Here is a 288,358-nt window from a genome sequence, read left to right as displayed (position 1 = left end):
ATCCATACTAATATTATAAATGGGAAAGTGTGTGTGTCTGTTTGTTTGTCCGTCTTTCACGGCAAAACGGAGCGACGAATTGACGTGATTTTTTAAGTGGAGATAGTTGAAGGGATGGAGAGTGACATAGGCTACTTTTTCTCTTTCTTACCCCCCACTTCCCTAAAATGGGGGGTGGAAGTTTGTATGGAGCATTCCGCAATCTTCGAACTTAACGTGAGCGAAGCCGCGGGCGTACGCTAGTAGGAATATAAATAAATACAGGGTGAAATAAAAAGGACCGTCCAAACTTTGCGTAGTGACTTTTGAGGTCATAATGAACAACTTATATTATGGGACCAATGCTGAAATCGCAAAAAAAAAACTGGCTGCTCCATAGAAGAGCATTTCTTTTTTTTTTGCCACTTTTATGAAGTGTGATATTTTAAAAAAAAAAATGCTATTTCTACTCAGAATTACTAGCTTTTTCAATCCTAGTAGTTAAAAAAATTGTTTCATTCGATTTTTTCTTATTTTGTTACCATTTTCCGTACATGTTGTATGGGGTAACAAACGAGGAAAGTAACAAAAATTTATGGAAATTCTGGGACACTTTTTGTATACCAGTGAGATTGAAAGTACTCGTGATTCTGAGTGCATTTGACCTAAAATTCCCTAAAACAATCAAATTTTTTTTATTAGCAAAAAAAAAGAAATGCTCAGAAATGAGCGGCATCATGACAATCGAATTGTATGAAACAGCTAATTTTTTTTGCGATATCAGCATTGGCCGCATAAGGCCCACTTGCACCAATAAACTCAGGGTTAGTGGGCTGTCATGTCATCTGTCAAATTCCATACAAAATGGTGAGTTAACCCTCCATTTTCGTTAATGCAAATGGCCCTAATAAAAATTGTTCATTATGACTTTAAAACTCACTATGCAAAGTTTGGACGGTCCTTTTTATCAAGGCTCGGAACCGGATTATTTTTACCGGTTAAATCCGGTTTATTTCGATTTTACTCCGAACTTTCTAAAGAACGCGAACGTTATGAGAACTTTATTTTAACCGAAATAAACCGGTTTATTCGACGAGCGGCAAGACGCGCCGGCACCACGTAAATACCTACGGTCACGCAGCGACTTTTTTTGTTTGGTTAGACCAGTATTTACCTATCATACTGCGGAATAAATCAGTTTATTTTGTTCTAAACCGGTTGATCGAACGAAGCCTTTTTGAAAGCGTTCCCCTAAAAACCGGTTTAAAAATAGCGGTTTTTCGAGCGAAAACAAATTTAAAGGTTTTGACGCAAGTACTTAACGGTTTGAAAATATAACCGGTATCCGAGCCCTGCTTTTTATTTCACCCTGTGTAAGACTGGGTAAATCCTGAGAAAATTCGTCTACACTAGGAGCTACATACACTCGGCAAGCTTTTGTTATGAAGTAACTTGGTAACTTAATAATCTCAGTTCCTTCTGCTTTACAAATTCGATCCTTTTTTCTAAGGGCTTAGACACTGGTCCCACTGTGAGCTAGTAAGCTATGAGCTATTGGTTATAAAAACAAACAAAAGATAAGCACTCCCGTACAAATAAAAGTGTAAAAGAGACACGGCGATATTGATAGTTCACCGTTCGGCGAGTAACTATAAACATCGCCGTGTCTTTTAGGCACTGGTCCCACCGCGAGCTAGTAAGCTATGAGCTATCGGCTATAAAAACGAACAAAAGATAACTCCCATGTAAATAAAAGAGACACGGCGATGTTTATAGTTACTCGCCCAGCGGTGAGCTATCAAAATCGCCGTGTCTCTTTTATTTGCACGGAGGTGCTTAAAATATTTTTTTCGTTTTTATAGCCAATAGCTCAGTGTCTAAGACACTGGTCCCACCGCGAGCAGCTTTAAAAACGAACAAATGATAAGCACTCCCGTACAAATAAAAGAGTGTAAAAGATATAGGCGATATTGATAACTCACCGCTGGGCGAGTAACTATAAACATCGCCGTGTCTCTTTTATTTACATGGGAGTTATCTTTTGTTCGTTTTTATAGCCGATAGCTCATAGCTCACTAGCTTGCGGTGGGACCAGTGCCTTAGGTACACAGTTATTTTAATGCACATAAATTACTTCGCTTTATCTTAATACATGAACACTAGGAAGGACTGGAAACTCGAGTAAGTTCGCCATGTAGTCTTAGATCACGTTCCATATATTATAAATAAAATAAATAAATAAATATTACAGGACATTTTTACACAGATTGACTGTGGCCCACGGTAAGCTCAAGAAGGCTCTTGCGTTGTGGGTACTCAGACAACGATATATATAAATACTTATATATATAGAAAACATCCATGACTCAGGAACAAATATCTGTGCTCATCACACAAATAAATGTCCTTACCGGGATTTGAACCCGGGACCGCGGCGCAGCAGGCAGGGTCACTACCGACTGCGCCAGACCGGTCGTCAGAATATATCGGTCGTCGTATTATGTATAGCTCTTAGCTACTAACGATATGAATAAAGCCGAAAGTAATTAGGCAATTTTTTTAATAAAATACTTTGTATATTTTTATGACATGAGAGGTTTAAGAACAGTTTTTGGTGTATTGTTTATCGTTTTAATTAATTGGCTAATTAAACATGGATAAGGACGTAAGGACGTAATAAATTGTCTCACATAAACATTTTACCTCTCTAATTAAGTAGGTTTTGTTCTGATTCCACTATTATCTACTATGCTCGGCTTTATGGCAAATAAAACAGGGCGGAGCAGTCAAAACATGGAGGCCGGTTCGCTTTTAGCAATTAGTTACAAACTGAAATAAATGTCATACTATAAAGAAAACAAAATATATTAAATCGACATCTAGCGGTGGAGGCCAGATTTGTTATTTTTATTTATTTATTTTATTTTATTTATTTTATTTATTTAGAACACATACAGTCATTTATACATATGAAAAGGGTGCATATAAATATACGCATGCAAACTTACTCTAAAAAAGACCTGCAGGGTTAGCACATGATTGCCGCGGGAGTATGTCGCCGCGAGATAGACTACCCGTCCTTATGTCATTAATACAGTTAGAACAAGACGTGTGATCTATCTCGCGGCGACATACTCCCGCGGCCATCATGTGCTAGACCTACTGGAGGTTCATAAAATTTAGAACAGTAAAAATACATAACACTTGCAAAGCTATGCTAAGGTAAGGCTAAGGTTACATAATACAATAAGTATTGAAAATACAAAAGTATGCAAAGTATGTTATGGTTTTTAAATAAAAGAAAAGTAAAAAAAAAAAACATAATTTTCTGGCAGGTATTGGCCCGCGACATAGATGCCTTAAAACTAACATGCAGTATGATCTCTTTCATAAAATGATTGAATGATTTCATGAAATTTATACCTATTAAATACTCATAACTACACTGATGATGCCTACATTTTTTTTTCAAAATGTGTATTGACGTGATATCATGATATTCAAATAAAGAAGCATGTAATTTGTTCTTATAAAAAATGAAAACACGCAAAAATATTGGGGTAAAATCATTTTGGCCACTTCCAGGCTGCGAAACAGCGCCATCTAAAATCAAGCCTAAAAGGCCCATGCATTTCAGGGGTACGCTTTTTTGTATGGGCTTTTTCTGCCCCGGTATTATACAACGTGTTTCCGGTACCACTCAAAACCTCAGACACCCCAACTGATTTTAATTTTTTAAAACTCATCTAAAGTATTCATTTTTTAATGTGATGGTTACTTTTTTTTTAAATGAATTTTTAATTTTCTGTACAGCTCTACTTGACTTTCAGCTCTACACTCAATAAAATAATTGCTAACTACCATCATAAACCATTAAACTATTTATTTGTGTACGTTACTGCAACGACATAAGGTTTACCAATAGACAGCTACGATGTCACTGTAAAGACTTTAAAGCTTTGTCACAGTAAACTTCAAATTGGACAGGTAATCGCAGTAAGCAAATTTAAACCTAATATTCAAAATGACAAGGTTGTAATTAGGTACGAGTTCAATTTGTTATGACTTATGATAAACATTAAGATTTAATTGACAAACAACGTCAAAGTCGTAGCGGAAAAAAATAATCGTCCAAGTAACCAGCCAGTATTAATACCCCCAAATACTGAAAAAGGTAAACAACCTCTAGCATGCGATATACACAATGTTGTATTACGAATACAATAGAATAGGCACATAAAAAATAACTAATAATACAAATTTAAATAAAAATATTACCCCCATCAATATATAGCTTAATCAATTCTGCTCTCGATTCTGAACAAACGGTTTTCAGGTTTTTAGTGTTAAGTGAAACACGGTGTATACTATACACCATGTTTTGACCGCTCCGCCCTTGGCCGATTCTGATTTAGCAACTTGTTAATAGGTTGATTGTTTTGATAACACCTTCAAGATCGCTCACGCTGATTGGTACTCTAAAACAAGAATGTAAAATTAACTGTGAAGGCAAGGACTATACAGTGTATAGTCCTGAGCGATCTTGAAGGTGTTATCAAAACAATCAACCTATTAACAAGTTGCTAAATCAGAATCGGCCAAGGGCGGAGCGGTCAAAACATGGTGACACGTTTTACGACCGGCGTTAACATTTGTTGCCAAATTATGTACATTTAAATTTATCCGGCCTACTACATAGTGGAAAAACAGGCTCGTTATATGTGCTACGAGTTTGTTTGTATAATGTTGACATTGTTGTGATAATTAAGAGGGCTTTCGTGTGAAAAACAGTGAAATCGCAACCGAGCGCTTGATCATACCGTGTGTGGTATCAAATTAAAGGGCATTGCGAGTAATTTACAAATATATATCACGTTATAGGACTTTTTCTACTTGGTCTAACAAAATATGAGAAAATGTCCAAAAGTGGTAATAATTGTACCGGTGAAGGCTCGTTTTCAAAAAATTGCCAAAAATAAATAATAACAATTTATAATCACAAAGGCGTAACAGCAATTTAAGTAAACGTTGCAGATTAATTAAGTACAAAAATTATTTCGATGTGATGTAGATTTTCAAAGAAATTGTCACTTAATTTTAGGTAATTTCTGAAAAAAATTGAATTCGTCTTAGCCTCGTTTACTCTTTTTTAAAACCTTATAATCAAAATGTAGTCTGAGAAGTTTGTAGTACAGGGTATACGAATTATAAATTGACCTATTTAAGTAATCAAAATTGTCCAAATTTTACAAATAAGATCGACTAATTCAGCTCTATACGTGAGTTTTTCTAAACGTGCATTAGAGAAAAATTCATAATTAATTTAGTGACTTGGTTTTCAAAAATCCAGTCTTATAAAAATCAAGATAATAAGAATGCTCTAACTGAAATTTGAATTAAATAAATCTACTGGATAACGGAAAGTGTAGTATTTAGCCGACTAAAACTATAAATTTTCATTATTTTGACGTTTTTTTTGAAAGCAGCCTTAAGGTTATTGGCGGGCAAGCATTGTTCGGTATCTAGACTACCTAGTAGCAAGAACGATTTAATAGTGGACTGACAAAGCCCATACAAAAAAGCGTACCCCTGAAATGTGTTGGTCTTTTAGGCTTACAACTAGATGGCGCTGTTCGCAGCCTGGAAGTGGCCAAAATCATATTTTCCCCAAATATTTTTGCGTGTTTTTATTTTTTTAACAATAAATGACATATTTCTTTATTTTGAAATCATGATATCACGTCAATACACATTTTGAAAAAACTTTTGTAAAATGTAAACTTTTGTTGTGTGGCGCTAAAAATCGAGGTAGAATTCTTAGCATGAAGTACCTATGTAAATCCTATACATATAAATAAATAATCCTGTTACTAGTAGGTTGTTTAAACATGTATTAGGTATTATCTAGTTGAGAGTCAGATTTTTAACCCCTGACGTAAACACGACAGGGTTTTTGACATATATGTATGTCTGTCTGTATATGTGTCTCTCTGTGTGTGGTCTACAAGATCGGGTTTTTTTAGGGTTCCGTAGTCAACTAGGAACCCTTACAGTTTCGCCATGTCTGTCTGTCCGTCCGTCCGTCCGTCCGCGGATAATCTAAGTAATCGTAAGCACTAGAAAGCTGAAATTTGATACCAATATGTATATTAATCACGCCAACAAAGTGCAAAAAAAAAATGGAAAAAAAAGTTTTATTAGGGTACCCTTTTTGATAATATTAATATTTTCGGAAATAATCGCTCCTAAAGGAAAAAAAAGTGCGTCCCCCCCCCCTCTAACTTTTGAACCATAATATGTTTAAAAAATATGAAAATAATCACAAAAGTAGAACTTTATAAGGACTTTCTAGGAAAATTGTTTTTAACTTTATAGGTTCAGTAGTTTTGAGATAAATACGGAAAACTACGGATTCCTACACTGAGCGTGGCCCGACACGCTCTTGGCCGGTTTATTTTTCAAAGTTATATTTTGTGGTTAGGTTATAGTAAAACACTACTACAGGTAGGAGGAATATTCAACACGCATTATGGCTAAGGAATGTTAGCAATCTGCCATTTACGCAATTGCACTGGGCATCTATTCCGCGTGCGGTGAAAATGGGATGTATTGGATTGATAAGTATTTAAATAAATTGTAATATTTGGCATTCTACTGTCAAAGAATTATAATGCTGACTCCTTCCACCTATCCTTCCTTTCTATCTGAAATTGAAGGATTCCGTAAAGTGATCAAATTCTTAGAGTGACCCTGTGGCACTTAATCCAAGGCGGAGACGGAATTCGTTGGTGGTTTCAGACGGTAGTACTAGAATGGTTAGTCCGTCATCGTCCCTAATTCCCCCGAACCCAGCATCGGCATGCGTAAATGCATTTTCTCAAACATGCAATGACATATTGTCTTTACGTTCCTTAAAATGGGCTGGGAAGTACCTATCGCTTTTTGGGCGCAACAACTCGAGAGGACTGTAAAGGGATTTCATATTATTTTTTAGGCTGCAAAGTAACTTTTTTTTATAAAATAAGCATTTTTTTTATTTCATTGTATGTTTGAGAAAAGCACTATACATGCCTCGGCGTGAAAACGGATTCCCGGCCTCGTATCCCTATCCGGCCTCGCTCGCACGCTTGCTCGGCCGTATAAAAAAAAAAATAACATATAAATACGCTATTTAATCTCTTTTCATTCTTAAAAATAAGGTTGAGTTTGCGGTCGCCTTCGTTGTTACATGGATCCGAATTAATGTAATGAACGTCCGTCTACCCGTGTTACATCCTATGTTCGAATTCATGGAATTTTATTTGGAATTGAATATTGTTAATTACAACAACAGATTGCTGTGATATTAAAAAAAAACCGGCCAGGAGCGTGTCGGGCCACGCTCAGTGTAGGGTTTTTCGTATTTTTCTCAAAAAGTACTGAACCTATCAAGTTCAAAACAATTTTCCTAGAAAGTCTTTATAAAGTTCTACTTTTGTCACTTTTTTCACATTTTTTAAACATATGGTCCATTAGTTAGAGGGGGGGGGGGGGGACGCACTTTTTTTTCATTTAGGAGCGATTATTTCCTAAAATGTTAATATTATCAAAAAAACGATCTTTGTAAACTCTTATTCATTTTTAAATACCTATCCAACAACATATCACACGTTGGGGTTGGAATGAAAAAAATATTAGCCCCCAAATTACATGTAGGGGGGGGGGGGTACCCTAATAAAACATTTTATTCCATTTTTTATTTTTGCACTAATGGTTACTGAGATTATCCGCGGACGGACGGACGGACGGACAGACAGACAGACAGACATGGCGAAACTGTAAGGGTTCCTAGTCGACTACGGAACCCTAAAAATATCTTGGTTCATATTAAGGCAGCAAAAATATACATCCGCTGCGGAAATTGTGCATCTTATAAATACAATCTGAGTTACTGAAAATTGTCATGTTTTAACCAAAAATGGACGCCAAAAAAGATGGCGAGATGATTGTAAAATATTGTTAATGGACGGACGGACATGGCGAAACTATAAGGGTTCCTTAGTTGACTACGGAACCCTAAAAAATATATTAATTCTACATTGTCAACAATAAATATGGCAGGAATGGAACGTGACAGGAAGAAGAAGAAGTAATTATGCAATCCTGCCCTTATTGTTATGATTTTGTAAATCTAAGGTACAGCGGGGCAAATTTCGACTAGGGGCAAATACAATAGAGTGTCCACCGGTTATATATGGTAGGCGTGTGCAGCGGTGCACGTAGAACTCAACATCATAGTGTAATAATGGAAAACAATGGATCAGTTACAATTGTCTCCCGGTCGAGATTTGCCCCTGTACACCGTACCTGGTCTGGTTGCTTGTGTACTATGATTATAACAGGTATACCCATTTCAGACCATCGGTTCCGCATAGTTTGAATTTCGCGTGATTATCCCAATTGTGGCGCGTAAGACAGACTCCTATGATTACGTATTACATCTGGTCTAAAAAACATAACGCAGCTTATTATTAACGTAAACAGTAATTTTTGATACCAGGTTCGAGAATTTACTTCGCAAATTTAATGGAAAATTGTTTACGTGGTTCAAGTAAGTCAAAATATTTTATTAACCAACAAACAAATAATCAATCAGTTTTTTTTTTGTTTTCCATTAAATTCGACACGTAGCTAAGTTCATAATCAGGAACCACCCTTTTTTAGTTAAATTCGCAAAAAACATTTTTTCATCATTTTCATACATAATAAATGAATTTATTAATGTGAGAGACCCTTCAAGTTAGTGTCAAGTGATTGACGGCACATGTCAAAAGAAACATTAGGAATTGGTAAAGGTTGTCACGCACGTGTTCCGTCTTGCAGATTTATATTTTTTTAATAACTTGATAACCGTAAGAGTTAATACGCAAGTTTCTTAGAGAAATTAATTGTATTTCATCTAAAGAACCTTCCCTTAATGTAGTTAATGGGATTAAATAAAAACAGGTTGCAGTTTCGGAACGTTGCTTTTGATTAATATATTTAAAATAACTCGGATATAAACCATATAAAGCATAAAACCCAACGCTCCGTGCTGCCTACCAATTTCAATTAAAACATTTTTTATGTGATGTCTTGTACCTAACCTACCTTTTTATTAAATGTAGTCTAACATGTCTAAATATTACATATTATTATGTTGAACATGTAGAGGTCTGTTTGGTAATAAATAATTATAACAGATTTGTTATTTTCATATTTTTACCTCTGTGCGAGGGTGCAACTTTACTTCACCTACCTTCTTTACCTTCACCTTTACTCTAATAAACCATATACCTATTTAAAAAATGACAAACATCTGACACCTCATAAAAAAAACTTACTCAATGAGGCTAAGTATATTGATTGTGTACACTTATGAGGACACCGTGAATCAATATACATTTTTAAAATAAAGAATAACGATTTAATCGTTAGAGATATAAAGTACCTGCAGGGTTAGCGCATGATTGCCGCGAGAGTATATCGCCGCGAGATAGACTACCCGTCCTTATGTCATTAATACAGTTAGAAGAAGACGTGTCATCTATCTCGCGGCGACATACTTCCGCGGTTATCATGTGCTATACAAACTATTCCAAACAACCAAATAAGGATGTGATTGAGTGAAATAAACAAATTGGTAGTTATGTTGTTTTATTTTGTAGGTATGTGGAGACAACACTGTAGGAGATGAAGAATACACGTTATGCTATATGCAAATTTATTTTTTTGATGATTTTAAATTGCAGGAGTCGAATTGACCTCAATGGTCTGCAATCTAATTAAAATCGTATGCAAGCTCGGGTGCCAAGTAAATTATTTTATAAGCTTAGGAGTAATAGGAATGTATCCTTAAAATTAACGAAATTAGGAAAACATCGTGTATAATATTCATATGTCTTGAGAGAATCTCTATCTCTCTCAGTTATTCTCACTCAGAAGGTGGTGATCTTCAACACGACTCTGGTAGTCCGGCGGCTCCTCTTTCTGCAGCCACGGTGAAAGCGAAACCTTTTCCTGATTGTTGACATGTAACTGAAAGTTTAAATTTTTTTAGTAGGTAGTAAAATTACGTTTTTAAAACAAAGATGTCAAATCAGCTAAACCGGTGAACATAAAAAATCTCTTTGTTCGAACTGAAAGAGAGAGGCTTTGTCCCAATTTTTTGCTCATTTAAAAGTCAAAATAACGGTAACAACAAAAATAGGGCTTGAAATCGTCGAGGGATTCGACACGACAGGACGATAATTTCTAGAACACAGGATTGAGGCACAAATTAATACTGAATTAATAATTATGACTGCTTATTGTTACCAGAACTTATTTCAGATCATACGTATGTTGGCCCATAAACATAGTACAAAAAACCTAGGTATTAGGTACCTTCTTATTGAAAAAATGTCCGTTGTTGAAGCTTTAGACAGATTTAGTTACTAACATAATTATCTTCATCACTTTTGACAGCTAGGATGCTCTGATGACATTAGAATCCCCTAAGTCAAGTCCAATCCATCAGAATGGTATTAATTTTATTTATTATTTTATGCCAAGCTCAAGTTAGTCAACATTAATTTAGAACTGTAAATTAAACCTAAACGCACTGGCTAGCTCAAACTAACGTACAAGGTAAATCAACGTGATTATTTTATTCTACAGTTTGTCAGAGTTTCGTTTCCTTTCAACCCCTTATTTGCCAAGACTGTCATAGAAACAAGAGTAGTTGTAGTAGTTTTGCAGGTGATTTGCCTACCCCTTTATGGGATACAGGCTGGTTGTATGTATGTTTTTAAATATTATTTTATGTAAACTTTATTGCCCAATTCATTAAAATTTCAGACTAACTTATTTACTTACTGACAAGTTTTATGTCATCGATAAAAAAAACCTGAAGCTATAAAAACAGGTGATAAAACGAAACTGATTTAATATAAAACAAAACTATTTTTTATGTAATACGAGTAAACTAAGGTTTTTTATCAGAGTTATTTTTAATATTTTTATACTAAAGATTAAAAATATTGCTATTATTTGGTTAAATTGATAACCAAATATACAATTTTTGTATAGGTTTTTTAATTTACAGAGGTAAAATCTTTTTCAATATGATGGATAGAAATAAAAAATTAAACAATTAAAACCTAACTAAATCTAGCTTAACCTAGTGGGACTACTCTGTTCAGTTTTATTAATAGTGGCTTAAAATTAGTGGAAATTAATAAATGAAATAATCATAATACAGACTTACATACCTACGCTTAGTTTGTACCTATATGACTGTTTAGCATGTCGAGCACTAGATATAATGAACTAAATATTATACATTATTTGTATAAAATTCGGTATCTGAAATAAAAACTTACACAATAAATAAATACTAACTTAAAAATAACCAAAAAAATACACCAAAATGAATTCCCGCTGGAAGTACGAGTAGTCGAGTATGCCTATTACATCAATATTACTCGCTAAATTCTTTGGCCAAGGAATGAACCAAGCCTAGGGTTTCCTAGTACTGTCGAAGAGGACCTCCTTTATAGGTATATTAGCTGAAGTAACTCTCTAACTTCACTATACCAGTCTCCTTTAGTGATGATCAATCCTCTTAAGTAGTACCTATCAAATACCAGAAGCGATATTATGCCTTATCGTATACTCCTCATGCTAAGAAATATTATATTTATGATGATGGTTACACGTCATCATGTAGAAACAGACGCATCCCATTTCCATTCCCATCATACCATCTTCGATTCCTATTCCTAGGTATATAGAAGAAAATAGAAAAAATTGGAGTAGGTACATAATTGGTCGTTTATACACCTAAACAATTTAAAAAAAAGTGGTAATGGTTCAGGAATACACAGATATCACATACATCAGTATACCACAGGTCTATATTCAAGTCCCTACGTTTTCTATTGCATTTTTCAAAACACTCTCTCATCCGTCACTATCCGATGATATCACGGCGCTTTTTAGTGGCAAGGACGGACCTATTTAGTTGGACCTGATTACAGTCTTCTAATCACATGTAAAAGCTACCACGTAAGTACCATTCCTTAACACATGAGCTTCTTCTACTCCATGCTTGTGCTGCTGTTGTGTGCTTAAAACTATAAACTCATAAAGCTTATAACTATGTGTATATTAAAAGACTAAATGAATATTCTATTTCGGAATACCTGAACCATTAAAAAAAAATTTACCGGATTATCAAATCAAAGTATGAAAACGAATTAACATTTGCCTCCTAGATAGTTGTGATTACCAAGACCTTCTCTGTCAAAAGTCACCAAAGGTGTGTTCTACTAAGCTGCCGAGGTACCGAACCCGTCCTTTACAGATTGATTTACATTCCTTACTGTTATATAATTAAAAACACATCCATTAAACTGTACGTAGAAAGCAAACTGGACTATATTTTGAATCCGTGAATCCAGACATACGGGTAACTTGGGTACCCGGACCTTGATAACACGGACCAAGCCATACATCCGGATTTATATAACACTACACAAAAGCGAGCCAGGCATAAATGAGCAAATCCCCTAACATGAGCTATGTGTGACTGAAGGGTTCCTGATCGGATCATCATCAGCAGTTCTTTCATCAATCTCTTAACATGAGCAATGCGTTTTTGAGGAAATCCTTTCTGAACATCATCAGCAGTTTCACTTCGTCAAATGTAAGTCCTTGAGTCATAATCCAAAACATTAAAGATTTAAGTCATAATACAAAAGTCACTACAAGTGTGTCGTTCAAATTTGAGGAGTTCCCTTGATCTCTCATGGATACCATCATTAAAAATCCAGCATGATCAAAATCTGCCTTGAAACCTCAAAGTGCTTTAAAAAACTTAACTCGTTAAATTCGTCGTTGAAAAGTTTCATTTCATTTATTTCATTTATTTGTTATAGTCATGTACAGTAAAATTAAGATGTTACATAATAAGGTATAATTTTTAAGAAAAAAAGTTCTGATGAAAGCTACTTGCGAATGTTGGATTATGTAGAAATGTGTAGGTATTTTTTGTAACTGATTTTAATGCTTTAATTATTCGATGGCAACAAAAATCAATATACGTATACCGTTAAGGTTTGAGGACTTTCCTCAATTCCTCATGAATCCGATTATAAGAAATCGAAGCTTGACAAAATTTGACTTGAAAACTCAATATGCTTAACAAACATAACTAAATAAATGTTACTGTTCTGAACTTAAATGCATGCTGTTCTAATAAAAATACCAAAGTCACTATAAGTGTGCCGTTCAGATTTGAGGAGTTTGGTTCTGACCATCATCAGCAGTTCCCACAGAAATGAATATACACTAGAAGAAGCAAATGTATCTACTTCGCGTGTCCGAACTCAGTGGCAGCCACTGAGATGGCCATTTCTAATGACAGTCCACATACGTCAGCTGTTGCAGCCGCACGTAAGAAAAAAAATACAAAATGCCTCATTGCATGATAATTAACTGCACCAGCCCAAATATTTCCAGCGCACAAAAACAAAAACATATTTCCCATCACACGTAAGTAATTTTTAAATAATATTGTGCGTGAATTCATTTTTAATCATTTTTTCCGTATTTTTATTTATGCGTCCAAGGATGTACCTAAGTAACTATAGAATTACGTTACAAACCGGCGTTTACATTGCATTGCTGCGTTTGCTTTAAGCGTTTGATCGACCATGTGTGTTAAAGAGATGATGAATATGAGACTAGCGATACTCTCGCGTATCGCTTCGACTTCGTAGTACAGCCCATTTCTCATTCGTCCGTCAAATTTAGCGACTAGTGTTGTTCGTTCTACAATAAATATCAATAATCGTTTGTAATCGATAATCAAACAGACGAATGATAAACACTATTGTCTATTACAAAACACAATTTAGTAGTTATTAATAAAAATATACTCGTGTTCTAATTTTAATAAAATAGTTACGTATTTGTTTTACAAGGAGCAAAGTTGTTGTTTAACCGCACGTGCCAATATTGATACTCGAGCAAGCGAAACATTCCAATATTAAACCGCGAAGTGGTGGTTCGAGAAGTGGAATCTTGAGCGTTGTGAGGGTTTCAAGGCACGAAGGTTGAACAAACTTTGCCACCGAGTAAAACACAATTTTTTTTCACTACACCAACACGAATTGAATCGAATTACTCACTATGAAATATCAAATTACTTAAATAAAATCCATCAATTTATTCAATATGTATGATTCAAAATTATTATTTACATATTAGTAAATTCTACCAGCTAGCTTATGACATCAAGTTAATTTTTTTTTTAAATACTTTGCACTCTTGTGGATAAAATGAAATTTTTGCTATCCGTTTTCAAATAATCAAGAGTTTTTATCAGTTGGTGTGGTGAAAATATTATAATTTTAATCATATACAACATAGTATAACGTTTAAAAACACTCTTTCTTATAGTTTCCCACATGATCCGGTCGTAAAAGAAAAATGGATTGCAGCCACGGGAAGGAAAAACTGGTTTTTCATGACGTATTCGGCTAGCTTTTCTTTTGGCTTCTAAAATGTCTTCCCTGGTTTTCTTTTGAGACTTTGCTGTTTCCATAGCCTACAAAAAGTTAAATATGATTCTGCTTGCTTACAAAGTTAAAACTGATACTGTATAGGTACCTAACCTATACTGTAAACATATAGGAAAAGTATAAGATAAAACCGCTTTTCGACTAAATAAATGTATTTCTGAAATTTAATTCAAAAATTATTCAATCACTCCGTTGAAAATCATTCGTCTGTCAGAAAATCGATACCATTCATGTTAATCGATTTGCGATTTTTAGGTTATCTGAATTGATTATGTCTCTTACTATGCGTTTCAATGGTAACAATCTTTCTCGTTTCTATAAAATGTCAACAAATACATTTAAAATACTTACTTGATATTACGCGAAGGTATCCAAAAGCGTGGACAGAATGAAACCGCTAAATGGCGTGACGTGAGCGTGACCTCCCTCTTTGAATCTTTTTGTCATACTACTCGATTTTTGGGATGGTTTGCAGGGGAGCGGGGAGTGAGCGAGCGAGCCCACAGATATAAAATCTATGTGTACGAGAGAGACGGCTGCATTGTTGCGGGGCGGAGGGGCATTGGTGTCTTTGAATCGTTTAGGTTTTCCCATCACTAAATGCCGACCGTGACGTCTCAGTGACAGCTAAAAAGTCGGCACGCTTGGTTCCCATACAAATGGTGCTATTTACTTCATCTACTGAATATCTAAATCTGTGGCAGTTCCACTGCACCAAATGTCACTATTCTGGACGTAAGTGCATGCTGTTCTTATAAAAATACCAGTCACTATAAGCGTGCCGTTCAGATTTGAGGAGTTCCGTTCTGACCATCATCAGGAGTTCCACTGCACTAAATGTCACTGTTCTGGACGTAAGGGCATGCTGTTCTTATAAAAATACCAAAATCACTATAAGCGTGCCGTTCAGATTTGAGGAGTTCCGTTCTCACCATCATCAGCAGTTCCACTGCACCAAATGGCACTGTTCCGTATGTAAATACATGCAGTTCCTTAAAAAACACAAAAATCACCATATGCGTGCCTTTCAGATTTGAGGAGTTCATTCGAAATCTCCAGGATTTCATCATCAGAACTGGGTCCTGAGAAACATGGGACCAATGTGTATGCATATATATTCAAACAAAAAAAAAATTCAATATCGGTCCAGTAACGACGGAGATATCGTGGAACAAACATAAAAAAAAATATAAAACTAACCTAACCACAAAATTAAAATTTTGAAAAACCCCCGACCGCGACCTAGTGGACCGATTTTCATGAAACATGGCTAAGAACACTCCTGACTAACACAGCTTTCAAATAAAAAAAAACTAAATTGAAATCGGTTCATCTTTTCGGGAGCTACGATGCCACAGACAGACACACACACAGACAGACAAACAGACAGATAGACAGACAGACACGTCAAACTTATAACACCCCGTCGTTTTTGCGTCGGAGGTTAAAAAACATACAGACGAATTGAGAACCGTCCTTCCTTGAGAGATTTGAGGCGGCGGTTAACAAGTAAGGCCATGACACCCTGGAAGGGCATGCAACATAAACTTAAAACTAGACTAAAAACTAAACTTTAGGTATTATTATATAATAACAATTAATTTAATGATTTCATTTGACTACATTGAATAAATTATAAATTTAAAATAGATATCATACACGAAAGAAAAAACGACAAGGCCCACTGGTGGCCGAGCCGGGAATCGAACCCGGGTCTTCAGATTACGCGGCTAACGTCTTCACCACTAGACCAGGGTGCCCGCCGTCGTAAGAACAAATCGAAAAATATTCAATAAAATAATTTTATTTGTTCCCTAGTTGTACATTGAATAAATACAATTAATTTAATATTCTATAAGATTATTGTATCCTATCCAAACTATTATTATCATTATTTATGAATTAGTAATTTCTTATATTTCCTTTTAAATAATTCATTTCCAGGTTCTAATTTGATTGTATTAGGAATTTTATTGAATATCAAAATTATTTATTTACACTTTTCTAAATTCGTTTTTGGTAAATATCGGATCGGATGATGTGAAAACACACCCTATTCTTTTGTGCCTATATTTTTGGTATGAAACCCTAAAAAGGAGAAAGCCAGTGCTTAGGTTTATTTTACTGTTCTGGATTAAGCTTGAGCTTAGCTATATACATAATAATAATAACGTTTGTCGTACATGCCACTATCTCGATGACTCGGGCACATCATTTTCGGTTGTCGTATTCCTGCTAACGGGGAGTACTTGCACAGACATGACATCGTAGCCAGGATAATTCACCAGCAGCTTGTCTTTTCCATGCAGTCTTGTAGACCGCGAAGCGCGAAGTACCGTGCTAAAAGTAGGTACTTACCTGCGCCAGTTCTCGAAAATGGTCGAGATACTTGGTTGATTCGACGATTATTGTCCTCACCGTCGTTTCGGGGAACGATCTCATAAGCAAAAGTGAGCGACTCGCTAGAGGCTATGCAGAAGGCGGTACTTCTGTACACGGCGCGTAGGTCGGTCACCTTGGACCCTGCCTGCCCTGCTGCTGGATGTATTTAAAAAATAACCATGTACCTGGAGTCTGTCTTTTTCCTTTATTATACCGTTGTTTTTTTTATCTTTTGTATTTTTAGCATACGCTACATAAAATATTTTGACATACTAACGTCAACGAATTTTAATCACAGACAACCGCAGAACAGAAAGATCACTGCACAGACCATACAGGTTGTTTGACAGCGAAGTACGTACTAAGTATAAAATATCAAAGAATTATAGCAGGGAACGACATAACTACTTATGTTTTAATAGCCAAGCCGAAACGGCAGATTTAACATTTTAAAATTGTACTGAAACACATCCAACTTATCAGTACCTATAAGTACCTGTCGTGATTGTTTTTCACCGAATGGTTTAACCGGAAGATCAGCGCTGGAAGTCGCCAGCAATATGCTGAGGTTAAACCATTTCGTGGCACATTCTCGTTTTTATGTGTTCCTATTTGTAATATTTTTCTCTTTTGTGTGTTTACGAATAAAATTTATTCTATTCTATTCTATTCTATTCTATAAAACCATGAGTCGTTTATGTAAATGCCCTTGGAGATGATGAAATGAGAAAATGAGCCAAATAAATATCTGTAAGTACTCGTCACACTAATAAATACCCTTGGCGGGATTCGAACAAGGGACATCAGCTTTAGCAGGCCGGCAGGACCAGTCCAGTCCAATATGTACACGTAAGGATTTCACTCCAGAGTTGTGGGTTCAAATCCCGTTGCGTGGCCAACCAACTTAAACATTGTAATTTTTTTTTATTGCAATATCTATTCTTATTTTTCAATGAATGTATTTTTTATTTTTGTTTTATTTTATTTCACTTATAATTGTGTAAATTATGTACAATATACATATAAAACAACATTGTAGACAATTAGGTTAGGCTCCCTCAGAAAAGGTTTTCTTCTTTTGAAGATGAATCAATATTAAATTCTTTATTTTATAATTTATTTGGTATAATAAGAAAGAAAAAAAAAACAAAAAGTAGAAATTTCGAAATAAAATGGAAAAAAGGCACCTAGCTAGAAGTTAGCAAATTTAGCTGATGGCTGGTACCACAGGGCCACGGACACATTATCGTTCGTATCGAAATTTCATAGCATCTTGTAACTCAAAGAGTATAGAGTTTGACGTAGCTTTCGCAATACGCACACATGCGTATACATAATAAATACACAAAATTGACGTAGTTTAAGGTCAAAGGACCGAACACACAAAAATTGACAATAGAATTTAAACTTTCTGTCAATAGGAAAAGTCGTTAATTTCAATGTCATTTTTTTGAGAATGGATCCTTTTATCTAAACTACGTCCAAATTTTCGTAATAATAAATTGTCAAAAACGCTGCGCGATTTGACATAGGTCTTGCCTCCTCAGGGCCCGCCGGCCGTCTGACATTTTTGACAAAAGGGACGCGAGTATACTATTGACGTATGAAAGAAAGAGAAACGAAACCGCATAAAATGGCCGTTTTCTGTTGAATTCATGATATCGTAAATGATGATAAATCTTTGTATATACGATAATAAAAAATATTTCCTTCTACGAGAGACTAGATAATTTAGAAACCTTCACTTTAAAGTAGGTTAGGCTGATTAAAGTTGCATATTTTTCTCACAATGTTAGTTAAACGAAAAATTAAGACCTCTCTTTGGGTTAGATTTCTATCGAGAAAATTGTAAGCTTTCGTGTTTCGACTTGTACAAAAATTTCAATCATATAGTCAAGATATACATATCCAAAAATTAGATCTCTAGGTTTCCGGGGCTAAGCACACCAGTGAATCTAAAATCCTAATATTTATCGATGCATGGCCTTAACCGGGCCACCACACGAAAGTGCCAATGACGAAACCGCAAAAATACGCAACTATAACCTCTCAACTTATTTTATTCCCTCGCCGCTCACTTTTACGACCTTTACCGAGTTGCATTTCTTGGTAAGTTCCATGTTTTTATTATGGATCTCTCACTGTTAAGAACAAGGGATATATATATATCCTTGCTATAGACGGACAACCAAATCATCAATATTTCCTTATTTTTAACCCCCGACGCAAAAACGACGGGGTGTTATAAGTTTGACATGTCTGTCTGTTTGTCTGTCTGTGTGTGTATTTGTCTGTGGCATCGTAGCTCCCGAACGGATGAACCGATTTAGATTTAGTTCTTTTTTGTCTGAAAGCTGAGTTAGTCGGGAGTGTTCTTAGCCATATTTCATGAAAATCGGTCTACTATCGCGGTCGGGGTTTTTTTTTAATTTTAATTTTGAGGTTATACCTATAGGTTATAACAGTCGTTGAACGGCAAAGTGTCACTGTTGGGCACTAATTTTCATTATTATGAAATATGCCATTGAAGAAACTAATTAGTGACTCCTGGCAAGCAAACATGGTCGCGCGATAAATGACAAAACATCAGGCCGTCCCTATCGAACTTACAAATAGTGCGATAGGGACGGCCTGATGTTTTATCATTTATCGCGCGACCATGCTTGCCTACCTGATGTAAGCGTTTATAAAAATAATCCCGACCCGGAAAAAAGTACAAAAAACCTGCATCGCTTTTCCAATGATAGCCCGGAGGGCGATTTTTGAATCTCGCATACGGGATTTTGTCACTAAAATACCGGTTGAAAACGGTGATTTGCTAATTATTTTCAGTGACAATTTTCTGAATTCGAACGCGTGAGACTCAAAAATCGGCCCGCAGATTAGCAAACGAACACACAAGTCTTATTTATGAAGCCCTTAAAAAAGGTCTAAACGCCATGAAGCGTATTTGAAAAGTTTATTATTTTGCCAACTTAGTGTAAGTACGCGTTTGTAGAATAAATGGAGTAGAAAAAAAAATCCTAAACATAAAATAAGTTTTTTTACAAAAATGTCATTTTTGGCACAAGCTTTTATCGCCGACTGAACCTTTCTTTCAACAGTCATCTGCTGCCGTTCCGAGGCGTTTCTAAAAACCCCTTACTCAATGGGGATACGATGTTTCATAAAAGAGTGCTTATGACCACCTTTCTGCTTCATCATCAGGTCAGCTCCATGATACCATAATATTGCATTGTCACGTGATTTACATATGTGTGCAAAATTCTCAATCGGAAACCGAACAGTAGGTCAAATTTAACTTCTACATTTTGACCCAAACTAACATACTAACAAGGCAAGCTTGTAAAAATAATACTAAAAACATGGAAAGAATGTCCAATGGTAGCCAGCTTAGCAAATGTCAAGTTAATACAAACAAACACACAAGTCTTATATCAAACGTCCTCGCAGAAAAACTGCCGCCGGCTATGTCGCGGCGTGATTAAATTTTGATGCACACCCTTATAAAACATTTACTCTGGAGTGGTCCCATGGGGTGAGAGGGAGCGGGGAGTTCAAGGTTTTAAGAAAAAAAAATTGCAACAAGCTAGCAAAGTTTATACCCCTTACATCAAATCAAATTATTTTCATTGACAATATTTTAATTTGTATTTTTAAGTAGTCTCACTACTATTATACTATAAACATTAAATAAATGTCATATACAAAGAAAAAATGACTAAGGCCTCCGAGTGTTCCGAGCTGGAATCGAACCAGCGTACTCCGTTAACTGGACGGATGCCGAAATTTTCAAGTAATGACACAATTACCGAGCGGCGGGGCATGCAGCGGGGCGGGCGAGCGTCCACCCCGCGCGTGTTTTTTGTAGAACTGACCTAAAATGTAATAAACAAAAATGGGCATAAAAAGAAACACAGGTAAGTACCGGTGAAAATGTTTTATGAGAATAGGCTAGTTTCCTACTAGTCAAAACAGCTTCTATTTAAGAACTGTCAAAACTATATATTTGCTAATATGGAATTACTATGAAATACTGAGGAGTGACGTCACGGTCAATTAATTTACTTTATATCGTTCTCTTTGACTTATTAAATAGAAATTATGTTTAAACAACCCTACTGCCCATATTTTTTTTCTAATTATGGTGGTTCTTTTTATTTCGTGCACTGCATAAAATATTTTATTTGATGTATAGGAAACTAGCCTATAGGAACATTAGGAACTTTCACATGAATATTTTAAAGAAATCTACATTCCGCTACCTCCTATAACTTACGCCACCTACTCCACACGACGATACGCGAAAGGGTCGCGTGTTAAACTCGAGCTCCCTATTACCAGCGCCATAAAGTTCAATATCGCACGTAGGAATTATGCAAACGAGTATTTGATCTAAGATTACGTGTGGATTTGCTTACCGTACACTCGAGTGCCATGAAAATGGTTTAATATGTATGCAGTTGTTCAATAAATGTAGCCCATTTTTAGTGTAAGCATACGAGTATAACTTAACTTCGTATAGTCATAGTATTATAAAGTCTAAGAAATAGTACGTTTTTTTTATATTATAAATGGGCTTACTCTTGGCCACAGACTAGCCAAAGGCAAAGACGTGGCCTACGATGGAGTGAGTTACGATACAAGTGCGAAAAAAATTAAGTTCGAAACGAGTGGCGATAAATTCCTTTGGTCATATTTTAAATCGACACGAGTTACGAATTTATTTTTCACACGTGTATTGTACGACGTTTTTCAATTACAAATGACCCTCCGAAGTTTCAACCTGACAAGAAAATGAACCACTTCTCGCACTAGTGCGTAAAAAAGCACCATCTGTACTGAAAAAACGTATTTCGGAACCAACAAGAGAAATGTACAATCGAAGATGGCGCTACACCTTCGTGGACGTGTCCTAGTTGTTAGCTAATTTTTTTTAGGGTTCCGTAGTCAACTAGGAACCCTTATAGTTTCGCCATGTCTGTCTGTCCGTCCGTCCGTCCGTCCGTCCGCGGATAATCTCAGTAACCGTAAGCACTAGAAAGCTGAAATTTGGTAGCAATGTGTATATCAATCACGCCAACAAAGTGCAAAAATAAAAAATGGAAAAAAGTGTTTTATTAGGGAACCCCCCCTACATGTAAAGTGGGGGCTGATATTTTTTTTTTCATTCCAACCCCAACGTGTGATATATTGTTGGATAGGTATTTAAAAACTACGGAACCCTACACTGAGCGTGGCCCGACACGCTCTTGGTCGGTTTTTTATTATTTTAAATGGGCTTACTCTTGGCCACAGATTAGCCAAAGGCAAAGACGAGCAAACATTGATCATACATTTTTTTTTATTTAAATTATTTATTTAATAAAAGTGAGACAGTTTTTTTTGCATTACACTTTCCGCCAAACTGTAGAACAGTTTGTTACAGCTATCGTTGTGTGCGCGCGTGATGACACGTTCGCATGTACATACACAGACATGGAAATGATGCGCGAGTATTGCGCAATAGCCCAATGGGAGCGTCCATCTCCATCTACAAGTGTGTGTGTTCAAGAACTTGCGACACGCGTATTCGATACAGATCTCTCGGCATGTTCGATCTCCTTCCTTCCTGTATCTGTAAGTGTTTTTATGAGATGTTCATTCGTTGGAATTTCGTTTTTTAACCCCCCCCCGGTGCTATAAGTTTGACTTGTCTGTCTGTCTGTCTGTTTGTCTGTCTGTCTGTGTGTGTCTGTCTGAGGCATCGTAGCTCCCGAACGATTTAGATTTTTTTTTTGTTTGAAAGCTGTTAGTCGGGAGTGTTCTTAGCCACGTTTCATGAAAATCGGACCACTATGTCGCGGTCGGGGTTTTTTTCAAAATTTTAATTTTGTGGTTAGGTTGTTATATAAAAAAAAAATGTGTAAGAAAATATTTATTAACGATCTTTATAAAAATCTTTTTTACAACTTCATTACATGTGACGCTTAAAACTACAAAAATATCACACAAAACGCGAGAAATAATGCCAATTGTTAGATTTAGGGCCGGTTGCACCAACCGTTAAAGCATTCGTTAAATTTTTTTGTATGGGAAGTTCCATAGACGTCTGCTGCGTGACGATGATGTGTCTGTCAAATGTGGTTGATGCAACTGGCCTTTAGGGCCAACCAAACTTGACAGACACATCATCGTCACGCAGCAAACATCCCCATACAAAAAAATTAACGAACGCTTTAACTGTGACAGACGGTTTGATGCAACCGGCCCTAATACATTTTAAGATAACTATTGATTAACATTTCGTCATTTAAAATTTAATTGTTCATAATAAGTAAAACTAATTTAGAGATTCTAAAAAAACTACAATGTTGTCATTTTTTTGTTGTAATACAATTTCAGCAACTATTAAAATATTACAAATATTTTATAGTTAAATTTGCAACTGATTTACGTGATTTTTGAATCACAATACTTAGCCGCCTCTATATAACCGAAGGTTGAACTTCTATTGTTCTAATCCATACTAATCCATACTAATATTATAAATGGGAATGTGTGTGTGTCTGTTTGTTTGTCCGTCTTTCACGGCAAAACGGAGCGACGAATTAACTTGATTTTTAAGTGGAGATAGTTAAAGGGATGGAGAGTGACACAGGCTACTTTTTGTCTCTTTCTAACGCGAGCGAAGCCGCGGGCAAAAGCTTGTTTCTTTATACACTATGTAACATAATTGCCGAAGATAAATCCTACGGCTTATACATTACCTTCTATAGTACCTTTAATTTCATGGTGTTTATTTTAAAAAAAGGAAGTGGTATTCGTAACCGCTATTCGATACCGGTTATGCTCTTAAATGGATCACCAGCATTAATGTTACACCCTGTATTTCAATGTTCACTATCGGAACTTTTATTACCTTATGTTACCTTAATGTTCATGCAAAATTAATTTGAATTTTAAGCAAGCGGTGTTGAAATTCTCACGTTTTTTAACAGATTATATTGAGACGAGTATGTTTTCATGATTCTAGCATAATATATCTAAAGTGTCATATCACAGAGTGCAGTGTAGGCGTGAGAAAATGCGACTAGGCGGTATGAAGAGAAGCAAGGGCAAAAACAACCTAAAATGCGTGGCTTATGGTCTAATGTCTTACGTATATTATAAAACAGATTCTCAAAAAGCCTTTCATTACCTTTTAACCTTACATTTCGTCGATAAATTGTTATTGACCATGCCATTCAGTATGACGCGCGTATTTGTCAGATATGTCCTTTAACCACATGACAATACGAATGGCACGTGAATGACGTGTGGGCTATTTCACTACAGTGACATTGACTTTTTTTTTTTTTTGGCTAAAATCATTGACAATCCCGTAGGGCCTCTTGCACCACCCGCTTAAGGCACTGATCCCACCGCGAGCTAGTAAGCTATGAGCTATCAGCTATACACATGAAAAAAAAGATAATCACTTCCGTGTAAATAAAAGAGACACGGCGATGTTTGTAGTTACTCGCCCAGCGGTGAGGTATCAAAATCGCCATGTCTTTTATTTGCACGGGGGTGCTTATCTTTTGGTCATGTTTATAGCCGATAGCTCATAGCTTACTAGCTTGTTCGTTTTTATAACCGGTAGCTCATAGCTTACTAGCTCGCGGTGGGACCAGTGCCTAACTGAAGGTTGGTGGGCTGTCAACCTGTGAAACTCCATATAAAATGGTGGGTTCGGTGGTGCAATTAACTCTCAGTAACATTATTAGTATTACTACTCATTCAGCGTCAATATTTCATACATGCGCTGGTAACCGGGCGACACTAGTACTTGACTGGCGCGCCAGATGGCGCTACTAGTCGAGGAATTCACTCGATTAGGGCTGAGTTATTTATTTATTTTATTTATTTATTGTTTATTAAGAAACAAACGGTTGTGTACAATCATTTTGACATTTATATAGTAAAACTATATTAAAAAAAGTTATGAAGGTGTTAATCTCATTAGTGGTTCAAGCGAAGGCACGGACACCTAAATACTTCATTTCATTTCAGTAATGATGAAGTGTCACTGTGGTGAATCAGGTCACTGTATTAATATATAGTATTGTCAGTCTTCACCCTGCTTCGCCGCGCCTAGCTGCTTGTCTCGCACGCCAACTCTATAGTAGACTTGAGCTCCAGGAGGAACGGGCCCTCCTGAGCGGGATAGTATGTGGACGGCGTTATGGTATACCGCCCGGTTGGCAGCACGGGCAGCTCCAGAACTACGAAACCCGATCTGTGGACAACATTACACTTTTTTACAAAAGTCCTTAATTATCTTTTCAAAAAATCTCTTTCAAAAACAGTGAAAAACTTGCAGCAAAAACACTTTATAAAGACAAAAAAACATCCAAAAACAAAAGAAAACTACGATTATTGAAGATAAAAACTGTTCATAAACGACCTCGTCTAAAGACAATGTTTCTAAAAGATGTTCATTTCTTTTGAAAAACCTCGATAATCACAGCCAGGACACTATCCAGTCCACAAAAATATCCAAAACTATAAGAGAACCACGATTTCCAAAGATAATGACAGTGTATAAGCTCGCTCGGCCCGCTCGCCTAGCTCGCCAACTCTATAGTAGACTTGAGCTCCAGGAGGAACGGGCCCTCCTGAGCGGGATAGTATGTGGACGGCGTTATGGTATACCGCCCGGCTGGCAAAACGGGCAGCTCCAGCACTACGAAACCCGATCTGTGGACAATAATTACACTTTTTAAGGTGAGATTTTTATTCTAGATCCAGATTTTGAATGACGATCTATTCAAAAGATCTGTTAAAAAAAACTCTCGTCGAAAATAGTGAAAAATCTAGAAAATCAAGCAAAAACAGTTTAAAGTCTACCAAAAATATCCAAAACCCAAAGCTCCAGCACTACGAAACCCGATCTGTGGACAACATTACACTTTTTAAGGTAACAAAATGAGATTTTTATTCTAGACCCAGATTTTGAATGACGATTTTTCAAAAGATTTGTTAAAAAACCTCGTCAAAAATAGTGAACAATCCAGAAAATCATAGCAAAAACAGTTTATAGTCCACAACAAATATCCAAAACCCAAAAAAACGCCATTTTTGAAGACAAAAAATGTCTAAAAAGGACCTAACTTAACGACAATGTTTCTAAAAGATGATCTTTTCTTTTGAAAAACCTCGATAATCACAGCCAGGACACTATCCAGTCCACAAAAATATCCAAAACTATAAGAGAACCACGATTTCCAAAGATAATGACAGTGTATAAGCTCGCTCGGCCCGCTCGCCTAGCTCGCCAACTCTATAGTAGACTTGAGCTCGAGGAGGAACGGGCCCTCCTGAGCGGGATAGTATGTGGACGGCGTTATGGTATACCGCCCGGCTGGCAGCACCGGCAGCTCCAGCACTACGAAACCCGATCTGTGGACAATAATTACACTTTTTAAGGTGAGATTTTAATTCTAGATCCAGATTTTCAATGACGATCTATTCAAAAGATCTGTTAAAAAAAACTCTCGTCGAAAATAGTGAATAATCTAGAAAATCATAGCAAAAACAGTTTATAGTCCACAACAAATATCCAAAACCCAAAAAAACGCCATTTTTGAAGACAAAAAACTACGAAACCCGATCTGTGGAGTTTTAAATGGCTTGATTAAGTACCTATACCTACCAGCAGCGACTGGTCCATACAAGCCGATTCCCACCGGCTTGCCTAAAATTGATTACTAGTAAAGTACCTAATGTTGAAGGTAGGTTTCTTTTTGCTTTGGTGTTGCCTAGCAGAAATTTTCATCAGCCGCCACTGATACCTACCTCTTGTGATTATCAAACGTTTTTTCAACTTTTATCGTCCGGTGCTTCTAAGAAGTTGATAGCAGATTTTAACATCATCATGATCATGACCAGATTGAGACGTAAATTAATTGTGTCTAATTTAATTTCCTATGTAAATAATTATAAATTCTTAACTTCTGATTAGCTGAAACATCTGCAATCGATACTTAGGATAAATTATTAGTGGAAATATAAATTTAAAAGTGGAAAATGTCTGCCTTAGGTGAGACTTGAACTCACGGCCTCTGGATCGATACACCAGCGCTCTGCCAACTGAGCTACCAAGACTTCAACCAAGCCAGCGAAATTTTCCACCACTAAGGTCAATGAGACCCGTAGCGACATCTACCGTAAGAGAGTGTCTTCTTAAACTCTTACTTCTTTTCGTCTTAATTATATTTGGATTATTTTTTTCAAAGTTGTCCACCCACTTTTTTTGGATTTTTTATGTGGTTTTCACTCAGAAACACGAGCTCTTTCAATCCTAAAAGGAGAAAAAAAGTGTCCCGAGGTTTTTTCCCATTCCGTTATCATTGTTTCATACATTTTGTATGGCGGTAATGGAATGGAAGGTTTGAAAAATGTATGGAAATCTTGGGACATTTTTTTTTCTCCTATCAGAATCGAAAGACCTCGCGATTCTGAGTATGAATCGCGTAAAAAACAGTCATGTTACAAAAATAGTGGGGTGGACAACTTTGAAAAAAATGGCCCATTTGCTCTTTGAGCCGATGATAGTTTTTGCTAATGATGCATTTTCCTTTCTTTATTTGACGACCGGTCTGGCGCAGTCGGTAGTGACCCTGCCTGCTGCGCCGCGGTCGCGGGTTCGAATCCCGGTAAGGGCATTTATTTGTATGATGAGCACAGAATTTGTTCCTGAGTCCTGGATGTTTTCTATGTATAAGTATTTATATATTATATGTATCGTTGTCTGAGTACCTACAACACAAGCCTTCTTGAGCTTGCCGTGGGCCTCAGTCAATCTGTGTAAGGCCGTTTTCACATTATCCGATCCGATATCGGATGTCGGAAGGATTTCAATGGAAAATATTCAAGATGGCGCCTGTAATGTATGGGGTATCGGTCCGACATCCGATATCGGATCGGATAATGTGAAAACGCACTAAGAATGTCCTATAATATTTATTTATTTCTTACCTGTAAGCGCCTGAAGATTCTTTGACAAAGGGCGCTGTGACGGTAGGGTCGACAAGGGACTCCACGCGCGCGTCCATACCCATCTGGTATTGCTTGGGACCCTTTAACTGCGCCACCACACGGCAGGGAACTCTGCTCTCTGGTACGGTTATGTAGATCCTAGTAACATAATAGATTTTTTATTATATATATATATATATCCATACATCCTTATTAATATTATAAATGGTAAAGTGTGTGTGTCTGTTTGTTTGTCCGTCTTTCACGGTAAAACGGAGCGACGAATACACGTCTTTTTTTAAGTGGAGATAGTTGAAGGGATGGAGAGTGACATAGACTACTTTTTGTCTCTTTCTAACGCGAGCGAAGCCACGGGTAAAAGCTAGTTTTTCATAAATCGTATGCGTAAATTTTAGCTTTTTTTTACAAACATTAGACCTCTTTTTTAAGTCGGTCAAGAACACATTCAATACCAGACAAAAAATGGCGCACTACGTCAGAAAACGGTCGCAATTTATATCCGCCCGCTTGTACGGCGATAACCCGCCCAGCGGGTTCTCCAGCGAGTTCCCTCTATTTGGCATAATTTTAATTGTCCGAAACGATTTTCGCATAACATACTTCGCATAATCGATTTTCGACGAATGTTAATTTGGCAGAAAACTTATTTGTCATAATCTAGAATAATACGAATATTACTTTGTCCGAAAATAATTTCGCATAATTCTGTCTACGCCGATTGTTTTTATGAACAAAATTAATTCGCATAATTGCATTTTGGCACTTTTCTTAAAATCAGAATACAACATTCTCGTCGGTTAGGTTTCAAGTTCCAGTATTACCTATGATAAAAATTCTGCGTGGTAAATTTCGAATAAACCATTTTATGCAGAAAATATAATTTATGCATAAAATCCATTCGGCGAATAACCTTTATGCATGAAGTATGTTCGGACAAACAAAACTAAAGCTAGACAAATTATATAGTAGATAGTAGTAGCGAGTAGGAGATAGGGCATAGCGAATGATATTCCGCTTTGTGTGGTAGGGCACAGCACAGCAGATATCGTCTCGCTCGAATCTAGAGCAGAGCCCAACTGGGGAAGTACCTCCGCCTTACAGAAGACCGCAGCCAAATAGCACTAGACCCTACTCATAGTGTTGTGTTCCTGCCGGTGAGTAAGGCTGCCAGAGCTCAACGAGGGTGCGGTGTGCTGATGACGGGAGGACTTACGGAACTAACTTGTTCCGTCTATTGTCCTTTGAGTCGTCGGCAACCCGAACCCTCCTTGGAACTTGTACACTCCTTTTTGCTGTGTACTTAACACAGCAAAAGGGAGTGTACAAGTTTCTAATGGGGTGGCAACGCGCATGTGACACTGTTTGAGTTGCAGGCGTCCATAGGTTACGGTGACCGCTTTACATCAGGCGGACCGTATACTTGTTTTCCACCGACGTAGTATTAAAAAAAATTATGCGTAACTATACTATGCCATAACAGATTATGAGAAAGGTGGATTATGCCAAAACAAGGGGAACCTTCTCCAGCATATGAGCAAAGTTCACGAGTGCCCACATTGCCTTACTTGGGGTTATATCTGTAGGTGTCGCGATGATTTTCACAGCCACCAGCGCTCCGCCCCACCCACTCACCGGCGATCTGAAATTATTGAAAAATATATCATGAACACATGCCAATATTCCATTGACACCAATAAATAGGCTACTTGACCCTTTTTCAAAGTATGTCTTATATTATTAATTACTGTCTAATTAAACCAAAAAAAATAGTACCATATTTTATTACGACTTAAAAACCCGCAAAAAAATTATTTAAAGTTTACTTTTACGTGATCAGGCAAAAACAACATCAGCCATATTAATCTATAGAATATCTATGACATGACGTCAGTATATTTAGAAAAAAATATTTCACATTGTCACACCCGTCAACCACTATGAATTTTAATACAATAGAGGTTGCTTCTATGGAGATCAGATTACTACCTCTAATTTCCATAGTTGATCTGAATTATGTGACGTCACTCCATTGGCCAACACCGTTTTCGGAGTCCATAATTTAAAAAAAACATACACACATATTTAATTAAAAATACGCAGTCATCACGCACTTTTAATGCCCGCAAGCTATAAATATTGATTTCTTAAGTCAAATACTACAGAAAACAATAACTTGATGTGCTAAATTCGATACGAGTCTAGTAGCCTATTGCTCTGATATTTAGAATAAGATGAATATTGTACATTGTTGACAATTTAAAAGTGCTTATTGTAAGCCTATTTGAATAAAGAATATTCTGATTTTTGTTTTTTTTTTTTGACAAAATGAGGTTTTTCGGACGTGGATATATGGGGAAGGATTACCAAACTCTCTCTTTGGCTTCTGGGGGCTCTTTGATACCTATAAAAGTACCAAAGAGGATGATGGATGATGAAATGTGTAATCATAGTGCATAGACTGCCATCTCTCGACACAGGCTTAAAACTTGTGCCTCAGTTTTGACAATTTAGTCTCTATTGTTTGCTTGATATGTGTTAAAATTTCAAATATTAATATTAGCGCCATCTAGCCGAGCTTCCCCCAAAGGTGTAACGCTACCTAGGCCACAGTACCTTTTTCTATATGGTTCTGGGGTACGTTTTTAGGGTTCCGTAGTCAACTAGGAACCCTTATAGTTTCGCCATGTCTGTCTGTTCGTTCGTCCGTCCGTCCGTCAATCCGTCCGTCCGTCCGCGGATAAACTCAGTAACCGTTAGCACTAGAAAGCTGAAATTTGGTACCAATATGTATGTCAATCACGCCAACAAAGTGCAAAAATAAAAAAATGGAAAAAATGTTTTATTAGGGTACCCCCCCTACATGTAAAGTGGGGGCTGATATTTTTTTTTATTCCAACCTCAACGTGTGATATATTGTTAGATAGATATTTAAAAATGAATACGGGTTTACTAAGATTGTTTTTTGATAATATTAATATTTTCGGAAATAATCGCTCCTTAAGGAAAAAAAAGTGCGTCCCCCCCTCTCTAACTTTTGAACCATACGTTTAAAAAATATGAAAAAATCACAAAAGTAGAATTTTATAAAGACTTTCTAGGAAAATTGTTTTGAACTTGATAGGTTCAGTAGTTTTTGAGAAAAATACGGAAAACTACGGAACCCTACACTGAGCGTGGCCCGTCACGCTCTTGGCCGGTTTTTTTCTTAGACTTTTATCTGTCTATACGGAGTTACATACGTCTTTGCTTATACTTACAGTTTTCGTATACCGATAGCTCTCCAACTTCTCCATAGATATAGGACAAGTGGCATACGCGCGTAGCGTATAATATATCGTCCTAGATTTCTCGTACTGAGAGACGACTAGCGTGTACTTGTCGGCACTAGTTTCGCCAACGATGATCTTGCAGAGGTAGTGGGGGCTGTTGATACGGACGCCATCTATGTGGGGGGGAGGGTCGTCTGCAATAAATAAAAAATAAATAAATATAGTGGACACCTTAGGTCCCCCCCACATCTAGCGTCTCGCGAGCGTCGCGTCGGGCTAACTGTATGGAAAAAGGCGTCAGGCTTTGCCCATACAGTTGGCCCGACGCGACGCTCGCGAGACGCTAGATGTGGGGGGACCCTTACACAGATCAACTTAGCCCCAAACTAGGCAAAGCTTGTAATATGGGTGCTAAGCGACGATATTCATACTTAAATAGATAAATACACACTTATATACATAGACAACATCCTTGACTCAGGAACAAATATCTGTGCTCGTCACACAAATAAATGCCCTTACCGGGATTCGAACCCAGGACCGCGGCTTAGCAGGCAGGGTCACTACCGACTGTGCCAGACCGGTCGTAAAAATCGGTCGGTCGGTCATAAAAATATTTATAATCAAAATAACACTTTAAAAACCCTAAAAAGACAAAGGCGATGTATACATGTTGTAACATTAGTAAACTGAATAATTCTAAACAAGTATTTCTGACGCCAGAAAAAAGAAAAAAAAAACATATATCCATTTAAAAATTGTAGTGTATTTTCACATCAAAAGTTATTCATAAAACTGACACGTTAAATGACTGTTACTCTTCTTCTTCTTCTCAACCTTTTTAACAGACTTCAAAAAAGGAGGTTATCAATTCGACTGAAAGTTTTTTTTTCTGTGTATGTTACTCGATATCTCCGAGAATCATGGACCGATTTTCAAATATTTTTTTTTCAATCGATCAGGTATAACCCTGAGATGGTCCCATTGGCACCAAGTCGGGGTCTGATGATGGGATCTTGGAGAAATTGAGGGAACTCTTCAAATGTTATAGGCACATGTAATGTTTTTAGTGTATTTTTCAAAGGTACACCAGTATTTACGCGTGATGGTAATAATTTTATGTGGCTGAGCTGATGATGGAAGGTCAACTCCTCAATGGTTAGGAGTTAAAGGATAATTCTTTCACTGCTGTACATATATTCAGACTGATACATATAATATCAATAGGAACCACTAAAAATCAACAAATAAATAAACTTTTCAACAAAAAATAAAACCGCCTTCAAAAATAAGCGCGTTACAAAACAGGGAGAAAGTAAAAAGCAAAAAATAATAAACCTTTGAATTCAGATTTCTTATAGGATTGCAATAATCTAAACATCCAAATTATAAACAAATCAATTATTTTTGGAGTCGGGCCCCAGCTCGCGTATGGTTGGGTGGGGCAAACAGGAAATAGCAAGGCGACGAACAGGTCTGGTACCGACTACAAAAATAATTAACTTGTTTATAATTTGGATATTTAGATTATTGCAATCCGACACGAAATCTGAATTCATAGGTTTATTATTTTTTCGCTTTTTAGTTTCTCCGTGTTTTGTAACGCGCTTATTTTTGAAGGCGGTTTTATTTTTTTATATGTATACCAGCACCGTGACCGTAATATAAGGTACTGCCGGGCAAATCCCGACTGGAGGGCAATCGTAACTAAATAAATAAATATTATAGGATATTCTTACACAGATTGACTGAGTCCCACGGTAACCTCAAAAAGGCTTGTGTTGCCAGATAAGGTACTCGGACAACGATATAAATAATATACAAATACTTATGTACATAGAATAACATCCATGACTCGGGAACAAATATCTGCTGTAACTGCATGATCCATTTTTTCCATTATTACACTATTAAGTTGAGTTCCACATGTATCCACTGAGCACGCGTGCCATATATAACCGGTGGACACTATTTAATAATGCAAACATTGTAAAACATGGAAAAAATGGATCAGTTGCAAGTGCCCCCGGTCGAAATTTGACCCGTTGTACCTTACTACTTACGGCTCAGCCACGACATTGGTCTAAGCGCGACAGCGGTGAGTGGCGGCCATACATACATTGTAGCGAGACACAGCGATGGGACTTTTCATTCGCACATATGGCTGCCGCTCACCGCTGTCGCGCTTAGACCAATGTCGTGGCTGGGCCGTTAATGTCTCTAAGTCGTCGATTGGCGTGATATGTCGGGTCAACAACAGTCAACTGGGGGTTACCATGACGTGCTAAAGCCGTTCAGTTTAGGTTGAGAGAGAGGGACGGAGCTATGTAAATGCTATAGCTGTGTCCCTTTCTCTGGCAACCCCCCTGAGCACTTACATGGATAATAAACTCGCCTCCCATTCTTCTTATATACCAACAGCGTGATATACTCCTTATTGTCCCTAAAGTCGTCGATCTGCGTGATATGTCTCGTTAATAACAACCAGACGGCCCCTTTGCCCTGAACGTGAAGGGAGAACTGAGGATTTTCGCCGATGTTGTAAGCGTCTTTGACGGGACCGTTGCCGGCGTCCCATTTTCTGAAAAAAGAAAGTTTTTACTTTAAAAATTGATCAAGATAGACATAATATCAAGGCTCGGAACAGGCTTGGATCACGCTATATTACTACAGGCCATGGACGAATGCGGCATACGCGGTCCCACAAATAAGTGGTTTGAAAGCTTTTTGACAGGCAGGACGATGCGCACCCGTGTGGCTGGTGTGACGGGGGAGGAAGCGCCCGTGGAGCTCGGGGTGCCGACCGGCTCGGTGTTCGGTCCCGTAGGATACGCCATGCACGTTAATAGCGTTTCAAACGTTGTCCGGGGGTGTCGAGTGTATATGTATGCAGATGATATGTGTTTAGTGTATGCCTCCAAAAATATCTTAGAGGTACAGCAGTGTATCCAAGAGGACTTCGAGAGTGTAACTAAATGGGCTCACGATAATGGGATCATTCTTAATTGCTCCAAAACAAGATGCATGCATATACACTCGCCATACAACCGGTCAGCTAAAAATGTTAATGATCAAGAATTAAGAATAATAGGGCACACATATGAGTGTTTACATGTAAATAAAAGGAATTGTATTTGTGATAAGTTACAATATGTAAAAACATTTAAATATCTTGGTCTAACAATCGACACTAATTTTAATTGGAAACCGCATGTGAACGATATTTGTAATAGGTTGAGGGCGGTATTAGGGAAGTTCTACCAACTAAACGGAGCATTAAATAAGAAAACCTTACATGTTGTATATTACGCTCTTGCTGACTCCTTGATTAGTTACGGATTAATAGTATATGGTCGAACGTTTAAAACTTATATTAACGACATCAGAAATCTACAGATGAGACTGCTCAAGTTCCTAGTTAGCAAAAAAGATAAGGATAGTTGTAATAAAAACTATGATCTATTATTTTCTTTATGTAAAATATGTGGGCCGCGCTGTCAGGGTCATAGTTCAGTTGTGAGCGCAGGTCCTGGGTCCAGTGGTGAGTGTCCAGTAGTTTACAATTACATACGTAAAACTAGTTAGGTGAATCAATATTTTTGACAGTTTATAGACTTGATTGTCATGCTTTTGTCTCAAAAAAGTCGTGATTTTTATCACACTAAGTTTCCAAGATTTTGTCTTTTGTGTGACGCTTTAAAATCGTGATTATTATAGTGACTTTAATTGTGACCGTAGATCCCGAGTCCAGTGGTGGGTAGTAGTTAACAATTACATACTCGTAGGTAAAACTAGTTAGGCTAATCAATATTTCTAATAATTTTTTGAAGGCTTGATTTTCATGCTTTTGTCTGTCTTTTAGTCATGTCTGTCAGTCATGATTTTTATTACATTAGGTTGCCGTAATTTTGTCTATTGTGTGAAGCTTTAAAATGGTGATTTTTTATTGCACTAAACAGAGATTTTAATTGTAAAATACTTACTGATGTATACAATAAGTGTACTGGAATATATCCGGGTTCCAATTCAGATAGAACACATCGAAAAAGTTCAATATGCTCGCGTAGTCTATCCAAAACACTCCATTGTCGTACTGGGCTGCACTGTCAGGGTCATAGTTCAGTTGTGAGCGCAGGTCCTGAGTCCAATGGTGAGTGTCGAGTTCTGAGTAGTTCCCGCGCCAGCGGAGATGGGACCAGGGGTTTTTGAGCTTCAGTAGTTTTACACCCTGGAAGGTAAAATTGTTATACCTAGGTGTTACAATTAAACAAATTTAACTAAGTTGACAAAATGCTATCCATTTTTTTAAGTAGGTATTTTCATTCGTGCCAGCTTTCGTGAAACACACTGATTTAAACTTTCACGATTATTACACATAATTATTTTTAAAATCGGGACTTAATCACTGGATCGCACTGCATGACCCTTTCCACGGAACGCCATTTCTACAGTAGAAAAGTGCGTGAAGCCATTGAAATAAAAAAAAACATCACAATTTCAACCGGGACGAATGTTTTAGGATCTCATCCACATGGAATCGTGTCATTAATAAGTGTAAGCGGAAAATAATATCGACAGTCGTTAAATCGAATATCGTCAGTGTTGTGTGTCAACAGAGTAACATCCCTAGTGCGCAAACAGTTCAAGTTGATAATCAAAACCAAGTGCGGGTAGTTCGAAAAACTCGCGCGGCTCTCAGAAGGTGTTGATGTCATTTCAAGCCAGTCTTCTCCGAGACCACGGGGACAACGCCGCCCCTGAAACGTTGGAGGTCAGTTTTTTCGTGAAATATGTAATCGAGTTAGATTTTCATGAAATTTGATAGAGCATCGTTTATTAAGGCGTATGTAAACATTTATTGAATCCTGTTACACTACTAAAAGTGTACTAAACACGATAGTCTCTTAAGACACACTCCTGAGACTACAATTTACTTGAATAAGAACTGTTGCTTTTGTCATTTAGTTATTTGACTTATTTGACAAGATAGTGATTTGGCCAAATCAACCAAAAATAATCGAAAAGCGGTAGATTTGTACAGATATAGTGCAAAACGATTCTCCTTCATATTTTCGAGGAAAAGTTCGTATTTGTCATTCTAGTTCGGTCCCCCTGTTCTCGTATTGAGACTGAATGGAATAGCGTGACACGTTCGTGTGCAGTGTAGGTGTGACGTACATGCGCGGATCCAGGAGAGGGGGGGGGTCTAGAGGCCTAAGTTGGCCATACAAATAGACCACTTGACCCCCCCTCCCCCTGGGCACGAAACTGGATCCACGCTTGGTGACGTAGCTTGTTTATCGCTGTAAAGGCCCGACCTAAATTAGCCATAATTAATAACTACCTATGTTAAAACAATACTTAAATGTCAACCTAAATGTCACGCACGTAGGCATCAACTATATAAGCCTAAGCATCTTCGAATAAACCATTAATTACTGCACTGGAAGTAAGAGTATTATTTACCACTCCTACCGCCGAACATTACATGGCGACCTTGCCAGCGAACATTATACGTGAGTACGCACTAAACCTGTAAATACTTACATTAGCGAGTCTGACATCGAGCACGGCGTACGCATGCGCGGGCACCAAACCTGTGCGTTCCGCGTCCGCGTCACTCAGAGTGCCTGTTGCCGCTGTCACCAGTACCTTAGAAAATTATAAACATCAATATACACAAAGAAGACTACTTTTTAGGTTATTTTGTTTCATTACTACCTTATGTGCAGGCCTTTTTACAGCCTGGATGATTATACTAGATTTTTTGACCAATCCCTCTCATCATATTTTATTTAGTTTCATACATGTGTTTAGAGTTTTCTGGTTGACATTTAATATTGCATTTATTTTATGAGTCAAATGGTAAGTGAAACTGACATTTATTACTTGTACTATTGACTTAAAAATTTAATCTATTTATTTATTTATTTATTTATTTATTTATTAAGTATTCTCACTTATTATTTCATTATCTAATTTGTTTGTTGTTATTGTTTTGTTACTTACCTTTTTATTATTGACTATTTATAATGTATAATTGTATTTGCATTTTCGTGTCTATATTAGCAAATAAAGAACTAAATAGGTACTGAATTCACTCAAAGGAAGTAGGTATGTACTATTACAGTACTACTACTGGTATTAGGTCACTTTCGAGTTCCGTTCAACGTTGGCATTTCTTAACATTATTAAAAAAAATACATATCGACTGTCAATCCATGGCAACATCATTTCGTTGCGGGAAAACAACTGAGACTATAGATAATTACTGTAAAATGTGTAGTCACAGTACCATCACCACCATCCACCACCATCCACCAACCAACCTTGGTTGGTACTACCATCTCTCGACAAAAGGCTAAAACTACTTCAGTTTTGCCAATTTGCCCCATTTTCTTAACTTGATATGTTTAAAAATTAAAAAGTTATTAAAAAGTATAGAATGTACCGAAAATGGACCATTGAGGCAACAAAATGGAAAAGTCCACCAGGAGAGCGACGCGAAGGTCGACCAAACAGACGATGGGCTGACGATGTAACCCAGGCAGCAGGGAAACAGTGGATCTAGCCCTAGATAGGGACACTTGGAAAGAGATGGAGGAGGCCTTCAACCAATGAGGGGTTCATCAGAAGGAAAGAAGATACAGACAAGAACAAACACAATACATGTAAAAAAATTGATGAATAAATGTCTTTTTTTTTATAGAAATTACCTCGCCCCGTTGCAATCTTGTCCGTATCGTCTCATAGAGGGCGTCCGCGTTGAAGTCCGGTTCGCTCCGGATCGCACACCGCTCCGGAATCCAGCCCGTCAGCGCGTGCAGATCTATATTCTATAAAAAATATTGTCCGTTGAATATCCATACTAGTTATTATTATCCATACTAATATTATAAATGGGAAAGTGTGTGTGTCTGTTTCATTGTCCGTCTTTCACGGCAAAACGGAGCGGCGACATTGACGTGATTTTTTAAGTGGAGATAGTTGAAGGGATGGAGAGTGACATAGGCTACTTTTTTGTCTCTTTCTAACCCCCCCCCCCCCCCCCCCACCCCCACTGGAGCATTCAGCAATTTTCGAAATTAACGCGAGCGAAGCCGCGGGCAAAGGCTAGTTTAAGTATAAAACTCCCGTGAGACTTTGTATATGTCTTTGCAAAATACTAATAGATTTAACCAATACCACACCTCGGTCAATGGTGAAAAAATATATGAAAGAGGCGCGTTCCTACGCACACAGTCTAAATTCGTGTAGGTGAACGCGTACCATGCTTGTATGAGTGAGATAAGACAGGTCGACTGGTCGCGTTCTTGACAGGCGGTAACTGTGAGATAGCCGAAAGCGGATGGGTGGCACTTTCAGCGGGGAGCGGGAGTGTCCATACTGTACGATAGTACTCTTTATTATACTGTGCCTATGTACTTACACTATTAGACCCCGGGAAGTCATATCCCCCCATGACTTTCATATAAGCCTTCTCGAGTAGCGATACCCAGAACTAATTCTTATTGCTCGTTCAGTATTAATATTTGTGATCGTACTGAACACAAATATTAATACTGTAGCCGAAAATTTTTTTACTGCCATCTAGACGACCGTAAATTTTTCTTGATGGTTCTGAGGTATGTACCTAATTCTGTGTGAGGTACGATTTCTTTCTCAGACTTTATGTATACGTAGTTATACATATACAAGTAGGTCCTTAAAAAATACTAAATAGATTTAACACATTCGGTGCCGGCGACACAAGGTCTGAGTCAAAACAATCGAACTCCTGTGCCAGTGACACGTATGTGTGTTCATAAGTTTACTGGCCTTTACCGGCGACACAGCAATTGTGTTCAAAGCGTTCATATTTCTATACCGCTGACATAGGAGTAAGAAGTTGACTTATGACAGTGACATAGGAATTAAAATGTAGTAATTTCTACCGGCATAAAGTAGACATTTAAGCGCTGGTGGCCTAGCGGTAAGAGCGTGCGACTATCTGCTCACTATGACATAGTTCTATAGTGGCCTAGGGTTCCAATTGGTTGACTATACTTACACTATTAGACCCCGGGAAGTCATATCCCCCCATGACTTTCATATAAGCCTTCTCGAGCAGCGACACCCAAAATTCATTCTTATTGCTAGAGTACGAACACAACAGGCGGCCGTAGCGACTGTATGGTAGGCGATCGTCTATTATAATCTGTGAAGCAAAAACAACAATTAATGTTAGTACCTACTAGCGAAAATTTGGACATCAAAAAATACTTATACATTTTACGACGCCAAGTTGTTAGCCAGTTTGCAGTGGTAATAGTGACATCTAGTGACAAGTAGTACGAAATAGTAAACTGTGACATTGTTTTGATTCTGGGGGCCGATTTTTGAGTCTCACTGTCACTAAAATACCGGTTGAAAACGGTGAATTGCCTATTATTTTCAGTGACAATTTTCTGAATTCGAACGCCGTGAGACTCAAAAATCGGCCCCCTGATTCTGACTCCTTAAGGCGCCTTCTAATAGATGGCGTTAGTAATACAGTATTGAATACAAAATTGTGAATACATATTTTTAAATGGCAATAAAACATTATTTTTTTACAGATGACACATCTAGATATGAATATAAATTACTATGTTAAAGCTCAACTTTATAGGCGTGATAGTTTTTCCGTAATCAGTACCACAAAGTTCGGAAGATTGTCGAATAGGAGACTGATTATTACTAACTAAAAAAAAAAGGTAAAAAAGGTTAAAGGTTAACTGGAAGAAATCCCTCAAAGGGATAAGTTCGCCTTTGTACTGTTCTTTACTGTAATAACTGTGTTTTTTGTTATTAATTGTACAATAAAGAGTTTACTACTACTACTACTATTACTGTTTTACAAATCAATGGTCATAACAAGAGCAGAGAAGGTCGTCTGAGAGACAAATCTTTCGTAGTTTTCGGCAAAATTTGACAAAGTAATAATAGACCAGTTGGCTGTCTTTAACCCCCGACGCAAAAACGACGGAGTGTTATAAGGTCGACGTGTCTGTCTGTGGCATCGTAGCTCGCGAACTTATGAATCGATTTATGTAGATTTCGTTTTATTTTTTGTTTGATAGCTGAATTAGTCGGGAGTGTTTTTAAAGCTTGGCCACACATGCGCGTTTTGAGAGCGTAGGCGGAGCGTTAACTGAGCGTCAGCGGAGCGCATTGATAGCGGTGCGCCGGACGAACGCTGGCGTTGCGCCCAGCGGACGCCGGCGGGAACTAACGAGCGCGGATTGCGAGCGGAACGCCAGCGTTCATCCGGCGCACCGCTATCATTGCGCTCCGCTAACGCTCCGCCAACGCCACGCTATCAAAACGCTTTATGTGTGGCGGAGGCTTTAGCCATGTTTTATGGAAATCGGTACACTATATGCTTTTCTTTTTCTAAATGAAAATTTTGTATTTTATGTGTGCACTAACCTTTCTTCTAACTCCATTAAGGTGCAGCTTAACCATATACTTCCCAAACGGGTTATACACTGGATCCTTATTCTTATTCTTCGGATATATGATGGAGGTTATGATCTTCTTGTTGAACCGCATCTCATAGAGGGCGCTGACGGCGAGTGAAGCCACGAATGAACAGTCTGACACAATCTGGAAAAGTCAAAGACATGTGTAACTCCGTATAGACAGATAAAGTCTAAAAAAATGTACCTCAGAATGTATCCAAGACTTGAATATAAAGCCGGGGTTACATTAGAGCCACGCCGCGGGTCGCAACGCAATCAGTTACATCAAATACTGTATAAACTCTTAGAGTTAATACGTGCAGCTTCTGACGTTCCCCATACAATGGAGCGGCAACGATTTTAGCAGCGCCATCTAGCGGTACGAGTTGTTCAAAGTAGTTTGTCAGGCTTTTATTTTAGTAAATTAAAATAGAAAATACGATTACTTGATCTACTTTAACATTTTTAGACGGAATAAAACGAAAAAATAAGAATGTGTGACTTTTTTTAATTGTATACTGTTAGAACTAAACTATTTTGATCAACTCATGCCGCTAGGGGCGCTAGTATCGCGTGTTGCCAACTTTGGCACCAAGCTGCACGTATTAACTCGTAGAGTTTACATAGTATTTGGTAACATACATTTTGTATGAACGTGGTTACATTTAGCTCGGTCTGATGCCGAGCGGCCGTATAACCGAATACAATCTCACGCGTTGCGACACGCGGCGTGGTTCTAATGTAACCCCGGCTTAATAATATAACATTTTATCTGAGTAATTAATTCGTTTTAATCCACAGGCAACCCTATCACCAGACTCCTCTCACGTGCGGCTGGTTTCTTTGTAACAATTTTGTAGGCATTTAAAAAGGCGGCATTTCGTGAACATCAAAGCAGTAGGCCTTCTGTACTTGTACTATTATATATTCTGTGTTAAAACGTAGACCTACGCTGTCGCTGCGGTCAACAACAGATTATATAGTTATTTAACTTAGATAGATAGATAAATAGCTTTCTTTGTATCCACAACACAACATATAAAGGCTTACAATTGGCTACGTGCACGACAATTACGCCCACTACCATGTGAATTTGAAGTGGAAAATGTCAAAAAATGACATGTAAACAAACACTATATTTTAACGATTTTTCGTTAATTTTAAATAAATCGAATAACAAGAGCTACTATTTCAAGTGTAATTTAGGTAGATAGATTATAAAGACAAGGATATAATACTAAAATCAGTTTCCAAAGCATTACTCACGGTATAAACTTCCAACCCCAGACTACAGAAAGAGTCAATAAATTGGTGCTGGCAGGGCATATAAGGAATCTTGAAGAACATAGGAGTAATGGTACAAGTTCTTCGAGCTAGTGATATGGTATTCGCTAAACCTCCGTCCCGTTAATGCCATATAAAACATTAATCTAAACGTAAGTACGTAGTCATGTCCGCGGCCGCAGAAATATCCGACACGGGCCTATTCCCAGGCCAGGCCTGAATCTTTAAGCATAATCTTTTACGGTAGGAAAGATACTAACAGCGTATTGAACGATATTAGGTAAAGAAAGCTTAAATATAAATTATTATCATGTTTTGTTTTGACATGTCACTTACGTTTTCTTTTCACCGTAGCTATCCATTTAGTTCTTTGATCCAATTTCCAGTGTGCTCTAAGAAACGCATAGAACGTGCAACGACTATTTATGCCATTATTTTTACAATTAACAACGAAACAACATTGAAACCCCATATCAAACATTACACCACATTGTATTATATTTTATGAGTTTTGATAGATGACAACCACAATCAGTGTCGATTTTGACCACCGCAAGCACTGCGATCGCTTTGCTTACCCCCTCCATGCACTTCGCACGAAGCCAATAAACAGGAAAAAAGAAATGTGAGTACACCGCTTAACTAACTAACCAAAAAAAAGAGAAACAAAATTATAAAGAAACATGTGTCGTGGTACAAAAGGCGCTGGCTCAGCGTTGTGATGTGGCGAAAAAGTAATTAAATTAAAAACACCTCTGTGTGTGTGTGTGTGTGTGTGTGTGTGTGTGTGTGCGTGCGTGCGTGCGTGCGTGCGTGCGTGCGTGCGTGCGTGCGTGCGTGCGTGCGTGCGTGCGTGCGTGCGTGCGTGCGTGCGTGCGTGCGTGCGTGCGTGCGTGCGTGCGTGCGTGCGTGCGTGCGTGCGTGCGTGCGTGCGTGCGTGCGTGCGTGCGTGCGTGCGTGCGTGTGTGTGTGTGTGTGTGTTTATATGTATGTGTGTTTGTAAGCGCGCGCGTTTTACTTACAGTTTGTTTAATGCTAAAGCAATCCACATGGTCGCCGACAATCATTTTAGGGTCTGAGCAAATCTCGTGCGGCCGCACCCAGCGCTCGAACTCGCTGGCTTGCTTGGACGATAGCTTTAGTTCGCTCGCTCGGTCTTCGAAGGGTATGGCGTATTGAAACCTGTGAAACAATATGTATAATTTATGTTGACCGGGATATAGACCGTGATTACCTTTTTGATTTTTGTCGAGCTCCGGATATTTCGACGCAGTTGCATGCATCATGATATTCATGATCACGGAAGACTAAAGAAGGAGAGGATGTCAAAGTTGTGTAGACAGCGCGCGATCTACCCTCCTTCGCGCGCGTCGGCTGCGTTCACTTTCAGCGTTACCACTGGTCGCATTCACACTCGATAGTCTGTCCAAACACATTACACTGTCAGTGTCACTACGTTGGTTCAATTCTGACTTCACCGGTTTTTTACGCAAACAAATTACTGGATTCCGTACATTTGACAGTTTGAAGCCATTCTTACGATGCGTCGAAATATCGGGAGCTCTTTTTTTTAGTATATACATACTAAAAAAAAGAGCTCCCGTGGTCAAACGTCTACCTATACAGGTAGACGTTTGACCACGATCACACCTGATGGTGAGTGATGATGCGGTCTACGGTGGAGCACGCTTACCTATGAGATACCTATTTACTCTTGCTTTAAAGAGACCTGGATTGTACTCATGTGGAAACACAGACTCGGGCAGGGCATTCCACTCCTTGGCGGTTCTCAAAATAAATGTTGAAGCGAAACGCTTAGTGCGTATTTTTGGAATACTAACCGTGAAGCTCGACAAAAATCAAAAAGGTAATCACGGTCTATATCCCGATTAATATAAGTCTAATGAAAATAACCGTGAATCATTCAAAACTCTCAATGTATACTGTGTCAGACGGTAAGGATTAAGGAAGCCCAAAATAGAAATCAGTAGCAAGCCTGGGCACACACTAAGGAAGATTTTTGAGGGTTCAATCAAACCCTTCTCCAAAAATCCTCGCTCAGATCAGACCTCAAACAAGATAGGATATCAAAAACCATATAACATGTGCTTTGATATAATAATGCAGAGTACACTGAGATAAATTTGCATTGTGAATTTAACAAGTTCGACTTGTTGCGGGTTTATCCGTTTGAAACAAAAGTATTTTAGTAAACGGAATAAATCACAATGTTGATGATACAAGTCTATTTTGTTCGAACAACAAGGTCAAACTTGTTAAAAGATATTTGATTGAATCAGCCAAACATATGTTTAAAACAATATGAGTCATGTTGCTTTTATAAAATCGACTTGTTGATTCAAAAATATTGATTCAAATAAAATGAAACTTGTAGAATGTACTACCTAGTTACACTTAACAAAATCTAACTTGTTGTTTGAACCAAAGAGCACGTAGGCGCTATTTTAACCAAAAAACTTGTTGAACGAACACGAAAATTGGTTGTTTTTTCTCTCAGAGTACTGTGTAACTTTACCATATAATCCTTTTAGGGTTCCGTACCAAAAAAGGTACAAAAGTACCAGAGAAGAAGGTACGGTGGCCTAGAACGCCATCTAGGCCACCGTACCTTCTTCTCTGGGGCTTTGAGGTACGTTTTTTTCTTAGACTTTATCCGTCTGTACGGAGTTACATATGTCTTTGGTTCAATTAATCAAAATACAAGGATTCGTACTACTGGAAGGGGGCAAAGTTGTTTAACCACACGTGCCAATATTGATGCCCGAGCAAGAAGATTTCAATATTGAAACTACTAAAGCTTCAGTGCCACTCTTGGCAAATAAGGGGTTGAAAGAAAACGAAACTGTGACATTGCAGTGACAGGTTGCCAGCCTCTCGCCTACGCCACAATTTAACCCATATCCCATAGTCGCCTTCTACGACACCCAAGGGAAGAAACGGGGTGGTAAAATTCTTTACCCGTCACCACACAGGCTAGAATTAAATTTGTGAAAAATCTTACTTTTCTGATAGATCGATATCCATGAACGGCAGAAAGCAGTTACTGTTTATATTAGACGTCTGTCTCAGGACCTCCTTTTCTTCGTTCGTGTAAACCTGCTTCCCGGTCACTTTGAGGTGCACGCTTTGTTCTCTTTGCAGCTGGGCCTTGTTTGGTGCTGCAAAAAAAATATAGAGAAAATTGGCGCTTTAATAGAGCGAGAACCCAGAGCCGCCAGTGGGCTATGTCACTACAGTGACATCATAGATTAAATGTAAGAAGATCATGCCATTCCCATACATTATAACTACAAAATTAAAATGTTCAAAAAACCCCCGACCGCGACATAGTAGACCGAGAATAAATTTTTTTTTTATGTCTGCCTTGGGTGAGACTTGAACTCACGGCCTCTGGATCGATACTCCAGCGCTCTGCCAACTGAGCCACCAAGACTTCAACCAAGCCAGCGAAATTTTCCACTACTAAGGTCAATGGGACCCGTAGCGACATCTACCGTAAGAGTGTTAAACTTCTTAAACGGCAACCGGAGTTCCAAGTCATATTGGAAATTCACCAGTTACGATGCGCTAACCATGCCAAATTTTTAACTTCTGATTAGCAGAAACGTCTGCAATCGATGCCACTAGGCTTAGAATAAGGCTTAGAATGGCAGAGCCACAAGGCTTAGAATGGCAGAGCGCTGGAGTATCGATCCAGACGCCGTGAGTTCAAGTCTCACCCAAGGCAGACATTTTCCACTTTTAAATTTATTCTAAGCCTAGTGGCATCGATTGCAGACGTTTCTGCTAATCAGAAGTTAAAAAAAATAGTAGACCGACTTTCATAAAACATGGCTAAGAAGTGTAAGAACACTCCCGACTAACTCAGCTTTCAGACAAAAAAAAACGAAATCTAAATCGGTTCATCCGTTCGGGAGCTACCATGCCACAGACAGACACACACCCAGACAGACAGACAAACAGACAAACAAACAGACAGACAGACACGTCAAACTTATAACACCCCGTCGTTTTTGCGTCGGGGGTTAAAAATGCGACCACACATAGATGGCGGCACAAAAAAATGCCTTGTTGCCATCGATTATTTGTTGATAGCGTTGAGTGTCACTTTTCTTCTTATATTAAATCTATGGTGACATTAAGACTTGACACTGAAAATTCTGTGCCTATTTCTGGGTTGATAAGTAACATTACACAGCGTCAATATTTCCTTGTTGGGTAGGCAGTTAATGGCGAAGTGTCGGGCGCCAATTGTCACTGCAGTGAAACAGGCCACAGACCTTCGTAATTGTCTCAAGAATGAAACTAAAATAATTTAAAGGCCCGACGGGCAATTTTCGGCCCAAAGGTACAATAAAGGGACAATATTATACTAATTTTCCTTGGCTGATGTATGTATTAGAAAATACTATCATCGCTCGAAAGTCTCTGATTTACTTTTTTTCTCAAGTACGCACACAAATCTTATTGTACGACCGGTCTGGCTCAGTCGGTAAAAAAAAAATTGTGATGAGCATAGATATTTGTTCCTGAGTCATGGATGTTTTTTATTTATATAAGTATGTATTTATCTATTTAAGTATGTACATCGTTGCTTATCACCCATAGTACAAGCTATGCTTAGTTTGGGGCTAAGTTGATCTGTGTAAGGTGTCCCCAATATTTATTTATTTATTATTTATTTATTGTAATATTTGTAATGGACGTATCATCATATCAGCCCTTTATCGCCCACTGCTGAGCATAGGCCTCTCTTCTAGTACTCCACTTCTCCCGGCCCTGGGCTAACCTCATCCAGTTGTGACCGGCAGTTTTTCGGATGCCGTCGACCCAACGGATGCCAGGCACTTCTTACATTTGTTAGCGGCCACCATTCCGTTATCATTTTGGTGCTCCTGCCATCACTCTGCATAGCTGGACGTATATCGATATTGATCTATAGGTGATAGAGTCTATGGCGCGTTCATTACATTTGTCTTTGACGGTCATAGGTCAAGTAGTAATAAAGTGACACTTACGCGGCCTCTTAGCTTCGTTTAATGACATGGATCCTATTTTATTGATCCCCTTCAACTCCTCAGCTCTGTCCAGTGCCTGCCTGGCTAGATTCTTTACTTTTGTCTGTATGTCTGGGTCAGTTGATTTCTGGAATAAAAATTGTCAATGAGTCATCCATTTTTTTTTAGAAGTAGCCAGAAATAAAAGTATCTTTCAAGCTAGAGAGTCTTAGAATTCACAGTAATCCTTAGAAACACCTTTGGAGCAACCATCTAGTAAGATCTTGGAACAAACTCCCAGGAGGCGTGGTCTCAGCACAAGAAGTAAATCTTTTATTTTTATTATTATAAATGGGCTTACTCTTGGCCACAAACTAGCCAAAGGCAAAGACGTGGCCTACGATGGAGAGAGCTCACTCAGAAGATGCCTGTTCACCATAGATTTAAAGGTTAACCACTTTAAAAATGGACATAACATACAACAACATACAATATCACGCCTGTGTCCCATGAAGGGGTAGGCAGAGCACATGAAACTACTCAGGTTTCAGTTCCACTCTTGGCAAAGAAGGGGTTGAAAGAAAACGAAACTGTGACATTGCAGTGACAGGTTGCCAGCCTCTCGCCTCTAAAAATGGACTAGGCAAGCATATTACATGTGCAACTCAATCATTACTGTCATAATGATTAGGTACTAGTTTTTTAACTGGCTAAATAAATAAATATTTTATAATTTTTATGTATTAGTAGAAGACACTGATTTGAGAGGCCTTTGCCACTAGAGGCTTGGTCACTTGCAGATTCCATAACTGATCAATGATCATCATCATGTTTTGTAAATAAATATAAATATAAACATTCTTAACCTTTGTGAAAAAAAAATCAGCATTACGTCACGTTAGCTACCATAAGGAATCTTGACAGATAAAGACATACAGGCAACAAAGTGATACAATAGAGGAGGCGGTATATACAGTCTCACAAATGGTTTCGTTGGAAGAACAGTGCTGACCTCCAGGTCAACATTATGCTGAGGTGGGACCATTTCGCGATAAACTTACCAATCCATTGTACATTTATTTGTAGTTTTAGTTATACCTTTTTGCAGAATGTCTAGTTTTAAGTTTATCATAAATGAATATTTTGATTGATTGATCAATAACAATAGATCAGTATTTTTTTTCCTTTTGAGGTATAAAATCTTAAAAATTGCATTATAATCACATTGACTTACTATAGTAACGGACAGCTCCACACACTGAGTGTACAACTGCAGTGCCAGGTCCTCAAGACCGGCCTCATCAGCGTCCAAGGCTTGCTGCAATAGGAAGTAGCATTGCTGCAGGCCTCGCTCACTCTCTGCTTGCTGCGCATTGTTAGGAACAAATATTTGCCGAGAATTCGAAATTCTTACCAAGATTCAAACCCAGGACTACGGGTTAGCTGGCCTGGTCACTACCGACTAGGCCAGACTGGGTGTTGATTGTGGGACGTACTGAAGAAGAGCCACCATCTAGTTTGCATCCATGTTTGTTGTTGTAGTCGTAAGGCACCCCAGAGGTGCAAAGGGCCTTCAAAAGCTCGCGCCACGCCCTTCTATCTTCAGCGACCCTCGTGGCCTCGCTCCACCTCAAATTCGCCACTCGTAGCTCATTTTCGACGACTGCTTCCATGAGTGAACAGGGCGCCCGGGGCCACGGCTTGCATTCTGCGGTTTCCAGTCGAAAGCAATGCTCGCATTATTTCTTCCCCCTCTCCAAAGAGCGTATCCAATCCATCTGTCATTTTCGTGTCGCGATTTCCTCGTCAACGGGTGTTTGCTGGCATATACTCCACAGGTCTTGATTTCGGATAGTGTTTGGCCAGAAAACGCGAAGGATCGACCTCAGGGACTTGTCCATCCATGATCCATGTTTACTTCCTATAAATTGCATTTACTTACTATAATCTATATGTAGACACCAGCACGCTAACCCACCTTTGACACTAGAGACGGCCATGACATTCTCCTGCCAGCTTTGCGATCGAGGATACCACTCATTGGACTCAATAGTCATTAGTGAAAGTGTCGCAATCTAAAGGACTTAGCTCATTTTATTGAGATTTGATGCCAATGATGATGACTTACTATAGTAACGGCCAGCTCCACAGCCTGAGTGTACAGCTGCAGCGCCAGGTCCTCCAGACCAGCTTCATCAGCATCCAAAGCTTGCTGCAATAGGAAGTAGCATTGCTGCAGGCCTCGCTCACTCTCCGCTTGCTGTGCATTGTCTGAAACAAATATTTTGTGATAGTGTTTAGTAAAAACCTTCACTAAAGTTATCAAGCCAATAAAGTATATTTGTCCCTTTCCGACGTATTGGTGAGATAGATTAAAGCTTTATTTGAATGCTGCAATAACAAATGCAACACAGAACAACAAGGAGAGAAAAAAAAAACATACAATTGACTTAAAATTACGTACATAACATAAAAAAAAAATGCTTACCAACACTATGTGCATTGCAGCAAAAACAAAAGGATACAAAGGGACAAACAAACCTTATTGGCTTGATAACTTTAGTGAATGTAATCTTTATATGAACAAACTGACACAACGGCTTATAAGCAGGCCATTACAAAATATTGTAAATTGAGTACTTTAGTAAAAAGGTTTTAACAAAAAGGTAAGTACTTTCTATAAAGTTCCTAGCAACAAGCTATACAATTTTTTTTTTTATGTTTTCGTAATAATAATTTAAAATAAATTTAAAAGTGGAAAATGTCTGCCTTGGGTGAGACTTGAACTCAGTTGGCAGAGCGCTGGAGTATCGATCCAGAGGCCGTGAGTTCAAGTCTCACCCAAGGCAGACATTTTCCACTTTTAAATTTATTCTAAGCCTAGTGGCATCGATTGCAGACGTTTCTGCTAATCAGAAGTTAAAAATAATTTAAAAAATAAATGGGGTTAAATTGTGGCGTAGGCGAGAGGCTGGCAACCTGTCACTGCAATGTCACAGTTGCGTTTTCTTTCAACCCCTTATTTGCCAAGAGTGGCACTGAAACTTGAGTAGTTTCATGTGCTCTGCCAACCCCTTCAAGGGATACAGGCGTGATTGTATGTATGTATGTATGTAATTTAAAAAATAAGAAAACTATAAGAGTTTGGTCTTTAGTAGTAAAACTTATTTGTATTTATATAAAGAGAATGTTTGTTTTTTAACCCCCGACGCAAAAACTATGGGGTGATATTTATTTGTGTATATACCAATTAAAGAAATACATATATGTATTCGCAGTATAATTAAGATAAGACAAAAAAAGTGATGATTAACAACTATTAATTAAACCAATTTGCAGTAAATAAACATTGCTATGTAAATCTTAGGCCAGATAACGGACCAGAGACCGTTCTTAAGTCAACAAGAATCGTTCTAACACTCATTCTTGCGTGAGTCATCGACACACAATGCATGGTCCAATGATGTTGATAAAAAACGCACTAGAATTTAAGCCTCTGTTAATTCTAGAAATATACATTTGATTATACATTACCTTTTTGTTCCTGCAAGAGGGTAGCTCTGTGAAGATATTCCCGTACTTTATCACGTAGTTCTGTTTGCCGTTCTAGAGGAACTTGATCGCGAACTCGATCCAATAGTCTCGCAGCAGTTCGGTAACATTCTACCGCTTTATCTATTTGCCCTGCTTGATCGAACCGAACAGCAAGCGACGCCGCCTCCGTGGCGTTTGCAAAATCACTCATTTTATCTATAACAGCATTTGCAACTCTAATTTATTGTTACAAATTGAAATAAACTCTCAATCTGACCCACGAAAACAATTATTTGACAGTTTTGACACTGACACTGCCTTTTTTTTGGTAATTGACCTGGATGCGAGTTCTTATAGGGACGTTTTCCATTGCTTAACTAAATTAAAGCCTGAAAATGATGAACTAACGACGAATTGGGCAGCTTTATTATTCTAAAAAGCTCTCAAAATAATAAACCTGCGGCTTAAAAGCATTTTGTCGTAGAATTATTTTGTAAAAAATTAGTTCTGTAAAGTCGGTTTACGGACGGTAGTTTAACGTGATAACGTCAAACATTACAGTAGTATAGACAGGGGCGGTCAGAGTATAGCAAAAGGGGCCCGATTCTGGGACTTTTTTCACGTTTTTTTGTTCTTATTTGAAAGAATGCATTAAAATAAGCATCTTTTATAAATTAAAGTTTTTTTTTTAAACTACTAATTTAGAAGTTAGAGTGGTGCAAAGTTGCAAAATTTTCCCGCAGCATTACTAAGGCGCCAGAGACAGAAACGATATCGACGGAGCCCCGCTTACGCTTACGCGGGGCTCCTATTCTGTGCAGTTTGGCCTTCGGCCGTTTGAAGATACCTAACGAACCTAAACTATACCTATATAACAGTCGTCATTTTGTATCCTAGACCGTTTGCGAGACACGCGTTAATTTTATTAAAGTGCTAGTGCCATTTACTAATCTTAGAACCCTAATATCTCAGTAAATATTAATGGAAAAGAAAAAGTTTATATAACAAAACATCCTTATTTAAACGAGTTCTATATGATTTATCAATATTAACATAGGTTATATTGGTAAAAAAAATCATCGTAAAAGTCTCACGCGCCTTAGTAAATACTATGGGAAAATTCGCAACTTCGTACCAGGGATGTTGCGGATATTCGCATCCGCATCCGCACACGCGGAACTTCCGCATCATTTTCAAAATCCGCATCCACATCCGCCTCCGCAAAAATCAATACGGAGCATTCCACAGACCAACCCCTATAGACATCTATTACAAGACGACTCGCGGTCGCCAGCCTTCCTAGTATTTGCACTGATATAAGCGCGGGCGCTCGCCGTGCCCGATCAGTATCGACCAAGTAACAGACCCGAAAGCAGCGCGTGTTTTTCGCACAAAAAAATTGGAAAAGGGTATTTTGATGCCTTAAAGATGTCCACCTGTAGTGTGAAATGGTGTGGAAAGGTAACAAGAAGCTCAAATTTAAAAACAGACGGCATTACATTCCACAAATAAGTCATATTTATAATTTATTCAGAGCCGGCATAGGTCAACTTACATTGGCCACTTACGCGTCAGTAGAGGGACAGTCATACTTCTGTCTCTTTTCATCTGGCGCGACTGCCCGCCGTCCTTGAAACGGCCAATCACAGCGCGCTTAACACATTCCCCGCCCGCTCCTCGCACCCCAAACACCGGTGACTCGTATCGCGAACCAAATATACAAGACTGCCACTCTATAGGAGGTTCTCTGTGGGAGCATTCGCATGATGCAGATGTTGAACAGGTCGGTACAGGAACGACTTAGACGCGGCTCACGTGCACGGTAAATTCACCATTGGCCAATACGAGTCTCGTTACACGTCTGTGATTCGTGGATCGTGAGATTTTTTAGTATCGTTGGCCCACCTTTATCTTAATTTCTAAGATTTTTAAATATGAAAGGTTATTTTTTTGAATAAATATAACTTCTTTGATCAAATTTTGTGTTTTTAATATGCCTGAGTAACTTGCCTATCCTCACATTCACATCCGCATCCGCATCTGCAGATGTGGGACTTGAAAAATCCGCATCTGCATCCGCATCCGCGGATGTCAAAAAATCTGCCTCCGCAACATCCCTGCTTCGTACTGCTCTAACTCCTAAATAAGTAGGTTTTTCAAACAACTTCATTCTATAAAAGATGCTTATTTTAATTCAATCTTTCATCTTATACTTTTAAACGAGCAATTCTTGTATATTTATTTATTTATTTATTTATTTATTTATTTATTTATATATATATTTATTTACACTAACGATCTCGGAAACCGCTCTAACGATTTCGCAGAAATTTGTTATGTGGGGGTTTTTGGGGGTGAAAAATCGGTCTAACTTATCCTTAGGTCCCGGAAAACGCGAATTTTCGAGTTTTCATGCGTTTTTCTTCGCGCGCCATCTCGTGTGCAGTAGTTGTACTGTTAAGACAGAATTCTTTCGGTTGATGTAAGTACTATTTATTGCAAATACTAGATGGCGACACAGGTCAAGGCTAAAACGAATAGAAAACGCCATCTCGTGTGGAGTAGTTGTGTTGTTAAGGCTGAGAATTCTTTCGCTCGATGTAGGTACTATTCATTTTTGAACTAGATGGCGACACATGTCAAGGATACGAAACAGAACCGAGCGAAGCTCGGTTGCCCAGATATTGTTTTTAAATTACAAACACTTAAAAATAATAAATGAAAATTTTTCACAAAATTTTTCTAAGTCCTAAAATCGGGCCCCTTTTGCTTATACCCCAACCGTCCATACACAAACCACTTGCTTTCGGAACGGGACAATGACGTCATCTTTTTCGTGCATGCAGCCCGTAGTAACGAGTTATTAGACGTTATCACGTCAAAAAGATCACTAGTACTAATAAATTACTACGTATTACGTAATACTCAGAAAAGCAGTACGTGCCGTGCGACTATACAGGCGGGCGTTTCGCGGCCCTCTGCCAGCGATCGCTCGAGCCGATCACGCTTCTCTCTCGTTCGTGCCGCGCTCTCGCTCTCTTGCGGAACGGGACAATGACGTCATCTTTTTCGTGCATGCAGCCCGTAGTAACGAGTTATTAGACATTATCACGTCAAAAAAAGCGCTACGTTACTGTGGTAGTCTGTGGTCACACTTGCAACCTTGCAACTGGCAGGTGTCAAAAAAAATTAGCTGTCAACATTACAAATACATATAGTTAATACTGTTTTTTTTTAAATGGATTTTAATTACTTTTTTAACTCTTAAAGCACCAAATAGTCTTTTTCCCCTTATCTTGACTACTGTTATGATTAATTTGGAAGATGTTAATGGTACGGAAATATTGCAAGCGTGTCGCTGCTGCCTGCTACGACCGCCGGACAAGGGTCTTAAAACTCTCTACACACATCTCGGCAGAACTGAGATGTATTCTGAAATGCTCACCTATTGCTTCGATGTAGATGTAAATATAAGTTTAATAATCTATTAGGTGCTCCAATTTTTATGTTTGCCTCATTTAAATACCGAAATTATAACATAAAACAGCAATGTTCCTGAGTCATGGATGTTTTCTATGTATATAACTATGTATTTATCTATATAAGTGTGTTTATCGTCGCCTAGCACTCATAGTACAAGCTTTGTTTAGTTTGGGGCTGGGTTGATTTGTGTGAGGTGTCCTCCAGTATTTATTAAAAAAGAGATCATTGTGGTGAAGATAGTGGTTTGCTTAAAAACATTTTAGTGTTATGAAACACATCCATTATTTTACCGTAAATTTGTACACACAAATTGCCCAAAGTTTGTTTATTAATTAGATTAAAAAGTTAATTATAAAAAATAAATTAAAAATCTGAGAGTACCAATTACTGTTTTTATAAAAAAAAATATTTCCTCTGCAGCTTACCCTGGGTAATGATGACTGCGGCATCTGTGATATGTGTGTGTGCCGTCTCCGAAATGCCACTGACTTTAAGCAGCAAGTGAAGCGCAGCGAGAAAGAGCTTCGGGTTTGCATGGAAAAAGTTATGCTAAGAAAAAGTAAGTCTTAATATATTTTAAGCGGGGTATCAATCAATCAATATCATTTATTGCAAACCATGGTTATGGTATTATACTAAAGATGTTACAATACGAAGGAGGTTGCATGGCACCCCGGTAGGGTATGGCAATATTGGCAATTATACATGAATTATTTACTAAATTATATCTAGGTACTTATATTTTAAATATGTTTCAGTCTCATGGGAGTTTCATAGTTAAAAATTAAGTTGTTTATCCCATTTGAATTTTAACTGTATAAAGAAGCATATTTTATCAAAACTGTGTAGAGACATGTCTTTAGACGAAACACAATTTTAGCTAGATGGCTATAGATGCTATTGGCTCCATTTCAGGAAAAGATGTGTTAAACATACTTATATAAATTGTGTGTAAGTGTATTGTCAGTGTCTTAGACACTTTAATATTATTATTTTGTTTTCTACTCAGAAGAAGAAACCCCAGTCAAGCTGAAGGTGTCTGATGACAGAGGCGGTGTTGGGGACTTGCCATCACGTAAGTTTTTTTTTGCTCTTGAATGCTACACACCTGCATTTGTGTCATTGTGTAAATGCTCGAAAGTTGACATTCGGCTGTAGCTATGCTATTAAAGGGCACGAGAATGTTTATGAATATTGTTTTAATATGTTTTTATTTTATTTCAACATACACAGACGCTGAATACATTTACAATTATTTATAATTTTACAGTATGTTTTTTTAATGAAAGAATGGAAATTATGATTTTTACATGAATATCAAATCAATGACCCTTTGCCTTATTAGATTTTTATTAAAAAAATTAAAGTGTATTCTTTATTTTATGAACAAATAGCTTTTTCCCACGGCTTCGCTCGCGTTAGAAAGAGACAAAAAGTAGCCTATGTTACTCTCCGTCCCTTCAACTATCTCCACTTAAAAAATCACATCAATTCGTCGCTCCGTTTTGCCGTGAAAGACGGACAAACAAATAGGCACACACACTTTCCCATTTATAATATTAGTATGGATTTATTAAGAAACAGATAAGTAAGTATTATTATATTATATTATGGTAATGGTGATGTTAAGTAAAAATAGAAATATGAAGACTACTTACTCTCAGTCCCAATACATGTTTTTTTTTTTAATTAGGTAGCTTACTAGGTAATAGGCTTAAAAATAAGTATTTCAAAATAGTTGTGTAGTAGTATTAATCACTATTATTAAGTACTAAAGGTTTACATAGTCATGAAATATTGTTCTGTTTCAGTGCTTTCAGATCGCTTGACAGCTAATTCTGACGTCGCCAGCACCAAACATGCATGCCACATCTGCCAACAAACCTTTAATCAAGAAACTAACCTCGAAAATCACATGCGAAACCATGAAACTGAGCCTAAGACTGAAACAAAAGACTGTATACCCCAAGGCAATGTTGGTGACAAACAGTTCTCATGCGATATATGTAAAAAAGAGTTTAAACAAAAAGGATATCTAAACACTCATCTAAAATCTCACACAGAAAATTATCGATATTCCTGTGAAATATGCAGTAAAAATTTTAGATTAAAATCGCGCTACAACACACATAAAGTCACCCACACAGGTGAAAAACGTTATAAATGCGATATATGTAATAGGCGATATACACAAAAATGTACGTTAAACGCTCATTTGAAATACCATACAGGAGACTATCGGTTCTCATGTGAAGTGTGCGGTAAAAGATTTACGCAAAAAGCTTATTTAATCAAACATATGCGTATTCATACAGGTGACAAACCTTATAGTTGTAATGTCTGCCCGAAAAAGTTTTCACAAGAAGGTAACTTGAAGACGCACTCACTTATACATACAAGTAACACTTCGTATACCTGTGATATATGTCATAAAGAATTGAAGCTGAAATCGACTTTGAAGAAACATTTACTGACCCATTCCCGTAATAAACTATTCAGTTGCGAAATATGTGGCAAACAATTTCTGCGTAAAAGCGAACTGTCTAGACATATGAATGGACACATGGGTGTTCAGCCTCATTTCTGTGATATTTGCAACAAAGCTTTTACGCTAAAAAGTAATTTAAAAGCTCATCAGCTAACGCACACTGGTGACAAATCTTTCTTATGCGAAATATGTCACAAACCATTTCGTACGAGAACTCATCTGAAAAGTCACATGTTAATACACACTGGACAAAAATCGCACGTTTGTCAAGTATGTAATAAGCAGTTTACGCATAAGTCTGCTTTAAATCTTCATAGTAGACTTCACAGTGGAGTCAAACCATACTCGTGCCAAGTCTGTAAGAAAGAATTTAGAATACTATCTGGTTTAAAGCTACATAGTCGTGTACATACTGGTGAAAAACCGTTCGAGTGTAAAACATGTAATAAAACATTTGCACATCCGTCAAGCTTTAGAAAACATAAACGTATACATAAAGAGAAATCTTATACTTGGTGATATTAGAATAAAAATTAATGCTTATACTCGTTATTTGGGAGACCAAGATGGTCGTCACCTTTTGTCGAAATAATGCTAAGCGTTATTGGAGCTGACTTCATATCTAAAATATGCTATTAGACTAAAAATCAAAATAAACAGATTTTTTATGAAAGTCGAAACTTAATGTTGACTTTAAGGTACATGTTATGCAGGCTGTACATATTTACTTAAAATATACAGATAATGGGCTTATTTTAAGCTTATTAAAACTGTAATACCTAAATAGATGTAATAAAGAATATTTTCAATTAATTCTTAGTTTATTTTTTTATTAAATGTCTAACTTGCAGATTTATAATGGTGTTATGGAAATTGCTCTTAACAATCCAATAGGCGTTTAGTTTCTACAGGTATTTAAAAAAATAACGAGATACAGATACATAACGTAAAAAAATTTAGGTGCCTCATCGGAAACATCAAGAAATATACACGGTCGACTAGATAGCGCTACACCTTTAGTTGATTCTCGGCTAGATGGCGCTAATATTAATGTTTGACAATTTTAACACATCAAGTTAATAATATGGGCCAAATTGTCAAGACTGAGGTTTAGAGATGGCAGTCTATGCATTGTGACTACTCATTTACTTTGACAGTACCTAACTCTACTCGTATATGGGTGATTCTAAGTTAAGAGGTAATACGTTGTATGGAGTGACGGCGCGGACTTTTTTTTGTTTTTTACCTATTTGTTTATTTGTATTAGTTAAAACTGCCAATTTGAAGTGTTTACAAAGAGGACCAGTCAATTTATTTGTTTTATCGTGTTTTATAAGTGACCAGGGGAAATACTCAGTCCAGGGGAGATACTGTTGCACAGGGGAGGATACTTTGTGACCAGGGAAGAGACAGTTGTATGAAAAATTTAGTTAAATTTTTTAAGAATTAATTTTATTTATCGTTTTTATTATAATTATTGATTATTTATACTCAGACTTTACATTTCATAACATTCTTACAGCAAGAAAAGTGATAATCCTTAATGAGTTGTCTTATTTTTCACTTCTCCATATTATCCATTAAAACAAAAATAATTTGAATGTACAATCAATAGGCAACAATTAAACAAAAACCTATCCTTTTAATATCAGTATTAAACCTTTTTATTAAACAGCTTCATGAAAATTTCATATGAAGTTGAATGTGAATGTGCCCTCTTTTTTTCTTAATAGTTGCATTTTTCTGGAAAGAAAACCTTCTATCGTAAAGCTAAAATAAAAATAGGTACAACGCTAAACAAAGGTTAAGTGATAACGGAAATAAAAATAAAAAACTAGTACAAAAGTATCTCCTCTGGACAGAAGTATCTCCCCTGGCATCAAAAAAGCCAGGGGAAATACGTCAGGGGAGATACATTTTCGATGAAAATCAAAAATAACTGTAAAAGTGTTTCTCGTACGCAATTCATAAACAAACGTAACAATATATTCAACATTTACAGTGGATATTGTTATATATATTAGTATTTGAACAAATGATTGTGAAATAAAAGTGACCAGAGGAAAGACTGCATTCACTCAACATTTCTGTACCCAGCGAGTGCTGTGGCCGAAACAACCAACAAAACGGATACATAGTTGCCTTACGCACCTCTTGACGGTAACTTCACATAACACCCTGTTTATTAGAGGACAAAACCTTCACAGATTAACAAATTAAACCGTATTTTGAAGGAAAACTAAAAAGCCAGGGGACGAGACACGAAACGAGGAGGACAAAGTTTGGAGTTCATATTTGTTGTAAAATACAGAAATATAAGAAATTCCACTCATATAATACTGTTCCCTAGTTATTTATGTTTGTAAAATTAAGGCTATTAAAATAATAAGTGAATTTTAACAAAGTCATAATTACTTGTTTACAAATAAATTCGGTTGGGGGACAGGCCAGGGGAGAGACATTTTTCCTACATTAGAGCTGATTGTGACTAATTTACATAAATTTCTGTAATAATTTTGAGTGTCCATGTAGAAAACATTTAGTTTTATAAAATAAATATGTTATTATGAAGTTTTATCTTGAAAAAATATATTTTATTGTCAGTGCCGTCGAAAGTACCTCTTAACTTAGAATCACCCTCATACGAGATCATCTTCGGTATATTTATTAAAAAAAAACTGCAATCATTGTTCATCTCGCCGAAGGAAAACTATTCATTAGTGTTTATTATTGCGTATTTCAACGAATGCGTCAATTTATTTCTTTACGTTTTGTAATTTAATATTGGCAATATTAAGTACGTAGGTTTTACGGTTTTTACGCTAGCATATATATGCATCACTGAGTGTGATTAATTGATTATAGTGAAATTTTTGCAATTTCACTATAATCAATTAGTCATAACATTCGTAAAACTGGCACTTAAAATAAAAATTTACAATTTTTTCTAAAAAAAATGCTTTTTTTGCAATGAGTTTTACTAGTTATTTTTTGACATCTAACAACGAGGATAATTAGATTATGAACGATAACGGTATCATCGCCATCAAAATAGCGTTTTGTTCTGAGAAATAGTAAATAATAATATTTTTTTAAATGCATATAACTCTGAAAGTAGACGAAATCCAGAAAAAAATAAATGACACATTACTCTTCTAATATGATGAGGAATACACTGTTAAATAAAATTATTCGGTTTCCTCATGTTACACCGTGTATATAAAATAAATAAATAAATAAATATAAATATTGGGGACACCTTACACAGATCAACTTAGCCCCAAACTAAGAAAAGCTTGTACTATGGGTGCTAAGCGACGATATACATACTTAAATAGATAAATACATACGTATATACATAGAAAACATCCATGAATCAGGAACAAATATCTGTGCTCATCACACAAATAGAATAGAATAGAATAGAATAGAATAGAATAGAATAGAATAAACGTTTATTCGTGAACACAGGTAAGACAAAATACACATAATAACAACAAGACAGAAAGGAATGAAGTGCCACGAAATGGCCTCATCTCAGCGTGTTGCTGGTGACTTCCAGCGCTGATCTTCCGATGAGACCATCAAGTGAGAAAGATTCACGGAGGGTAACAGACAGAAGAAATACAAAACACATACAAGAAATAAATGCCCTTACCGGGATTCGAACCCGGGACCGCGGCTTAGCAGGCAGGGTCACTACCGACTGAGCCAGACCGGTTGTCAAATATGCAATATATGTCTTTGCTATATACATTTTGTAGAGGTACATGTGCCCTTTTGCTCCTGTGTAGGTCCGTTTTAAGGTGAAGGTTTCGTAGTCGCGAGAGTAACACGCGATTGAATCACGAATCATTTGTTTTTCTAGTTTTTAGGTCACACAATCGCAGAAAAATAAGTTATAGAAGCAGAGCGTGCCTAATGGTTCCGTCATACATAGTATTATGTTGACGGACAGGAAAATCATATTAAGTATTTGAACTGACCGATATTTGACGAACATTATGTAATATTCGGTAATGCAAATAGTCAAAGAGCTAGCCCCGGATAATAATAACTTTTAGAGCAACAAAACCCCTAAATTGTTTATTGTAGGTACTTAACTATATACTATACTTATTTATATTTTGGAACCTATCAAAACTGAGGAAGCTGTTGGTCCCCTATGGATGTCAAAATAAATTGAAAAAAACTTAAGCTTCGAGGTACGTTACAAAGACTTTTCGAATGACACTTCGTTTAAGTTAAACTCGCCTCATTCGATGACACGCTTAATTCGGTGAAACAACCAAAAATCGTCTTTCGGAATAGTGCTTCAAAGCTTGTATAACCGAATTAGGCGAGTTTACCCTATATGTAGATTTGTAGAAGTCGACTAAATAAGTATCTCAGCCCCAAGATAATATAATTTAAGTTTTAAAATCGTAACTCATCATTTTAACGTGCCTCTATACATACTTACTAGACCGCTAAAAGTCGCATGTGAGTTCCCGATGCACGATGCTCGATATTACAGTACTTACTCTGACTTTGATAAATTGGGTAGTTTCATAAAGTTACAATTTTTTCCGGAACTAGCTCTTAGCGTACAACTATCTACAAATCTCAACGAATGAGCAACTTTCTAGTCATTACATGTATGTATGCTGTAGATAATGAAATGATAATTGATAAGTCATGCCGCGTGTGCCTAGGTCTACTTTCTAGGTCTACATTACGACATTAGATAAGAATGTCTTGTTGTCACAAATATCCGGCTGCCACTAGATTCTGAGTATGAAACCAATTGAGCATTTAGTTTAGTAATTGGCACGTAGATGACTGAGAAGTGAGAATCTATTATATCAATTTCTATGTATTGACTGATAAAGATTGCACCATCTCTCTCGCTAATATCGTAATCCTTCAAAAGAATTCATATTGGAGGTGCAAGCACAAATTGCTCGCCCTTAGAGTTGATCAAAGGCGCCTAGCCTTCAGAGATAACATACACAAGAGAAATTTCGACGGGTACCTCGGCGGTCGGGGTGGTGTAGCGGTCGAACGTGTTAGAAATGCCGCCTAGTTTAATACAAAACATGGATTAATCATATACCTTTTGTCTCGTTATATTGATAATTCCTCATATCATGTAAGCGGCACGATGATGATGATGATGTATTTAAGCTAGATTCTGAACGTAACCCTAACTGACAGCGCTGTTCTCTGTGGTCGAGCTGTCAATTAAAAGAAGTTATCCCGCGCGCGTTTTATGGGAGTCAGGACAGTCGAGCGTTGTGTATTTATTTAACTTAATAAATGTATTAATCAAGACCTAGTGCGTTTTATTCTTTCAATTCAGAAGTGCGGTTTCAAACTTTCATGCTCACGCAGTATTTCGGTCAAATAAGTTGATTATCATACGAAGTTATCATTAGCGTCATGACGACGCGACGTTCCAAATAAACGCATTTACGCACTGTAAAATGCACTAAGTTTTGGTTAAATGCACTAAAGTCACGAAGTACTTAAATAGATTGATCAATATTCAATGAAGGTGTGATATCTATTGTCCAACCAGTAAGTACAATACTGTGTCTGAGGTAAGTTACATGCCTGAGTGCAGGTGTGTTGAAATGTGAAACTAATAATGAAATGTTTTACGCACTGACAAGTTCACAAATAAGATGATAATACAATCTGATCATTTATCTATGTATTGTACATTAAGTCCAGTAAAGAAATGCCTAATAAAAATGCTCATTTTGAAGCTGGTTTATATCAGTTTGTGGTGTGTTGATTGCCATGGGGTGTGATTTCTGTCAAACTTGCACTTTTATTACATCAAGTGCATGCACAACATGCATTATCAGTATTATAATACCACACTGGACTTATGGTTTGGCCGTGGTTTCTTGTGTTTATTTTCCAGATCAGAAATGATTGCTTTGACTCCTAGGAATGGAGATCATGTATCAGAGAAATGTTCATGTATTGTGGAACAAAATTTTGGATGAAACAAACAACATAAATATGGACATTATAGCCATCCCTTTCTAATGTGATATGGGTCTGCAAAGTAACATAGCGGTATGTATATAATATATTGATGCCAAAACAGGTAATACTGTGAGATAATTATTATGTTTTTAATTGAGAAATAATAATTATTTATATATTTTAAATTATAAATGTGTACTGAATAATTTGAAGAGGGTGCATTTAGTTGTGCCGTAGAGCTGGAATGATAGAAGTGTTCATAGTTGTGGTAAAGTCTCCGAGACTTATTCTTAATTTAAGTGTGAAATAAATGTGCTTGGCACCTTGAGGAGATGCTGAATTCCATAATAAATCATAATTAAGATGTATTTACAGAATTTTTAGAAAGTATTGAGGTAAGGAATATTAGTGTAGTTGTATGTTGCTGAAGTGAACCGGGTTATAATAAGTTTAAACTGCCACTTGCCTATCAACGGGGAAGTAATTGTATAACGGTTAAATATGAAAAATATTTATTTATATATGAGCAAATTTACATAATAACTATGCTAGCTTGTATCAAAAAAATAGGTCCGTGAGGCATTGTACAAAGGATGCTGGCGACCTTTCCTCGTTGTATTGCTGATATGTTGATTGAGTTGATTTCAAAAGATATCTGGTCAATTCTATTAATAATAAGAAATTCGTGACTGCACTGTTGTGTTGTGCCGCAGTGATATGACTTATATACCTAATAGTGATGTTAGACTACATTGAAGTTATTTATTTTTTTAAATAGAACTAAATTGAAGTTATGATCATTTTGTCAGGTTCCCATTTGAGTTTAATTGATCCATCACTCAGTACTTGTATTTACTAGTGTGATGTGAAGGGAAGATTGTATCTCGCTGGAAGTACAGTAGGTGTGTGATTTTGAATATTTTGAGATGATAGTTTAGATTGATTTGAAATCTAATGACTATTGGTTAGTTCCACAAGAGGAAACATGGCAAAATTTACAACTATGTTCAGCTGTTGAAAAGCTCATCGCAAATAAATTTATTAATACATAATGGAAATTAAATACTTCCATAACGTAGGAGATTTATGTTATCCAAGTATTATTATTGTTTTGTATGTGTTTGCCTATCTTATGTGTAGGTATTATAGACATTCATTATGATGGAATATTAACCTGTGCAACAAGTACAGCGCTAAGGAACTGCTCACTTTGATTGCATAAGAAGAATAATGAAAGAATTTACTACTGCCAGTACTAGATGTGATTACTGATTACGATTAGAGATAGGTACTATTTCATTTATTCAGTAAAACTGTTCTTAACGTTGGTAAGACATCAGGAAACGGGAGGCATTACTGGTCGTTCTTATTGATATGATAAAACATTTTATGCCTCGTTTTGCTGCAAGTGTTTCTCGCAAAAAAAAAAAAAAAAGTACCTAGTTATGAAATATAGTGCCTATAAAGTGGGTCAAATGTAAGTTATATGGTGTCTTGTAGTTGCGGAACTGCGTCGATTTAAATTCTATAGAGTATTCACATTCTATAAAGGACTTCTCAATTGCAATCTCACTGTGCGGACCCAGTGGTATGTTCTAATTTCATTTTTATAATGTTTTTACTTTGTCAACTAAAATTTGGAAACGATCCCAAGGTTAGTGTCTCATGACATAGGTACTAATTGAATATTTAGTCTCTTGTACTTTATTTAATGAGGGGTAACAGGATCAAATCATCAATATATAATGTAACTACTATTATATGAGTTTATATACCTACTAGATAGTATCGTAATAAGAAAAACCATTACAAATGCATACAGTTATACCTACTTGAGCTGGTTGGTAATCTGTCTTTGATAATTTTCAATGTTTGTTCGAAATTAAAATTTTAAGTAATTTACACCATTTCTTTTACGAAAATTTGCCAAAAATGGACGCTATATAGTGCTGGCGTCTAGACAAAATGCACAGGCATTTGTTTTAGATAGAATCAGGGGTCGGACACTGTTCTGGTAGGGCGAGTTCGGCTGGCATTGCTGCATAGCAATTGTTAGGGTTGACACAACTTGAAGTTCCCTCGTGTGCTTGCAATGCCACACATAAGACAATTAGGTGAATAAAATCTGAATGGTCTAATAGTCTTAGGTATATGGTACGGATAGTACCATGCACTACAAAAGGAAAATACAATGCGACGCGGAACTTCGGTTCTATGGGAATTTCTGTATGTAAATACTATTATTTATTCTGTGGTTGAAGAGTCAAGTTCTACATTAAAATTTACTTTTATTGTATAATATTACCAAATACCAAAAATTTGGAAAATACACTCAATTTAGTGATAATATTACAGCATGTTGACTTTTTAACATTGGAACTTGAAGTACCTATGTAAGAAGTTTTTGTCTAAAACGACAGCAATGAATATTACTATCACTGCACCTGACAAACCAAGGTCCCTTGCAGCATCTGTATTTGTGTCTGTCTATTTGTACGTTCCCGATAAACTCAGAAACTGTTACACGAATGTTTAAAATGCGGTGTTTACCTCTGATAGATTGATTTTTGAGATGTTTCGATGTATGACTTGTTAAGCTTTTATGTAAATTGGGAGTTTTAATTGGAAGCACTACTGAAGCCGTTTGAGACAACAAAACAATGTGCATGAGATTATCTCTCTTTCATTAGAAAATAAAGTTCACGATGTCAATGTCTGTTCTTAGGGTAAAATTAAACTGGTCATAACCTGCTAACCCTGGCCATGTAGTAACTGTCTGCCAGACGCTAATGTATTCAATTGTGAAATGCTCTTTAATTATTTTATATTTCTATAGCTTTTAACTGTTACTTATAGATATTTTTGGGTCAATATACAAAGTTTAGTGGAAAGTAAATATATTGGAGTACTAATGATCCTGACTTTGGAATTTAGTACTTGTGTCCGGAAGACTAATTATAAAATAATTTTCACTTTCTAAACTACAGTACATGTCACATACTGTTCGTGACGCAACGCAAATGCTTAATTTTAATTCCAGCAAATGGTGATGCATTTCCCACCAATTTTAAAAGATAGATAAATGTATATTTTTGTACTTATATGTGTTCACAATCATAATTATGTTTGATAAATAACGTGTAAAATATTTATTGGTTTACATGTTGGATGCTGAATGTATATTATGTCCGAGAGCTGCGGTGACATGGTTGGAGAGCTTTGGTGGCATGGTTGGAGAGTTGCGGTGACATGGTTGGAGGCCGCTGCGTCCTGTGTGTACGTACGCGGTAGATGGAAGACAACTTGCCACCACTCCACGGCGGTTGGAGTGAGGCCGCTGCGTCCAGTGTGCGCACGCGGTGTTGAAGATGATTCGCTGGAGGCCGCTGCGTCCAGTGTGCGCACGCGGTGTTGAATCTTATTTTCGCTTGAGGCCGATACCCCCTGCGCGGGTACGCGGGTACAAGTAAGGGTCTCTGAGGCCGATAGCTCCCTGTGTGAGAACGCGGTAACAGAGATCACCAAATAGTCTGCTTGAGGCCGATAGCTCCCTGTGTGAGAACGCGGTAACAAGAGGCACCCCTACGCTTGCGTGAGACGGATGCTCCCTGTGCGAGTACGCCGTAACAAGCTCACCACACAGCCTGTGTCTGTGTACTTCATCGACAGCGCCAGTGGACAGCGTGGCGGCGGAGCTGCGACAGCTTTAAAACGGTGACTGTCAGGAGGCTGCGCAGGATCGGGACAGGTGGTGATCTCTCATTTCGTAGGCTGACTCATTTGGGATCACTGAGCGAAAATAGGTACGTGGTGGCATTATAAATATAATAGTACATATATTTTTACACCCTGTGCGTGTATCAGGATATAATATAGGACAACTAATGCTTGCATGAGACGGATACTCTCTGTGCGGGTACGCCGTAACAAGCTCACCATACAGCCTGTGTCTGTACATCTCAATTTACTAAAGTGAATTTCACATCTAGTGTGTGTATTGATATTATAAAAATAACAGTAGATATTTATATTGTTACTCCCTATGCATGTCTCAGGATATAATATAAGTTTAGCGGTCCAAATGTTTTGACGCCTTGTATTGTGTGCGTCGTGATATAATGATAACTGTGCATATACACCGTGTTTCACTTAACACTAAAAACCTGAAAACCGTTTGTTCAGAATCGAGAGTAGAATCGATTGAGCTATATCTTGATGGGGGTAATATTTTTATTTAAATTAGTATTATTAGTTATTTTTTATGTGCCTATTCTATTGTATTCATAATACAACATTGTGTACCTATATCGCATTGCTAGAGGTTGTTTACCTTTTTCAGTATTTGGAGGTATGTTTATCATAAGTTATAACAAAATAAACTCGTACCTAATTACAACCTTGTCATTTTGAACATTGGGTTTAAATTTGCTTACTGAGATTACCTGTCCAATTTGAAGCTGTGACAAAGCTTTAAAGTCTTTTACAGTGACATCGTAGCTGTCTATTGGTAAACCTTATGTCGTGCAGTAACGTACACAAATAAATAGTTTAATGGTTTATGATGGTAGTTAGCAATTATTTTATTGAGTGTAGAGCTAAAAGTCAAGTAGAGTAGAAAATTAAAAATTCAATTTAAGAAAAAATAACCATCAGATTAAAAAATGAATACTCTAGATGAGTTTAAAAAATAAAAAAATCTGTTGGGGTGTCTGAGGTTTTGAGTGGTACCGGAAACACGTTGTATATTATTTTGCACCGTTTGTGTGTATTTAATTATCCAACACTGTTGTAAACTTTCTGCCTTAAATTCACGCTAGTCGTTGAGTTGCAGGAAATCATCCACGCTACGGTACCATACTATACATACACCCCGTGCGTGTGTGGGTGTGGACGTGGGACACGTTATGTGATGACACAAGTTACCAGACACTTACTTTCTGTTTCCAAGTCCAACTCATTACATTTACTGACGGTAGTTTTGGGTGACCACGAGAGCATATATATTGTAGTGTGGCATACCCACGGTTCAGCGGCGGCATTGCGAGCAGCGACTAAGGCCCTCTTGCACCAACCACTTAACTCGGGGTTAGTGGGCTGTCATCTGTCAAATTCCATATAAAATGGTGCGTTAACCCTCGGGTTAACCCTTCATTTTCGTTGGTGCAAGTGGCCCTAAGTGTAGTAGGTGTTATTGGTTATAATTATAACCTTAAGCTTCACATTAGCTTGTGATGCAACAGTCTTACTCTTGTTATAGGTAGTAGGTACCTATATTGAAGTGTATGTTTACCTGACTATGCACTCGCTGTCCAAAGATGTAGATTTAGCAATTACAAAACTTATTTTTAAAATCAATATATAAATATGTGTTACGTAGATATAAACAATATTCATTCAGTACTTTCAGTAGTGATACTAGAAAACAATGTGAATTATGATATTCATTTTCCTCAAATTGCAACAATTTTTGTGTGTACCTATTGTAAGGCCGTAATGTTTATATGTACTACAACAAAATTCGTTCAACAGTGATTGTAATTTACCTAGAATAAGTAAGTATAACCAAAGACATATGTAACTCCGTATAGACAGCTACAGTCTAAGAAAATACGGAACCCTAAAAACGTACCTCAGAACCATTTAGAAATAGGTACGGTAGCCTAGATGGCGCTAATACTAATATTTGACATTTTAACACATATCAAGCTAAGAATATGGGCTAAATTGTCTAAACTGAGGTTTAGAAGTTTCAAGCTTGTGTAGAGAGATGGCAGTCTATGCACTGTGCTTACATAATATATTATGTTGACAGAACTCTATAATATTCGATCTTCTTCATTCATATTCATTCATATTATTTATGGCATTCATATCATTCTTTGGTATAACATTAGATCTACAAGGAAGTTGGCACAGCCTTCGGAAAACTAATACGTTGTTAGAGGTGTAATTGATTTCCAAAATAAACCAGCGAATGCTTCCACATAACACAAAACATTTAAATAAAATATGAATAACTAACTCAACGTAGTTTTCTGCTTCTTTACTTATTTTCGATATTACAAATTTAATAAATTTCATCTAAACTGTTAAACGTTTACATATTATTGTGTAAGGGTGTTACTGCTTTAACTGAAACAGATATTATTAATAAAATGTGATTTGAAAATTTAATAACGTGCAATAGGCTAGGCTATAAAATATTTTATGCAGTGCACCAAATAATTAGAAGAAATATATGGACAGTAATTATGTTTAAACATTATTTCTATTTAATAAGTCAAAGAAAAGATATAAAAAGTAAATGAATTGACCGTGACGTCACTCCTCAGTATTTCATAGTAATTCCACATTAGCAAATCGTTTTGACAGTTTTTAAAAAAGAAGCTGATTTGACTAGTAGGAAACTAGCCTATTCGAACAATATGGGTTGACCTTGGGATGTAGACCGTGACAGACTGATGCTGTTATACACCTTTTTGGATACGTCTTTCTAGGGTTGCATGTTGCTTAACTTGTTACTGTACTTTTGTTAAAATAAAAATAAAAAAATATTTTATTTTCTAAATTTGTTAACAAGTGTTAGCTATATGATTATGTACTTATACATCGGTAGTTGGATGAGGACATCCAGTCTATTACGGATGGCCGGAGACATTATGTATAAGTAAAATTGTTCTGTCTTTGTTTTATTAGAATCTTTGTCAAAATGTAAAAATATTTTTTTTATGCAGTGGAACTTTACTTAGGTACTCGAACCTTGACTTTTGATTTCGTGACACCTAGTTTTTGATTTGATTATGTTTTATTTTCGCTACCCGAAGGTTGTCTGGTAGAGGTCGCTCTTGAGCGATAATACCACCTGTTGTCTGCCTCTGTTTAAAATAATTTGTTTTGTCGCCACTATTTTTTTTCTGTAAGTATCTTTTGCGGAGGTGTGCCAATAAAGGCTAATACTATCTATATACCTTCATAAGACGAAGTCATCGTTAACACAAAATTACCCACTGGAAAATTATATTTTCTTGTGTCCAAAATTTCCACTGCATAATGCCAAAATTGTGTATGTTTATACCTACAGATTGCTAAGTCAACTTTTTTTTTTTGTCAGTGTTTTGCTAAAGGTGCACAAATATTAATAACTAATACTTGGCAATTCTTATAATAGCTGTAACCTATAAATGTATTAGGACTCTCTTATCATCATCATCCTCTTTGCGTTATCTTTTTTTGATATAAATTGTAAACGAATGACCTTAACTAGCAAAATGCAATTGATGATTATGATAATCTGTTAGTTTCTTAAGAAATATGTTTTTGTTTCTTATTTGCCTAGAGTCAGGCAAACAGCAGGATGGCCGATTGTTAGAAATGCCGCCTAGTTTAATACAAAACATGGATTAATCATATACCTTTTGTCTCGTTATATTGATAATTCCTCATATCATGTAAGCGGCACGATGATGATGATGATGTATTTAAGCTAGATTCTGAACGTAACCCTAACTGACAGCGCTGTTCTCTGTGGTCGAGCTGTCAATTAAAAAGAAGTTATCCCGCGCGCGTTTTATGGGAGTCAGGACAGTCGAGCGTTGTGTATTTATTTAACTTAATAAATGTATTAATCAAGACCTAGTGCGTTTTATTCTTTCAGTATCCGATCCCTGCAAAGAACAAACTGCAAATGTCCAACACCATACAACACAAATGCCTCACAGCCTTCGTCGTGCTTGTTCCATTATCAGATGTACTACTGGATCCCAAGCCGGTGGTATTATACGCGATTTAATCCGTTTCCATAGTTTTATTTCATGAGTTTTTTTTTTTTTTTTTTTTTTTTTTGTTTCAACTCGGTTCGCTCATTTATTTGATATAAAACTTAATTAAATCTAAAAACCTAAATACATAACCCTAAAACTAAAAATGGTAGAATAAATTATATTTAACAAACACATCATACGTCAAACAACCCACCACGAGTCATTCCAGGTGCAAAGGTTCCCAAGACGCTAGCTGCATTTCCGCGCTGGACCGCGATCGATAACCTCTGCACCAGGAATGACCCGGAGCGGGGATCGAGCCCCCTCTCCCTCAGCCGACTCCCGATCTCCAAAAAGAAGGCCTGAGCCTCCGAGCACCAACACCCAGTGGTCTCCACCGCGAGTGGAACAAACAAGTAACCCCCCAAGCACGAATATTTTTCGCGTTTTTTAATAGCAGCCGTCTCAGCAGCTGCCCCCGCTAAATTCACCGTGCGAGTGACATGGGAAGCAGCAAAAGTGCTGACGCATGTGGCGTCCCATAGCAGGCACTTTCCTCTCTCCCACGGCACTAAGGTCAATCCATCCGGCCTCTTGCCATCCGACCGACTAAGCCCCGGAGGCTCGAGCACACAAGGCACATTTGCTGAAACGAGCGCCCTTCGAATTATGTCGTTTAGGGCATGATGGCGAGGAAACCTTCCAGCACTCCAGCAGCATTTCATGAGTAATATCATACTTGTTAGAGTTTTTAGCAGGACTTTTGTATTCGTTGATTATTTCAAGATATTTTTTGACCACTCCACCGCCCGCTCGTGTTTAAGATCCTTATTTGTGTAAGGTCTGAGTCTGAGTGCACGGTCCACGCTCATATTGTGCGTGCAGCGGGGCGGGTGTCAAACAAATGAAGCTCATACCAGTGTCCTGAGACTCCTGAGTCGACGCTGCATGTCCCGTCGAACGCCCCCTTCCGAGATTCCCTTCAGTCCCCGTAGCCGAATGGCATTTCTCCGACGCCAAACGAAAGCGATACGCCGCTGGCTCTGTCGCGCCAATACGCAAGCGCGATAGAGATAGATATCTACTAGCGCTTCGTTTCGTGAGCGTTTCGTGAGCGATTGTGCCATTCGGCTAGCCACCCAGCACACCTCGGATACTGGCGATCAAATATATGAAAGACGCGCGTTTCTAGCACACAGTCTAAGCGTGTAGGTGAACGCGTACTATGCTTGTAAGAGTGAAATATGAAAGTTCGACTGTTCGCGTTTTTGACAGACGGTAACTGTGAGGTAACCGAGAGGGGGTGGGCGGCACTTTGAGCGGGGAGCGGGAGTGGCCATACGTACGATAGTACTCTTTATTATACTGTGCCTTCAGTGTATAGTGTATTCCCTATCGTCCACTCCTGACTCAGGACAGTTGTATGAGCTTCAATTGTTTGATATGCACGCCGTACGCCCCGCCCGGCCCCTCACAACGCCCGAGCGTGCACTCAGACCTCACACTAACACTTAGTTAGTCAGGGTCAGATGAGGATAACGCATATTAAAAATATATCCTAACTTATTTCAATATACTCACTGCAATTTCCTTAGCGTGACCGTGCGATTGACGTTGAAACGAGTTCATGTGGCGTTCATGCCTGGCGTTCAAGTGTCCTTCATATATACAATACAATACAAATACTCTTTATTGCACACCTTGATCAATTACAACAATACAAAACAAAGAAGCAACACAAACAAAGGTAAACAGCAGGCGGTCTTATCGTTAAATCTGCAATAAGGACGAAATTCTGGTGGGATTTTAGATGAAAACGCCCTTAGTTCAATTCAAGAGTATAGATCCTTGTATAAAAGAAAGCCACAGCGAATAGCTACTAAAAACACACGTGTAGGTATGTAGGTACTACGAGTATATCGTATATGTATAAAATACACGGTGTGTAAATCTGATACGGGCGAAGTTCTTAACGGTGATTACTTAGCCACTCAATTGCTCTAAAATTTTCAAAAACTTGATATGTGTTAAAATTATCAAATATTAATATTAGCGCTATCTAGCCGTGAGGCAGCCAATGGTATGGTAGGTAGTGCCATCTAGATGACCTGACATTTTTGTTGATATTTTTAAATTATTGCCGGGGCCATAAGGCCAGAGGTCGCAGGTTCGAGTCCTGCCGGAGGTGGGAATTTTTCATTTTTCCTTTAATTTAAAAATGTGTAATATCGCTCGCAGACGTTACTGCATGATAAAAAAACAAATTTTTGTTGATGTTTCAGAAATATATTTTTATCTTAGACTTCATGTCTATACGGACTTATATTATTGTCTTTGTTTAGAGGTAAGTGATGTAAGAACATAAAGTAGTCAATATATTGCATGGTGTGATCGCAGTGGTTTGTTTGTTAATTCATTGGACGTAGAGGGAAACCCTCTCACTCACCTGATGGTTGATGACAAACACATAAACAAGTAGGTACACACTATATTAAATCAATAGTTATTTGTTATACAAGGGTGCAAAGTTGTATTTTAACGCCGAGTTTTTTAACACACGAGAAGTAAAATACATTTGCACCCGAGTGTAACAAAAAAAATTTCCCCTCACTATAGCGAGGAAAGTACAACGCAAAAAACGCGTTTATCACTGCTTCCAGTAGTTCCACAGGTGGAATCATCGTCATTACTAGATTCACTCACATTTTTTTTTAAAGCAGAAAAAAATTACTATATTCAAGGTCAAATTACTTTATCCGCTAGTGGATAAAATGCGTTTTTAGTCGCTTAGTAGTATTAAAGGACAAAACACGTGTTTCCGAGCTAGTGAGGGGAAAAGTACATTTTCTTGAAAATACGAGTGTAAGGGATTAAAACCTGACTAGAAAGGACATGGCCTGTCCATATTTGCAGAAACATAATATATATTATATGCCTTAAAGTTATATGTTTTTCATAGGGCCAAGTATTTTTTTGGTTACTTCTGTTGTTCTGCAATGCCAAAAAATAAGTAGGTAGAACAAACGAACTTCACAAACAGTTGAAACGCGTGGCGTCACATCATTGTCTCCTTTGATATTGAAATTTTCAGCTACTTACCTACGTAAGTAACTCGTGTGAACAACCGCAGTACGTACATAATATTATTAATATTATACAGACTAGGGAACAAATCAAATTATTTTATTGAATATTTTTCGATTCCGTCGGGTACCACCACCCGTCTAGTGGTGAAGACGTTAGCCGCGTAAGCTGAAGAACCGGGTTCGATTCCCGGCTCGGCCACCAGTGGGCCTTGTCGTTTTTTCTTTCGTGTATGATATCTATTTAAATTTATAATATTATACAGCGTGTGGATTCCATACGGGCGAATAATGTATCCAGTTATAGTATCTGATCATACGAGTCGTACCTATAGGATAATCTTTTTGTTAAAAAGTGTTATTAATTAAGAGTAATTATTTTTTTAAATCTGACCAAGCAGCAATTGTACGCCGTTTAACTTCATTTTACATGACTAAACGTCATGTAATGACGTTTCTTAGGTAGGTACGCTAATTGATGTAGACATAATACATTGCGTGCTGAATTATTATGTATTAAAAAAATATATCATAAAAAAAACATATAGTTAGGCTCCTTAGGTCCGATACTAATCGTTATTAACATATTCGCCCATATGGAATACACACGCTGTATGTACAGGTAAGTAGGTGCAAATTGACATCGTTATTGATAAGTTTGACGACCGGTCTGGCTTAGTTGGTAGTGACTCTGCCTGCTAAGCCGCGGTCCCGGGTTCGATTCCCGGTAAGGGCATTTATTTGTGTGATGAGCACAGATATTTGTTTCTGAGTCATGGATGTTTTCTATGTATATAAGTATGTATATTTATCTATTTAAGTATGTATATCGTCGCTTAGCACCCACAGTACAAGCTTTGCTTAGTTTGGGGCTAAGTTGATCTGTGTAAGGTGTCCCCATTTTTTTTTTTCGATATCGGAACATGATTGTGCCGCGAAAAATAGAAATTAAAAACCGGCCAAGAGCGTGTCGGGCCACGCTCAGTGTAGGGTTCCGTAGTTTTCCGTATTTTTCTCAAAAACTACTGAACCTATCAAGTTCAAAACAATTTTCCTAGAAAGTCTTTATAAAGTTCTACTTTTGTGATTTTTTCATATTTTTTAAACATATGGTTCAAAAGTTAGAGGGGGGGCACACTTTTTTTTCCTTTAGGAGCGGTTATTTCCGAAAATATGAATATTATAAAAAAACGACTTTAGTAAACCCTTATTCATTTTTAAATACCTATCCAACAATATATCACACGTTAGGGTTGCAATGGAAAAAAAAAGTCACTCTCCACTTTACGTGTAGGGGGGGTACTCTAATAAAACATTTTTTCCACTTTTTATTTTTGCACTTTGTCGGTGTCATTGATATACATATTGGTACCAAATTTCAGCTTTCTAGTGCTAACGGTCACTGAGATTATCCGCGGACGGACGGACGGACGGACGGACAGACAGACATGGCGAAACTATAAGGGTTGACTACGGAACCCTAAAAAGTGGCAACATCGTAGTAAATGACCGCGTAGTATATTAAATAAATAAAACAAAATTAAATAAACGAAACGAAATTAAATAATTAATTAACTTCCTGGTCATATCATATGCTTCGGCTGTTAAAAAATATCATAAGCTGCATCAAGGTCATATAAAACCACAATTATTGTCTTATTTCCTTAGGATAAGACACGTTTACATAAACAGTCGCCATCAGATATATCGAAGCTGCCAAGGTGCTCACAAATATCTAAACACACTTAAAGCCTTAAAAATAAAGGCTTGTTCATATATTTATGTGCACCAGGTGCCGTAGCCGTAGACGCGAAACGAAAACGAAACGCTGCGAAAGGTAGTCTGGCTCTGTCGCGCCAATACGCAAGAGCGATAGAGATAGATATCTACGAGCGTTTCGTTTCGTGAGCGTTTGTGCCATTCGGCTACGCACCCAGGGCCGCTGCGATATATTGGTGACTGTACATAATTATATATTTTTATTATTATTTTGTACGTCTATAAACGTCATTATTGACCTTCCATTCCTTGCAGCAATTCAATTAATTTGATAAAGCGGTGCCTAAAGATGAATGGAGCTTATGAAGCGTAAAAATGTGCCAAGTAAGTACATTTCACGCTATTGCCGCTAAGAAAGCATTATTTTTTACTACCTATTGTATTATACTTGTTAAGAATATTTTACTTATGACGCTTGTTGATTTCCATTTTTTTTACAATAGGTAGTAAAAAATAATGCTTTCTTAGCGGCAATAGCGTGCGACTTTCGATCCGGAGGTCGCGGGTTCGAACCCTGGCTCGTACCAATGAGTTTTACGGAACTTATGTGCGAAATGTCATATGATATTTGCCAGTCGCTTTTCGGTGAAGGAAAACATCGTGAAGAAACCGGACTAATTCCAATAAAGCCTAGTTACCCTTCGGGTTGGCAGTCGCTTTCTTAAAACTAGTGCCTACGCCAAATCTTGGAATTAGTTGTCAGAGCGGACCCCAGGCTCCCATGAGCCGTGGCAAATGCCGGGATAACGCAAGGAGGATGATGAGGTAGTAAAAAATAAAGTAATAATAAACTAATTTCGAATTTCACCTACATTGTGCGTCTGGCATTCAGGCAAGCCCAAGCATCAATGGCAGGATGATCGTTCGGAGGAAACACCAAATCAGGAGACGTGGAAATCGGCTGGAGATACCTTTGCTTAACAGTGAGACACTCCAATAAGCTCGGTAAAATTACCAGCATAACAATATATGAATATACTTATAAACATATCGTGCAGAAATAACTGCACAGCATACAATCCTATTAATCTCAAATCGTTGGCATTTTCAGTTATTTTAAAAGGCCTTGGCGACAACAAAATACAAATATTTTTTTCAGCAAATAGACCACAGGGGCACTTTTACACGTCGTATACAAAATGTTTAAAATTGAATTTAAATTAATATTAATATTACAGACTAGCTTTTGCCCGCGGCTTCGCTCGCGTTAAATTCGAAAATTGCGGAATGCTCCATACAAACTTCCACCCCCCGTTTTAAGGATGTGGGGGGTCAGAAAGAAACGAAAAGTAGCCTGTGTCACTCTCCATCCCTTCAAGTATTTCCACTTACATTTTCAGTTACCATGATCATCCCCGAACTTGGCCGTCACACTACACTCAAACATCAGATCCCAAAACAAATACTTCTTTCCTCTAAATCGGACCTTAAAGATCACTCTTACAGCCTATAATAACTGCAGCAAGTAAAGCGAAAGTAAAAACAGACGCGCACGCGCAGCCTTCGGTTCAGTTTGATCTCAAACAGTGCGCGCGCAAGTCGTCGTTACAATGGCGCGAGTTTAGTACGATTTTAAATTTCAAATTTGGAATTCGTGAAACTGTTCAACCAATCGTGTTTGTTTGTGACTGTGTTTTGTTTTTACTGATTGTTGACGGTAAGTGAGTTTAGACGATAACGTAGAGCGGATATTGCTTTCAGTTGACTTTTTGTTTTATATACATTGTAATATTATTAAAATAAGTTGAGAGGGGCAATTTTATGTGATGTCTAGAAAAAAATGGGTAGGTTACGTAATATAAAGAAAATTGGTATTTTTCTTCCGTTTTCTTCGTATTTATAAAAATCTATTGAGAAATACAACCAATTTTTTTTTATAAATAATTACTTCTAAATACGTATATGTATTGCGTGTTCTGTTATGTATTGTGTAGAAAAGAAAGAAAGACGGATTTTTTAATAATTTTCCACACAATCATGAATTTTCTCTTGAGAAAATATAACTAAGCATTCTAAGCAATGAATGATCTTTAAGTACCTAAGAAATTTCTCAATAAGTTACAGTTTACTTTATTTTTACTTTTACTCTCTTCGGTCGGCGTTTTATTTATCGCCACTCGTTTTGAACTTCCTTTTTTTTTCGCACTTGTATCGTAATTTTTTTTTTTTTACTAAAAACCATTTATTGGACAAAAATAACACTAAATATTTTACAACCAATTATCCGCAACGCAGGCTTCGTCATGAGGTGAGGTTACAGCCATAAATCGTAATATTTGTAATGTACTTATTCTCTAAGAAAAGTAGGATTTTTCCCTGGCGCTTTTCCAACTTATCCCAATAGGTCCTAGTTTGCCCCTAGGGTTGGAAGGGAAGTACGGATAGCAGACGCTTTAGTTTAACTTATTGTACCTACGCCAAATCCTGACTAGTAGCGTGACATGGCTTTTCGAGTAGCTGCGTCTTTTATGCATTTATGATTATGTACTTTACGTCAGTGCTAACAGATTCACCGACGCCATAGGTTATATCTCGCTACCATGCTTGCCCGCCTGGAATTATTTGTGGAGAAAATATGCGGAGATAAAACAAGGAAGAAGAAGGAAAAAAAGTGCGCTTAGAAAAATGTTCTATATTTTACTTATTTAAGTTGGTTAATAATGTTAAAATGACATTAGATCTCTCGATTAAAGCCTTGATTTTATTAAGGGTTCAATAATTTTAACTAGGCTGCTTGATTGCAACATTTTTTTTATTTAAATAATAACACCATGAACTTCAGTTCAAATTCACCCACGTTTCACCTCACTAGAAATCAGGACAAGTTCGCGCAAACACATACTCATATTTGACCAATCCTATACTTTAAACCAAAGGAAAAAGGTATACAATACAATCTCGCAGACATATGCACGTTTCTAGTCGACGCACGTATCTTCCTTCCGATTTGCGTGCTCTGCATACTGTCACCTGTTACTCAACAGGTAAATGTGACGTGTGTCCGTAGGTCACATAATGATGACGCTACTTCCAAGGGTTTACCGCTTTCAGGCCTGGGCATTTACGCGAAAAATGATTCAAAAACGTTTTTTTCTTAAATAGGTAAATTTAATGTTTTTCCTACTCAGAATCACGAGCAATTTCGATCCTACTAGGTAAAAAAAGCGTCCCAAATTTATTTTTTCCATTTCGTTACCATTTTTCTAACACTGTTACAGCGGTTACAAAGTGAAAAGTATGCAAAATAATAGAAAGTTTTGGGACCATTTTTTGTCTCTCGATTTTCATCCTAGATTGAAAGGGCTCGTGATTCTGAGTAGGAAAAACATAAAAATTACCCACCTTAACAAAATTGTGATTCCTCTCGCGCCTTCGCGTGGGGGAAAAGTGTCTAAAATTATCCTCCTATGGGAAAAACTTTACGTGTTCTAAACTGTGATGCGTCAGATGCATAATGATGACGTCGTAACCAAGGATTTACCCCTTACAAGAAACCTCTTTTAGGCCTTGGTCTTCTGGTGACTGTACCCACGTTGCATGTAACCTCATACTTTGAGGAAAATAGTAATCTATACGTACAGGTGTTCGTCATAAAATAATACGTGTCAGAAAACAAAGCATGGTTTTATGACTGTGGAGCGTTCACGTTTTGTCACTCGTTTAGTTGTTTTAGAATCGGTTGGATGATTTCAAAATTCCCCTATATCTTCCTCCCTACCCCTCGCTAAAAGAAGACGTAAAATCTTTATATCTTTCTGGTTATAAAATAGTACAGTCAAGTGTAAAAATATGGGTGTACACATCTTACTCAAAAATATGCATCTTATTCCGGTGTAATAAGAGCGTAGTACCTACCATGTTTATGAGACGATTATTTTACATATTTTTTCACTCGACTGTAAATTACGATACAAGTGCGGAAGAGAAGAAATTCGAAACGAATGGCGAATTTATAACCTAACCACAAAATTGAAATTTTGAAAAAACCCCCGACCGCGACATAATAGACCGATTTTCATGAAACATGGCTAAGAACACTCCCGACTAACTCAGCTTTCAGACAAAAAAAACTAAATCTAAATCGGTTCATCCGTTCGGGAGCTACGATGCCACAGACAGACAGACACACAGACAGACCGACAAACAGACAGACAGATAGACAGACACGTCAAACTTATAACACCCCGTCGTTTTTGCGTCGGGGGTCAAAAACACTACCGAAAGGAGTGTTTTATATCAACTCGACCTGACAAGAAATATATTATAAATATACCAGCTGGAAGAGATCCCTTAAAGGGATAAGCTCGCCTTTGTACATAACCATTATAATTATTCACTGTACTTGTAATTTGTTCTGTGCAATAAAGTATTTACTACTACTACTATTTGCGAACACCATAGGTACCTACTAGAGATGTGTCGTTCGCGAGTGAGTGATTTAAAAGAACTATATCTTATGACTGAACTCGTTCACTCTTCAACTCGGTAGCGATTCAACTCGCTCGTTTCGCTCAGTATCTCAGAGTTACTTGCGCGCTCTTTCCCACTCATGATTCGAATGAGCGGGCTGAACCAAAAGAGCGAAACGATGCAAATGTTTCGAATGACAGCTTCGGAGCGATTCGGAAGGATTCGGTTTGGCAATATGGCGGTATCGTATCTCACGATTCGCCATCTTGCTGCAAATAGTCTGACAGATTCACTGAGCGAAATGAGCGGAATGAGTGATATATATCACCGCGAGCGAAGGATATGAATCAATCTTTTCATATCAGTGAAGCGTTTTGCGCATCTCTAGTACCTACAACTCATCTACAGCCAGTGAAAAAACACCATATCTACTGAAATAGTATATTATAATGGTAACTTTATGAAGCCTATAAAAATTGAGTACCGCTTTTAGGCCATGAGGCCTGCCGAGTGGCCTAAGTAACTTACGAGACTTTTAGCCTTCATAATTATTATTATTTATTTATTTCGTGTAACAGAGACACATATTTTATTAGTACATACATGAATGAAAATAATAATGTTACAATTGTATACTAATACTCAGCAGTTGTCATATGAACCTATAGACAAATAGACTTTTTTATCGTTACTCATATGAAGTTAATTTGGATACCGCTGACAATAATCTAATTGACAGATTTTTAAGTGCTGATGGAGTAGAAAAATATAATTACAGATGACTTACCTATAAAATTAACAGCAACATTAGCTGTAACATACCCGACCACAAAGTATTGTAGACCGCGACCTTGAAATCGCAACACAATGCCCGTTCCGGTCCCTGAACTAAACAGCGCTGAAAATTTACCTGAATGGATACTGTGCAAATTACATTACATTATTAACCTTTCGTATGCGTCTGTCAAAAAATTGTCATTAATATATTAGTCATAATAACTACATGTTAAAGTTGAAACAATATGGAGCAGATCTGCTCCTAAGCATACGAGAGGTTAAATTATGACGATGATTAGATCATTTGAGGGTGACATTTAGTTGTGTGATGAGCACAGATATGTGTTCCTCAGTCATGGACATTTTCTATGTATAATGTATATAAGGTATATAAGTATTTGTATATTATATATATATCCGAGTACTTACAGTACAAGCCTTCTTGAGCTTACCGTGGGGCTCAGTCAATCTGTGTAAGAGTCCTGTAATATTTATATTACTGTTCTTTTAACCCCCTCATTGTCTAAGAGAGGCACTGAAACTTCAGTAATTTCCTGTGCTCAATTTTTATCTTTGCTAACCTTATACTTATACACTTTAAATGATTACTCATTTAAAAATACAAGCTTTATATTTAGGTATGATAATCGACAAAATTGACTAGATGGCTGTCCCGTACAAACGCATTATATTGCGTGTATTGCGATTTCTTTCGGCTTTTATAGCAGACGATTATTTTTCTGAAGGTACATAATTCTTCCGAAAGTCTTACATAAAAATCCTTTTAACTCAAGCAATTTTCAGTAAATTCGCGTTTGTACGGGACAACGAGACTATTTCATGAAATGCTCAATATAAACAGGAATATTAAAGTGATTTTTCATAATTAAAAACTTGTATATATAGGTCTAATTTCGAGTTTAAATTGAAAAGTCAAAATTAAATATACTGACGATATTTGTAATAGTCTAATTATTTAATTTATTACATACATTACTCGCAAATTTGTTAACTATCTAACAAGCCTTCCTAAACCTTATTCCTAATCAATAAAGCCTATTTTTCAAACAGTCACGACATTGTCACTACTAACCACCTGAATTAACAATAGCGAGCGGAACTAATCGAGTTCTCATTGTACAGTTAGAGCCCATTTATTCGGTACGAGAACTCGCATACGAGTTTTATTACATTGCGGTATTGACGGCGGCTGTGCAAAATTGTATGTAACTAAAATCGCATGCGAGTTTGCACGCCGTCTAAATCAGGCCTGGTAAAAATATAGATGCGAACTAAGCGCCAAAAGTATGTAAACACGACTTTATTGGCTATACTTTAAGGGTGTGGATACATACTATTGGCAATTTGTCCGCATCTATATTAAAATACCTTGACTGCAGCTGTCAGTGGTACTTTACAATAAACTGAAAAGTCTAAAGTCAGTTCTAATAATATGGCACATAATACCTTTTGCAGCTGTGGTCTTTATCATGTTTTTGATGGAATGAAGTTGAACGTTGCAGAATTTGTTATTCATTCTTTTCTAGACATTTATGATGTTCTCAAAACAAAAGGTAGGACATTGTCGCTTGTGACGTGTGCTGACAGGCTACCTGTTCATTTGTATGAATAGCATAATATACAGCATGTATCTGAACGAAAAGCCAACACTTAAACCCGTTAACGTTTAGATCATTTTGAGCGACTTTTACTATGGGACCAACCCCGAATTCCCAAAAAAAATTGGCTGTTCCTTATATTTTGTTCGTGTGAAGCTGAATTTTTCTATAGGAGCTTCAATATTTTTTTCCCCTCACTAGCTCGGAAACACGTGTTTTGTCCTTTAATACCAGCGGGTAAAAACGCATTTTATCCACTAGTGGGTAAAGTAATTTGACCTTGAATAAAGTCAAATTAACTGCTTTAAAATTGATAAAAGTAGGTGAATCTAGTAATAAAGATGATTTACCACATGTGGAACTACTGGAAGCAGTGATAAACGCATTTTTTGCTTTGTAGTTTCCTCGCTGTAGTGAGGGGAAAAGTTTTGTGTTACACTCGGGTGCAAATGTATTTTACTTCTCGTGTGTTAAAAAACTCGCAAGTTCAGGCTTCTATTCTCGAACCACTCGCTTCGCTCGTGGTTCAACTATAGAATCCTTTCACTTGCTCGTTTTTCAATTCCACACTCGGCGTTAAAATACAACTTTGCCCCCTTGTATAACAAATAACTATTTCGCGATTTCAGTCTTGGTACCATAGCAGAAATTACTCAGTATGATCCATAGATAAATCAAGAAAGATTGGTAACTCAGTACATCGCTACATGGCCTACTTAAACGCGAGTTATCGTCGCTGGTACCTCTTAGTTTTCGAGTTATTTACAGATGGCGCTATTTTCAATGTTTAAAAGTGCCGTCTAGTGAGATAATAATTAATTACATTGCCGAGTAACCATAACTGAATATGATTCAATATTTCGAGGCGGCGGCACCTCGTTTTTTGGCTCAGGGGTTAGAGTATTTGACTTGCATTTTTGAGATCTCAGGTTCGAGACCCAGCTCCGTTTTTTTTTTTAAATTTGTTTAAAAATAATTATGTTGTTGTTTTTCACTTTTTTTATCTACCTAGTTGAATATTAGAAAAATAAAATATGATGTGAATTTGAATCATAGAAAAGTAAGTATAAATTTTTCGCGCCTACTTGTTGTATGTGTGTTTATAAAACCGATAGGCCCATAGGGAAGTACCTATCTTATCTACCTACTCGACTCTCCAATCACTTGCCGCCGTGTCAAGAGGATCATGTACTAAAGGACTGAAGTGTTTTTTTGCAATGATTATGGTCCAAGAGCTGGCAGGATTTTGGAGTAGGTCCATGAGGCAACCTGGAAAGGTGCTCAGATGCTTCTCTAATCATGACCAACACCGAGTTTAACGCCGAGTGTGGAGTTGAAAAACGAGCGAGTGTAAGGATTCTATAGGTGAACCACGAGCGAAGCGAGTGGTTCGAGAGTAGAATCCTGAACTTGCGAGTTTTTTAACACACGAGAAGTAAAATACATTTGCACCCGAGTGTAACACAAAACTTTTCCCCTCACTATAGCGAGGAAACTACAAGGCAAAAAAATGCGTTTATCACTGCTTCCAGTAGTTCCACAGGTGGTAAATCATCTTTATTACCAGATTCACCTGCTTTTATCAATTTTAAAGCAGTTTATTTGACTTTATTCAAGGTCAAATTACTTTACCCACTAGTGGATAAAATGCGTTTTTACCCGCTGGTATTAAAGGACAAAACACGTGTTTCCGAGCTAGTGAGGGGAAAAAATATTTCTATTCTATTCTATTCTATATGTATATTGATCATATCGAAAAAACGTACATAACCTTTCTTGTAGGATATTTTATGTAGATATTTTCTGTTAAACATATATATTTTTTGCTGTGGGCCACCGTTTACGAGTTATTTACGAAAAACTAAAAAAATTACTTTCAAGATCGAATGGTAGGGTACGGAACCCACCTCATGTCATGGCATTATTTTTCCATGGCTATTTAGACCCTCATCTTTTACTGGTAAAAATGACAGATTGCCTCTAGAACCATTTTTGGTTCTTTTTTTACCACTTTGCACTGTTCTGGCACGGTGAAGGACCCGGCCAAATGATCTGGCATAAATACCATGCGACTTCTAGTCATACTAAGTTATGAAAAAAAGCTGCACTTTTGGATGGAAGCAAGCCGCTTTGCATGGTGATAGTAGACATCATAGTAAACGATTTTTTCCGAGGATATTGAAATTTCATCCCTTAGGAAGCCGAGCGTAGCGAGGTGTTTTATGAAAATTAAAAAAATTCTATCTTTTTATTGTGTAGTCCGATTTTGACAAAACGTATCTCAAATGAAAGGTATTAATTTGTGTAATTAAAAAAAATACAAAGAAAAAATTTTTGAAAGAAAAGTAAGAAAAAATTAAAAAAAAAAAAAGTAAATTTACGTCTCGCACTGAATAACTTCAAAGAATGACAGACAAAATGTACAATGTCGATATGCGAGTTTTTTTAAATCAAAGACAGATAAATTTGTAGTTGAAAACTGAAGACCACATTGAAATCGGAGTAGCATTTTTAGGGTTCCGTAGCCAAAATGGCAAAAACGGAACCCTTATAGTTTCGTCATGTCCGTCTGTCCGTCTGTCCGTCTGTCCGTCTGTCCGTCTGTCACAGCCGATTTACTCGGAAACTATAAGTACTACAGTGATGAAATTTGATGGGAATATGTGTTGTATGAACCGCTACAAAATTATGACACTAAATAGTAAAAAAAAGAATTGGGGGTGGGGCCCCCCATACATGTAACTGAGGGATGAAAATTTTTTTTTCGATGTACATACCCGTGTGGGGTATCAATGGAAAGGTCTTTTAAAATGATATAAAGTTTTCTAAAAAACATTTTTCTTAAAGTGAACGGTTTTTGAGATATCAGCTCTCAAAGTCGTAAAAAGTATGTCCCCCCCCTCTATTTTTATAACTACGGGGTATAAAATTCTAAAAAAAATAGAGGTGATGCATGCTAATTAACTCTTTCAACGATTTTTGGTTTGATCAAAGTATCTCTTATAGTTTTTGAGATAGGTTGATTTAACTGTAATTTTGGCAGGTGTATAAATTGACATAATAAGTTTATTATATTTGCTGCTACGGAACCCTTTGTGCGCGAGCCCGACTCGCACTTGGCCGGTTTTTATTTAAGATACAAGTTGCCAAAGTTGGGAAAGATCGCTTTATATGGCCACTTTGAAATTCCTATGCCAGAAAGTCAGAAATAATATGTTTTTCTGACACAGAAAAATACATAGTAACAGTACACATCAAAATAGAATTAAAAATTCCAAGGATATTATAATTTCATCCCTTAGAACGACGAGCGCAGCATACATAAAGCAATACCTTTCAAATGAAACATGTTTTGTCAAAATCGGACGACGTACAAAAAAATTAGATTTTTTTTCGGTTTTCGTAACCGACCTCGCTACGCTCGTCGTTCTAAGGGATGAAATTATAATATCCTCGGAATTTTTAATTTTATTTTGATGTGTACTGTTACTATGTATTTTTCTGTGTCAGAAAAACATATTATTTCTGACTTTCTGGCAAAGGAATTTCAAAGTGGCCATATAAAACGATCTTTCCCAACTTTGGCAACTTGTATCATAAAAAATGCTAATCTGATTTCGATGCGGTCTTCAGTTTTCAACTAAAAATTTATCCATCTTCGATTAGAAAAAACTCGTATATCGACATTGTACATTTTGTCTGTCATTCTTTGAAGTTATTCAGTGCGAGACGTAAATTTACTGTTTTTATTTTTTCTTACTTTTCTTTCAATTTTTTTTTCTTGTATTTTTTTTAAATTACACAAATCAATACCTTTCATTTGAGATACGTTTTGTCAAAATCGGACGATACAATAAAAAGATAGAATTTTTTTCATTTTCATAAAACACCTCGCTACGCTCGGCTTCCTAAGGGATGAAATTTCGATATCCTCGGAAAAAATCGTTTACTATGATGTCTACTATCACCATGCAAAGCGGCTTGCTTCCTTCCAAAAGTGCAGCTTTTGGCCAAAAATTCTCCATAACAAGTATGACTATTCTGAGGAACTCTAATTTCACTTTTTAATAATTCCAGGTTGCCTCAAACACCTTTTTTGGGCCTCAAAAATTAAATCTTTAAAAATTTATAGCTCGATAAAGCCAGACTTGCAGACCTGATGTTCTGAGCACCTTTCCAGGTTGCCTCAAGGACCTACTCCAAAACTCTGCCAGCTCTCCGTTTATTATGACCATATAAGCAGCGACTCAGCGAGTGTCCTTCGAAGACCTGGCAAGCAATTATGGTCGCTCGATAAGTGATAAAATAGCAGGCCGTCCCAATCGCACTATATGTAAGTGCGATAGGGACGGCCTGATATTTTATCGTCTATCGCGCGACCATGCTGGTTGCGCAGATCCGTCGGTAAAGCAGTGTTGCACCTATGGCTCGGGAGAAAAGGCGAATTAGCAAGCGGCTCCATCGGTAAAGCAGTCCGCGGCGACAGATATTCGTCGACAAGCGGTCATGATTGGAATATTGGCCAATGACGAGACAGCTGTCAACATGGCGGAAACAGTTGTCGGCACGATGTAAACATTGCAACAAAATACTTAATACGATAATGTAGATGATATGAAGACGAAAACTACTAAAAAAAACCTTTAAAGTTTATGTGACGTAGAAACGCAGGCGTTAATACTCTGGCAGTGGATATAACCTAATCAACAAAAACTCTTTCGACGAATTTAAAGTGGATTGCGTGAGTGAGAACTTCACTGTTTCTGATCGCGATGGTACTGTTAGGAAAACGTCGAGCATTTGGTTGTCGAGTATGCAGACTAAGGAAGCGCCGATCGAGCTCAAGATCACTCTGAAAGATGATAATTATCCCTGTGGCGAACATTGAGTAATTATTACTTCGTATAGAGGAGCTATAGCAAACAACCAACGTGTCACAGCCTGTAAGCTGAAGGCGGGGCGAGGGGGCGGGGTGTGAACCAATGGCCTGCTTCCGTAACGTCGCAAGCGCTACGATTTTACTCGGCGCTTACGACCTTTCGGTCGCGATGATGAGCCCTGCATAGAGTGCATAGATCAGAAGTCGTAGTATAGAAGTGACATGCGTTTACATGGGCTTTTTTTTTTAATTTATGACTCAATTAGCGTGAGTTGTTAACAAAAAAACATAAATCGCTGTGAGTTTTGTAATGATAATCAAGCTTGAAATCTGTATTTAAAACTAAACTTTTTTTCACGTTCTGAATTTAGATTATAGCTTAGTATAATTCACGATGTTTTTATTGAAATTCCATGCTTAATTATCGTTGCAAAACTGACAGCGATTTAACTTTTTTTTAACAACTCTGTGAGTCCCAATTTTTTTAAATGCCCACATTTTTTAAAGCTGCATACGGACAGAGCGTACATGTGTACACGTAGCCGCAACTGGATATTAGTTATTTATGTGACATTTGCATAATGGTAGGCAATAAAACATGAATGTTGTTTTTGTTGTGTTAATAAGATAACATGAGTGTTTTAATGCCTAATTATGTATAGTCGCACACATAACTTTATCTACATCCATGTATGTATGGGCGCGGGTTTATCGTCCCATAGAAAATTTGAATTTCGCGCGTTTTTATACTCTCATAATTTGCTTGACCGTCTACCTACCCAAATTCATTCAGGCAGGTTAGGTACTGCACTTACATTTACATACTCACATGAATTTCGACACGCGTATTGAGAATCTGTTATAGACCGATATGTCGGAAAACTGTGCAATTTTGACAATAATAATTAAATAACCTTTTTTGCGTCGATAAATATATATAATTTAATGTATGATAGGAAACTTGAACTAACTTGCGATATTGTCACGTCTGCTTTTGTTGCATTTTTTACTCTTTGGTTTCAACGAAACATGGCCGCCGCAACATGGCGCTTCGGCATGAGTTTATAGTGATACATTTTTTTTAAAGTAAGCGTGTTTAAACAAAAATGCAGTAAACCTACGTATGAAAAGTCACTCCTTGGCTTTTGTTAGATTTTCCTGAGCAGTTTGTACAGTACCTCACTACACATGAGGGCATTATTTAGACGAAATATTTTTCATTGCGATACGTCAATCTACCACAGCCGTTCGGCACAGACTAAGCGCGTTTGTGCTGATCAGCTCTAAGTGTTGTTACACAAAATCAAGTTGAGGTGCCCTCTCTAGTTAACATAATTACTCAAAGGTGGCGAAATGAAGAGCTCAATGCGACTAAACAGCTGATTTTATAGCCAATAGTCAATCGTTTATTGCAAGAACATAGTGAGATTACATAAGATGATAACATTGAAAAGCAGTTCTTATGTTCTACCAAGCAAGGCATGCAATATTTAACAATTATTTAAAGTATGTACAATAAAATGTCAATATAATTTGTTACACAATAATTCATTACAAATATACACAAGGATTGAGTCAATTTATTACATTTTATAAATTACACAGCTAAGATGTCAAATATAGGCATAGATAAATTACTTAATTAATAATTAAGTTTTGAAAGATGGTGACTATAATGACTTGTGTTTGGAAAATGGCATGCCAAACAAAGGAGACCAACAGCAAACGGTGGTGCCTAAGGTAATGGGGAAGGAAGTTGCATATAAGGTGCATAGTAATGGTCATTTTGCTATGAGAATGAGGAAAAGGGCATTCACTGAGACGAAGAAGCCCTACGATCACACAATTACAGTTGTTGATGCGTTCACCAAGTGTGTGTGGCCCTACCCGATGAAGTCGACATCTAGAGCAGAGGTGATTAGCAAGTGGCAGTTGCAGCGGCAGACGTTTGGTGACCCTATACATATTACCTTTGCCCGAGGTAAAGCATTAAAGAAAAGAGCTTTCAGAAGTACTGTGAAGATGAAACTTTATCTCGTGTAAGAAATTCTTGGTGCCTAAAAGTTAACTTGATTTGTTACTTTATTAAGTTTAGTAAGTTTGGTGAATATTTAAAATGTTGTTGTGTTGTAAAATGCTAAAAGTTGTTACAGTTATTGTTTTTATATCTAATGCTTATATTGTCGGATGTTTTTCAATTTATGTTGAAATGTAATGTTGAATGAATGAGATGTAGTTAGATGAATGAACGTTGAAGTATATCTGGGCATTTCTCAGAGTGTTTCAACTTTTTTGATTTCGGTGGCAGCATTAGTACCCGAACCATGAGTTTTCTTTGTTTCTGGTACAAATCCGCGACTTCTATTTAAATTGACAGGATTTCATGTGACTCTTACAGGATTCATGTAAAACTGTTGCCATCGAAAACAAAAAAATTTAAACACTGAGAAATGCCCATCTGAGGGCAGATATGAGAGCAGGACAGCCGAGAATGTGGGATCGGAACGTAAGGTGATGGCGTGAAACAGAACGTTGTATTATAGTAGAATGACAGTAGGTGTGAAAGGCGATGGGAGAATAGTTTTGAACGATGAGCGTTCGAACGTGAAAGAATTTAGTAAAATCTGTTAATTTCTTATTTGCTGCTTAATTAAAAGTTACTCATTGTTTATTGCTGGGTTTTCATTCGAGGCATAACAATATCCCACAAATATATTGTTTTATTCCCCATTAATATTCGATATGTAAAAAATACCCCAAATAAATAATAGCACTAGACCCTACTCATAGTGTTGTGTTCCTGCCGGTGAGTAAGGGTGCCAGAGCTCAACGAGGGTGCGGTGTGTTGATGACGGGAGCACTTACGGAACTAACTTGTTCCGTCTATTGTCCTTTGAGTCGTCGGCTACCCGAACCCTCCTTAGAACTTGTACATTCCTTTTTGCTGTGTACTTAACACAGCAAAAGGGAGTGTACATGTTTCTAATAGGGTGGCAACGCGCTTTTGACACTGTTTGAGTTGCAGGCGTCCATAGGTTACGGTGACCGCTTTACATCAGGCGGGCCGTATGCTTGTTTGTAATGTAATGCAATAAAAATTAAATAATCAGAAAATAATACTTCCGTCTTAGTGCGTTTTCACATTATCCGATCCGATATCAGATGTAGGACCGATATCCCATATATTTAAGCCGCCTTTTTTCGATTTTCGCCTTTGAAATCCTTCCTACATCCGATATCTGATCGAATAATGTGAAAACGCACTTAGTGTTGTAATATTTTACGTAGCATATTTTGCCTATTCTGGAATGTACGTCCAAGGTAATTTAGAACTATCTTGGAATAATATATTACTAAAAACTCAAAACAAATACTAAAACTGTTATCTTCAATATGGCAATTTTGGTTAGCATGCAGTTTTGTGCATCTTGCATACGCGCCATCTACCGGATTATAATGTTTGCTATTAGTCATCAAACGTACAAAACACTTCCCATGAATTGAATCTGATTCAAGTACCCGATTGGTAAAAAATGACTTAATTGTTTTTGTTAATTTCGGTGTTATATAGTGATAATGTTGTACGATCATGTTCCAAATTTTGAAATAATACGACTTAGGTCATTTAAATGAAATTATTTCGTGAATTGAACAATACCATTTGTCGCGAGAGTATAGTAATGCCATCTATTGTTTTACGAGTCAAACATATAAAACGATGTACTGAGTTACACGTCTTCCTTTATTTAGTTTAGTCTATGGTATGATCTAAACGTTAACGGGTTTAAGTGTTGGCTTTTCGTTCAGATCAGATACATGCTGTATAAGTGTATAATGTGAATATTTATAAATAGTAAATTAATATCATAGGACATTCTTACACAGATGTACTGTGTCCCACGGTAAGCTCAAGAAGGCTTGTATTGGGGGTACTCAGATAGCGCTAAACCTATATATAGTATACAAATGCTTGTATGTATAGATAGAAAGGTCCCATGACTCAGGAACCTACCCTACCCATGACATATGACCTGTGCTCATCACCACAGTATAATAAAGAGTACTATCGTACAGTATGGCCACTCCCGCTCCCCGCTGAAAGCGCCGCCCGCCCCCTCTCGGTTACCTCACAGTTACCGCCTGTCAAAAACGCGAACAGTCGGCCTGTCATATTTCACTCATACAAGCATAGTACACGTTCACCTACACGAGCTTAGACCGAGTGCTAGGAATGTGCCTCTTTCGTATACAATTTGATAACACAAATAAATGCCCTTACCAGGATTCGACAGGAGACTGGGACAGACTGTGCCAGACTGGTCAACATTGATATGAATATCTTTATATATTTATTATGTAGATACGAGAAGATTTGGTCCTTGTGATAGTCATGGTACGTTTAAATTGAGCATGTCAAATTTTAGAATATTCGCGAAACACGATTTATATTATAGAATCAGTGGAAAAAATGCACTTCAAAGTATTATATGTGTCGCTTAACTTCAAAAGTGGGTAAATCCATTCTGCTATAAGGTTGATTAATATGATCTTAAAGATAATCAACCTTATAGCAGAATTAATATACCCACTTTTGAAGTTCAGCGACACATGTTTGGCGATGTCTTTAAAACTGATAATGTCATTGGTATGACATTTAAAAATATGCAACCTATTGATTAGGGCTTGCATTCCGGAATTCCGGAATCTCGAAATTCCGGAATTTCGGACAATTTTTCCGATATTACAGTTCCGGAATTGAAACACATAATCTCGAAAATTCCGGAGTTGAAAAAAGATATATTTTTGGACGAAAACGTGTAATATCAGCCTGGTTATTTTACAAAACTACCACCGCGTCTATAAAAGATATGTAAATTCATTAAGTTAGACACTGCTCGGATTCAGGTAGTGCCTATTTTAGGACCAAAGGGTTGCATCCAGGGCTAGTTAGAGCGAGATAGTGTAGTTTTAACCCTAATATTATACCATTGTCACTTTCTGGTTTTGCTCTCAATTGTTTTAGCTAATGAGTGAAATATATAATCAGTTTAAAGTAAATATGTGTTATAGAAAGTTGTGTTTTGTGATAATTTAAAATTACTAGCCGGGAGTTGAGTGTTATGCTCGAATACTGAAGGACAATTAAATATAAATAAATAACATTAGGTACATTATTATTTTATTAGCGTTATTTATGCTCAATTTATTAGATCGAACTTAAATTTCAGTAATAATCTAAATTAATCGGTATTAGAGCGGCATAAACTCAAAATGTTACTTCTTTTCTCATAGCACTGAACATTTTAGGCATAAAGAAACTTAAGAAAGTTCAGACGCAAATCGTAGTATTTGGTATTACATTCATTCACAAGCACAAGCAAGTCGTAGTTACTTTATACACTTTTCACAAAGACGTGTGCATATTTTACTAAACTCTATCTAAGTCTATTACCACTTACCTCAAAATCAAAAGATTTGAGAAGCAAATGTATGGAAAATGATGAATACGAAAAGAATGATTTATTTTTTTACAAAAAATTAAGTTGTATGTACCTAAAATTAAGTTGTATGTAAAAAGACAGATTTTATGATTTATTCCTAGGTACTATCAGCCGCAAAAGTGGATGGCGAATTTATCAATGAATTCATTCATAATTTCTCCATGCACTTTTGCTGCTGATAGTACCTAGGAATAAATCATAAAATCTGTCTTTTTGGGCTAGCTTGGATATCTTTTGTCCCTACTCGAATCTGATAAAGGTAATTCAATATTTCTTTTATTACAGTTATGTGAACAAGACGCTATGCCATTCTTGTAAATTATTACTTTTATATTATTTCGATAGACAATGGATAAAAAAATAACTTTAACGTTGACCACTATCAGAAAACTGGCACTAAAACCTCGTTTGTATCGTTAACTGTAGTTCGAAATACCTTGCAAGACCGATTTTGACACAAAATGGGCTTTCCTGTAAAATTACTAAAATGAAAATTTCAGTGTTATATGCCTTTCAGGTACGGAGTTATTGTCTTAAACGTCGATTTATAATAAATTTCAATTTAAAATTGTATTATTTCATCAAAAACCCACCAGAAAACCAAACCAAAAAAAATTGTTCAATTCCGGAACTAGTTCCGGAATTCCGGAATTGAAGTCCAATCTCGAAAACCAGTTCCGGAATTGAAAATCGTCCGATATTGCAAGCCCTACTATTGATGGTATAATAAAAATAGTAAATTTATCTAGACGTGGACACTTGGACAGCCTATTTCCATAAAATCTGCATAAAGCTACAAAAAATTTCATCCTGTGTCGAAAGATATGCACTGTGACTGCACATTTTGCTTTGACAGTAATTCTCTATACACCGTACTTTTATTGAATTCCGTTAACTTTGGTAACCGTTAATTTAGGACCATTATAGGAAACAGAATAGCATAAGTACCTAGTTAGTATTATTTTTTTCTAAAAAAGCACTATACACCTGCGATAGATTTTACATCAAATCTGTTGAGAAACGCGCTTTGTGTGTTCGATATGAGATTGACATGTCATAGTTTTGACACTTAATTAATAGAGTTTGTAAAGCCCGTTTCTCAACAACAATAAAATTGATGTAACGTCTATAACAGGTGTATGTTAAAAAAAAATACGCGAATTTAAGTAAACTGACTATGCAATTTGCTGTTTCCTATAATGGACCTAACTATATGCCGAAGTTAACGGAATTCAATAAAAACACGGTGTGTACTAAATCCTCTTTGGTTTCAGTTTTGGCGAAACTAATCATTGAGTCGAATCGCAATTAGTTCTAGAAATCAAATGCCTATTAAGTATTTTATGGATTGTAGAAACTACACGAAAGGAACATTGCTTATATTTAGCTTTATTGCTTTGTAATTTAAAGTCCTCCTAATACAAGTATAATTATTTTATGCCTATTTCCTCAAACCTTAAGTTTTATTTTTATATTTTATTTTATACTAACTTTTGCCCGCGGCTTTGGTCACGTTAGAAAGAAAGTAGCCTATATCACTCTCCGTCCCTTTTCTCCACTTAAAAAATCACGTCAATTCGTCGTTCCGTTTTGCCGTGAAAGACGGACAAACAAACAGACACACACACTTTCCCATTTATAATATTAGTATGGATTAGTATGGATTTACGCTTCGGCCGGGACTCGAAGCCGCATCAACATTCTCTCCCTCCTTCCTCCTTCGGTCGTGTTAAAATTTATCGCCACTCGTTTCGAATTCCTCTTTTCCGCACTTGTATCGTAATGTAAATTTACTATTCTATCTTTATTCAAAGTACCGTACTTTGTGTGTGTGTGTGTGTGTGTGTGTGTAAAAAAAACTTGTTTTGCCATCGACTGCGCGTTACGCCATTTTTCTGTCATCCTATTGTTTCAAAACGTCAATCATAAATTCATAATGTCTTCTTTGTGAAAGAACACATAAATTATCACTAATTATAATGTTAAATAATGAACATACAGTAAGGTTTCCATTCACGTGCATGAGTAATGGATGAGCATCTTTAAAATATATTGTATTTTTGACGCGAGAACGTCCTTTGACGCCGCCGTCAAAAGCCGACCTACCCAAAACAACAAACGTTGACACTAGACGCCGATCGAAATGCAGTCTATCTCTGTCGTGCCAATATGGAAGAGCGATAGAGATAAATAGCTACGATAACGATATCATCGAAGCATTTTGTGCATTTGGCTACGTGCCTTGACGCGAGTGGCACACTGTGACCACACCTAAAATTGATTACCCTAATGGAATTTTTCCTTTAATTTAAAAATATGTGATATTGCTCGCAGACGTTTTTGCATGATAAAAAACAAATTTAGTATGGGTTAGCACATTGTTACTGGCGAATTCCCGAGCGCAGTTGTTAGCGTGATGGCCCCGGCAAGGCCAAAGGTCGCAGGTTCGAGTCCTGCCGGAGGTGTGAATTTTTCCATTTTTCCTTTAATTTAAAAATATGTAACTCTTCCCGTACTTATTCCTCTATGGTAATATCTATGCTTCGACTAGACCGGCTGGGGAACCTAATCTGTGGCAGCGCATAACCTAAAGTTGATTCACCTATGTAAAAGAATTGAAAACGCTATTGATATATTCGATATAATAGCTATAAACACTTACTTTAATCTTCTAAAATACTGAATTAAATTGACAGACCAATCAATACACATACGTATGAGTAAAAACTACAACAATACATTTATCTCAAGTAGCCGCAACCGCAAAATGACTTGATCATTAGCTATTGTTCTAAAAACACAAGCGATTAGCAAACTTTCTACAACTCGATTAAAGTATAAATTCCAATAATTGATAGGAAGTTATCTGTATCACTTGTATGTTTTAATGACTACATTCACACGATTTGATTGTTTAAGCTGACCGCAGCAATTATGTGGGAAATCGTAGTTTTAACTCGATTCTCAAAGCTGACAGTTGGGAGACACGTGCTAGCGTGAGACCGTGACTTATCCGACGGAGTGACGGAGCACGACAAAGCCTGGCTCGACAACCTTAAGCAAAAAAGGCTTCGTTCCAGAGCTCCTCCTCCTCTTGACTCGCGTTTCATCTTCGACAGATGTGGCAAAAGGTGTCGTGCTGCCATCGGACTACTAAGCCACCCAAAACGATGTACCGGCACCACACAATAAAACCACGGCAACAATCATCTGCTAAGATGTCGTTGTCGTGGCCAATGATGATGCAAAGCTGACTGATAGAATTGATGTTTAAATGCTGATTTGGAATCATAATTTCTTAAATTGATGGCTATGATTCAGTTTGTTTCGCTTTAATGGTAGAAAAACATGGGCTACATGTTAAATGCCGGGGTAAAGAGGATCATGATGGTTGAAAAATCACACCTTCTGCATTACCGGTGCAGCCGCTAAGACTAACAGGGGCCCATTTCTCAAAACTGAAAGTTACAAGTTACAAGCGGAAGTCTCTTTCCAACTTGTCATATTAGACATTGACAACCACTTGTCAATTGTAACTTGTAGCTTCGAGAAATGGGCCCCAGTTTCCAGTATTCCAACGTTAGTTACCAATATCAAAGACATATTATGTAACTCCGTATAGACAGATAAAGTCTAAGAAAAAAAGCGTACCTCACAACCATAGAGAAAAAGGTACGGTGGCCTAGATGGCGTTAACCCTTTGGGGGACGCTGGGCTAGATGGCGCTAATATTAATATTTGACATCTTAACACATATCAAGCTAAGAATATGGGCCAAATTGCCAAAATTGAGGTTCAAAAGTTTTAAGCCTGTGTCGAGAGATGGCAGTCTTTGCACTGCGATTACACATTTTACTTTGACAGTAACTCTCTATAAAACTCGATCCTCTTTGTCAATACGTTTTTTCGCACAAATTAAGTACCGGTCTACGTGGATTTAATTATTTTACTGCCACTGCCACAAATTCCTAGTTAAGTCATTCTAAATATTCTTCATTCTGTGGCCAAATGAAAGAACTCGGTTGTTTGTTGACAAAGTCGGTTTGTGAAATAGAAGGTATTTATAAACATGAGATTGTTTTGGAGTTATGAAAGCAAATCCGTTAGAAATTTATTTTAGCTATTCAATAAATAGGTAGTTACTTGTTTTACAAGGGGGCAAAGTTGTTGTTTAACCGCACGTGCCAATATTGACACCCGAGCTAGAGAAATATTAATACTGAACCGTGAGCGTAGCGAGTGCTCAATACAATTACAAACTAAATGAAATCCATCAATTTATTAAATGTCTATGATTCAAAATCAACATTACGTAATAAATATAAGATCCAGCTTAAGACAACAAGTTAAAATTTGTATGAAATTATTTTGTACCCTTTGGATCAAATGCAATTTTGTTATCCGTTTTCAAATACCTAATTAAAAGAGCCTTTACATTAGTAAAGGCACACTCAAAGGCTATGACAGATGGCGCCACCTTATTAGTCCATTGCACAGATAAAGAATTTCATACGTGAGAGCGAGAAGATGACTTTTTTTTTTTCTCCCACATATTAATGACATGCCGCGTGCGCGTGGCGGGGTAAAATGTCAGTGTACCTCCTCATTAGAGTGGTGAAATAGTACATTACTAATACAGAGGCTGGGACAAAGGGGGTTGCCGGCCGAAGACATATAGACGATATAGGTCTGAGGCGGGCAACCCCATTTCCCGCCGAGGTATGTATAGTGCTTTTCTCAAACATGGTATGAAATAAATAAAGTCTACTGAAAATAGTAACTTTGGTTGGTTGTATCTCCTAAACGGTGCGTCGTAGCGCAAAAATAATCGAATTTTCGTTCCCCTTTGATTTCCCGTATACGCTTATAAAAAAAAACAAAAAGTTAAAAAAAAATTAAAAAAAAAACGAAAAAAATTTTTTTTTATGAAAACGCACCCAAAATCAAATATTGTCTAGGGTCCGTACCAGTTGCAGTTGGCACGTCTATAAAAGCCCCTTATAGTTTTTTTTTAATTGGCTAAATACCTGGATGTTATGTCACAATTATCTGTGTTTGGAAATTAAAAAAGAAGACTTTGCCGGCCTTGGCCTGCAAGGTTTGTATGAAATTCCATTATCTATCAATCGTCCTAGCCGCACCTGCAACGTCATACTTCGCTGCCAATTATAAGGCACATAACATCAATATTTCATACCATGTTTGAGAAAAATAAGTTTCTACACAAATCAGCAATTTCCTCAATCTATAATAAGACCTTACCTATAATTGATTCAATAAGCTGGAAATAGCAAAGGCTCAGTTTGGTGCGAGGTGCGACCAGTTCTCGCGACGTGTCCTAGAATCTAGAAACATCTGTGATCTAGAAAGTAGTTATGTTAATATAGTATTACCAATCCTTAAAGCCTGGCGTCCACTTAAGCGGAATCGAGCCCTCCATACATCGATACTAATATACTAATACTTATCTTCTCTTAAATCTGCGGCGGCCCTTACGGATCCATACAATTAATTCGACCCATCGGGATCTTTTGTGCAATTACCCCTTACGATCGGTCCTTCAGCTATTCAGGAGCTATACTAATACTATTTGGTAATATTAGTATTAGTATTAGTAATATTAGTATATTACCAATATTAGTAATTACGAACTACGAATATATTATTATAAATGGCAAAGTGTGTGTCTGTTTGATTGTCCGCCTTTCGCGGCAAAACGGAGTGACGAAATGTCGTGATTTTTTAAGTGGAGATAGTTGAAGACCCCCCTAATGGGAGGGGAGGTGGATGTTTGTATGAAGCATTCTGGAATATTTACTATATATGTACGAACGGTAAATTCGTCGCTAATGGACACAGTTTCATAATAAGTGCAGAAGGCGAATTAATGAGATTCGACTCGGCGAGGTTAGTGGTCGCCAGGCTTCAAGAGCTCAGTGTAAATATTATTGAACGACATTCACGAAATCGAATAGTCGATATTCAAAAACCGGGCCTCTGATTTGACTAAAAGGCAAGTAGCCTATTCTAAATATCTACTCGTATCTTTCTAATACAGTTTCGTAAGATTGATAGGGGTTTAATATCCCGATAACAACTATTCTATCTGAGGACGGATACGATTACAATTATGAAATGGTGTCCATTTCAAAACATTCTTAGCCTTCATGTGAGATTGTCGAATAGACTTATACCCATTGTGTAAAACTATTGGGTTGGTAAGAAAGTACCCATACAACCATTTCAGTCGCAAAATCTTCAAATCAGTAACTAACTGTCAAATGTGACATAACGCGTGGTAACGGCGTGCAAACAATGCGACCGTATTGATACAATAACAAAATGTAGTCGTCGTGTGCACTCGTTACGGTAACAAAATGTGTACGAATTTGTGGCTGTCAATGTCACTGTCAGAATGACTTTTAACGACACTTTATTAGTTGACGTTTGCACACATAACGGTAACAACATGTGGACGAATTTGTGGCTGTCATTGTCACTGTCAGAACGGTTTCTGACAGTGACATTGACAGAATTTGTACACACACGTGTAGGTCTGATTACCGAACTGCTCCTAAACCACTGTATCCGCAAATGACAATCTGAAATACGAAGGTTTCTCAAACTGTCTTGTGAAGTTGTGGACTGGTTGCTTTGAATCATTTAAATATGAGCGAATTAAATAATAATAAACGACGACGACCATTTAAGCACTCTTCGACATTTTATAGAAATGTGGGAAAGTTAAGAAAAGTGCAGAATGATAATACAAATAGATAAGCACTTTATAGTTACTTAATGTATTAAATATATAATTTTTAATTCTTATTGATAAAAATGAAGTGTAGTGTTGCTTTACACAATAAAAGTAGGAATCAAATGAAATAGAGTATTTACTGTGATATTAATAGAATTTCTGTTGCGCAATGATAGTTTTTTTCAGTACAGATGCTGCTTTTTTTAACGCAGTAGTGCGAGCAAATCAAGCAATGATTCATTTCTTGTCTGGTCGAAACTCTTAGCTTAGATTTAGGTACTGAAAATCGTCGTACGATACACGTGCGAAAAGGACATTCACAACTCGTGTCGATTTAAAACACTCCCTTCGTTCGTGTATTAATTTATTGCTACTCGTATCGATTTTCCTCTTTTCCGCACTCGTATCTACAAGTATTTTGTTTGGGTTACAAAAAAAACACATTATTTACTCTACTACGTTTTATTTATGTCTCTTTAACATTACAAATTTGTAGACACTTATCTATACAAAAATCTTGACAAAAGAAGTACAGATCGCTGAAATGAATGTTGATAGTAATATTAATGAAGACTACTTCAACAAGTGTCAATTGTGAAATGCCGCACAATACTAGTTGCTCTATAGAAGACCATAATAATATGATCCCCGATCCTTTACAACCCAGCAGCTCGGTACGCACGTTACAATTTTTTTTTAATCTTCTTTAGTGAGGGCAACTGAGTACGACGGCATATTTAATTGTTTATAAAGTTTGAGGATACCTGAAAAAATGAATACAAGAAGCCATTCTGCTTTCGGTCACGCGTGTACGCTGCGACCATTTTGCGACCGTTTGTTGACCGTTTGGCGACTGTTTTTTACATGGAATATTACCGTCTTAATCCATATTTTAACAACTTTATTGGTTTTCTAGGCATTATTTTTATTATTTCAGTATAGTATATGCACCAGAGCACTAAAACTTCACCAATCAATATACATAACACGCAAACATCGAGTAGTCAATAATATTATTACTGGTTAAACTGAGGTAAATTGATGGCGCGTTGATAAATTTAGACTTATTTTATGAAATCACTCGAGCAATTTAATTGGCCATGGTAATTAGCCCACATTATATTACAAATGCAAACAATATTTATCTTTAACAAATTCTTACGCCATTACATTTTAATGTCAAATGATTTTATTTCTTTTTTACTTTGACGTCTCTGACAGTCGCCATTTGAAAAGAATGAAATGAACGAATGATTTTGGGAAAGTAGTCGCCAAACGGTAACAATGTGTGCACGCGTAGTGCACACTTCTGTCACTTCTGTGACCATTTGTGCCTGTTACCAATCGTCCCCATTTGGGTCGCCGCGACTAAACGTCGACCGTACTGCGACTAAGCATTGAGATCCGAAGACCTGTGTGTACACAAAATAGGAGGATTTGCGTAGGAACGGCGACCGATTATGGTTATATGGGTAATGAGCGATCGATTGAATTCCACATAAAATTTTTGAGAGAGTTCTAGAATCTTCTATGCTCGAAAGTATATAAAGGGCGAGTCGCACAGTTTCTCGTCAGTCATTCACTAGCTGTCGCCGAGCTAATATAAGGAAGAAAATGGACGAATTAAAAGTACATGTAAGGCATTGCTTACTATATGAATTTCAGTCTGGCCATTCAGCCGCCGAAGCAGTGCGTAATATATGTCAGCGTGTTGCTCCTGAAGTTGTGTCTGAGGCCACGGCGAAACGATGGTTCCAGCGGTTTCGTAGTGGCGACTTTTCATTATCAGATCAACCTAAGTCTGGTCGACCGGTGAAGATTGATGTAGCCAAATTAAAAACCTTAATTGAAGGAGATCCGAGGCTAACGAGTCCTACTCTTGCTACCGAGTTAGGCTGCTCTCATGTCACCATAGAAACACATTTACACGAGTTGGGAAAAAACTACAAATACAGTGTTTGGATACCGCACGAACTTGATAGACATCAAGTAAACCGCCGTGCCGATATCTGCATACAACTTCTGTCTTTTCGCCGCACATTCAACTGGTTGGACCATCTTATCACTGGAGATGAAAAATGGGTCTTATATATAAATCACACACGCAAACGTCAGTGGCTAGCTCCAAACGAAAAAGGAATAGAGGCACCAAAAACAGAGCCTCACCCGAAAAAAGTTATGCTGTCCGTTTGGTGGGATATTCATGGTATTATTCACTGGGAACTCCTACCAAGTGGAATGACTATTACCGCATCAGTATACTGTAATCAGCTTGAAAATTTAAACCAAAAAATCTGTCAGAATCGTCCACAGCATGCTAAAGTTTTTTTCTTACACGACAATGCTCGCCCACACATTGCAAAAGTGACTCGGCTAAAGCTATTGGAGCTAGGTTGGAAAGTGATACCTCATCCACCGTACTCTCCAGACTTGGCACCTACGGATTACGCATTGTTCAGATCGCTAAGCAATGCCTTGAATGAAAAAAAGTTCGATGATCAAGCCCATCTACGACAGTACATAGCTGAGTTTTTTGAATCTAAACCTAAGAACTTCTTCGCCGATGCTATTCATTCTTTACCAGAACGATGGAGACAAGTAGTAGATAACGAAGGCCGTTATATTTTTGATAAATGATTAAAATAATAAATTAAATAAAAATTACAATATTGGTTATGATTCGCTCATTACTTTCTTACCAACCCAATATAATGAAGATTATTCTGAACGTGCTATTGTAGTTTCGTCGCAGAATCTATTGTTTACCTACATGTAGGCCTTTAACCGACAAAAGATTAGCCACGTACAACGATGGAATCAATTTCGTACATACATATTATTGTTTAATAAATGATAGGTCTCTGATGTCAAATTCAGTCACTTTCGTCTGTACATATAACCAGTCCACGTGGACGGGTTATGAATTTCAGCACCCCCCTTTCTTGTCGTGGGTGTCATAGAAGTCGACTGTGGGATATGGGTAAAATTGTGGCGTAGGCGAGAGGCTGGCAACCTGTCACTGCAATGTCACTATTTCGTTTTCTTTCAACCCCTTTTTGCCACGAGTGGCACTGAAACTTGAGTAATCCATGTGCTCTGGCTACCCCTTTATGGGATACAGGCATGATTGTATGTATGTATGTAAGAAGCGCTTGGCATCCGTTAGCTCGTTGGGTGGACGACATCCGGAAAATTGCGGGTCACAACTGGATGAGACTAGCTCAGGACCGGGACAAGTGGCGTACTAGAAGAGAGGCCTATGCTCAGCAATGGGCGATAAAGGCTGATATGATGATGATGATGTATGTACCCTGTCCTTATCTAAGGACGGAGGTTGTAATACTTGTAATACTTTTCCTCAACGGGAAAGACCCTCCGCCATTTAAATGCTTTACTCACTGCACGTGTCTGTAAAAACCGTGTAATTTAAGTTTATGTGTCTTGCGCATTAGTTTGGTTGTAAAGTGTAATTTTTATTTTCCTATTCTGTTTCATTCATGTAACGTGAAATAATATAATCGATACCTCTGGGTTCAATTGGCGTAAAGGACATTTCGGCGAAAATGAGTTATATATACAGTTTTGTTCAGAATTTCAAGCGCTATCGATCTGTGTAGTTAAAATTTCGATATCTCTTAAAAAGTTGCCTTTACGACCAAGATTTTCTACTATGGACTTGCAAAAATAGCTTTTCTGAAGGGGCGTAAATATCAAGTCATTAATTATAAATTATTATTTATGTCGTAAAGGAAATCTACAAATAAAAATATAGTCGTAAGTCACCTTGATATATATTGTTGCCCTTTAAGCCCTTACTTTTTAAGGATCACTTTCTATAGTAGCGTGGTAAAGTTAGGCGTAAAGGACAAGTTTTTTTGTTCTTCGTCCTTTACGACCAGCACTAAAAATATTTTATCCGCAACTGTAATCGATGTCATTGGGTTCAATTGTCGTAAAGGACATATAATGCAGGTTTCCAAGAGAAAGATAAACCCACTTTTTTGTTTTTTTGACCTATATTTGTGACATGTATAAGAAAAATATGCAGATTACGAGTATCTTTAACCTAGTGTAACAACCGTAGTGATAAACTAAACGATTTAGAAGATAGATGGTTGTAAAGGACACGTCAAAAGCTATTAACGTCCTTTACACCCATGATTTGATAGGGTCGTAAATGACGGTCTTAGATGATTTTTATACAAAGTCGGGACGTAATTGTAACCGAAATGGTACAAATGTTGTGCTAAGTTTACAATTAAAAACTGGAAAAATGTGTCAAAACGTACTTAATATGGCATAGAATAGACATTAGTTTAATGCAGTGTATTATTTATCTAAGCTATCTTAGAAACAAAAAAGAACAAGACTATTTTATATCCAGTTTTGTAATAAAGAAACAATATTTGCTTAAAAACGATCTACTAATACTTTGGCAACAAGCTCAAAGTTATTTTTTTAGTATTCGCCGCTGTTGAATAGTCAGTAAGTTACGCATTCAGCCTTTAATTCTAGCAGGGAAACGCTTTCGTAGTATTATTATACTGCGACGAGATGTAGATAATTAAAAAAAAAAACACTATGGTAATCAGGGTACGTACCCACAACGTATGCACAAACGCTCACGATAATATCTAAGTATTTCGTAGCTATATATCTTTATCGCTCTTGCGTATTGCACCAGACTGCATTTTTGTCGGCGTCTGGCGTCGACGATTGCCATTCAGCTACGCCGCCAGTAAACTTTAACAGTAGACTATACTAACATTTAGTGCGACAATAACAGGTGCGTTTCGCTAGCGAATGAGCGTTAGCGTTTGGTGACTTGGCTATGTACCCACAGGTACTTAAAGCATTGACTATAATATTTCTAGGATTGAACTCATAATTAAGATTATTCTTATTTAACAGGTTAAAGACTAAATAACAATCTTCTGTTTTAAAATTATCAAAAATATGAATCAGCATAGTAGGTAGTCTTGACTACAGTTACTATTTACAAATGATGTGTGTGTTCTTTTTTTCTTTACTGTGTGTGTTCTTATCTTTGTACAATAAAGTGTATTACTACTACTACTACTACTATTATTTATTAGTTGGTCACAGTTTGTATACGCGTCCTAACTTGCGTTTATAAATTGGTACTTAACTCTTAGTTATTCTTAGAACTTCTTTCTACTTTAGACTTAAAATTACTGTCGTATTAATATAGTCTAATGTTCACAGTTGCTGATTAAAGTTTACGTGATTACCATTAGTGTTTTTATATTTACTTAAACTACGAAAGCGTTTCCCTGCTAGAATTAAATACTGAATGCGTAACTTATTGAGAGTTGAGACAGCGGCAAGTACTAAAATAATAACTTTCCAAAATACTAGATAGTTTTTAAATAAATAAATAAATATTACAGGACATTCTTACACAGATTGACCGAGTCCCACGGTAAGCTCTAGAAGGCTTGTGTTGTGGGTACTCAGACAACGATATATATAATATACAAATACTTATATACATAGAAAACATCCATGACTCAGGAACAAATATCTGTGCTCATCATTTTAAGCAAATGTTGTTTCTTTATTGCAAAACTGGGTATAAAATAGTATTGTTCTTTGTCTTTGCTAAATATTTAGATAAATATACACTGTAACACTATTGTAGCTATTCTATGGCATATTAACTACGGTTTGATACATTTTTCAAGTTTTTCAATTGTAAACTAAGCTAAAAACAGTTGCCATTTGTACCATTCCGGTTACATTTACGCCCCGAATTTGTATAAAAATCATCTAAGACCGTCATTTACGACCCTATCAACTCTAATTGTTCAAAAAAATCGTGGGTGTAAAGGACGTTCATAGCATTTTGACATGTCCTTTACAACCATCTAACTTCTAAACCGTTTAGTTTATCACTACAGGTGCTACACTAGGTTAAGGATACTAAAAATCTACATATTTTACTATATACGTCACAAATATAGGTCAAAAAACAAAAAAGATATAAACATTTTTCTAAAAAAAAAGTTGTTTTTTGCTTCTCCTGAAAACCTGCATTTTGTCCTTTACGCCAATTGAACCCAAAGGTATCGATATAGACACCTACTTAATTCATACTAATATTATAAATGGGAAAGTGCGTGTGTGTGTTTGTTTGTCCGTCTTTCACAAAACGGAGAGACGAATTTACGTGATTTTTTAAGTGGAGTTAGTTGAAGGGATGGAGAGTGACATAGGCTACTTTTTGTCTCTTTCTAACGCGTGCGAAGCCGCGGGCAAAAGCTAGTATGCTATAATTTCAAAAGTCCCTTTGCTCATAACACATGAGACCCTAATTACTATCACATTCATTGATTTGATCGAATCGAAAGATTTATTGAACTCTAAGAGACTTGATACTCGAAAAGAGCCTTGAGTGCTAGAGGCTTTGCGGAACCAAAACGAAGGCCGAACGTCTTTTCCTTTCTGTCCAAACGTGCGTCGCATTCAAACTAGTCGTAATGTATGTACGAGTATGTACACTGTACAGTCAGCATTAGTAGCAGCGGATGAAACAACGCACCAACTGTAGGGGAGACTGAGGTGAGTTGTGACAAAGAGGATCGAGTATTATAGAGAGTTACTGTCAAAGTAAAATGTGTAATCATAGTGCATAGACTGCCATCTCTCGACACAAGCTTAAAAAATATTTGCATTATTACATAGAGTGTCCACTGTTTTATAATGTATATGAGACACGTGTTCAATGGATACATGTGGAACTCAATAGTATAATAATGGAAAAAATGGATCAGTTACAATTGTCCCCCAGTCGTGATTTGCCCCGCTGTACCTTACCTTATACCAATTTTGAATCGGAAATCTGTACAAAAAACTGTCTTGAAATAACTATCACAATGGTCACTATAAACAAAATGATTTTGTAATAGTTATTTGTTATACAAGGGGGCAAAGTTGTATTTTAACGCCGAGTGTGGAATTGAAAAACGAGCAAGTCAAAGGATTCTATAGTTGAACCACGAGCGAAGCGAGTGGTTCGAGAATAGAATCCTGAACTTGCGAGTTTTTAACACACGAGAAGTAAAATACATTTGCACCCGTGTGTAACACAAAACTTTTCCCCTCACTATGGCCAGGAAATTACAACGCAATGCCGAATACCAAATATTTACCGAATATTCGGCCCGTCTCTAATATACACCTTGGCCAATAAGGCCGGCAACAGACAGTCTTAAAAATTCATAATCTTAAAAAAAATTTGTATGCAAATTGACAGTTCAAACTGACACTGACAGATCTGTCAGTGTCAATTTGCATACAATTTTTTTTTAAGATTATGAAAATTAAGACTCGTCTCTTGCCGGCCTAAGAAAGCCTCAGATCACATGTAAATTGTCGGCCGAGGCGAAGCCGAGATATAAACGTTTCTTATTTTCGATGAGAGATAGGTACATTTACTTTTCCCCTCACTAGCTCGGAAACACGTGTTTTGTCCTTTAATACCAGCGGGTAAAAACGCATTTTATCCACTAGTGGGTAAGTAATTTGACCTTGAATAAAATCAAATTAACTGCTTTAAAATTGATAAAAGTAGGTGAATCTAGTAATAAAGATGATTTACCACCTGTGGAACTACTGGAAGTAGTGATAAACGCATTTTTTGCGTTGTAGTTTCCTCGCTATAGTGAGGGGAAAAGTTTTGTGTTACACTCTGGTGCAAATGTATTTTACTTCTCGTGTGTTAAAAATCTCGCAAGTTCAGGATTCTATTTTCGAACCACTCGCTTCGCTCGTGGTTCAACAATAGAATCCTTTCCCTTGCTCGTTTTTCAATTCCACACTCGGCGTTAAAATACAACTTTGCCCCTTTGTATAACAAATAACTATTACTGACCTATGTACAGTCAAGTGCAAAAATACGTATCGAAATAATCGTCTCATAAATATGGTACTACGCTCTTATTTCACCGGACTAAGATGCTATAGGACATATTTTTGAGTAAGATGTGTACACCTATATTTTTACACTTGACTGTATGTAATCTAATATTCTGTTCAATGTGTTTATTTATGTTACCTACAAAATTTACAATCTACATTCTAATTCAAAGTTTTGATAATGTTATGAAATCGCCAACGACTGAAAGAAACTTGCATAGCTGTTGCAACTGCGACTAAAATGTGACAAAGTAATTAATATATTATGCAAGTATATTATTATTTATTCGTCTATCGAATTTAGAGAGAAATTGACTGGTAGTTGAAATAGTTTGTGCCGTGGATTTCCTAATTTTGAATAAGATATTGATACATACTTCAAAATAACTTTTACTTCCCGAACATCTAGATAAGATAAAGTACAGCGGGGCAAATCTCGACTGGGGGACAATTGTAACTAATCCATTTTTTCCATTACTACACTATTAAGTTGATTTCTACATGTATCCACTGAATACACGCTTACCATAATATAACCGGTGGACACTCTATTTAATAATGCAAACATTGTAATACATCGAAAAAATGGACCAGTTACATTTGCCCCCCAGTCGAGATTTGTCCCGCTGTACCTTACTTGTAATTTGTTCTGTACAATAAAGTGTCAACTACTACTACTACTAAGATATGGATAGATATCGTTAGTGTTAAAAATTAAGTTTTCGATGGTAAAAAAAACATAATTTTTGACACTTACAGATTAGCATCATATCGAAGAGTCATTCACATTTTAGAAGGATTTATCGAATACATACATACATACAATCACGTCTGTATCCCATAAATGGCTAGGCAGGGCACATGAAACTAATGAAGCTTCCGTGCGACTTTTGGCAACACATACATCAAATAAAGTGGTATAATATATAAATGCATACATAAACTCACGCCTGAATCCCCAAACGGGGTGTGCAGGGCAAATTAATTATTATTTATTATTATTTCAACATTAGCATTGAACTAAGTTTCAGTTGCAATGGCACTTTCATCAAAATTGCGTGGAGAAATTATTAATGAATTCCTTAATAAACTCGCTATGCACTTTTGCAGTTCACTGTACAAGTAATTTCCAATATTTGTCAAGGAGCATTTTCAGAATTTGGGACCCCCCCCCATTAGCTTAAGTTTTTAACAAAAATTAACTCACTGTCAGTTTAGTGACAAATAATTAAGAGATTTCTATAAAAATATTGTTTTTGTGTTAATAGCGAAAATCTACATTGAGAATGTGAAAAAAAAAAATTTTTAGATAGATTTTATGCTTAATTGTCGTCACAAAACTGACAGCGAGTTAATTTTTGTTAACAACTTACGCTAATTGGGGTGTCCCAAATTCTGAAAATGCCCCAATACACTAAGACATAGACGTCTTAATACCTAATATTTAATATGTACTAGGATATACAGAGTGGGGCCTGTAACAAAGGCGAAGAATTAAACTGTAGGCTATTCTCCTTATACTGATCAACATTTGTTCAGTGACTTTTAAAAATTATGAAGTCTTTAAATTTTTTATTTTTCATACAAAATAAATATTAGCTTCAATGTACGCCATTATTGTTGTCATTGACGTTGTCTGTCACACTTTAGACTTAACAGAATTCGCAATACATTACCTCTTAGAAAAAACTTTCAAGGGTGATAAAAATCAAAATACAAGTTATTTTTAAAAGTCGCCGAACAAATGTTGATCAGTATAAGGAGAATAGCCTACAGTTCAATTCTTCGCCTTTGTTACAGGCCCCACTCTGTATACCTTTATAAGTTACCTTACATTAAAATATACATGTTACCTTTCACAAAGCTTATTAAACTAATTGTAATTTATAACCTCTCTACACATAAATAGTAATAAATACCTATTTTGTTTAATTACCACTTGTCGCCCACTGGTTAAATATTGGCACAATTACTAATAAACTAGCTTCAGAACAACAGCGTTTCAATAGCTCGTTGGCATCTTCAAGGTAATCGATGACGTATGATTTTCCTGAAATACTTGTAGCTTATCAATAAACTTGAACAAGTTATTTTATAAGAGTTTTGAATGATTCACGGTTATTTTCATTAGACTTATATTGACCGGGATATAGACCGTGATTACCTTTTTGATTTTTGTCGAGCTCCCGATATTTCGACGCAGTTGCATGCATTATGATCACGGAAAGGTAATCACGGTCTATATCCCGGTCAATATAAGTCTAAGTTATTTTATGATAGTGGCTGAACCTGAGACAATTTGCTTGGAAAAAGTATGAGCATGGAGGATCAAGTAACTACTGTGCATATCATACGCGGATGGAGCCTAGGTTGGCCATACAAACAGACCAAGTGACCGGGGGCTCTGGGGCTTGGGCCTTTACCCCTGGGTCCATGCGCGGATCCAGGGGGGGGGTCATGGGGGTCATGACCCCCCCCTGGAGCCTAGGTTGGCCATACAAATAGACCACGTGACCCCCCCTCTGGGGCCTGGGCCTTTACCACGTGACCCCCCCCTGGGCACGAAGCTGGATCCGCGCTTGCCTGGGTACGCGCTTGATGCATCTTTTACAAAACTTTTAAAACATTATTCGGAAGACGGTTAAACCACGATAACATTACTAACGCGACCAGTCTTATGGGCACATTAGGTACTGGCAGCGACTTTAGTGACATCTGTGGATACAATGTAATCCCCCTAGGTTAAGTTAGGTTTAGTTTAGTTTTAATGTGTTTCTGTTGTTTTGATATTTAATGTTATCAATTGTTATATATAATATGTCAATTATAAAAATTGAAACTCACCAGTAACAATAACAATTTTATCTTATCACGTAGAAACTTGAACTCACGGCATCTGGATGAGTTCAAGTCTCACCCAAGGCACTAATATCCCACTTTCGAATTTATTCTAAAATTAATTTTATCAAGTAGACGCGTATCTTAACGATATTGCATAGTTTTTAATTGAATAAAAAATGTGAATAATCTTTGTTTACATGAAAATATGTGAGTGTGCACGGGAAATCGTCCCACTAAGTCGATTGCTATAAAGCCGTTTTGTCAGTCCGTCCGTCAGCCAGCAATGTCCGCCGACAAAGTGAGACGTTTTACATAATTATATAAAAAACCGGGACTAAACTTAAAAGCTAGCTAATGTCTAAAATAAGCCCTTGCGGCATTGTACCAAGGATACTGGCGACATTTTCTCGCTGTATCGCAATGCTGATGTTGTGCGAGGAATTCGCCAGCTCTTCGGTCACCAGTTACCTCAACCTCATAAAAAAAATAGGTACCTTGTCCCTACAACCCACCACTTGACCTTGATTATAAATGCAATGTCCTTAATATGATGTACTCCTTAAAACAAATTTGTAATTGCCATAACTAATAGTCATATGCAAATAAGTTATATAACCAAATATACACAAATAAACTTGACCTAGTGATCTATGCCAAACCCACATTTATATAAATAAATTTACATATTTTTTCTCATAATTATAAAGATGCTGTGTATTTGCATATAATATACTATCAGTCGTATTAGGTGATAATCCATATAAGTATTACATACCTAATTATAAGGTCAAGCGGGTTAACTGCGACTATTAAAATATAAAGTACAACTTTGACTGCCTAAAACTACTATCAACGGTAATTTTACCGACATTTGATTGCCTTCATACTGTTGATTAGTTATTTAGGTTTTATTTTTTTTGACTCTCATCCAAAAATATAAAGATACAAGTAAATCTCGCCTTAATGGTAACCGACAAAGTGGGACGTTTTACTAAACACGCTCACATATGTATATTAAACTATTTAGTCTGCTCCGCTTGCTTAGATCACTATTCAAAGAAAAAAAATTGAATTTTAATAAAAAAAAGTTAGTCCTTCCATAAAATTTTATGAAATAAACCAGTCACATAAAGTGCAATTTATAAAAAAGAAACTCTATAACTCTTTTTTTTTTAATTAAATAATTAATCACATAATAGAATAGAATAGAATAGAATAAATTTTATTCGTAAACACACAAAAGAGAAAAATATTACAAATAGGAACACATAAAAACGAGAAGGTGCCACGAAATGGTTTAACCTCAGCATAATCTCATACATATTTACAAATGGATGAACTAATTGGTTTAAAAAAAACTTGAGTTACCTTTATTATCATTAATTGATCAAACAAATAACAAGTAGAGTTGATAATTAATTAATAAATAATGATTATAGAACTTCTTACACAGATTGACTGAGTCCCACGGTACGGTAAGATCAAGAAAAAAACCGTGTTGTGGGTACTCACTGTACTCAGACCACATAATGACGTATTTTTTCAATAAAAATGAAATAAATCCACATCCCCATTGACCCCACAAACGCGTCCCCTACCGCTACATCAAATGAGCGTGAGCGAAGTCTAAAAATAGCGACGTCTCGAGATGCAGGATACGCGTTGATATTTCAAGACATAGTTGATTAGAGGATGACTATCATAATATACACGATGCTCGTGAGCATTGCGAGAGATTTTAACCACGCGTTTCTGAGGCTAAAAGAAAGATTTTTTTTTAATTCACATGAGGAAATTTTGCCAAAAAAAAATTTTTTTTTACTGTTTTCGAATGTATTTTCACAAAAAGAGTAAATGTTATTCATAAAACAAGCACTGCAAAGGAATTTTGACGTTTTTTTTTTCTAAAAACCTCATTTTTGAAAGCTTTTATTTCGTACTTTTGGACATCTATCAATGAGGATAGTGAGATTAATTCTCCATAATGGCATCAACATCGATAAAAAATCCTTTTGTACTGAGTAACAATAAGAATTTTTTTTTCAATTGGTCATAACTCTGAAACTAGGGGAAATCTAGAAAAGTGTATATGACAATTTAGTCTTAAAATGGGATCAGGAATATATGCTCTTAAAGTCTCTCGTAATGCTCACGAGCACCGTGTATATTTCATACATTTTTGCAATGTTAAGGTCATAGAGAATTGCTGACAAAGTAAAATGTGTAGACACAGTGCATACACTACCAATACTGCCCTCTTTAGACACAGGATTGAAACTTGATATGTGTTAAAATTGTTAAAGGAGGTTATTTATTTATACAACAAATATAAAACATTTTAATAAAAGGTAACTTAAAATAAATATTTACAAATAAACTAACTGTAAATTGTAAATTGTTAAATATTATTATCAGTATTTATTACAGGTATCGAGACAAACCTTATTGGTTTAACGATACTGTGTAAATTAATTAGAGATCAAAAAAATACAAAATCATTTATTCAGCAAATAGGCCACGGGGGCACTTTTACATGTCAACATTACAGAGTATTCATTAAAGTCTTTGATCTTTGTTTGTAATTACCTAAATAAATAAATATTAGCGTTGTTTGTCGTGTTTGTCGCTCCCGTATTGGCTTGCATTGCACAGCCATGAAAAACGTTCTCGCCCCACTTGACTCTGCTGTATAGTCTGTTATCGACTCAAAGGCCAATCATTTATTAGCGCCATCTTTTTTTTTTCTTCAGACACAATAGTTACATTGATATTACAGTTTACAAAATACCGCCAAACTGCAAAACAGTTTGTTGGCAGTTATGTTTGCTCTTGATTGATTACTGAGTAGAATCTAGCCGACTAGTATTTTTTGTTGGATCAGAGGTATATATTTTTTTCTTAGACTCATCTGGCTTCATACATATACGATGTTATGTATCTCTTTGTTACCACCAATACCTTTTCAATGAAGTACAAGTGCAATGTTTAGGCCGAAACTTCATCACTTGTATTTCTCCAACACTTGCATGTGTAATCGAGCATTTGTATAGAAGACACAGTTCAGATAAGAAAGCACATCAAATATTTTATATTTTATGTTGTGTAGGTAAATTACATATTTAATGATATTGAGATTCATATTATATTTTTCTTCTGTGACAATTTGATATGTTTTCTCTGAAGAAGAACGACGTATTATTAAGCAATAATATAATTTATTGAAATCAATTTCCATAGAGTACCTAGTCTGTTCATATTCTTTGATGAATACTTTTGCATGTTAAATTGTATCTTGTTGTGTTATGCATGTTAATTATAAGATGTAATGTTTTGAAAAGAAGTTGCCCGCCGAGTTTCTTGCCGGTCCCATAGTGGATACCCCCCTCCCAATTGAGGGGGGACTGAAATCTTCTCGAGGCTGAGGCGTAGGGTTAGAGCCGGCGTAGCTTTATTTGACGTTCATATGCGCATTGTAATATGCCTCTTGAAAAATAAATATTTCATTTTCATTTCATTTCATTTTCATCTTGCAACTTTATTTAAAGATAGAATACTTTTATACCTCTATTCTGTGAATCGTTGAATACTCATAATTATTGTAATAGTCGGTTTTGATTGCCTCATAGTTATCTAACTCATTGAACGCGTGTTATGAACTAATTTGACGTGATGTATCAATCTTACCTCATTGCTGTGAAATGTATTCGTTAAATAATAGCTGAGAATACATTTTAAAAGATTTTTAATTAATTACAAAGTTGTTACCTAATTGTACTGCTAACTATTAGTGCGTTTTCACATTTTCCGATCCGATATCGGATGTAAAGTCGCCGTCAATAGAATTTGCGAACAATGTAAACAAACCTTGTAGTCAAAATGTCTTTAATTTCTATTCTAACTCATCAGATACTGGCTAAATCCATGTGTTATTCAATTCATCTCACTCTCAATCTTTAAAATAATAAAATTGTGCTAGAATATTGATATTTTATAGAATGGTTTGTTTACATTGTTGACAATTTCTATTGACGGCGATTTTAGGAAGGATTGCAAAGGAAAAAAATCAAAGATGGCGGCGTAAATGGGATATCGGTCCGACATCCGATGCCGGATCGGATAATGTGAAAACGCACTATTATGCACCGACTTTAATGTGAAGTTCAGACTGACATTTAAAAAAAAATCATATAAGTATTGTCATTAAAATTATATATTTTTAAGTAAATAAGTATAGTTATTTGTTTTACAAGGGGGCTGCTGTTTAGTGGCATCTGCTAATATTGAATACTAGGGCAAGCGAAATATTCCAAGATTGAACCGCGAGCGTAGCGAGTGGTTTGAGAAGTGAAATCTTTGTGAAGTGAGCCTTAGGAAGGTTTCAAGGCACGAAGGTTAAATAAACAATTGGCTCGGTCCGATTCTAAATGCTTAGTATAATAAAATACAAGCACTGTTTATTGCACTCTGCAATAAATAACACAGAACAATAAAAACAAGAACTCATTTTCGATGAGGAGATTCACCTTGTTTATCAAAGTTATTTTATTAAAAATCAATATAAGGATATAGTCCGAGTACTTATTATTATTATTGGGGTCAAAGCCTCAAGCAGGATAATTTTTGTATTAAAAGTCAAGGATCAACAGGTCGGTTACCTTGGTAGTCAGTACTAACTACCTCGTTTAGTACTTATTACCTCGTTTAGATATAAGGGCATTCAACGACATACCTAGTATACCTACATTGATATATTTCATCGATTTCCATCATTACTTTTTATCGCACTCCGATGTGCACTGCACACAGGTGGAGCGGGAGTAATAGAAAAAAATTTCTTCCTAGGGAGTTATGATAACATTTTTAGTACCGTTTTATCTTTTTATATTGCAAGTATGATAAAAAAACATTGCATGTAACTCGGTGTGTAAGAATATTGCAAACTCGAATTTTAAATAGCTTTGGAAAGCCATCGTGATTTAACTTACTCTAGTGTGCAATATTTCACTTCCGCCCCACGTACTAATTTAAAATTTTCATGTTTGCATATCACAAACGTTGCAAAATGATTAGTATAAATAGACTGTATCATTATAAGTACACTTTTTTGTATATCGTCACTACTTTGAAAAAATCTCGTATCTCACGCTGCTCCTCAAAGTTAAAACGCAGTAAGTCTATATGCATTCCATACATACTTACTACAATTTTCTTTTCATTGACAGACGAAGATACAAGTTTTTTTTTAAGTAGTAACGATATGGCCGTTTGTTTCTTAATAAATAAAAGAAATCTAGAATGGACTGCATAACCTTACGACTACAAGATGTCGCTGTCTCAAAGCTGTTATCTTGGTAACGTGTGCCAATGTTCATTCATAGGTCGATGTTCCTTCGACCAATTTAAAAATACAGACTTCCAAATTACCAATATAACAAAATACAGTAATAAAAATAAACATTACTAAACCTTAAACCTAAGTAATAAGATCTAAAAAAAAAGTAAAAACAGTAAGTTTAAGATTGCCGCCACTCGTGGCAACGATATGGCGATGACATTGGTATGTTGGCAATTGGCGATGGCGATGTTTGCCAAACTAAATCCTGTACACACGATCAAACAATGAAAATACTTTCTTTATGTTTTCTTTATTGTTTTATTTGCTTTGTTGGTTTGTTTAGTGATAATGCTGATAAATAAGACTAGGGAATGCTGTGGGTTTGGTTATGATTAATGAAATAGAATTTGAACCGTTTTGAGTCAAATGAGGTATTTTGGGAGACTATTTTAAACTCTTAAATAGAAAAGTTTATTAGATTTAAAAATAATATGGACTGAAACAACGATAAATTCTTTCTTGTATATGCCTCTTAGTACAGTTATTGGCAATAACCTCGTAAGGCCCATTATATTAGTTAGTTTCCCATTTTGAATTTGAACCTTATTCTATAAATAAATTGGTAAGATTTTCGTTTGTTTCAAAAATCAATGTAACAATGAAATTCTACTTTATTCAGTTCATGAAAGGTTTAAGTTAGAATGCAACAATATGTACATTGTAATGTACATTGGGCCTTACAAGGACAATATTTCACAAAATAAGGTCTAAAAAATATGACAATGTTATTTCTAGAGTCATAAGAGCGTGTCATATATTTTTGCTGCCTCCCTTTTGTACGACATTATTGCCGTTGAGTGTATTTCATTTTGAAATAGTACATTACAATATAAGTGCACAAAGGGGCACATTTTAGCACGTGTATCGTAAGACGTTTTCGAGTGTAGATGGCCCTCTGAAGTTTCGACCTGAGCTCCACTTTTCGCACTAGTGCGGGCAAAAAGTATTATATGTAGGTACTGAAAAAAAGTTACCTAACTCAATTTACACAATGATACTCCTAAATACACCATGAGTGAAACGAATAGCTTCATTGTTAATTTATAGTGATTCGTCACACATATCCAATTTTGATTTGACTGAAGCTAATTCGATTTGTCAGTAACTCAATGGTCATGCTTCGGTACCTTGCATTCAATCAAACTGAAAATATTAGCCTAGTATGACATTACAACGCTGTGGTTTAGATTACAATTATTACAACACTGCAAAAATCTATGCCACATCATAAACAGTGCAACTTCAGAGGGCCTATCGCGAAAAACAAAATTCTCTTCAATTTCCATTGCTCCAATATACGAAAGAGAAAAGTTCGAAAAAAAAACATTTTCATTTTTCACAAGATCTAGGGCCTCTGAAGTGACGCTGCTCCAATAATTTTCACACTTCCCTTTTGAGTTTTAGAAAAGGTACAGTCACCTGCAATAATAATATTATGTCACTCTTAAACATATGCGACACGCTGATTTGGCTCTAGCTCTACAAAATAAGACCGTGTCTGTTATTTTTGCGGCCGTACCATACCTACTGTTGCATTGTAAGTGACTGTACAGTCTACTACAAATAGTTATCTCTTTGCAGTCGACTTTACTTTGTACGATATACCTTCAGTGTAGTTTCTTGACAAAATTCCGACTTAAAGCAACTGAATCCTGTCACCTGTCACTGCGCAACTAGCGGTAAGAGCGTGCGACTTACGATCCGGAGGTCGCGGGTTCGAACCCCGGCTCGTACCAATGAGTTTTTCGAAACTTATGTACGAAATGTCATTTGATATTTGCCAGTCGCTTTTCGGTGAAGGAAAACATCGTGAGGAAACCGGACTAATTCCAATAAGGCCTAGTTTACCCTTCGGGTTGGAAGGTCAGATGGCAGTCGCTGGATTAGTTGTTAAAGCCGACCCCAGGCTCCATGAGGCGTGACAAAAATGCCGGGATAACGCAAGGAGGATGATGATCATTTATTAAGTTACGAATTTTATAGTTCTAGACCTTTTGTGTCAAGGTATAGTTTTTCATACAAGCATAGTGCGTGCTGATGCGATGTATGGACGACCTTGGCTATAATAATCGGTGTCTACTTATTACAGAAATAATGTAATAATACGGTAATGCGAACATGCAACCGAAGTAATAACGTCGCAGTTTTCTGTACAAGCAAAATGGTCGTGTGAAACTTTGAAATATTAGTTTGAATATTGCCTTTATTGTGTGAGAATAGGATTTGAAATTGAATCAGGTTTTATTGCATGTTAATGATGACGGTAATATTGCTATGAATCATTGAAAATCACTTTGGTGTGAAATTAGCGTGCTATGCGTGTAGCTTGGTATTAACCAAACAAAACTTTACTGAACAATTTTACTGTATAAATATGATTTTCAGATGGTGTTTTTTACGCACTAGTGCGAGAAGTGGTTCATTATATGCCACGTCGAAACTTCGGAGGGCCAGATATATAGATATCTGTACTGAAAAACGTCGTACGACGTGCGAAAAGGAAATTTGTAACTCGTGTCGATTTAAAAAAACTCCCTTCGGACGTGTTTTAATTTATCGCCACTCGTTTACTTCATTTTTTTACGCACTTATATCGTAATGTACTATTATAGAAATTACCTTTCATTCTTTTAGCCATCTTTACGTGCTGGTGATAATAACTGCATCCTTTTAAAACAAACAAAATAAGTAAATTTTACAATTTAATACAATTACACCAGTCGATCTAGCGCAATTGATACTCTCGCCCGCGAGTCCATACTTGAAGTCGCGCTTGATGTATGGATACGCGCGCGAGTTGGTTTTGATACGACGAATAGTTTCTGTGACAGAAAAATTAAACATAAAGAAAGTTTGTCATCCCGATCCCGATAGACTACCCGTTCTAACTCATATGTCATGAATACTATTAGAATAGGACGTGTGATATACGTCGCGGCATTCCTCGGACACTGGCAATCAAATATATGAAAGAGCCGCGTTCCTAGCACACAGTGTAAGCTCGTGTAGAACGCGTACTATGCTTGTATGAGTGAAATATGACAGGTCGACTGTTCGCGTTTTTGACAGACGGTAACTGTGAAGTAACCGAGAGGGGTTGGGCGGCACTTTTTACGGGGAGCGAGAGTGGTCGTACTGTACGATAGTACTCTTTCTTATACTGTGGTCGCGGCGAGATATTGTCGCGCCGATCGTGTGCTAGCTCTGCTGAAAAAGTCAAACGAGGATATCTCCACAGACACAACACATAAACATAAAATCATAATAAAATTAGCTAAGAATAGTATTTGCTATAGGATCAGGCGGTGAGATTGTAGAAACAAACAGCTCATGACGAGACACATTTCATTTGTTCATGTCACTGTTTGGTGAAATGTCACTGTGAATACATTCCTTATTTATTTATTTTTTTTGCTAATTTTAAATTAATGGCTTCAAACGATTGTTTTAGTGAAAATTCTTATTTTACCGTAAGTTTTTTTTATTTACCATTAAGTAAATTTACCAATAAGAGTAAGTAAATGATTTACCAATATGAGTAAGTTTAGTACTAATACTGACAGAGCTTTTAAAGTTACGTGAGTTACTTACTCAGGTATCTAACATTTTTGAAATATAAACACGAATAAAATTAAAAATTATTAATTCTATATTTATTAAATTGTATTTATCGCTTGTTACGTACAAGCGATATAGGGGCATTCCACGAGAATGTCGGTTACGACATGTAATTCTTCTAATACTTCTGAAGACGCTGAGAAAGCGAAGTTGTGTAAGATAACCTTTCATGACTTGGTTAACAAATTGGCAGTATTTTCTCGAGCTTTACGGGTTTTATGCCATGCATGTTGTAAGCGACATTCTCGTGAAATTCCCCATATATATTGTCACGTAATACTGTGCCAGCTTATTAATGGAATTATTATACAGTAGGTTTAATTGCTAAGAGTGCCACTGGAACTTATGTGCTCTGCCTACTACCCTAAAATGTAGGAGTCCTTAACAGTTCCCCAAGCCTGAACCATTTTTTAAATTCCGAGTATAACACAATGTAGGTAATAGGTACTTATGTCAAATAGAAAGTAAAACTTTGCACGATTGTATGATTCGTTTCTGGGCCATTTTTTTTAAAGTTGTCCACCCCACTTTTTTTGTAACATGGGTATTTTTTACGCGATTCATACTCAGAATCGAGAGCTCTTTCGATCCTGATAGGAGAAAAAAAATGTCCCAAGATTTCCATACATTTTTTCGAACCTTCATTCCGTTATCGCCATACAAAATGTATGAAAAATGGTAACGGAATGGGAAAAAAACCTTGGGACACTTTTTTCTCCTATTAGAATTGGAAGAGCTCGCGATTCTGAGTGGAAAACACATAAAAAATTCCAAATCCGAAAAAAAAGTGGGGTGGACAACTTTAAAAAAAATGGCCCTTCTATTGACAAAAACTATGCTATATCTATATGGTTCTGCGGAAAGGTTAAACCACAGATAATAGGGTAAAACCCATTGCAAACACTTACCTATTTATAGAAAGTGCAGCTGTATAACGTAGCAGTGGTAGTAATAGCACCTACTGCAGCTGGGTAAGTCCCCGCGACGATGCACTAAATACTTATAAGAAGGTAATCTTGTAGCAATATCTTTACCATGAGTGAGTGAGATATGACAGGTCGACTGTTCGCGTTTTTGACAGGTGGTAACTGTGGTGTAACCGAGAGCGGGTGGGCGGCACTTTCACCGGGGAGCGGGAGTGGCCATACTAGTATTCTCTATTATACTGTGCTATTGATAAAGTATTAAAAAAACTTATTTAGATCGCATTACATTTACTTGCGGTATAAAAATATCTAAATTGAGCAAGTCACGCGAAAGACTAATGACTTTGAGTCATCAGGTAAACATCATCAGATTGAGGATTTACCTATCTGTATAAGTACCTAAACAGTGTAGACATTAGCATGTTTACCAAGTTTAAATACATCTTCTTCATCTTCATGTACCATCTCCGTCCAGGAGGTCGGCGACCATATGTCTCTCTATTTTCAGTCATGCGAATTAGTTTGTCTATGCTCTTCACTTTTAACCAGTCTTTTATATTCCTACTCCATGATATGCGCCTTCTACCACGGCCACGCTTCCCTTCAATTTTTCCTTCAATTATCAATTTCAGTAGGTTATATTTATTGTTTCTATATATATGCCTTTCTTTTCTTTATTGTTGATACGATTTCTTGGTCTTTTTCCATTATTTCCAGAACTCTTAAATTTGTTACTCTGTCAGTCCATTTTATCTTGAGCATCCTTCGATAAATCCACATTTCAAAAGCTCTTAGTTTTTTGACCCCTTTCTTTTTTAGGGTCCAGCTTTCGGAACCATACATAAGAATAGGGATGATGTAATATTTGACCAATCGCCATCTCAGTCCTAATTTTATTCTCCTGTTAGTCAGAAGTTTCTTCATTTTTCTGGAAGGTTTTTCTGGCAATTTCGATTCTTGTCCGAATTTCTTTCTCCGAGTCCCATTCTTCATTTAACCAACAACCCAGGTACTTATAACTATTTACTCTATCTATTATTTTATTATCTAAGGATAATGACTTTATTATTTCTGTAGTTGGTTTTTTCTTCTTAACAATCATGTGTTTAGTTTTGCTCGTGTTTATTTTAAGTCCATATTCCAAAAGTGTGTTATTTAGTTTTTGCAGCATTAATTAAAGGTCTTCAGGGTTAGTAGCCAGAAGGAAGATGTCATCAGAAGCGGTTTTCTTGCTGGCTAAGACGGTGGCTCAAAAGAAAAATTATGAGATTTATTTTATTTTCCTGATTATATTTTTGTGTGCATGGTTCTATTTAAATATATTGAGTGTGATGACGGGTTACGTATAGATTTACCTATGTAGATATCGCTGTTAAGTGCGTCATTTCTATAAAACAACAGAATATAAGTACATATAATAGTACAAATAAATATACTAAGTAAGTAAGTATAAGTACTACAGTTGTTCAAAAACGAATCAACTCATCATGTCAATAAACCACTAGTAATTATCTGGCATTGAAGTGAAGATGAAGAGCATCCTTCAGAAAAGATATCAGTTAACCTCTTCGCTATCTTTATTTGTGACACAATTGTACGACTAGACGCGCCGACCGATGGAAACAGGCTAGAACCACTCGTTCGGAATGAAACATGCTTCCTGAAACACTTGAAAATGTATTATTTGTATTGTATTACATTTATACATGCCAGGTAAAAGGCTAATCAAACGCACATTGACATCAAACCGACAATAGAATGATATTGTAAGTAAAAACCGGCCAAGAGCGTGTCGGGCCACGCTCAGTGTAGTAGGGTTCCGTAGTTTTCCGTATTTTTCTCAAAAACTACTGAACCTATCAAGTTCAAAACAATTTTCTTAGAAAGTTTTTATAAAGTTCTACTTTTGTGATTTTTTTCATATTTTTTAAACATATGGTTCAAAAGTTAGAGGGGGGGGGACGCACTTTTTTTTCCTTTAGGAGCGATTATTTCCGAAAATATTAATATTATCAAAAACGATCTTAGTAAACCCTTATTCATTTTTAAATACCTATCCAACAATATATCACACGTTGGGGTTGGAATGAAAAAAAATACCAGCCCCCACTTTACATGTAGGGGGGGTACCCTAATAAAACATTTTTTTCCATTTTTTATTTTTGCACTTTGTTGGCGTGATTGATATACATATTGTACCAAATTTCAGCTTTCTAGTGCTAACGGTTACTGAGATTATCCGCGGACGGACGGACGGACGGACGGACGGACGGACGGACGGACGGACGGACGGACGGACGGACGGACGGACGGACAGACAGACATGGCGAAACTATAAGGGTTCCTAGTTGACTACGGAACCCTAATAAATGAGCATTTCTTTTTTTTGGCCACTTTTATGAAGTGTGATATTTTTGAAAAAAAAAAAATGCTATTTCTACTCAGAATTACTAGCTTTTCAATCGTAGTAGTTAAAAAAATTGTCCCATACAGTTTTTTCTTATTTTGTTACCATTTTCCGTACATGTTGTATGGGGTAACAAATTCTGGGACACTTTTTGTTTCCCAGTGAGATTGAAAGTGCTCGCGATTCTGAGTACAATTGATCTAAAATTCCCTAAAACAATAAAAAAAAATTAATGGCAAGAAAAAAAGAAATGCTCAAATATCAGTTATCTGGTTATATCGCAAGGGTAGAAGACGCCAACGGCCTCAAAAACGACTATCAAATCTTACCAAACTTTCAAGGGCCTAGAGCTGCCGGACAGTCTGGCTCTGTCGCTCCACTATAGAAGAGCGATAGGGAAAGCTAGGCTACAATACACTGAGCGTAAGCGATTACAATGTTAACTAGGTACCCTGGAGTTCAAAAATATTTACCAAGGTATGCTTAATTTAGGCCTAAGTGATCGGTGTAATAAGTCCCCCATCTATGTTCATGCATTTTAACTTGACACATTCTTTACCAGACAAGAAATGGCGCACTTCATCAGAACCGCCCGCTTGTGTGGCCACAACGCGCCCAGCGGATCTTGGTTCCGAAAGTGTTAACAGACATTTTTTCTTTCCCCAGATGAGCTGCGCGCGCATACTTCACGTCCTCCGACGTTGCAAGCGGCTCGAAGATGGAGATAACTCGACACCCCTCGCTCGGTGTTTAGGGCTCCTAGACCTGACTGCCTTGGGCGTAGGCAGCACGCTAGGTCTTGGAGTTTATGTGCTGGCTGGGGCTGTTGCGAAGACAGTAGCTGGACCCGCTGTGACGTTGAGTTTCTTGGTGGCTGCCATTGCATCCGCTTTCGCTGGTAAGTCTTTTTTCTTTCTGGGCTAAAGGCCGAGCTCCGCGTAGGTTCAAAGATCCGGAACATGCTTATTAAGTATATTATGAGAATTTGAAACTTTTGAAAGGCAGCACGTTAGGTCTTGGAGTTTATGTGCTGGCGGAAACAGTAGCTGAACCCGCCGTGTCGTTGAGTTTCTTGGTGGCTGCTATAACATCAGCTTTTGCTGGTAAGTCTTTTTTTCTGTCATGAGGGTGAAGGTCGAGCTCCACTTAGGTTCAAAGATCCGAAAAAGTGTTGTTGAAGGTTGTAGGGAAGGTTGGCTTCAAGAAATTAAATATTTCAGAATCAGAATTAGAATCAGAATGCTTTATTTGTAAAACATAGGTACATAATTAGGTCTTAGGTCTATGAATGGTCTGAACAAACTATGTTTTGCCGGTTGGCATACAAATGTTAAAAAGGACGAGAGGCACGAGAGCAAATGAATAGTATAAAATTAATAAATTACAATTAGTCAGAATTAAAATTACAATGCAAATAAATAGACACAATTAAAATTAAATAAAGATTTACAATTAAATACAAAAAATAGTCATTATAATTACTTTCTAATTGATATTTTGTATGTCACAATCATCTTTCTAATTGATATTTTGTATGTCACAATGGATATTTATGGAATATAAGCCTTATTAACAAGAAAATTAAAAAGATCTTTTTTGAATATATTCACGTCCTGTAGTCTTCGTATGTTATCTGGTAAGTTATATATTTCCACAAGTATTGCAGTAGTAATATAAATCTTAAACGTGTTATCATTCAAAACAAACCGCTATCTTGTTAAAGAAAAGCGTGTAGAGGATTAACAAGCTTACTTTGATGCAGATACTGGACAATATATATTATTGCGTCTTGAAATTATAAATTAGCTACAGTAAATTGAATTCGACATATCCTCTAACGATTCTGCTTCCCTTTTGATTCTAATTCGACATATCGTAGAGAGGGATTCTTAAATAGAATCCTGAGCATAGCGAAGGATTCCTAAATATCATCTTGAACGTAGCGAGAGATTCTAAAGTAGAATCCTGTGCGTAGTGAGATATTTAAGTGTTAACCCCAAGCTGAAATAGTTATTTGTTATACAAGGGGGCAAAGTTGTATTTTAACGCCGAGTGTGGAATTGAAAAACGAGCAAGTGAAAGGATTCTATAGTTGAACCACGAGCGAAGCGAGTTGTTCGAGAATAGAATCCTGAACTTGCGAGTTTTTTAACACACGAGAAGTAAAATACATTTGCACCCGAGTGTAACACAAAACTTTTCCCCTCACTGTAGCGAGGAAACTACAACGCGAAAAATGCGTTTATCACTGCTTCCAACAGTTCCACAGGTGGTAAATCATCTTTATTACTAGATTCACCTACTTTTAGTAATTTTAAAGCAGTTAATTTGACTTTATTCAAGGTCAAATTACTTTACCCACTAGTGGATAAAATGCGTTTTTACCCGCTGATATTGAAGGACAAAACACGTGTTTCCGAGCTAGTGAGGGGAAAATAATTTTGCTACCATGCTTTTCACATCACCTATGAGGAAGGCTTATATGATTTATACATTCTATTCTTTTCCAGGTCTTTGCTACGCTGAGTTCGCGTCTCGAGTCCCTAAAGCGGGCTCCGCGTACGTCTACAGCTACGTGAGCGTTGGCGAGTTCATCGGGTTCACCATCGGATGGAACCTCATCCTGGAGTACGTCATAGGAACGGCTAGTGTGGCTAAGGTGAGCGGATCCGTATATTATTTGATAATGTTGAAAATCCCACCTCTCAGCTACCCCCACTTCATCTTCTTGTAATGCCTGAGCAGGCGTTCATCCTATGCAGCGTCTACTCAGTACGTCTACAACACTTTTATCTATGAGCCATTTCAAATACGAAGGCCCGATAGTACTTGAAACTTAACAAAAGGACTTAGGTATAATCATTATACCTGCCTTTTGTTATCTAATTACGGTCATTTCAAATTGGCATGCGTCGGCGCAAACTGCATACAACTAAAGCGCAAGTACGTGTAAATCAGTACTACGCCGAAAAAGGGTCTGACCATACTCTTTAGCACAACTTCCTTTGTCGCGCGCGAGTACATACATAAAGCGTGACTTCAAGTATGGACTCGCGCGCGACAAGCCAAGTTGTGCTAGAGGGTATATTTCTAGGTCAGGTCAGGTATATTTTGTTATCTCTAATCCTGTTGTTAACGCCTAATAAATTTCAAATACGAAGGCCCGGTAGAGATCTATCGGGCCTTTGCATTTGAAATGGAGTATACAAGTCTATCACGCTTCTTCAGCTATTTGTCAGTGCAACTTTATGATTTTTTACGAATATTAAGGTAACGTTATATATTTCAGGGTATGGCGAACTATATAGACAGCCTGACGAACAACAGCATGGCGCGTGTGATGACAGAGTGGGCGCCAATGCGCATCGATTTCATGGCCGAGTACCCTGACTTCTTCGCGTTTGCACTGTGTCTACTTATTACTTGTAAGTACTAGTGTAAGGCCTGAGTGGACGCTTGGGCGGCGGGGCGTGCAGCGGGGCGGGCGAGCGTGCGTCCATACTATGCAAGTATGCAGTGTCGACTCAGAACACTTGTATGAGCTTCCATTGTTTGACATGCACGCCGCACGCCCCGCTCCGTTGCACGCCCAATATGAGACCGTTTTTGATAAATATTGAATAAACCGACCAAGAGCGTGTCGGGCCACGCTCAGTGTAGGGTTCCGTATTTTTCCGTATTTTTCTCAAAAACTACTAAACCTATCAAGTGGAAAACAATTTTCCTAGAAAGTCTTTATAAAGTTATATTAGTTACACAAGTCTAACGAAAAAAATGATAAAATTTTAAAGGCTTAATCTCGCAAACTGTTGGGTCTACAGAGGCAATTTTAGTATCATATTGTAGTAAATTTAGTAAACTTTAAAAATGTCCTCAGGAATGTTTTTCAAATATGGGTTTATAATCGCCAAAATTTTAAAAATAAACGATTTTTTCGCGGTTTTCTCGATTTTTGACAAAGTTGCGTTCGGCGCTCGAGGTCACAAACTTGGATTATTCATTAGGCCAGCATCATAAACAAGTCTGCAAAAAATCAGAACTACCGGATTTGACGCATACTGCAGATGTTTAAAGTTACTGGATTATTAATTTCTGATTGCCCTTCACAATAAATTGGTCTTTCTGTGTCCTATTTTATTTCGCCTATAACTATATGTATTTTGTTACAGTACTGCTGGCATTTGGAGTGAAGGAATCTACTAAATTAAACAACGTTTTCACGGCACTTAACATGATCACTGTCATCATTGTGGTCATCGCTGGAGCTGTTAAGAGTAAGCATATTCGTTATTAAGTATATAAACAACTTGCCAAGACGAAGTAAATTTTGATTGGTCTGAAAAACAGAACCTGATGAAATAGAAAACCCTTTTATAACCCTTATATAATTATGTAATGAATTATTCATAAGAGCTTGCAATTAGGCCTACATGAATAAAGATATTTTGAATGACTTAGAATTAGAATTTTGGTTACTTCTAGTTCTGCCTGCTAAGCCAATGGTCTTGGGTTTGAATCCCGGTAAGGACACATAATTGTGTCGTGAGCACTATCATTAAGTACCTGAACCAGGATATCCCTTAAAGATACTTCATATTTTAAGGCAAATAGCCCACACTTTCGGAGTTCCGCTCCCGACACAAGTCTTCTGGCTGACTTACCTAACGTATAACTCCCATAGGCGACCCAGCGAACTGGCGCATCAAACTGGAGGACATCCCCGAAGAGTACCGCGACAAGGCAGGGGCAGGCGGCTTCATGCCATGGGGCGTTGCCGGGGTCATGGCGGGCGCCGCCAAATGCTTCTTCGGCTTTGTCGGCTTTGACTGCGTGGCCACGACGGGAGAAGAAGCGAAGAACCCTAAGCGAGATATACCACTGTCGATCGTTATGTCACTGGTAGTGATATTTGTGTCCTACTTCAGTGTCGCGACGGTGTTGACGATGATGTGGCCTTACTATTTACAGGTAAGTTCACTAAGCCATTGTTGCAAAATCATACTTGTGTGATATCTGTAAATTCCATCAGATAGGTGTTTTTCTTCTTCGACTTTGTCGGCTTCGACTGTAAAGTAAATGTACTTAGTACAGTCAGCTGCAGAGAAACGGGATAGCGCTAGGAAGATGATAATGACAGTCAACTGCAGAGAAAAGTAGACCCCCTTGCATACAAATTTGTATGCAGGGGGGAGTTAGCTGCAGAGAAAAGTAGACTACAACTGTACATAAAATGTAGACAGTAATTTTGATGATCATATGATGCAACTAAAAATTGACGGTTTTCGCAAACAAATTCTGTGGTTTTAAACTTTGCTTCGTAAGATCGCACATTAATTCAGCATTGTAATTTTATTTCAATGAAAGTTAATAAAAACGCTGTAAGGTGTACATAATCATCAAGATAAAACAATCAACTCATCGTCAATCAGATCACCTCCTCAATACAGTTAATTTTCTAAACCTGCGATTCCAATAAAGTAGTTAGCACGACCTTGTTCGGAGATAACTTTTTTTATCGCAACCGTGACAATTGAGATGATCTACATTAACGATGTTTTTATTTCCTCAAGGTAAATGTTTTTATACTGCGACGTTATTTGTTACTTTGAGTTTAATACGCACAGATAACAAAACTTAAATATTATGACTTATACCTCTAAGCAAGAGTAAATAGTCTAATTAGGTAATTAAAAAAAAATAATTCTCCTACAATTTGGATTGTCTGTAATATGACACTATCAAACCATTTTTTTTATACCACCCGGTGGCAACTTGGCAAGCATACATCTCTCCTGAATAAGTATTTTATATTGTAAAATCACTTCACACGTTTACCATAGCTCATCTGGGTACGTAGCCGAATGGCACAAACGCTCACGAAACGAAACGCACGTAAATATCTATCTCTATCGCTCTTGCGTATTGGCGCGACAGAGCCAGACTACCTTTCGCGGCGTTTCGTTTTCGTTTCGCGTCGCAGACGTGCCATTTGGCTACGTCACCACGGCGCTTTACAAATTGCAAGAGTTGACGAACTCATATATAACCTATAAAAAATCATTCCAGGATGCAGACGCACCTTTCCCCCACGTATTCACCGAGGCTGGTCTCCCCGTCATCAAATGGATTGTGACCATCGGCGCCATCTTTGCTCTTTGCACCAGCCTGCTGGGTGCCATGTTTCCCCTGCCAAGAGTGCTGTATGCTATGGGCAGCGATGGAGTGCTGTTCAGACCTCTGGCGAACATCCATGGATGGACTAAAACACCTTTGTTAGCGACTTTCCTGAGCGGATTGCTGTCAGGTATGATAAAGTTTTCTTGAACAAATGGATTGTGACCATCGGCGCCATCTTTGCTCTTTGCACCAGCCTGCTGGGCGCCATGTTTCCTCTGCCAAGAGTGCTGTATGCTATGGGCAGCGATGGAATGCTGTTCAGACCTTTGGCGAACATCCATGGATGGACTAAAACACCTTTGTTGGCGACTTTCCTGAGCGAATTGCTGTCAGGTATGATAAAGTTTTCTGGAACAAATGGACTGTGACCATCCGCGCCATCTTTGCTCTTTGCACCAGCCTGCTGGGTGCCATGTTTCCTCTGCCAAGAGTGTTGTATGCTATGGGCAGCGATGGAGTACTGTTCAGGCCTTTGGCGAACATCCATTGGTGGACTAAGACACCTTTTTTGGCGACTTTCTTTAGCGGATTGCTAGCAGGTAAGATAAAGATTTCTGGACATCAATTTTACGTATGTTTCAAAAATGGATAATGAATGACCACCGGCGCCTTTGCTCTCTGCAGTAGCTTGCTAGGTGCAATGTTTGCTCTGCCAAGAGTGCTGTATACTATTGTCACCGATGGAGTGCTGTTCAGACATTTGGCTAAATCCGTTGGTGGACCAAGATGCCACTTCTTGCTACATTCCTGAGCGGACTGCCGGCAGGTAAGCAATTCTTTAACTGGCACCTGTTTGCGACATGTTTCTCTTGCTAAGAGTAGGTATTTATGGAGTGCTGTTTAGGCCTCCACGGGTAGACTAAGACGCCACTTCTTGCCACATTTCTGAAGGGGTTATTTTCAGGTAAGAAAACACTTGTAACCTTGATTTAAATTCCACGCGTACTCGCGTTCTTGTGCGCGATGTCCCTACATAAAAGACTCTTGCTCGGCTTCAAGTAGGTATTGGCATAAACTAAAAATACCTACTACTATATATACTGCACTGGCAAGCGATTCCAAGTGGATCTTACCCTCCTACACAACTTTGTCATTCGCTCCTATCCTGTATGCTCTTTCTTAATATCTTTCTCTCTGCCACTAAGAGCTTTTCCTCCTGCAGTGTCAACGACCAAGCTTCGATATACCAAGATCGGCCTCATCACGGTTATCACGGTTATGTAAACCCTAATACAGTTTCTACTGCTGATGATTTAGAAGAAGAAGATTAAACATAGAATTTTCTTCGTCTTTCCCTGTTCCCGTTATTTGGAATAGTTCACTCTGATACCGGTTCTTCTGCTAATGATTCAGAAGAAAATCAAACATAGAATCTTCTTCTTCTTTCTATTCCCGTTATTTGGAATAGTTCACTCTTCTGCACCAAGCTACTCTATTTTGGGTTGTCTCTTTTAACATCAGGGTCCGTTTATGGTCTCTTTCTATGTTGGATCAACAGTAATATAAATACTATTGTATTTATTTAATACGAATTGCCTCATTTTCAGCAATAATGGCGGCATTGTTCAACCTCAACCAACTCATCGACATGATGTCTATCGGCACCCTGCTGGCGTATACCATCGTGGCCACCAGTGTCCTGCTTCTAAGGTAAGCATTTTTTATAAGCCAGTTAATTAGGTAAGGTACAGCGGAGCAAATCTCGACTGGGAATGAATTGAACTGGTCCATTTTTTCATGTTTTACAATGTTTGCATTATTAAGTGTCCACTGTTTATATTGGGTTGGCACAAAAGTAATGACACACTCTACAAAACTCTATACATTTCCTTTCTTAAGTTAATTGTTTTCCATAATATTCTAGTATGTTGTAGAACATTCTAGGTACTTCTAATGTGAGGGTATATAAAGCCGCCCTCGTGATTGGTTTAGTTAGATTAAAATAAAATGGACGAGCGACAAGTTCGAACACTTTACTTATACGAGTACTTGTTAGGCCACAGTGCGCGGGCTGCGGCTGACAATATCAACACTGCATTGGGCGCTGGAAGTACAAGCCATGCCACGGTGTCCAGATGGTTTGACCGTTTTAAATCAGGAGACAGGAGCCTTGAAAGTCAGTCACGCTCAGGGAGACCACCTGCATTCAATGATGACGATTTACGCCGCGAACTCGAATCCTGACGCTACTACTCGTGAATTAGCGGAAGCACTTAACTGCAGTCACCACGCTGTGGAATACCATCTGCATGAGCTTGGGTATCGAAAAGTTTTGGCTCGATGGGTACCGCACATCCTTACCGACGCCAGTCGTGCAGTCCGTGTCGCCATCTGTCAATCACTTTTGCTGCGACCCCGACGTAAAGAGTTTTTGACTGATCTGGTTACGGGAGATGAATCATGGATTTATTATGAGAACGATACACGTCGTGCTTTTTGGCTGCCTCGAGAAGAAACGCCACCAACTCAACCGAAGCTGAGTCAAAAGAACCGCTTAAAAGTTTTGCTTTGTTGTTTCTGGGACTCGCAAGGCATGCTGTTTCATGAACTATTACACAATGAAACTGTAAACGCTAACAAATATTCAACACAGCTCACCGAACTATCTTCTGCTATCAAGAAAAAACGAGGAAGACGAGCCACTGTAATTTTACTACATGATAACGCTCAACCTCATGTCGCATCTACCGTTCGCCAACAGCTGCAGAACTTGGGCTGGGAGACGATACCCCACCCACCTTATTCTCCAGACCTCGCACCATCAGACTTTCATATGTTTAGAGCCCTGAAACGACATTTGCGGGGTAAACAATTCAATGATTTCCATGATGTACAGGTGGAGTTGAACAACTTTTTCGAGGCACAGCCATCAGAGTTCTGGACGAAAGGCATCCAAACTTTGCTGGATCGTTGGCAAGAAGTCATAGATGCTAATGGTGATTACATCATCGACTAAGCTTTTTGTATTGTAATAATAATAAAAAATATAAAACGTAAACCAAGTTGTATTTTGAAGATAAGATTCTGGGGACCAACAAAATTGTCAATATTATTCATTTCACTGGTGCGGAAGGCGACGGAGGGTTTCAAAGATGAGGGTCACAAAACTAAAAAAGTTACAAACCAAAAATTGGGAAAAAATCACTAAGGTATTAATGATAGCAAATAGCAACATATTGTGATGTGCGCAACCTGTAAATTATGAGATTATTTTTTAATAGGTACCAAACCCGCGATTTTGTAGTAAAAAAACTTTTAAACCTGATGATATATTCCAGATACGAACAGGAGCCAGACCTGTCCATCACCAGCATGAAACCGGTGCCAGAGACTCCATACTCTGTGGCCAAGCAGAGCTTCAACCTTCTTGGACTCAAGAGGCCTACTAACTTGTCAGCCTCTATCGCCAAATCTTCCATTATTATTCTATGTAAGTATACACTTTTTATAACAGAACTACCGTGAGACACTGACATATAAAACGGCACAATTTATTCGAAGCCACGAGAGTACGAGCTCAGATAGGCCGACAGTTCGTGAACGACAAATGATATAATTTTATCAAACCAAAAACATGTGAAGTCGGGTCACTCACGTAAAATTTACGAAAATCGCTCGACAAGTTTCGCTCCGTAACAAGGAGCGTTTCCACTGAGCGCGCGCGCGCAGACTGCGGGCTGCAGCGGTACAATTGTCATTTGCGCGCTTTTTGACAATTTTACGTGAGTGAGCTGCCGGCGTATTATGCTTGCAATTTTATCACTTATCCACGTGGATAAAGTATCCGACACGCTTTGGCAAGTATGTCAGTGTGAGAGTGACAGATGTCTTATCCACGTGGATAAGTGATAAAATTGGAAGCATGATACGCCGGCTGATTTTACATGTTTAATTAGTAAACACTACTTCAAATACAAAAGCCCGATATTACTTGAGACGGTCATTAGTTGAAAATAGGTGAAAAACCTTCTTGGTCTCAAGATGCCTACGAACTTATCAGAGTCTATCGCTAAATCTTCCATTATTATTATATGTAAGTATCCATTTCAAATACAAAGGCCCGACACCTTGAACCGGTTATTAGGTGATTAGGTGACAATACGTGTAGCTGAAAACAAAAGATATCTGACCAGCCAGCCTTGCTTCGGTTCGAGATTCTGTACTTGGTCAAAAATTCATGTGTCTTTTTTAACCCCCGCCAACAACTCACTCAAAAACTCGTTCACTCGTTCGCGCAAAAACGACGGTGTTATAAGTTTGATGTGTCTGTCTGTCTGTGTTATCGTAGCTTTCGAACGGATGAACTGATTTAGATTTCGTTTTTGTTTGAACGCTGAACTAGTCGGGAGTGTAACTAAGAAGTTGATGTTTGATGAAAATCAGTCCACTATGCCGGGGTTTTTTCAATTATTATTTTTTGTTTTAGTTGCCCTAGCGCTCATCACTTGCAGTCTGCTAACGTACGAGCACGGAGGGGCCCTAGACGCGGCGCTTGGTGCTTTAGGAGCGGCCCTTTTAGTGCTACTCATTATTCTGTACCGACAGCCGAGGCAGAGCACAGCGCATCTTAGCTTCAAAGTGAGTACTTATTCTCCTTAACACATATACTACCAGACGTAAAATGGCGCAGTCAAAAACCGGTCGTACTTTATAACCGCCCGATTGTATGGCGCGAAACCGCCCAGCGGGTTCGCCGGTATCTAAGCAATGACGGCCGGTCTGGCTCAGTCGGTAGTGACCCTGCCTGCTAAGCCGCGGTCCTGGGTTCGAATCCCGGTAAGGGCATTATTTGTGTGAGGAGCACAGATATTTGTTCCTGAGTCATGGATGTTTTCTATGAATATAAGTATGTATTTATCTATTTAAGTATATATATCATCGCCTAGCACCCATAGTACAAGCTTTGCTTAGTTCGGGACTAAGTTGATCTGTGTAAGGTGTTCCCAATATTTATTTTATTTTTATTTTAACGTTCACAAGTGCTCACCAAGCCCGCCTTTTGACACAAGAACGGGTTCTTGGTTACGAAAGTGTTAAAAATCCTGTTATCATCTGTTCAGATATAAATCTCGAATCATATTCCATTGACGCCGGTCTTGGTCAAATTTTGTTTATACCATACCGTTCCATTACTGGTGTCACGTCGATTATTCTTCTTCTATTCCATAATAGTAGTGTTAACTGTGTGTTATTTATTCTGCGACAAAGAATTTACTAAAAAGCACTAATACTGACCACTCGTTCAGCGACCCTCCGACACAACAGACCGCCACCACACCTCGGCAATCAAATATATGAAAGAGGCACGTTCCTAGCACACAGTCTATGCTCGTGTAGGTGAACGCGTACTATGCTTGTATGAGTGAAATATGACAGGTCGACTGTTCGCGTTTTTGACAGGCGGTAACTGTGAGGTAACCGAGATGGGGTGGGCGGCACTTTCGGCGGGGAGCGGGAGATAGTACTCTTTACTATACTGTGCCGCCACTCTGCCCTATCCTGCGCCACTTCACGCGAGTTGAGGACACCGAGTGCGGACAAATCTTTTAGAGCTTCCTCGAACCAGCGATATCTGGGACGCCCGCGCGGACGCTCGCCGCTCGCTCGCGACGCTCGGATCTTCTCACACCACGATTCTCCCCCATCTTTTCCAGGTGACAAAGCACTTGTACATCAGTAGCTAAAAAATCTTGTTTTCTTTTACAGGTGCCCCTCGTACCCCTGATTCCGTACCTGAGCGTGTGCATAAACGTGTATCTGATGGTGCAGCTAGACTACCAGACCTGGGTGCGATTCATCGTGTGGCTGGTTATAGGTAAGTTATCCAACTTACCTACTATATCTATATTCTACTATATCCATAGTAAAGTATGCTAATGAATACAGGAATTTTCCATACATTATAAGGACAGGCGCAGGGACGCGCTCCTCGTAATGTAAAATAATCATCATAATAGGGGTTTCTGATTAGGTATTTTACATGTCAAATTTTGCTCAACCTTTTAAAGGCCGTTACATCAAACCGTCTGTCCCCTGTTAAAGCCTTTGTTAAATTTTATTGTATGGGAAGTTCCATAGACGTCTGCTGCGTGACGATGATGTGTCTGTCAAATGTGGTTGATGCAACTGGCCCTAAGTCTGTTATTTTTTATGTTTCCGATTTCAGCTATACATATATGGCAGACACAAGCAAAGTTACGCAAAATTAAGCGTACATAGACTATTAGATAGATGGCGTTAACTGCTTGTTAACCTGCATTATCTACCGAACACGCATTTAATGTGCGAATCACCTTAAAACCGTCCGGCACTCCTCCTTAATAACTTCTTGATTCTATTACCGAACTTCTTTCTGGGTCCTCAAATAACTTAATTTCTTTTCCAGGATACTTAATATACTTCTTCTACGGCGTACGAAACAGTTCTCTAAACGAGCCCAGTGTGCCCACGAGCAACGGGAAAGTTGACGACAAACAGCTGACCACCAAGTTCTGATGTCGACGGACTTAGGACTTTATACTTTCGGGCCCTTTTCACGTAGACCTTTTAGGGCAGTGATGGGCAAAGTACGGCCAAAGGATTACGGGTAAAGGATTGTATCCGGCCCACCAGCGGTCCTTCAAAATAATGTATGATATGGCCAGCATCGTAGTAAAAATGCATTTTTGGTATACTTCTGGCCCGCCACTAAAATTCCTTCATTATTTGGCCCCCAATGACAAAAGTTTGCATGCCACTGTTTTAGAGTAAGATTGTAGAAGGATAGTTTTCTATCTTGTTTCTACTGTTTATGTTTTCGAGACCTTTTTACATGGACCTTTTAGGACGAGAATGTATACTTTTCGGTCTTTGTTTCTACTAAAATCGCCGTCAATAGAAATTGTCAACAATGTAAACAAACCATTCTATAAAATGTCAATATTCTAGCACAATTTTATTATTTTAAAGGTTGAGGATCATAATGTGATGTGAATTGATTAAATAACACATGGATTTAGCCAGTATCTGATGAGTTAGAATGGAAATTACGGACATTTTGACTACAAGGTTTGTTTACATTGTTCACAAATTCTATTAGCGGCGACTTTAGGTTGGAATAGATATCCATACCCACAAGTACCTATGTTAGTAAATGAATGTAAATGAGTTAGACCTTTTCCAAGCACAGTCGATTTATGCGCCCATAGAATTTAATGAATCTTATACTCCATTTCAGATACGAAGGCCCGATACCACTTGAGCCGGTCATTAGGCGTAACAATAATAGGATTAGTTTTATTTATCGTATGGCATTTATACATCTTACTGGATTTCAATTACATAATTATTTCCTTAAATATTAAATCTTAAACTAGAGATTGATGTATGTGCTCTGTGTATGTGCTCTTCAGATACTCAATTGCCGGATACTCGGATTAGTGAAAAGAAAAGATACCTGGCCTGACCCTTTTTAGGCTTGGTATTTTTACACGCACTTTCGCTTTATTTTCATTCAGTTGTATGCTATTTGCACCGACGCGTGCTAATTTGAAGTGCTCATAATTAAATAACAAAATGCAAACATGACAAGCCCTTTTGTTTGTTAAGTACTATCGGGCTTGTGTATTTGAAATGGAGTATACACAAATAGACACATTTTATGTAGCTGTAGACACGCAAGTTTTCACCTACTTTTTCCTCACACGTTTTGTTTAGGATTTTTATTTACAATTTTTTTTCTTTAGGATAATTTTAAATTGTCTAACACTGGTACCTTAACAATAATTATTAAACCTATGCTTTATTAGAAGTGATTGACAAGGGATAATTATTTATTAAGTAATCTAAAATAGACGCTACTTTAAGTTAAACTAAAATATTAATACATAGAGAAATCCCTAGTGAAATATTCATGTGGACTTTCGAATATAAAGAAGGCATAGTAATATATTGTATTAGACATCATTTGTATAACCATTACTGAACTTTAAAGGTTATTTTGTTTATATAGTCTTGCCATTCTATACACCGTGTAAATTTTCTCCACCTTTGCATGCATTACATTGAGAAAAGCTGGCTTACCTAAATATTATAAAGGGGCATTTTCGCGAGAACAATCACCAAAACGATTTTTTCTAAGGTAGGTAAATTTTATGTTTTTCCTACTCAGAATCATGAGTCCTTTAGATCTAGGAGAAAAAACAGGGGACAAAAAATGGTCCCAAAATTTTCTATTGTTTTACATACTGTCCACTTTATAACCGCTGTACAAAGTGTTAAAAAAATAAATTTGGGACGCTTTTTTTACCTAGTATGATCGAAAGGGCTCGTGTTTCCGAGTAGGAAAAATATTAAATAACCTATTTTGCAAAAAAAGTTTATGAATCTTTTTTCGCGAAAATGCCCAAAGCCTGTCCAGAAATATATGACTATTATCAAGAGGGCGCTGTTATTCTGATGTATGCGGTGACAGTTCAGTATAGTATGATAAAAATAGTTCTTATGAAATTCCGCAACGTGGCGTGTACTCATATATCTCAGCACGGGTAGTATGGTCGCGCGATAAACGATAAAATATCAGGCCGTCCCTATCGCACTATTAGTAAGTGCGATAGGGACGGCCAGATGTTTTACCATTTATCGCGCGACCATACTTGCCTGCCTGGGGGCCGATTTTTGAGTCTCACACGTTTGAATTCAGAAAATTGTCACTGAAAATAATAGGCAATTCACCGTTTTCAACCGGTATTTTAGTGACAATGAGACTCAAAAATCGGCCCCCTGGTCAGACTTTAGGTCCATTTTAAATGACTTAACTCTTATTTTAATGGTAAAGGTTACGACACACAGTAAACTAAACAAATTTTAAAGATTGTACCCCTACGTGTCACTATTTATTGATTTAGTAAGTAATGGTTATTAATGAAATAATTAATATTCAATCGATTTTATGTATATAGTTTTGTATGATTAGTTACTCCTATTGGAGATAGACTATTCTGTGACAATAATAGTCATTAAATGACTTTAGAGTTTAGGTGTACTTGTACCGTATTTTAAATACTTATTAATATTAAAATATGTATATACGTAGAATATATGTGTTGTGATCGTGTGTGTTTGTGATACTAATGGTAAGAATCATGTGATCATTAAATTATGATGGTTTTATAATTAACTAGGTTTATTTACCAAACTGTGATTTGAGAAAGTCGAAAATAATAAATATTTGAATCCGAACTTTTTTATTTTATTTTTGACCCCCGACGCAAAAATAACGCGTTGTTATAAGTTTGACGTGTCTGTCTGTCTCTCTGTCTGTTTGTGTGTCTCTCTGTCTGAACCGATTTAAAGTCGCTGTCAATAGAACTTGTGAACAATGTAAACAAACCTTGTAGTTAAAATGTATTTAATTTCCATTCTAACTCATCAGATACTGGCTAAATCCATGTGTTATTTAATCAATTCATATCACATTATGATCCTCAACCTTTAAAATAATAAAATTATGCTAAAAATATTGATATTTTATATAATGGTTTGTTTACATTGTTGACAATTTCTATTGACAGAGATTTTAGATTTAGTTTTTTTTTTGTTTGAAAGCTGAATTAGTCGGTGTGAGCAAGGGTTGATTCAGTGACACTACGATAGTACTTTTTATTATACTGTGATATTATACTCGACTTACCAAGTTCAACTAAAGGTAACTAAACCTCAGGCGTGTAAAATAAACTACAAATTGTAGCAATATTGTATTTAATGTCAAAAACAATTGCGAATTACAACTAAAATATTGTCAACAGAAAAATACGATAAATATCAGAACTTATTTCATCAAAATTTATGTCCTTGGAATAAAATTAAATCGCAGAATAAAGAATAAGTACATTGATATATTGTAAGTACAAATAATAACAGATCAGAACATTAACATGAGTATAATATATGGTAGAAATTTGTTGTACAGTACCTTGCTAATTTATCTGAAGCAAAAAAGTACCTTAAAATGTATGTATAACTTTGAACTACGATTTAATTTTTAAAAGTACCTAACAGATAAATAAAACTTACAAACTATAATTTAGAATAATCCTCCAAAATCAACTTGAGGCGTTTTGCGTCGACATCCGATCACATACATAAATATTCGATCACAATAAATATCGCTGTCTCACAGCCACTTTCTACCTAAATAATACTGGAATCACTCAGCTTCAGTAACTACATTTAATGTTTTTCACAAATCTCTAGAAAAATAGCATAGCTGGATTATGCAACTTTTGAGTCATAATTGGCTACATAATTATAAGCATATTTTTTAGAGTAGACTATCCTCCTAAGGCCCAAGGTCCTACCTACAGTACTTATTCAATTTGATGAAATTTAAATCATATCCAATTGGAACAGAGTCGCATTTGTTTTGTTTCGAAAACTTATCAAACAAAACCAAAATCAACTCTATTCCCTGGACTAAAGGTTCATATTTCAGTGGCAAATTCTGGATTTTCCATTTGTATGGCTGGGCCTTAACCCTTCGAGTCCCAAGCATCTATATGTATTTACTTATATTTTACTGACATCATATGATGTCGCTGGGACTCGAAGGGTTAAGAGGACAGTGACTAACCCATAAACATTCTCTAAAGTTATCAAGCCGATAAAGTTCGTTTGTCCCTTTCTATCACACCAATACGTCGGAAAGGGACAAATGAACTTTATCGGTTTGATAACTTCTGTGAACTTTTATGAATAAGGGGGTAGATATTTGAATTAAGCAATATTTCTTTTTATTGACATATGAAGCTTAACCTAAACAATGCTTAGCTCAACAACACATCAAAAAGCGACTTTAAAATAATACTTACCTATAATATTAAATGCAAAACTTAGGTTTCACTCCTCAAACATAGCTTGTAAAGATCCGTTCACCCAGCTAATTCAAAAACAGTTTATATAAACGACGTGTTTTTTTTTCAAGAGATTCTGATACATTTTTCAACGGATCATTTCAAATAAAATACCTGTCGTTGCATTACATCTATTACTAATCTAAAACTAATTTAAATAAGTACATTAAAATACATTTTCGTCAAAAATTTAAATTACATAGAAACTAAACGAAAAGCGTGTCTAAAAACAAAACAAACGATATCTAACAAACCAGCCTACAAGTATTTGTTAATATAGTAAATAAAAACAAAAATACTTTGGCTGTTGTTTTTAGGAACATATTTATCATGTGAGATTGAACCGAGATTACAGAAACAACTGGACTAAGCACTAAATATAAAATTAAATAGTAAAAAGGAAACGAGAAACCTAATATGAGCGTGCACTGAGTGTAACGCCTGATTTGAGCGTGCAGCGGGGCGGGGCCTGCGGCGTGCAAGCACAGAATATATAATAGTACAAGTACAGAAGGCTCACTCCTTTGATGTTCACAAAACGCCGCCATTCTAAATTCTTACCTACATTAACAAACGGACCGCACGCGTGCAGACGACATTGAATTCTATTGCGCCGCGCTAAGGTCGTCGCCACTGAATGGGCCGCGAACTCGCGGCCGCCGGCATGTACTTGTAGCGCGGCGAAAGGATCGCGGAGTGAGCCGCCCCTGGTGCAAGTAAAACAATAGAAGGTCATACAAGTGTCCTGAGTGATGATGAGTCGACGCTGCAAAGGGCGGACACACGCTCGCCCGCCCCGCCGAACCGAACGCTCTAAGCATCCACGCAGGCCTTATGCTTACAGAGATAGTGCGAAATATTTTGTTACGGAAACGTACGAACGTGTCATGCTATTTCAGTCAGTCTCAGTACAAGATGTACTGACTTGACTGAACTAGCATGACAAATACGAACGTTTCCGGAAAATACAAAGGAATCCCTTTTCCCACTACATTTGTACACTAATAGGCTAGTTTCCTACTAGTCAATTCAGCCGGCGTATTATGATTCCAATTTTATCACTTATCCACGTGGATAAAGCATCCGTCACGCTTTAGCAAGTATGTCAGTGTGAGAGTGACAGTTGTCTTATCCACGTGGACAAGTGATAAAATTGTAAGCATGATACGCCGGCTGCTTCTTTTTAAGAACTGTCAAAACGATTTGCTACTATGGAATTACTATGAAATACTGAGAAATCGGTCACGGTCAATTCATTTACTTCATATCTTTCTCTTTGACTTATTAAGTAGAAATTATGTTTAAACATAACTACTGTTCGTATTTTTCTTTTAATTATGTGGTGCTTTATTTCGTGCACTGCAAAAATATTTTAAGTATAGGAAACTAGCTTATTGTATGTTATGCAGATTATATACTAGATATAAACGATATAACAGTACCGGTGGGGCTAGCGACGTCGGGTCAGCCAAGCGCGTTGTGGGCCAACAAGGCAGTGTGGCTGTCGTTATGTAGCACCGACATCTGTACGTCCGTGTTGCGTTTACGTTCAGAGCTGTGCCAAGCGCCGTAGGTTATATAGATTAGAAGTCCTGAAAATTTTAATAGGGTATTTAGTAAATTCAAAGACATATAATAACTCCGTATAGACAGATAAAGTCTAAGAAAAAAACGTATTTCAGTACCATACAAAAAAAGGTACAGTGACCTAGATGGCATTACACCTTTGGGGTATGCTCAGATAGATGACGCTATTATTAATATTTGACATTTTACAACATATCAAGCTAAGAATATGGGCCAAATTGTCAAAACTGAGGTTCAAAAGTTTCAAGCATGTGTCAAGAGATGGCAGTCTATGCATATGCACTGTGATTACACATTTTACTTCGACAGTAACTCTCTATAATACTCGATCCTCTTTGGTAAAGTATAACAAGGTGAGTACGAGTATACTGCTAGATAATTGACGCTATTTGACGGGTAATTGTCGCTAGATGTCACTACAAATAACCCGCATTTACTGATGTATGGAGTTACAACTCATCCCTTACTTATTCCTATATGATAATAATAATTATATATAAGTATATATATATAAGTGTATATACAAGGTGCTCGCGAGGAACCCATATAACTTTAACGGCATATTCTTGGTCACATTTTAAGACTAAAATGTCATATAAACTTTTCTAGATTTCGTCTAGTTTCAGAGTTATTGCCAATTTAAAAAAAACATTTCCGTATTGTTACTCAGTAGAAAAGGTTTCTTGACGGCGCTGATGCGCAATTGTGGAGCATAGTCTCACAGTAGTCATTGATAGATGTCAAAATGTGACAAGAAAAACTTCCAAATAATTTGGTTTTTAGAAAAATAAATGAAGGAACTCATTTTAATTGCCAACTTTATGGATAAAAAAATTTTTTATGTGAAAATACGTCCAAAAAAGTAAAAAAAAAAAAAAAAAATTTTTTTTGGCGAAGAATTTTAAAATTCATATAACATTTTTTCTTTCTTTTTGCCTCAGAAACGCGTGGTTCAAGTTATGCGGGTTCCTCGCGAGCACCTTGTATAAGTATTTTCTGTGCTCTAGAAATGATTATTGATCACTCACCAGCAGCGATCCACACAGCGAACCGTAGCCACGTCATGTAGTCCAGATTCAGCATCAGGTACACATTGATGAGGATGCTAATGCCGGGCAGCCATGGGACCAGCGGGACCTGACGAATTTTAATCGGTTTAATATCTGTGGTTTTCACGGCATCTGGTAGTACCTTTAGTAATGGTTCATCCTGGTCACGGCACCAAATTGTAAAGAGTTCCTGGTTGTTTTAAGGTTAGAGATGTCAGATGGCCCAAATATTCGGCCGAATGTTCGATTCGGTAAGAGCTGGAACGAATTCGATCGGCATCTCTTTTAACTAAAAGTAATTGTAAATACTTACAGAGAAAGCGAGTTTCTTTTCAGACACGGACTGCCGTGAGATGGCGAAGAGCGTGGCTAGTATTGTGCCAACGCTGAATATAGCTAGCACGTTAGGCTCGGACCATACTCGTGTGCCATAGTAGTTCTACATTATTATGTAGTTAAATATAAATGTATTTTGTTGGATAAGTACTTAGCTATTAAATGATAAAGAAATACAAAATGTCAAGATAGTAATGGTAAATCTCACAACCTACACTGAAGATAGTAATGGTTAATCCTGGTCGCGGCACCAAATTGTAACAACCTGGATGTTTAAATAAAAATCATTATTGTGTAGTTTAAGTACCAACTTTAAATACTTACAGAGAAAGCGAGTTTCTTTTCAGACACGGGCTGTCGTGAGATGGCGAAGAGCGTGGAAAGCACCAGTATTGTGCCGACGCTGAATATAGCTAGCGCGCTAGGCTCGGACCAGACGCGGGTGCCGTAGTGGTTCACGGCTGACATCATTATGAAGCACCAGATACCTGAGAGGAATGGTAAAAATGTCAAAAATAGTGTCAGTAAATAATTCATGTATAGCCTGACTTTATAAAAGTTGAAATTACCGTTTTAGTGCAGGATCCAAAATATAAAATAAATAAATAAATATTATAGGACATTCTTACACAGATTGACTGAGTCCCACGATAAGCTTATGAAGGCTTGTGTTGCAGGTACTCAGACAACGATATATATAACATACAAATACTTATACACATACCCCCTTATTCATAAACGTTCACTAAAGTTATCAAGCCGATATGAAATGAAATCTTTTATTTTCCAAGTAGGCATATTAACATGATAGGATAAAGTTCATTTGTCCCTTTCCGACGTATTGGTGTGATAGAAAGGGATAAACGAACTATATCGGCTTGACAACTTTAGTGAACGTTTATGAATAAGGGGGATTGAATATTATTAAGCTACAGCGGGGCAAACCTCGACTGGGGGGCAAATGTAACTGGTACATTTTTGCCATGTTTTACTATGTTTGCATTATTAAATAGTGTCCACCGGTTATATATGGTAGGCGTGTTCAGTGGATAGTTGGATACATGTAGAACTCAACATCATAGAGTAATAATGGAAAAAAATGGACTAGTTACAATTGTCCCCCAGTCAAGATTTGCCCCGCTGTACCTTACACATAGTATATGGTGCAACGAGGGCGGAAGTTGAATATTGCTAACGAGAGTAAGTTATATCGGTACGGCTTGCTGAAGCGATTTAAGAGACTCGAGTGCTGAGCGGATAGTGAGGTTCAGTGGCTCTACAGCCTTATATTTACCTTGTATTTATCAAGATTTGCTTAATATCTTACCGTACAGAGTAACCAAGACGCTAACGGTGAGAGCGCTAAGCCGAGTGGGTGTGGCGTGACTATCCGCGTTGATCAGTTGTCGCAGAGCGGAGCGGATTGACAGGTTTAGTGGCTCCACGGCCTTATGAGCCGACACGCTACGCTCATACCTATAACAAATAATCTTAATTTGAAACATAGATATAACAATGATTATTGTGAGTCATTGACCTTATGATAAGCTAACAAACTTCAAAAATAAATTAATTCACAGTACATAGGACGCTACATCAACACAGTACGATGCACATAATTCAACTATGTCAAAAATTTACTGTATTTGCGAATAGATTATTCGCAACTCGTGTCGGTTTAATTTAAACACTCTTCGTTTGTGTTTAATTTATTTCCACTCATTTCAAATTTCCTAACTATGCACACATAATTATCCATTATTTAATCTTTAGAAATAATCTGTTGGTTTTAATGATAGCTTTAAGCGTTTCCGGGGCACAAAGTAAAAATTATTCAACGGTGTATTCATTTCTATTTCACGTAAGTCTGTTTTCACACTATCCGATCCGATATCGGATGTCGGAAGGATTTCAATGGAAAAAATCTAAGATGGCGCATGTAATTAGTATTATAGTATTAGTATTATAGGACATTCTTACACAGATTGACTGAGGCCCACGGTAAGCTCAAGAAGGCTTGTGTTGTGGGTACTCAGACAACGATATATATATATATATATATATATATATATATATATATATATATATATATATATAATATATTCATATTCATATTCATATTCTTTATTCAGACTTTATTTACAAATCCATCCATATACTAATATTATAAATGCGAAAGTAACTCTGTCTGTCTGTCTGTCTGTCTGTCTGTCTGTCTGTTACGCTTTCCCGCTTAAACCACGCAACCGATTTTGATGAAATTTGGAACAGACAATCTTTAGACCCTGAGACAGAACATAGGCTACTTTTTATTTCGAAAAAAAGGGATGAAGGGGTTGAAAAAGAGGTTGAAAGTTTGTATGGGATTTTTTAATTTTAAATGATAAAACCATGAAACTTTATATTTTAGCACTTGATAAGAAATCATTAAACATATATTTAAAGTCACATACAGGTCGAACGTGATTAATTAACATTATTTTTACCTTTAAAATAAACATGGTGGGAAATAAACATTAACTAAAAGCGGGTAGATTATATTTATTTGTCTACCCCGAACATTTATATAAATTAATATCGGGTAGTTTTGTGTTGTTTACATCTCCGGTGACATTTTGCTGGGACGTCAGTCTTCCGCGACCACGGCCAGTGCAACCTGGCCAAAACGTTGGGAAAAAAGGTAAAAATAATGCTAATTAATCGCGTTCGACCTGTATGTGACTTTAAATATGTGTACAAAGCGCGAGAACTTAAAGTGTTATATCATTAAACATCTTGATAAGGGATAGGGATAGGGATAGGGATAGCGATAGGGAAAGCGATAGGGATAGCGATAGGGATAGCGATAGGGATAGCGATAGGGATAGCGATAGCGATAGCGATACGGATACGGATACGGATAATATGGGTATCGTTAGCGGGATACGGATAATCGGTCGGCGGTCTCTTACAATCAATGTGCTCTAAGACGATCGTTGTTTGCTTGCTTGAAGATTACGTTTGCGATAAGTATAAGCAAAATGTAAAAAATTGTAAGGGATAATAGAAAAAAGTACTTTTTACCCACCGATCATAGTGTCGAAATACGGGCTATGTGGGATGTTTATAAAGGTTTCCCCAGCGTATATAGAATTACCTACGCTGTGGTCGATGTGTAATATTTCTACAATCATTGCAAGCAAAAGTATTATGTGCAATCGAAATAATCGCAGATAAATATACCTACAGAGAAACCTACGGTCCCTACGGATCCAAACGAAAATCTTAATGAATACTTTTATTACGCGGGCGAAGCCGCGGGTAAAAGCTAGTACTTATATAAATAGAAAACGTCCATGACTCAGGAACAAATATCTGTGCTCATCACACAAATAAATGCCCTTACCGGGATTCGAACCCGGGACCGCGGCTTAGCAGACAGGGTCACTACCCGCTAGGCCATACCGGTCGTCAAATGTAATGTATGGGATATCGGTCCGACATCCGATATCGGATCGGATAATGTGAAAACGCATTTATATTTACCTGAGCAGCAGCACACAGGAAGCCACCATGGAGTACGCAAGTAGAGTACCAATGGACATCATGTGGATCAGTTGTTCCAACTCGAAGATCATAGCCAAGGTACCTGAAAGTGTTACAAAACGTATGAGAACACGTCAAATGTCAAATGTCTATAATACCACAAATTTTGTCAGTGATTTTAATCGACAAATGTATGCTTTGTGTCTACAAAGAGGATGGAGTATTATAGAGTTACACAATGCATAGACTGCCATCTCTTGATACAGGCTTAAAACTTTTGAACCTCCGTTTTGATAATTTGGTCCATATTCTTAGCTTGATATCGACGACAACAAGGTATAGGGTGCAATCTGCAATTATTTTTTTCAGAAAATTGCACCTTACCCATCAACGTAGGTACAAGCCGTACAAGGTACTATCTGCTACAAAAAAAAGGATTTCGCCTTGTACGTTGTTGTCGTCGATATATGCAAAGACATATGAAACTCTGTATAGTCTAAGAAAAAAACGTACCTCAAAGCCTCAGAGTAAAAGGTACGGTGGCCTAGATGGCGTTACACCTTTGGGGGACGCTCGGCTAGATGGCGCTAATATTAATATTTGACATTTTAACATATATCAAAGAGGATCTATGTAGTATAATACTTTTGGTAGGAAAATGACACAATTTCAATTTTAGACTGATGAAATAGAATAATGAGACCCCGAGACAAAAAGAGGTTTGTTAAATAAATAAATATTATAGGATATTCTTACACAGATTGACTGAGGCCCACGGTAAGCTCAAGAAGGCTTGTGTTGTGGGTACTCAGACAACGATATATATATAATATATAGAAAACATCCATGACTCAGAAACAAATATCTGTGCCCATCACACAAATAAATGCCCTTACTGGGATTCGAAAGCCGGGGTTAACTGTATGATTTTTTTTAATAGCTCATGTCTGTGTCCCACTGCTGGACAAAGGCCTCTCCCCGGCTGGCGATTTCTGACCAACTGTATGTAATGAATAAAATGTATAGTACCTGTGAATAGTCCAGCGACCATGGTGCCCACTAGTGGGGTCTGGAACCTCTCGCTGACGCGGCCCATGAAGCGGTACAGCAAACCGTCAGAGGACATCGCGTAGATGATGCGGGGTAGCGGAAACACTGCACCCAGTAAACTGAAAGAGAAAAATGTCCATAAAATTATCAAGAATAGCCCGGTCCACACAGAGCGAGGATCGCAACTTGTCTCAGCCGAGGCACCTCTACATTGAACGTTTGCCGCGTGAGCACTAGGGTGGATCGAAAAAACACTTTTCTCAAACATGCAATGAAATATTGTCTTTACGTTCTTTAAAATGGGCTGGGAAGTATCGCTTTTTGGGCGCAACAACTCGAGAGGACTGTAAAGGGATTTCATATTATTTTTTAGGCCTAGGCCTGCAAAGTAACTTTTTTAAGTAAGCTGTCAGTACTGTCATGTCACTTTTTTTTTTAATTTTTGTGTGACCTGGATACTTATCACACTTGACGTTTGAGTGTATTTGTATTTTGTCACTTAATAAATAAAATATTGTCCTTTAGAGCATTTTTTATTTTATTTCATTGTATGTTTGAGAAAAGCACTATACATGCCTCGGCGTGAAAACGGATTCCCGGCCTCGTATCCCGATCCGGATATATACCCACTTGGCCGGAAATCCTCATTTTCCCGGCCTCTGATGTAATGTACTATTACAGGAATTAGTAAACCTATAGTTATCAATCAATGACGTTTAGTCTATGAAGCCGTTGTGCAAATTTTCAGCTTTTTAAATCAACACCTTCAACTTTCGGGCATAAATAGCTCAGAGTGACCCAAGGAACAACTGTGCCAAGTGGCTTCTTTTGCGAACATTTTGCGAGGTTACTGCCACAGAGAACTTGCTGGTCAGACAGTATTTTATGAAGGCAAGTAATGTAGTACTTTACCTGGAACAAAGCGCAGTAGTATTATGAGAAGTACTAGCTTTTGTTTGTTTTTGTTTGAGTACTAGTTTTTGTTTTTGTTTGAGCTGAGAGAAAATACAACCAGTTTTCATGTTCGTTCAACAAGTTTTTTGGTTAAAATAGCGCCTACGTGCTCTTTGGTTCAAAAAACAAGCTACTTGTCATTTGAATCGGCAATATATTTGAATCAACAAGTCGATTTTATAAAAACAACCGACACATATTGTTTTAAACATACGTTTGGCAGATTCAAAAGGATAAACCGCAACAAGTCGAACTTGTTAAATTCACAATGCAAATTTCTCTCAGTGTGATAATTGCAGAATGTTCCATACAAACCCCCCCCCCCCCCCCCCCATTTTAGGGAAGAGGGGTGTTAGAAAGAGACAAAAAGTAGCCTATGTCACTCTCCATCCCTTCAACTATCTGCACTTAAATCACGCCCAGTCATCGCTCCGTGTTGCCGTGAAAGACGGTCAAACAAACACACACACTTTCCCATTTATAATATTAGTATCAAAGAGGATCGAGAATTATAGAGAGTTCCTGTCAAAGTAAAATGTGTAATCACAGTGCATAGACTGCCATCTCGCGGCACAAGCTTAAAACTTTTGAACCTCCATTTTGACAATTTGGCCCATATTCTTAGCTTGATATGTGTCAAAATGTCTAATATTAATATTAGCGCCATCTAGCCGAGCGTTCCTCAAAGGTGTAACGCCATCTTGGCCACCGTACCTTTTTCTCTATGGCTTTGAGGTACGTTTTTTTTCTTAGACCTTGGCCGTCTATACGAAGTTATATTAGGTCTTTAAACTTAATTTGTAACCTTGATTGGCCCTTATCATCGATTTAAACTTCCCTAGATACACTATCACCTGCAAATTCGACACTCAAAAGTGTCCGATCGCTTAGTTGCAAATGTGTGCGTCTAGTGGACAAACGAAAACTTCGCAATGTAGTAAAAACTACTTTCATTTTTTTACAAAAACAACGTTATTTCTTAGTACTTAAAGTTCAATTTCAAATGCAAGCAATTGGTGGTTATGACATTAATGAATGTGATCATCGCGAAAGCCATAAAATTTTATTACCGCAGATCGCAGGTGTGCATATTTTTAAACAAATCTACGTCTTATTGCAACCAACGTAAGTTTAATTTCGTTCGCGCTGCAACAATCTAAACGCCATTTTTACATTGGGAACGAGGATGGACAGAGGCATCATGGGAGTCGCGCTATGAGATGAAAGGCGAGAATGAGGAAATTTGCGGTATTTGTGCGAAAAACTGTTTTAAAAAATCCTATTAGATAGAAAATTTCTTAAGGAACAAAACGTTTGGTATAACATTTTTCGAGATGTTGCGTATTTCAAGCGAAAAAAATGAGCTTTTACTGTATGATATTTTTATTGATATTATCTCAAACAAAAAAATATATAAGGTACGGCGGGACAATTTGGACTGGGGGACAATTGCAACTGATCAATACCTCCACGTTTTGCAATGTTTGCATTATTAAATAGAGTCAACTGAGATATATACAGGGTGTCCCACGGCGATGTCACATGGAGGGAAAGTACCTTAAATATCGTAGATAGCATATTTTGCTGAAAGAAGACTTCATTTTATTTTCAAAACTTAGTAAAAGTGCATTATTATACTACGGGATCTCATACCGGCCTTACTGACCCGCTATCAAAATACATCCTGTATAAGTCCTCATAGTAAAAATTAAAAAAAATTGAATGCACATTTACTTAATAAATAAAACTGACCGCCCAATTGTGCTTAGAACATTTTCAAGCACAATTTGCTGCGGACACATTCTAAGCCGTAATGGTGCATCTAGGTAGTTTAGATCGATGGCCCTTATTCGTAAACTTGATTTGTTCTTTAATGATTGACAACTAGAGACTTGTACATCTCTTGAAATGTGTAATTTAGCTGTTCATTTTCTGTATTTTTTTTGTATTATTTGACAAAGGTTTTTACTTTTAAATATTTTAATTTTATAAAATTTGACTCTTGGAGACGCTATACATCTCCATGGATTATTTGATTAAGTATAATATTTTTACTTGTAATATTCAGTCTTTTACAACTATTGAAGTATTATAGATTTCTTTTATCTTTGTATCTGTTTGCACTTTCTTTATGTATTGATTATAGTTAGTAATAATATGACATTTAGAGACTTTATACATCTCTAATTCTATATCAGTGTATAGCTACTTTGCTTATGATTAATATTTTTAGTTAACATTTCTATTAATTTCATTTGTTTAACTTTAATGAATACTCTGTAATGTTGACATGTAAAAGTACCCCCGTGGCCTATTTGCTGAATAAATGATTTTGTATTTTTTGTATTTTGTCTTTGTTAGTATGGATATTACCTGGAGCAAAGCGCGCAGATGGCTCCTACACTGACGGCGTATTTGGCCCACGGCCATCCCAGCTGGTCGTAAACGAACGGGAAAGGCGCTTTTTCGTCCTGAAACCAAACGAATTTGCAAGAGGTTATTTCATATTCAAAGGCAGGGACGTGTGCTTTTCAAACAAAAAAAAACTAAATCAAAATCGGTTCATCCGTTCGGAAGCTACGATTCCACAGCCAGACAGACACGTCAAACTTATAACATGTACATAGACATAGACATAGACATTTTATTAATAATATTATAAATATTACACGTTCATCAATAAAATTATTTAACAGCAATTAAATTAAGATTATTACAATTTCAGTCTAGTTATAATTTCGAATATTTAATTGAAAGATGCATTCATTGATTATATTACATACACAGAGAACCTCCTATAGAGTGGCAGTCTTGTATATTTGGTTCGCGATACGAGTCACCAGTGTTTGGGGTGCGAGGAGCGGGCGGGGAATGTGTTAAGCGCGCTGTGATTGGCCGTTTCAAGGACGGCGGGCAGTCGCGCCAGATGAAAAGGGACAGAAGTATGACTGTCCCTCTACTGACGCGTAAGTGGCCAATGTAAGTTGACCTATGCCGGCTCTGAATAAATTATAAATATGACTTATTTGTGGAATGTAATGCCGTCTGTTTTTAAATTTGAGCTTCTTGTTACCTTTCCACACCATTTCACACTACAGGTGGACATCTTTAAGGCATCAAAATACCCTTTTCCAATTTTTTAGTGCGAAAAACACGCGCTGCTTTCGGGTCTGTTACTTGGTCGATACTGATCGGGCACGGCGAGCGCCCGCGCTTATATCAGTGCAAATACTAGGAAGGCTGGCGACCGCGAGTCGTCTTGTAATAGATGTCTATAGGGGTTGGTCTGTGATTACATATGATATGTCATTTAGATTTGTTAATTTGATTTTATACATAATTATTATTTTATTCTAATATAAGTTATTTGGTAGGTCAAAGAAATCTTTTATGTCATAGAAGGAGTATTCTAAGAGCCACCTTCTTAACTTTTTTAAAAATTGGTGGGTACTGCCTGCATTTTTTATTTCTGCTGGTAGTTTGTTGAAGACTCTAGGTCATATGTGAGACATGATTTTAGACGACTTAGTCAGTTTGGTAGTATGAGTTTGGAGTTGATTTTTCGAGCCCTACACACATAGTTACATACATATAATCACGCCTGTATCCCATAAAGGGGTAGGCAGAGCACATGAACTACTAAATTTCAGAGCCCTCTTGACAAAAAAGGGTTGAAAGAAATTCAGATTGTGACATTGCAGTGACAGGTTGCTAGCCTCTCGCCTACGCTACAATTTAACCCATATCCCACAGTCGACTTCTACGACACCCACGGGAAGAAAGGGGGTGGTGAAATTCTTAGCCCGTCACCACATGGGCAAACTTATAACACCCCGTCGTTTTTGCGCCAGGGGTTAAAAACAGTTTGGGAAACCGGGAATCTTGATTCCCATTTTGTAGCCGGTTACGTATTGGGCCAGCGTTGGTACCGTTTGGTAACTCGCTACAGAACGGGAATATTCCCTGTTTGTAGCTGGTTACGTATTGGGCCCGAGTTTCTACCAAATCCAAGCTAGGACGGTGTACATACGGACAGACGGACAGAGCGAAACGATAAGGGTTCCTAGTCAACCTAGTTGACTACAGAACCCTAAAAAATTACTCAATGTCAGCATTATTCGAATAAATTATGTATTCATGACGGCAAAAAAATCCCATTTTGTAACCAGTTACAATACGGCTATTTTTCCCGTTTGGAAAGTTACCAACCATGGCTACGAATCGGTAATGATTTAGTCTCATTTTGTAACCAGTTACAACACGGGATTCTTTTTCCCGTTTCGAAGCCGGTTACCAAACGTGGTTACAAATCGGTAATGGGAAAGTCCTAACTTGAAGCCAGTTACGAATTGAGATTTTTTCCCCGTTTCAAATCTGGTTACCAATTTTTAACCCCCGACGCAAAAACGACGGGGTGTTATAAGTTCGACGTGTCTGTCTGTCAGTCTGTCTGTTTGTGTGTCTGTCTGTGGCATCGTACGATAATCCCGAACGGTTAAACCGGTTTAGATTTAGTTTATTTTGTCTGAAAGCTGAGTTAGTCGGGAGTGTTCTTAGCCATGTTTCGTGAAAATCGGTCTAATATGTCGCGGTCGGGGGTCTATTCAAAATTTTATTAGTTACGTAACGGTACTACCTACCTAGGGACTTACCTGCATGTAATAGGGCATCATAAGTGTGAGAACGGAAGATACGCCACAATAAGCGAGGAACACTACTAGAAGAGACGCCACCACAGCGAACGGGATGGTCTTCTGTGGTCTTCTCGCTTCCTCGCCAGCTGTCGCCACGCAGTCAAAACCTGGAGGAAACGGTACAATAGCATACAATCAAGAAAAGCCGGCCAAGAGCGTGTCGGGCCACGCTCAGTGTAGGGTTCCGTAGTTTCCCGTATTTTTCTCAAAAACTATTCAAAGTATCAAGTTCAAAACAATTTTCCTAGAAAGTCTTTATAAAGTTCTAGTTCTGTGATTTTTTCAGATTTTATAAACTTATGGTTCCAAAGTTAGGGGAGCACATCTTTTTAAACTTTTGGAGCAATTATTTCCGAAAATATTAACAATATCAAAAAATTAAACACCTATCCAACAATATATTACACCTTAGGATTGGAAGGAAAGAAAAAACACTCCCCACTTTACGTGTAGGGGGTGGGGGGGTTCTCTAATAAAACATTCTTTTCCACATTTTATTTTACCACTTTGTCAGCGTGAACTCATTGATATACTACATATTTGTATCAAATTGCTTTCTAGTGCTAACGGTCACCGAGATTATCCGCGGACGGACGAACGGACGGAGAGACATAGCGAAACTATAAGGGTTCCTAGTTGACTACGGGACCCTAAAAAATCAATACACTTGGAGAAATCAAGTATTTACTCCACCGTGATGCCTTTAGGCATCTAAAATTGACAGGCACATGGTGGTTATTGAGTCTAATATTTTTAATAAAATAAATCAATATAAACACACAGGGGTACAGATCTAGCGCGAAAAGGGTTTCCTTTGTATTTAACCGGAAACGTTCGTATTCGTCGTAGGGATTGCAATCCGGATTATCCGGAGTCCGAAAATCCGGATAATCCGCTGATTTTGCGATCCGTTTCCAAATCCGGATTTTAAAACCGAAATCCGGATTTTCGGATTTTTATTTTAACATCGCAATTTCAACCGAAATAAAGGACACAAGTGTTTATTTTTAACTTCTGACTAGCAGAAACGTCTGCAATCGATGCCACTAAGCTTAGAATAAATATAAAAGTGGAAAATGTGAGTTCAAGTCTCACCCAAGGCAGACATTTTCCACTTTTACATTTATTTTAAGACAAGTGTTTATGTACGTGGAATCCATGTTTTGAGCAAGCATCAGATGTCATGAGAGTGCAGGCAAATTTAAGTTTAAATAGTATACGAAAAATGTCCAAACATACAGGGTGTAATGTGATTATATTGTTAATGAATTATATTAAGTAGAATTACAATCATAACACATAACAACACTGTCATCAAAGTAGGTTATATGTTAGAACTGATGCACTTCAATACATACTATAATTATGCTGTCAAAGTCGATTAGGCTAAGTTTGAACTGCGACCTTAACAAAAGTTGTCCAATGTTAATGTAGAAATTTGACTAAATTGTCATGTTTATAAGATAAATGAATACTAAATTGGTTGCTGCCTTCATATTCGGAAACACTATAAACTGTCGTAAAACATATCTATAATATGTAATACTATAATATGCTTTTCATCACACTCTCTCGAAAACGGTGTTATTACATACTGATACTTAATGAACTATTTTACCGCCCTTGGGGCGGTAAAGTGAATACCAGAGTGGGACCTTCCACGACCTGTCAAAAATTACAAGATGGCGGACGAATGTTCAAAATGTCAGCGTAGATATTTCAATACAATAGTTTAAAATTTGGTTATTGCTTCGCGAGTGTGATGAAAAACGTTGTCTATATCACGGGCGGCTGAAGGCTTCACTTTCCGCCCTCAATCTTAATACACAATGTACGATTATTCAATGCGTATTGTTAATTACGGCAATATAGATAGATTGTGCAAAAATGACGTCTCAATAGTAAAATAACGGCAAAATACGAGAAATTGTCACGTTGGAAACGACGGGCTATACACGATATGTTACTCGATTAAGTCCTGATTTAGTTTAAAACTGAGTGAAAGTCGTAATTAAATTCCGCGCTCTTAACCACTTAAATCAATATTTTCCTGGTTCTGTTGGAATGCTGTGCCCAAGAACGTAAAATTGACTGTACACTTGACGCGCTAATATTTTTATGATTTCGTTGTTTACGTAAAGGTAACCACATAATAACCACGTCACGGTCTATCTGTATCCCAGTCAATATAAGTTTAATGAAATAATTCTTTTTTTTTTAAATTAGCGTAGCAAAACACGCATATACATACTGTTGTGCGTTTACTAATGTTTAAAAATACTGTTTACTTCTTAAACTCTTGAATTTTGCTGTATTTTTGGTGGTAACTAAAAAACCTTAAAAATCCGGATTTAATTCGGAATCCGGATTTTTTCTATAAATAATCCGAAAATCCGGATTTCCTAACATATAAGCGGATTTGCAATCCCTAATTCGTCGTGCTAGTTCAGTCAATGTCAGTATCAGTACATGTTGTACTGATACTGACTGAAATAGCATGACACGTTCGAATGTTTCCGTAACAATACGAAGGCAAATCTTTTGGCACTACATGGAGTGCTCCGAGGAATTGTTCGGATTAATCCCTGCCGCTTCTTTCCGCCATCGACCTACGCGACAACATTTCATCTCCATTTAGATGGCTGACAGTCCTCAACTGTGCGTTTCTCCAGAAACTTCCTGCCCCGCACAGCTAAACTGTGGAATTAATTGTCGCCTGCTTCCGGACCGATACGACTTTCAAACCTTCAAGAAAAGAACGTACACCCATCTTAAAGGCCGGCAACGCACCTCCAACACCTCTGGTGTTTCTGGTGTCTATGGGCGGCAGTGATCGCTTACCATCAGACGACCTGTCTGCTCGTTTGCCTCCTATCCCATAAAAAAAAAAACAAAAACATCTGTAAGTGTGTATTCACTTACCGATAAAGCCGTAGAAACAGACCGCAGCGCCTTTGATGATGCCAGCGATGCCATACGGCGCAAAGCCTCCGGTGCCAAAGTTTTTGCCGCCTTTCGGCACCTCGGATTCGGGGATGCGCCAATTCTTGCTGTCCGCTGTGAAATCGTTCCATGTGATTTTAGTAAAAAAATGTAAAATTCGCTACTTGCCTTCTAGTCAAATCAGCTTCTTTTTAAGAACTGTCGAAACGATTTTGAACGGCTTGCTAATATGGAATTAATATGAAATCGAATTGAGTGACGTCATAACATCACGGTCAACTGATTTACTTTATATATTTCTATCTGATTTATAAAATATAAATTGGAGTTAAAAATAACTTCTGTCCCTGTTTTTCTTATAATTATCTCATGCTTTATTTTGTGCACGGTATAAACTATTTTATTTTAAGTTCAGTCAAGTTTCCTATTAGGTTAGGCATTATGAAATAGTACATTACGATACAAGTGCGTAAAAAAAGAAGTTCGAAACGAGTGGCGATAAATTAAAACACGACCGAAGGGAGTGTCTTAAATCGACACTAGTTACGAATTTCCTTTTCGTACGTGTATCGTACGACGTTTTTCAGTACAGATGAGCCTCCAAAGTTTCGACCTGGCATATAATGAACCACTTCTCGCACTAGTGCGTAAAAAAACACCATCTGTACTGAAAATGATTTTAGAGTACGTCCAAGCCCCAAGCTAATTTTGCAGCGATTTGAATATGACAATGGGATTACCGTGGGATTCAGTTAATACGCGGAATGCAAGAATGTCCTATCATTAAATGTATATTATTAGACTGTGCTTCCAACATTCATGTTTACACATTTCATATTAATGCTGTCATTAGCCAATGTCATGGTGCGACTCTCGAATCTGTTATTTTTAAAGAAAATTTCAATATACCAATTGCCAAATCATATTTACCTCTGAAAGCGCCAGAGACAATGACGAACAACACGACGCACAGGTTAACACCCGTGCAGAAATTGTTGAACTTTGTGGACTCCTTCACGCCAAATGCCAGACCCACTGCGAACAAACAAACATTATAAAATGTCGCCATCAGAGCGGAAAAAGGTGCTCAAAATTATCTGAACACACAGTTAACAACTTTATTCATTTAATTATAAAACTCCCGTGAGACTAAGACTTACAAAATAATATTTTAAGCGGGTTACTCAAGTATTAAGTCGATATAACGCTCGACATTTTTCGCTCCATTTCCGAGGAGCTTTCTCAAGAGTAACGACCCGGCCTCTACACGAGAGCGGAGTTAATACGTGAGTAACCCGCTTAAAATATATTTAAATAAGTTGATTAATTAGAATAATTAGTACTGTCACACCTCGAACAATGGCGATCAAATGTATGAAAGAAGCGCGTTCCTACTTTTTTATGTGAAGTACATACATACATACATATAATCACGCCTGTATCCCATAAAGGACATAAAGGGACAGGCAGAGCACATGAACTACTGATTCAGTGCCACTCTTGGCGCAAAGGGGTTGAAAGAAATCCAAATTGTGACATTGCAGTGACAGGTTGCCAGCCTCTCGCCTACGCCACAATTTAACCCATATCCCACAGCCGACTTCTACGACACCCACGCGACGAAAGGGGGTGGTGAAATTCATAACCCGTCAGCATACGGGGCTATGTGAAGTAGGTACAGTGCAGTAAATAATTCTTAGAAGGAACCATCTGTCAAATCTGCGCGAATCAAAGACCCAGCAACGGTTAGTCAGGCGGGTTCATATCAATTGAAGCAATGAGCTCTATTAGCCGCCATTTTATTGACACACTCGTAAATTATATCATTGTTAACAGCCAATATAGTACAGTGATTCATGATTCTACATCTGGATAAACGACTATATAACAGTTATATACTTATACGTAAGGGTGCCTTCCACTACAGATGCGCTACGTGGATGTGTTTGATATCCAACAATCACATTCATTGTTCTACAATACACAGCATAGCGCTGGTGGTGGGAACGGGTTCGACACATCCCCGTAGCGCATCTCTGGTGGAAATGTACCCTTAGAGTGCAGACAATTTTTTATTTTCGCTGCACCTTATAAAACATAGTCCCCTACCGCGTCTGTCTGTGTATTTTTGTGTGAAAATATGTGTGTTCGCGATAAACTCGAAAGTTACTGAACGGATTTTCACGCACCCGAATATAGTGATTCTTGCTTGAGGAAGGTTTAGGTATATAATTTGTTTGAAGTATGACGATATTTGTTAATCGAGTCAGACCTAATCCCGATCGCGAAAACGCAGCCCAAACCCAAACCGTTTGAGCTAAATTAAAACAATATATTTATTATTTATTTATTAATTATTTATTTAATTCAGGCAGGCAGTTGAAAAAACAACTGATATGGCCTGTATCCTAATATCTTTTCCTAGGTTTATCTCATATTATTATGTTTGTCTAATTTGTTCTTAAAACTGTTGATGTTGGGTATGGCGAGATTGTGTCTGTCTGCAAAAAAGTCCGCGATGGTATAAGTCTACCTTTTAAGTACAACTTTCTATAGGTACTCCGTTTTATGCTTTACTCCCCGCGCGAAACCGCTAGTATGAATTTACCTGAGAATAGCATGATGACTGAGAACGCAAAGAAATCCGGGTACCGGGCTAAGTGTGGAGAATTCAGGGGCATCATGGCTTGCAGGTTGGTGGATATCTTTATCCAGCACTGAGTATAAGGTAAACTTACCTGAGAATAGCATGATGACTGAGAACGCAAAGAGATCCGGATACCGGGCTAATTGTGGAGAGTCCAGGGGCATTATGGCTTGCAGGTTGGTGGAGATGGCTTTGTCCAGCAGTGAATATAAGGTAAACTTACCTGAGAACAGCATGATGACTGAGAACGCAAAGAGATCCGGATACCGGGCTAAATGTGGAGAGTCCAGGGGCATCATGGCTTGCAGGTTGGTGGAGATGGCTTTATCCAGCAGTGAGTCCAAGTATTCGCTGAGGGCTTTTACTACTGACGCAGCACCTGGGGGAAAAGAAATTAGGACAAATCGTAAAATTATATTCAAGGATGAGCAGCTGTAGATACATTTGTCAAGAGGGCCATTTCTTGAGGCGGGAGTCTCTTTTTAATTTGTCATATTAGACATAGACATGTCATATGAGAGTATGGGGTTCTCAAAAAAAGGAGTGTACAAGTTTCTAATGGGTCAGCAACGCGCATGTGACACCCCTTGAGTTGCAGGCGTCCTTAGGTTGCGGTGACATAAGACACGCTTTCCATCAGGCGGGCCGTATACCTGTTTGCCACCGAGGTGGTATTAAAATAAAACCGGCCAAGAGCGTGTCGGGCCACGCTCAGTGTAGGGTTCCGTAGTTTTCTGTATTTTTCACAAAAACTACTGAACCTATCAAGTTCAAAACAATTTTCCTAGAAAGTCTTTATAAAGTTTTACTTTTGTGATTTTTTTCATATTTTTAAACATATGGTTCAAAAGTTAGAGGGGGGGGGACGCACTTTTTTTCCTTTAGAAGCGATTATTTCCGAAAATATTAATATTATCAAAAAACGATCTTAGTAAACCCTTATTCATTTTTAAATACCTATTCAACAATATATCACACGTTGGGGTTGGAATGAAAAATAATATCAGCCCCCACTTTACATGTAGGGGGGGTACCCTAATAAAACATTTTTTCCATTTTTTATTTTTGCACTTTGTCGGCGTGATTGATATACATATTGGTACCAAATTTCAGCTTTCTAGTGCTAACGGTTACTGAGATTATCCGCGGACGGACGGACGGACGGACGGACGGACAGACAGACATGGCGAAACTATAAGGGTTCCTAGTTGACTACGGAACCCTAAAAAAAAGATAGCGATAGCGACTAACATTTGTAATTTGTAACTTCGAGAAATGGGCCACGTTTCGAACACTTTACAGCACTCGTAGTCAACGGGTGACTCGGGTGATGAATGCTGTAAAGTGTTCGAAACTTCGGGATGAATTGTAAATTCATTATACGCGATAAAATCCGTTTCCACAGTTTTATTTCATGAGTAACTATCGCGGTAACCGAAGACAATATTATTTGTTTGTATTATTTGTTCTGTGAGCTGTACACCTCGCGAATAGCATACCTGCTCACAAAATCACACAAGAGTCGGTTGAGAAACGCTACTCCTATTAAAATTTGAGAATATTCGTAGAATTAGTTTATAAAGAAATATGTGGTTACCTATGATATACTCCAGTATAAGATTCCAGCCAATAATGAAAGCGATGAATTCGCCAACACACACATAACTGTACACATACGCCGAGCCCGCCTTCGGCACGCGAGCGCCGAATTCGGCGTAACAGAGACCTGAAACAGACGAATATTCGTTAATTTATTAAATGAGAATTTTAACTTGAGCCCACTAACTGTAACTGTGTGCCAAGGAGTGGAATTCCTTGCCCGTGGCTATATTTCCGAGCTCAAATAACTCGGCAACCTTCAAATCTTCTGGGCGAGCTCACTCCGGCCACGTCTTTGCCTTTGTCTATATAATCTGTGGCCAAGAGACAGTCCATTTATAATTTAAAAAAAACTGTATTGCTCTTCCAAATAAATGGTGGAAGATTGTTCCAGCACTTCTTGGCAGCATAACGTAAACTGCCAAGAAATGCAGCGATATTGTGCCTTGGGCAGATCAGTAGAGGATTGCGTCTTTGCGTCGCTGGTAGAAGGCCGCCGCGGCCGGTCCACGCCCAATATGAGCGTGCACTCAAGCCTTACACATATGTATTGCGTTTTCGCATTATCCGATCCGATATCGAATGTAAGACCGATTTTCCATACATTTGAGCCCCCATCTTTGATTTTTTCCTTTGAAAACCTTCCTACATCCGATATCGAATCGGATAATGTGAAAATGCACAGTCTTTAATGATCCCAGCACAACGTGGGATCGCACAAAGTAGTACCAGAGTCATATTTAACAAACATAGTCGTCAAAGCCTTTTTACGCCGTTTACGCAAAACATTCACAAAGATGCAACGCATATTTATCAAACAACAATGAACAAACGTTAAGAAAAAGGTAATATGTTCAATTGTTCAATGACTAATTGGAAATTCACAGCAATCTCAATTCAAACATTGTTAAAAATTATTTGCTCGTAAAAACGCACTACAGCGATAACAATCTGTGACTTTTTAAGAATGCTTATATGCGTAATACGACGCTCTTACGAACTCTTATGAACATTTACTTGAATTTTCATTTCAGACAGGCAAGTATGGTGGCAGAGAACCAAAGTGATCGACATAGCCCACCGTATTAGCAAGCTGAAGTGGCAGTGGGCTGGCCATATTAGCCGTAGAACCGACAACCGTTGGGGTAAACGAGTTCTTGAGTGGAGACCGCGTCTCGGCAAGCGTAGTGTAGGACGGCCTCAGGCAAGGTGGAGCGACGATTTGCGCAGGATGGCTGGCAGCAGCTGGATGCGAGCAGCCGAAGATCGGAAACGGTGGCGTGAAATTGGGGAGGCCTATGTCCAGCAGTGGACTGCGATAGGCTGATGATGATGATGATGATGAAGTATGGTCGCGCGATAAATGATAAAACATCTGGCCGTCCCTAACGCACTTACTAATAGTGCGATAGGGACGGCCTGATATTTTATCGTCTATCGCGCGACCATGCTACCCGTGCAGACTAAGTTTGTTAACCGCTGCTGTTGTTTTATACCCGCTAATATTGTAGTGTTAATTTTTAATTTGTAATTTTAATTTATCATATGTTTCACAACAAATTAGATGTAAAATGTATCCACGAATCGAGTATCGACACAAACCTGGGGCCCTATTCGAACCGTTATCTAACTGTCAAGTGGTATCATTTCAAAATCAACTGTGGATAATGGTCGCATGTGAGATCGGATCGCAAGTTGGTTTTGAGCCAACCAAAACGTATTAATTGAAAAAAAATATGAATCTAAAATCAACTTTATCTTAGTACAATAGGGCTTATAGTTTTTTACATTAAGCAAAACGGTACATGATTCATGTGTCCTTTTTACCGTTGACAGCTTTTGGTACATGTGGATTTGGTCGCTAGACTTTTTTGTCTATGGAAACGCTGTGCACGATGCGGTGGCGAGTAGCGGAACTAAACATGTCATTTACCGGCTATCAAAAAGAGGTTACACTGGTGATGGTCGATAAAGACTATTATTAAACGAATTTTAGCAGCAATGAAGCTTTATTGACAAGCGTTATTTTTGTGAAACCGACATCTACACGTCACATAATGCTAGCTCCACACATTATGAAATAAACGCCACAAATTATAGGAGGTATATACACGTCACCCAATCTCAAGTTGCTTCTAAACCACGCTTACGGATCAAGTCGTAAGTACATTCACACATTTTACAAAATACTTAAATTGAATTTTTTTTTCTCCTACAGAGCCGCCATTCATAGAGTCTGACCGGAAAGTGAAGAGTCGTGAAATGTATGGGGTCTAATACATTCCACGACTCACGACTCCTCACTTTCTGTACAGACACTAGTATACAAGGGGTTTGCATTGAAATTCAATGAGGAGGCACACTCGAAGCTTGTGACAGATGGCGCCACCTTATAAGTCCATTGCACAGACAAAGAATTTAATACGTGAGAGTGAGAAGAAGATATATTTTTCTCTCTCTCACACATATGAACGACAATGACATGCCCATTATTACACTTACGTACAGGCGCCGCCTAAAATGTCAGTGCCCGGCGGGATAACATGTCAGTGTGTCTCCTCATTCACATTGACAAAATAGCTTGAACATGTTAAATCCATTAAACTGCAATTGAAATTCCTATCTTTTTTGTGCCAATGTTTTCATTTCAATGACATACAAACACAACTATTAAATATGTGTTTGTATTGTTTATATTTATCAAGAATAAATGATTTGTATTATGATAATAATAATGATTTGTATAAGGCGGAAATTAGTTTTTTACCTCACCCACACAAAAAGGGACTTTGTTTTTTTTCTACGAGGGAGCAAACTGACAATTTTCTGTTCGAGAACTTTGTTGTCAGTACAGAATATTAACGCAACGAGTTTGCATACCTTTAAATGTCAGTCACATAATTAATAATTTACATCTTGGGCGTTAACATTTCAATACCTACTATTATCGAAATCCCTCGCTACGCTTAAAATTCAATGTGATTGCCATGCCCACAATATTGCTGCCGATATACAAATACAGTTGTATTTTTATAGCACCCTAAAGAAAAGGATGCATATAGTTTTCTTTGTTCTTGTTTACTGACACACTTGTTTGACAAAGTATAGTACGCACTTACCTACAAAAATATTGACAAAAATGTGCAAACTCTTTGTTGCGTTAGTATTTTATACTGGCAAATTAATTCTACAACACAAAATATTGGGATCCGGTCACTTAGGGCCACTTTCATTTTTAGGCCAAGTTTTGTGAACGGCCACTTCCCCAATAGGCCACTTCCTTTAAGGGTCACCTAGTGACAACGTTCCCCGAAGGGCCACATTTATCTAAAGGCCACTTCTTCTTATGGCCAATTCCTTTAACGGCCTGTTCCTCTTATGGCCACTTCCTCTCGTGACCTTTTCCTATGATGGCTACTTCCTCAAATGGCCTGTTACTCTTATGGCCACTTCCTCTCATGGACTTTTCCTCTGATGGCCACTTCCTCAAACGGCCTGTTCCTCTTATGCCCACTTTCTCTAATAGGAATTTTTGTATCTGACAACCTTCCTCGTAAACGCATTCACATTAGGTTTTTTAATGACCACCACCACTAAAAACTCTTTATCATAAAAAAATAAAACCGCATTTTATCCACAAGAGTGCAAAGTAATTTCATACAAATTTTAACTTGATGTCTTAAGCTGGCTGTTAGAATTTACCTATAAATGATGATTTTGAATCATAAATATTGAATAAATTTGATGGATTTGATTTAATTTGATGTTTTATAGTTAGTATTATGTTCGTGTTGGTGTGGTGAAAAATTTTTTGTTTCACTCGGTGGCAAAGTTTGTTTAACCTTCGTGCCTTGAAACCCTCGCAACACTCAAGATTCCACTTTTTGAACCACTCGCTACGCTTGCGGTTCAATATTGGAATCTTTCGCTTGCTCGGGTATCAATATTGGCACGTGCGTTTGCCCCCTTGTAAAACTAATAACTATTGGAGTCTGGGCCCGCCTGCGTATGGTTCATCATTTTTTCATCATCATTATCAGCCTATCCTCGTCCACTGCTGGACATAGGCCTCTTCTAATGCACGCCACTGCTCCCGATCTTCAGCTAATCTCATCCAGCCAACACCAGCCAACTTGCGGATGTCGTCACTCCATCTTGTCACAGGGCGTCCTGCACCACGTTTACCGAGTCGCGGTCTCCACTCAAGAACCTTTCGGCTCCACCGACCGTCTGTCCTGCGACTAACGTGACCAGCCCACTGCCACTTCAATTTGCTAATCCGGTGAGCTATGTCGGTAACTTTGGTTCTGTGACGGATCACATCATTTCTGATGTGATCCCTCAGAGATACCCCGAGCATAGCCCTCTCCATAGCTCGTTGAGCGACTTTGAATTGGTGGACCAATCCAGCCGTGAGTGCCCACGTCTCGGCACCGTAGGTCATTACAGGTAGGACACACTGGTCGAAGACCTTCGACTTGAGACATTGTGGGATGGGTGACGAGAAGACTCCGCGAAGCTTATGGAATGCTGCCCAGCCCAGCCGAATTCTTCTGTTGGCTTCTCTCTCGAAGCTGTTCTTACCTAGTTGGAGAGTTTGCCCTAGGTAGACATACTCTAGAACAACCTCGAGCGAGATTCCATCAACTGCGATCGGTCCCGGATCAGCGTACTCGTTAAACATAACCTTGGTTTTATCTAAGTTCATCCTAAGACCGATACGCTGCGAAGACCCGGCTAGACTTTGCACCATTTCCTGTAAATCTTGCCGGGTTTTAGCCAGGATGACGATATCATCAGCAAATCGCAAATGTGAGATGTACTCGCCATTCACATTTATGCCACGTCTCGCCCAGTCTAGCATTCTGAACATATCCTCCAACGCGGCAGAGAACAACTTTGGGGATAGAACATCCCCTTGTCTCACCCCACGGCGCAGAAGGATTGGCTCAGTCTGTCCATTCTGGATTACGACGGATATAGTGGCAGCATTATATAGAGATCTCGTATCGTAGCAGATCTCTATATATTATATAGAGATCTGCGTATGGTTGGGTGGGGTAAACAGGCAATAGCAATGCGAGGAACAGGGCTGGTACCGACTACAAAAATAATTGATTTGTTTGTAATTTGGATGTTTAGATTTAGGTCAGTGAGGACAAGACCGGCATACATTATTTGAAATAAAGTTTGAGTGGGTAATACTAGACTATTAAAGTAGTCTGGAGTGATCCGCATGGTCCTATGGGCTAGCAAATTTTATATTCTACACAGCTTTTATAATACTTTGGTGAAATAAAGTAAAGTTATTATCGGCCGTTCGGAGAACTGGACGTAGAAAGAATTCCAACAGTGGTCTATCGGGGAAATGGTCGAACACGGAAACGGCCGAACCAAGAAATGGCCCATATAGGAATTTGCATGGTGGTCGTTCGGGGAATGGGGCCAACAAAGAATTTTCAGTGGCCGTTCGGAGAACTGGACGTAGAAAGAATTCTAACAGTGGTCTATTGGGGAAATGGTCGGACAAGGAAACGGCCGAACTAAGAAATGGCCCATATAGGAATTTGCATGGTGGTCGTTCGGGGAAGTGGCCGTAGGTGACCGGATCCAAATATTGTACCTATGGTAACACCACATTTGGAGATACTTTTGCATTCGATCGTAAATATAATAGAATATGCCCAATAAAACAACTGAACAAGCTTCGTTAAACTTTATTTGATGTCTTAAATGTTTGTGTCACAGAACACATTTGTACATTTATTTAGTCGCATACATCTGTATACTCCACAACTATTGTTACTATTGCTATTTACAACAGGGGAAGACAATTATATAACTCCGTATAGACAGATAGGAAGAAAACGGCCAAACTCAGAACTATAAAGAAAAAGGTACGGTGGCTTAGATGGCTTTACACCTTTGGGGGTGCTCGGCTAGATGGCGCCAATATTAGTATTTTACACTTTAACTCATATCAAGCTAAGAATATGGGTCAAATTTTCAAAACTGTGGTTCAAAAGTTTTAAGCCTGTGTCGAGAGATAGCAGTATAGGCACTGTGATTACACATTTTACTTTGATAGTAACTCTTCTTCAGCTAGTAGATATTCCGTGCCACGACCGCATTATTTACCGCATGTATGATTTGAAGAACCACTGCAATTATTACAAAGGGGGAACCTAAGGGCACAGTACAAGAAAGAGCTCTATCTACAGTATGGCCACACCCAGCAATAAACTCTGAACTAATGTAGATACTTACTACAATTTAAATACACGTGACTATCAAATTAAACAAATATCGTGACTATTATTTTGAAAAATCTTATCTCACACTGATACTTAATATTGAAACGCAGTGCCTCTACATGGACTTCATACATAGTTACTATATTCTTCTTTTCATTGACAGAAAAACAAAGTGATGCTCTCCAGCAATGTATTTAAATACAAAATGCAAATACTTTGGTTTTTTACCTATTTCAAATAAAAATACAAAATAGTTTTAGAAAAAGGTATTTGAAATACAAAATGCAAAATAGGTATCTTCAAAATACCTTTATTCAAATAAAATACTTTTTTGACATAAGGTAAAGCTTTTATTCTAAAGATGTGTTTAAAACACAGAATCACCAGAGAGCCCAGAAACCTGGCTCTATAGAATTAGCACGTTAAAAAGTGAAGCCAAAAATTGGCTGTCTCCATGTCTTTTACCTAATATTATAAAAATCTAATGAAAGAGTTATTAGGGGAAGGTTGCTATCATTGGACCACTTCGCTGCTCTATATATATAGTCGGTGGCAAATTTCCTTTTACCTTCGTGCCTCGATACCCTCGCAACGCTCAAGATTCCACTTTTTGAACCACTCGCTACGCTCGCGGTTCAATATTGAAATCTTTCCCTTGCTCAGGTATCAATATTGGCACGTCCAGTTAAACAACTACTTTGCCCCCTTGTAAAACAAATAACTATTATTTTTTCAAACTCGGTAAACGTAACAGTCAAGACGCTAGCTTTTTTGAGAAATTAATCGTATTTAATCTAAAGAACCTTCCCTTAAAGTTAACGGAATTCAAAAAAGTAAGTAAGTAAACACTTTATTGTACAAGAAAAGAATACAACACATATAATTTAAAATAGAAACAGGGTGTATAGTTTGCTAACTGGACACCACCCGACTAGTCGGGGCAGAGGTAGACCAAAAAAAACGAGGCGAGATGACCTCGACGTATTTTGCTGCGGCTAGCCGAAGCAGGCGGCAAAACGTGATGGGTGGCGGAAGAAAAGAGAGGCCTTTGCAGTGGGTCACAAATATAGGCTAGGAAAAAAAATTGTTTGCTCTTGCCTGGGGGTTTTTATCTAGCACGAAGTCGAAACTCCAAAACCATGCAGAGTGCGTTTTTTAAAAATGTAAAAAAAGTACCTACAATTTTTTTTTCATGAATATGTACACTACTGTACTGTAAACACCACAATCAGAAAAGGTATCCGGGGTGGCACATGAGGAGCCCACGACGGTCCTGGTCAGTTCCATGTCGCTAACAGGTCCGGGTTCTCCATTTTAGTAGTAGCAAGGTGCTCCGCATTCCTGTAATAATGGTGATATAGTCAATGAACATTAATTAACAGTTATTTGTTATGCTAGGGGGCAAAGTTGTATTTTAACGCCGAGTGTGGAATTGAAAAATGAGCAAGTGAAAGGATTCTATAGTTGAACCACGAGCGAAGTGAGTGGTTCGAGAATAGAACTCCAAACTTGCGTGTTTTAAAACACGAGAAGTAAAATACATTTGCACCCGAGTGTAACACAAAACTTTTCCCCTCACTATAGCGAGGAAACTACAACGCAAAAAATGCGTTTATCACTGCTTCCAGTAGTTCCACAGGTGGTAAATCATCTTTATTACTAGATTCACCTACATTTATCAATTTTAAAGCAGTTAATTTGACTTTATTCAAGGTCAAATTACTTTACCCACTAGTGGATAAAATGCGTTTTTACCAGCTGGTATTAAAGGACAAAATACGTGTTTCCGAGCTAGTGAGGGGGAAAATGTTTTTTCATCGCACTCTATTGCTATTTTGCACTTAATACATGCCAAGTTGCGCTTTCGCTTTCTCCCAGACCGGACTGTAGCTCCGGTTAAAAAGCCGTAATATAAGTAGTTCTCGAGATATTAAGTTATGTGACAGACGGACGGACACACAAGACGGACGGAACGGCACCATAAAGGTTCCTTTTGTACCTTTTTGGTACGGAACCCTAAAAAACCGCCGCTTTTGGAGTTCTGGTGAAAGGTACTTACGAATGTTGAATAGGCTACTTGCCTCCTAGTCAAATCGGCTTCCCTTTAAGAACTGTCAAAACGAATTTTAACGTTTTGCTAATATGAAATCGAATTGAGTGACGTCACGTTCAACTCATTTACTTTATATATTTCTACCTGACGAATTAAATAGAATTTGTATTTAAAAATAACTTCTATCCATGTTTTCCTTATATTTATCTGATGCTTTATTTCGTGCATGGTATTAAATAATTTATTTTAAGTACAGTCAAGTTCCATGTTGTGTAGAAATGTGTATTTTTTAAAACTGCTTTCAATGTCTGGTTATTTGATGGAAATACAAATGAATACATCAATAACGTATACCTACCGTTAAGGTTTAAGGAGTTCCCTCAATTCGTCATGAATCCGATATCCGACTACCTATAAGGAATCGAGTTTGACAAAATTTGAGTTAAAAACTCAATATGCTTAGCAAACAAAGATCCTTTTGTGTCGTCTTTGAGAAGTTTCGTTCTGATCATCATAAGCAGTTCCACTGCACCAACCCCAAACTCAAGTAATTTTGGAGAAAATAGGCTGTGACAGACGGACAGACAGGCGCACGAGTGATCCTATGAGGGTTCCGTTTTTCCTTTTTGAGGTACGGAATCCTAAAACCAAAGTCATAATAAGTGTCTCGTTCAAATTTGAGTAGTTCCGTTCTGATCATCATCAGCAGTTCCACTGCACTAAATGTCACTGTTCGGTACGGTCGACTACAAAGAGATGTATCCATTTCTCATCTTATTACGATGCAAGAAGCTGAAAAAGTGTATACATCTCTTTGTAGTCGACCGTACGTAAACGCATGCTGTTCTTATAATAACACAAAAACCAATATATGTATACCTGAATAAATTAAAGTTATGGTCTTTGGGAGCCTGGGGTCTGCTTTGACAATCAATCCCAAGATTTGGCGTAGGCACTAGTTTAACGAAAGCGACTTTCATCTGACCTTCCAACCCGATGGGTAATTAGGGCTTTATTAGGATTACCCGGTTTCCTCACGATGCTGTCCTTCAGCGAAAAGCTACTGGCAAATATCAAATGACATTTCGCACATAAATTCCAAAAACCTCATTAGTGCGATCCGGGGTTCGAACCCGCGAGCTCTAACGCGACCACTGTTCTGAACGTAAATGCATACTGTTCTTATAATAATACTAAATTAAGTCACTATAAGTGTGTCGTCCAGATTTGAGGAGTTCCTTTATGACCATCATCAGCAGTTCCACTGCACCAAATGTCACTGTTATGAATGTACTTAAATTAAAGCTATTCTCATATAAATACCAAATTCATTGTAAGTGTGCCGTGCAGATTTGAGGAGTTCCATTCTGATCCATTTCCATCATCATCAGTTCCATTGCACTGAGTTCCACTGTTCTGAACATAAATGCATGCTGTTCTTATAAAAATACCTAAGTCACTATGAGTGTGCCTTTCAGACTTGAGGAGTTCCGTTCTGACCATCATCAGCAGTTCCACTGCACCAAATGTCACTGTTCCGTACGTATATGCATGCTGTTCTTATAAAAACACAAAAATCACCACATGTATGCCTTCAAGATTCGAGGAGTTGCCTTGATTTCTCCAGGATCCCATCATCAGAACTGGGTTTTGATAAAAATAGGACTAATCTCAAATCTGTATACATATATACATTCAATAAAAAAAAAAATGAAATCGGTCCTGTAACAACGGAGAAATCGACAAACATAAAGAAACCGGTCAAGTGCGAGTCGGACTGGCCCACTGAGTAGTATCCGTACAAACTTACAAAAGTTAAAATAATCTCATGTATCTCATATATGTACCTATAACTTTAAAGATTTGACTATAATTACCTATAGGTATCGGTGAATTCGCTAACTAATTTGCGCGACCTGTTTAGTATGTTAGTTTTTCAGGGATAATTATTTCTTAATGTTAACTCATTTGCATAGTTTAATCTTAATTTAGAAGAGATTTTTTTTACATATAATCTCGTATTCATTTGTAGTTCGATCTGTTCGATAAAATCCGCAAGGGTGGTTAAATTGAATTGAATCTGATTAGTTTTTAAAAACGAAATAAATTACACATATGAAAGAAAAAGTGACCAAGGCCTCCAGTGCCTGAGGCTGGAATCGAACCAACGTACCCTGCAATCGCGGCAGATGCCTATTTCCGCTCGGCCACCCAGGTCACAGATGCTGAGGTCGAAATTATCTCTCATATGAGTAATCTATACAAGGACTCGCAGCGCCCTCTGACCATCCCTAGAACCTTCCTTCCTTGACAGATTTGAGGCGGCGGTTAAAAATAGTTTTGATATGTACAATTTGAGCTTTTTCATACGATACCCCACTTGACGTAGTAGCTTGACATGATTTACAGTTTGCCATTAGAAGTTAAAAATGTTCATACCTGTTCCAAATTTCAAATCGATAGCAAAATTACCTAGTTCTCGAGATATTTAGAAATATGACAGACAGACAGACATACGGACAGAGTGGGACCATAAAGGTTCCTTTTGTACCTTTTTGGTACGGAACCCTAAAACCAAAAAAAATACAGACGAATTGAGAACCCCCTTCCTTGAGATTTGGAGCGGCGGTAAAGTTAAATAAAAACATGAACCCTAATAATTATATAACCTCCTTTATTTTCGATAAAAAAAGTCTGTTAAAAAAGGGACATAACTCTTTTCAACTAATCAGTTCAGTATTTTTTTATGAATTCAAGCTTTTATTTTTATAAATTTAACCCTTAAATGCATGACCTTGACAAAGATTAATTCAAATTTGTATTTTGACATGCTGTCATTACAGTCAAAAATAGATGATGCATATATACATCGCTGTGCATTAAAGGGTTAAGTCGTTTTTCCTCTATTGTTGGCATTGTAGATACACAGATATTTTCAATTTTGTTAAACTTATTACCTGGCTCTCAGATTCTCCACTCATTGTAGCTGCTTCTGTGAACGTCGGCGATTCTTGACGTTTGGGTTCCGACGCGCCTTCATCATTAAATCTGCAATAATAATGATCACGAATAAATCAGAAGTTTCTAACCATTGGCGTGTGCAAAGGGCTTGACACTTGGCAGTAATAGTTATTTGTTATACAAGGGGGCAAAGTTGTATTTGAACGTCGAATGTGGAATTGAAAAACTAGCAATTGAAAGGATACCTGCGTTTCACGATAAAATATCAAGAGCCAACACCATGACAGCTCCTCGAAACAATCACTAGTCCTTGTTCCAGGAAGCCCAGGAGATCCAAAAATTGGTCCTGGACAAATCGGCCTTGGTCCGATGAAGAATCACTGTAACATAAAAAATAAATTTACAAGTTAATTAGTGTTAATTTACAAGAGAAAATGCTTGAGTTGCTAAAAAACCCCTCAACTCTTCAAGGATTCCAACATCAGAACAGCGCAGGTTTCGACATGTCACAAAAGAACGCCACCTCAATAAGTCAATACGTAGGCAACAGAACCCTAGGCGTTACGGGGCCCGAATAGAAGGGGCAAACTAAGAAAGAGGTAGCGCAATATCATTTTTAGGGTTCCGTACCAAAAAGGTACAACAGGAACCCTTATGGTGCGACTCTGTCCGTCTGTCTGTCCGTCTGTCACATTCCTAAATATCTCGAGAACTACTAATGCTATCAACTTGAAATTAGGAATAGTTGTGAACATTGTGAACCTCTACAAATAGAACATATAATTTTTTTTAATTTATTAATTTTAATTGTAGAACATGGCCAAAATGAAAAGGGGGCAAACTGTAAATTTCAAGTTACTAGGTAAAGTGGGGTATCGTTAGAAAGAGCTCAAATTGAACGTAAATAAACTATTTTTTTTTAAATTTTTGTTGTGGAAAAAAAAAAGAATTTTGAAGGAAAATGTAAAAAAAAATACCGTTCCCCCCCCTTATCTCCGAAGTTTACCAACGAAAAATTATGAAAATTTTAGGAAACATTTATTTTATGCTAAATATTACAGGAAAAATATAATCGTGTTTGTATCTTGAAAACCTTTTTTTAATTCACAAAAAACTTTTCAGATTTTTACTTTTAATTTACCCACCTTTGCGGATGTATATAGTACTTCAAATTAATACGAGATGTTACGTAAAACAAATTCTTTCCAATAAAGTAAAAATTGTTTAAATCGGTTAACATTATAAAGAATAATCCCTGAAAAACCAACATACTAATATGGTCGCGCAAATTAGTTAGCGAATTCACCGAGAGATGGCGCTATACACAATAATGCTCATTAGTACCTATACTTTTGTCTTCTAGTCAAGTCGTTAGAGGTATGTGAAAACGTGAGATTATTTTAACTGGGGAGTTTGAAAGTTTGTACGGAACCCTCGGTGGGCGATTCCGACTCGCACTTGACCGGTTTTTTTAAATTTGTTTTAGAATAACGTCACTTTTATTCGAAAACTTTTTTACAAACCTATTTAAGTGTAGAGAAAAAAGTTTTGTACCGAACCGAACTTATCCAACGACTATAAGGTAACGGGCCCAATCATGGACAGTTTAAGATGAAATTTTGCCTATTTTCGATATTTCACTGAAACATGTAAAAATTCTACCGCTAAACGTGTTAAAACTTGAATGTCTTATCTTTCTTTTACATTTCCAGCGCATTGCAGAATAGATACTCCTATTGGTTTCTTCATAATTAACAAATTAAAGCAAGGTGCTTTTTCTCCAATCATGGACGGCAGTTCTCCAGTAATGGATCCCCCATTATGAACGGTGAAATAAGTTTAAAAATTTACATTTAAAGCAAACTAATACTCAATGAGACAATTTTATATACCCCAAATAAAATTAGTTTGGGTTATTTTAACATAGGATTGTTTCTTGTAAATTTTGGTTTTTGTAAATTGTTCCTTGTCCACGGAACGGAGGTACGCAGTTTTCCGGGTCCAGTTATGGACACTCGCAAAATAACACAATTTCTTTATATCTTTGGAGTAACAAACTAGTATGTTTTATACCTTATCTCATGGTTAATACAGTAAGTAAAACTCATTCAAGTTTACACCGAGTATTATTTTTTTTATTAATTTATACACGAACTCTACTCTCTTAGCAACCTTATTTAATGAGAATTTTTACTAATATTTTTTTTCAGTAAACTGATGACTTTTATCTAGCCGCCAAATCCTTCAGAAATAACCGAATTAAATGAAACGTCAAAATTAAGCAGCTCTATTACTCTTGTTTATGGTACAATGCCGTCAATTTTTAGGAACTAATTTCAAATTATTATTTTTAAGGATTTGTCCATAATGGTATCACCGTCCATTATGGGGTATTTTACATTATACCAAGAACCATTTAATACAGGACCAGCAGAGTCCATACTAAATACCGTACCCCAGCTGGCAGCCGTCAATCTATGTCGCTAGATGTCACTAAGAGTGTCATTTGAATAAAAATGTCGTTATTTAACACGTTCACTGCGGAGCCGGATTTTGTGAACTCGCTCTCAGTGCGTTACAACCCATGAGAGTCCTGTATTGAGCTTTCTCTCTGTGCGGTACAAGTCAATTACAGCTTGTAAGGAGGGTTTCATATTTTACCTAAAATACCTTTACCAGATACACATTTATTAAATTTTATTGAAACAATATTTAGTCTAATAACTAATCTACACAATACTGTCTTCGCCGAAGTTGATGACTGTTCGTTTAGATTTTATAGACGAATTAATTAACAGGTCAAAATTGACTTGTGCCGCACAGCCAGAACGGGCACAGGTAAAAATGTCGATGATTTAGTAGTGATGAGGAAAATAAACGAACTAATATATCGATCCAATTCTTACTTTCTTTACCTTTAATGTAACCAGATTTTTATATACAACCAAAACTTTTAACTTTGCTCTTAACATTATTTAAAAAACGATTTTTAGAAATTTTAGTAAATATTTTGCATCAAGCAATTTGAACTTTTTACAATATATTTTTACGTAATAATATTTAGCAAAATTGTAAGCGTTTTGCGTATAAAAGCGTTATATTGTATTTAACGAATTTCATTTAAAACAATCGAAACACATTTTTTCACCACAAAATAACGTGTGGATTGATAATATGGTAACAACACTAATGCATTTTGCACTTTGCTCTAGTGCTATACAAGGTCGTGCGTAACAGGTAATTAAAGGCCCTGTTCCGCACTGAATAACAAAAGTCTAAGACTGGTGCGAACAGGACATATGTGACCTGTTTATTAATTTATATGCTGTCAAATAGAGTGTAAAATGATAAATATAAACGTATACTTGACTATATAAAAATAATAAAATATAACAATGATATGGGCTTCGCACCAGGGTAAAGTTGCGCATTTCTGTCGCCGCACCAGGGGGAAGTCCAGAACAGGGTCAGAATGACCTGTTTCGCAGTGAACGTGTTAAAAAAAACCGGCCAAGAGCGTGTCGGGCCACGCTCAGTGTAGGGTTCCGTAGTTTTCTGTATTTTTCTCAAAAACTACTGAACCTATCAAGTTCAAAACAATTTTCCTAGAAAGTATTTATAAAGTTCTACTTTTGTCATTTTTTTCATATTTTTTAAACATATGGTTCAAAAGTTAGAGGGGGGGGACGCACATTTTTTTCCTTTAGGAGCGATTATTTACGAAAATATTAATATTATCAAAAAGCGATCTTAGTAAACCCTTATTCATTTTTTAATACCTATCCAACAATATATCACACGTTGGGGTTGGAATGAAAAAAAAATATCAGCCCCCACTTTACATGTAGGGGGGGTACCCTAATAAAACATTTTTTTCCATTTTTTATTTTTGCACTTTGTTGGCGTGATTGATATACATATTGGTACCAAATTTCAGCTTTCTAGTGCTAACGGTTACTGAGATTATCCGCGGACGGACGGACGGACGGACGGACGGACGGACGGACGGACAGACAGACATGGCGAAACTATAAGGGTTCCTAGTTGACTTTTTCCATAAAGCCACATATGCGGAATCGAGCGGCGTCGAGTCGAGTTTTCATCTTATACATTTGAATGCTATTCGACGCATCATGAGAAATGCAAAATACGAAAGTATAGCTATTAGTAAACTACGTAATAATTTATGGCAGAAGGTCCTTTAAGTATTAGGGACTGAATAAATTAACCGACTTGGTATTACAGGGATCTCAACTCTTTTTTACGCCAGAAGAACTGTGTTGAAGGACCAGCGATTACGTAGTTCCTGACGAACTATTGTAATATAAAATAAAATAAAACGGAAAAATAAAATTATGGTAATTGATGCGTGCCGAACTTACTGCTGTTGTTTTCTCGACAGTTCAGCGGGCGGCCACTCTTTCGAATATTTACTTGGTTCACTCTTTCTTGTGTACACTCGCGAATCGTTATTTATTTAATTAATAATTATAACTTTATTCGTCGTTGCGGATATTTTTTCACATTGACATCGAATGTCTTTTAGTTTAGCAGATTGACGTATTTTCTTATATTTTTTAAGAAGGTCGGCAAAAAGGCGGGTGACACGACAAATAAAAATGAGGTTGAACCTATCATAAGGAAGAGCGAACGGGATGGACGATATGAATGATAATGAATGAAAAGGGCGCGAACAAACTGAGTTGCGAAGACTTGGTGTTTTTACAAGTTTTGTTTTTGATGGGATACAGTATCTATTGTCTTAGTCCGTTTTTATCCGATCCGATATCGGATGTCGGAAGGATTTAAATGGAAAAACCGGCCAAGAGCGTGTCGGGCCACGCTCAGTGTAGGGTTCCGTAGTTTTCCGTATTTTTCTCAAAAACTACTGAACCTATCAAGTTCAAAATAATTTTCCTAGAAAGTCCTTATAAAGTTCTACTTTTGTGATTTTTTTCATATTTTTTAAACTTATGGTTCAAAAGTTAGAGGGGACGCACATTTTTTTCCTTTAGGAGCGATTATTTCCGAAAATATTAACATTATCAAAAAATGATCTTAGTAAACCCTGCCCAACAATATATCACACGTTAGGGTTGGAATGAAAAAAAATATCAAACCCCACTTTACATGTAGGGGGGGCAAACTAATAAAATATTTTTTTCCAATTTTTATTTTTGCACTTTGCTGGCGTGATTGATATACATATTGGTACCAAATTTCAGCTTTCTAGTGCTAACGGTTACTAAGATTATCCGCGGACGGACGGACGGACGGACAGAAAGACATGGCGAAACTATAAGGGTTCCTAGTTGACTACGGAACCCTAAAAACAAGTAAAAATATAGGTGAAATTATGTTTTTTTCAACTCCCGGGTTGCAAAACAATGCCATCTAGTTTTGAACTAAAAATTGAGCTTTTTTTTTAGGGGTACGCTTTTTTGTATGGGCTATGTCAGTCCAGTATTAAATGGTTCTTGATTATAATAATATAATATAGCAATACCCATGACGAATTTGTGTCAAATGTCAGATTCCAAATTGAACATTGATTTTGAAATCAGCAGCCCCGAAACCTAATTTACGACACTCCCATGACGACACAAAAGTTAGGAAAAAATGGGTTCTGTAATGAAATTAATGATAATTATACTAATGGTTAAGATGTGATCTTAAAATATAGCTTTTTTGGCTCACCTTAACTATAAACTGAAATAGACCTACCATAACTACTTACATAATTTGCTAACTGCCGGACAAGCGCTTGACGAGCAGCGCGACCCAGCTGCAGCTCTTTGTTTAGCCAACACCTGTCAGGAGCCATTGCCAAATAAATATCAGCATTCTGCTGACGGGCGTCAAACTCCGCCGCTAATCTCTGCTCCTGCTGCTGCTCCTGTTCTTCGTGTCGGTTCAGCGGAGGCAGTTCACAATTCGCTTTGTTAGCTATATTGTCAAGCACACAACACGTTTTAACGATCTTAGCTGCCGCTGCTGGCTTGTAGTGCAGTTTCTCCATTGACGACAAACACTACCAACTGATTTTTAGTCGCCCAAAACACCGCTCTATACAGTTGCGGGCTCGAACTTGTAAAGCGGTATAACGAGCTTCTGGAGATCCTACAGGTGCATCCAAAAGTCAGTGCATCCATCAGTAGTGTTTGCCTCTGTGGGTAAGCTGAATCACCTGAAAGAATATAAAAATGTATGGCTGTGATATATTGAAATATACAATTATGCTACGAGTGTTTTGTCTAACAGTTCTTACTTAGAGTGATATTTAAATTGACTAAACAATAAATCACACGTGCACGGAAGAAGATATTACACAGAAGATACTATATTTCTTTTAGACATTTGTCAAATTTATGTCACGTTAGCTTTTTTTTAAATATAAAATTATCATATCTACGTTTTCATGATGGGTCTACACCGACGCAAATGCACGTCATTCTTGTTTATTTTAATAATGCCAACGCCATCTTGCGACGAGTAGAGGAACCAAGTTGTGCCGAAAAAAACTTGCAATTTACTCTTTGGTACGACAAAATCCCCGTCTAAGTGTCATAAACCAAACATGGCGGCCATACCCATCGACAAAAAAGTCTATATACTGTGCCATTCAGGAGAACGCATGCCTTGGTTCGTATTGTCAGGCCATGAGAGATTAAATTCGTGTAAAATTACGCAATTCATATCTTTGTAATGATATGATGATTCGAATTGCAATCTCATTCTGTCACTTTGACACAAGAGTAAAATCAAAGTAGAATCAATACTAGAGTCGTGACACGTTAGCAAAATGCAGACCAAAAGTGTGTACCAAAAGTATTGCCAGTATTACAAGTTTGACCCAAAAAAGGGAATTTAATCGTTTGCCGTGCTTAGGATTTCTACAAATAGGTGTTATTTGTGAATATTTTATCTTTTTGTTAGAAAGTCTCGGACGTATCGCGAAGTTTTGAGTCAAAGAGATTAATCAACTAACATATTTTTAAGCAATATTTTTTTTTAATATTTTTTGGTGTAGCTGGCACGACGACGACCGTCTATTAGCAAAAAAACATTTTACTTCAAGTAACAGTGAAAATGGAGATACGAGGTGATAAAAATGTCATATGTTATTTATTTCAAAGATAGATTCCGTTCTTTTAAAATACTCAAAACATAAAAAATACTCCATCAAAAATAAATGTTACAAAAATTTTATCCGGTACATTGCCTGAGCTCTAGTCCCAACCTAGTACCAATCCAGATGACAGCTGCACGTATTCGACAACCCGTGATCCAATCCACTATCATTTGAGAGTCAACGTGAAACGTCAAATTCGCCATGCCGAATTGAGCCCCTGATAGGGTTTCATGGCAATCTGGTGTATGTACAAATGTAAGGTTTTTAATCCATACTAATATTATAAATGGGAAAGTGTGTGTGTCTGTTTGTTTGTCCGTCTTTCACGGCAAAACGGAGCGACGAATTGACGTATTTTTTTAAGTGGAGATAGTTGGAGGGATGGAGAGTGACATAGGCTACTTTTTGTCCCTTTTTAACGCGAGCGAAGCTGCGGGAAAAAGCTAGTATAGAATAAATAATTTAAAAAAATAACAGTCTGAGTAGGTAAATAGGTAATTCAATGAAGGTATTTCGATTTATATGCAACGCAGAAATTTTGGGGCAATAAAATTGCATAGAAATCAAAATACAATTGTGCCTCGTTGTCTGACGCACGCGCTGACTTATAAATTTCACTATAAATAAGCTAACGTTTTAGATTTTTTGCTTGAAAAGTTAGTTTTGGAGTGAAACGTGACGATTTTATCACGTTTTTAATTTAAGAGGTCAAACTAGACATATCTATTTTAACTAGAACTATTAGCTTTTGCCGGCGGCTTCGCCCGCGTTGAATTTCTTTTTTATGGGATAGGAGGCAAACGAGCAGACAGGTCGCCTGATGGTAAGCGATCACCGCCGCACATGGACACCCGAAATACCAGAGGTGTTGGAGGTGCGTTGCCGGCCTTTAAGATGGGTGTACGCTCTTTTCTTGAAGATTTGAAGGTCGTATCGGTCCGGAAATACCGCAGGCGACAATTCATTCTACAGTTTAGCTGTGCGGGGCAGGAAGTTTCTGGAGAAACGCACAGTTGAGGTTGACGATGGAAATGTTGTCGCGTAGGGCGAATTTGAATTTGAAAAAAGCGTCATGCTCCATACAAACTTCCACCCCCCATTTTAGAAAGAGGGGGGATTGGAAAGAGACATAAAGTAGCCTATGTCACTCTCTATCCCGTCAACTATTTCCACTTAAAAAAACCACGTCAATTCGTCGCTTCGTTTTGCCGTGAAAGACGGACAAACAAACAGACACACACACTTTCCCATTTATAATATTAAAAAGTATAAAGTATGGATGGGAGTTCAAATAAGTTAGGGCCAGTTGCATCTACCACAGTTAAGTGACACGTCAATGTCATGCAGCAGAAGTCTATGATAATATAAAAAAACCGAACGCTAAATTGATAAATTCGGTTAACCGACGCTAGACGGCTTGGTGCAACCCACCCTTAGGTATTTAAGGTGTTATAGAGGGTTCCCTTGTTTTGGCATAATTTTACAATCAAGAATTCTTTTTGGCATAATCTATATTGGCATAATTCACCTTTCGCATAATCTGTTATGGCATAGTATAGTTACGCATAACTTGTCTAGGCATATTTTTGTTTGTCCGAATATCGAGGTATGTCATGCATATCTAAATATTATTCCCCGAATGGATTTTATGCATTAATTATTTCTGCATAACATGGTTTAGTCCAAATTTACCACGCAGAATTTTTATCGTAGGTAATACAAGGTACTATAATTATTAATGGTGCAATTAAAATCTAACCTAACCGACATTCTTGACAAAATGTAAATGTTGATGTCGCAGTTCTAACCTTGGATAGGTTAGGATAACCGACTCTCTTGACAGCGTTTAGTATGGATGTTCTGATTTTAAGAAATATGCCAAATACAATTATGTGAATCAATTTTATTCATAAAAACAATCGGCGTAAACAGAATTATGCGGACTTATTTTCGGACAAAGCAATATTCGTATTATTTTAGATTATGACAAATAAGTTTCCTGCCAAATTAACATTCGTCGAAAATCGATTATGCGAAGTCTGTTATGCGAAAATCATTTCGAACAATTAAAGTTATGCCAAATAGAGGGAACCCGTTATAGAGGTAACACAACAACAGGGTTTTTAGATTTATAATGCACCTATTATTATAATATTTGTACTGAACAAACAATGATTGTTTGATCAACGGTAACTGATAGCATAATTGTTTCCAATCTACGCCAATAACTGACGTTTTTGATCGCTTATAAAACGCACGATAACATTGTCAACACAGCTGTATTACGACATATGACGTAAGTAGCTTCAATTTAAATAAATATTCTTGTTTTGTAACATAACACAGAAAATATCCTTAGGCCCTCTTTTTTTTTGTTTCGGAGGGGAAAAATGCATTACGCATACCACTAGGGTGCGGAGAAGGACCCGAGTGGTTATGAGGGACTCCTTGTTAAGGGCTATTTTTTTTTTATACTACGTCGGTGGCAAACAAGCATACGGCCCGCCTGATGTAAAGCAGTCACCGTAACCTATGGACGCCTGCAACTCAAACAGTGTCACATGCGCGTTGCCACCCCATTAGAAACATGTACAATGCTACACTAATGCTATGTACTTGCTGGGGGCTTATGAGACCCCAAGTCTACCCACTAAACAACCCCCCCATCTGCCGCCATTGTTCTGTAACGGTGGGCTGCAGGTACGCTCGCGCTTTATCCTTAAGCCCCCTTGCACCTACCACTTAACTCAGGGTTAGTAGGCTGTCATCTGTCAAATTCCATATAAAATGGTGGGTTAACCCTCGGGTTAACCCTCCATTTTCGTTGGTGCAAGTGGCCCTTAGTCTTAAAACATAACTAGACCACCAAATAGACTAGCCACATAAGATAATAGATTGATTGAAGCATACTTTTTTACTATATTATAAAACCCTATTAGAACACCTCTAACAATGAGAACCTACTAGTGTAGCAAACCAGAGAGTAAGAGCGTTCTCAGTTACCCGATCCGAAGTTAGGGATGACAAAGGCAAAGATCAAAGATGGCGCCATTAATATATGATGATGGAGACATTCTTAACCCTTTCGATGACAGTGCTACGCCACCACAGAGAACCTCCTATAGAGTGGCAGTCTTGTCATATTTGGTTCGCGATACGAGTCACCAGTGTTTGGGGTGCGAGGAGCGGGCGGGGAATGTGTTAAGCGCGCTGTGATTGGCCGTTTCAAGGACGGCGGGCAGTCGCGCCAGATGAAAAGGGACAGAAGTATGACTGTCCCTCTACTGACGCGTAAGTGGCCAATGTAAGTTGACCTATGCCGGCTCTGAATAAATTATAAATATGACTTATTTGTGGAATGTAATGCCGTCTGTTTTTAAATTTGAGCTTCTTGTTACCTTTCCACACCATTTCACACTACAGGTGGACATCTTTAAGGCATCAAAATACCCTTTTCCAATTTTTTTGTGCGAAAAACACGCGCTGCTTTCGGGTCTGTTACTTGGTCGATACTGATCGGGCACGGCGAGCGCCCGCGCTTATATCAGTGCAAATACTAGGAAGGCTGGCCACAGCGAGTCGTCTTGTAATAGATGTCTATAGGGGTTGGTCTGTGTACGCCACTCAAGGTACTTCTTAAGGTCAAGGTAAGGTCTTTTCTGTGGCAGTGGTTTGGCTGTCGACGTACTGAATCACATAGACACACAGAAGTTTTTCACTCACCTGCAAAAACACTAGCCACCGCAGCCAACAGAAACGACAGTATAACCGCCGGTCCCGCGTAGTTCTTAGCCACATCCCCAGCTAACACATACACTCCGACACCCAGCGTGCTGCCGACGCCAAGAGCTGTCAAGTCCAAGGCGGAGAGCACACGGGCGAGACGAGCTGCCCCCTCCTCTGCAGCTTTTCGGCGGGATAGTACTCCATAGGCCAGGCGGAAAGCGCGACTCGCGCCCGCTTTGACGCCACCTGGAAAAAGTTGCCATCATTAGCTTGACTTTAGGACAAAGGCACACAGGAATTCACGCGAGCTGTGTACTTTTCCCCTCTGTTAGGCTGATAGTCCACTATCATATTAATATGATCATAGGCAACATGCACGGCGATCACATGCACATAGAGAAAAAGGGAGGCATACCTACAGTGAACTATCGGCCTTAATGTAAGGCCTGAGTGCACGCTCATATTGTGCGTGCAGCGGGGCGGGGCGTGCGGCGTGCATGTCAAACAATTGAAGCTCATACAAGTGTCCTGAGTCGACGCTGCATAGATTGTATGCACGCTCGCCCGCCCCCGCTGCACGCCCCGCCGAACGCTCCGCTCCGAGCGTTCATTCCGGCCTTTTACTCTGGCTTTACGGTCGCACATTTTCTACAGTTTTATTATTGTAGCCAATATAAACGCAAATTTCGCCACTATCGTTACTATGTCGCATAAATTACTAACAACGGGAACAACTCCACTTCTTCTACATGTGACTTCATAACATAATAACATACCGTACACTGAGAGAAAATACAACCAGTTTTCATGTTCATTCAACAAGTTTTTTGGTTAAAATAGCGCCTACATGCTCTTTGGTTCAAACAACAAGCTACTTGTCATTTGAATCGGCAATATATTTGAATCAACAAGTCGATTTTATAAAAACAACCTGACACATATTGTTTTAAACATACGTTTGGCTGATTCAAACGGATAAACCGCAACAAGTCGAACTTGTTAAATTCACAATGCAAACTCTCAGTGTAAGTCAGGAAAAAGGTACATTCCGGCACCACTGATTTTAAACATTAAGAAACTTTCGGAACTCTACACCAAGGCCCACTTCTCGAAGCTACAAGTTACAATTTACAAGTGGTTGTCTATGTCTAATATGACAAGTTGGAAAGAGACCCAGGGGCCCATTTCTCAAAACTGAAAGTTACAAGTTACAAGCGGAAGACTCTTTCCAACTTTGACAGACATTGACTACCGCTTGTAAATTGTAACTTGTAGCTTCGAGAAATGGGCCCCTGTTGGTCGCTCTTCCTCTTATCTCATAACAGTCACAACTCACTAAAAGCAACATTCACTTACAAATACATATCAACAATTTATATAACCTTATTTTCACTTACATATGAGCCACATGAGCCACATTTTACACGCGCGTTTCGGCCGGACACCCGCCGCCAATTCGGCAGATTCATCAACTGAATCAACTGATTTTAGCAACACCAGTTGATCAATTAAATGAACAACTGATTTTAGTTCCAGCCAGTTGAGACGGTCAGTGCCCGGTCGGTTCGGGATTTTATTGATTTGCATCGATTATTGGCTGTGGTATTCGCGCAATGATGTAGTAGTAGTAGTAGTAGTAGTAAACACTTTATTGTACAGAACAAATTACATGCACATAGAATATTATAACGGTTATGTACAAAGGCGAGCTTACCCTTTAAGGGATCTCTTTCAGCTAACCTTAGAATAACTGAGAGAGGAAAATAGATGGTGACAAACAACTAAAGTGCATCTGTATATATATGTACACATAATATACATCCCTACTCTAAAAATGAATGCAATACTTATACCTAAATACATAAATAATAATATATATTTATATAAACAATAAACATATATGAAAATAATAATAACCGCACACGACCCAGTTTAATTTTTTTTTTTTTATTGGCTTTCTGGTGAAAGCCATAATTTCTTTAATTTTGACTTCAGCGATGCTACTGACTGACACTGTCTTAATGGAGCTAGCAATGCGTTCCATAGCTTCACAGAGTATACTGTGACTGATTTGTCGTAAGATCGGTGTCTATGGGAAGGGATCGTAAGCGAAAGATCCTCACTAGATCGCAACCGGTGGTCACTGCTTTCCGCCAAAAACCGGAACCGTTCCTTGAGGTAAGGCGGGGAGGAAGGGTAGAACAGCACCTTGAAAAGGAGGGATAGTGTGTGCAAGTCTCTGCGACGACGGATAGGTAGCCACTCGAGCTGCTCACGGAATGACGAAATATGATCAAATTTCCGCAAACCAAATATATATCTTATGCAGACATTCTGCAGGCGCTCCATCTTATTAAGGAGGTCCTCGTTGAGATCTACAGTCACGATGCATAATGGCTTGGGATGGGCGTAGGCATTAGTTTTCCGATTGCCATCTGACCTTCCAACCCAAAGGGTAACTAGGCCTTATTGGAATTAGTCCGGTTTCCTCACGATGTTTTCCTTCACCGAAAAGCGGCTGGAAAACGTTAATTTAATAAAAAAGTTTTTTTGCAAAAATTTCATTTTTGTAACAAGCTTTTATCGTCGACTGTACCTTTCTTTCAACAGTCGTCTGCTGCTTTCCGAGACGTTTCTAAAAACCCCTTACTCGATGGGGATACGACGTTTCATAACAAGTTCCTATGACCACCTTTCTGCTCCATCATCAGATCAGCTCCATGATACCATAATATTGCATTGTCACGTGATTTACATATGTGTGCAAAATTTCAGCTCAATCGGAAACCGGGAAGTGGGTCAAATTTAGCTTCTACGTTTTGACCCAAACTAATATACTAACAAGGCAAATTGAATAAAAGCTTGGTATAAAAAAGGAAAAATCAGAATGCATAACACTTACCAGTAGCATTATCGACATCACAGATGACAACTGTAGGATCACCATCACAAACTGTACTCTCACACTCGCACATATTTCTAGTATTTTTTTTAATAAGTTAATAAAATATTTAAGTCCTGTATAAATCTGATATTAGCCTTGACTTAATCTATATCAGTTGGTACTATGTAATTACTCTCAGCCTAAACTTCTATAATCTGTATCTTTGTATATGTATTGCTGGATGGATACAATACTATACTTGTCTTACCTCTGTTAATGGTCAATTTTCTTTAATTTATTGCTTAGAGATAAAGTCACTGCATGGTCAATTAAAACTGTTGCATTTATTGCACGAGGTATACTTATAATTTTAATAAAAAGTAATTTATAAAAAAAACTGTAGAGAAGAGACCCTAATTTCTGGGTATTATTACTATTATTTATCATGAAATGTGCCGTAAGATACTTGACACTAACTTTATGCAACATTCTCTCACACTTATGAAAACCATCAGATTTTTTTTTTTTCAAATTTAACAAAATAATTAACAATATACCAGTGGCCCATTTCTCGAAGCTACAAGTTACAATTTACAAGTGGTAGCCTGTCTAATTTGACAGGTTGAAAAGAGACTTCCGCTCGTAACTTGTAACTTTCATCTTTGGGAAATGGGCCACAAGCGGTTCCTGATAATAAACCTAATGACGTGCCGAATTAAAAAAAATAACGGTAAACACAAGAAAACACAACGTATAACAGAACTGACTCAAACTAGGCCTAGTTGAGATCTAATGCGTGTGCGTCACAGACTAGAACATGATTTTTAGCCTATTGCTGATGCAGCTAACTGGCAAATTCCAGTACAGTACAGTCAAAATAATAAATATTGATGCAGACAAAGTGCCAAAACTATGTATACACATCCTAACACATAAGCACATATATATGATATGTAACATGTAAGCAATAAAGTTGTGTATATACATATTTTGACACTTTCTCCGCATCTCTATTTAATTAATATCTTGACTGCTGTGTAATCTCTGTAAGCTGTTAATTTACATACAATTCTAACCTTTATTGTAAATACTGTAAGGTCTAGATGGTGGGTAATTTTCACTTGACATCAATATGATACGACATCATATTATGCTGAAGAAGCGTAAATTGGGTGTATGTCTTATTTTTGATGACTTGAGAGTATGTGGCTATGATCATTTTCATTTAGACATAGTTTTTAAAGCATCTTCGCGAAAAAAGATTCAAAAACTTTTTTTTCTAAAATAGGTAAATTTAATGTTTTTCCTACTGCAGGTAACCTTTAAAAATATTTTTTGGTGATTCTTCTCGCGAAAAAGTTCCATAGAATTCCATAGAAATTATAAGAAGTTCCATATTTGAGTTAATTTTTTTAATCCCCGATGCAAAAACGACAGGGTGTTATGTCTGTCTGTGTGTGTGTCTGTCTGTCTGTTTGTATGTTTGTCTGTGTGTGTGTCTGTCTGTGGCATCGTAGCTCCCGAACGGATGAACCGATTTAGATTTAGTTTTTCTTGTCTGAAAGCTGAGTTAATTGGGAGTGTTCTTAGCCATGTTTCATGAAAATCGGTCTAGGGTTGAGGTCGGGGGTTTTTTCAAAATTTTAATTTTGTGGGTAGGTTATTTAGATATTGTGATGTGGATCAACATTTTAACATCAGCCCGGTCCACGTTGAGCCTCGCCTCACATGCAAAAAATCCATGCTAATATGCACCAATTTGCTCAGCTACTGATATCCGCTATCTTGGATCTCAGTCAGCTTAGTTCTGCACATAGGGTTGCACTCGACAGTTAATATTCAGGTTGACTGGTAGAGAATGCCTTACAGCGTTTAGTTCGCCTTTTGTACTTTAAGGTTTTCTTTTGTACAATAAAGGTTATACAATGTGTTTCCGGTAACACTCAAAACCTCAGACACCCCAACTGATTTTTATTTTTTTAAACTCACCTAGAGTATTCATTTTTTAATCTGATGGTTACTTTTTTTAAATTGAATTTTTAACTTTCTGTACAGCTGTACTTGACTTTTAGCTCTACACTCAATAAAATAATTACTAACTTCCACCATGAACCATAAAACTATTTATTTGTGTATGTTACTGCAACGACATAAGGTTTACCAATAAACAGCTAAGATGTCACTGTAAAACACTTTAAATCTTTGTCACAGTAAACTTCAAATTGGACAGGTAATCGCAGTAAGCAAATTTAAACCCAATATTAAAAATGACAAGCTTGTAATTAGGTACGAGTTCAATTTGTTATGACTTATGATAAACATTAAGATTAAACTGACAAACAACGTCAAACTCTTAGTGGAAAAAATAATCATCCACGTAACCAGCCAGTATTCTATTCTATTCTATTTAGCCTTTTCTTCTGAACGTGGTCTAGTGTTTATGATTGTTTGTTTAGATAAAGTCGCGTAGTTCAGTGTGCCTGTTGGCATAGGCCTCCTCCAGCTCTTTCCAGTATTTCCCCTGCCTGGCCAGTCTAGTCCAGAAAGGTAGGGCCAGTGGTTATAATTTCGTCCTCCCATCGTTTGAGTGGTGGGCGTTGAGCTCTTGAACCATCTCTGGGGTGCCGCATGAGGACTTTTTGACTCCATTTTTCGGTCTTACATCTTACAGTGTGGCCGGCCCACCTCCATTTTTTGCAAAAAAATGGAGGTGGGCCAGTATTAGTACCACTAATTACTGAAAAAGGTAAATAACCTCTAGCAATGCGATATACACAATGTTGTCTTACGAGTACAATAGAATAGGCATGTAAAAAATAACTAATAATACAAATTTAAATAAAAATATTACCCCTGTCAAGATATAGCTCAATTGATTCTACTCTCAATTCTGAACAAACTGTTTTTAGGTTTTTAGTGTTAAGTGAAACACGGTGTATAAATAAATAAGGTTAGCACTAGATAAATTGGCTAAAAACTGTTTAGTGCAAAAACGAAGCTTTCACCACATTGGCTGGAGAAGACTTCAATACACTATTGATGGGTATAGAGTCTGGCTAATGAAAGTTGAACCCAGTATTTTTTTAAAACAGCAACTCTGGATGTCATATCATCGATTGTCATCTGTCAGTGTGACTGTCACTTTAACGAATTTCGGTAAAAGTTAACAGCGAAATCTATATATAATAATGAATAACACCATAAAAATGAGTAAAGTAAGTGCTGTAAATTAATTAGATTTAATAAAAAAGAAACCATGTTATCAATGTGTTGCCAGCTCCAATTTTTTTGAAATTGCCACGTTTTTTCGGGCTCAACTTTCATTAGCCAGACTTTAATAAATACAATAATATACTATCGCAAGAAAATTTGACAAGCAGATTTGACTGTCCGATCTTAAGGCAATGGGTTACTGGGTTACATAAATTAGGGCTTAGTATAGTTACGTACTGTTATCTTGGGACTACAATATTTTATATTTTTTGCGCGAAAATACATAACCTCAATAAATAAGGAAATAAGCACGTGGTTCTCATTTCTAGACGACTTTACAGTTATATCTAAGACACTGTGTCACTAACGCTACAAAAAAACCTTGAAAAAAAAAACTAGCGCGGAAAACCGCAGCCTAACTTTTTAAGAATATAGTTTTAAAAACTTACCATTTTCATAGGCCTGTCGAACTCCGTTGGCCGGTATTGCTCTGGGCTGCACAGATTCGTAATTAGCATAAGCGGGACCTTCAGGAAAAGTCATTTTCGTAGTTTTCGTAACCTTTAGAAATTGACACCACCGCACATAACCTAATTTAGTAATATCACTGAAGAAACACGTCGCATAAATAAACTTTGTCTGACAGGAAAGTCTGTACTATTCTAAGATTTGGAATAACTAGATTTAATTTAGTAACAACGCGCATTTGAATAATTAGAAAACATTTTAGCTAGCGACACTACCACTGGTAACTGCAACTTTGACAATACTAAGAGCTGAGTGATGTATGTCATGCAATCGAGAAATTGGTATCGATATCGACACTACATCAAATTAAATTTTTAATGAATTCGATTGGAGAAATATATTATGATAGAAATATGTCCGGCTTCACCACCAGTGGACTTGATCGCTTTTGATTTGGTGTATGGTATCTATTTCAGTTTTAAATTTAATGGTATAATTTTATTATGTTTCAGTTCTAAATAGTATATGTTTTAGTTTATAGTCTATGGCATTTGCTGCCCTGCCAGTAGGAAAAAAATGAATCTTTTGGAAGGATGCCAATTACAGCAATGTAATCTTCCTTACTCTTTTAATTTACAACAATAAATTGCTCTGATAATTAGGTTAGATTAAGATCATAATATATATGTAATGAACTATTCATAAGAGCTAGTAACTAGGCCTACATGAATAAAGATATTTTGAATTGAATTGAAAATTAATTTTATAATTCAATTACTTACGTACCTACATGATACATCCGATAAATATGTTATGTAAAACAATAATTAGTCAACCACACAGTGAAATTACATTATTTTGCCAAAAATATTAAAACTTCGGCTTTTAAAATGTTAAATGGTAAAATGTTAAAGATTTCAAAACACGTAACGTTTCTCTATCGATATCGATAGTCAGAACTCACACAGCTCTACAAGTGTCAAGTGTCAAATGCAACCTGCTGAATACGTTGCATCATCGGGCGCGTTCCAATTTACAGGAAATTGGAATTCGACCTCCTGTCAAAGAATATTTAATACTCTGTTCTTAGAATTCGATATTTGAAAATTCTCCTGTTTGTCTTAGCCATTGAGACGAGTAACATATTGAGCGCGCTGCTTATTTATTAGATATTACATATTACACGTGATTTTCAGAAATTATAGATATGAATTATACACGGTCGATGTCCTAATGATTTCGGTGTTTTTAATTAATAATTAATTAATTTTATAGCAGCCACAGTCTATTCGTCTTCAAATCATTCCTTTGGAGTGTCGGCCGGCTGGTCGACTCCCGGCCGATTTATTAGTGCGTTTCCGCATTATCCGATCCGATCAGGAAGAATTTCAAAGGAAAAAAAAACCGGCCAAGAACGTGTCGGGCCACGCTCAGTGTAGGGTTCCGTACTTTTCCGTATTTTTCTCAAAAACTACTGAACCTATCAAGTTCGAAACAATTTTCTTAGAAAATCTTTATAAAGTTCCACTTTTGTGATTTTTTTCATATTTTTTAAACATATGGTTCAAAAGTTAGAGGGGGAGGACACACTTTTTTTTCCTTTAGGAGCGATTAACCGCTAAAGATAACGGTAGCGTAGGGGCCGTTTTTCCATTTATCCCTATGGACGTATTAATTAACCCCGCACTCAGTATTAATATACTCTGTCAACCAAGTTTGTCAGTAAATAAGCACAAAGAAAACTATATGCATCCTTTTCTTTAGGGTGCTAGAGAAAAGGATACCTATAGTTTTCTTAGTTCTTATTTACTGACAGACTTGTTTGACAGAATATAGTAATTTAATTACTCGCGTTCTAAATTCAAAATACGTTGGGAATAAAACGTTCTAGTGGAATCACGTACAAGTTATTTTGAATGAAAACAATGTATGGGATGTCACAAATCCGATTTTTTCACACTGTTAATCCCGATTTTTATTTTTGAAAAAAATATATGTTAAACATTATTAAATTATACATAAAATATGTAAATTTGGTAACTGTCGCTATCTCGCAAGTATTATTTTTCTTTTTTTTTAATTTTCAACTAATTTTTTTTTTTTAGAAATTTACCTTAATTGTATATACAACATATCCAAATTACAAAGAAATCGGATAAGTACTTTGACTAAAATAAAATAAAAATGTTTTTCCTTTTTTTGCATTTTTTTAAAAATCTAATACATTTGAGGCCTGATATTTGGTGAAAGCACTACATATATTATACATAGGTATACAATCCAGTAAAAGGAAATCAGTTTTTTCGCTTAGGGCAGTTTCACTATGGTTATCCGGCTATACCCTTTCAGCTATCTAGTGCTACTAACGGTCACTGAGATTATCCGCGGACGGACGGACGGACAGACAGACATGGCGAAACTATAAGGGTTCCTAGTTCTGTTGACTACGGAACCCTAAAAATCACAGCGGCGGCGGCGGAAATAATATATGGGATATTGGTCCGACATCCGATATCGGATCGGATAATGTAAAAACGCACACGTCAATCAAATTTGAAATTTGATTGGTTGGTATAGGCAATAGGAAAGTATAAAAAATCCCATAGCTTGTTCACCATCAGCTTTATTAAACGAACAAGACGTACAATTCCTTTGCCTTTACAAATCGAATAAAATTAACACTTAAACACAACATTAACGAATATTAATTATATCTAGTGGTTATGTCTAATCTTTTTATCTACATTCATTAAAATCTAAGATTCACTTTTTACAATTATATTTCTCTTTCACGAAAATGACTAGTAAATTAAGTAATAATTAGAATAAAAGATCATTTTACAGACGGCGCCACAGTTTTACCTATTAATTTTACGAATAGCGTCAAATTAATGTTTTATTTTTGGAATTTTATAGCCTGGATACCAGCCCTTTAAGCCAAATTCCATATAATAAAACAGAAATAAGTAAAACCTACGAAAGCGCCATCTATAATAAAATTGTTGACACTGTGTCTCTCTGTGTTTACCTACTCAAAACATATCAAAACGCCCTGTTAAATCAGTCCATAATATGAGGTGACTTTAATATAAAGGGGCTACTTTGGAATATCAGTAATTAGCTTCATTTTCAAAGCCAACCAATTTCATGTTTCACATTAGATACCTATTTAAGAATATACTTCCTAAAAGTGGACGTATAGTATAATAATTTAGATTTATTCACTTATTATTTATCTTCATTGATTTAATCACATATCGATGAAAGGTACAAATTGACGATATATAAATATTCTGATAGCTACATACATAAAATCTGATATAAATAATTGATAATCGGTGTCGTAAGGGTCGGTTTAAGCGGGATTTCTAAACGCACACAGCTTGAAGTAGCACACCATTTGCGATCCTGTAAAGAAATGGATAGGTACCTATTAATTTTTATTGAGAAAGACTATAGTACCGATAGTACTGATTTACCGGACATTTATTTACTAAATATCTACATACACAAAGTGTATCATAACAATTTAATGATACAATTTCTTTAGTATTTTTTAAAGAAAATTCAGAGCAAATTACATTTTAAGCCTCCTTACCATTCACCCCGGCATCCCTATTCACCCCATTTTACTGTAATTAAATGTAACCTGGTATACCTGATTATTGAGTTTTGTAATTTTCATTGTAAATAATTTGTTGTTAGAATGAATAATATAACAGTAATTAATTAAAAAGATCACCCAAACAAAAAACGAATAAATAAAAAAGAAATTCCTTCACCGGGATTCGAACCCTCAACCATAAGCTTCTTGAATATAATTCCTTACATCGCCTGGATAAACCAACTGTCATATTTAGTTTCATTGGTATACTACAAGAGCGCTAGTAGTAGCATGAAAGAACTATAGACGGTCAAGCAAACCCTGTCAATAAAAAAAAGCGTTTTTTTTTAAATGTAGGAAGAATGGAGGTTTATCATCCCATAGATAGTAAATTTGTATTTCGTGCCTTTTTTACTAGAAAAAAGCGCCAAAGCAAATTTTATAAATGTAGACGTAAAAGTTTATTGAGTTATTGACCCTAAAAATATTTGAGTTTCGCGTCTCTTCTTTTGCTAATAAAATTAATAGTGTCTTGTGTGATTGGACTGATCTGATTGGCTATTTCGTTTGAGATATTTGTAGTGAGTTTTATTTTATACCTAAAGTCGCTGTCAATAGAATCTGTGAACAATGTAAACAAACCTTGTAGTCATCAAAATGTCTTTAAAATTTTCATTCTAACTCATCAGATACTGGCTAAATCCATGCGTTATTTAATCAATTCATCTCACATTATGCTCCTCAACCTTTAAATTAATAAAATTGTGCTAAAATATTGATATTTTATATAATGGTTTGTTTACATTGTTGACAATTTCTATTGACAGCGATTTTATCTGGGTTGTACACTCACCTATGACCTTCCCTTTCTTAGATTTCCACCGCTGCTGCGGCCTGACGTTTGAGAAAAATCTTTTGACCAAATTCGAGTTGGAGTCACCAAGCATTGGAATGTCCCCGGTAGGCGCGTCTTTATGCATTCTGAAACAGAATTAATATTAGGTGCATTGGGGTAATCACATAAAAATCACTATTATTTCCATCATATCAAGATTCCCCTTTCGAAATTACCCGAGCAATGTGCTTCGAAATTACCCCAATGCACCCTATGTAAGCCCTGAGTAGACGCTCGGAGCGGAGCGTTCGGCGGGGCGTGCAGCGGGGCGGGCGAGCGTGCGTCCACCCTATGCAGCGTCGACTCAGGACACTTGAATGAGCTTCAATAATATTGTTTGACATGTACGACGCACGATACGCCTCGCTGCACGCCCTATATGAGCGTACCTACCTACCTTACATACGGCCGGGTCAATGTGATATTTACAAAAAGTAATGTTGTTTATAGATTTTTTTCAGTAATATGCACATACTGGCCGCATTACAAAAAGCAAAGTTATCAAACTGTCAATGTCAAATCCAAGATCAAACAATTTCAGTAGGAAATGGAACATGAAACCTACCATTAACGTTGTGCTATTTTTCTTCTGCAGAACCACATAATGGCAAGTACAAATTATTTTTTTACATTCCTTATAAGCATAAAAGGTGTCTATTAAGTATAGTTACAATATCCAAACCTGTGATCCGTCCGTAACCCCCGCAGATGTGACTTGATCAGTTTGAACAGCAGCAATTCATTCAGTCGTGTCGTATCCGTGTCGTCCGGATGAAGGGGTCGTAGCGGGCCCGTGTCTATATCGTTGGTGTCCTGAAAATTAAATGGCGCACATTTAAGGGCGTTTTTCAAAATAAATCTCGAATATTTAATTTCACCAGATCTGGGGGCCGATTTTAAGTCTCACTGTCACTAAAATACCGGTTGAAAACGGTGACTTGCCTATTATTTTCAGTGACAATTTTCTGAATTCGAACGCGTGAGACTCAAAAATCGGCCCGCTGGACGTGTAAAGGATCATTCTTCTCAGAATCACGAGCTGATTCGATCCCGATGGTAAAAAAAATGTGTAAATGTTATTTTTCATCAATTTGAAATCGATGGATTGACTACGGGATTTCATAGCTGCTCTTACTGACCCGCTATTAAAATACACCCTGTATTTCCGTAAATTCCATGATTCTTCTCTTTCCGCACATACTCTATACCAGTGGCGGGGCGTGAAAATTTTCGTTGGTAAAGCCGGAGGGGTTTTTGCCATCTGTTTTGTATGGACTTCTACAGATACTAGAGAATTTTAGGGAACCCGTTGGGAATCGAGTTGTATCAACGCTCCGCCACTGCTCTATACCCATCTAAGGGTTCCGTTTTTGCCATTCTGGCCCTGTAGCCGAATGGCATTTCTACGACGCGAAACGTAGTCTGGCTCTGTCGCGCGCAAGAGCGATAGCGATAGATATCTACGAGCGTTTCGTTTCGTCTCCTCCTCACCAAAATACGAACTGTCATTAAATTAAATATCATTACTCTTCTTCCAACTCTTTTTCTATTGGCCTACCCCATTTAAATTAAATTAATTAAATTAAATTTCATTTATTTCAAGCTCATGGCTCATAAGATGTTAGTTATGTACAATAATACTTAAAAACTATGTTAGTGATACAATAAATAACTTAACTAAATGGTACACCGTTACTGGGCTTGTGAAGTTCACAACAGTGCACTATGTACGGACAGTCAAGTCTGTCCGCAATCATGGCCAGGATGGTGTTGGGGCTGGCGCGCACGCGTCGTACGAGCGAGGCGGCTCGCAGGCGCATTGCCGCTTTAAAGCACGTTACTCCTGCATCAGCGAACATTTGTGACGCACTACAATAGCGCGGCAGCCCCATCAAAACCCGGAACGCATTATTGTATTGAACTTGTAGGGCCTTGTAAGACTTTATTGTAAATTTGCTCCACAGGCTGCACGTGTAAAAGTTGGTACAAAAAGCCCTGAAAAGAGTTATTTTGCTGTCCCTAGAGCAACGTGCAAACCTGCGGGCAATCATGTTAGCTCTTATAGACAAGGCCCTACGTTCACGTTCAATGTCAGTATTGTCTTTGAGGTCTGTGGTGAGTATATGCCCTAGATATTTATATTTATATACTCTTTCAAGCTCCACCGCATTCAGACGAATCGGTGGTACTTCAGATGGTAGAATAGCACCGACCCCAAAGACCATATACTGACTTTTACTGACATTATATCTCAGCCCGTGTGCTAGAGCATAGTCCTCACATACTTGGAGCAGTCTTCTCATACCGCACACTGACGCGCTCAGCAGCACCATATCATCAGCATAACTGAGATTATTAACGTTAACACCATCTACATGACACCCAATATGCATGCTGCTGAGCGCGACAATCAGCTCATCTATGTACAGGTTAAACAGAGCTGGTGAGCTCAATCCCCCCTGCCTAACACCACATTGCATACCATATGCGTCAGATAGCGTACCAGCCCACCGAACGTAGTTGATCTGATTTCCATACCAATATCGGAATAAAAATATGAGTTCCTGAGGTAGGTTTATCGACTCCAGCTTTTTCCATAGTAGATTGTAGGAAACCAGATCAAATGCCTTCGACAGGTCTAGGTAGCACGCATAAATTGGCGTTTTTCTATTAACATAGTACGCAACAGTGTGTTTAAGGCTTAAGATGGCACTTTCAGTCGAAAGTCCGGGTCTGAAACCGAACTGATTATCGTGCAGCTTAAGTACTTTACTTAACTGAGCATTAAGCACACTGTCGAGCACTTTTGCAACAATAGTCGCAAGTGATATTGGTCTATAGTTGCACTTATCTGATAAGTCTCCCGTCTTATTTTTTACAACTGGTACAACTATTGTTTTAATTAATTCAGGAGGCAAATAAGAATGTGCAACACATAGAGAGAAGAACATCGCCAGTACTCGTTTTATATGTGGACCAGCATAGCGCAGGTGCTCGACACTAAGGCCATCATGACCTGGTGATTTGCCTCCAGATATTGACTTAATGGCTTTCTCTACTTCACATGCCGATATTGTCATCACCTTTGTGTCATTCATAGCCCCAGTCAGAGCACCCGTACTACGCGAGTCTAAGCTAGGCTTTACAATAAAATGCTCCCTAAAAACATTGGCAATGTTCCCCGGTTCATTGACTCCATCGACACTCACGGGAGGGCCAGGCCGTAGATTTAATTTATTAGTAGACTTCCAAAAGGCAGAAAAGTCTTTTTTCGAATGATGTGTAGCCAAGATATCCATTTTTATTTGGTGTTGATGATCTTGGCACCATTTTAATTTTGATTTAAACAGACGTCTGTCCACAGTCATCCTATCAAACTGAATACCTACTGCAGGTTTCCCAGCAAGAACCCATTCTAAAAATGACTGCCTTGCCCTCCCGTGGGCTTCTTTGACATGTTTGTTCCAACCAATAACACGAGGCTTAGTATTTTTATAATGTTTATTATTTAAATACCTATTACCTATTGTCGCAGACTCACTTAGGGCAGATATAATGTCGCAATACAAATTATTTAAAATTATGTGATGACATTGTTTGCTACAATATCTATCGCCACATTCAATAAATTGAGAAGGATATTGAATAAGTTTTAGTCTATTGTTACATTCCATTGTATATAATTCAATCTGTTCGCTCGATCTTTCACCCCATACCGCATAATTACGGTTTATAGAATTAGGCAACGCTAACCTAGGTTTTAGAGAATTTATGTTACATTCAATAGTAAGGGGGAAATGATCAGACCAAAGTACATCATAGTTTACATAAATATTAAAAACAGAACACAAAGTAGATTGCGAAACAATGCAATGGTCCAACCATCGCTTGCATTTATGTGCATCACTTATAAAAGTGAAAGTATCGGATGAAATTTGGGAATACAACCGTGAGTTTATGTATGTATTTATGGGTGAATCAACTTTTTCTTGCTTTTTGCAAGAATTGCCCATACTTATTATTAGCTCTACTTTTGTGAGTTTTAACCTGGCCATCGTGAATAAAGATCCTTATTCTTATTTTACATTAAGGGAATAATTAAAAAAAAAACATTTACAATTAAATCTATATGTGACCCAGTGGAAGAGACACTTTTTTCACACGGTCACTGCTCGAAATAAAGTAATAAAATAGCAAATCCTATAAAAACATGATGTATTGCATAGCTTGTATATCTGTTTTTAATATAATAAGTATAAACTAATTACACTAAATACAAATTAAATTTTCTGACCACATGTAGTCGAAGTATGCGTAATTTTGCTGTGTGATACTATACAGCACGACCACAGATGATTTTATTAATTCTGATGCGGTACAAATTCACGAAAAAAAATGTACTTTTTTGTACTGACGTTTAAAAAAAATGTACCTTTATGATTTTGGAGTTTTGACATAGGGCCCGTGGTCGTGCTAGGTAGGTACTCCCTGGCACGACCACACTATATTTAATGAGATTTTAAATTTCTGTTGCAGTACAAATTCACAAAAAAAAATGTACTTTTTTGTACTTACCTTTTAAAAAAAATACCCTCATGGTTTCGGAGTTTTGACATGGGGTGTGGTCGTGCTAGATAGGTGGTACTTCCTGGCACGACCACACTATATTTAATGATTTTTTAAATTTCTGTAGTGGTACAAATTCACGAAAAAAAATGTACTTTTCTGTACTTACCTTTTTATAAAAAGTACCCTCATAGTTTCGGAGTTTCGACATGGGTTGAGGTCGTGCTAGATAGGTACTCCCTGGCACGACCGCACTAAGTTTTTGAAGTAATTTACATAGTACAATTTCAAAACACTTGTTTAGTATTCATTTGACCATCAAATTAAACATAAATATAGTGTGGTCGTGCCAGGAAGTACCACCTATCTAGCACGACCACACCCCATGTCAAAACTCCGAAACCATGAGGGTATTTTTTTTTTAAAAGGTAAGTACAAAAAAGTACATTTTTTTTCGTGAATTTGTACTGCAACAGAAATTTAAAATCTCATTAAATATAGTGTGGTCGTGCCAGGGAGTACCTACCTAGCACGACCCCGGGCCCTATGTCGAAACTCCAAAATCATAAGGGTACATTTTTTTTAAACGTCAGTACAAAAAAGTACATTTTTTTTCGTGAATTTGTACCGCATCAGAATTAATAAAATCATCCGTGGTCGTGCTGTATAGTATCACACATTTTGCTGGCAAAGAAAAGTTGATTCACCCTTATATATAAATAGCGGGCGCTACTAAAGTAATACATACCATTAATTTTCTGCCATTTCCTTATGTTTCTTGGCACTTAACTATATTAATAATATTAATCCAAAGCTCCTACTTAGGAAAGAGTTATGACAAACTTCTTGCTCATTTGTAACTTGAGTTGTTTGTAATGAGTTGCCTTAGAATTAGTTTTTGAAGTAATTATTTATAAATGTTAAGGACTCGACATATGTTATCAAAGTAAATCTAAAGTGAATATAGAAATGAAATAGATATCAGCCGTCATAGCCGAACGGCCACAGGAGCGCACATGCTAAAATGGAAAGGAGCCCCCTTTCAATTTGGGAATTTTAGTTAAATTAAAATATACTAGTGTTTTAAGCATTAACTAGATTTATCGAAAAAAATTGTCCATTCAGAACAACTCAGTTAAAAGATATTGCGATAAAATCTTTAAAATCGACGTTCCGCTCTCGACTGTTTCCTCCTTCAAAACTTTATCAATCGTAACGAAATTTAAGAATCTGAATAACAATGAAATTATCTGTGTCGGACCGTTTAGTTTTTTTTTGGCTAATTGTTACCAATTTTGAATACCACACCTTTTTGCGCCATAATCAATAAGGCCGTTTTTGGAAATTTTTGATGGGCTCTAAGCGTCTTTAAAAATAAGAATATCAAAAAAATGTAAACGGTCCTACACAGATGAAAATAATATTAATCTGTGTTGAAAAAATCATTGCTCTATCTTCAAAAACCAGGGAGGAAATAGTCGAGAGCGTTTGTATGGAGAATTGACCCCTCCTGTATCGTCTTAAACTGAAGACGCGGGATTCGATTTCGGCCTGTCTTTTAGTACCTGGTACATTATCTCGCTGTCGACTTCTGGCGAAAAGTCGTACAGTTCCACGGCCGCAGCGGCTGCCAGTAACACCCACACGGCACCGAGTCGGCTGTGGCACATCATTTCTGAAACACAATGGATAGGCATCTTAGTCATCATCATCCTCCTTGCGTTATCCCGGCATTTGCCACGGCTCATGCGAGCCTGGGGTCCGCTTTTGACAACTAATCCCAAGATTTGGCGTAGGCACTAGTTTTTACGAAAGCGACTGCCATCTGACCTTCCAACCCGAAGGGTAAACTAGACCTTGGACTTAGTCCGGTTTCCTCACGATGTTTTCCTTCACCGAAAAGCGACTGGCAAATGTCAAATGACATTTCGCACATAAATTCCGAAAAACTCATTGGTGCGAGCCGGGGTTCGAACTTCGGAACGAAAGTCGCACGTACTTACCGCTAGGCTACCAGCGCTTAGTAGATAGGCATCTTACGCCGTGGCTTGCGTGGGCGACGGTCGCGCGATGGTCGCGCGACGGCGATGCGACGCATACGAAATCAAACCTTATCGATATGGAAGTATGAGACGCGACGGCGACGATCGCGCGACGGTCGCGCGACCGTCGCCCACGCAAGACACGGCGTTAGTATGCATGCAATAACCGGGTTTATTGTTAGTTTTTGTTTATATAAGGCCAGTGCACGCTCATATTGGGCGTTCAACGGGGCGGGGCGTGCCGCGTGCATGTCAAACAATTGAAGGACATAATATATAAGCCATAGAAGTGTCCTGAGTCGACGCTGCATCTTAGGGTGGACGCGCGCGCGCCCGCCCGGCCGAACCGAACGCTCCGAGCGTCCAGTCAGGCCTTGCACTTAGTTTGAGTAGGGTAACGGCTCAGCCACGACATTGGTCTAAGCGCGGCAGCGGTAAGCGGCGGCCATACATTGGAGCGAGACACAGCGATGGGACTTTTCATTCGCACGTATGGCTGCCGCTCACCGCTGCTGTCGCGCTTAGACCAATGTCGTGGCTGAGCCGTAAGGCGTTGAATTCATTGAATCGGGTGGGTGCTGAATCGTCATATCGTATGTTACCAATACTTGTTTTTCTTTTATGCTCGTATATGATAAATAATGACATGTAAGGAGTTAGTTCATAAGTAAGTAATAATGCAACCTTGCTATTTGTACTACTATAAATTAGGTGTTTATTAAATAAAACCTTAGTCATTATTCCGCATTCACTGTGTTTAATTGTACGCCCAACTTCCCGCACCACATGGCGACCCTGCCACGTGAGGTGTCGGGTTCGCGCGCCGCCGCGTGTGCAGAACTGCATTAAAGGACGTGATCCGACACACTCGTATATCACAATTTTATTTAAAGCTACAATTATGTGCAATTCAAGAGTAGAGAAAGAAAATGTCTTTATTAGCCAAAACGCCGCAGGAAGATCCGCCAACGACGCTCCATTCCACGAGATGAAATATCACTTGTCATCGATCAGTATTGTCATGATAGTGATTTGCTCATTTTTGGGCATCGGAATACTCTACAGCTGCTATAAACTGTACAAGAAGTGCCATGACAGATGGTCAAGAGATTTGATTGTTCAATACAATCTTCGTCGATCTTTTAATCGCGATCTGCGTGAGGCTCACTGTCATCAGTGCGGACCAGCTCGAGGTGTCTCCTACACAGCGGATAGAGCAAACGAGTGACCCGGTACATCCAGCATCAGGACGACGAGTGCCCCAGGTCACCCCAGCGACCACAGCGTGTGTACGGTAAAGTGCGCGTATTCGGAAAAGTGCAGTGAAATTTAGTGCGTGCATAAAATCGGAACTAAGGTAAAAGTGCGTAATGTTACGTTTATTATACATAGAACTCCATTTTCTTTAATTTTAGGGTTTAAATAAGTACCTATTGTAAGATAACTGAATATTATGCTATTCTGACATGTCAAGTGACTTACAAGAAATATTTAACGAATTGAAAAGCATAAAAGATTATCTAGTTAAACTTAGTTATGATAGACGGACATCCGAAGTCCTTAACTTAAAGCTAGAGGAAGCATTTTTAGTTTATTCTGAATATTTAAAGCTTTGTGAAGTAATAAAGAAGGAAATAAATGACAAATTAATAACGGGACAAAGGTTATTAGATATTGAAACTTTTTGCGAGCATATTAGAAATTTGTATAAACAAATAGAGGATTTTTGTCAGAAAACCTATACAAGTTCAAAAGCTATATCTAAAGAAAAATTAAAAATGGACGAGTTTAGTTTGAAAATAGCGCTATCATTAATACCATCAATGACAGATGATGAAGTTGCCATAAATCAATTAATAGACTCCATTGAGTACTACGATTCTACTTTAAAAAGTGACGGGAAGCTACAGCTTATAAATTTTGTCTTAAAAAATAGGCTTACGCAGGTAGCAAAATTGAAATTAAGCTCGTCCTACACTACTGTTCAAGCTTTAGTGGCCGACATGAAAAAGCTATTGCTGCCTAAGAAATCAGCCACTGCTATTCAAAATAAATTACAGACGCTGAGACAAGGAGATCTTTCGATTGATGACTTTGGTCAAAAATTGTCGAAAATGTTTGTCGATCTCACGATCGCGCAATCAGACGGAGACTCAAAATCATTTAATATATTAAAAGGATTAAATGAAAAACAGGCAATAAAACGATTTGCCGACGGATTGCGCAATCGTCGAGTGAGTACTATTATTGCGGCACGTGACTACGCGTCTTTAAAGGATGCTATACAGGGTGCGAAGGATGAGGAGACGCACTCAAATAATACGACAGGTGAAGTATACGCCTTCAATAATCAACGTAAAAATACTTATTTCAGTAGAGGCTACAGTCGAGGGCGAGGCTCTTCTTACAGAGGACAATTGCACTACCCTACTACTGGTGCGAGGACGCAGTACAGTCCCTCAGGTGCTTGGACTCAACACCACCCAGCCCAAACATCAGGAGGATACAACAGAGGCAGAGGAGCTGGCAGAGGAGGCTACCAGTTCCAGGGCGGTCATCGAGGCCGAAACATACAGGGGAACCGAGGTAAGTCAAACACTTTTCGTGGAAACAATGGATATCGCAACGAACGCATTTTTGTGAACGAAACTCATAAAAATATTGAGCCGAATCAGTTTTTTCGTGAATAAAGAATTTATATTTGCATGTGAAAATACTTGCACAATTTATTTTAAAGTGAAAAATAAAATTCCCATATGGTTATGTGACACTGGCGCATCATTATGTGCTTTGAAATTAGCGACGGCTTTGAAATTAGATATACCGATTTATAAAGACGACTTAATTATTAATGGAATCGGTGGAACAAAACAAGCAATCGGATATGCTTACGTTGAATTGTGTGAACGTGACTACATATTTCAACATAAGTTTTATATTTTTCAAGATTTACCTATCAAATGGGACGGAATTATAGGCTATGATTTTCTTAAAAAATATCAGTCTAACTTAGATCTACAGAGAATGGAATTGAGATTAGTAGTACCAAGTAATAATGATATAGTACGCATACCTTTGCAAGATGTTCAAACACATTTCATTCTCCCCCCCAGGACTGAATCATTACATTTTCTTACGACTGACTTACAGGAAGATTGCGTAATATGTTCATCAGAACTACAGGACGGTATATTTTTGGCAAGTTCAATTGTTAGGCCTTTTAATGGAAAATTACCTGTAAAAATTCTAAACACAACAGAAAAGGAGATTAAATTAGATGAAATACGACTAGTTATACATAAAGCGAGTGATTATGATATTTGCTGTTTTGACAATTGTGACTCAAAAAATGTTGATCGCGTAAAGGAATTGTTTTCTCATTTAAATTTACAAAATCTTAATAAAGAAGAGCAAATCTCCATAGAAAACTTATGTGCAAAATTTTCCGATATTTTTTATTTGCCCGGGGATAAGTTAACAACAACAGATATTTACAATCACTCAATAACATTGAAAGACAATATTAGCCCTATATATACAAAGCCCTACAGGTTGCCTTATGCCCAGAAATCAATTATAAATACCCAGTTAGACAATATGCTCAAGGAAGGTATAATAGAGAAGTGCTCAAGTGAGTGGTCTAGCCCACTTCTATTAGTTCCTAAAAAGAAAGACAAAAATGGTGAGAAAAAATGGCGTATCGTTATTGATTACCGTAAACTAAATAATTGCATTCAAGATGATAAATTTCCACTTCCTAACATTACTGAAATTATTGACTCTTTATCTGGTAGCGTATATTTCACACATTTAGATTTAGCAAACGGATATTATCAGTGTAACTTAGACGAAAATAGCCGAAACTATACAGCTTTCAATTCAGGTCAGTACCGCATGACTCGCATGCCCCAAGGGTTAAAAACATCCCCCAATTCTTTTTCTAGAATGATGAATATAGCTATGTCGGGCTTAACCTATGACAAATGCTTAATTTATTTAGACGACTTGATAGTTTTTGGGAAAAATCTAGATAACCATAATTTCAATTTAATGGATGTCTTTAAAAGACTACGAAAAGTCAACCTTAAGCTAAATCCGAGTAAGTGCAATTTCTTGAAGAAAGAAATATTATACTTAGGACACGTAGTGTCATCTGACGGTATATTACCTGATCCAGAAAAGATAAGTGCAATTAAAAATTATCCAACGCCAACGAACTCTGACCAAGTGAAAAGATTTGTAGCATTCGCTAATTATTATCGTAAGTTTATCCGTAATTTTGCACAAATAGCTTTGCCATTAAATCATTTATCTCGCAAAAATGTAGAATTTAATTGGGATGTTAACTGTCAAAAATCTTTTGAAAACTTAAAACAAGCTATAACAACCGCGCCCGTCTTACAATACCCAGATTTTTCAGAGAAAAATACGTTTATTCTCCAAACTGATGCGTCAGGGTACGCGCTTGGTTCTACTTTAAGTAATTTTGACAATAGGCCAGTAGCATTTGCCAGTAGAACCTTAAATAAAGCCGAAAAACGCTACCCTACTGTGGAAAAGGAATTGCTAGGAATATTGTGGAGCATTAAGCATTTCAGACCTTATTTATATGGGCGTAAGTTCATAATTAGGACGGATCATAAACCATTGGTTTACTTGTTTAGCATGCGCGATCCTTCTAGCCGTTTACTCAAGTTCAGGCTCGCGCTTGAGGAGTACAATTTCAAAGTTGAATATGTCAAGGGGTCGGATAACGCGCCGGCCGATTGTAACAGAACAAGCGTCTATGACGAGGAAATGGACTCGTTATTACATATAAAACTTACGGCGAATCAACTTTTCCTTGACCAACTTTTTGGTGCATATTTCCTTCGGGATTTCATTGAATATTTTAACAAATAATGTCTTTGATGGTTAATCACATGTTCAGTTACGTCATCACTGATAAAATTCACTATTATTTAATGCAAAACAGGTTGGAAAACCGTATTTATCAACAAACTACGTTCACATGGACGGAATACTGACACTGACAGTTGTCAGCTGCGTAACGTTCCGATATTATGTCTTGGTTCCAATTACGAGTCAGAGAGGTAATAATGACTAATATTGATTATTATACTTCCTGAATATATCATTCAATGTAACATTTAGTAACAGATAAAATATTTCATTGCGAAATTACTTACAAAATAAATAAGAATGTTCCACAAAATAATATTTACGTAAAAATATTTGCGAATCGCTCCACTATTGGACTACATAGGTATCAATATCAATAGCTCTGTCTCTCTCTAAAACACGTGTACTCGGCACGTGTTGATAAGCAAACATCCGTGTGTTAATCGTGAACTCTAATGCATAGGGCATAAGACTTAGTAAACAAAGCACACGATTGAGTAGCCATCTTGTCGGAAGTCCGATGTCAGAAGTCGGAAGTCCGATGTCAGAAGTCGGAAGTCCGATGTCAGAAGTCGGAAGTCGAATGTCAGAAGTCGGAAGTCGAATGTCAGAAGTCGGAAGTCGGATGTCAGAAGTCGGAAGTCGGATGTCGGAAGTCGGAAGTCGGAGATAGAATCTATAAAAGGGTCGGAGCGAGCCGACGCGCGTCATTCTTAAAATATCTACAAGACTAACAGTGTCTCTGGCTTTCGTGTGTTATACTGGTGAGTGAAGTTGTTCTGCTATTATTTCTCTGTTTGTTTTTACTTGGAAATTATTCTAAGTGATTGTAAACTTTGAAATTGTGTCTCTGTTTGATTGTGCGGGGACAATATCGTCGTACAGTTGAACTTAGACCTATGGTGGAATTGCTTTACTGTCAGTTGTGGGGTTATTTTAGTGTTCTATTTATAGTGTAGTGTTACATTTAAATTGATGTGTATAGTGAAGTTTTCTGTGCTTTGTTTCTTGAGTGCCGTCAAGCAATACAAAGACTGGGTCGATGTATGGCTGGTGCTTGGAGATAAGTCTGTGTTTGGTTTTGTAGGGAGTAATTCTTGCAAAACTAAGCTTAGATTATAGCACGTAAAGGAAACTTCACTCGTTTGTTTAGTTGGTCAGTAAAATTGAATTTAGTAATTTTCTATGGGGTTATTTTGTGAAAGTTATAAGCCAGATCATTGTTTGTGACAGACTGTTGTCCGGCTAGGCGCTTCTTCCCTTACGGTGTCAAATAAGAGGCGTTTAGGGGTCTTTTTGTTCCAAGTGGAGGGCTTGGGCGCCTTTTTATACTTACAAAAGGCGTATTTTCTCACCGGTCTCAAAGAGTCCAACTGTTAGATGGAAGTGAGGACTTTCACGATTGACGAAAGACATTAGGAGTAATCCTTGCTCACTGAAGTCGGCAGTATTTGAGGCTGGGGTCCTATATATATATATATTTATTTACTCGGTGCTCTAGTCCATGCTGGCGTTGGTTGTTGGGGATTTCGGTTGTGATCGATCCACATCTAAGTAAAGTTGATCGCAGCTGGGTCTCCCATGTGGCTGGTACTGGTGTGTCCTAGAATACTGGATATATACACGGATAGGGCGATCTACTCTCTGCTACCCTAGCCCGCGGGCAAAAGCAGAGGGGGGGATCAGAACTCAAGCCTATAGGTTGCCTATCTCAGCTTCGCTGGCTGAACTGTACAGCTTATGGTAGGGATACACTTGTGCATATTCTGAACATTAGATCTATGGTAAGTGATGGTCTGTGTTTCAGATATGCTAGAGTAGGGAAAACGATAGGACTAGGGTAGAGTCACACACTGTTTCTATGAAAGTAGAGTTCTTTTATGATTGGTCTTGGAATATAATTGGTCAACGTGTATTGTGGAGAAATAATTTAACTACTACTATTTATATGGGTTAAATGGACTTCAAATGTGGTGTTTACTATCTTAAAATATGTGGTAAAACTGGTAATTTATAAAATCTCTTATTACTTAATTTATTTGAGTGAAATTAATAATTGTGGTAGCAATTTCTGATCTTTCGGTGTGGCTGCGGGACACTTAGTGTTGCTAACTAGTTTTTCAAGGTAAATTCTATCAAATTGGCTAGGGAAACAAACTGTCTTTGGAATAAAAGGATTTGTTTGTTATAGGGCCCAGTGGCATGCGAGCGCCGTCCACTGATGGAAAGTCTAAAGCTTAGAAAAGTTTGACTTACTTATTTTTTTTTACAAAAGTTAGCAACTGCTCGGTGTTTCGATAAAACATTAGAAAGATCGAGAAGTTATGGTCTATTAGCAGTATTGGGGAAAAGGGGGGTTTAGCTAGGGAAAAGAAACAAAATAAAAAAGGGGTTAGTTTGTAGATAGATAGCCCTTCAGGCTTACTTGCTTAGGATGCCCGATAATGTGGTTTGATTGGGCCTAAGGATTCCAGACGGTATCGCAAGTTCTCACCCCAAACCGGAATCGAAAATAGAGCGTAGCCGATGTTTTCTAAAATATTTTTTAATATTTATTTCATGTATGTTTCACTCACTAACTTTTATTCTAAAATTCCTTCATCACGTCATTAATTTTCTCACTCATAACTTTCTAGGCCTAAATCTGATAAAATACTCTTCTATAACACTATATTATTATGCTACAATAACCTTTATTCTTCTTTAAAATATAAATAAATAAAATTTAAAAATTAGTCAAAAATACAGCTGATACTCATTAAAGGATCTAGGTTATCGCGGTTCACATCGAAGGGTTCTACTTATTCACGCTAGACGATCACAAGGCCAAATTTAAGGGGTATATTTAAAGGGGGGTTAGCTATAATGTTGGTTAGTCAAGTAAGTAAGTAGATAAGTAAGGTGAGCGGAGGTTTAGTTACATTTGGTGCCGTGACCAGGATCTAAGATGTGCTCTGTAGAACACATCTTGGATACCAAGGTTTATAAATAAATAATAGGAATTAGCCTTACCAGGCTACATTTGTTGTTGTGAAAACGAGTGGGTGTGCTGTATTTCCTGACTTATTTCATCTCTAAATAAAACTCATATACCTAATATTTTTATTCAATCGCTATTTCATAAAAACAAAAATAACTTTATTGTTAATAAACACGTCTGTAGTTTTTCTTCCATTGTTGGTTCTTGCCGCGTTCCGGGCGAAGTCATGCATCGATGCGGAGTCAATTGTATGTTCATCTCCTTCCACTGGTATCTAAAAAAAAAACATAGTAATAAAAGTAAAGTAGCGTAGTAAACTAAGACAAAAAATATTTCTAGGAAATTAGTTCATAGTCGTAGTGGTTAAACATCGTCCCCAATAGGCGATTCGGGTTGCATTGCTACGTAGCAATTGTTGGCATTGGCGCAACTTAACGTTTCCTTGCGCCTATGTGTAGTACTATTATTTATTCTGTGCCTTAATGTATGTTTTTTATGGCTGTTGTATAGGCGGGGCTAGTACGTAAAATACTAGGTACTTATAGAAAAAATATTCATGTACCTAAAATAAAAGAAGGCGCGGAGCTGTAGTAGTTTAGAAGAGTTTCCCACCTAGTAATCGGAATTGGAAACATAAGTGTGTACACTATGTATAATAGCAATAGAATTTCATGTCAAAACAAATTGTGCTCTATCGGCCCAGTATATTTTCTTAACAGGCTCTGCCATCTTCAGGGCTATTTTGAAAGCTTTACATCACATTTGCGCTTCACATCGCAGCGTCTGGCAGCTTCGATGCTGTCTTATATAGTCCATGAACACTCTAATATGTATATTCTTAGTAGGCGCCTGTTATACAGTACTTCATCCATAGGCAGTGTAACTACTAGTTAGAACATTAAATAGGTCGCTATCATAGTCTAGATGTAAGATGATTTTCCTAAAATAATCCAGGATACCTAAGCCCTAGATTTAAGACCTAGTAATACAAGAAGATAGGCTCTAGTCTAATTGCTATGGGGGCGCGATTATTTATTGTCGCGCTGAAGTACAATATTATATGGGGCGTCCCGCCATTTTTCTATGAATACTGAATAGCTACACGCATGTGGTACTATGACAAGTACATCCTTCGATGGATGGTTTGTTTGCATTTCAGTTGTAACTCTATAATCTAAAATTTGGCTGACAGGATTTCATACATCATACAATAATTTGCCATATTGTTTGTACGGTTTGTACCAAATATTGTCACTGTAGCGCAGCCGTGAGAAGAACAGGTTTCTGTCTGTTAAGATATACGTATTAATCATGTTAGGACTAATTTAGTTCATTAGCTTATAAGTCATCATATATTTTCATATTACATCCGTAGGAAACAAGCATATGTCCCTCTTGATGGTGAGAGGTCACCATAGCCTATATCTGCCAATTATTTCAATAAATGAAATCCACTGTACGAATTTCAACTTTCTATACGTATATATTTTTACTGTAGTAATACAAATAGGTATGTATGTATAAATAAGATTTTTAATAGCTCCATATGACATGAGTTCGTTACCTCACATGATAAGCTGTAGGCTAGTCTAAAATAGTAAGTGTAAAACCATACAATTATTATGTTCGGTAGATTGTGTACACAGCTTTTATACAATATTTCACAAGTCAGGAGTATGCCAACATACTGTACTTCATTACAACCATGTCAAACATATCCTACGAAATATTAGAATTACCAGCATCTGGGAGGTCGTACCTCGCCATACCCTAACTCCACCACTGCTTGATCATTGTCACAATTGCTTAATGAATTTCATGAAAATTGATTGAAATTTGTAATATTCCTGTTAAGTAGGCATAGATAATAAGCACTATTATCATTATAAAACCATATTTTACTGAGGTTCAGAAAAAGTATGTAGTATGTGGTACGCATTAAGTATGTAAACTTACCTAACATGACCGGGTCCAGTCTGATTGTCGGATTACTTTGTTGTTCAGTAACGTTGAACATGAGCTGGTAGTGCAGATCAGCGAGACTGAAAGGAATAGTCAGACATTAGAAATGTTCATATATTATAAGAAATAAAAGGGTTTAGTTTTAGAGTTAGGTTCTGCCAAATTGGGTTCAATATTATTTCATTTATCTACTCACGGGGGCGCGTCGCTTAATTCTGGAACTAAGACACGCCCGTGAGAAATATTGTGTCAGAAAAAACAACGCATACTAAAAAATTTACAAAAGAAAAAAAAATATTAAAAAGTTTGAGAACCTCTGCTTTGCAGTTCATATCTACATGAGTTAGTACATAAATAAGTTAATAATGAGTTTACTTAGCCAATAAAGTAAGTATAAGTTTAATTTTCACTTCATCGCTATAGTCATCGCTATCCCTCGCAACTAAATTTTCTAAATATAATATTATTAATGCCATGAGCTGTTCACTTTTAAATTTAATAATTAGAACATGTTATTATAATAAAACATAAGTACCTTTCATTTATATGAAGTCAGTAGATATATGGAAGACGGTCCAACCTGAAGCATGGCCTCTCGGGTAAAACCTGAAATTGTACATATTGAAAGATTAGTTAAAAAAGGGTGTATGTATGTTTAAGGAATCTTATTTATAAATACGTATCATTAAGATTGTTTATGTTTATCTAGGCCATTCATGGTTAAGAAAAAAAAAAAAAGAAGAACAACCATATCCATGTTTCTATGTAAAATTTCCTGCCAAGTCGTTTTACTCACTAAGTAGAGTTAATTAAGTTTAAAAAGTAGCTGTTTAGTGGCTATGATTTTTTGTACTTACTTGGGAATTGTGCTAAGACGGAGTACAGTCCATAAAAAGACACACCGGAAAATTCCTCAGTCCACCTGCACATTGCCGACAGCTGGTTGATGTTCTTCAATGATGATAATCCATTTCATATACTGAAAATTAATACATAAACTATTTAAACTCATTGTAACACAAACAAAATTTATGCTAAGTCTGGATTTTTAGTCTACATAATTTTATTTAAGTATCCAAAAATACAAAATTAAAGTTTGGACAAGTTTCAATGCCTATTTTTAAATGTCATGACATTCATTTGAGGTCCTACAAATATTGCTTTCCATAATCCATAAGCTTGAGAAATTTTATTGGTTGGAACGGAAACAACATTACAAGTTCCAAGTACAGTTAGGAGACCTAGGTCAAGTAAATTAGTCAAAGATATAATTTTAATGCTTACCGTTTAACCAAGGTATGTTCAGTTTCTATAAATATTGTTTTCCATAAAATTTGTGGCAGATGTGTAGAAATATCGGGCATTGTAAATTCCAATTAGATGTTGACTGAAAAATCAAACAACCATATAAACCTCTTTGAAAGTAGCAAATATATTTTGACAGTTAGGACTATTTCACGTACATTTAGAATATTTAAGATCCTCTTAGGCAATGTGAAAGTCAGAAAGTACGAGTAACGTGGGGAAATTTATTATCATTAACTTATCTGACGACAGAACAATGAAATAAGCAACATTTCACCAATATATTCGGTCTAGTCGTTGTAGTTCGCAAGTATGTTCTGCTGGGTTTCGAAAACGACGACTAGTTTGAAAACACATCAAATAATAAAACAAAAGCTTACCTTTCATGCAAAACTGCTTTTGAAGTAGGCAATTAGTTCACTTTATCAATTGAGGCATAGCCCGATAAGACATCCTTTGCATGGGCTGTTTGCTCATTAGATCATGAGTATGAGCACTAAATTCTTCTATTATCTTGATGAGAAACACAACAAAACACATGTCCATTGCATTCACGTTTTTTTTTTCCAACAATAATGTCATGTCAATTTCGTAACCTCACTTTCGCTAACGGAAAATTACATTGCAATTGCAGTTCAGAGTTCAATTTGATAAAACAGGCTCACTTTGTGGACAAAATTATTTAGAAGTAACGCGTGTTTAGGGCAAATAATGTTTTGTTTGCATTTTCTTAGTTTGCTAAATGACAAAATGGCGAATATGGACGGTTCATGACCGGCGTCGGCGCAGAATTGCCTGTCGTATTGTTTAAGCAGATTAAAATAAAGCGAATATTTAAATAATTCTAGTTGTAGATCACGTAATTAATAATGAGCTAAAGAAAACAAAACGGATCTGCCATTCTTTCGCGAATAGAGCGGTTTGGCGATAAACATGACATAGATTAGAGAAAATAATTTAACCACAGATAACATATATCTTCGCCAAAAGGTGTTCTATCGGTGACATTACACAAACTATCATTGTTTTTAAGTTGGTACGCTTGATCGGTCATACAATTTTCGACAAAAAATATTCAGTAATTCAGTAATTTATTGTCCGGTGTTGTCATTTACAAAACTTTACTTCATTTTTCTCTACTTCATTATAGTAAAATTAATACAATAGATGTATTTAAATACAAAAGATTTTGTTAATTTAATTTTCTATTGCTTAAATCACATCAAACTATTCAAGTTGTGTAGATTTTGAACGGTATTTTGTAAATAGGGCCTAACACATGTCCCCTTACAAGTGCGGTCCGACCGTCTGTTAGATCCTTAAAGAATCTCACAATATATTTTTAATCTGGTCACACTTTTGTAAACCGATGCGCACACGCAATTTCCTACGCATAAAGGCAAACCTACACGATAGTTTTCGTTCGATTTCAATAAAATATGAAAAAAAAAAAAAATCAATTATATATTTCTAATAACTAGTCAAATATTTGAACATTATGATAGGCTAAATTTATGATATCAAATAATTGTTTTGTTGATTTAATGTTTGTGACTACACAAAACACTTTAGTGTGTTTACAATGAAAATACGCCTTATACGCCCATGAGGACAATTGTAAAAGAAAAAAAAACGGTTAAGGATGACAATATTGACAGTGACAGTTCCTTACGAAAAAAATCTGAGCGCGAAGTTATTAAATTTTATTTAAGAAAACGATTTCACAGAAATTACAGTGTTGTGTAGCTTCCAATAATTAGTATAGTTGATTGTGTAGAAGCACGTGTGATTTTTAGTGACGTCTTATTATCAGACGTAGAGAAATGTGAGGGTTTAACTACGTTTTGAAACAAAGAGCTCTGTTAGTGAAAACATAGTAATTTCAATTAGTTTTAGGCTATAATTAGTCAGTTAAAAAAGGTGTTAGTGCAACAGTGCATGACTTGAGTACATGGAAATAGAGTTAACAACAAATTGGACGCGACAAACATGAAGTGAACATTGAAATATTTCGTGCGACGTTAGAGTTGACGTATCCGACTTGTTTGATGTAAATGAACGGAGAGGCAAGAGTTTTTGAGCCTGGTCTCACACCTGCTCATAGGACCAACGTGTTACTGAAGATTTTCAATATGATTATGTTGTTATTGGTGCCATATTATGCCACACTACACAGAAGAATGGAACAGAAAATGAGGATCAAGAAAAATACATATATGTAAGTGTTCAAAACCCCAGTTAATTTACCCTATTCTAGTTTTATTGAGCAAACAAGACGGAGTTTTATAGTCTGCAGTAATTTTTGAGTTAGAAAAATTAAAGTCACTTAGCGATCAGACATCATACTTGAGGAAAAAAATAATAATAATAATAATAATTGTAGGTGAACGTAAATGAGACGTACGTCTCATATGGTTAAAGTATCTAGATGGTCCTGCAACCTTAGTTGGCATATTTTTTTTTTTGGAAAATATTTTAACGCTTGTGATTTTTATTTTATCTTTCCCTCTGTTTATTGGAAGTCTTTAACTTTAGTTTTAACCTAAGATAGATTCTTACCACAGCAGTGTTCTGTCATTGAACATAGTGGATCAGCGAGGACGGTGGAAACATGCGGTGAAAACTTCAGTGTGTGTTTAAGTGCATGCTTAGTAACGCTAGTGAAATAACAAGTGTTTATGATATTCGATTTATGCAATATTTTATTTTTTGACCAATGATTGGACAAATAAGGACTAGCCAACTTTAGAGTTGAAGAAATATTCATTGGTTTCAAGTTACTTGCTGTGTTCAAAAATAAGTAACTGGATCTTTTGCGGTTATGCTGATTGTGATCAAGTGTGCAGCGTGTCTTCGGAAGAGATTTCATGGTGTCCTGGGTTATGATACCGACTGAGAAGAGAATAGTTTGGAAAATTTTGAAATATTACCAGGAGGCCAGCAGGATTTAATCATCATCATTAGCTACTCAAGAACTCATCATAGAACTAGCCAAGTATGAAGGAGAAAAAAGGAAGAGAGACACTTTAACCAAGTTCCTCAGCCCATTGTCGTGTTTGTTAACAATTTGCAAAGTTTGCTGCAGCTGCGAATGCCATGAAGAAGGAATGGATTGTCTGAGGTTACAAAACTTTCGGGGCATGTTATACAATATTGAAGACATAGAATAGGACAATACAAGTTTTAAGCTCGTTTCAAGAAAAAAAATCATTATTTTGTTATATTATTATTCAATCAAATAAAAGTATTTTGAACCTACTTATGCCATCATTTTGTATTTTATCATAAGGCAATTAAAACCAAAATAAAATTTTGCAGATAGTTTGGAAAAAAAAAAAGGAATATATTTTATCAAAACCACATCAAATTTGATGTTACATTATATTTTACAAAAAATATCAAAACCATATCAAAATTAAGGATACATCATATTTTGCGGGGAAAAAATTGAAAATATCAAAACCACTTCAAAACTGCAATTACTTTTCTTTTGCAAAATTGTATTATGCGTTTATTATGAACATTACATGATGTGTAATGTAAATTTTATGTGTACATTGGTTACAAGTCATTGACCATTTAGTAAAAGTTTTCTTTCAGTGTGGCATACTTATGTGGTACATTATTATTTTTCTTTCCTATCATCATCATCATTATCATTATTTTAAATGCGTCGTGAGTTCTTCAAAATTTTATTGAGATGCAGTGTTATTATTATCAGGGTGGTAGAAGTCAAAATTTTGACTAAAATTAATTTTATTTCTATAGTGATCTGTGTGATAAAGGGCCTTATTGGCTAGCCCATCGTAAAGTTTCACTGTCATTTAGTAGTTTCATTCCTAGGATTATAAAGTGGTGTATGGTGGATGTAAATCTATAATACGGATTTTTTTTATTATCTAGATAAAGAAGTCGGTTCATTATGTGGACAACAATTTTTTTTTAATTTTTTTTTGTATAGAGAATGTATTGAACATTCATTGTATGGTTGGATTCTTTTAATATAATCATAATTGGACATATAGTATCTAGTCTGCCTGGGGTAGACGTTAGGAAAATCGAGATCGGTGGATAAGCTATTTTTCATTTTAGTTATTACAGTTAGCAGTGATATTTATTATTTATGCGTTATCATTTATTACATTATATAGGGTGGTATACTGTACGATGTTGGTTGGCATCAGTGCAAATCCTCGTTTCTAAGCATAACGATTTTATCAGACAAAGATCAGAGTAGGGAGGGCCACTATTCTTTTTTTGCTTACTTACTTTTATAATTTTTTGCATTTTATGCTATCAATTTTGCACTGAGGAATGTAATAATGAACAAAGACAGGAAAATTGAAAGTAGGGTAGTGTCCTTACAGTAATTGACTCTAATTAAAATGTGAACATAAAATGTAACGTTTTCTTCGTACGAACATTTTATTTTTAGTATGTGCATCAAACAATTTTCACACATTGTCAAATTGTTTGCGGTTAGTAATTATTTTATAAAATTAAATATAGATGTATAAAATGAAACCTATCATAAATAAATTGAAATTTTCTTTGCCTTCGAGTCAGGGTAGAGTGGGGTAAAATGGGATACGTGAATTTTTGAGGTTATTGTGTAATTTTATTTCCATTTTTATTCTTTATTTTGATTACTTTTAAAAGCGTTGGCTTTCTGTTGAGATCGAGTGAAAGAGCGAATGAGGAAGTAAGAATGGTTACATTGTGTGTGTGTGTGTGAATAATTTAGATATGATGAATGTTTATAGATGTAAGAATGTTTTGAATGGGATGAATGACTGAATGATGTGTGTCTTGAATGATTTTTTTTTTATGGAATGAGTGGATTGATACGGACAGACAGCGCTGGAAAGTGGTCAAAACTAGTTTGGTCGGAATTTGTGGGGAACAAACAAGGGGGGGATTTTGGGAACACATTAGTCATAAAATTCTTATTGGTTAGGTTAAAATCCAATGGATTCGACCCATTTCAAGGGTAGATTTTTGTGACTACTAACTACACAAGGTAATAAGACCCACACTGAATCCACACACCTCATCTTGAATGGGATGTATTTGACAATCGACATAAATAAAAGGGCCAAAATCGTCTAGTGAGAACGAGGCTCTTTTCAATATTTGTTTCCTTGTTATGTGTTCAAATATGTGAAGTTTAGTATCATCAAATCATTTCTTCATTTGATCATGATATGGTACCGAGTTGAGGTACATGCTTATGTCATTTAAGGTTTGTTTTATAAAAAAAAAAAAAACACATCCAAACAGATCTTAAGTCAGTATATTTTATTCAAGTATGAGACATGCGCCAAGACATGTGGCTGGAGTGATTAGGTAGAGGAATTGGTTTGAGTTCCGACAATGGAGATTGAAGGCTCTGGACTTATAATGAGAGCTCTAAAGGTTTCTTCGTAATTGCGTGGGAAGTTATTGTGAACTCGTTGAAATTATTACGATAATTATTCCGGTCCAACAGTGTGGATGGAATGAATATTCGCCGCGACCGGGGAACGAGCTAGCAAGAACGGGTTAGTAGGACCTATCAGATTCACAACCTGGTATCCCTGGCGATGCGTGGACTCTGAGAAAGGGGTTATCATGGTTCATTGTCGAGATTCTAATGAGCTGATTTCAAAACTGAGTCGCTAGCAGTTGCATAGTATTGGAATACACACTACACGATTAGAAATGGAGGGATATTTCCGACTGATCTAGAAATATTTTTCTTTTATTCTTTTATTCAGTTTTATTGCTTCTTTTGCTAGATCAGATTGCAATTTTTTACAAAACTACTTTGTAATTTGTAAAAAATAGTCAATCTTGGGGGCGAGTTGTAACAGAACAAGCGTCTATGACGAGGAAATGGACTCGTTATTACATATAAAACTTACGGCGAATCAACTTTTCCTTGACCAACTTTTTGGTGCATATTTCCTTCGGGATTTCATTGAATATTTTAACAAATAATGTCTTTGATGGTTAATCACATGTTCAGTTACGTCATCACTGATAAAATTCACTATTATTTAATGCAAAACAGGTTGGAAAACCGTATTTATCAACAAACTACGTTCACATGGACGGAATACTGACACTGACAGTTGTCAGCTGCGTAACGTTCCGATATTATGTCTTGGTTCCAATTACGAGTCAGAGAGGTAATAATGACTAATATTGATTATTATACTTCCTGAATATATCATTCAATGTAACATTTAGTAACAGATAAAATATTTCATTGCGAAATTACTTACAAAATAAATAAGAATGTTCCACAAAATAATATTTACGTAAAAATATTTGCGAATCGCTCCACTATTGGACTACATAGGTATCAATATCAATAGCTCTGTCTCTCTCTAAAACACGTGTACTCGGCACGTGTTGATAAGCAAACATCCGTGTGTTAATCATGAACTCTAATGCATAGGGCATAAGACTTAGTAAACAAAGCACACGATTGAGTAGCCATCTTGTCGGAAGTCCGATGTCAGAAGTCGGAAGTCCGATGTCAGAAGTCGGAAGTCCGATGTCAGAAGTCGGAAGTCGAATGTCAGAAGTCGGAAGTCGAATGTCAGAAGTCGGAAGTCGGATGTCAGAAGTCGGAAGTCGGATGTCGGAAGTCGGAAGTCGGAGATAGAATCTATAAAAGGGTCGGAGCGAGCCGACGCGCGTCATTCTTAAAATATCTACAAGACTAACAGTGTCTCTGGCTTTCGTGTGTTATACTGATGAGTGAAGTTGTTCTGCTATTATTTCTCTGTTTGTTTTTACTTGGAAATTATTCTAAGTGATTGTAAACTTTGAAATTGTGTCTTTGTTTGATTGTGCGGGGACAATATCGTCGTACAGTTGAACTTAGACCTATGGTGGAATTGCTTTACTGTCAGTTGTGGGGTTATTTTAGTGTTCTATTTATAGTGTAGTGTTACATTTAAATTGATGTGTATAGTGAAGTTTTCTGTGCTTTGTTTCTTGAGTGCCGTTAAGCAATACAAAGACTGGGTCGATGTATGGCTGGTGCTTGGAGATAAGTCTGTGTTTGGTTTTGTAGGGAGTAATTCTTGCAAAACTAAGCTTAGATTATAGCACGTAAAGGAAACTTCACTCGTTTGTTTAGTTGGTCAGTAAAATTGAATTTAGTAATTTTCTATGGGGTTATTTTGTGAAAGTTATAAGCCAGATCATTGTTTGTGACAGACTGTTGTCCGGCTAGGCGCTTCTTCCCTTACGGTGTCAAATAAGAGGCGTTTAGGGGTCTTTTGTTCCAAGTGGAGGGCTTGGGCGCCTTATTTATACTTACAAAAGGCGTACTTTCTCACCGGTCTCAAAGAGTCCAACTGTTAGATGGAAGTGAGGACTTTCACGATTGACGAAAGACATTAGGAGTAATCCTTGCTCACTGAAGTCGGCAGTATTTGAGGCTGGGGTCCTATATTTATATATATTTATTTACTCGGTGCTCTAGTCCATGCTGGCGTTGGTTGCTGGGGATTTCGGTTGTGATCGATCCACATCTAAGTAAAGTTGATCGCAGCTGGGTCTCCCATGTGGCTGGTACTGGTGTGTCCTAGAATACTGGATATATACACGGATAGGGCGATCTACCCTCTGCTACCCTAGCCCGCGGGCAAAAGCAGAGGGGGGGATCAGAACTCAAGCCTATAGGTTGCCTATCTCAGCTTCGCTGGCTGAACTGTACAGCTTATGGTAGGGATACACTTGTGCATATTCTGAACATTAGATCTATGGTAAGTGATGGTCTGTGTTTCAGATATGCTAGAGTAGGGAAAACGATAGGACTAGGGTAAAGTCACACACTATTTCTATGAAAGTAGAGTTCTTTTATGATTGGTCTTGGAATATAATTGGTCAACGTGTATTGTGGAGAAATAATTTAACTACTACTATTTATATGGGTTAAATGGACTTCAAATGTGGTGTTTACTATCTTAAAATATGTGGTAAAACTGGTAATTTATAAAATCTCTTATTACTTAATTTATTTGAGTGAAATTAATAATTGTGGTAGCAATTTCTGATCTTTCGGTGTGGCAGCGGGACACTTAGTGTTGCTAACTAGTTTTTCAAGGTAAATTCTATCAAATTGGCTAGGGAAACAAACTGTCTTTGGAATAAAAGGATTTGTTTGTTATAGGGCCCAGTGGCATGCGAGCGCCGTCCACTGATGGAAAGTCTAAAGCTTAGAAAAGTTTGACTTACTTATTTTTTACAAAAGTTAGCAACTGCTCGGTGTTTCGATAAAACATTAGAAAGATCGAGAAGTTATGGTCTATTAGCAGTATTGGGGAACGGGGGGTTTAGCTAGGGACAAGAAACAAAACAAAAAGGGGGTTAGTTTGTAGATAGATAGCCCTTCAGGCTTACTTGCTTAGGATGCCCGATAATGTGGTTTGATTGGGCCTAAGGATTCCAGACGGTATCGCAAGTTCTCACCCCAAACCGGAATCGAAAATAGAGCGTAGCCGATGTTTTCTAAAATATTTTTTAATATTTATTTCATGTATGTTTCACTCACTAACTTTTATTCTAAAATTCCTTCATCACGTCATTAATTTTCTCACTCATAACTTTCTAGGCCTAAATCTGATAAAATACTCTTCTATAACACTTTATTATTATGCTACAATAACCTTTATTCTTCTTTAAAATATAAATAAATAAAAATTTAAATATTAGTCAAAAATACAGCTGATACTCATTAAAGGATCTAGGTTATCGCGGTTCACATCGAAGGGTTCTACTTATTCACGCTAGACGATCACAAGGCCAAATTTAAGGGGTATATTTAAAGGGGGGTTAGCTATAATGTTGGTTAGTCAAGTAAGTAAGTAGATAAGTAAGGTGAGCGGAGGTTTAGTTACACGATGCATTGTCGCGTATTTGTTTAGATAGCGAAGAATTAAAAGAAATGAATAAAGATATGTATGTCATGACTAGGTCCCCAGGCTAGGAAAATTTCTGCTACTTCTAGGCAGCCTATTGATTCTACAGATAATCGGCCTGATCAACCGAAAATCGTGGAAACACATAGTAAACCTAAGGAGTCAGTAGAAATACAATTTTTATCAAGGCAAGAATTACTTAAAAGACGGAGGCAAATACAAGCGCCTAGTGAAAATAAAATATTTCTCTATGATTCTATCAAGAAAATATTATATATTAAATTACTAGATTCTTCATCGCAACTCTCGCCAGGCGAATTTGTGAAAGAGCTAGATAATTTTTGTACTAAAATAAACGTCGACGTATTATATATCAAGAAAACTAAAAATAATAATGTTTTCATAGATAAGTTATTGCATGAATTTAAAAAATCAGATTGCAATTCATCTTTAAAAATATGCATCTTAAAAGATTTAATTAGAGTAGACGACAAAGATCAAAGGAAGGTAATATTAAACGACTTCCATCTCTTACCCACTAGTGGCCACGCGGGCATGAGACGGATGTATAACAACGTTAAAAAATATTACTTTTGGCCTAATATGGAGGAAGACATACGGAATTTTGTAAGGAGTTGTGACAAATGTCAAAAATACAAGTATTCTATTCCAACAAAGGAGCCCATGGTTATTACAACTACGGCTACCTATGCGTTTGAAAAAATATATTTAGATCTGATTGGCCCACTAGAAGTTATTGATAATAATTATTCGTATATACTAACTGCACAGTGTGAACTATCTAAATATATCGAAGCATATCCATTGGTTTCAAAGAAAAGTGAGGAAGTCGCTCGAGTGTTTGTTAACAATTTTATTCTTAGATATGGTATTCCGAAACGAATTGCAACCGACAAAGGCACAGAGTTCCTGTCAGCTACTTTCAAAGAGGTAAGTAAACTTTTAAATATAACCCAACTAAACTCTACAGCCTACCACCATCAGAGCATTGGAGCGCTGGAAAACACACACAAGCACCTGGCTGCTTTCTTACGCATACAATCGGAGCAGCATCCACAAACGTGGAGCACTTGGCTGCCTTATTGGAGTTTTTCTTTTAATACCACTGTCCACACTGAAACTCAATATACCCCATTTGAACTTGTATACGGTAGAAAATGTTCACTTCCTAGTAATTTAACAGGTGATATTGTAGAACCTTTATATAATCATGAAAGTTACCCCAAAGAACTAAAATATAGACTTCAAGTATCTCAAAAGGAGGCTAGACATAACTTGATAAAATCTAAAATTAAAAGGAAAGAAAAATATGACAGTAACAAGAAACCTGTAATGTATAAGCCCAATGATTTAATTTTAGTAAAAAATGAAGTAGGTAATAAGTTAGAAAGTATATACATGGGCCCATATAAAGTATTGAGAGATCTTTCACCTAATGTAGAAATAGAAATTAATGGAAAACCATTGTTAGTTCATAAAAATAGAACTAAGTTTTATTTTACTCCAATATAAAAAAAAAAAGAAGTATTGTAAATCTTCTTTTTTTTTTTTACTTTTCCGTGGGAGATGTAAGGAGTTAGTTCATAAGTAAGTAATAATGCAACCTTGCTATTTGTACTACTATAAATTAGGTGTTTATTAAATAAAACCTTAGTCATTATTCCGCATTCACTGTGTTTAATTGTACGCCCAACTTCCCGCACCACAGACACTTGATGAATTAGGTATTTGTCCGATCGATCTGTCTTGTAAATGATCGACGATTTGGACGATTATGAGTATGGATATGCCACGTGATTACATCAGGTTCCTTGTTGGTGAATAAAAACTTTTTACAAAAGAATACAACCGACTTCATAAAGGAATAAATAAAATATTTTCAGTAATTTGAGTCTATGCGTTGTGTAGGTATAGGTGCCAGAGGGAAATAAGGTTTAGTTAGTTATTAATTTATTTTATAAGCTGGCTATAAACCTCAGACCATTGTGCAAAGTTTCAAAATAATCCAACACCTACATATTATATTATAGTTAAGTAGTTTGAAAATAAGAACTAGACTCAGTTTGTGTAGGAAGGCATTCAGCCGAGTTTGATCCGACTTTTAACGATATGGCGGAAAAATTTGAGGCAAAAATAATGTTCCCTTTTTAGAAGTTTTAGGGAAAGGTTCTCAACTTTTTAGCCCTTTTCTTTACAAGCCTATCGGTTGACTGCAGCGGTTATTAAAATTTTTTTCCCCTCACTAGCTCGGAAACACGTGTTTTGTCCTTTAATAATACCAGCGGGTAAAAACGCATTTTATCCACTAGTGGGTAAAGTAATTTGACCTTGAATAAAGTCAAATTAACTACTTTAAAATTGATAAAAGTAGGTGAATCTAGTAATAAAGATGATTTACCACCTGTGGAACTACTGGAAGCAGTGATAAACGCATTTTTTGCTTTGTAGTTTCCTCGCTATAGTGAGGGGAAAAGTTTTGTGTTACACTCGGGTGCAAATGTATTTTACTTCTCGTGTGTTAAAAAACTCGCAAGTTCAGGATTCTATTCTCGAACCACTCGCTTCGCTCGTGGTTCAACTATAGAATCCTTTCACTTGCTCGTTTTTCAATTCCACACTCGGCGTTAAAATACAACAAATTGTATAACAAATAACTATTTTAGTCTAGAATACGGTCTATCGAATTTCTATCCACATAATTATGTTATTTAGTTGTGCCATAAGTGGATCAGCCTTCCCAGCCTTGGAAAAGGGGACACCATTGAAACATTTTGTTTAAGTATTAAGTAAATAAATGACATTGTAAATATAATATTCGTATTAGTAACTCGTGTCGATTTAAATAACCTTACCATAAAATTTAAATTTTGTCAAAAAATAACCGTGTAGACCGATTTCCATCAAACATGGCTGAGAGCATTCCCGACAAAAAAAAACAAATCTAAATCAGTTCATCTATTCGGGAGCTACGATGCCACAGACAGACAGATAAACAGACAAACAGACACGTCAAACTTATAACACCCCGTCGTTTTTGCGTCGGGGGCACAGAGAACCTCCTATAGAGTGGCAGTCTTGTATATTTGGTTCGCGATACGAGTCACCAGTGTTTGGGGTGCGAGGAGCGGGCGGGGAATGTGTTAAGCGCGCTGTGATTGGCCGTTTCAAGGACGGCGGGCAGTCGCGCCAGATGAAAAGGGACAGAAGTATGACTGTCCCTCTACTGACGCGTAAGTGGCCAATGTAAGTTGACCTATGCCGGCTCTGAATAAATTATAAATATGACTTATTTGTGGAATGTAATGCCGTCTGTTTTTAAATTTGAGCTTCTTGTTACCTTTCCACACCATTTCACACTACAGGTGGACATCTTTAAGGCATCAAAATACCCTTTTCCAATTTTTTTGTGCGAAAAACACGCGCTGCTTTCGGGTCTGTTACTTGGTCGATACTGATCGGGCACGGCGAGCGCCCGCGCTTATATCAGTGCAAATACTAGGAAGGCTGGCGACCGCGAGTCGTCTTGTAATAGATGTCTATAGGGGTTGGTCTGTGGTCGGGGGTTAAAAACACTTAATATAAATCGGTTCATCCGTTCGGGAGCTACGATGCCACTGACAGACACACACAGACAGACACGTCCGTCGTTTTTGCGTCGGGGGTAAAAAACATCTTTCGGTCGTGGTTTAATTTATCACACGTTTCAAAATTCCCTTTTTTCCCACTTGTAGCGTACCTAATGCACTATTGCAATTTCGATAGCATAACCCCCTCTGTGGTGACGTGTAAATGGTATCTAAACTGATGGGTCGGCAACGCGCATGTGACACCCCTTGAGTTGCAGACGTCCATAGGATACGGTGACCGCTTTCCATCAGGCGGACCGTATGCCTGTTTGCCACCGACGTGGTATACAAAAACTGAGCACACACTTAAGTATTGCATTAACCCATAACGGAAAAGATGAGGAGTGGCAGGTTGGCGTGGTACGGTCATGTAATGTGGAGGGATGAGTGTCATATAGGCAAAAGAATGTTGGAGATGAATGTTGATGGATGGAGAGGGAGGGGTAAACCCAAACAACGATGGATGGATTGTGTGAAAGAGGACATGAGAAAGAAATGTGAGTGTTGAGATGACGAAAGATAGGGGAGAATGGAAGAGGAAGACATGTTGTACCGACCCCACATAACGTGGGATAAGGGTAGGAGGAAGAAGAGACTCAAGTATTGCATTATGTCTCGAACTCACGAACGATGTCTATCTAATCCCGTGGTAGCCCAGAGCTTACACCATCCAAGCAATTTCCAACCTTCCTCCCCCGCGTTATGGTCCAAGCTCCAGCACAGGAACGGAGACACCTCATCACATGATACGTTTAGGTAATTACTCCTGTAATCCTCTGGTGAATGGGCAATTTCAATGTTTTAGGAATTTCTACTCTGTAAGGAATGTGATTAGGTTTAGTTTGAGTAAATATTTGGAATAGTAATTGAGACAGCATAGTAAGTTATAAGTATAGGTGTCAGGAATAGAAATGGAAAAATAAAGGATCAAGAGTTAACTATCCGTAGTTGAAGATACAAGTACATTACGATACAAGTGCGGAAAAAAGGAAATTCGAAACGAGTGGCGATAAGAACCGAAAGGGAGTATTTTAAAATCTATAGAGTTAAAATTTGTATGGAATTCCTTTGCACTCTTGTGGACAAAATGCAACTTTCTCATTAGTTTTCGAAGAATCAAGACAGCCTTTACCAGTTGGCGCAGTGATAGATACAAGTACGAGAAAGAAGAAGTTCATTTGACGACCGGTCTGGCTCAGTCGGTAGTGACCCTGCCTGCTGAGCCGTGGTCCTGGGTTCGAATCCCGGTAAGGGCAATTACTTATTTGTGTGATGAGCACAGATATTTGTTCCTGAGTCATGGATGTTTTCTATGTATATAAGTATGTATTTATCTATTTAAGTATGTATATCGTCGCTTAGCACCCGTAGTACAAGCTTTGCTTAGTTTGGAGCTAAGTTGATCTGTGTAGTGTCCCCCAATATTTATTTATTTATTTTATTTCCTTTTCGCACGTGTATCGTAAGACGTTTCAGTACAAATGGCTGATGTTTCGACCTGACATGAAATGAACCACTTTGCTCACCAGTGCGGGCAAAAAGCAATCGTCGACGTAAAACGCCGACAGAAATGTAGTCTGGCTCTGTCGCGCCAATGAGCATTTTCAGAATTTGGGAGCCCCCAATTAGCGTAAGTACATACAACATACATACAATCACGCCTGTGTCCCATGAAGGGTAGGCAGAGCACATGAACTACTAAAGTTTCAGTGCCACTCTTGGCAAAAAGGGGTTGCTAGATATCGAAATTGTATCTCGCCATCGCCACAATATTATTAGCGTAAGTTGTTAACAAAAATAATTTTTAAGAAAAAAAAACCGCCTTCCTTTGGGGTTCTGGTGATAAATACTTTTAAATGTTGGATTATGTTATCAATTCGTCTGTATATTTTTTAATGTTTGTTATTCGATATCTCTGTCATTTCTGAACCAATTTTGAAATCTGGATGATTCTGAAGTACTTACAGATGAGAATGATTATCAGAACGGAACTCTAACCAGGGGCGGCTCACTCTTCATCAGCAGTTCCACTGCACCAAATGTCACTGTTCTGGACGTAAGTGCATGCTGTTCTTATAAAAATACCAAAGTCACTATAAGTGTGCCGTTCAGATTTGAGGAGTTCCGTTCTGACCATCATCAGCAGTTCCACTGCACCAAATGTCACTGTTCTGAACGTAAGTGCATGCTGTTCTTATAAAAATACCAAAGTCACTATAAGTGTGCCGTTCAGATTTGAGGAGTTCCATTCTGACCATCATCAGGAGTTCCACCGCACCAAATGTCACTGTTCCGTACGTAATGTCACTCTCCAGCCCTTCAATTATCTGCACTTAAAAAATCACGTCAATTCGTCGCTCCGTTTTGCAGTAAAAGACGGACAAACAAACAGACACACACTTTCCCATTTATATAGAACGGATAGTGTTGTCTGAGTACCCACAATACAAGCCTTCTTGAGCTTACGGTGGGGCTCAGTCTGTGTAAAAATGTCGTATAATATTTATTTATTTATTTACCAGTGGGGGCAAAAAGCATCATCTGTACTGAAAACATCTTTAGTTACAATATTAAATGAGAGAACCATTAAGTTGTACCTCTTGAGACAGGGGTGCTCTTAAAGCCCTTTGTACACATTTTAGCGCAGTTCAAAGCAGCGGAGATAAAAGCACAATAAACAGTTTCAATTAAGAACACCGTGTATAATCATAGGTACGAGTGCTTACATTGTGTTTTAATCACAGGTTGAAAATTATACTTTTAAGTGTAATATATAATTGAAATGAGCTAAAATGAACCTTTAGGAACGGGGTAGACTACAATTAATGAAAAAACCAGCCAAGTGCGAGTCGGAATCGCGCACCGAGTGTTCCATATAAATCTGTACACCAGCATAAGTAATAATTTTGGTTTTAGCTGTGCTTGAAATTCAGTCAAACAAAAGAAATGCAACTTTATTTGTTTAGGTACTTTACTTAAAAGTTAAAATAATATAAATAAATATTGGGGACATCTTACACAGATCAACTTAGCCCCAAACTAAGCAAAGCTTGTACTATGGGTGCTAAGCGACGATATACATAAATAGATAAATATATATATACTTATATAAACATAGAAAACATCCATGACTCAGGAACAAATATCTGTGCTCACACAAATAAATGCCCTTACCGGGATTTGAACCCAGGACCGCCGCTCAGCAGGCAGGGTCACTGCCGACTGAGCCAGACCGGTCGTCAAATTCCATGATAACATTGATTACATCAACCAAATGTATCGACATGTGAATGTAAAGTCAATCAATTGGAACCCTAGCCACTAACCAACCACTACAACCATGTCAAAATGACAAGCAGTAAGAGATTTCTTACAATCTGATTTACAACGTCATTATGACATAGGTCTACCTATGCCTAGGGTTCCAATTGGATGACTGTAAATTTGGTGGCAAGAGGGTAGAAATTTTGTTGACAGACAATTTGTACGAACTCTATGATTTTCAGCAAATATTTTCACCAAATGAAACTTATTTCCATTTATCTTTCTTGACTGATGATTTTGATTTCCATAATCGTCTAGGTCGTTGCTTGCAATAAACTATTACATTTTAAGGTAACTAACGTCCAAAATAATGAATAAATTCCGCTAAAAATATAAGTTTTGCGTGTGATTTTACTGATTTGATTTTGTATGTATTTACGAAGAAGAAGCTGACTGACTGGCTGACTGATAAACGCACCAACCGAAACCGCTGGTCCTAGAGATTCCAAATTTGGCAAGTAGGTTGCTTATAAGGTATAGAGGAGCACTAAATAAGGATTTTTCAAAATTCACCTCCTGAAATGGAGATCCAAAGTTTGTATGGGAAAACAAGATTAGATTAGTACGCGGGTGAAGCCGCGAAAAAAAGATAGTTTTCTAATATAGTAATGTGCTATGATTATTTAAAAAAAAAAAGTTATTTTTATCATTTCTACACACGGACGCAAAACAACATAGTTTGGGTCGTGACCGCTAGACGTCACTAGTCGCGAAGTGGGTGGCGATGGTTATCTGCCACCATTAAAGCTGACAGGCGTCAAAGCGATGGACGTCGTTAGTGCTTGTGGGTATCGAATACTCCTCCTCTTTCATTTAGACAAACGAAAACCACAAAACCCCCGACATAGTACCTATTTCTATCAAACATGGCTAAGAACACTCCCGACTAATTCAGCTTTAAAAAAAAAACACTAAATCTAATTAAATCGGTTCCGATAGCTAAGATGTCACAGATAGACGTACACACACGCACAATGTACACATAGGCAGGCAGACAGACAGACAAGTCAAACTTATAATAAGTAGGTACCCCGTCGTTTTTGCGTCGGGGGTTAAAAAATAGTATAAGTAGGACCACTAGGACAGTATTAGTAGGACCATTAGGACATAATTACATGTAAGACATGTAATTAGATCAATTTTACTTAGAATTGAAAAAAAAATTGATGTAAATCCATACAAAATTGTATCCATACAAAATTGTTTCCATACAAAATTGTATCCATACAAAAATTCGGTCCGCAATCCGCAATGTAATGCAAAGTTGCAAACACACTCGTTTTAGATGCTCGTTGACAGTTGTCATTGACTGTCATAGTCATAGCAACCATGTTTACACTACATTGCTGCTGAGAAAAATATCAAAAATAATGATGGTGGTGGAAGTTAAGAGCAACCAAAGAGGATCGAGTATTATATAGAGTTACCGTCGAAGTAAAATGTGTATTCACACAGGCTTAAAACTTTTGGCCCTCAGTTTTGACAATTTGGCCCATATTCTTAGCTTGATATGTGTTAAAATGTCAAATATTAATATTAGCGCCATCTAGCTGAGCGTACCCCAAAGGTGTAATGCCATCTAGGCCACCATACCTTTTTCTGTATGGTACTGAGGTACGTTTTTTTCTTAGACTTTATCTGTCTCTACGGAGTTATATATGTCTTTGGAGCAATTTAACAACACCTCTTTATAAAATGAATTAATTATATCGTCACTACTTTTAAACAAACTTGTATCTTCGTCTGTCAATGAAACGAAAATTTTAGTAAGTATGTATGGAATGCATATAGACTTACTGCGTTTTAACTTTGAGGAACAGCGTGAGATACGAGATTTTTTAAAAGTAGTGACGATATGTCTGATTAAATTTATAGCCCGTATAAGGTATACACACTGTATATTATATTAAATAACTTATACTTATTACACAATAGACATGTGACATCGTGACTTCCTATCAATGTTATAATCACTTTCAGACTCACTTTTAAAATTTCAGTCAATTTAAAATTGCGCCCCAAAGTTTCAAAGGCGCGGATATTACAACATTACATATTCATATTAATAACATTATCATTAACGAAGTTTTTAATTGGACAAGCAGTGTTATGTTATACGGTGGTTTGATGGTAATTTTGACATGAATTTTAATGACAACCAATTTCCTGTTAAAATAAACTGCCGAAAAAGCAAAATTTATTAATTATAGGAAAATAAGATTTTAATTATAATTATAGGAAAAAAAATATGATAATTATAAAATAATCTAAAATAGCGGGGCGGTCAGGTACAGTACGGGGTGGCCTAGAGTACCTAGAGGTAAAGAAGTTTCTTGCTTAAGATCAAGACTCAGGGTTCGATTCCCGGCTTGGCAATTGAAGGACTATGTCGCTTTTTCTTCAGTTTACATCTTTTTCAGTACAGATGGTCGTTTTTTTACGCACTAGTTCGAGAAGTGGTTCATTATATGCCAGGTCGAAACTTCGCATGGCCATCTGTACTGAAAAACGTCGTACGATACACGTGCGAAAAGGAAATTCGTAACTCGTGTCGATTTAAAACACTCCCTTCGGTCGTGTTTTAATTTATCGCCACTCGTTTCGAACTTCCTTTTTTACGCACTTGTATCGTAATGTACTATTTCATTTCACTTAAAAAACACAACAAAATGATACGTAAAATCAAACAATTTGGTTTGTTCCTTATTTATATACTCGTAGTAAAATAATTACCAGTTTTAAAAACACCCAATAAAAGTATAACCAGGGGCGACTCACTCCGCGATTCTATCGCTGAGCTACAAGTACATGCTGGCGGCCGCGAGTTCGCGGCCCATTCAGTCGTGACGACCTTCACGCGGCGCAATAGAATTCAATGTCGACTGCTCGCGTGCGGTCCGTTTATTATTGTACCTCTAGGTACGTATTTAGAATGGCGGCATTTTGTGAACGTCAAAGGAGTGAGCCTTCTGTACTTGTACTATTATATTTTCTGTGGTATAACCTATGGATATTATTTACTCCATCATTCTGTTTATACCAAGCTTTAAAGCCATTCATGTCTCTCAACCCTAAGCGTTATAAATATGGTTTAAATGAAACCCTAAACATAAATATGGTTTAAGCTAAACCCGACCCAGTGTGTAGCCGAATGCACAAACGCTCACGAAACGCTCACGATAATATCTCTTTCGTAGCTATTTATCTCTATCGCTCTGACGTATTGGCGCGACAGAGCCAGACTACATTTCTGCGGCGTTTCGGTGGCGTTTCGCGTCGCAGAAATGCTATTCGGCTACGGGGCCAGGTGTTTCACTCCAACTAATTGCAGTGCGTATGTAAAACTCGGTTTATTAATGTAGTGGGATGAAAATGATACGTTCATTTAGTCCCGGTGTGGGATGCGCTCCGATATAAAACGATATATCATCATTTTTCATCCTGCATTTTGTCGGATCAGCATACGTCATTGAAATTTGAAATACTAGATTTAGTCATTAATTTTTTAAACAATATTGAACAAATAATGGGTTGAATTGAAAGAAAACGTGTCACAATTTACATCATTATAATATAGCGTTTTGCTTCTTCTTTTATACGCACTGCCAAGGAGTGGAATTCCTTGCCGGCGGCTATATTACCGAGCTCATATAACCCGGCAACCTTCAAATCAAGAGTGAACAGGCATCTTCTGAGCGAGCTCACTCCATCGTAGGCCACGTCTTTGCCTTTGGCTAGTCTGTGGCCGAGTGGTGCTGAAACTTGAGTAGTCTCATGTGCTCTGCCTACCCCTTTATTGGATATAGGCGTGATTGTATGTATGTAATATTACGTACGTAGATGTAGTGCAAAATGTTTTCACGGAAACACAGGAACGTTTCATGCTATTTCAGTCGGACCTTTAGTCGATAATCGCTCGACATGTTTTGATCCGTTTTGAGCCGTTTCCGGTTCTGTAACAATTGTCACTCCGGGACATTGAGTTTTGAACTCTTACAACAGCTGTTGCCAAATACTTAGGAACAAAATGAAATAAGAATTAAGTATAATAAGATTCTAAATGTAGACAATAAATGTGACTCTGATTTAAGTAGGCGTTTAAAATAAAAAAAATAAAAAATATTGGGTGGGACCTTACACAGATCAACTTATCCCCAAACTAAGCAAAGCTTGTACAATGGGGCTAAGCGACAATATACATACTTAAATAGATACATAGATACTTATATAGGTCAAACATCCATGACTCAGGAACAAATATCTGTGCTCATCACACAAATAAATGCCCTTACCGGGATTCGAACCCAGGACCGCGGCTCAGCAGGCAGGGTCACTACCGACTGAGCCAGACCGGTCGTTTGAAAGGTAGCTTAGAAAATATTTTTAAAACTCTGAGTATTTAATTCAAACAATGTAGATATCAGGTACAGCGGGACAAATCTCGACTGGGGGACAATTGTAACTAATCCATTTTTTCCATTATTAACACTATAATGTCGAGTTTAATATGTACCCGCTGAACACGCCTAAGTACCATATATAACCGGTGGACACTCTATTTAATAATGCAAACATTGCACCTTGGATGCAAAAAATGGTTAAGTTACATTTGACCCCCGTCGAGATTTGCCCGCTGTCGCGACGACGAAATTGTCAGTTGTAGGTAACTCTTTAACAAAGTGAAATACAAAGCTCCCTACGCTTAAAAAAGCTTACAATCACAGATATAGGAAGGAAGGAGATCGGATATGCCGAGTGATTTCTATTGAATGCGCGTGATACTTAATGAAGCCAAAGACGTGTTAAATTAAACGGAAAACCAAAAAAGTTTTTTTTGCAAGAATTTCATTTTTGGATCAAGCTTTTATCGCCGACTGTACCTTTCTTTCAACAGTCATCTGCTGCTTTCCGAGGCGTTTCTAAAAACCCCTTACTCGATGGGGATACGACGTTTCATAACAGAGTTCCTATGACCACCTTTCTGCTCCATCATCAGATCAGCTCCATGATACCATAATATTGCATTGTCACGTGATTTACATATGTGTGCAAAATTTCAAATCTATCAGAAACCGGGAAGTGGGTCAAATTTAGCTTCTACGTTACTAACATACTAACAAGGCAAGTTAAAAATAAAAGCTTGTAAAACACGGTGTATTATGCCACTTTGAGAAGTCTGTTTGAGTCGCTGGCGGTAAGCGTGCCCTTTAGGATCATCCCATAAAAGTTTAATTGCTCGTGGCGAAAAGATCGGGATTAAGTTTGGTTTGTGGAGAAATACAGGGTGAAAAGTGGTAGAGTTCCGATTTTCACATTCAACATGTTTATTGTATGCCAGTTTAGATCGCAAATCGTTATAAATATCCAGTTCGTCTGGCAATAAAAATACTAAAAAATAGTTTAATTTTTTGTATGTGGTCCGGAATTACTAGAAGTTTGCCGGTTAAGAGTTTAAAATGATGTAAATTATTTTTTGGTAATCGAATCATCTTTAAACCACCGATAAATTTAATATTTCCTTCTACCCTTACATTTTTTTCCGCAAATGAACACTAAACTTACTCCTTGAACTTTACTAAATTAAACTGCTATGGAAAACTGCCTTAATGTGTTCTGTAGTGACCATGGTATAGGTGAAAAACTTAAGAAAGTCATCTGTTGTATGTGTGAGTGACGTGTTCGAATAGGCGTTTTGTTTTGTTTGTGTTACTAATTTTAAATATGTTTTCTCTATTCAAACACGTTACTCAATTACTCACACATACAACAGGTGACTTTCTTAAGTTTTTCACCTATACTTAATTAAATCAATTCGTAATTTACTTACAAAATTAACACACCGTCATAAGTTCAAAATTCATTACAATTTGAAATCAGTCAATTTTCGCTGACATCCTGTATCTTCCCACGCAAGACAACTGTAAGCCTGTTCTTTATAAAGCTGCTTTCTTACAATTCCTATAAATAAATTTCAATTGAATCAAAAGAACACGAAATAAGAACAACCTTATTATTACCTATTTTACTTCATACGATTTCGCATATGTTTTATACATTTTCTGCCCAGTGAATATTTATAAAATTGTGTAGGTACTTACTATTACGCACCACCACGCGTAACGTCTTTAGAATTAAAATTTGGGGACCTATTTATAAGAAAATATATTATGCAATATTTACGGAAAGTAAACTGAGGAGTTTACCAATACTTTGTAAGGAAGACTATGTTTTGCCAGAACCTATTGATTACGGCCATCAATATTCGATGTATTTGTTCGGAACTGTAATTGCATAGAGTAATAAGTTACATACGAATAAGTTTAAGAAATGTCCCGAGAGATGTCGCTGTACCAAGCGTAGCAATTTCTACATCGCGCTAACGGTAGTTTATTGCAAATTTATATAAGGGTTTGGGATTTTTATAATGTATTGGCGTTATTTGTGACTGGTTCTTAAATTTATAGTCAATCGTTCACTACGTACCTATAGTGCGCCCTTTTTGAAGGAATTAGTAGTACATAACATACAGTATTCGAACCATCAACTTCAGCGGGAACAATCGAAAGTGCGATACGTGACGGTATTTTTGCTCAACAGCTAAAAAACCGGCCAAGAGCGTGTCGGGCCACGCTCAGTGTAGGGTTCCGTAGTTTTCCGTATTTTTCTCAAAAACTACTGAACCTATCAAGTCCAAAATAATTTTCCTAGAAAGTCTTTATAAAGTTCTACTTTTGTGATTTTTTTCACATTTTTTAAACATATGGTTCAAAAGTTAGAGGGGGGGGGGGGACGCACTTTTTTCCTTTAGGAGCGATTAGTTCCGAAAATATTAATATTATCAAAAAACGATCTTAGAAACCCTTATTCATTTTTAAATACCTATCCAAAAATATATCACATGTTGGGGTTAGAATGAAAAAAAATATCAGCCCCCACTTTACATGTAGGGGGGGTACCCTAATAAAACATTTTTTTCCATTTTTTATTTTTGCACTTTGTTGGCGTGATTGATATACATATTGGTACCAAATTTCAGCTTTCTAGTGCTAACGGTTACTGAGATTATCCGCGGACGGACGGACGGACGGACGGACAGACAGACATGGCGAAACTATAAGGGTTCCTAGTTGACTACGGAACCCTAAAAAGGCGAATAGTCTGCGGACGTGGCGCTTTTATCCAAAAGCCAATGTTTGTCGATAATATTTGGTAACTTCGCTTTTAATCTAACGATTTGTTTAAGTCAGGTCTTCGACAAAAGTTGACATGCTTGAGAATCGCATTAAATGCCAGATATGTGGCATTATAGGTATTACTTATTTATAATGTTGTCCGTGTAAAAGCGTAAATTTGGACATAGATACAGCATTGTGATACCTACAGCGAGGAAATGTCGCCAGCATCCTTGGCACTATGCGTCAAGTGCCTACTTTTAGATATGTGAGTGTGCACGGGAAAACGTCCCACTTTGTCGATTGCTCTAAAGCCGCTTTGCCAGTTTATTCATATAAAGATACAAGTAAATCTCGCCTTAACACGTTCACTGCGGAGCCGGATTTTGTGAACTCGCTCTCAGTGCGTTACAACCCATGAGAGTCCTGTATTGAGCTTTCTCTCTGTGCGGTACAAGTCAATTACAGCTTGTAAGGAGGGTTTCATATTTTACCTAAAATACCTTTACCAGATACACATTTATTAAATTTTATTGAAACAATGTTTAGTCTAATAACTAATCTACACAATACTGTCTTCGCCGAAGTTGACGACTGTTCGTTTAGATTTTATAGACGAATTAATTAACAGGTCAAAATTGACTTGTACCGCACAGCCAGAACGGGCACAGGTAAAAATGTCGATGATTTAGTAGTGATGAGGAAAATAAACGAACTAATATATCGATCCAATTCTTACTTTCTTTACCTTTAATGTAACCAGATTTTTATATACAACCAAAACATTTAACTTTGCTCTTAATATTATTTAAAAAACGATTTTTAGAAATTTTAGTAAATATTTTTCACCAAGCAATTTAAACTTTTTACAATATATTTTTACGTAATAATATTTAGCAAAATTGTAAGCGTTTTGCGTATAAAAGCGTTATATTGTATTTAACGAATTTCATTTAAAACAATCGAAACACATTTTTTCACCACAAAATAACGTGGATTGATAATATGGTAACAACACTAATGCATTTTGCACTTTGCTCCAGTGCTAATAATAATACAAGATAAAATAATACAAGATCGTGCGTAACAGGTCATTATAGGCTCTGTTCCGCACTGAATAACAAAAGTTTAAGACTGGTGCGAACAGGACATATGTGACCTGTTTATTAATTTATATGCTGTCAAATAGAGTGTAAAATGACAAATATAAACGTATACTTGACTAATATATAAAAATAATAAAATATCACAATGATATGCGCTTCGCACTAGGGTACAGTTTCGCATTTCTGTCGCCGCACCAGGGGGAAGTCCAGAACAGGGTCAGAATGACCTGTTTCGCAGTGAACGTGTTAATGGTAACCGACAAAGTGGGAAGTTTTGCTAAACACACTCACATAAGCTAACTATTAAATTTTATTCCTATAGTTTCTATACTTCATGTAAATGATTGACTTAATATAGCGATAATATCTACAACATAACATTTAAATTCACAATATCTGGGCGACCGAGCTTCGCTCGGTTCTATTTTAATATATCACGTCTTTAGATAAAAAAAAACTCTTATAAATACAAAAACAAAAAAAAGACAAAAAACAAAAACCTCATTTCTGGCCGGGATTCGAAACCCTGACACCTACGATCTATCTGCGTACATTAGACCGACCTCGTGCGACTGAGCTAAGCGGAATCGATGCGCGCGCGGCGAAATTAAGGACCATATTTTACGTTTACAAATGCGAAAGAAAAACTCATGAAAACTCGAAAATTTGCGTTTTCCGGGATCTAAGGCTACGCTAGATCGAGTTTTCACCCCGAAAACCCCCACAAAACAAATTTCAGCGAAATCGTTAGAGCGGTTTCCGAGATCGTCGGTATATATAAATAAATAAATAAATAAATAAATAAATAAATAAATAAATAAATATACAAGAATTGCTCGTTTAATAGTATAAGATTGTTATACTATACTACCTTTCTTTCACACATGGAGCAATATGCGGATCCGTATCTGTGTAATACTCGCCTAAAAATCGTTTAATTTTGCATCTTTCCTTGCTTATATAAATTATCCACCCATTTCCATACATAAACACCATTTACACGCAATATTCACAGAGGCACCGCCTTAAGGCAAAATGCAAAATTACAAAAGTAATTTCGGTTTAAAATATTCATGAAATATGTTATATGAAGAGTTTATTTCACAGTCAAAGAAAAACAAATTACACAAAATAGAAATGCAAGAGTGAATAGGCTGAACCCATCATACCCCTACCAGTATCATTATAGGAAAAACCAACTTATTCAACACCGCAAAGAATTACACAACAAATACTGGGTTCAATTAGACACATGTAGAATTGTAGACAAACCAAAGAAATTCTTGCTGAACCTAATACGAAGCTCACAAAAATCCTACTCAGAACACCCAGACGGCAACTGCGCAAAATAGTAGGATTATTTTGTTAATATTATATACTGATAACATGAAGTCCTTGAAGGAAAAGTGCAACTTTGCTCCTCACAGAGAAATAAGTAGCCTTTCCCTTGAGTGATGTGAAAATATAATTTTAAAATCCCGCTTCTAACGAATAGCATTTGTCGAATTATATCAATAAGCTCACTAATTCCAATAAGGTCTAGTTTACCCTTCAGGTTGGAAGGACAGATGGCAGTCGCTTTAGTAAAAACTAGTGCCTATGCCAAATCTTGGGATTAGTTGTCAAAGCGGACCCTAGCCTCCATGAGCCATGGCAAATGGCGGGATAACGCAAGGAGGATGAGGATGATATCAATTAGCTCATACGTGACTATGTCAAAAATTTAAATGGCTATGTGCCGGAAAATTTCGTACGATACACGTGGGAAAAGGGAATTCGTATTTTTTTTTTATATGTTAGGCACAGACGTTATACTATTCTGCTAATTCAGCCATGTATTTCACTAGTCCACAACCATTTAAAAACAAAAAACCGGCCAAGAGCGTGTCGGGCCACGCTCAGTGTAGGGTTCCGTAGTTTTCCGTATTTTTCTCAAAAACTACTGAACCTATCAAGTTCAAAACAATTTTCCTAGAAAGTCTTTATAAAGTTCTACTTTTGTGATTTTTTTTCATATTTTTTAAACATATGGTTCAAAAGTTAGAGGGGGGGGACGCACTTTTTTTTCCTTTAGGAGCGATTATTTCCGAAAATATTAATATTATCAAAAAACGATCTTAGTAAACCCTTATTCATTTTTAAATACCTATCCAATAATATATCACACGTTGGGGTTGGAATGAAAAAAAATATCAGCCCCCACTTTACATGTAGGGGGGGTACCCTAATAAAACATTTTTTTCCTTTTTTTATTTTTGCACTTTGTTGGCGTGATTGATATACATATTGGTACCAAATTTCAGCTTTTTTAGTGCTAACGGTTACTGAGATTATCCGCGGACGGACGGACGGACGGACGGACGGACGGACGGACGGACAGACAGACATGGCGAAACTATAAGGGTTCCTAGTTGACTACGGAACCCTAAAAAAGTGACATGGCGGGGAAAGATCATGGTTGCGGTACATTAATTTGATTTTAGATTCACAAGAATTACAAGTAAAAATTTACAAGTGTGTAATTTCACAATCCTTGTAAGTTTTTTTGATAAACGTAATTTACACGTACTTGTGAAATTTTTCTTGTAACGTGTAACTTGTGAACTTGTAGACTTGTAATATTTGATAAACAGGGCACGGTGTGACTAGGGTCATTCGCCAATCAGTGTATAATAACTTTGTAAATAATTACTACGAAAATAGAAGTAATATCTAATACAGTATAATAAGTCAATGTTGGTTTATTTTCTCTACATACATATTATATGACAATAGTTGATGAAGACGAATTTCAAGACAATAGTTATTTTATCCTCGGACTCTTCGCAAGAAATATTAAACGAAAACTATTTCATTTAGCTTTCTGTATTTCATTAGCTCTATACTATTTTATTTAGCCATTGTTTTAATTTTTCATTTGTCTCTGAAAATGCTGCAATATTTATGTATGAAACGGATTAATCTAAGACCTTCAGTGTTTTATAGAATAGAAAACGTTTATTTGGTGAAAATATACAAGTAAAACAACAATAGCCTTAATCTATATACATCTTAAACTAAAGTCACCAAAAAGGATGCCACTCAGCATATGCCAATGGCTAATTGGTATTAGCCACGGCGCTGGTTTTCAGGGCAACCAAGACTTATACTGACTGTAGGTACATACAGTAGATACACATAATATAATGTAGATTTATGTTAATATGCATTCTGGATTGTATTCTCCCAATTATAACCCATGTTATAAACTTCTCACTTTCAACTGGTATTTTTCCGTCGTTGTGGCGTAAAGCACATATTATTCCGTTGCCAAAAGTTTCTAATCCCAGCACATTCAAAGATTTCCGGCCCATTTCAATTCTCCCTTTTTTGTCGAAAGTCCTGGAAGCCGTTGTACACAAACAATTATCAGCTCATATCTACTCCAACCATGTTCTCACTCCATTTCAGTCAGGTTTTCGCCCAGGTCACAGTACTACCACCGCATTGCTTAAAATCGTTGAGCATGTAAGGCTAGCCATGGAGTCCACACAGCTGACGGTTTTGGTGTTGATCGATTTTTCAAACGCATTTAATGCAGTTGATCACGACCTCTTATTAGCTGTTTTAAAGCACTTAAATGTATCATCACCAACAGCTAAATGGTTCGCTTCATATCTTCAAGATCGGCGTCAGATGGTTCGCGTAGACGGCTCCTCGTTTTCTGACTGGTGTGACCTCACTTCCGGTGTCCCACAGGGCGGCATACTGTCTCCGCTTCTATTTTCCGCTTTTATTAATATGATTGCGCCGCATATTGCATGCTCTCACCATCTTTACGCTGATGATTTGCAATTGTACACTCACAGTAGCATTGACGATTTGGATTGTGCCATAACGAAAATTAACGAGGACTTGCATCGCATCTGTGTTTGGTCTCGGAGTTTTGGTATTTCGGTTAATCCGTCCAAATGCCAGGCCATTGTATTAGGAAGCCCCCGTTTACTCTCTACGGCTGACCTTACTCACTTGTCTCCTATTGTGTATGAAAACATACCTGTACCACTGGCATCGCAAGTGAGGAACCTTGGGTTGATTTTTGACAGCGGCCTGACGTGGGAGCCGCAGGTTTCTGACATATGTCATCGGGTCACCAATACACTTAGAGCTTTATACCGGTTTAAAAATTTCCTTCCTATCTGCACTAAGGTTTTACTTGTTCAAGCTCTCGTATTACCTATTGTAGATTATGCTGATGTGTGTTACACGAATATCACAGAAGTGTCTCTAAACAGACTAGATCGGCTTCTTAATAACGGGATACGTTTTATTTTCGGACTTCGTAAATATGACCACATATCTGCATATCGCCGTCGATTGAACTGGCTTCCTGTCCGGGAACGGAGGTCCTTGCGAATTCTCTCCACATTATACTCTGTGTTATTTGACCCGTGTGCGCCAGACTATCTCAGATCTAGATTTAATTTCATAACCGCCCGAACAGGTTGCACTCTTCGCGAATCCCGTAGTCTCAAGCTTGCAGTTCCTTCTCACCGTACTGGATTTGTCTCTAACTCCTTTACCGTTCAGGCGATCCGGCTTTGGAATGATCTTCCGCTTGAGATCAGAAAGGCGCAAACTAAGCTCTCATTTAAGCGCATGTTGCGCAAGCATTTTTTTGACAAGCTCACTGGTTAATTTGTTTATCGTAGGCATAGTATTCTTTGCACTGGGTACATAAAATATGTAGTATATATATGTATATATATATATATATGTAAGTTTATGTAATTTTATAGATATATATGTGTGTATAGTTTATTATTGACAATATGTATTATTTGCTACATTTATGTTTCATTTTCAGTTACCTTTTTTTTTAAAGCCTGCACCCACTACTCTTTCTGTTTAGCCTGTTGGTTGACTGGTAGAGAATGTCATTAGGCATTAAGTCCGCCATTTGTACTTTATTTGTTATATTGTGCAATAAAGTTTAAATAAATAAATAAAAAAATAAAAATGTAGAGGTATATGGAAACAGATAAAACGACAAAAATATGTATACACCACCTTATTGCCACGTATTAGTGCGTTTTCACATTATCCGATCCGATATCAGGCAGGCACGCACTTACAAATAGTGCGATACGGACGGCCTGATTTATCATTTTTCGCGCGACCATGCTAGCCTGCCAGACGTAGGACCGATATCCCATACATTTAAGCCGCCATCTTTGATTTTTGCTATAGAAATCCGTCCTACATTCGATATCGGATCGGATAATGTAAAAACGCACTTACGGTAGTGTATACATATTTTTGTCACATTTTTGTTTTCATATTTAATAAAATTAAAGCCTGGCTAGAAAATATATGACTATACGCGACATCTTGCGGAATTTCATTAGAACTATTTTCTTCATACTGAACTGTCACTGCACACATCAGAAAATAACAGCGCCCTCTTTGCAGTACATAGTCATACACACATACATATATTATATTTCTGGTCGGGGTACGTAGCTGAATGGCAGAAACGCTCACGAAATGAAACGCTCGTAGATATCTATCTCTATCGCTCTTGCGTATTGGCCTGACAGAGCCAGACTACCTTTCGCGGCGTTTCGTTTTCGTTTCGCGTCGCAGAAATGCCATTCGGCTACGGCATCAGGATTTACTACAAAGCTATTTGAAATACCAAGAAATACTAAGAATAAGAAACAAATCGTCACTACTTTTAAAAAATCTCGTATCTCACGCTGCTCCTCAAAGTTAAAACGCAGTAATTCTATATGCATTCCATACATACTTACTACAATTTTCTTTTCATTGACAGACGAAGATACAAGTTTTTTTAAAAGTAGTGACGAAATGTAGGCGTTGTTTCTATGCCTGTTAAATAATTATTACACACTTTATTAACGCCCTTAAAATTATACGGTTTTTTATGTTTTCATGTTAAAACACATGTTTTTCTTTCATGTTTGGAATCTCACTGAAGGAGTTAATTATCCAAAAATGTCTACGAGCAGCGACCTCACTTAGACCTTTTGTCTTTGGCATGGTAACCTTTAATTAGGTGCCAGAAACAACTTTACATTTCGTTGTTACATTATTTTGTATACATGTTGTAATTTTATAACAGATATTTAATTAAGAGGATACGGTAGCGAAAATGCTAAAATGGAAAGGAGCCCCCCTTTCAACTTGGGAATTTTAGTTAAATATACAAGTGTTATTAACTAGATTTATCGAAAAAAATTGTCCATTAAGAACAACTCAGTCAAAAGATATTTCAAAAAAATCTTTAAAATCGAGGTACAGCTCTCGACTCTTTCCTCCTTCATAACTTAATCAATCGGAACGAAATTTGAGAATCTGAATAACAATGAAATAATCTATGTCGGACCGTTTAGCTTTTTTGGCTAATTGTTACCCATCTTGAGTATCACACCTTTTTTTGCGCCATAATGAAAAAGGCCGTTTTTGGAAATATTTGATTGGCTCTAGAGTCTTTAAAAAGCAGAATATCAAAAAAATCAAAACGGTCCGACACAGATAAAAATAATAACAATCTGTGTTGAAAAAAATCATTGCTCTATCTTCAAAAACCAGGGAGGAAATAGTCGAGAGCGTTTGTATGGAGAATTGACCCCTACCGTATCGTCTTAAGGAGGCGATAATATAGCTGATACAGACAGAAACAATAATGTTTTAGAAAAAAAAAACACTTTTAGTTAGAGGTTCTGATGAAAGATACTTCCGAATATTGGATTAGTATCTAGAAATTAATATAGTGTAGAAGAAAATGTTAAGTTTGAGTTTTTAACACGCGACGCAAAATGGGGTGTTATAAGTTTGACGTGTCTGTCTATCTGTCTGTCTGTGGCATCGTAGTTTGCTTAGTCTAACAGACAAAACTTTAATGTTGATGCTAACTGAGGAGTGTCTTTTCCAAAGGACTTATTTCTATAAGTCAACAAGGTTTATTTCTCTAGGAAGACAGATAAAAATAACCTCTGTTGACTTATAGAAATAAGTCCTTTTGAAAAGACACTCCTCAGCTCTACACGAAACAAAGTCTTTGTCCACTTACTTAATTTGACGTTCATAAACGCATTGTAACATATTTCCTAGATTACCCATGACCCATGAAACAGTGAAAATTAATTAGATTGTATTTTTTTCATACAAAATCCACGACATAAAAGGTTAATGTGACGAGGGTTTTGACATGTTAAAAAGGTACACCCCTTTTATACCTGCCATCCTGTCGGTAAGAAAGTTTGACAACTTTGAACTCGTGTACGCTGTCAACTGACGAGAATAAACCTCATTGAATAGACATTAGGTTCACTTTGTTGCTGTTTGATTCTGTTACATGTCAATTAAAACTCATGAATTCTACATTTTTACAATTAGGTAATAACATGCATTTAGGCATGCATTAGGTATTTTAATAACAAAACTAGCGTGAGACACTGACATATTAAACAAATAAAATCGGGTAACTCACGTAAAATTGTTGAAGATAGCTGGATTCGGATTCGACACACTACACTATATTCGCTTCGATAAAGTAGCCGGACTTACACTTGCAAAATAAAAATTCGTGGTTTAGCGAAAAGTACGGGAGGCCATTGAAATTATAGCCGCCATCTGAATTTTAATCGTGATTGTGATTGGTCAGTACAGATATACAGATATACAGACTTTATTGGTAAATGTAAAATAATACATCACGTCTTAAAAACTAGTTAAAACTATTACACTGAATTCGTCCATTTTAAATGAATTAAAACAAATTTAAGACATTATACATTATAGGTTCACAGAACTAAATTATTTGTAAGCCTGGGACAAGTGTAGGTAGTTACTACAAAAACAGTGCCTGCTAGCTGGACTGGAAGACGGTGTTATTACGTACTACGCCGGTAGTCCGCGTGGATGAGCCCCTAGCGAATGATGTAGTGAGTGTAGTGTGCAACCCAACAAGTGACAATTGTGCCGAAAGTGAGGGTAGTTTCGCACCGCCCACCGCACCACCGCCAGAATCAACGGTCGCAACGAGCTGCGGCCCGCAGCCCGCAGTCTGCGTCGGGACTCGGGATACCATCGGCATCGCGAGTGCTCAATGAAAATGCTCCACGTTACGGAGCGAAACATGTCGAGCGATCACCGACAATTTTACGTGAGTTACCCGATTTTACATGTTTAATATACATTAAGAACATGAGATAAATAGGTATTTCACTTTCTTATCATGTATTATCGGGCATTTTAAGACTTAAAAGTTAGTACATTGTGCAATGATGTGGAGCGGAAGTTAAATATTGACGACGACGGAGATCGGATCTAGTGCATATCATCTCCTCCTAGCCGTTTTCGGCTACGGCGACTGCATTTTATAGATGAGAGCGTCGCTGGTGCGCCCTCAGGTGACTGACGAAGCCAATTTTTGCTACGAATGTGCGACCACACTCGCGGCAGGTCAGCACCCCTCCGACATAATTGTAGGTAATAGCCACAGGTGGTCTGGCTTTTAGCTCGTCGCGCTTAGCGTCGAGTTCTGTGTGCCTTCTAGCTTCAAACTGACGCACCTGTGTCTGCACGGTATGCCTCCACCGTGGGCGATCACTGGCCAGACTCTCCCAAGTCGTTGGCTCTATATGAACTCTCTTCATATGTCGCCTCAACACATCTTTGAACCGCAAAAATTGGCCGCCTTGTTTCCGCTTACCATTTTGCAGTTCGCTGTAGAAGATGCGTTTGGCGACTCGGTCTTGGGACATGCGTGAGACGTGACCGCACCATCGTAGCTGTCGTCTCATAAGGTAGGCCTCTATTCCGGCGACATCGGCACGCCTAAGGATCTCCGTGTTCCTAACACGGTCGGACCAGTGGACACCCATAATGTCGCGGAGGCACCTAAGATGGAAGCTATCCAAAGACCGAATATGCTTACGATAGAGGCACCACGTCTCAGAGGCATAGAGAAGGTTTGGCAGGACAATAGCCATGTACACAGCAACTTTTGTTGAGAGTTTTATGTCGTGCGACCGAAACACCTTTGAACGAAGTTTGCCGAACGCTGCTGCAGCGGCACCTATTCGGCAATTTACTTCGTTGTCAAGGTGGCACTTAGCTGTAATCGTGCTACCCAGGTATTTGAACTGCTCTACTTGCTTAAGCGAGTCCTGGCCGAGTTTTATGTCTACTTGGGGATTGGCAAACGTGTCAAGAGCTAGGACTTCGGTCTTTTTCACATTTATTTTAAGGCCAAATCTTTGACAAGACTCATCAAGACTCGACATAAGGTCTTGTAGAGCACCTGGGGAGTCGGCCACAAAACACAAGTCGTCTGCATACATCATTTCCGTTATGACTGCGTGAGACACTTTAGTGCGCGCTTTAAGCCGGGCTAAGTTAAATATACCACCATCGGTGCGATAGCGAATACGGATGCATGCCATCAGAAGAAGTTTGTAGTGCCTCCCGAACTGCTACTGCGAAGTACAAAGCAAACAGAGTGGGCGCAAGCACACACCCCTGCTTCACGCCACAACTTACAGAGAAAAACTCTGATTGTTCGCCCTTGACACTTGCATAAATTACCATACAAATAGTATCTTATTTCGTTATGATTCGGATCGGACGTAAAACCACTCATATACGTATCAGACTACATACGGGAAAAAATAAGGCTATGTGAACGTAACCTAAGACTATATTAAGGTCCTAATTTATTAGATGCAGATATTTTTACAGCTGATAGTACTCGGTCTCTGGAGTATATTAAACCGTGAAACATTATAGCTTTTACGATGTTTATTTGGAGAAAACGGAAAAACAAATTTGCTACGTAAAAACACCCTGTTTATGTGATTATTAAATGAAAACTCATTGAACAGATTCTAGTACCTCTTTTACGTACCATCACTTAACTGTAACTGGCCACTTCAATGACATGTGCAGTTTTCCCGCCGAACCTTTACGACATTTACAACAAACAATTGTTGACATGACAGACAGTGTTATTGTGACATGTGATAATGCACATGATGATTTTTTTTAGACGAAATTATAATTATTTTTTTTGTTAGGAAAATGAAGTCAAAAAAGTTACATGAAAAGATTTCTTAATTTATATTTAAAGTTAATTATTTTAATGTAAAGTATCATGTGTTAAAATATCTGCAACTAATAAATTAGGACCTTATATATCACTTGCTGTAACTTATTGATAACTGTCAAACAATAATGAAACAACTAAAGTAATCAACACCGAATGCGAATATCCTTAATAAGTAACATTTCCAATATATCTCGTGTTTCCTCCACTAATTTACGAAAAAAGGCTACGTAGCCAAATGCACAAACGCTGACGATAATGTTGTCATCTCTGTCGCTCTTCCGTATTGGCGCGACAGAGCCAGACTGCGTTTCGAGTTGCATTGCGAACGATTGTCATTTTAGCTAGGCCGAATAGAGATAAAATAACTCACAAATGTTATATTGAGTTATATCTAGTAGTGTACAATACCATCCATCTTTTGATGTTATGCCAAAAATGTTTGAAAAAGCTCTTAATGTTCATAATATTTGAGTTGTATTCAGATGATTTTGCAAGCGTTACTTATTTATTTATTTATTTATGAGATGGCTTTACTTTACCACCGGCTTGGGATGGGATCCAGTAGTACATCTGATAATGGAACAAGCACGACGAAGGCTGTGAGGCATTTGTGTTGTATGGTGTTGGACCATTGAGGTATATGTACTACGTACTAGAGGCGACGTTGCCAAGCAAAAACACTGCACATGCTGACAAATGCGCGGGGTGCGGGGAGCGGTTATTTACGCGTAGAGTAGGTCTACCACCAGATGTGACACATTATTATATTATATTCTGCCTAACGGGAATTTTACATTATAGTTAAATACGGATATTCTAGTCAAACTTATTTATTTATTTACAACTTAAACAATACAAATTAATACAAAATAAATGTGCTGTATTTATCTTCTTCTTTAAAATACACAATGAACATATATATGTGTGGTCAGTTGGTAACCAAGTTTCCTCAGCACGATTTTTTTGGACAAAGCGTATAAACTGTTCCATTTTTTTCATGACCAGGCCGAAGAAAACTGCAAAAAGTGAGCGTGCTAAAAATACAATTTTACTCAAAAACTATTAACTATATATATTAAAAAAATATTTTTTTTTAAATATTTTAGTAACATAATTAATGAAATAGTAAGTAGTTACTTATTAATTTTCCAAATAGAAATATTTATATTTCGCAACTCTATTAGAGATGAAACACATTACATATGTAGTAGGAACAGTGTAAATGGCACATCTGCGCGGTTAACTTTTTATAGTCTATGATTGCGTCAACAAAATGGCGGCAGTGTCGCGCCCGCTCGCGAGTTTGTAGAATATTCAATCTTAAAATATTATAGACGAGTTTTTTGTTTAATTTACCGATGAAATGTCACACCTTGGCTTTTATTTGATTTCCTCGAGTGATTAGTACAATTTTTAAACACAAGAAGGCATTATTCACGTGGAAAGTAAATGCATCACGGCACGTCACTGCACCGCAAGGACCCGGTAAGGACTGACAACGTTGCGGTCCAGTGGACCGCAGTGCGTTGTGTAAAAATTCTCTTAGCAACGTCGCCTCTAGTACGTAGTACATATACCTCAATGTACATATACCTCAATGTGTTGGACATTTGCAGTTTGTTCTTTGTCAATTTTGTGTAGATTAATTGGTTAATTATTTTTTTTAACATAGTAATGGTAAAATTTTTTGAATATTGTATAACTATAGCTTATTAATAGTGTGTGAACCTGCCTTAGAAATCTATATTATTTGTGGTCATGGTTCGTTAATATTTCTTGTATGTGGGTAGCTTTTGCACATTGTAATTTTTCCTCAGTCACCCGTTGACCACGAACGCTGTAAAGAGTTCGAAACGTCGGGATGAATTTTAAATTCATTATACGCGATTTAATCCGTTTCCATAGTTTTATTTCATAAGTTAAAATTTATTAAAAATATTTTTGTTATAATTATGTTATGACGTAATTCAATGTTTCGCAATCTTCCTATATCTTTGTTATAATACGTTGCTTCGTATCAAATTTCAGGATTCTGACTTCACGGGAAGTTCCCTGTTAGGTTTTAATTCCTTCGCGAGTGTTGAAATCTATTTAAACTATTATTATAAATGGGCTTACTCTTGGATACATGGCTACAGACTAGCCAAAGGCAAAGACGTGACCTACGATGGAGTCAGCTCGCCCAGGAGATGCCTGTTCACTCTTGATTTGAAGGTTGCCTGGTTATATGAGCTCGGAAATCCGCCGGCAAGGAATTCCACTCCTTGGCAGTGTGCATAAGAATTGAAGAAGCAAAGCGCTTCGTGGGAATTTGCGGCATTAACGGCTGTATCTTTTGATTACGTTGGCTTAAGTTTTATTTTTTTCGCATCTCCAAGGCACAGAAGTTTTGAGTATTTGATATAAATTCCAGCTTGATACCTCCACACGTTCCTGAGAAAAAGCGCCTTGACTTGATAGACAGACAGTCGAGTGGACAACAAAGTGATGTGTTTCGTTTTTCCTTTCGAGGTACGGAACCCTAAAAATACCGATACTACTACGTAGTAGGAAACCGGTCTCACGACATTTTAAAATAGAACTCTATGTTTATTTTAAAGGCTTCAGTAGTGAATTAATTAACATTTCTATCAAAGAAATATAAATATCAGCAGCGGTTGCGTTTCCACCTCTCCGCTATGTAGCTGGGCCATTTTTTTTCAAAGTTGTCCACCCCACTTTTTTGTAACATGGGTATTTTTTACGCGATTCATACTCAGAATCGAGAGCTCTTTCGATCCTGATAGGAGAAAAAAAATGTCCCAAGATTTCCATACATTTTTCGAACCATCCATTCCGTTACCGCCATACAAAATGTATGAAAAAATGGTAACGGAATGGGAATAAAATCTTGGGACACTTTTTTTCTCCTATTAGGATTGAAAGAGCTCGCGATTCTGAGTGGAAAACACATAAAAATTTCCAACTCCAAAAAAAAAAGTGGGGTGGACAACTTTGAAAAAAATGGCCCAGCTGAGCGGTGCGAGGATATATAGCCATGGCACAGTATAATAAAGAGTACTGTCGTACAGTATGGCCACTCCCGCTCCCCGCTGAAAGTGCCTCCCACCCCCTCTCGGTTACCTCAAAGTTACCGCCTGTCAAAAACGCGAACAGTCGACCTGTCATATTTCACTCATACAAGCATAGTACGCGTTCACCTACACGAGCTTAGGCTGTGTGCTAGGAACGCGTCTCTTTCATAAATATTTGATCGCCAGTGTCCGAGGTGTGGCCATGGGCCGGAATACATATTACACACTAGCTTTTGCCCGCGGCTTCGCTCGCGTTAGAAAGAGACAAAAAGTAGCCTATGTCACTCTTCATCCCTTCAACTATCTCCGCTTAAAAAATCACCAGCGCTTGAGAGGTAGCTGAGCGGTGCGAGGATATGTAGCGAATGTTAATGTTATACTTTTTTTTTATTATATTTAAAATATATAAATAAATATTGGGGACACCTTACACAGATCAACTTAGCCCCAAACTAAGCAAAGCTTGTAATAAGGGTGCTAAGTAGTGTTGTGAATTTAAGCTTTGAGGCGTAAACTATAAAACTCGAGTCGCGACTTCTGAGTCTTAAAGCCTCGAACCTTAAAGCCTCGACCATATAAGCCTCAACCTTATAAGTTTGCGTTGCTGCTTACGAGCACAGAATCCTCGAGTCTTTAGTCCTCAAGCTTTAAAGACTCCTAAGCTTTGAAGGTTTAAGTCTATAAGGTTCGTAGCATTTAAGTCTTAAGAGCTTTTAATAAACTAGATCCTAAGGTCAACAGAAGTAAAAAAAAACAGGCCAAGTGCGAGTCGGACTCGCCCACTGAGAGCTCCGTACTTTTTAGTATCCTGAGATACATGAGATACAGCGTGGTGACGTGACCGGGCGGACGGATATCTGAGTCTTAGTAATAGACTTACGTTTTTACCCATTGTGTACGGAACCCTAAAATCTACCAAACCGACACCGTCAAATTAAGGGTTAAAAATAAATACTATCTGCCTATAAAGCTCGTTGTTTGAGCTCTTAAAGCTTGACACAGGCCTTCGAGGTTTAGGGGGCTTGAGCTCTCTATGAAGCCCGAGTCTTAAAGACTCACTCTTAAGAGCTCATAAATAGCTTGAGTCGTTAAGGTTCTGAACCGTTTCTGAGCTAAAACCTTTAACGCTTGAGTCTTTAAAGCGTGAACCTTTAGGGTTTGCAAGTCTTTAAGGTTTAAAAGTCTTCAAGACTAGTCTTATAACAACACTAGTGCTAAGCGACGACATACATACTTAAATAGATAAATACATACTTATATACATAGGAAACATGACTCAGGAACAAATATCTGTGCTCATCACACAAATAAATGCCCTTACCGGGATTCGAACCCAGGACCGCGGCTCAGCAGGCAGGGTCATGACCGACTGAGCCAGGCCGGTCGTCAATATACGGTGTAACATGAGGAAACCGAATAATTTGCTTAATTTAATTATATATGTACTTCATTTAAATCATACTGGTGGCCTAGCGGTAAGAGCGTGCGACTTTCAATCCGGAGGTCGCGGGTTCGAACCCCGGCTCGTACCAATGAGTTTTTCGGAACTTATGTGCGAAATGTCATTTGATATTTGCCGACGCTTTTCGGTGAAGGAAAACATCGTGAGGAAACCGGAATAATCCCGGAAATCGGACAATTTGGAAGGTCAGATGGCAGTCGCTTTCGTAAAACTAGTGCCTTCGCCAAATCTTGGGGTTAGTTGTCAAAGCGAACCCAGACTCCCATGAGCTGTCGCAAATGCCGGGATAACGCAAGGAGGATGATGACTTCATTTAAATCATGCATTCGTTAACTACTGATGTCTACTGCAACACATTCCTCTCTCACATTTTTCACATGACTTATTAGTCTATGGCCTGAGTGGACGCTGGGAGCGGAGCATTAGGCGGGGCGTGCAGCGGGCCGGGCTTGCCCGTGTGCATGCTATTATTATTTATTATTTAAAAACATATTTCAATGACATTACTATTTATTATTTAAATTATTATTATTTAAATTATTATTATTAAATTTATTATTATTATTTAAAAACATATTCCGTGGAAGACATCTGTGTAGCGAAGAAAGTGTTGTGTGAGTTCCTTGGAATAGCCGGCACCTAAGTATGTACCTCACCGAAGAGGAGACGAAACTGGGAAGAAGAGCCTGGAGGACATAATGAAGATCCTCAAAGACTTCAACGACCGGATTCCGGAGTTTGTGGCGACGGATATCTCCAACATTTCGTCGTACAATCCGGACAACGTCGACGTCAGATGCTTGTTTAAGGAAATCGTGGCCCTAAGAACAAGTTTAGCCGAAATGAATACGAAGTTTGAAGCTAGCCTAATTACTATTTCTGAGTTACGTGAAGAAATAAAATGTTTGCGAATTGCCCCAACTCAGACAGCGGCTTCAAATTTCAAGTCTGATAATCGACCTGCTGACAAGTCGGTTTGTTTGCCTGTTGCCGGCGCAGTAAAATGTGTCGCACGCGCCGATCCGCCGCCCGCGCGCCCCCCGCGCGTCCGGCCGCCACATGTCCCAACGAACTCGCGTCAGCGTGCATATGCTGACGTTGTCGGTGAGTCCGTCGCAACGAACCGGGTAAATGCACCTGTAAAGGTATCACGGGCTCCTATTGTGGAAAAGTCTGCCCGCACCAATGTGGATGAGGAGGGATTCACATTGGTGCAAAAGAAGAGCAAGGCGCGCAGGGCGCCTCGTAAGACTACTTATGTGTGGCAATGCGGAACCAGTGAATTCAGGTCTACGGATTGCTACGCCGAGTAGGGCGCTCTACGTGTCGCGCTTGCACTACTCCGCCGGGGCTGATGAGGTGGTGGAGTACGTTCGCCAGAAGACTGGCTACACGCTGAGAGTGTTCCAGCTACAGTCGCGCCACTACGTGCACTTCAGTTCGTTTGTGTTGCGAGTGCCGCGGCCGCTGCAGGACACCATTGCGAGTACAGACTTCTGGCCGAAGGGCGTGCTGTTTCGGCGGTTCCGGGGCAACCTGCCGAACCCTACGCCGTGTCAGACGACGCAACGGAGCCACGCTGTTACGTCGTCGCCTAAATAGAATATTGTTTTTTTTTTGTCTGATTTTTACTGTTTTATGTGCTATACCTATTGTTTTTATTTTTTAGTTTCACAGTGCTTTGGTTTTACTGTTATGCTGTGTAACTTATTTGAATAATAAATAATAAATAAATAAATTACAGATAAATCCAATGCGCCGTGAAACTCAACAGTAAATAAGAACACAACAAAAAAAATTACAAACAATAAAATTAAACGATTGGTTTGGGCGATGACGTAACAGCGTGGCTCCGTAGCGTCGTTTGCCCTGGTGTAGAATTTGGCAGGTTGCCCCGAAACCGCCGAAAACCCACACCTTTCGGCCAGAAGTCTGCGCTCGCGATGGTGTCCTGCGCACTACAAAGGAACTGAAGTGCACGTAGTGGCGCGCCTGTAGCTGGTGCACCCTCAGCGTGTAGCTAGTCTTCTGGCGAACACTCCACAACATCGTCAGGACACTTGTATGAGCTTCGCTAGTTTATCTTATCATCCACGCCACACGCCCCGTCTCGCTGCACGCCCAATTTGAGCGTGCACTGGAGGCCGATTTTTGAGTCTCACGGCGTTCGAATTCAGAAAATTGTCACTGAAAATAATAGGCAATTCACCGTTTTCAACCGGTATTTTAGTGAAAGTGAGACTCAAAAATCGGCCCCCTGGCCTTACGCTACGTTCAAATGGCCTCCCCGTTTCTACCAATCCGATCACTCGAAAAGTGTAAAATCTTGCTCGACGGTAAGGAGATCTCAGAAGGTACTCGTAGTAATTCCGTTACCCAAAGAATCCAATGTAGGAGCTTTCAAAGGTAAAGCTATTTAGCTTACATTAGGTTGCTTCGGCTACGGCAAATTAGATCTGGACGGAATAGGAATGAGCTTACTCGCGAGACGTACTAATCTTTTAATTATATAAGTATAATGGGCACGTATCACTATTCGAGTCATTATAATAGGGATGTATTCAATAGGGATGACGACTAAAAAAAAATGGCATTCTGTTTAGTCCGTCAGTTAAATCGTCCAAAAATACTGAACACATATTTTTCGCTCTTTCTAATTAATGAAAAAATGGAAAGATATAGAACATCAAAGTGCCGGAGTGGGGGCTTGTGACGTCACTTCTAAGTAAAAATTGTACCTAGGCGTGACGTCACGCGAAACTTCAACGCACTGTACCGTTGTCATTTTTCGTTTACGAGAAAAAAGAAAAAAATACGTGTCTAAACTTCTTTGATAATCTAACTGACGGACTAATTAGTTTTTTTTAGTCGTCTAGCCTATTATTAACAAAATAATATGTAGACTTCAAAATAATACAATGGGGAAATCGAGTGCGTGGACGAAAATGAAAGCATGGACGAAAAAATAGGCTAGTTTCCTACTAGTCAAATCAGCTTCTTTTTAAAAACTGTCAAAACGATTTGCTAATATGGAATTACTATGAAATACTGAGGAGTGACGTCACGACCAATTCATTTACTTTATATCTCTCTCTTTGACTTATTAAATAGAAATTATGTTTAAACATAACTACTGTCCATATTTTTCTTCTAATTATGTGGTGCTATATTTCGTGAACTGCATGAAATATTTAAGTATATAGGAAACTAGCTTATTACCTTACCGATTTATGTGAAACGGGGATTTGTAATAGGGAACTTGGCTTGTACTTGTCTATACTTAAAATAATAGTAAATTACGATACAAGTGCGAAAAAAAGTAAGTTCGAAACGAGTGGCGATAAATTAAAATACGACCACTCAAAAATATTTTACTCGTGTCGATTTAAAACACTCGATCCCTTCGGTCCTGTTTTAATTTATATCACTTGTATCGTAATGTACCATACACGACGTAAAGCATCAGATAATAATAAGAAAAACATGGGTAGTAGTTGTTTTTGAACCCAATTTCTATTTAATAAGTCGGAGAGAAATATATAAAGACTTATAAAGTATATAGGTACATGCGTTGTCCGTGACGTCACTCGATTCATCATTCTCATTGCGTTATCCCGGCATTTGCCACGGCTCATGGGAGCCTGGCATCCGCTTTGTCAACTAATCCCAAGATTTGGCGTATGCACTAGTTTTTTACGAAAGCGACTGCCGTCTGACCTTCCAACCCGAAGGGTAAACTAGACCTTATTGGAATTAGTCCGGTTTCCTCACGATGCATGTTTTCCTTCACCGAAAAGCGACAAATATCAAATGACATTTCGCACATAAATTCGGAAAAACTTATTGGTGCGATCCGGGGTTCGAACCGGCGACCTCTGGAACCAAAGTCGGACGTACTAACCGCTAGGCTACCAGCGCTTCCATTCGCCCATCTTAAAATTACCATAGTGAAATAATCATCTCGTTAAATTATACATCAGTTATTCCATTTCAACCGACAAATTTGGAAATAGTAAAAATAGAAATAATGATGTCAATTTATGATGTTTCTTCCAATTACATTATTGCGAAGAAAAGAACAAGAGGCACCTGTGAGAGACACAAATAGTTTCTGAACTAGGAATAAAAGCTTCGGATATATGTATCTAACTATAATTCTGTCTTTAACCCCCGACGCAAAAAGGAAGGCGTGTTATACGTTTCACGTGTCTGTCTGTTCGTCTGTGTTTCTGTCTGTCTGTCTGTGGCATCGTAACTCCCGAACGGATGAACCGATTTAGATTAAGTCTTTTTTGTTTGAAAGCTGAGTTAGTCGGGAGTGTTCTTAGCCAATGTTTCATGAAAATCGGTCCACTAGGTCGCGGTCAGGGGTTTTTTCAAAATTTAAATTTTGTGGTTTGGTTATTGATTTAATAATGTAGAACTTACCGCTCAGTTTGTCTTAAACATTTTGAGATAACCATCTGTGTTCTGGTTACCCCCTTTGGGACTAGGGGCATGAGGTAATGTATGAATGTAACCATTTTATGCCTTCCACAAATCAAATCTATGAAAGCAAATGAAATAAATTTGAATGCATAGCCAATCTAGATGTAATGCATAATCATTGTAATATGTGAATCTAAATCAAGTCAAATCATATTTTTGATTATATTGCGAAGCGTAAGAGCGTGCGACTTTCGATCCGGAGGTCGCGGGTTCGAACCCCGGCTCGTACCAATGAGTTTTTCGGAACTTAGGACTGGTCCACCGCGTGGTGGGACCAGTGCCTTATGTGCGAAATGTCATTTGATATTTGCCAGTCGCTTTTCGGTGAAGGAAAACATCGTGAGGAAACCGGACTAATTCCAACAAGGCATAATTACCCTCCGGGTTGGAAGGTCAGATGGCAGTCTCTTTCGTAAAACTAATGCTTACGCCAAATCTTGGGATTAGTTGTCAAAGCGGACCCCAGGCTCCCATGAGCCGTGGCAAATGCCGGGATAACGCTAGGAGGAGGATGATGATTGTTCAGGGGCATTTGTTCTTATACTGAATCAGCTTTATGCAAAATTAGAGAAAAACCAAAACGAATATTTCCTCAGATGACTGGCAAATAGACTAGGCATGTCTGAGAAAAGCTGAATCATTCTATTTGTATGTAATTAGGTAATATGAGAATATTTCTCCAAAATATATTTTAATATTTCACGTTGGTGGAAATATCATCGGCGTAACAAAATCCCACAGACTTCGCTGGTTCGGCCACCTACTAAGAATGGGAGAGGATCGGGCTGCCAAGAGGGCGTATCTGGGAAGACCAACTGGTGGCCGCCCGGCGGGTCGGCCCCGGTACCGCTAGGACAGTGTGATGGCGGATCTGTGTCAGCTACAACTACAAGCCGATAATTGGCAGGGAGCTGCGCAGGATCGGGATAAGTGGCGTGCTCTCGTTTTGGAGGCCACGATTCTCTTTGGATTGCAGAGCCATAATAGTTAGTTACGTATAAAAAATAAAAAAGGAAGGCAGCTTTTTGTTTGCATAGGAAATTTTCCCGATCATAGGTATATATTATTCAAATCTCAGAGCATCTAATATTAGAGAGCAGACAAACCGCCGGCGGATGTGCCGATGCCGCAGACATTAGCTCATTGTATACAGTTGTCGTTGCGTGCGTGCTGCGTGCGCGATGACCGATGACACGACTCGAGTCGTTGTTTGCATGTACATAACATACACATCATAGATTCATAGCCAATAGGAGCGTCCATACAAGTGTGTGGGTTCAAGAACTTTTTCTCAAACATGGTATGAAATATTGATGTTATGTGCCTTATAATTGGCAGCGAAGTATGACGTTGCAGGTGCGGCTAGGACGATTGATAGATAATGGAATTTCATACAAACCTTGCAGGCCAAGGCCGGCAAAGTCCTCTTTTTTAATTTCCAAACACAGATAATTGTGACATAACATCCAGGTATTTAGCCAATTAAAAAAAAAACTATAAGGGGCTTTATAGACGTTCCGACTGCAACTGGTACGGGCCCTAGACAATATTTGATTTTGGGTACGTTTTCATACAAAAAAAAATTTTTTCGTTTTTTTTTGGATTTTTTTTTTTACTTTTTGTTTTTTTATAAGCGTATACGCGGTATCAAAGGGGAACGAAAATTCGATTATTTTTGCGCTACGACGCACCGTTTAGGAGATACAGCCATCCAAAGTTACTATTTTCAGTAGACTTTATTTATTTCATACCATGTTTGAGAAAAGCACTATACATACCTCGGCGGGAAATGGGGTTGCCCGCCTCAGACCTTGTCCCGGCCTCTGTAGTAATGTACTATTACGACAGGTGGTAGGTATTCAGTACAATAGGCAACTAGACTCATATCGAATTTGGCACAATAAAAGTTTGTCTTCTGTAGTAATTGACATAAAACAACAATATTTATAGATTTTGGGTATTAAAAGTGTATAATGACTACGTATTAAAAATGTGTGTAATTTTTTATTTATTTTGGCCACTGAAAACGCTGTCAGCGATGTAGTGACGTCATCGAATTCGAACCTTACTGCATGTCAAAACAATCACTAGCATATTGAATTTTTTGCCTTCATACTTAAAAAGTCAGAAAATGTTGTTTTCGAGTAGAATGACTTAATGAACAGATAATCTATAGATTAACTTGACTGCATGTGTTGTTTTCGCCTGATTACGTCAAAGTATACTTTAATAGTACATTACGATACTAGTGCGAAAAAAAGGAAGTTCGAAACGAGTGCCGATAAATTAAACACGACCGAAGGGAGTGTTTAAAATCGACACGAGTTACGAATTTATTTTTCGCACGTGTATCGTACGACGTTTTTCAGTACAGATGACCTTCTGAAGTTTCGACCTTGCATATATTGTACCACGGCCGAGCGAGCGTGCGAGTGAGGCAGGATAGGGATACGAGGCCGGGAATCCGTTTTCACGCCGAGGCATGTATAGTGCTTTTCTCAAACATACAATGAAATAAAAAAAATGCTCTAAAGGACAATATTTTATAAAAAAAAGTTATTTTGCAGGCCTAGGCCTAAAAAATAATATGAAATCCCTTTACAGTCCTCTCGAGTTGTTGCGCCCAAAAAGCGATACTTCCCAGCCCATTTTAAGGAACGTAAAGACAATATTTCATTGCATGTTTGAGAAAAAATAGTTTTTGCGGTTTTTAAGACATACCTAATAAAATATGGTAATATTTTATTTCGGTTAATCGGACAGTACATAATCATATAAGACAGACTTAAAGGAAGGGTCAAGTAGCCTATTCGCCGGGCATGTCCTATCTTCTTACTATATCTGTGATTAAAATGTTACCCTAATCTGACATCTACCCATAGTATTGTGTTACCCATATGCCAGACATCACAGAGATTGCATCACAAAGATCGGGTTTACTAAGATAGCCGCCGCGCGGAGGAAATGGACTGGAGCACCCTTTCAATTGTTGCATTTGTGTACGAAAAAAATCTGCTGAATTTTGCGGGATCCTCGTCTCCCGCAAAATAGATTTTTTCAGTACAGATGGTGTTTTTTTTACGCACTAGTGCGAGAAGTGCTTCATTATATGGCTGGTCGAAACTTCGGAGGCTCATCTGTACTGAAAAACGCCGTACGATACACGTGCGAAAAGGAAATTCGTAACTCGTGTCGATTTAAAACACTCCCTTCGGTCGTGTTTTAATTTATCGCAACTCGTTTCGAACTTCCTTTTTTACGCACTTGTATCGTAATGTACTATTTCAGTACAGATGGTGTTTTTTTTTAAGTTATGTGGTTAGGTTATTATAAAAGAAAACGTACTCATTATGATACAAAATTATTAACTATTCAGATTTTAAATGGAATGCTAATTAATAACCTTTTAAAGTACAGTGTGGTTACTGAAAGGAAAATAGGACGCCTAAATGATTAGGCCACCGACGCTTTTATTCTATTCACTAATTAGCTATTCAGATTCCTATGTTTTTGTACATAGTTTGAATACTGTTTTAAAACTCTATATTCTATAGTAACCAATCGTGAGTTCGTTAATTAGGCCCAATCAGTTTCTGATTGTTTGTCCGTAGGCACAGAACTTAATTTAGATAGAAGAAACAAATTCATATATTTGTATAGGGGCCGAGCGTGTCAAATTTTGTACTGAAGTTGATTCTTGCCTGTAATTTTAAATATGTCTCAGGCTCTTGATTGTTCATAATTTTTGTGTTGTTGCAATTGAATATCACGTAACGAGGCATTTTTTATGTTTTGGTTGACTTCAACTTACAAAAATTGACGCCCGAAAGCTGCAAGCTGCGAGTAAAGACGGACAACTCAGTGGATTTCACTGAGTTCATTTGACACGCTAAGTAGATACGTTTGCTTGATCTATGGTATATATGACATCTGTGGTCCGTCAAGGACGATTATAAAGGACCAGCAGAGTCCATACTAAATACCGTACCCCGTTGGCAGCCGTAAATCTATGTCGCTAGATGTCACTAAGAGTGTCATTTGAATAAAAATGTTGTTTTTTTTTTTTAAATACGCACGCGGTAGTTCAACGGCATTACAAGTGATACAGTGAAAAGTATATAGATGACGCTAGGGGCCCGTGTCATGTTTCAGTCCCTGTTTACAACGCAAGCCATCGTTCTTATTTTGAATTATGACAATCATGCAAAAGAGTACCATACTGTCAAATTTTCTATCTCTTTCATTTTGAGCGTGACGTCAATGATTAGTAATATTACTTTCAATATATTTAAAATTTAGATTTTAATGAGGCCATTTCGAACGGTGTTTATGATAGATATCATGTTGACAATCAATCTCCTGACCGTCTCGCTCACACCAATATATTCCCCTATATTTGAACGAGTGCGACCGAAACAGTTGAGTATTATTGAAGATTTTTGAATGTCTAAAATCTTATTGGTAGTTGTCGAAAACCCGCTTTTTCCATAAAGTGTTGGCGCGACGTCAAGTGGGTGATAGGCGTACGAGCAAGTACGCGTTGGATGGTCGACTACTATGCGCGGCGGTTTTTACGCGTACTTACGGTGACACACAATCGAAAAAGGTCGTCGAGCCATAAGTACGCATACTTGCTCGTATCGTACGTCTATCACCCACTTCAGACTGCGTTTCGATCGGCGTTTAGCGTCAATAATTATCAGCTTGGCTTCATGGCTTTACGAACCTTAGCTCGGACCATCGAATATGAAACTTATAAACTTGTTTATACACAAGGGTATAAAGAAGTTTATAACCAGGTGCTCCATGACACCATTGCACCAATCTGTCGCCAGCACCACTACACTTCAACGGCCAAGTCACACAACATCCATACTAATATTATAAATGGGAAAGTGTGTGTGTCTGTTTGTTTGTCCATCTTTCACGGCAAAACGGAGCGACGTATTGACGTGATTTTTTAAGTGGAGATAGTTGAAGGGATGGAAAGTGACATAGGCTACTTTTTGTCTCTTTTTATATCCCCCCACTTCCTTAGAATGGAGGATGGAAGTTTGTGGAGAGATTTTCGAATTTAACGCGAGCGAAGCCGCAGCAAAGGCTAGTTAACTATAATAATAAAGAAATCGCAGTAAGGAACTTTATGTAGATTTCATTACTTTTTAGAGATAAACAAGCAGTTCCATCGAGACGGCTATTTTTTACAGAATGTTTTTGGTGGGATATACATAGCATATATAACACTAACCAAGTATCTATTGTCTTAGTCCGTTTTCACATTATCCGATCCGATATCGGATGTCGGAAGGATTTAAATGGAAAAAATCCAAGATAGCGCCTGTAATGTATGGGGTATCAGTCCTACATCCGATATCGGATCGGATAATGTGAAAACGCATAGTCTCATTAATTATTACTTATGTCAGAGTTTCACTAATTATTTCTTTTTATTCATTTATTATCTCAGTTTAGGTTTATACGAGTACCAAACGAGTAGTATAAGAGTAGAAAATATATTACCAAAACAATACAATCTATCATTAATTTATTATAAAAACGTAATCCAAAGTGCCACACCTAGTCGGCCAGTGCATGGCCTACGCTGCCGATGGTTAGGGTGCTCGGAGTGACATACAAGAAACGCTGAACTATCCGCGTTCTGTCCAAGACGAAGCCTGACCGACGAAGCTAGCAAGTCTCTCTACATGTTAGCTGAAATACTGTCAAACCGTTCACTGTGATTACTCAGATTATTATAAGCAAAATGATCTTCGAATGAACTTTCTGGACAATTGAGATGCATGGGCGCAGTCGAAACCAGCTCGCCCCTTCAGCCGTGTCCCGTTGAAAATCGGAAAGATTCTTTTCCTTAGCACATTTAATGTTTACAAATTGGATTCGCCTTCTGTCACCTAAACTGGTAAATTTATGTATGAGGTCATTGGTCATACAATTATTAATTTATACAGTTATTAATTCTGTATCTCTACTCGCATTGCTGCTGCGATTCTAAAATATTTAATATCCATATTATGAATATTCAATAAATCATACAATGACATTTGTGATGTGACATGGATGTCACATCTGTTGGCACAATGATTGCGTTTTGTTGAACGTATTTGAGCTCAACATATAGGTTTATTATCACTAAGTATATTATATTAATGAACAACGAAACGGATGTGACATTTTCCTAGTCCACCAACGTCATCTAGTCATTTTATTTGGCAATAATTAGACAACATGCGAACAAACTTAGCCAGCGAAGCGATCACAACTACGTCGAGGCCGACCAAAAAATATAATTTGTAAAAATTGTGTTTTGAGCCAATATTTTGATATTAAAATAAAGTTTTTTGATAGTTATTCATAGTATAATATAAAAACAAGTAAAAATATGGGTGAAAATATGTTTTTTTCCACTCCCGGGTTACGAAACAACGCCATCTAGTTTTAAAGCAAAAACTAAGCTTTTTTCAGGGGTACGCTTTTTTGTATGGGCTATATCAGTCTAGTATTAAATGGTCCTTGCGTTAAAATGGTGAATCACGAAAAAATACCCTACTTATGCCTTTAAAACTAGTAGGTACATATCACAGAGTTATTAAAAAAATGTTGGTGAAAACATCATGCGTTTTATTAAGCGTTTCTTAATTTCAATAAAACTGTTAGTAACACTTTACTCGACTGAAATTCTAAAAGCTGTTAAGGCCCATTGGAAACAAACACCAATAAACTGATTATTTTTATAATAGTCTACATAATTGCCTATTTATTTCTGACTGTTTAAATACAGCGAGGAAACATGTATTGTATATATTATATAAATTTTTTGACAAGTAACAACGTCTGCAATCGATGCCACCAGGCTCGGATAAACTTTGTATTTTTCCACTTTTAATTTTACTTACTTATAAAACACTTCAAGGAAAGGAATGATTTGAACTAAATGAATTAAAAATGAATGATAATATTTATAATATATTAGGCAAATTTTATAGGTTTATTGTTTTTGTAAATATGTTATTTATTTTTTAATTTAATTTTAACGATTCGAAAGAGGTTTGTAAAATCCTACTTGAATAAACTATTTTTTGTGTTACTTTACTTTTGCGGAGTCCGGCTTCCGTAGCCTCAATTATTGGCTAAGAGCGTCTGTGTAGCTCGCGACTGATGCGGGTTCCCGCCGGAAGCGTAAATTTTCCATTTAATATTAAAAGTTATAGCAAAGTTCGTAAAAACTTACCTTCTGCTTACACAAGAGTCGCGTCACACTCACGTCCGCACCGCACGAGCGACTGCCGCCGCGCGGTCGTGCCAGCCTTTATATTTGCACGTGGACTTCGTCGGCGAAGTTCGAAAATGGAACTATTCTTCCTTAATGGAGAGGTTTTAAGAAGGTTCTGGGTGGCGAGATAAATAGTGGAAAAAAATAAAAATAAAACTTTATTTTTAACCCCCAACGCAAAAACAATGGGGTGTTAGTTATAAGTTTTTTTTGTTTGAAAGCTGAATTAGTGTGGCGGTAGCGGGAGTTAATAGGTAGCTATGTTTCGAGGTTCTGCTCGAAATTTAAATTTAATGTTTGAAATCGTTGTGACAAGTAAGTGTTAAGTATGCCGCGGTCCTCGGTTTGAGCCCGGTAAGGGCATTTCTTAGTATGATATATTTATTTTGTGTATAAAATGAATTTTATATTATACAGGTATCTAAGAACCTCCAACACAAGTCATCTTGAGCTTGCCGTGGAAGTCAGTCAATCTGTGAAAGATTGTCCTATAATATTAATTTATCTCGACGACCGGTCTGGCTCGGTAGGTCGGTAGTGACCCTGCCTGCTGAGCCGCGGTCCTGGGTTCGAATCAAGGTAAGGGCATTTATTTGTGTGATGAGCATAGATATTTGTTCCTGAGTCATGGATGTTTTCTATGTATATAACTATTTTAAGTATGTATATCGTCGCCTAGCAGTCCTAGCACCCATAGTACAAGCTTTGCTTAGTTTGGGGCTAAGTTGATCTGTGTAAGGTGTCCCCAATATTTATTATTATTACATATTATTTATGAAGTGATTGTTGATACGATTCTTTATTTAAGAATGAAAGTACAAAAATGTATATATTTTTAGGTCAACCTGTAAAACTTTAAGTACACAACGTAGAGCTTTCAAAGTTTTAAATAGATAAGATATTCATCAAGTAAAAGTGGATAAATAATTTTGTTGTAGCTCCTGAAAGTCCATAATTTAAGTATAGATTGTACTCAGGTTTCATTAAGCGTGGGACCGAATACTAATAATACAATTCATTAGAGATACAGGGTGGTTTACGAGTCCTACAGACTGGTCAAAAAGAGTAATACGTTTTTTTACAAAAAAAAACGTTTTTGGAACAAGCTTTTATCGCCGACTGTACCTTTCTTTCAACAGTCATCTGCTGCTTTCCGAGGCGTTTCTAAAAACCCCTTACTCAATAGGGATACGACGTTTCATAATAGAGTTCCTATGACCACCTTTCTGCTCCATCATCAGATCAACTCCATAATACTATGATATTGCATTGTCACGTGATTTACATATGTGTGCAAAATTTCAGATCGATTAGAAACCTGGAAGAGGGTCAAATTTAGTTTCTACGTTTTGACCCAAACTAACATACTAACTAACAAGGCAAGTTAAATAAAAGCTTATAAAAAAGGAACATTTTTTTTTATCATAGCAACACTAGGTACTGTTCTCATGTGTCACAATAGTTGCCACATGCAAAACGATTTACATACACGGTGGCGCCCCTATAATTTTCTACTCTTGCCAGGCTGTATGTAGCTGGACGAATCCTACATAACTACATAGTAATGTGCCAATGAAAACGTACTCATTTTTGAGAATTTATTTCCGAATTTTCCAGAAAATTTGATATTGTTTCATACTTCTTTATTAAATATATAGATAAAAAGAAACTGACTGACTGACTGACATATCAACGCAGAGTCGAAACCGCTGGTCCTAGAGATTCCGAATTTGGCACGTAGGTTCTTTATAAGATGTAGAGGAGCACTAAGAAAGAATTTTTCAATATTCACCTCCTAAGAGTGAGGGAGAGACTCCCCATGGGTCCAAAGTTTGAATTATTTTAGTACGCGGGCGAAGAAGACTTTATCTAAACGTATTGTAGAAATATTGTTAAATGGATCTAGATAAAGCTATGTATGCAACTGTACACAATAAGGCATTAAAACATACAATACGTTTATAAGTCACATAAGTAAGTAACAATTAAATAAGAACTTAATATTAATATAATAATAATAAAGCCTTATTATTCCTTAAAAAAAAACAAGCATAGTTTAAATAATCATTCCATAATCCATATCCATTATCCATACTTCCATACTAATATTATAAATGGGAAAGTGTGTGTGTCTGTCTGTTTGTCCGTCCTTCAGGGCAAAACGGAGCGACGAATTGTCGTGATTTTTTAAGTGGAGATAGTTTGAGGGATGGAGAGTGACATAGGCTACTTTTTGTCTCTTTCTAACGCGAGCGAAGCCGCCGGCAAAAGCTAGTTAAATATAAATTAACATTCCTTGTCATGCTTTTAAATATAACATTGCAATTACAATTTAGTATCTATAAATAAAATTGAATTAAGTATTGATTGAGAATATAATTTAATTTATTTGTATTTGTAAATAATTATTAATTTATATCTGTATTATTTTATTAAATATTTATTTAAGGACCTCTCTACGAGTGAAGGCCTCCTCCATATCGTTCCGTCTGTGGAAGTGGAAGAACTTAATATTTTAAATATGTGATTAATACGAATAAAATTATTTTTTTATCATTATAATGGGCTTACAAGAGTAAGCCCAAGCCAAGAGGCCACAGACTAGCCAAAGGAAAAGACGTGGCCTACGATGGAGTGAGCTCGCCCAGAAGATTATAATTGTTTAAATGCGTAGGATTGATTTGATCCCGCTCACATGCCACCCTGTATTGATAGAACACAATAAGAAACTATTGAGGATTTTCTCTATAACTTATTCTTTCGTATCGTAACAACTATAATATAACTAAAAGTGGACGATGATCCTATAATATATTAGAAAACTATGAGGGTAAAGGTGATTAATATTTCTTTCACCAACACCAACGTAAGGTCTTTGCTTGCTTATTCGAAAAAAGATAACATAATTTTTAAGAAAAATAAAACCGCCTTCCTTTGGGGTTCTGGTGATAAATACTTTCAAATGTTGGACTATGTTATCAATTTAAGAAAAATAAAACCGCCTTCCTTTGGGGTTCTGGTAATAAATACTTTCAAATGTTGGATTATGTTATCAATTCGTCTGTATATTTTTTAATGTTTGTTATTCGATATCTCCGTCATTTCTGATCCAATTTTGAAATTTGGATGATTCTGAAGTACTTACAGATGAGAATGATTATCAGAACGGAACTCTAACCAGGGGCGGCTCACTCTTCATCAGCAGTTCCACTCCACCAAATGTCACTGTTCTGGACGTAAGTGCATGCTGTTCTTATAAAAATACCAAAGTCACTATAAGTGTGCCGTTCAGATTTGAGGAGTTCCGTTCTGACCATCATCAGCAGTTCCACTGCACCAAATGTCACTGTTCTGGACGTAAGTGCATGCTGTTCTTATAAAAATACCAAAGTCACTATAAGAGTGCCGTTCAGATTTGAGGAGTTCCATTCTGACCATCATCAGGAGTTCCACTGCACCAAATGTCACTGTTCCGTACGTAAATGCATGCTGTTCCTTTAAAAACACAAAAATCACCATATGTATGCCTTTCAGATTTGAGGAGTTCCCTCGATTTCTCCAAGATCCCACCACCAGAACTGGGTTCTGAGAAAAATGGGACCAATCTGTATATGCATACAGATTGGTCCCATTCAATCAAAAAAAATTTTTCATAATCGGTCCAGTAACGACGGAGATATCGAGGAAAAAACATTAAAAAAAAAAAAGACGAATTGAGAACCCCTTCCCTTGAGATTTGGCAGGCGGTTAATAAAAATTGTATTTTTTCCACAAGACTGCAAAGTAATTTCATACAAATTTTGACTTGATGTCTTGAGCTGGCTGGTAGAATTTACCTATAAATGATGATTTTGAATCATAAATCTTGAATAAATTGATGTATTTGATTTAGTTTCATGTTTTATAGTCAGTATTTTGTTCGTGTTGGTGTGGTGAAAAATTTTGTGTTTCACTCGGTGGCAAAGTTTGTTGAAACGCTCAGAACGCTCACTCGGTCGTGGTTCAATATTGGAATCTTTTTCTTGCCCGGGTATCTATCAATATTTGGCACGTGCGGTTAAACAACAACTTTGCCCCCTTGTAAAACAATAGTACATTACATCAGAGGCCGGGAAAATGAGGATTTCCGGCCAAGTGGGTATATACGGCCGAGCGAGCGTGCGAGCGAGGCCGGATAGGGATACGAGGCCGGGAATCCGTTTTCACGCCGAGGCATGTATAGTGCTTTTCTCAAACATATAATGAAATAAAAAAAAATGCTCTAAAGGACAATATTTTATAAAAAAAAGTTACTTTGCAGGCCTAGGCCTAAAAAATAATATGAAATCCCTTTACAGTCCTCTCGAGTTGTTGCGCCCAAAAAGCGATACTTCCCAGCCCATTTAAAGGAACGTAAAGACAATATTTCATTGCATGTTTGAGAAATAGTTATTTGTTTGACATGGGGGCAAGGTTTTTTAGTTCACTTTTAAAACGTTCGATATTTGAAACGAAACAAATGACAGATCGATGACTTCCAATCGCAAATACTTATTCTTTCTTCTGAACAGGGTGGCTAGCCGAATGGCACAATCGCTCACGAAACGAAGCGCTAGTAGATATCTATCTCTATCGCGCTTGCGTATTGGCGCGACAGAGCCAGCGGCGTATCGTTTTCGTTTGGCGTCGGAGAAATGCCATTCGGCTACGGGGCCTGGCCCCGTAGCCGAATGGCATTTCTCCGACGCCAAACGAAAACGAAACGCCGCGAAAGTTAGTCTGGCTCTGTCGCGCCAATACGCAAGAGCGATAGAGATAGATATCTACTACTCGTAGCGTTTCGTTTCGTGAGCGTTTGTGCCATTCGGCTACGCACCCAGGGCGCTCTTTTGAATGATGTGGGGACTGTGAGGTGAACCTCTTCTGAATCTTTGGGTCAGCTTACCTCCGCCTACGAACGCAGGCCGCGCTAAGCTAATTTTTAACCACTGACGCAAAAACGACGGGGTGTTATAAGTTTGACGTGTCTGTCTGTCTGTTTGTGTGTGTCTGTCTGTGGCATCGTAGCTCCCGAACGGATGAACCGATTTAGATTTAGTTTTATTTTTGTTTGAAAGCTGAATTAGTCGGGAGTGCTCTTAGCCATGTTTCGTGAATAATGGGTTCACTTTGTAGGGTTTTTTTCAAAATTTTAATTTTGTGGTCAGGTTATAAATTATTAATTGTAACTCGTTGTCAAATCTGACTTATGTCATTCTACTTTTTATATTTGTAAATAAAATACGTTCAAGTTATTTTGCTAACTATTTAATCTAAATAGTAGTCCCATAAATGTAATGAAAGTATCGATGCCGATGCCGATATCGAGATGCCGATACCATAAAAACACTAGAGAATTCGAGAAATTACGTGCACTTTTGATAGGCGAGTCTCGTAGCGTAGTACCGTAGAGGGGCTACGGTAGTCGTAGCACGCCTACGCCGCACGCGGACCGCAGCGTAGCAACCTAGCATCATCACACAACACAACAAACACAACACAACACAACAAACACAACACAACAAACTAGCAAACTAAGTGGCCTGAGTGGACGCACGGAGCGGAGCGATCGGCGGGGCGTGCAGCGGGGCTGGCGAGCGTGCGTCCACTCTATGCAGCGTCGACTCAGGACACTTGTATGAGCTTCAATAGTTTGACATGCACGACATGTTTATAATTAATACTTTTAGAAATATTCGTAATTTACTTAGCGTGGAGCAAATATTTTTGCAAAGCAGGCCCATTAATCGCATCGTACACATACGAGCAAAAGAAGTATCTAATAAGTTAAGGTAACTGGTGACCGAAGAGCTGGCAACTTCCTCGTACAACGTATCAGCATTGCGATACAGCGAGGAAATGTCGCCAGTATCCTTGGTACAATGCCTCAAGGGCCTATTTTAGACATTAGCTAGCTTTTAAGTTTAGTTTTAGTTTCTTATATAATTATGTCAATATGTTCATGTAAATAAAGAGTTCTAATAAGTAAAATCGCTTCTGCGCAGGTAATTAAAGGACTCATGGTCTAAAAGTTTGCCACGCACTATACATCGCGTTGTTCCGCCGCAAGCATCAAAAGATTCACCCAATTGAGATTATACGAACTGCCCTATCCTTACTTATTGAAATCTTTGGTGCCAAAGCGTCAAAAGGCGAACAACAAACGCCTCTAATTAACTGCTGAGCTTTGAACCCATGTGCAGAAATATTAAATACAATTATATGTTGGCTTTTACAGCTCCCATTTGGTTTAGATACAATTAAAATAAAGAACAAAGCGTGATCACTGTTCATTCTTGGGCATTTTCAGAATTTGGGACCCCCCAATTAGCGTAAGTCGTTTAATTAAGGGCCACTTGCACCAACGAAAATAGAGCCACCATTTTTTATGGAATTTGACAGATGACGAGTTAAGTGGGCCTAACAAAAATTAACTCACTGTCTGTTTTGTGACGATAATTAAGCATAAAATTTAAAAAAAAATATATTATAGGACATTCTTACACAGATTGACTGAGGCCCACGGTAAGCTCAAGAAGGCTTGTGTTGTGGGTACTCAGACAACGATATATATAATATATATATACATAGAAAACATCCATGACTCAGGAACAAATATCTGTTGCTCATCACACAAATAAATGCCCTTACCGGGATTCGAACCCGGGACCGCGGCGTAGCAGGTAGGATCACTACCGACTGCGCCAGACCGGTCGTCAATAAAAATATTGTTTTTGTGTTCGACATCTCGACGTTTCGAACAAAACTCTATTGTAAAGTGTTCGAAACGTTGGGATGAATTGTAAATTCATTATACGCGATATAATCCGTTTCCATAGTTTTATTTCATTAATCAACATAGATAAGGATTTTCGTACTTTTCTGATATTTATTTTAATTAAAGTAAAATGGGGAATGACATAGAGCTTCGAAGGCTTAAGAAAAGTAGTTAAGATCAAAATAGTATACTAAGCGGTTTGATCCTTGGCCGTTCTCTCACGGCTAACTGGCTTTTACCGACTATCACCATAAACCAACTTAGCCTTGGGCATAGACAACATATGTAGACTACTCAGACACCGAATACCGAGAGTATTACAACACTAGCATCTACCCGCGACTTCGCGAAGTTAAAATTGAACAAGTTTCATAATAGGAGACCGAGGTGAGTTGTGACAGAGGCGAGTTGTGACAGAGGCGAGTTGTGACAATGTCGATTTTTGGCAAGTTCGCAATAGCGCGTTTGCTAGCCCGAGTCTTGAATTAAAAGCCTGCACTGTTGCGATGTTGCTTAATAAGTTATAACACTTTAAGTTTTCGCTCTCTTTACACACATTGAAAGTCACATACAGGTCGAACGCGATTAATTAACATTATTTTACCTTTTTTCCCAAATTTTTCGGCCAGGTTGCACTGGCCGTGGTCGCGTGGTGGCGTAGTCGTGGTTGAGTCTTCCGCGACCACGGCCAGTGTAACCTGGCCGAAACGTTGGGAAAAAAGGTAAAATAATGTTAATTAATCGCGTTCGACCAGTATGTGACTTTATTAAATTTTGCTAATAAGCTCCCAAAAATCGAAGTTGTCACAATTCTCCTCTGTCACAATTCACCTCGATCTCCCATAAAGTCTATCTGATCTGACAAAGAAGTCAATGATATTTATTCCTCTTTTATTACAGTATTGATATACACATTCATATGCTCATACATGTATTCCTGAAAGGGGTAGGCAGAGCATAAGAAACTGTTGAAGCGTCAGTGCCACTTTTAGCAATTATGTGATTGAAAGAAATCGAAATTATCCATACATATTAAAGCCACCATCTTTTATATCTGCCCTTTAAATCCTTCCTACATCCAATATCGGATCGGAAAACGTGAAAATAAAGCATATACCTATGGCAAATTCAAGTATTTCGTCTTTGTAAGTTTCATGATATCATATGTATATTTTAGGTATCTAGTTTATTGTATGTACTTATGTAAATGTATTAATTAAAATCTGTGTGTATCCTAATAAATTGTGCAATTAACTTAAATACATAATTATTTTGTTTTTAATAGACCTAATTTAATATTACTCCGCCTACAAATCTGTTTTGTCCGAAGGTTGACTGGTAGAGAATGCCTCATAAGCATTAAGTCCACCTTGTGTACATTTTTCTTTGTCCAATAAAGATTAAATAAATGAAACTCTGTAAACATTTTTTAATCATTGATTTCGTGTATATCTATACACACGTTTGCACTCAAGTTTGCAATAAGGATTACTCAAGGTACCTAATGTACTTGATCTGTCTAATAGTCTCTAATGGTCTGTTTCCTTGGACTTGCGACTTGACATTCAGTAGAGTGGCTGGACTTGGTTTATGGTTTATAGTTATAGCGCAGTCAATGTCTGATACTAGTAATGTCGTATTTCATCGTGGATGCTTAAGATAATGATAAGACACGTGTTTTGACGTCAGGGGGCGCGTAGGAGTAAGTGTAAGGACTGAGTGCACGCTCATATTGTGCGTGCAGCGGGGCGCGGCGTGCGGCGTGCATGTCAAACAATTGAAGCTCATACAAGTGTCCTGAGTCGACGCCGCGTCGACGCGACGTCGACGCGGCGTCAGGCTTTGCCCATACAGTTGGCCCGACGCGACGCTCGCGAGACGCTAGATGTGGGGGGACCCTAACACTCCGCATCGAGTGTCCATTCAAGCTTTATATACCTACACTTTAAATAGTGCGCCAAAACGTTGACTAAATGCTTGCTTTGAGTGGACTATTTTGCAGTTGAGCGATTTATTAAAATGACAAATGCATGGATTTATATCTAGTATAGGTTTTTGCGACGAAGTAAAAAGATTTGAGGTAGGCTGCGTCAGGGACACAGCCGCGATGGACAACCTGAAACGTTGTGTGGGTAACCTGAAACGGTCGCAGGCCGAGCTTCGGACAGACAGTACCACGCAGAATAATAATAAAAGTGTCTAAAAAACGAAGAGGCGGGCTGGAGGCGCAACGCTGAGGTTCAAAATCCAGCGAAGGCCGAAGACCTGGAGCGTCTCTGAGAGGCTCACAAGCATGCGAGGCCGCAGGCCAAGCTCCGGACAGACAATGCTCCCACGCAGAAAAATAATAAAAGTGTCTGAAAAGCGAAGCGGCGGGCCCGAGGCCTAACGCTGAGCTTCGAAAGTCATCGAAGGCCGAAGGCCAAGCTCCGCGTAGGGCCGAAGTCCCGGAGCGTTCTTGAGAGGGTCCTAAGCACGCGAGGTCGCAGACCGAGCTATAAGCCGCCGTGCCATTAAACACTTTTCGTTACACCTGGTTTTCGGTCCGGTCACTCTACTACGGGTTTTTAAAGACGTTCACCTAACATTTCACGTCAAAACATACTCAATAGGTAGGTAGGCGCTACACTAATTCTGAAGGTTCAAAATCGGGACTATGAGCCAGAAGTTACCTATCTTACTGATCACTATAATAGCCATAAACATAATTTTTTAAAACAATGGTTGGATTCCGTTACTATAGTTTTCTCTGTTATCTAAATGTTACATTTTTCATATTGGCGAATGCCGGAATGACGCAAGAAGGATGATGATGATGATATTGATGATGTAGTCCTTATCGTTCCTCAAATAAATTATTTTCGGACCGCGGAAATGAAAGAGGGAGACTTTCACATACCTCATATCCGTTGTAACAGAACAAGCGTCTATGACGAGGAAATGGACTCGTTATTACATATAAAACTTACGGCGAATCAACTTTTCCTTGACCCACTTTTTGGTGCATATTTCCTTCGGGATTTCATTGAATATTTTAACAAATAATATCTGCGAAGCTTTATCACATGTTTAGTTACGTCATCACTCATAAAATTCACTGTTATTCGATGCACAACTTATTGGAAAAAGCTTATTTACAAACTATATTCACATGGAAGGATTGTTGACACTAACAATCTGATCTGTCAGACGAATGGCGTTCCGATATTGCGTCTTGGTTCCAATTACAAGTCAGAGAGGTAATAATGACTAATATTGATTATTATACTTCCTGAATATATCATTCAATGTAACAATTAAGAACAAATGTGATCTTTCATTGCGAAGTCACTTACTAAATTGATTTAAACAATCTTTCACAAAATAAGAGAACAACTTCAAAAGGTACAGCATACCAACGTTATAATATGTCTTCCAACTTTTAAACTTAATCATAAGTCAGCCCTATATAACAAAAGAGTAGAATATTTTAATTATCAATTGTATTTAGATAATACGCAATACGAGTATGCATATATTCTAGACTCAAACAAAAACCTAGCATACACACACGATATGTTTTTGCAAGGTGTAGGTATTATTAATAATAAAGGGCTTAACATAATATTTAAGAATGTTTTAGACCTCATGCATAGCATAAATGATTCAAATGCATCATCATCGTACTGCAATATAACGAATCAAATGTCTTCTGCACTTGTTATTACGCAACCCACACAGCATTCCTTTCGATGCAAACTCTTTTTTTAATATCATGCATCAAAATATTGCAGGTGCTCTCGGAAAGCTAGATGTCATTGAGTTGTCAATGCAAAGTTTAGCTGATATTAATAATTACATAAGTGCGTTATGTCTCACTGAACATTTTATGCAATTAAACAATGAGTGTAATTTGATACTAAATGGTTTCAAAATGGCAGCTTGCTATTGTCGGAAAAAAAATAAGTAGAGGCGGGACGTGTATTTTACTCCGGGATAATATAGAATGCAATCCTTTACTTTGGATAAAAGACTTGTGTGTTGAAAAGATATTTGAATGTTGTGGTGTTAACATCCCATCGCATAACATTACAATTATATGTATTTATAGAATACCAGGTGCAGACTTAGATTTGTTTTTTGAAAAACTTCACAAGTTATTATATACTCTCACAAAGTCACAAAAACATTCCAGACGTATAATTTTATGCGGTGACTACAATATAGATAATCTAAAAACTAATTCTATAAATACAGAATTTGAGAGAGTATTGCAAAATTATAATTTCAAATTACAAATTAATGAACCAACACGCGTCACAAGTACCTCTAGCACATGCATCGACAACATTGCTACTAATTTTAAATCTAAAGTTAAATGTAGTGTACTCAACTTGTGCCTCTCAGACCACAAAGCACAGACAATATCAGTCCCAGTAAAATGTCTGGATTATGTGAAATTCTGGTATGAATGGAAAAGGGATTTCAGCGCAGATCACCGTAAAAAGTTTCAGAATGCTGTACAAAGTTTATCATTTTCGGATATAATTTCTTGCAGTAATAATACTAACTTTGCTTTCAATGAATTTCATGACACAATTAGCCTATTTTTTAATTTGTGTTTTCCTTTAAAAAAAGTACGAGTTAATGCTAATTGCAAGCCAAAGTGGATTACTGCCGGATTAAAGAAAGCTATAAGAACAAAGCGAAAGCTATATTTTAAATGCATACATTCATCAGAACAAATTCATAAAGAACATTATAAAAAATACTCAGCTTTGCTAAAAAAATGTATTAAGAAGTCTCAAAGGTTACAGAACCATAACTACATATACAAGTCTGATAATATAGTGAAAGCTTCATGGTCAATTATAAATAGTCACATAGGAAAGCGTCAACCGAGTCATTTCACTGATAGTATGACTTTCGATGACCAAAAAATTACTAACGCAAAAGAAATGGCAAATAAACTAAACCATCAGTTCACTACGATATCAGATTCAATAAATGGTAACAAAACTAAATATCAATATAAATTGCACAACTTGGACTCAACTATATACTTACATCCGACGTGCCCGGCTGAGATTGCAAGAGTCATAATGACGTTAAAAAACTCTAAAGCAGCTGGCTATGACGAGCTACCCACGTCAATCATAAAAGAGAACTCCTCAGTGTTCGCTTTTGTTTTAAGTCACCTGATAAACTTGTCTATGGCTGAAGGCATCTTTCCAGATAAGCTTAAACTTACAATTATCAAACCATTACTGAAAAAGGGAGACATAACCGATCCATTAAATTATAGACCCATAGCGTTAATACCAGTGATATCGAAAATCTTTGAAAAGATTATCCATAAGCGGATATCAGATTTTATGGAAAAATATAATATCTTATCCAAAGATCAATTTGGTTTCCGCAAAAATAAATCTACTACATTAGCTGTATTGGACTTCATGACAAATATTTTAAATTGTAGGAATAACAGAACACCTGTCACAGGCATTTTTATGGACATGTCAAAGGCCTTTGACAGGGTGAGCCATGACATTTTGTTAACAAAATTATATCATTATGGTATACGAGGGAACTGTTATGAATGGATAAGGACGTACTTAAACCAACGTCTGCAATGTACAGAAATACCCAAATATGACGGTACCACAAAAACGCTAATTAAATATAGATCGGATTATCTTAACGTTACAACTGGTGTCCCTCAAGGCAGTGTTCTTGGACCATTACTTTTTCTCGTTTACATTAACGACTTGCCAGACATACCCTCTCTTACCAACCATAAAATGACACTCTTTGCCGATGACTGTTCTATAGTGATACAGGGAAAGGACACTCAAAATTATGAAACAGTCATCAATCGAGTTTTTGAGGATGTAAATGTATGGTTAATTAATAATAATTTAAAGGTTAACCTCCTTAAGACAAAATTTATGGAATTTTATGCACCGCAAGGGAAACCAAAGAATATCGATATAAATTACGACGGTCATACAATAGAGGGTGTGTCATCAATTCGTTTCCTGGGTATTATTTTAGATTGCCACACAAACTGGAAAGACCACACCGAAATGCTCATTGACAAATTAAACAGGTTTATATTTGCCCTGCGAAGGATCTCTCAAATATCGTCACAAAAAACTGCACTATTAGCCTTCAACGGGCACATAATGTCCAATTTGCGTTATGGCATAGTACTTTGGGGTAACTGTAGCAATATGCAAAAGGTATTTCTGCTACAAAAGAAATGTGTACGAGCTATATGTGGTGTGCATCAACTAGAACCCTGTCGACCTCTCTTCCACGAGTTAAAGGTTTTGACATTGCCATCATTATATATTTATGAGATTAGTCTCTTTGTCAAATTGAACATATATTCATTCAAAAATAAGGCATCAACCACAATTTATCAATCAAGACACGGCTCTGATTTATGTTATCCCTATCTCTCTAAGACAGCTTTTTTTTTCAAATAACATATTATGCATGTCAATTAAAATATTTAATCATCTACCCCTAGACATAAGGAACTCTGACATGCCCGATTTTAAATTTAAATTGTATAAATTCTGTTTAGAAAAATGTTTTTATAGAATAGATGAATATTTGGCATCTGTAAATGAATGAATAATAATAGGATTTTTATTTTACTTTTATAATCAAGGAATGTATAAGGATTTTAATAATAATATGAATTTCAATATATCAATATATGAATTAACGGTAATCAGAATTTTAATGTGAGTAATTGAATTAATGTCTGTTTTGGAGTTGTATAATTATATGTGTAGACTAAGCTTGTATAACATACTTTTGTATATAATGTTTAGATTTAGTACCTACCTAGCTTATAAGAATATTTTGCATGCTTCTTCAAGCAAAATGTACGCACATTATTAATTCTGTCCACCTATGGTATAACACTGCATTTTAGCAAATAAAATATCTTTATCTTTATCTTTATCTTTAAATAATATTTACGTAAAAATATTTACGGAACACTCCACTATTGGACTACATAGGTATCAATACCAATAGCTCTGTCTCTCTCTAAAACAGCTGCAATCTGCACGTGTTAATAAGCAAACATCCGCGTGATGATCGTGAACTTTATTGCGTAGAGCGTATGAGTGTAAACAAAGCACTTATGATCTTTTTCTTATGTGCGCAAGTTAATGGCTTTCTGTCGATGTTGTGTCGATGGTGCGTCGATACTGTGTCGATAGTCGATAGTATGTCGATGTTATGTCGATACTGTGTCGATAGTCGATAGTATGTCGATGTTATGTCGATACTGTGTCGATAGTCGATGTTGTGTCGATGTTATGTCGATATTGTGTCGATGAAACGTCGATACTGTGTCGATGGTATGTCGATACTGTGTCGATGAAACGTCGATACTGTGTCGATGGTATGTCGATGTTTGAAGTTATAAAAGGGTCGGAGCGAGCCGACGCGCGTCATTCTTAAAATATCTACAAGACTAACAGTGTCTCTGGCTTTTGTGTGTTATACTGGTGAGAGAAGTTGTTCTGCTATTATTTCTCTGTTTGTTTTTACTTGGAAATTATTCTAAGTGATTGTAAACTTTGAAATTGTGTCTCTGTTTGATTGTGCGGGGATAATATCGTCGTACAGTTGAACTTGGACCTGTGGTGGAATTGCTTTACCGTCAGTCGTGGGGTTATTTTAGTGTTCTATTTATAGTGTAGTGTTACATTTAAATTAATGTGTATAGTGAAGTTTTCTGTGCTTTGTTTCTTGAGTGCCGTCAAGCAATACAAAGACTGGGTCGATGTATGGCTGGTGCTTGGAGATAAGTCTGTGTTTGGTTTTGTAGGGAGTAATTCTTGCAAAACTAAGCTTAGATTATAGCACGTAAAGGAAACTTCATTCGTTTATTTAGTTGGTCAGTAAAATTGAATTTAGTAATTTTCTATGGGGTTATTTTGTGAAAGTTATAAGCCAGATCATTGTTTGTGACAGACTGTTGTCCGGCTAAGCGCTTTATACCTTGCGGCTGTTAAACATAAGGCGTTTAGGAGTCTTTTTGTTCCAAGTGGAGGCTTGGGCGTCTTTATTTACTTACAAAAGGCGTACTTTCTCACCGGTCTCAAAGAGTCCAACTGTTAGATGGAAGCGAGGACTTTCACGATTGACGAAAGACATTAGGAGTAATCCTTGCTCACTGAAGTCGGCAGTATTTGAGGCTGGGGTCCTATATATATTTATATTTATTTACTCGGTGCTCTGGTCCATGCTGGCGTTGGTCGCTGGGGATTTCGGTTGTGATCGATCCACATCTAAGTAAAGTTGATCGCAGCTGGGTCTCTCATGTGGCTGGTACTGGTGTGTCCTAGAATACTGGATATATACACGGATAGGGCGATCTACTCTCTGCTACCCTAGCCTGCGGGCAAAAGCAGAGGGGGGGATCAGAACTCAAGCCTATAGGTTGCCTATCTCAGCTTCGCTGGCTGAACTGTACAGCTTATGGTAGGGATACACTTGTGCATATTTTGAACATTAGATCTATGGTAAGTGACGGTCTTTGTTTCAGATATGCTAGAGTAGGGAAAACGATAGGACTAGGGTAAAGTCACACACTATTTCTATGAAAGTAGAGTTCTTTTATGATTGGTCTTGGAATATAATTGGTCAACGTGTATTGTGGAGAACTAATTTAAATGGTTTAAATGGACTTTAAATGTGGTGTTTACTATCTTAAAATATGTGGTAAAACTGGTAATTTATAAAATCTCTTATTACTTAATTTATTTGAGTGAAATTAATAATTGTGGTAGCAATTTCTGATTTTTCGGTGTGGCTGCGGGACACTTAGTGTTGCTAACTGGTTTTTCAAGGTAAATTCTATCAAGTTGGTTAGAGAAACAAACTATTCTTTGGAATAAAAAGCATAGGTTTGTTATAGGGCCCAGTGGCATGCGAGCGCCGTCCACTGATGGAAAGTCAAAAGCTTAGAAAAGTTAGTAGACTTGCTTAGTTCTTATAAAAGTTAGCGACTGCTCGGTGTTTCGATAAAACATTAGAAAGATCGAGAAGTTATGGTCTATTAGCAGTATTGGGGAACGGGGGGTTTAGCTAGGGAAAAAGGAACAAAACAAAAAAGGGGTTAGTTCGTAGATAGATAGCCCTTCAGGCTTACTTGCTTAGGATCCTGATAAAGTGGTTTGATCAGGTCAGGGGTCCCATACCGTATCGCAAGCCCTTGCCCAAGCCGGGACCACTAATAAGGCGTAGCGGATGATTACCAAAATATTTTTTAATATTTATTTCATGTATGTTTCACTCACTAACTTTTATTCTAAAATTTCTTCATCACGTCATTAATTTTCTCACATATAACTTTCTAGGCCTAAATCTGATAAAATACTCTACTATAACACTGTATTATTGTGCTACAATAACCTTTATTCTTCTTTAAAATATAAATGGGTGAAGTTTTGAGAATTAGTCAAAAATACAGCTGGTACTCATTAAAGGATCTAGGTTATCGCGGTTCACATCGAAGGGTTCTGCTTATTCACGCTGGACGATCGCAAGGCCAAATTTACGGGGTATATTTAAAGGGGGGTTAAGTAAGTAAGTAAATAAGTAAGTGAGCGGAGGTTTAGTTAGTTACACCGTGAGGGCCTATCTAAATAGCAATCTTTATAAAAAATACCAATGTCACAGTACCGTCATATTATGCTCACTTATCGATTGACGGTTATCAATAAACGAAATATCTTGTCCAGACGCTGACATCACTTACAAATATATAAAATGTAATTAAAATCTCGTAAGGCCTTAGTGCGTTTTCACATTATCCGATCTGATATCGGATGTCGGACCAATATCCCATCCATATATTTTTTCCTTTGAAATCCTTCCTACTTCCAATATCAGATCGGATAATGTGAAAACGCACTTAGTGTAAGGCCTGAGTGGATGCTCGGAGCGGAGCGTTCGGCGGGGCGTGCAGCGGGGCGGGCGAGCGTGCATTACAATACATTCTATGCAGCGTCGACTCAGGACTAGACTAGGGATTGCAATCCGGTCCGGCGGATCCGGTAATCCGGCCGGATCCGGTGCTTTGTTCATGCTACCGGATCCGGTAATGTAATTTAATATGTTAGAATAGTGCAAAAAAAATACACTTACGCTAACATTTGAACGTAGCTCAACAGGGGATTGCAATCCGGTCTGATTTTCAATCAAAAAATAATTTAATACGTACGTTTTTTGCATTACTAGGCCGGTTTGGAAGTAAAATAATGTGCTCAAGTGACGCGTCAAACATTCCGTCTTTGAATCTGTAGTGATATCTGTGCAATTGTTTGCTTGGATGCAAAATGTGAAATAGTAGAGAGTGACAAAGAGCCATACGACAAAACTTTTCGTTAACAAATGTCACTGAGGTCGATCCTTCGCGTTTTCTGGCCAAACACTATCCGAAATCAAGACCTATTGATTATATTCCAGCAAACACCCATTAGTGAGGAAACCGCGACACAAAAAGTACATTGGTAGCACACAATTCCAAGAGTTCCCTCTAACGAAATAACGCAACCATTTCTTTCGGCTGGAAATCGCCTGCCGCTGGAAGGAGCCTTGGCTCCGGGCGCCCTGTAAACTCATGGAAGCGGTCCGTTGAGGATGAACTACGAGCGACCGGGTCGAGCTGGAGCGAGGCCACGAGGGTAGCTGAAGATAGGAAGGCATGGCGCGAGCTTGAGAAGGCCCTTTGCATCTCTGTGGTGACGTAGGTAGGACAACAAGAACAACAACGTTTTCAGCATGATATAAGAAGTATGAGAGGAGTGACGTTGGAGTTGTTGTGCGGGGTGGACGCTTGTCGATTTTTTGTTTACTTGTAAATTAAATTACACTTTTAAAATTCGTGATTGGTGAATCAGTGAAGTTCTCAATTTTCGTTTACTCTTACGGGACTTAAATGGATTAGCTCCTCCCACTGGGCGTGTTTTGAGCAGGATGGCACCATTTTTGTGAGCTTGACCAAGTGCGTCGCGGAGCTGTCAGCGTGGTGGTGGGACCCGCCGCGGCTGGGATTCGAACCGGGTGCACTCTGCATGCGAGGCGGGCGTTCGCCGACTGCGCCATCGACTACGTAGCGGCCGCGACGAAACGAGCGAGCGCTAAGTGGAGCGCGCGGTGTGACGTCATACACTGCATCGGCGCGCGCGGCGGTCCGGTGACTCATTGTTTACTTCATTCGTGCCGCGCGAGGATAAGAGTTGCAAATACTTATTTAAGGATAGAATTTGAATAGAGCAAATATATACAAACTTAACAATGCAGTGCCTTGGTTGTCAGCTAACTGTAATTGCTACTGAAGCATTGGCATGTAATATTTGTAAAGGCATTTATCACTATAAATGCGTATGCATTAGCAGCGAGTATTATAATGCTCATTTACAGCAGCTTAATAAAACATGGCAATGCCCGTCGTGCGGCAATGTAACATCACGTAGGAAGGGCGCTGATGGAACGCCCGTACGAGGTGTTCAACCTACACCTAGGGAGATCATGAATGTCTCACTTTTAAATGACCTGCGTGGCGGGCAGCATGATGACACCACATGCCAAGCTGATATGTCCTGTGATGAATCCCTGCTTGACCTGACAAATACGCTAGATAATACAAATGTGACATTGCCGGATAGAAGCAAAACATCTCTTCCGCCCGTGGCTGATTTGCACGGTACTATCAGTTATAATATTTTTTCAAAATTGCTGGATTCCAAGTTAAATGCATGCAAGGAGGAAATAAATAATAGCATAAGCCACGCCACGGAGGAGTTGAGAAAAAATTTCAGCTTGACCACTGATGCTATTTTGGCTGAAATGGCTACTTTAAGGACACATGTAGGGACATTATCACAGAAAGTTGACCTTTTAGAGAAGGAAAACATCAGTTTAAAATTAGAATTGGACTCAGCAAAAAAGGTAAATGCAGGGAGCGATAATTCGGCTTTGCTGCAAGATACGATAAGTACTATTACCCGCATTCAAGAAGACTTGAACGAGCGGGACCAGCAGGCTTTGTTGAATGACATCGAAATAACAGCAGTCCCTGAGTTCAAGGGAGAATCACCCATGCACATATTTGTAGGCATCGCCTCTAAACTAGGCTTGAATCTGGAAGAGCATGATGTAGTTCATGTCGGCCGAGTGGGGCCGGTGCACGGCGACGGCGACCGACTAGAAGGCGCGGGGTCGGTGCGTTCCCGCCCCCGCCCCATCGTCGTGCGTCTGGCAAGGCGCTCGGTTCGAGACCAACTTTTAAAGAACTCAAGAGTGCGTCGAGGTACTACGTGCGCTGACCTTGGATTGCCGGAACATCAACACCGACCATTTTATGTTAATGAGCGCTTAACGAAAACCAATCGGATTTTATTTGGTAAAGCCCGCGAATTAAAGCGGGCTCAAAATTGGAGATTTGTGTGGACCAAGGATGGTCGTGTTTTCGCAAGAAAATCTGAAACCTCCAAGGTACACTACATTCGATCCGAGAGGGACCTGTGTCGTGTTTTTGAGGTGGAGCCACAGAGAACCTCCTATAGAGTGGCAGTCTTGTATATTTGGTTCGCGATACGAGTCACCAGTGTTTGGGGTGCGAGGAGCGGGCGGGGAATGTGTTAAGCGCGCTGTGATTGGCCGTTTTCAGATGAAAAGGGACAGAAGTATGACTGTCCCTCTACTGAAATCAATGTAAGTTGACCTATGCCGGCTCTGAATAAATTATAAATATTACTTATTTGTGGAATGTAATGCCGTCTGTTTTTAAATTTGAGCTTCTTGTTACCTTTCCACACCATTTCACACTACAGGTGGACATCTTTAAGGCATCAAAATACCCTTTTCCAATTTTTTTTTCGATACTTGGTCGATACTGATCGGGACCAGTGCAAATACTAGGAAGGCTGGCCACCGCGAGTCGTCTTTTTGAGGTGGAGCCTACCAGTGACTGTAGTAAATAATAATGTGCGAAAGAGTTTCTGTGCTATAGTGTGTATACGATATGGGTTATCTTTTATTATTTTCTCATGGGAATTTTCCTTAAGACTGTTTATGTTAGGAATTAGTCGTTTATACTTGGTTTATTGTTGTGTGAGCCATATGATATGCGTTTTAATTTATTGTAGGGCAATTTATCAAGTACTGCTGGATATGCTGACTTTTATAACCACTACACTAGTCATATATATGTATATTATGTTCATAGCAATTGATCAATCCATTGTCAACTCTTCGTTGGCTATAATTGTTGCCTGTCATTTCTTTCTTAGACCCCTGATTGCAGTTTATATCAAACCTCAATTTCCCATGGTTCTTTTTCTTGTAAATAGTTAAAACAAAATCTTTCAAATTTGGGCTTTTCAATGCGGGGTCACTTTGCAATAGCCACAAACATAATGATTTCATAGTAGCGGCTGAACGTCACCAGGCGGATATTTTTGCAATTAACGAGACTTGGTTAAAGGCGGGAGAGGAAGGCCGTATACCATCTCTGAATGGTTATAGTTTTAAGCATATCCCACGGACTATTGAAACTCGTAAAAGTGGGGGTGGTGTAGCTTTTTATGTTAAACGAGGCTTGAATGCACAGTTGTGTGATCATCGCTTAGCGAACGATGTTGAGCAAATGTGGTTGAAAGTGAAAGTAAATTCTTTGGTACTTATCGTTGGCACTGCATACCGTCCACCCTGGCTCAGTGCTGAAGTTTTCTTTGACGCTCTTAATGACACAATATCAACATTTTCTAAATATGATCGCATTATCATCGGGGGTGACTTTAATATTGATCTTCAAAATAGTAAAGACCCTAAATATAAAATTTTGCAAGACTTTCTTATTTCGAATAACCTTCGAAACAATGTTAATAGCCCAACGCATTTCACTAATTACAGCTCTACTCTTATTGATCTTATATTGACTGATTACGAGGTTCAAAGCACTGAGATCGACCATGTAGTGGAGCTTGGAGGTCACGCCATGGTATTTGTAGTTTTATCTATTAAATCAATCAAACCCTCGCCTAAGACTTTGGTTTACAGACCAATCAAAAATATAGTCCTTGACATTTTCAACCGAGATTTGCATAACATCCGTTGGCAGGACATCTTAAATTCTGGGACAGTCGATGGAATGGTAGATATTTTTAATTTGCTAATAACTGAAATTTATGATACCCACGCACCCATCTGTAAACGAGTCGTGAAAGAATCCCCTAAACCTTGGTTAACTAATAATGTCCGTTTCATGATGTATCTTCGTAATGGTGCATATAAAAACTATATTAAATCTAGATCTGAATCTGACAAAACAAATTACAAAATGCTAAAACAATTAGTTAACTCGAGCCTGTATCATGAGCAAAAAGCCTATTTTGAACAAAACGTAAATTGTCACCTAAATAATCCGAAAATTTTGTGGAAAAATCTAAAAAAACACGTGACTGATGGTTTTAACAAACAATCTGATTTACCCCATCACTTTAACTGCCCTACTGCGATGAATATGCACTTTTTAAATGTGCCCGGTAGTAATAAAGTAGATTTAAATACATTAACTTTTTTCGAATTCAACAAATTTGGATCTTCAACATTTAAATTAAGTCTTGTTGATGAGTCCCAAGTAGCAAAACTAATATTGAGTACTAAATCTAATGCTTTAGGCCATGATGGAATAAATTTTGACATGATTTTATTGACCTTACCCCATACATTGCCTATAATAACTAGTTTAATTAATAGTTCTATAAGTCAATCCTCTGTCCCTACCTCCTGGAAAACTGCCGTAGTATGCCCTATACCTAAAATTTCTAACCCTGTACTTATTAAAGATCTCCGACCAATCAGCGTTTTACCGTATATGTCCAAAATTTTGGAGAAAGTTGTCTATAATCAGGTCTCTGCGTACTTGGAATCAAATGAAATTTTGTCTGATTTGCAATCTGGTTTCAGGAAAAAACGTAGTACAACCACTGCCTTGCATGATGTCGTAGGTGAATTCCTGGAAGCCCAGGATCTGGGTCAGGGTACTATTATGGTACTACTGGATTTTTCGAGGGCTTTCGACTGCATAAACGTGTCTTTGTTGTTATCAAAATTGAAATATTACGGATTTGATAATTCTGCTATACAGTGGTTTAATAGTTACTTCGAAAATCGTCGGCAGTTGGTAAAAATCTCGCGGAGTGATGGTAACTGTTCTTTATCAGACCCTATCCCCATAAAAAGAGGTGTTCCTCAGGGATCTATTTTGGGTCCTCTTCTTTTTATTTTATATAGCGCGGATATCACTCAGTGTATTAAACACTGTAAATTTCATTTATACGCTGATGACCTCCAAATGCATTTGTCTTTTAAACCATCTGATACATCTCAAGCGGTATCAAAAATTAATAAGGATCTAGAACGGGTCAATGCATGGGCCACCAAAAATTGTTTGGTTCTTAACCCACTTAAGTCTAAATTTATGATTTTAGGATCAAATAAACAAATTGAAAAAATTGCAGAGTGTAATCCTAAAATCGTAATTGAAAATGTCAATGTCGCATGTGTCACCGAGGCGCGTAATTTGGGGCTCCTTGTCGATAGTAACCTACGTTTTGAAAAGCACGTTATCGAATTAGCCCGTAATTGTTTCTATCGATTGAAGGTTCTCTACAATTTCCGCGACTTCCTTAGCGTGGATCTGAGAATGAGACTTTGTGAGGCCCTCATTCTATCTAAAATAAACTACTGTCTAACTACCTACTGGCCATGTCTTCTCGAACGGTCACGACGTCTCCTTCAGAGAGTGCAAAATGCCTGCGCTAGGTTTGCTTTTAAAATTCCACCACGTACACATGTGACACCATTTCTAAATAACGCAAACATTTTAAAGATTTCATCTCGCTACGATCTTCTACTTTCTTGTTTAATGTTCGATGTCATAAATTTAAAAACCCCAAAGTACCTTCACAGAAAGTTAGCCTTCTGCTCTTCATCCCATGAAATCAGAGCGAATCGTGCTTTAGTCTTAGCCATCCCATCTCACAAAACTCAATCTTTTCGCGGAAGTTTCAAGTACCAAGCGACGAAGTGTTGGAACAATATTCCACCACCAATACGCAGAATTAAGTCTAAACCGTATTTTAAACAAAAACTCAAATTGCACATCTTTACACTACAAAAACTATGGTCTTGAACTTGAAACTTTATTGATATAAACCTTTTTTTATATATAGCCTTTTACTTACAATGTAAACCGCCTGCACCACTACAAAACTACACCTAACCTAGATAATATATACATAAATACTTAAGATAAATAAATGCCTTGTCATATCCAATTTTTGCCCTATCTCCTTAAATAAATACCACACCTCCAGTCTTATACCTATCGAGCAGATGAAGTCGGCTTGTGGTTCACTCTGTGCAGCACACCTAGCGTCACTACTCTTTCGGTTCTGACAGAATACCAGCGCTGCGGGTCTCCGCAGCTTGATGCTGAGTCAGCGCCTCTTCTTCGCACCATCACATGGCTCAACTTATTTTTATACCTTACAGTGTCTGTTTGTATACGTTTAGGGTTTAATTTAATGCATGTTACCAATTACATATAACTTTAATTCTGCATGTTCTATTTACTTAACTTTACTTTTAAATAATAACGATGTATGTATACATAAATTTCAAAATTGTTTGCCATTAGAGCCATGTAATAATGAGAAGAATAAAGATTTTTATCTATCTATCTATCTATCTATCTAAATTGCTACAAGAATCATAAAAAAACAATTCAAAGCTTAAATATGAACATTTTTAAAAGGTATCCAGTAAGATTGTGGTTTCAGCAATAGCAAATAATACTAAGGTCAATTACTCTTGGTGACTTTAATAATAGCTACTGTAGTTTTTTTTAGTTCTTCTTTGCGTGTGAGAAAAGTTAACTGTAAAATAACACAAAACATAATTATCTTTTTTTAAATAGTTATCTCATAATGCATGTAGGTAATGTTATAATGTCCGTTCTTAATTGTATCTCAAATGCTCTATAGGTATTACTGTAAAACAATACAGTAAAAATAATTTTGTTATCCTATGAAAGTTTAAAAAGACCGAAAGAATTTTATTTGCGACTGATTATTTTAGTAAAATTTACTTGTTACCTGGTAAAAATGTTGATTTCTAAGGTTTCAACTTTTGGTTTATTAATCGTGAAGCAAAATACCATCATATTTCTCATATTATGCTGAAAACATACACAAAAAGTTACTATTTGGGTACTTTTAATCCTCAAGGCCAATCCGGCCGGATCCGCCGGATTGGGACCAAAATCCGGCCGGATTGGATATCAGACCGGATTGCAATCCCTACTCAGGACACTTGTATGAGCTTCAATTGTTTGACATGCACGCCGCACGCCCCGCCCCGCTGCACGCACAATAAGAGCATGCACTCAGTCCTTACATTTAACCACCTAGTGCTAAATTTCATGTTTACCTAATGTAAAATCATGTCAATACCGACAATACCCTATTGTCGCCCGCGATCTATTTATTTAATTTTCGAGGTTTGTTTACTGTTAATTTTAGGTTTGTTAAGTGGAAAGGGTTCGTCAAGCTATATTTATGTACCTACATTGGCAGAAAACCCAGACTTTCTTCGCAAGATTGCTCTATAAATCTGGGGGCATCGTGCCGCCAGGACGAGCCAAGCGAAGCGCAATCGCAATTATCTATTTCAATAAATACTTAATTTATTTAAATGGTGTGTTATTTACAAAGACAGATCACTGTACATTTTACCGTCGAAGAATCCGCCTTCGATTAGTCTTCAGAATATTTGCGTAAGGAGGGCTATTTGGCATTCCATGATGTTTACTAAATAGAGGTAGGTATAAACTCGGGCCTTAAGATCGGTCTCGAAGACTGCACATTACAACTGACTACAAAAAAATTATGAACAAATGGGTAATAGTTATTTGCACCACCCCAACTGATAAACGCTCTCTTGTTACTTTGAAAACGAATTAGAAAATTGCATTTTATCCACAAGAGTGCAAAGTAAATTCATACTTTTAAGTTTTAACTTGACGCCCAAAACTTTCACATTACTTATTAGAGCAGGCTTCAGGGGGATTTTCGTTTGCAAAAAAGCATTTTTGTAAACTTTCTAATATTTTTTTTTAGAGAAAATGTAAGAAATGTTATAGTATGCTTATTCATGAACTGCCGTTTCATTTGGTACCCCACACGGCATGATTTGATAATTTTTTTTCTCTGTATGCCATCTTTAATTGCCGGGGTGGGGGGAGGGGGACCACAAAACTGGTTGGCAACATCTGTTTATAGGATGTCTGGGAACTAAATATACAATATAGATCAGAAGTCAGAATGAGGGTGCGCTATTTTTGCAAACGAACATCCCCTTGGAGCCTCGTCTATATGGTTTATTCAGGCACGTTTCCCTAAGCTGAAAAGCAATCATTTCAGCTTTACAACTGACAATTCGTGTAATGGATTTACGTAATATTCATAAAGTGTTTATTACAGGCAGTTCTTCTGGCGGCGTATATTTACTGAAATGAAAGAAACTCCCCTGCGGCTGTAATGGCGTTTTCGTGTTTAAAACAAACATGACACCGTACTGCTCATATTACAGGATATTAGCAAAGACAGAACTCCGTAAAAGACAAAGTCAGTAGTGTAAGGCCTGAGGGCACGCTCATATTGTGCGTTCAGCGGGGCGGGGCGTGCGGCGTGCATGTCAAACAATTGAAGTTCATACAAGTGTCCTGAGTCGACGCTGCATAGGGTGGACGCACGCTCGCCCGCTCCGCTGCACGCCCCGTCAAACCGAACACTCACTGTGTCCTCGTCAGACCTTGCACAAAGAAAAAACGTACCTTGGGACCATAAAGAAAAATTTAGTCTCGACAAAATGCCGCGACTTCTTTGGTATAGATTCTTCGATAGATGGCGCTAATATTCATATTTGACAATTAACAATATGGGTCAAATTGTCGAAACTGCATGGGGTTTAAATAAATAAATGTGTTGACAATGTGTAAGTTGGTACGTACCTACGTTTTTACATTTTCCTTCTGTCACATTTATTGACCATAAATTAAGATTTAAAGCTGTTACGAGTACATATATCGTCACTACTTTAAAAAAATCTCGTATCTCACGCTGTTCCTCAAAGTTAAAACGCAGTAAGTCTATATGCATTCCATACATACTTACTACAATTTTCTTTTCATTGACAGACGAAGATACATACAAGTTTTTTTAAAAGTAGTGACGATGACGATATACCGGCGGGCATGTAGCTAAATCTTGAAGAACCTAGTATTTCAATTGCACGTTTTCAAGTCTGAATACTCAAACAGATCTTGAAATAGTTACCAATTAAGTAATATTTGACTTGTTTTGTAAAGTTCAGAATCGTCATTCATTCATAATACTTATAATTACGACGCCTTAAAAGACGTTTCGCGTTCAAAGAGTTAAAACTCAGTGCGTGAATGGGAATGAATGGGAACGTGTATGCCAGTAGGCCTAGCACATGATGGCCGCGAGAGTAAGCCGCGAGATAGATGACACGTCTTCTTCTAACTGTATTAATGACATAAGGACGGGTAGTCTATCGCGGCGATATACTCTCGCGGCCATCATGTGCTAGGCCTACAGTTCTGAAGCTGTGGGACGTAGTAGGTACACAGGCTGGGTCATTATCGTTCTATTATTAAAAAAACCGGCCAAGAGCGTGTCGGGCCACGCTCAGTGTAGGGTTCCGTAGTTTTCCGTATTTTTCTCAAAAACTACTGAACCTATCTAGTTCAAAACAATTTTCTAGAAAGTCTTTATAAAGTTCTACTTTTGTGATTTTTTTCATATTTTTTAAACATATGGTTCAAAAGTTAGAGGGAGGGGGACACACTTTTTAGGGTTCCGTAGTCAACTAGGAACCCTTATAGTTTCGCCATGTCTGTCTGTCCGTCCGTCCGTCCGTCCGTCCGTCCGTCCGTCCGTCCATCCGTCCGTCCGTCCGTCCGTCCGTCCGTCCGTCCGCGGATAATCTCAGTAACCGTTAGCACTAGAAAGCTCAAATTTGGTACCAATATGTATATCAATCACGCCAACAAAGTGCAAAAATAAAAAATGGAAAAAAATGTTTTATTAGGGTACCCCCCCTACATGTAAAGTGGGGGCTGATATTTTTTTTCAATCCAACCCCAACGTGTGATATATTGTTGGATAGGTATTTGAAAATGAATAAGGGTTTACTAAAATCGTTTTTTGATAATATTAATGTTTTCGGAAATAATCGCTCCTAAAGGAAAAAAAAGTGCGTCCCCCCC

The 288,358-nt window shown here is 37.5% G+C and overlaps 7 protein-coding genes and 1 non-coding gene across 15 annotated transcripts; 3 read left to right on the top strand and 5 right to left on the bottom strand.

The window, feature by feature from the left end:
- Positions 1-24,522: 24,522 nt before the first annotated feature.
- LOC125230624 (calpain-7-like) lies at positions 24,523-50,853 on the bottom strand. 3 transcript variants are annotated; one of them, XM_048135840.1, is made up of 15 exons: positions 50,556-50,853; positions 49,150-49,292; positions 47,043-47,169; positions 45,026-45,182; positions 43,026-43,185; positions 40,688-40,864; positions 39,288-39,434; positions 37,954-38,073; positions 36,785-36,889; positions 35,221-35,465; positions 33,616-33,818; positions 31,226-31,431; positions 29,534-29,607; positions 27,948-28,106; positions 24,523-25,206 (listed from the first exon to the last, which is right to left on the bottom strand). In XM_048135840.1, exons 1-15 carry the CDS (start codon positions 50,764-50,766, stop codon positions 25,062-25,064), a joined length of 2,379 nt encoding a protein of 792 aa, XP_047991797.1. In that variant the 5' UTR covers positions 50,767-50,853; the 3' UTR covers positions 24,523-25,061. The 3 variants fall into 3 exon arrangements, with proteins under 3 accessions (XP_047991797.1, XP_047991799.1, XP_047991798.1); XM_048135842.1 differs by lacking the exon at positions 24,523-25,206 and adding an exon at positions 25,401-25,667; XM_048135841.1 differs by lacking the exon at positions 24,523-25,206 and adding an exon at positions 25,700-26,369.
- Trnad-auc lies at positions 45,385-45,457 on the bottom strand. The gene has a single exon. It is a non-coding gene; the product is annotated as a tRNA-Asp (tRNA).
- A 2,945-nt stretch (positions 50,854-53,798) lies between the features above and the next one.
- Positions 53,799-57,290, top strand: LOC125230508 (zinc finger protein OZF-like). 2 transcript variants are annotated; one of them, XM_048135683.1, is made up of 4 exons: positions 53,799-53,888; positions 54,459-54,597; positions 55,048-55,113; positions 55,850-57,290. In XM_048135683.1, exons 1-4 carry the CDS (start codon positions 53,880-53,882, stop codon positions 57,043-57,045), a joined length of 1,410 nt encoding a protein of 469 aa, XP_047991640.1. In that variant the 5' UTR covers positions 53,799-53,879; the 3' UTR covers positions 57,046-57,290. The 2 variants fall into 2 exon arrangements, with proteins under 2 accessions (XP_047991640.1, XP_047991638.1); XM_048135681.1 differs by having other exon boundaries at positions 53,802-54,019.
- Positions 57,291-76,655: 19,365 nt separating this feature from the next.
- On the top strand, positions 76,656-136,702 carry LOC125230206 (cationic amino acid transporter 3). Of its 3 annotated transcripts, XM_048135289.1 has the most exons (13): positions 118,631-118,714; positions 122,862-123,093; positions 124,706-124,854; positions 125,485-125,620; positions 126,365-126,469; positions 126,877-127,163; positions 128,262-128,367; positions 128,574-128,705; positions 129,920-130,022; positions 131,651-131,802; positions 132,799-132,950; positions 134,079-134,187; positions 134,758-136,702. In XM_048135289.1, the coding sequence occupies exons 1-13, from the start codon at positions 118,673-118,675 to the stop codon at positions 134,865-134,867; spliced, it is 1,815 nt and encodes a 604-aa protein (XP_047991246.1). In that variant the 5' UTR covers positions 118,631-118,672; the 3' UTR covers positions 134,868-136,702. The 3 variants fall into 3 exon arrangements, with proteins under 3 accessions (XP_047991247.1, XP_047991246.1, XP_047991244.1); XM_048135290.1 differs by lacking the exons at positions 118,631-118,714; positions 128,574-128,705 and adding an exon at positions 76,656-76,784 and having other exon boundaries at positions 128,262-128,499; positions 134,758-136,701; XM_048135287.1 differs by lacking the exon at positions 128,574-128,705 and having other exon boundaries at positions 128,262-128,499; positions 134,758-136,701.
- A 3,832-nt stretch (positions 136,703-140,534) lies between these two features.
- Positions 140,535-188,621, bottom strand: LOC125230163 (cationic amino acid transporter 2). The gene is made up of 14 exons (XM_048135217.1): positions 188,318-188,621; positions 181,769-182,017; positions 159,644-159,772; positions 158,270-158,425; positions 156,330-156,434; positions 155,379-155,513; positions 152,415-152,563; positions 150,136-150,233; positions 146,788-146,927; positions 145,759-145,861; positions 143,561-143,709; positions 142,558-142,721; positions 141,877-141,985; positions 140,535-140,853 (listed from the first exon to the last, which is right to left on the bottom strand). Exons 1-14 carry the CDS (start codon positions 188,409-188,411, stop codon positions 140,726-140,728), a joined length of 1,908 nt encoding a protein of 635 aa, XP_047991174.1. The 5' UTR covers positions 188,412-188,621; the 3' UTR covers positions 140,535-140,725.
- LOC125230164 lies at positions 167,149-177,871 on the bottom strand. Of its 2 annotated transcripts, XR_007177499.1 has the most exons (4): positions 176,651-177,871; positions 171,159-171,293; positions 170,910-171,000; positions 167,149-167,240 (listed from the first exon to the last, which is right to left on the bottom strand). XR_007177499.1 is itself a non-coding variant. In XM_048135218.1 (2 exons), exons 1-2 carry the CDS (start codon positions 176,930-176,932, stop codon positions 167,214-167,216), a joined length of 309 nt encoding a protein of 102 aa, XP_047991175.1. In that variant the 5' UTR covers positions 176,933-177,869; the 3' UTR covers positions 167,149-167,213. The 2 variants fall into 2 exon arrangements, 1 of the variants encoding a protein (XP_047991175.1); XM_048135218.1 differs by lacking the exons at positions 170,910-171,000; positions 171,159-171,293 and having other exon boundaries at positions 176,651-177,869.
- Positions 188,622-190,941: 2,320 nt separating the features above from the next.
- LOC125230266 lies at positions 190,942-261,180 on the bottom strand. 2 transcript variants are annotated; one of them, XM_048135374.1, is made up of 5 exons: positions 261,147-261,180; positions 198,967-199,076; positions 193,518-193,648; positions 192,794-192,921; positions 190,942-191,744 (listed from the first exon to the last, which is right to left on the bottom strand). In XM_048135374.1, the coding sequence occupies exons 2-5, from the start codon at positions 199,072-199,074 to the stop codon at positions 191,692-191,694; spliced, it is 420 nt and encodes a 139-aa protein (XP_047991331.1). In that variant the 5' UTR covers positions 199,075-199,076; positions 261,147-261,180; the 3' UTR covers positions 190,942-191,691. The 2 variants fall into 2 exon arrangements, with proteins under 2 accessions (XP_047991331.1, XP_047991330.1); XM_048135373.1 differs by lacking the exon at positions 261,147-261,180 and having other exon boundaries at positions 198,967-199,117.
- A 17,617-nt stretch (positions 261,181-278,797) lies between these two features.
- LOC125230587 lies at positions 278,798-281,441 on the top strand. The gene is made up of 2 exons (XM_048135782.1): positions 278,798-280,539; positions 280,953-281,441. The coding sequence occupies exons 1-2, from the start codon at positions 279,295-279,297 to the stop codon at positions 280,980-280,982; spliced, it is 1,275 nt and encodes a 424-aa protein (XP_047991739.1). The 5' UTR covers positions 278,798-279,294; the 3' UTR covers positions 280,983-281,441.
- Positions 281,442-288,358: the final 6,917 nt, after the last annotated feature.

This window comes from Leguminivora glycinivorella, chromosome 10 (assembly GCF_023078275.1).
Source record: "Leguminivora glycinivorella isolate SPB_JAAS2020 chromosome 10, LegGlyc_1.1, whole genome shotgun sequence".
NCBI classification, from domain to species: Eukaryota; Metazoa; Arthropoda; class Insecta; order Lepidoptera; family Tortricidae; genus Leguminivora; species Leguminivora glycinivorella.
The sequence above is the reverse complement of the archived record's forward strand: the minus strand, read 5'-3'. Positions and strand labels throughout refer to the sequence as shown.

Bases quoted from the DNA above. Each gene is read 5' to 3' on its own strand.
- LOC125230624 (XM_048135840.1), bottom strand. From the start codon at position 50,766: ATGAGTGATTTTGCAAACGCCACGGAGGCGGCGTCGCTTGCTGTTCGG. The intron at 38,074-39,287 runs GTAAGTATAGTC...TATTTTTTATAG, and splicing joins ACTTCCCGGGGTCTAATAGT to AATATAGATCTGCACGCGCT. The intron at 25,207-27,947 runs GTAAGAAATAAA...TGTTGTCCACAG, and splicing joins GAATCTTCAGGCGCTTACAG to ATCGGGTTTCGTAGTTCTGG.
- LOC125230508 (XM_048135681.1), top strand. From the start codon at position 53,864: ATGATTAATTTGGAAGATGTTAATGGTACGGAAATATTGCAAGCGTGT. The intron at 54,020-54,458 runs GTAAATATAAGT...TTTCCTCTGCAG, and splicing joins CCTATTGCTTCGATGTAGAT to CTTACCCTGGGTAATGATGA. The intron at 55,114-55,849 runs GTAAGTTTTTTT...GTTCTGTTTCAG, and splicing joins TGTTGGGGACTTGCCATCAC to TGCTTTCAGATCGCTTGACA.
- LOC125230206 (XM_048135289.1), top strand. From the start codon at position 118,673: ATGGCTTCAAACGATTGTTTTAGTGAAAATTCTTATTTTACC. The intron at 126,470-126,876 runs GTAAGCATATTC...TAACTCCCATAG, and splicing joins CATCGCTGGAGCTGTTAAGA to GCGACCCAGCGAACTGGCGC. The intron at 132,951-134,078 runs GTGAGTACTTAT...TTTCTTTTACAG, and splicing joins CAGCGCATCTTAGCTTCAAA to GTGCCCCTCGTACCCCTGAT.
- LOC125230164 (XM_048135218.1), bottom strand. From the start codon at position 176,932: ATGGAGAAACTGCACTACAAGCCAGCAGCGGCAGCTAAGATCGTTAAA. The intron at 167,241-176,650 runs GTAAGTAGTTAT...CCATTATTACAG, and splicing joins TCCGGCAGTTAGCAAATTAT to GAATGCGGAGCACCTTGCTA.
- LOC125230163 (XM_048135217.1), bottom strand. From the start codon at position 188,411: ATGACTTTTCCTGAAGGTCCCGCTTATGCTAATTACGAATCTGTGCAG. The intron at 159,773-181,768 runs GTGAGTGAAAAA...CGTCTGTTTCAG, and splicing joins GGTGGCTAGTGTTTTTGCAG to GTCTCTGTTACGCCGAATTC. The intron at 150,234-152,414 runs GTAAGTCCCTAG...GTTTGGTTTCAG, and splicing joins TGATGCCCTATTACATGCAG to GACGAAAAAGCGCCTTTCCC.
- LOC125230266 (XM_048135373.1), bottom strand. From the start codon at position 199,113: ATGATGATGACTAAGATGCCTATCCATTGTGTTTCAGAAATGATGTGC. The intron at 192,922-193,517 runs GTTTGGATATTG...ATTCTGTTTCAG, and splicing joins GGGTTACGGACGGATCACAG to AATGCATAAAGACGCGCCTA. The intron at 191,745-192,793 runs GTGAGTGTACAA...ATTTCTTTACAG, and splicing joins TAAGAAAGGGAAGGTCATAG to GATCGCAAATGGTGTGCTAC.
- LOC125230587 (XM_048135782.1), top strand. From the start codon at position 279,295: ATGCAGTGCCTTGGTTGTCAGCTAACTGTAATTGCTACTGAAGCATTG. The intron at 280,540-280,952 runs GTGGAGCCACAG...CGTCTTTTTGAG, and splicing joins ACCTGTGTCGTGTTTTTGAG to GTGGAGCCTACCAGTGACTG.